Source organism: Dicentrarchus labrax, unplaced genomic scaffold (assembly GCF_905237075.1).
Source record: "Dicentrarchus labrax unplaced genomic scaffold, dlabrax2021, whole genome shotgun sequence".
Lineage (NCBI taxonomy): Eukaryota > Metazoa > Chordata > Actinopteri > Moronidae > Dicentrarchus > Dicentrarchus labrax.
The window spans coordinates 12,066,106-12,342,345 of record NW_026136706.1 but is presented as its reverse complement, the minus strand read 5'-3'; the positions used below and the strand labels follow the sequence as shown (position 1 = coordinate 12,342,345).

Sequence of the window (276,240 nt, the reverse complement as noted above, 5' to 3'; positions counted from 1 at the left end):
ATTGGGGTGGCTGGCTCATGAAGTAGGATGGGTTGTCTGCTAATTGCAGTATTGGCAGTTCGACCCCTGCCCTCCACATGTTACCCTTCGGCAAGACACTGAACCCCAAATGGCCCTCAATGGTCATTAGTGTGTGGGGGACAATTGTGAAGGTCTTGATTAAAAATGCTTTATAAAGGCAGTACATTAGCCTTGCAGAAAGCTTTGGTTTTATTTTATTTTTTTTTGGTTTTTACATATCTATTTCTGAGATTTCAACATCATTTGCAAACTTCACTGTGAACATTTTAATTGGAACTTTCTTCCAAAGAAAAACTCCAAATGGAAATTGTTGACAGCACACTCGGTAACTGCCTTTTTTATGTAGTTTTATTAATGCTTTGACCAACTCAAACAAAATTTAATTCACCTCTGTTATATTGAGGTGAAGGCAGAAATCTCAGAAGCAATATCTCAAAACCAAATAAAAGCAGATGTATCTCCTTGGCCAGATATGGTAATGAAGAAATTATGTTTATCTGTAGATGAGGTGAACTGGATGCCATTAGAACCCTAGTAGGAAATAAGGTAAAGGTTTTGTGACAGCATTTGTGTATACGTTATGGTGCTTAACAACAGTGCAACTATTTCTGTATATTTGTGAATTTGTCTTTAAATGACATCCACAAACACACTTGGATACACACTCTCTGCATCATCCTGGAACTCCTGCTCGATTGCAAAGCTGCCAGCCTCGCAACAGATCAATCATAGATCACAGTTAATGTCTCCCGTTACGGCACCCTGTGATTGCCCTATTATTATCCCACTAATTATGACTATCATCATTATTATCATTTCTCTATTACAGTTCATTACTCCAGACCCGAAAGAGGATGGTATAATGGTCTAAGTGGCAGTTATTCCATTTATCGATTGGTGGGAAGTTGCAAGCCTTGTTGCATGCTGTTTTCTCTTCTGACTGCAGCTGACAAGGTTCACAGGCCACTCCACCAGTTACCCCCGGGTCTGACCTATTGGGCTGTACATTGGCAAACTTACAGTACACATTACATTAAGGATAGATAGAAAGCAAGAAGGCAAGGGGAAGTACTCTACCTTACTTATAGCGCTGACTAAAACGTAAAGTCTTTGCTTTGCAAAGTTATGGAAGAGTTTGTGGCTATGATTGGTCAAACAACTACCAATATATTGAAAAGAAAATGAAAGAAAACCAAGGAACTCTTGTGTGCTTATGAGTTAAAAGAAAAATCCTGAAGAAAAATAGTTTTACACCAAGGAAGATTGCCTCAGCTTCCTTTTTTATAGCATTATTTTATCCTTCATTCTAATGAGCACATTTTCTTTTCAAACAAACATACAGGCAGATTGGTGGAAAGATATCAGCCAAAGAGCCAACACACATTCTAGTACTCCAGCTACACAACAATCTGCTACCAAATCTGTTATTTTCAGAAAATCAATAATTTATGCTTTTTCTGTTCAAAACTTGGTTCAGTTTGATACAGCTCACAATGTTGCACAGCAAATGTACACAGGTAGATTCTCTTCAGGTTTTATTGTTGTGTTTTGGCATATTTTGCCAGTCCATTGCTTGTACTGAACATTTACATCAGAGTCATACCAGCTTTTTTTACAAGAATTTACAACTACCAGGCAGTATCTGCTTGAAAATAAAAGAAGTGTGCACATTTTAAGGCCCATCCTGTGGGCAACATTGGAGATCAAATCAAGCACAGTTGATGTTTACTCGAGAGGTGTCTCAGCAGTGTGTTTCAACACACCCACCCTTATGCAAACAACCTGAGGCAATCTCCACACACTTCCTCACTGGAAAGCAAAAACAGACTGGGCTGCCTACACTTAAACACCAGCAGATGGATGGCTCACTAGATAGGGGGACTGTCCCATCTCTAAAGGGTGAAGAAATCAGAATAAACGTGGCCTCTAAATAGCTGGTGTCTCTCACAGTCATCAACCTCAGTCAGCAACTGACTCATAACCATGTTTGTCGTATGCCAGACGCACAAGCTGTACCAATGTGATTAAGGACAGAAAGAATGTCAAATCACGCTGCTGCTGGCAGAACATCATTTCTCTCCAGAAATGTCAGGCTTTCCTGAATACAGACAAATTCATTGACAACCATGCATTTTTGGAAATAATGCAGTAAGCTTTAAAACACTTTCATAAGGCAAAAGGTCATACACCTTTCTCAGCTCATAGTGGAACAAATCTATATTCAGTTAGACTAAATGTTTTCATAATTTAACGCGTTATTGAGAGGCAAGATTACTCACAGGACCTAACGAATCCACTCATGAGGGGACTCACTGTCCAATGTTGATTCTAGGGCTGGCCTGAATGAAGTGTAAATGAGTGTATACTGAGTATATATAATGATTTAATACTGCATATTCAGCAGGAGGGAAAATTTCATTCATCATATGGGCCTACACATTGATGGGGTAATTGTAGACTAAGCCATCATGATTAAGTATAGAATGAATTCAATTTTAAAAAAGCACCAAGTATTAGCGTTGTTAATAACTAATTTATCTTATTAAATAATATTTAATAAGATAAATATGACATCCCTCTATATGACCACACTGACAGAGCATGTCCTAAAACTACCAGTGAAGCCACAAGCCAGTAAGCAAATCACCAACAGTGTTACAGTAAATCAAACCTTATTAACCAAGCCCCAGTTTGCTTAAATGTGAGAAGAACACAAAAGCACTGAAAACCTCAAAGAACAGAAACTCCAAAGCTTTGCCAACTGACTAAATCCCAAACAACATAAGCTTAAAAACAGTCATACACTAGGGCTGTCTCTTTTTTATAAAAAAAAAAACAAGTTTGAACAAATGTGAACTCTTATGGTCCAAACTCAACTCAAGCTGGCATGGCCTAATCCTCAACAATAACCTTGAATTGACATTGTGTTAATGTTCAGTGCCTTCACTCCCTTAGTGACAAACCCATAGGCAATTTCAGATTTGTTGTCGCTGAAAGGCAGCCTCAGCTTTATCCACTTTTTCTGTCTTGAATCTGAAATACTCATACTTATCTGCTCAGCACGGCTTGTTAGTTTTCTCCATTTTGTGTTAACAGAGGGTAGTGGTCTTGACAGCCACAGAGATGCCATGCAGAGTTTGCATGCCTATGCCAGACACAGATGCGTAAACCTATTTAAAAGTCATATATTAGTATCTTAGCGCTCAATTTCAATCAAAAAAGTATTTTCAATTTAGTTAATCGCAAATTAAATTAAAGAAGTTGGGACTGTGTCATCTTTTGAAAGACATATGGCCTTTGATTGAAATTAAGTTTCAGATTATGTTATTGCGAGAAATTAAATAATGAATATTATGATGGCCTGCACAGGGCAGCAGAAGAGAAGAAAGGAGAGAAGACTGAGAAACCTATAAACACATTTCTTGTTGGCCAAAACTCCAGCTGATTGAATACAAAACTGCTTCTCTCCTTGAGAGGTCAGGTACGATTGCTTTCTGCCTTCTTTTATGTTAACCTTTTTAAATACCTTTTTTATGTTATCATTACATGTAAGTGGTTGGTGGACCCTGCCGCACTACAGTAGTGTGTGTGTGTGTGTGTGTGTGTGTGTGTGTGTGAGAGAGAGTGTGTGTTGTGTTTATTTTTCTGTACCTTTGTCTGTTATTTATTTGGCAGGGAATGTGTATTTGTCTTAATGTATTTGTCATTATTCTGCATTAATGTGTGCTTTATATGTAAACATTTAGAGGGTAATTCATTTATAATATTTTCTGATTGGCCATTAAGTCAATGTTATTTCATTTATAGCTGGCAGTAGAAAGCTTTTGCCCAGCGCTTTTAAAAAATCGTATGTTTGCATGCACAAGTACCTCTGGTTTTATTTCATTAAAGGGTTTTAACAGGCACAAATACACACACAAAAACAAAAGCCAACGACCAAATTGTGCTACATCAATCAAATAAATGCATGGCTTACTATTTCATGCAAATAAGATACACTTGGCTCACTTATTTTAATTATTTTCTTGTTTTGCGCACACAAACCATAGTTCACCCATCAGTGTACAAACATTTTATAACAGCACGACAAATTAACAAAACCATTTCATAGAGAGATTTTAGCACATTGCAAAAGAGAAAAAAACAGTTGCATATGTTTTATTTGATGCATGTAATTATAACGTGCACATCAATATTTGCAAATTGCTTTGTTTAATTGCTTACACACTGTCATGTATCACACCAAGTGAAAATAACATCATGGCCACACTTTTATTTATTGTATATATATATATATTTAATTAATTGTGTTCCGTACTGTGGTCTATGCTACACTTGAACCAGCCACCCTCTGGTTCCCAAGCCAAGTCCTACGAACTGAACTTCTGCAGCCATGAGACCAACATTGATATTTTTGGCTTTCAGAAATCACCATCTGGCCCTGCGAATAAAAACTACAAAACTATCCATTCAAATGCACCACCTGTAGATATTATTACATTATTTAGCATGTTATTGTGTAACCACTTTAGCAGATATTTGGTTGAATCTCTGCTCTAATTAGCAAGCTTAGCTCCCTCTGTTGTGATTTACTGTTACTGCAAATTACAGGCCACTGTAATTGAAGAGGACACAAATTAAGTGGGTCTGTGCCAGAAACACGATCATACTGCTGCAGCTCTTTGGCTGCTGCTGACAGAGGCTGACCAGTAAGAATGACATTCCTCTGTTGTGTGTACTAATTAGCAAAGAGAGGAAGAGAGACAGAGTCAGACTGAAAAAGAGAATGAGCAAGAAATGGAGGGATAGTAGTAGATTACACCATGCCAAGTACATTAACATATCCATCTGGTGTCTCATTCTTCCTCCACTCCCACTCACACCATTGGCCCCTGTTGCCCCCATCACTGGGCTTGAGTGGACCCTTCCAGGACAAGGTCATGTTGTTGGCATGTGTTATGAATCTGCCACCTGATCCCAAAGGTGCCTGTCGGGGCCTGGCACACCGGCATGCTGGCAGGGTGGCGGTGGTGACTGTAGAAGTAAACTGACAGGAAGAAAGGCTGTATTGCACAATCTGGGTCACACATGCATGTACACACATAAAGTAGCACTTTTCTTTGTACCTGGCTTTACTTTTCTCTCTCCTTAGCCTGTACGTCTCTCTCCACATTACAATACTATCGTGATATAAACTTATAGCAACAATAATTTGATGTGTTAGTGGCATGCGTATGTGTGTGGAGGCTGCAGGAATTGGCACTCTGTGCAGTCTTGTAGCCAGGTTCTATGTGGGTCAGTGACGACCAAATGTGCAACACAGTGCGATGTGGCCCATACCTGGTATCTATGAGACAAAAAGACAACCAAACAGACAGATGGCATGACGGGAGTACAGTCATTCTGTGGAAATATTGCAAGAAAAAGGGTTGCACCAGAAGTGAGAGGCAGGATTTGATATAATTTATTGAGTTAACCTTCCAAACCTTATAGCGTGAGTCCAAGCTTTGTAGTGTTTTATTGTCACAATATAGAGAAAAAAATCAAGCATTATCTAAAATTAAAATCAGATCAGTGGGAAATCCAGGCCAAGTGGCAAGGCCTTTAAACAGATGAGCTGTAACATCTCTTAATTTATCAAATTGACCAAATAATAGTATTTAGGCAACCTGGGAACACCTTGGAAGTTAGGTACCAAAAGCCGGTAACTGATACCTATGTGATATTCATGGGATAGGCTTGTTTTTGCATTGCCATGAAAGAGAAGTGCCCAACATATCATTGAGACTGAGGGGATGTTTTTACCCACAAATGGCTGCTGCAGAATGGCACACTGTTCCTCCGTCTGTTGCCCTGCATGAACTTTGAATCAGCGGTTCTAGATCCTGCATCATTTTTCTAATATGAAAGTGAAAATGACCCTTGAGGATTTTTGATGCACAGAATTAAGTGAACTGGTGCCCTTGCAGAGGCAGAGATAGAAAAATAAAGAGTGTGTTTCTGAAACATGCCCTTTCCAAACCATTGTTTCGTCTTTCATTTTGACCTATCAGTATAGGATGATTCAATTAACATGGGGAAAAGACAGTGTTTTTGTATTTCTTTGCCCTCACCATATATACACCTGCCCTTTTTTATTTTATATTTATTTTGGTCTTGAATCCCTAAGACCCCATCAGAACATAGATGTTGATGATAGGCTGTCATCCTTCTGCCAACCTCTATGACTCCTCCCTACATTATGTATCTTATATACACAAAGACAACTGCACACTTCCACGGTGTAAAACTACCTCTAGGTCAAGGAAAGAGACAGTAAAAGTAATAAAACCACAAAGAATTGATTGAAAACCACAAAGAATTGAATTGTTTTCACAAATACGTGACCCACACATCTGTTGAGAAAGGAGAACTCTACTTCTGTCTTGTTAGGGTCTGGTGTTTTTGGTGGTGTGCAGACATTAAGGTATATTTGGTGAGTCCAGCTTTCACTGGACAACATTCTTGTTCACGTTTTAGGTGGAGCTCAAGAATTTAAAACATTCTTCACCCAAACGTGACAATTGGTAATAATGTATATGTCTTAATGTCGGCTGAAGCCATTTTGAATCTGCATATCTATAAAGCACATGGCATTGTTTAGTCATCTTAAAACTAAACTATACTGAAACTTCTTAAGGGGGAAAGGGACCATAAATGTAATCTGAACAGCATTCTAATTTTATTGAATGTCTTACAGCATCAAACATCTGGTGAAGTGCTTGCTGACTCGCTGTGTTTAATGTATTCATATTGTACAAACTTAAGTTTCAGCTGGCATGAGAGTGTCTTTAAATGTCTAGTCATTACTTCATATGCACCAGTGATCATAACTGGCTTCTATATGGATTATAATTAGGGCCATTACTATAAATTCATTCCTTTGTGAAGGGGTGGTTGAAGCCAACAATTGTGATTTGGGCAAACAAGACAGACATTTTAAATTCTCACATAAACAGGTTAGGTGATTCTGCTTTATTTGCCCTATATATGTCCTATTGTTCTTTATTTCTCTCACTGCCTAAGCATTTCTCTGTCGCTCCTTATGGGTGGTGAGGTCAAAGGATACCCTTTATACATTCATTCATAAGAGCCAGCTCAATGAAGAGCTTCATAAATATTAGCTTAACTTCCTCAAGCAAAGGGCTCTGGCTGTTTTCTTCTCTTTTATTGTCTGAGGCTTTTGCTTTTGTTTGATTCACTTCACTACTTCACTTCTGCTACTTCACTGCCACTAAATATACACACTGGTCCTTTGAAACAACTATTTACGTGAGCATTATTCTTCTTATTCAAAACAAAATTTGAATCCTTAATATGTAAAATAGAGAAGAAATGTTCGCTCTTAAAGCTTAAATGCACCAGTCTATAAAAGATATGCTTAAATTGCAGAATAAGCCTTGATTAATATGTTTTTTACTAGCAAAGTATAGAAGCATGCATAAAAGAACCCAAAAGAGAGGTTATGATGATTATTTGTGGATTGTTGATTAGATTTTTTATTTGTTACTCAAATAGTTCATTTTCTATTTAATGTCCTTTTTCTTGAACAATATTATGCAGACTGACCAGGAGTCCCTGTTTTTCTGGGGTTTTTTTACTTTCCCTGGCACAAGAAATACATTAATGAAATTTTATTGTAAAAATTCTGACTAGACACAAACTTCAAATTTCTGCCAGATACCAGACCATCTAATCACATTCATGAGCTGAACTTAGATTAAATCCTGACTTGATTATTCAATTGGAAGCAGCAGATATGAATTCTATGACAGCAGGGTTGTTAACTTCAACAGCCGTGTCCAAGTGAGGTCATTTCCCGCTCAGCTGCCACAGTGACAGTTACAGGGAAGAGGTTGAATCCCATTTAGAATGATGGCTGCTTGACAGCTCTTCAGCAAAACACAACCTCCCTCAGAATCATATCCTCATCTCCCACGTAGAATACCACCGTCATGAAGTGAAAAACAATCTTTTTAAGCACCTTATGCCATTTGGTACTTTCTTTACAAATCATTATGTGGTCAATGATCATTTATAGGCTCAGCAGTATTCATTCTCTATGTCCTCTGTGATCTCTAAACATTACCCTCTGTAATATTGGTAATTGAAACTTTGCTCAGAAGTGAATTAAATGAGTGAATGGTTATGGGATAGTCGAAAAGTGTAACTAATCTTTTGTTTTAAAGGGGAACTTGGCAACCATTGCAACTTAATAAACCCGTTTAGAAATCATTTTGATGGTTAAATGGCCTGTTCCTGTGAAAATGGTGACTTTCCCCACTCCCCCTAGCGTCCCCAGGCGGAAAACCAACCTTGCAACTTTGGGACTTCCGTCCTGTTAAGTTGGAAATAGGAAGTATCGTGAGAAGCGAGAATGAGCGAGAAACACAAACTGCTTTACAGTTGCAACATGCAACGACAAAAGTGAAAACCAGTGAAGAAATGGCTAGAGTTGCCAAGTTCCCCTTTAACCCGAGAATCTTGTTTCAAGCCTCCATGCTGACAAACATCAACCCTGTTGAATTGTCCTTGAGCAGGATCTGTTGGTGAACCTGATGCCTGACCTGACTGCGAGAGATGTACAAAATAAAATAAAAAATCCTTTCACACACGCCATATATTTCCCCACACTGCTCTGAGCTCACCATCAGCTGCTATGTTAATGTAATATTATGCAGTAGTTCTTCACAAGTGTAAGTTACTGGGAGGGGGTCATGTGAGCTGATGCACCCTGTATGTTGGAGGCCTTATGTTGGTGTGGGAAGTAGGGCACACATGGGCCAGCTCTGCTAAGTCTGGAGTATAAAGCCAATGTATGAGGTTATAGAAGTATTAATGACTAATGACTTGTAACTTCACTTGGATCTGAGCCTTTTGACTTGAAAATATTTCTTTTCCCTAAAGATTAAAAAGTATGTTATTTAAAAAGTGTGCCACGAATAAGTTAATTTCCTGATCGTTAACTGTATTCATTTCTCGCAAGTCAACATTTAATTTCCCAGATTCACTTTGGTTGAACCAATCCGACAGCATCCAATCAAGTTGAGGGAGAACCATGAATAATTAACGTGATGTTCATGAGCACAAGTTGGGAAAAAAAAGATTCAAAACTACTTTTGTTTGGTTCATTATGTTGTTCAAATGGCATTACATTTGGTGAAGAGCACATTTTGATTGGTTTAGGACGTGGGACTTGACTTGGGAGTGCAAAGACTTGAGACTTTCTTGTGCCTTGCTCCAAACCTGAGAATTCCCTGTGATAAATCAATTTACATAAAGCTTTGAAAAACATTTTGATGAAGCCATAAGCCTCTTTTAACTTAAGAAAGTGCTACACGTCCCACAATGCTTTTTAAGGATACAGAGTCAGTATAAGTTGGAGAGGTTGGTCCTGACAGAGCATAGTAATTCAAACCGGAGATTTGTTGAAAAAAATGCTGAGATTTATGTTTTGTGTGTATAAATGCCAATGTATTTTCATTAAATTTTAGCTGGTTTTAATAAATTAAATGAAACTATTGGGATATGTAACACATTTTAACTACCTATCCAACATAAATACCAGTATATTGGCTGTTCTATTCTGTTAATATATAATATTTACTCCCAGGATAAGTACTCCTCCCAAATAGCCCCATTAATCAAATGCTTAGTTTTATACTTTTTGTTATTGGCTGTTAATTCAATGTAATGTTGATTGAAATGTTTTTTCACCTGGGCACAAAACAATGGTTCTGATTTGGATAATATTATACAGAACGTGTGGTACTGGAAAATGTTAACATCATATTTTTGAAGCCACATATCATTTAACGACTAGAGATTAGAATTATGTATTCATTCCAACACACAATGCAAAACAAAAAGTACCCAGTAAAGTTGCAGACACTTTTTCATTAGAGATCTGTATTTGTTTATTCATTTCTTTAATCAGCACAAGTCTTTTGTTGTCTGAATATTAATTAAAAGTGATGTGGCAGTGGAATCTGCATTAAGCATTCATCAGAGAGAATAAATGTAAATGGACAAGGTTTCCCCTCACACACTGCTAACACAGTCTGAGAACAGACAAATTGTTCATATTCAAGCTGCCCCCTAATGTCATTTTGTAAATTCATTCTGACATGGGAGCTCAAAATGAAATGAAAGCCTACTGCTTTCATCATTATTGTGTTATCACCCCCCCATCCTTCTCTCAGTTTCTTTTCCACATTGGTTTGATTCGTTTCACCTCATTCCTTAAACAGTGATTCACCTTCTCCCATGCCCACTGGGATATTTTTATATCCAAACCATACATTAAACATGTGCTACGTCAAGCAGATGCTGTATTGGTGTCACAGACCTCCAATAAAACTGCACCGTTATTCACAATATGATAACACAAAATAGACAGTCACCAATCATGTGCCCTCCAGAAATACTGGCATCCCACTTAAATTGAGCCAAAGAAGCAGTATAATAAAAGAGAAAAACAGCAAAGATGACTCATGCGCTCTTGCTGCGTATTCTGTGCTCAGAATAAAATTTCATTCACAGTAATTATGTTTTTTTAATGGGTCTAGTATCATGCACTTGAAATGAGAATAGTATCCCACAACAACACGCGTCCTTTACATGAAAAGCTAATCAAAGTAAATTTCACTGCGATTTGGTATTGCTTTAGAGGATATAATATTATAATTTTATAAAGAGTATGGTCTAGAACGGCTCTATATGAATAAGTGTAAGTACTCCATACTGCTTTACAAGTTTACTGCAGGTGTGGCAGGGAGAGGGCACAAGTAAGTGCTTGAGCTATACCAAATAAATGAATTTGTTTTTGTTAGAAAGGCTTTTTAAGGTAACTTTGGGGTAAACATTTGGTATAATAAAGTTTTATCATTTAATGTTAAATTGATATAATGCTCACATTGGCTGCTAAAGCACATTTGTGGGAGAGACAAAGTTTGGAAAGTTTAAGTAAACTTAAAGAGCATACACCTGACACTCTACAGCCAGCTAGTTGAATGGAAACGCTGAATCAGCTGTACAAGTAAAAGATGCTCCTCTTACTGAGATGTAAATGAGAAGATAAATACCACCCTCATGTCTATGTTGTACAGAGCTGGAGCCAGAAGTTGGTTAGCTTAGCCTAGCATAAAGACTGGAAAAAACTGGATTTTTCCTAAATTATCTGTAGAGTGTCATAATTAGCATGCTCTTTCTCATTAGCTTAATCCGTACAAAACAACAAACTGGGATTTTACAGAGTCACAGCCGGGGGCAGTGACTTCTCAGAGTTTTGTCTCCACCATGAGGTTGCCAGGAACCAGCAGGCTATATGGCTTAAACAAGACAAAGTCCTGGGGCCTCATGTACTAATGTTGCGTACGCACAAAATTCGCACATACGCCATTTTTCACGTTCACGTTCTGATGTACTAAAAGTGAAATGAACGTGAGAATGTGCGGTCCTCCACGGCAGCTTCATTGCTGGCGTACGTACATATTTTTTGCTTATGTCAGTTGTCAGTTGGCAACACTCACAGGCGATGCATTGAAATTGCATAGCCAAAATTAATAATTGCTCTAGGGAGAGTTGCACTGCATGCGAAAGTCATTATTATTTACAATCAATCAAGCAATTAAACAATTTTAAATAATTTGCAGAATATTTGTGTTAAGGTTATTTACTGCAGCGCGCAGTCCTCTACTGTGTATAGAGGAAGTAGAACACACTCGAATTATCTTTAGCCTCTTGGCATATTTATTTAACAGTTAACAATGAAGTGCGGACTGATGTGCCGCCGTCTCATCAGCATGGCTCACACACAACAACAACTAGCGCTCACTGGGAGCGTGGTGACGTCACGTCTTGTACATACCGTAACCCTTTCACAATACAGCAGTACAGTATATCAGTCTACTGTAATACAGGGACTCCACCACCTGTGGCCTGAAGGCTCTGGCAATGGGCAGATATGTCTTCATATCTGACCACTTCTTTTTCAACTTTTCAACTTTTCAACTTTTCAACTCCGCTGCGGTGCCGTTCTCCGACCCCACCAAGTTTACTGCCTGTGCCACGCAAAATAATTTTTTTGGGGGCTCTACCTCCGTCAGCAGCACCTCCAATTCACACTCCGTAAAATTTCTTTTTTTCCTGGCTTTTGCCATTTTCTTAAAGACAGCACTATCTAGGCCTATTTATACTAATTAGCATATTCAAATCGGTGTATTTGAGGGAGGGGACAGGGTGGAGCGTTGTGCTCGTGCATGTGAGCTCAATTTCACGTTGATTGCGACGTACAAAGACAATGTGCGTGGGATTCTGCGTACGCATGTTTTGATACATCTGAATATTTTTTTGCTTACAGAACTTTCACTCTTTCAGTGTACGCCACATTCTAGTACGAAATCCACGCAAGTCTTAGTACATGAGGCCCCTGGACTTTATATAAAGGTGTTTTTATTAATATCGTGTTACTTTGGACAGAGCCGAGCTTGCTGTTTTCCACTGCTTCCAGTATTTATGCTAAACTAGGCTAATTGTTGCAGCAGTTGGCAAATGTATGGCAAACAGAGCAAATTGTGCATTCTATTAACAGAAATCTAACTAGTCTCTATTCCAAATATCATAATCTTTCTATTTTTTAGCTACTTAAAGAACAGTTTCATCTTAATCATGGATTACAAATAATCAAAATAAATGTGAATCACCTAACACACACTCACTAAAAGAAGAGAACACACAAGAGGTTTATATAGCCTCTGTAGGATGTTAAATCTCATTAGAAGTGTTTCCTCACGAATAACATTGAATCAGGATGAATCACTTGATTATAGATTTCAGTATGTGTGTGTGTGTGTGTGTGTGTGTGTGTGTGTGTGTTGACAGCTTCCTCTGTATGGGACTGTCTGTGTGTGTGTGTGTATGTGTCTATCTTGCCAGAATAAACAACAGTGGGAAGTGCCAGCCGGTGAAAAATGGGCACCACCTCTCCTCGCTCTTCTCCTATTGATTTAATCTTCACAGCCTTTGCCACTCCACCCTCCTCTCCCCACTAAGAAAAAAATCTGTCTTCACAAAACACATCTGAGGACAATCCCGTCCACTTGGGTTTTGTTCGCATGACTCTTTGAAATAAGCATAAATAACCATGACGGGAGGTCAGAATATTTTCTGGGAGAGCAGTAATTCTCTGGGCTGGTGAGAGGGCGGTAAAGCCTCCTGCATACAGACCTGTAGCACTGCTTATGCCCTGTTCACCTTCCCTTTTTCTTCTATGAATTACATTTTCTTTACACTAAAAAATTACTCTGCTTGTAATCTTTACTTTTAACAAACCTACAGTAAGTCAAGCAGGAATTAGCAATGTCTGTACCTATTGCAATTACAGCTTCAGACTGCTGGACAGAAAAGGTGACAGAGTTGTTGTAGGTTACACAAAAGGTTTTTGTAATAAACTGGTAATTTCCCTGCAATTCTATGTGATTCAAAGCCTTGACATTTTTGCTCCTACCATTGAGATTTTTTTCCTCGGCTTCCTTTTCCATGTAAAATCCTATGCCGCAGGGGTTGGGGCATAGGCCTGATCCCTACTGATTGGTAAGCAGACCTTGTCTGGAGGTGCGATCATAACAGAGTCTGTCTGAAGCCGTGGATTTTTCTCTGGTGGCTGGCTTACCTGAAACATAGCTTCCACAAATGGCATTTCCCTGGCTGTCACATCCAAGTCTGCTGCAATTACAAACCTCTGGCAGTGAGTTGTTCTCATCATGTCCACATGAGAGGGCAGTAAATGAGAGCAACTGAGGAGAAAAAGAAAAAAAGTTTGTTCCTCACGCACGTCTGCAGCCACTTCCCACTCTGCACACTTCCATCACCTCCCCCTCTCAATCTCATTGTGCTGGCAAATTAAAATTCACGGGTTGCCAAGCCATTCTTTCTCCCTCCACTGCTTAATTGTCTTGAAAATTGAGGAGATTACCGGGCGCGATTTATGTACAAATAAGAATCTGTCAGAAACCTGGCAGCGTATACCATGACATACACACACAGAGACTTGGCGATTTGTGAGATCTGAGTGACGTCCACTGTGGCATACCTCAAATCCCAACCTTTAGTCTTTTCAATTCCAGCCTTTCTGTGTATCAAGCTGAGCAACACATGCTTGCAAGAGCTGGACAAAATACTGGAGAGAAGAAAGTCACAGAGAGAGGAATGAAATCACACATCACACCCACTGTGTTTTGATGCTGATTAGCCTCGTCTTTTTCTACGCAAGTGTCACTTTTCCTACCTCGTCCCTTGACCTTGAACATCAGGTCACACTGCATCATAACCAACATCATAGTTACCAGCACTGTTAGTAGATTTTTAAGGAGATATTATTAGTATTAGCTGCTCAAAAACCTGTACACATCAGCAGTCATCAACTTAGTGATATACATTTAGATTGTGTCTGATATAACATGAGTATAATGATGGGATCAGATCTCTTTGGATTAGACATGTAAGTAGGAGAAATGTCATACTGTACATCAATTATCAAGTATTTTGGCAATCAACACATACTCACTGTTGTGTTATAGTTTGAAAAACGTTCCATATTTTTTATTAGGCACTTAAATAAAGCTGCCAGGAGTTCATAGATCTAGTAAAAATTGCCAAGTTGGCAACTATGGTTAGCAGCTGAGCTAACATTTGGCTCATGGGAGCCTATTGAGCTTGATAATAACCCTACAAGCAAACATGTAGTTAAAATGCAGTTTTAAAAAAAGTAATTTACTGGCTACATGAACGTCATTCTGTATGCTATCAGTGAGAGAGTGCTGTACACTTTGCCAGGATTCCTGATTCCATGAATCATAGGTGGCACTTCAGGTTTGGAGCTCCATGGTGTCTGGCACTGCATCTCTCTGAAATGATGTAAAAACATCACTGCTCATACGCAACTGGTTGGTTGGTGTTAAACTAATAAAAAGACAAAATCAAAACAAACAAGCACAAATCCTTTAATTCAATGAATCCTCTATTCTGTCAGTGTTATGACATGAACTAACAAAACTGCCAAATGTATCCTACTGTCAGTAAAATCATAACAAATCTCTGACACCACCATCTTGTTGACATATTTTAACAGTGTATGTGATTATGTGTCTGTGTGTGTGTGTGTGTGTGTGTGTGTGTGTGTGTGTGTGTATGACAATGGCTTTATTTCATTTAGGTCATATAATGTCTGCAATTTATGTGTCTTTTTGTAATTTACAACCAATTTAACATGGATGATTTTTTCTTAGTTCTTCTGTCAACTTCTTTCAATCCCCCATCAGACACATTGACACACACACACACACACACACACACACACACACACACACACATACATTTACAGGTGCACCCATGTGAGTTGCACGTCTGTAGGTGTGTGCTTGAGCTACATTTTATCTCCTGGGGGGTATCCAAATGAGGCAGTGTGATTATAGCCTTACCAAAGTAATCTCACTTCTTAGACTGCCGCCACTCAACCCCACCTATCCCCACCCCTCCTTCTCTCTCCTCTTATATCCACTCCTCTTTTCTTTCCAGCCCATTCCAGCTAAATCCAATTTGTTTTGGTTTCAAATAAGGCCTTGTTTTTCTGTGCTCTAGCCACTTCAAACAAAGTAGCTTCTGTTATTGCTCGTCCAATTTGAAATAGTCCCCCCACCTCCTCATCTTTCTTTCCCTTCAGATACGATCTTTCTTTCTCTTCAGGTCCACTCTTGCAGGGATGCACAATAGGCACTGTAGACTGTAGATGCGCTACTGAAAAAGCTTTTACACAACTATACAAAGCTGTCCTTTTGTAGCTTGAGGACATTATTGGCATTTTGTGTCAGAATGAACTTCTTTATCTGCTTATCTGGTTGTGATGCTAATTCTCATACCCAACTTATTCATCTGTTAGTATGTGTGTGTGTGTGTGTGTGTGTGTGTGGGGGGGGGGTCTGTGTTTGTGTAACAGGTTGATATAGTTTTTTGAAGGCTGACACAAAATTGCAGTCCATGTTTGACCCTCAGAGGGGTTATGAATACTTTTTACTGAAAAAAAAATACATGTGGTGGTTAAATCACATGGCCACTTGAACCTGAACACTTATTAATGTTGGAGAAAAATGTGTTTTCTTTTGTTCATGGCAGATAATCATTATTAATTAAAGTATGGACAGGGAGGAAGAGCAGAGAGGTGGCTTCTTAATTGTTCAGTAAATGCATTAAATAAAAAGTTTTACTCCAACATTCCTCACTCCTATGGGTCCTGTCTTTAATTGAAAACCTGCCTCTGGGTTGATGCTTATGGATGCTGCTGCTATTGCATTGCCAAGCATGTGGCAATAAAGAGGGCTTTTCCACAGTCTAGTTGTTGATTGATGTGAATTATAGCCATAAAAATAACAATGAGGTGGTAATGATGATGACACGAATAATTATAGAAATTCTAATGGGGTCTTGATGGTGGTTGTGATGATAGTGATGATGATGATGAAGACAGATGGTGATGTTGAACAGGAATCATACTTGCACGTGTGTTTATGCTGGTTACTGCATACTAGACCACACTCATGCCTGCAGTTAGGTCTATTGTATATAAATGACCTCGATGGGCACCCGGTTAGCTCAGTTGGTAGAGCTGGAGACCCATGTACCGAGGTTGAGTCCTTGAGTCCGACCTGCTGCCCTTTGCTGTGTGTCATCCCCTCTCTCTGCCCCCCTTTCCTGTCTACCTTCGGCTGTCTCTATCAATTAAAGGCAATAAAAAAGCCCCAAAAAATACTTAAAAAATAATAATAATAAATGACCTCGACAGGAAATAATTGTTCTGTTTGTGTGTGTGTTGTGTGTGTGTGTGTGTGTGTGTGTGTGTGTGTGTGTGTGTGTTGCAGGGGATGATGTATTTGGAGGAGCGCAGGCTGGTTCACAGGGATCTGGCAGCCCGAAATGTCCTGGTCAAATCTCCCAACCACATCAAGATCACCGACTTTGGTCTGGCTCGCCTGCTGGATGTTAATGAGAAGGAATATAATGCTGATGGAGGAAAGGTAAATCCAATCATCACTCTGTCACACATGAAATCTACTCTATCCGACAAATAAACAAATTTCTTGTATATATACGACACACTTCCACAGAGATGATCAGGACGTCTGTTGCTAGATAGCTTACAGGTAATATCTGTAGGTAGCGTGTGTGACAGTGAAAATCTGTCGAGTCTCCACTTGTTGCCTCGCAACCTCACAGTGACAAGACTCTAGGAAGTGACTGCTCCAGGCCAAGAAATAGCCTAGCCCTAACCCCCCATAAAACTACAACAGTCGTTTAAACACACATTAAACCTGCACTAGGTAATTTTTATAAAAATTACTTTTTTGTCATATTTGCTGAAATCCACTTTGTCCCATCTGTGAAAGGAATCAAGTCTTTTGGCTCCTCGTAGTGCTCCTAATGGCATTTCCAAGAATCCACCATGCATGAACAAAAACAACCAATCAGAGCCAAGAAGATAGTTGATTGTTGAGTTCTCATGTCCCAAAACGTTGGTAGATACTATACTATAATCTACTGGTATGTACCATATTATCAGTTGAGCCTGTCATGACTGACCTTATTATCTGCTTTTATTATCTGCTGTTTGATGTGTTTGGTTTCCAAGGTTCAGTGAGATACAGTATTATTGAATTACTATTTTGGACCATACTATTGACATGGTGCAAAAGACAACAATAGACATTAACATTAATTAGGGTTTTATATCCTCAGGGGGGAACTTAGCCCATCACAAAAGACAGTTTTAGTGGAGTCAGTGAGATACTATTCTGCTCTATTGGACCGTTTTATTTACTTTTGGGGAATGAAGATCTCTAAACCCTATAAACGTAGTAAACAAATATGTCCTTGGAGCTCTCTGTACACAAGGTTCTGGCCTCTTCAAATCTTTGTTCATCCTTTTCCTCTTTTGTATTTAGTTTTAAAACCCTCTCTTCTCAGGAAAGCCTATTTCATCCTCTCTTATCCCCTTTTCTAGTGTGTCCATCATGGTTTGTGTTATCACTGGTATTCTGGTATTATCCCCTCCACTGAGAGAAAGACAGACACACCTAACCTCCGACACCCCCCTCCACTCAACCTCCATCACTGTAATCAATAGAATTGGCCTTCAAATCTAATCACAGTGTTAAGCCGCATCCCAGACCGTCTGCCCCACCTTATTCCAATACAGCTGGAGCTTGTGTGTGCATGTGTGTGTATATATGTCTTCGTCTTCTCTTTTATCAAACCTTGTTTTCCTTCATTCTGTAATACCTCTCTTGTCTGTAACACAGTTTATACAGTGAGTGTATGCCAAGATATCACCAAAAGATGATCCTAGTTTAGTCTGAACCCAACACTTTTGTAGTTAGTTTCCTTATCAGTTTCAACTCTTTTTAATGGCAAATGTTGCATGTATATAAAACAGATGTGCTTTTCATTTACCTGACAGATGCCCATTAAATGGATGGCCCTGGAGTGTATTCATTACAGGAAGTTTACGCATCAGAGTGACGTTTGGAGTTACGGTAAGTTTCAAAATTTTCTTTTAGGCATTTGTGTGAAGTGACCATGAGGGTTATATATCCATATATCAGACGGAAACTCTTTTTGCTTTTCCACAATGCAAAAGTAAAAGCTTTTTTTCTATTTTGGAGACATGAAGACCGACTGCCATGCTTTTATCTCTTCATGAAGAACTCAGTCATGCCTCTTTCACCTGTAGCTAGTTCAAAATGCAGCAGCGAGCTTCCTCACAAAAGGACAGACCAAATCTCCCCCGTATTATCCTACCTTTACTGGCTACCCATGCAATATGGAATTGATTTTTAAAAGTATGTGTTTTTGAAACACTGCATGGGCTGCCACCAGTTTAGTCTTCATTGGTCCTCTTTCTTAGTAGTCTTAGTCAAAGTCCAGTTTACCCTCACTGTCCTCCTCACATATTGCCAATATTTGATCTTATCATTTATTTTACAACTGCATTTGAGTCCCTTTAATTATTAATGTAACTATATTGTCTCTTTAATTTTATCTGTTACAGTTATATACCTATTTATATTCATTTTAACTATGTAATGGTATTTGAATTGTCCATAAAGAAGGTTCAAGGTTATTTTATTGTCATATACAACACAAGGTTGTAGAATGAAATTGAGATACAGTTCCCTTTATGCTACTATTAAAAAACAAAATAAAAATTGATTAATGAGTCATAAAAAAAAAAAAAAAAAATTACTAATTTGTATGATGAATTGATGAGGAAGAATTTAACAGTCTCACAGCCTGAGGGAAGAAGTCTTTAAGTCTGGTGGTACGGCAGAGGAAGCTCCTGTACCTCTTCCCAGATGGCAGCAGGGTGAACAGGCTGCGGCAAGAGTGGGTCCTGTCTTTTAGTGTCCTTTGGGTTCTGCACAGGCACCTTTGCTAATGATCTTCTGGGCAGTTTTAATCACCCACTGCAGAGTCCTCCTGTCCTAGTCTGTGCACACCCCATGCCAATTTGTGATAAATGTTTTCTATAAATTAATGAATTTTTTTTTTAAAGAAAATGTAATGTAATAAGTAGGGTACGTACATATACTTTAGTCTTAAAATGTGAGTTTCAGTCTGTGGCAGAAGATGGGCAGTGTCCCTGCTGTCCTGACTTTAGTGTGGAGTTCATCCCCCCCACTGTGGGGTCAGAACAGAAGAGAGCTCTCACTGAGATCACATGGTTCACTGCCAATCGTCCAGGGAAAGGAGTCCTGTGCACTGCGAGAACAGCAAACTCCAGATTGCTTGTTAGACCGACAGGCTAGGTAGCAGTGGAGGCTTTTGTCACTATGCCAATGCTAACAAATAAAAGAAGGGTGGTGAAGTGGTTTAAATCCTCTAATATTAAAATCAGTCTTCACAGCCATCAGCATGTCAGCAAGATTTAAATCTAGAGACCAATCTCTAGGTCTCTTAAGATTTGTATTGCTATATTGCACAATATGGCAATATAACAATTTCCAGTTTAAGTATTACAATGACTGAATGAAAAGTCATTAAAAAAAGATTTTCAAAAAAATATGCAAGATGGGTCATATCAAAGAGAATATGTGTGTTTGATTAAAGTATCAGTATGATTTAGTGTGTCCATGTCCCCAGTGGTCCTCTATGACTGCAGGCTATTATACTTCTATCTTATAGTGTGCATTTACCCTGGTTACCACTTATTAGCTCATTAACACTAACATGATTAAAGCTGACTGAAGGTTCAGACTGACTGATGACTTTCAAGACTCTGATTAGCTCTTCTGTCCTCTGTTAACTTGTGTTCTGTTATCTTCTCCTTTCTTCTTGACCCTTTGTTTTGTTGCTTCCTCTTGTCGTCTACTTGTATTCTCTCCTGTCTCTTCATCCCATCCTCTCTGATCTCTTCTGCTCCCTCACATCTTTGCTTTTTCCTGTTTCTTCTTATTTTGTTCTTTGTCTCTCCACTTTTCCTCTTTTTTTTTACTTGTTCTGGTCTATCTTTTGAACTATTTCACTTCTTTCTCCTCCCATCTCTTTGCTTGTCTCTTCTTTACTCTTTCTGTGTAAACTCCTCTTCTCAATGCTTTAATCTTCTCTACCCTGTGCTCTCTCTCTCTCTCTCTCTCTCTCTCTCTCTCTCTCTCTCTCTCTCTCTCTCTTCACTCTCTTTACTTTCCTCTCATCTCGATTCTACGTATGTTTCCTTTGCTGGTTCTTTTCTCTGTGGATGTATTTTCTGATTCTGCTCTACATTACTGATTTCTGCTCTCTTGTTCTATTACATTAAGTCATCTCCTATCTTTTTCTTTTGTCTATCTTCCCCTATTCCCTCTTTTTCTTTTCAGGGGTAACCATTTGGGAGGTAATGACCTTTGGAGGGAAGCCATATGATGGGATTTCCACCAGAGATATCCCAGACCTGCTTGAGAAAGGAGAGCGTCTTCCTCAGCCGCCCATCTGCACCATTGATGTCTACATGGTCATGGTCAAATGTACGTAGAGCCTCAGGGTGGGCAAAAGACCAGAAAGCCCTTACAGTGTAATATAATCAGATGGAAGGCCAGCACAAACCACAGCCTCAAAAGTTACCATTGTTTAGGATTGGAATATATTGTACATTTTCAGTTTTTGTCTCCATCCGCGGTATTTCAAACAGTTGAAAAGGGTGAAGAGAGGGCAAACTGCTTTTTAGTTGAAGCAGCCAAAAATAATTATGCTTTTATTGAGTGATTTTCAAAATGCCACAATGGCTGTTTTGTACAAGAGGGTCCAGGTGGTGTCAAAGGGGAAGTTTTTAAAGTCGAAATATTTCTATTATAAAATTCAGCCCAGCTGTTATTTTTCAGTTGAAACATATTTCTGATAGCAATAATAGTGAGAAATCTTTCAGGTTCAGGAGGAGTTATAGTAGAAGATGAATTAGAAGCTCATTTTTTTAAGCCACCACCAACATATTTGCCTTATTGGTCAGTCACTGTTGTCATGCCATCAGGCAGTGGGGTCACAGGTGGCGATGTAACCTCTGGCCACTGCTGCCAGGACAAAGACTTGGTGCCAGCTCCACTCTGGCCTTGTCCTCTAGTCTCCAAGTTGCAGCCTTTGGGCCTCACTGTAACCTTGGCTCTTACTGACACCCTGAACCTGCGCCAACCTGGCAAGCAGACACACAGACCACAGCAGGAAGAGGTCACTGTCACCTGCCGGCTATCTCCCTTTCTTTTTGCACTACACATGCAGAACTCATACACCCAAATGCACAGACACATGCTGCACGGCACACATGTGGTAGAAACACTTTTACTGATATTCACTTCACTACTCCAGGGTTTATTGGCATGAAAGTAGCTAGCAAAATAAAAGATGATAATTTTTACATATGAAATCTCTTGTGTCTGTATGTGTGTACTTGTCTTGTACTTGTGCCATGTTTCTCCGTCTTTCGATCTCTATCTCTTATTTCCCTGGATACCTAGATGGGCTCTTCTCAGGGCCAGATCACATGATTGCTTTGGCATCATACCCTTGTGTTCACCGAAAAATTGGCAGAAGAGCACATTACTCCATATGGCCTTTCTAGTGATGAAACAGTATTTATCTTTAGATTGGAAAACTTGATTACCATAAAGAGAACTCAAAAATTCTGTAATTGTTCATTATGGGACAAATAAGAATGTTTTATGTAATGGAAATGGTTTAAATGAAAAATCTTTTGAGACTTTTAGAAGTGGGAAATTTCAACACAGTTGGATGACAAAATGCACTGGCAGGCCAATTACTCATTCTTGATTTACTCCAGGTCTGATAGAGCTGATGCTAGCAGCATCTACACTAACCTCTTTAGCAGCAGCCATCATAGCTCATGCCGTAGCTGCCATTAGTTCCTCATAGGACTCTGATTGGTCTATACAATTGTGGTTGAGTCAAGCTGCCTCAGTTTGTAGTAGTAGCCTTCAACACAGTTCCCTCTCAATACCTTTCATGTTGAGTGACAGCAATTCACACTGCAGCCACATGCACATGTACTTCAAATGAAAAATGTGTAAAAAGTGCAAAAAGTATTATGAATGTTTTTATGCAGAAAGCACAGAAAAGAAAAAAGGCATATACATATTTGACGTGGTCTGCGTAGGCAGAATCTTTGACACCAAAGTATGAGGAATACAGAAATGCTCTGCTTGATCATCACTGACATGTACCCGATATATTGCACCTTTCCTCCCACTTAGGTTCAGTTAAGTTCACAGAGCATGAGGAAATAAAGTGATCTTGATCCGTGTAGATGATCCTTTTGCTTACAGCCAAGAAAAACATACTGTGGGAAAACGTGCATTACATTAATAGGGTCAAATTTATAGTCATTGCCTATTGGCAAAATCTATATCAAGTATCCACAGGATATTAATATCTAGATATGTATTTGGAAACTCATTGTCGGACAATAACACAAATGCATTTTTCAGGCTGGATGATTGATGCAGATAGTCGGCCCAAGTTCAAGGAGCTGGCTGCAGAGTTTACTCGGATGGCTCGTGATCCCCAAAGATACCTGGTCATCCAGGTAGGTAAATCTTGATGACACACCAACAAGATCTGGATTAGATGCCTTTAGGATTTGATCACATTTGTTTTATTTGTCTTAAGACCCAAATCAGTAAGCTTTGAAGTGAAAACTAGCCAATCTTCTCCTTTGTGCTTGTTTTTGTATCATTTTCTAATATTTTGCCAATTTATGCAGTGTGTTACTAATTAGTAGGTGCCCTTAATATCCATTGCAAATTACATTTTACTTTTCTTATTCCTTTGTGAGAAAAGAAACTAATTACTAATTGCATTACCTGTGTGTTGTACCTTAAACTGACTGTGTGGTTGTGTTAGGCTTAAATTAGTCAACAAATACAGTAAAGCTGAGCCTACATCATTAGCAGAAGTCAAAATAATAATGACACAAATCTTTATTTCATTTTTATTTCTCTATTCAAGTCATATTCCCCACTTTTCTTGTTTATATGTAAACTACTTGTTGCTCTGATATTTCTGGCATTTTTCCTTAAATGTGACACAATTAAAGAAATGATTGTTATGCTTTGATTAGTTATTATTTCTTCATCATTTCTTTATCATCATCAATTACTAATACAAATTACTGAATACACACATGCTGTACACCCACAAACAACTTTTCTCAGGGTGACGACCGCATGAAGCTGCCCAGCCCCAATGACAGCAAGTTCTTCCAGAGCCTCCTAGATGAGGAGGAGCTGGAGGACCTGATGGATGCTGAAGAGTACCTGGTTCCTCACTCCTTCAACATTCCACCACTTGCATACACTCCCCGCCCTCGCATGGACTCCAGCAAGGTATAGTTTTTTTTAAGAATATCCAAATAGCTTAAAGAATAGGTTCACAGATGTTGAAGTCTATGTTACAATATACAGGTGCCCTTATGTACCATGAGACAGGCTTTGCTTGTTGTAACCATTCTTAGTTAGTCAAGTTAGTTAGTCATATCAAGTTAGTAAGTTTCTGTCTATTTAGTGTGAAATTCCCTCTTTGTGTTTTCCCTGTTATAGGAACAAAGAATGCAATGTTAAAAAATGCTTATTGCTTTGTCCTATTAGCAGGGAGTTTTTTTAACTAATGGATTTTTGAATAGCTGTATAAGATGACACGAGGGAACCGATTGCTTTCATTGAGCCATCCGTTTGCCTTTTTTTTTCTTTTAGTTACCGTTATGCAACAGGATGACAGTGGTCATTTGTTTTTGTTCAGAATTTGTTGCTCTGACTGTATCTATCAGAGAAATCAGATTTAAAATGCCACGATATCCATGAAACTAGCAGTAACTGCCTCATGGCTTGTCTGTATACCAGCCAATAAACCCAACATCATTCAAGATAAATTAGTTAGAAGTTTTCACTTCATTGTCTTTGTTGAGATCCAGAAGTCTCCACACCAAACTAAGCACATTTAGCTACAGTTTCTGGACTTCCTTAACTGAAAACAGAAACTCAGCTGTTGTAATAACTCTTCCACATTTAGAATTCCACACCCATCGTTAAAGTGATCAAAAGTTTATTTATGTTTCTTGATTCAAGTATTTCTTTGGCTTAGTTTTCCAACACAAGTTAAAGGGTTTTAGTGATTTGTGTTCCTGAACTTCAGAAGATTATGTCAGATTATTTTCTAAATAAAAGCATTAATTTGCATTAAGTGTGAATGTAGGAGATCCAAAACAGAAGATAAAATGTGGCAAAGTACAACTGTAAATAACTCTTTAATCCCTTTTAACAAATTGCAGAAACTTGAGTGTAAGCTATGCCAACATGACCCTTACTCTCTGTGAAGGTATTGCTTCTAACACATAGGCTAAATGAAATGATTAGTTAATTGTGTTTACTAATTGTGTTTACAACAAGAGTAAACTATCCCTTTTTCATAAATGCCACGGATACTGTGCAGTCAGTTAATTTTTAAATAATCAAACTGAGCTTTTACAGGCCTCTTCTGCAGCAGATCTGCAGTGAAACAGCAGCTGTTTCCCATTTTAGTGGAAATGTCTATTCAATTATGAGCTATTAGGCTGGCTAGTTCTGCCAATAACACAAACCCTAATACTGTAAATCCCAAGACATCCATGTAACTTTGATATTGCTTATTTCCATAACATTTTAGGAGAGAATACTGTTACACATGCATTTCCTTTATTTTTGTCAGTCAGTTAGTCAGGAAGGGGCATTCACTCTCCTCGACCACCCTACCCCACAGTCTGGAAAAAAATGAAAGATGCAAAGACAAAATTTTTTTTTCTTATCCCTCCATAATAAGTATAATCAAATCATGGTGAGTCAATACACACAGTTTTCTACTGTATATTACACAAAGGCTGTTCTGAAGTACACTTACTAAAACAAAACCCTTGTACTATTTAATATTCATCTTGGTACTTGTATGGTTTTCTTGTTGTTGTTGTTTTTGTTGTATTGTAAATTAGAACTTAGTTGCTTATCTTTTAATTTTACATGGACTTTCATATAATGATTTATTTTTGAGTGTAGCAGTAGGATGATTGAACCGTGATGGAAAAGGAGACAATACAAAGTTGTCATTCAGATCATTTAGATGGTCTCTAAAGTGATGTGGGAATGAGTTTTCTCAGCGTGTATTTCAGGACTCTCCTGTTCAAGCACAAAAGATTGAGATCTTAAAACAGAACTCACACAGCTTTCTTAGCTTCACTCTCATCTCCCTGTTGCTCTCTCTTTCTCTGTCAGTTTCCCTTGGTCCTTCTCCATTGTGAAACTGTGGTAATTGCCTTCTTCAAAATTGGGGTTTACGGCCAGATTCCCTCTGTTCCTCAACTGTTCGAATGTTCATTGTCTATCTCTGGACGTAAATCTATCACAAAACCAGTCACACAGCCAGGCAATTCAGCCATTTTGTATTCCAACATCTCCCTGTGTTTGTGTCAGGATAGAAATGTCTGCTGAATGCCAATGAGAGACATGACTCCTTTTCCAACTCTGTTTGGTGCATTTCACAGGGTGACAGATTATTTATTTGCATAATATTTATAAAGTTATCCTCCACTGTTTTTTAGCATTTCTTATTGGGGTGCATACTGAAGTATTTGATTAGTTTTCAACAGTTACATTCATTCACATAAATCATGCAGTTGATTGTAATGAACTCAATTATTGTAGCCAACAAAATGCAGTATTTACACATAAATATCATTTTCACACTTGCATAGTTGTACAGCATAGCTTAAACAGCTTTTCCTAAGTCCCCTCACACACACACACACACACACACACACACACACACACAAACACAAACAACGCACATGGTTTTCACCACACTTGAAACTGTCATTAATATGCATTTACCTAACAATTAAAGTTCAGAATTAGCAAGATTTGAAAGTGTAGTAGTGGCTAAAACACGTGGCATGGCCACATGCTCCCTTGCTTTTTACAGAGAGACATTTGAAAGGAATACTTTACTCTCTCCTAAATCTCCTAAATTCACGTGTGATGTTTTTACTTTTCACACTCTGTTTCGACAATTGATTCATTCAGTTAATGATGGGATTTATGGCCAAGATTATTTCAAAATAATGTATTGGTGGTGTTAGCACTTAGTGACTTCAAACTTCATTTAAAGACATTTGGCTTTTGTCTTCAGGTTAGTGATGGTATTTTTCTTTTATAACATTGAGAGGAGAGAGGAGGTTGAGGAGTAAATGAGGACTGAGAGAGGGTTATTTAAAAGATATAGTTACAGTGGTAATGGAAACACAATGTGAGCTGTGGGACTTTAACTAATACCTCTGGGCTTAAAGTACAGACCACTGTATGAGAAAATGAGGTAGAATCCAACAGTGAAAGACAGACAATAAAAAAGAATGATGCAGTCACAGAAAATGAGCATGCCTCTTAAACAGTCCCTACAAAGTTCTAGATCATCTTCACCTTTTGTGTGTCCTCTAAACACTGTAGCATCAAAAAACAATGACCAGGGTTTGAATATGACACGGCAGTTGTCAGACTTTGGTTTGAAGCTGCTATTTGCTGATACTTTGTGCTGGTGTCCTATTGAATTTGACAATTTTACAGCCTAAAAATAGTCAGTATTTATCTCACCATCTCTAATTTCTAATAAAAGGCTAAAAACTTCCGGACTGAAGTGGGATTTGAATCTGCACCTTCTATCATAGACCAGAAATCCAGGAACTTTAGTCCCCTTTGCCTTTCTTTCAACTTGTGTGTTCAAAGGAAAATAAGTGTAACAAGAAAATAACAGATTTTCTATCTTATTAGTATGATTACAGACTTTTGAGACGCTGTGCGAGGGTAACTAAGAGAGGGAATTTAAAAACAGAAAATAAACCTCTTGCTGGATACATGGGGAAAAAGATAAATCAGAATAAAGCACCCAGTGAGGTTCTAAAAAAGCCTTTTTTGTCATGAGCGTAGACACAAATGCACACAGCAGGGCAGGGCTGATATGGCTACTTTAAGACTTTGCTGCATGGAGCCTTTTAATTAAAATCCTTTTAATTAAATTGTCCTTGGCAGTCATGCTGCCATATCATTGTTTGGCACTGCTGTTTGTCTCCCCTGCCTGTCACATTTAAATATTACTGATGAACAATGGTACAAAGAACTTGAATTGCCTATTTTTTTAGACTACATTTTATAACTAAGAAAAAAATGTATGGTACTTATTAAGTCCTTATTTTCTTCATTTGTATTTTCTTTATTTTTTTGTTTATATGTTTTTACTGTTTTGTACTTTATTTGTAAATAAATCATATCAGATGTGTTCAATGTTTTTCATGACTAGACAACATACTTGGAGTTGAACTAGATGAGTCGAAATAAACTCCCACGTGTGTTTGTTTCTTGTGGTTTTCTTTGGCTTGGTAAATTGATAATCTTGTAATTGTGTCTAACATCCCCACCCCCCTTCTTTCCTCTCCTTCTACCCAGAACCAGTTTGGCTACCAGGATGCCAGTTTCAGCATGGAGGACATGCTGGCCACCCTCCCAAGAGTGGTCTCTGTTCCACCAGTGTCTGGAGGCTGCCTCCCTCCACAGGACCTGGCCTCAGGGGGGCAGATTGGTGGCGGATTTGGCCGTGGCAACCAGGATGACCCTCGCTGCAATGGCACCCTGAGGAAGCAGGCCTCCCCAAGGTCAAGTACCCTTGGGCCTGGCTCCACTCTCACTGCAGGACTAGGTAAAGAAAAGTGTTATCCAAAAACTGTAGAAACTGAGGGGAAAGGTAATCTCCTCACTAAGTGTGAGGAAAATAAAAACGTCTATAAAAGAACAGTGACTATAAGAGTGAGGCATTAGTTCAGTTAACTGTTGCAACTTGGAGTTTAAATCATTGAGCAATTAAGACATTTGACTAAAGTTTGTATGTTAAAATTACTTCTTACAGCATTAATCTGATCTCTGTAATCAACTGTGTTTATATCTGCATAGTGTTGTGAAAAGAGTAAATCAATAGTCTGATTAAGCTGTTGGCAGTACATTTCCCAATTATATTTCTCTTTACATGAGAAAAGTACTCTCTTAACCAGGGTTATTACAATTTATTTTTTGTATAGCATTTCCTGTGCCACGATAATTTTAATTTTAATCAAATTGATCTACTCTTGAAGTCAATTTAGTCAACTAGTATGTCTGAAATGAAAGAAATGAAAATATGACAGTAAAATACAGAGGTTTCAGCTCATGGTAATACTGTGTTGTTTTACAGATGCCATCACTCAAAAGGGTTGAAACAGAAACAGAAATATACAGTAAATTTGAATTTTTTTTTATTTTTGCTTGCTATGTGCTGATTTGACTCATCAGTTATTATTAGTTATATAATAGTTTCAGTAAATTGGAAAATGGTTGTGGTATGGCTTTGCGTTATCCTAAACCTTTTCCAACCTTACAGGAATAAAAATTTGAAAAAAATGTGGTATTAGCTTTTAAAAATCCATAACCATAAAATAGAAACCACAACTTGGCAGGCAGACAGGCTCTTGACCTTCTTTGACTGACCCTTTGTGTTGTTTCTTCATTGGTGTTGTACTGCGACAGTGGATCCCTCACCAGTAGAGGATTTGGGAGATGAGGACGAAAGGATAAGCTTGAATCTAGCAACTGTCTGTCAAAACTGAGTCACATATTGTACCTCTCTGGCAACAGGAGAGAAGCATCAGCAGTGGCGTCTTCTAGTTCTGTTCGGCCCATTTATGTCTCCTTCGCAGATTAGTTTTCAGCAGAAAAGGGACAAATCAAGCCTTAAGCAAGCTTTATAAATAAATGTATATCTATCTACTGTGCATTCAAATCCCCATAAAAATACAAAGTGCCTGACATTTATTAATAATTAGTCACAGCCCTGCCCATGAGTTCACTCACAGGACAAAATAGATAGCAGTACACGATAATAGATTGCAGTGTTTATTTACAAAGTATCCAGGATCTCCATCCTGGATATAGGGTTTGTAAAGTACCATGTTTTAAATTTATTTCTTGCTTCCTTACTGTCTTTTTGCTTCCCAAGGTGGAGGGGAGGATAGTAGTGGACAGCGTTACAGTGCTGATCCAACTGGTCTTTTAGCAGAACGAGGATCAAAAGGAGACAAGGACCAGGATGGCTACATGGCTGCCATGAGGGACAAGAACAACTCAGGTTGCTTTGACAGTTTTGAGAACTACTTCTTGTGTTTATTTACATTTTGCATTTGATATATGATATGCTAACTCAAAGGCCACAGAAATGCAGAAATAACTTTGTAAGCATTATTTTAGTGTTACAGTAAATAACTTTTTAGTGTCTACAATAGCTGTTTCAGTAGAGATGAAAATCCTAGCAAATCTTACCACCCCATTTTTTTTCCCCAGACTATCTCAACCCAATAGAGGAAAACCCCTTTGTCACACGTCGTAGGAACGGTGACGCCCACGCAGTGATTGATGGAGCGGGCTGTCACACCCTGCACATGGCTGGAGCTGCTGCTGCTCCCAAAAGCCAGACCATTCACGGGGACGATGAGTATATCAATGAGCCACTGTACCTGAATACCTTCCTTAACCCTGGGGACAAGAACGGATTGGCTGGCGCAGTCTCCATCTCTGGCCCTGGGTCCTCTGCTGCCCAATCAGTATCGCAGACAGTCAACCCATCAACATCAAGCCACACGGTCTCCTCCTCTGGATATGTAGTACCCCCTGGCCACTTTCCTCACCCATCGTATCCATCACACACCCTGCATCCGGGGCATTCAGGACACACTCTGCACTCAGGCATCACCAGCAGCACCATCATGTTTGATAAGAAAGGCAAGAAGGCCACTTTTGACAATCCTGAATACTGGCAGCACAGTCTACCCCCAAAGTCCTCACTGCACAATCCTGAGTACCTGCAGGACTGCAGCACACGCTTCTTCTACCGGCAGAATGGACGTATTCGCCCTGCTGTGGCAGAAAACCAGGAGTACTTGTCCGAGGCTGCTATGAAAGCTGGCAATGTGTTGCCACCCCCTCCATACAGACAGAGGAACACTGTAGTGTAGTGACCCACCTATAGCACAATGATGGGATGAATAGAGGGATAAATGGACGTTAAACAGTCCTCTCGTTTCCATGCAGTACTTCTCAACCTGGGTTCTCCTTGCATCCTCCCTGAACACGTCTCTCTGTTATGTCTGATTGCAAGTCTTTTATTCTCTCTCTATGGTCCTGCCTTTTTCGACAGGACTGCAGTCACTGGCAGCCTCACTTGACATTCAAACCATCTTTTTTAGCTCCATCTTTGGCCCTGACGAGTACAGCAAGTAGACACATCTCTTCCAGGTTGGTTCTGTTCTGGACCAGAAAGGCACAAAAACAACACAATGAAAGATTGAAATTAGATGTTTAATAAGAGAAAAGGGAGAAATGAACTGAGGTTAGCCCAAAGAGAGGATTATTGCCATGCCCTTACATGCTTTTCTTCATCCACCCATAAATTACTGTTCACCATTTCCTTTCAGCACATTTTCCATCCAGCTACATGTACACATTGCAATATGCACACATGGGTATTGCTTTTGTGCCGTCTGTCAAATGACACATGCACATCAAGTTGTGTCGTGACTTACCAGCAAACCTGCAGTCATGCTTAAGAGCCCAGATGTAGCTTGCATGCCTGTCCACACGCTTCTGTGACTTTCACATGTTGCTACACCAGTAATGGATTTCAAACATTTATCACACAGAGCTCATATCATACCTAAAACATGTTAACATGCCTGCAGCCTTGACACACCAATAACCATACATTCATTCATAAGTCAATACACACACACTGACAGATAAGCCTGCTACCACTTAAATTATATTCTGGAGGAGAAGCTCAATTGACCTTGTGCTGGAAGACAGAGTGTGCCGATAATGGCAGTCAGTGGTGCAGCAGAGAGAAAGGGTCAACAGGAAAGTAAATGTCACCACAGTTTTATGGACAGCTGTGATATCACCCAGTACCTGGTGGAAAGCATCCAAAAGATTATTGGCATGGCTAGGTTGGGATTTAAAAGGTTGATCACTCAGAGGGCGACCCTTAACTTCCCACATGAGCTATCCCTCTTGTTCCTCTTTCATCCACCAATCCAGTCCGAAGAGCCAGCAAACCATCCACTTCAGTGTTACCTTCATTAGATCATTGTAAGCAGTATCGTGGCTGACATAACCTGTGGTAACTGCAGTACAAGGAATAATGTGTCAGTGGAACTACTGCTTGGGAATGGACAATCTTTTAACAGGGAAAGAAGTGTGATGATGGTTGAGAGCATATAAACCGAACATGAGGGGAACATATATGTTTGTTAGAATCTGAATGAGAGCATAGGTTTTTTTTTTTTTTTAGGCATCAGGGATCTGTTTACTTTGTCACCTTGTCACCTTTGTCAGCTTACTCTTACGCAAACAGCACAGACAGCCAGCCACGAATGAGCACTGTGGAGATGGCAAAGAGGCTAAAACCTGCAGAGCTGTAAATAAGCCAATCACATGTCATTACCAGACATACACAATTCTGGAAAAGGCCCCGTGGACCGAACTGTGTCTGGACAAGGATAACATTTTCTTTGCACCTCTCAGTGTTCATACTATTTTATGTAATAAAAACAAAAGATCAACTTTGAACACTTAGTCACAAGTACAGGGCCTTGCTCTGTCTCTTTAAGGGTAAGGTGGTTCAGGAGGAGAGACTGTCAAAACTGTCTAAAGAGGCCTCCTCCACATTTTTACCATGGAGCACCATGAGAAAATGGGACACTTTCTTTTGTATCGGTGTTTGACATTAATGGTGAGACATTACAAGTTATCACTGAATCCACTGATGGCTAGCTTTCTGTACTCATACAATACTGCCAGATGCCACAGTAAACTCTGATGGAGACCACTAGCATCTGTCGTCAAATGACTTTGAAGCCTAATTTAGGCAGGGGTTGATAACATAATAGCACTTAATGCTCTGACACAGCCAAATGACTTTGCTGTTATTCTTGCTCTAAGCTAATTTTTTTTTCATCATTTTGCAACTATAATTTACAGCAAGGCAATAGATCATTTCCATTGCACTGAGGCCTCATGTTTTGTGTTTCATTAGGCAGTTTACTAAAAAAGGAATATCCCCACTCTCTAAAGAATTCCATAATAGTAATATGTGGGGTTGGGCGATATACAGCGTTACACAACATTAGGATATAGAAATTTGTCAATTTTTCAATAGCATTTATACCCAGATAGTTATGCCTTTGATATTTCTTGATTTTCTACACTGTAGCAGGCACTGCTGACAATATTTGATTTACAGGATTTTTGCAGCAATGTAATAAAGATACACATGGGACAATTTTCTAAAAAGAATGGGCAAAATTGAAGCAGCAGATCCCTGTCCCTAGTATGCCTTAAAGGTCCAGTGTGTAAGATTTAGTGGCATCTAGCGGTGAAGTTGAAGATTGCAACTAACTGAACACTCCTCACATCTGAATTTGACTACCTGGTAATGAGAATGGGCTGTGAAGTGTGTAGGAGAAACTACAGTGGCTGTGAAACTCGCCAAAAAATGAGTGAAGCCCATCTACAGCCAGTGTTTGGTATGTCCATTCTGGGCGACTGTAGAAACATGGCAGATTCAACATGGTGGACTCTATGGACGGCGAGCTGTGGCATCTGTAAATATGAAAGGCTCATTCTAAGGTAACAAAAACACAACAATTCTAATTTTCAAGTGATATTTTGTAATAAAACATCTATTTATCCACCTATGGATATGATATTTCATTTCTGCCAATAGATCCTCCTAAATGTTACACACTGGACTTTTAAGCTCCAAAAACACAAAATCCTACAATTCAACTCAACAGAAGTTAGTGCAGCTCAAGTCATTCGACTCTTTCTACTTTCTAAACCCTACACTTCCAATTTTACGATATTGGGATATAAAATGATATTGCAATATTAATCAATACATACCTTGATATGAGATTTTATTTTATATCGCCCAGCCAGAGTGATAAATGATAATATCATGAAATTTGTAGACCGACTAATGCCTGTGCATGTCTCACTGCTGACATACCAACACACAACCACTGTTACACACAACCTTGTGCCTCTACACTGAAAATACCAGGCAGAGGGAAGATTCAGACAAGTGCTGATGATTTACTGTCCAAAACACAGATGTTGCCCTGGCACTGTGTTTTCTCCCCCTCTCAGGTTTTATGGGGAACAATAATCATCCAGTTGAGCTCCAGCTGAGGCACAAGTTAGCACATCATAAAGGGACATCAAACCTACTGAAATAAAAATATAATGGAAGACAGATTAGTGCCATGATACCGTAGACATAATGCTGAAATGTGAATTTTATAAGCGGGGGGGCAGGGTTTGATTGGTCATTGGTCAAGTGTCATTGACACTGCTCTGTTACTAACCTGATTTAGAGATCTTGATTGTTCTGCTGATTTCAGATTTAATAGTTTAAGCTTACACTTCTGTATACTTTCTTTGTGAAAATATGTCCAATGAAAGTGCCCTCTCCATATTTTTGGAGTTAAAAGTCGTTATGTAAGTCTATTTATACCATCACCCATAAGGTATTAGTTGTAGTGCTTGTAGATTACTGTATGGCCATGTGTTTAAGTGCAATGACAGCAGTGGAGAGTCACCCAAAGGCTTCGTAATGGATCTCTATGGAAAAATAAAGCCAATCTTCTGGAGGAGAAAACCTGCTGGTGCTCTCAGCCAGCAAGCATCACAAGGGGCTTTTAGCTTTTTGAATGCTAATTCATCCACTTTCTCTTGTTGTTCTGTGGGGAAATCATGTTACCCAACATATCACCCAGTGCACCAGCTGAGAAACCCTGAACGACAGGCAATAGGTTGTAATCCTGCAGCGAGGTTAAAACTAAGGTATTAGCATTCCAGAAATGTTACCCGACCAATGCATCAATGTTACAAAAGCTAGCAGGGGAGAAGGTGCAAGTGCACTGTAACTGGCAGAGGAGACCAAAGTTGATTGCCATTCTTTCTTTCTCCTCGGAGGTGACTATAGAATTGTATGTAGCAAACACTGTTCTGCAGCTGAAGAAGTGAAAACCGAAAAGCAGCTATTTGTGGAGTGAATACGAACAAAGACTAAAACAATCTGGCGACAAAAAGCGATTGTGGTCAAATGTTAACATGAATCATAGTTTCATGTGAGAAGATATAATGTTCTGTTTAATATAGGTATAGACTCATAGATACAGTACTTATTTAAAGGAGCACAATAACTCCCTCTCAATACTGACTGCTCATCCAGTAAATCGGCCTTATAAAAACAGTTCTATTTATTTTGTGCATCTACTTTCTTTTTTGGGGGGGGATTAATGTATTTTAAACAAATGTTATCACAAGTATTGTAAATGGTGTGTAAAGATTTGTTTTTACTCTAATTTTTGCTCTTCAGGGTGTCATTGTGGCAGGGCTTTTTTATTTTACTTTTTTACGTGCAGTTTAACGGCTTCATTGTCTTACTTGTCAATGTCATATTGTCATATTGTCATATTCTCAGACCAACTTTAAAGCAATTGCTAGCTATGACCCAACTCATGGGCTGGATGTTGTCATGAGGTCATTCAGTCTGCTTATCTTTGTCTAATGAGACTAGATAAACAAGACCAAAACTAATATTGTGTTCAGGTGCTCCTCCCCAACTCGTTAAGCTTTTACAAGCAGTTTACCTCAGACACCTTGTGGCATTTAAATTCCAGTTGTTGACTGGGACTGGGACTGAGACTTTATAGTATGATTTTGGTAATTGAATTCAATTAAATTTGTTAAGAACCAAATCAAAACAGAAGTTATCTCAGGACTCTTTTCATATAGCCTACAGCAGGTCTAGACCGTACTCCTTATAAAATTATTTTCAGAGACACAACGATACCCACCAAAAGCACTTCGCCACAGTGGCAAAGAAAAAACATCCTTCTAAGAGGCATAATATGAATAATATCTGGTAAATATGACATCACATGATATTTCCCAGCTTTACGAGTTTGTGAGGATTGTCTGACCACAGTTGATTGTGGGATATTGAGGACTGCAAATGACTAACTAGTTGTGTTCACCAAAGCAAAGGCAGGCTTTAATTTTGCTTTGAAATGGGACAGCCCTTGTCAGGCTGTTAAGACACATCCGACCCAGAAATGAGGACTTTGGAGGGTCCAGCCCCTGAAGTGGGACACAGCAACTGTATTTATAGAGTGTGCTCTATTTCACTTTTCTATGCTTTGATTATTCATATCATGAGGACTTTTTTCACAGCATTGGTAATATTGATCCAATTGTGGTTTAAATGGTCTTACTGTATTGGATAAACACACCCTACATTTCAGAGAACTTCACTATTACTCAACTAGAAATGGTGTTGGTCATTGGATCGTCAAACAAATCACAAGGGAAATCATAAAGCAGCTGACAAACACGTATTCTACCATTGTAATAGAATCAAACTGTGTATGGCTGTCATACTCTGATTTAACACTTATTCATATGTGTATATTCTACCATGCCATGATAACTGGGGTAGACGACAGTGGTTGAGTAAGCACAGTTTACGATGTATTGAATTGATGGTAAAATTGTAAAATGGAATTAATAATTGTCTTAACCAAATGACAAAGACATAATGGGTCACTCAACAGTTTTACCATTGTTTAAAAGAAAATTAATAAAAAGAGGATAGTATTTTTATAGGTAGTTAAAAGGTGGCCAGGTTCATCTGTAAATAGGACAATGATGCTTCTTTTTCCAGCTCAAGATATTTTTTGTTTGTTCTTATTTCTCCTTGCATCATTGCATTTTTAGTGGTCTACTGTACCTTTTATTTTTTTTCTTTGGGAAACATCTTTTCTGTATGTATATAAATATATATACAGTATACATATATATATTCTGTAAATGTAATTTGAAGAGTGAACTCTGATTTTAAAAACGCTTGCAGGGTCTCTTGTCAACCCCACCCCATCATTTCCCCTGTGATTGTGTGATTGTGTTTTCTGCACAACTTGGTGGATTTTGTGTTTCGACCTCTGCTCTTGCTCATTTTGTAGGAGTGAAAATGTTTTTCTTTTCTTTTTTTTACTGGGTGTGTTATACCTCCACTACCCTCCACACTTCTCTCAGTATTATCCACCTCTTGAGATTTTTTTAAAGATTTTGTACACTCTTAAAATGCTGTTGCAATACTAATGAATATTCAATATTTTATCCCCCTTTTCTCTCAGTCTTTTCCTAACCAATGTTATTAATCCACCAGTGTCACTTTACACCCTGAGTTTTAAGGACCTATACTATATTACCTTGAGTAGTTTAATTTCCATTTGCACTGAGTTCAGTCATTGTTTACTTTCAGATGATACTCAACTCTTCATCCATTTGGGGCAATATTGAATTGTGTAGCAATATCATGTTACAGCTCCCGGAGTGATTTAATGGTGAGAGACAAAATGGAAGACAGTTTGCATGGGCTGGACTGATCATTTGAATTACTGATATTTGCTTGTGTAGAGGTTAGTAGGTAAACTTTTTTGGCTTCATCAGGACCTCAGTGTTCTCTCTTTTCCAGGAGTCGCAGTTTAACAGGAAGTTAATATTCCACAGGATCTTTACAGGACTTTTTTGGGAGTTTGGCCCATTTATCACCTTACCTGATATTTGATGTTAGGACTGGCACCAAAATCATCATGTAGAACAATTTTCTTATTTCAGAATTCAAGCGTTGCTCATGCTCAGAAACTAAAGCTGAATGGTTGGATGTTAAATTTACTATCTAAGCCTGTCAGGGAGAACAGAATTGTAGGAAAGGTTTATGGATGCAAAATTGGATAATTGGAGTACACTTTCAGTTATATTAGATATTTCAACTGTAGAAGACTCAAGCACAACTTGTATTCATGCAGGAAGTGAGTCAGACAACTAAAGGTTCTGAGCTGTTTTCTGATAATGCTGTAGATTTTACTAATGATGAATACTGAATTTTTTGTTTTCAAATGTTATGATTTTAACCAGTATCAACTTTGGATTACTTAAATGTTGTTATCATTTTTATATATTGGCTGTCACCTGCAGAATACTATAGGCCTCTTGTACACTTACCATTGAAAACTGCATGGGCATTTGCATAGATGATTTTGGTGGCAATCTTGTCATTTACAATATCCAGAATTTACATATATATTTGGTAAAGGGGTCAGTTTGGCAAACTTCTCAAGTCCATGTGGCTATTTAAAATCATAGTTTGGAAGAAAGTAAAGTACTCTTCTATTGTTAACACTACCATAAATTATCATTGCTTTGTATCGACTCATCAGAATGATTGAGAACTAAGTTTTATAGACCATACCTTGTCACATATTACCAGTTTAAACATTTATCTTCACTGGTTAATTGACACATTTCCCAAGCAAGAACATTTAAATACGTATTCCCTCTGTTTTGTTACATGAATCTGTCAAAACTATATTTTTAATTCAATATGAATAAAGATCAGTCAATATTTAAAGATGGATTGTGCTCATTTTATAGATCTTAACATTGTTGTAAGTGCTGTGTATATCATGAAGTGGTAAAATTTGTGTATGTCCCAATGGGACCCCAGTGTCACCCCACTAGATTTGGTTCGTAATCAGCCCTGGATCCCACAGGATGCTATTGGGATATACACTGGAGACTTATCTCAATTGGACCACGATGGAAATCCAATGGGTCAGCATGATCACCACCTAGTGTCATTCCAATTATAAAAAACTACCCATGATTTTTTAACAAATTATCAACTCAAATTTCTTTGTAGTTTTGCAGGAAAAGCAGAAGTGAGAAATTCAGAGTGCCTATAAATCATTCTGTGTTTTTTTCAAAGTGTGATGGGTTTCAGTGTGGCCATCTGTCTTTATCCCCCTCTAGATGGGATCCAGTGCTACTTCCAATTCATCTCTTATAGTTTTGAGGGCCCTTTACACCTTCTTACTTCAAATGTCAGCCCGTTCTTGAGTAGTTCAGCCAGACACATGGCAGTGTTGTGTAGCCTGTAGTCATAGCATGCCATCTTCATTCTGCCCAGATGAGGCCAGGCTGCAGACATCTCTCACCATTCAGCAGATTATACCTTTAGGTTAGAAAGAGCAAGGAGTCAGACAGTACAGTAGCTCCACTCCCAACACCACAACCACTATTCTTCAGCCATTTTTTTTTTACATTAAAAGCTACTCACACACACACAAACCTGTACACTTCCAGGAAAATCACACAGGAGCACCAATAATAAAGTGTCATTACTTCTGACATTTGCTTGTGCATGATAGATGCATCTCTTTTTTAGCTGATGACATTTTATGGCATTATCATAGGAAATCCAATAACGAGATCGGCATTTCTGAGCCTTTGCCCCATGCAAAGTCAAATCACTTGCCTTAAGATGGTAATAGAGTGTGAGCGAAACAATCTGTCACTGCCTCTCCTCTCACTCTCACACGCCAACCCCCTTGACAAAGCGTATGGATTTTTACATGATATGAGGGATGATCGGCACAGTTGAATGTAAATGATCTTGAATGTCTGTAGGTGAATCGATTGACCAACGCTTCTCTGCAAATAAAAGTGAAGGCTGTATTTGAAAGTGCATCAATCTTTACCACAACACCTCTACAGCACAGCAAAACCATTTTACTTTCTACATGTTTCCATGTGCAGCTATTTTAATATGTGCTGATATAAACACTTCCAAAGACAGTGGTTTAAGAATTGGTTGCGTGCCAGAACTGCAGTTTCGCTTGCTCCAGCAAGAAGTCATTTTGTGTCATGTACACACTCTTCTCTCCTGCTAGAGTTTTTGCTGTCCTGTCCCGGGTTAGTGAACCGATTGTCACAGCAGCTAAGCTGTACAACCTTCAATGTACACGGGACATGCTGTGGATGTTTCACTAGAGCAGATGGTTGCGCAGCTGTCTCAGACAATCACATGCTATCACCTGACGCAATCCTACTGTAATGTTATCATTTAAAATGACAGAAGAGTGTAACACCAAAATCTCTAAAACTTATTTTGTTTTTGCTCCCACTGTTTTGGCATTGCTATCTCTTTTTCTCAGAGAACCAGTGGTGAGGGCAGTTGCCTCTAAATCCCAGCATGTTGGCAGCCTCTGATTGAATGGACTGTACAAAGCTCACTAAGCAGTGTTGCGATCCCCCTTGAGAGCTTTCATTATGGAACAGCATATTGGATTCTCTTCACAGGCTGTCTGTCTCTGGAGGCTACAATCTCTCCAGGAATGCGCGCACACACACACACACACACACACACACACACAATAATAAATCCTGTCTGATTCTCAGTGAATCTGGTTTCTTACAGTGCAGACACAATAAATTCACAATTCGCTATTACCGCAAGTATTTCCCATGACCTCTACAGTAAGTGGCCCGCCCATGGATCAGCCAAGGAGCATGTATGCAGGTGCTCAGTTGTTTGTATACGTGTACAAACACCTGTATGCTTACATTGGGAAGCAATCACACAGGATACATTTTAAGCTTCAAGGGGAGGGATCTTTTCTAGTTGGTTTTATGTGAAGCCCTACCAACAACAACAAATTTTGGTGAACTTTGACAGTCAACCAAAAGCAATCCTTCTCAGCAATAGACGACGTAAGGTATGACATTGCAGGTCAGGTTAGATATTTTCTTTTCTGGATTTGGTTTGGGCTTAGTTAGCAAATGCTTGGGCCACCAACATAAGACATTTCTGTATTTTCTGTGATAGTAACTATAGTAAAGAACATGTTTAGATCATGTTTACATTAGTATTCATAAAGATTGATGTGCTATTAAATTTTTGGAGCCACTTTTTATTGAGCTTCTCTTTTTAAATTGGACATTTTTTCAATGACTCAGTTAAATCACAGGAAAGACTCACTGAAAGAATATAAATACAGGTACATAACAGAGACAGGCAGGTTGCAAAGCTCGCTAATTTAAAATTTAAAATTATTTTGACAGTATAAGAAGCCAAGTTAGTGAGACTTCTCTCCTTTGTAGCGATCCCTTGAGTGTCTGTCTTAATGCTCTTCGTCATGTTTTCTTCACTGGAAGGGCACCCTCGAGGGCATTTTATCACCTTTTTTTGCACATTGGATCATTATAGAAGACACTTACATATTTTATCTACCATAGAGGTAACTTTTGCGGCATTTTTTTGAACATGGGGCACCAGGTGGGGGCGATCCCCATCCCCCAGTGTTTAGCTTCTTGAAATATGTTAATGATGAGTTGGCAGTAATTGTGCTAGATACTGTTCTTAAACAGAACAGGCTGGAATCTAGGTTTCCTGTTGCCAAATCAGGGTCAAATAACAATAATTTCACTGAAATGACCCGAGAAGCAAAGTATACAACCAGTGTTTCACGATCAAGATATCGAATGCTTAAGTAGTTTCATAACATAAATCAAAGCACCCAAAATCCATTTAAGTTTAATGATTTATTGGGCACATTAGAATTTAATCAGCGGTTATGAAAGATTTGCACAAGCTACTTCATTTTTGGCTACATTCAAATATTGTCATTTCAAGCTTGGGAAGATCTAAAACTGTCCAGCATTTCACTAAGTATTGGTTGACAACACACACATTAAGATTAATAAGGCAATCTCATTGGTCATTTGCATACTGCTTGTGAAATACAGCTCATCTGATTACTGTTGAATATGAGCTGCTCAGCATTTAGTGTTTATCACTCGCTTTGTTAGGCAAGGCAATATTCACACAGAGAGGCTCATATTGAAACTACATTGGCATTTTAAATGAGAAAGCCGTCATTACAACTCATTTATATGTCCCTTCACTTCCAATAATGTAAGATACACTGTGATGACTGAATATATCTTCAGAGAGAGGGTGCCTTTCTGTGTGTGTTGCATTGCCAGACTAAAATCCAAGCTAACTTTCAAAGGTTCTTTCATGTCTTTCCTGAAAGGTTTAGAGTCTTAGAAACCATACAGAAGAGGAGCATGAACTCTCCCTTATCACTCAGGCAAAAAAATAAAAAATAAGACATGAGCTGCTAGTGGTTGCTAGTGCCCCTACAGTACAGCCACACAATCCTAGAGTAGCCCACAGTCTGGTTCATAATTATTGCCCAAGCACAATTTTGCCAAGATTTTTTTATTATTATGCAAATTTGGAAATGCTATAACTGCCAACTAGTCTTTAGTTTTTCACTTAAACTGGTCCAAATGTGTCTTTATACAATTCTCTGGCTAGTTAGTAGGCTATTTGATTGTTGCCTTTAGACATTTACAATTATGTAGCCTGCTCTGTGTAGGCTAAGTAAAGCCTTAATAAAACCAGTTGATCAATAATTTAGCCATCTTATCTTGGCAATGCATTGTTTATGGATATCATGTAAGTATACAGTAAATCCACTACATAATGAATAAGCATGATCCTATGCCACAGTGCCACAGGCAGGTGGGCCCACCTAGTCAAACATACATACGTTGACACATCATATCAAATCTGAATTCATGAATACTGGTCAATCAACCAGTCAATAATTATTTATACAATATATTTATATATATTATGTTCTCTAGATTATGTGACCACTGATAATAAAATATATATATATTTTTTTTTTAATTGAATGGCTTTGGGTCCAAGGTTTTTATAGTTAACTAAAACTAAACTTAAAATACAACTAAGTGTGAAAAAAATAAAAAAATAACTGAAAGTAATTAAAATAAAATAAAAATATTTTTATTGGGATGTATACACTGTGAGTCCATATTATAATAATAATAATAATAAAGAACACTGAAAAATTAAATGAAAATAAAAACAAATAAAAAATTCCAAACCCATAATAACTCTGCTGCAAAGGACCCTGACAAGCAAGCTACCTTTAGTTAGGTTGCCAACGTATATGAAACGTTGAAATATCATCCGTCCTTTTCAAAGCCGTGCCCTCATTTGCGTTATTTCCCTCATCGGACAGTAAGTTAAGTAGACCAATGCAGGTGGTTATCAGGCCGCCATTTTCCCCCGCAGTGAGGACCTACTGAAGTTCCTGGACATAAAGTTGAGCCCCAGTGACATGTGTATGAGATGAATGGTGTCCTACATGACAACCTGTATACTTCTCAAAACCTCTGGCATCTTCAGAGAACCAGTGACACACAGATGGAACTTTCTTCATGTTTTCCCTAAAGCGGAACTCACTTAATTGGGACTGTCAGCACAGGTAAGACATTTACCCCGTCCCCCCCCCGTGTTGTTGGCTGTGTAACTTTATCAGTGGATGTGCTTCTGCAGGTGTGTGCCAGTATGTAGTTAGCTGTTGTGTCCTGCTGGTGTGTTTCGTGTTGCCTATGTAACAAAAATTAACGTAACGGTACATAATTAGGTATCAGCAGTGTGGTTTAATGTTGATGCTGCTGGCTGTGTTGTGCCCACTGAGTGTGGTCATTATCCCATGCCAGATGATGTGTGTTGGGTGCCACCATGTTGGATTTATGAACTCACATCATTGTTTCAGTGGTGTTATGGATCATCTCATAATTTCTAAAAATCTGTATTATAACCATTTCTTTTTTCCTTCCTTCTATCTCGCAGAGATGCTCTGGTCTACATATATGGTTCTCCAGATTTGAGAAAACATGTAATGATGTAACTAATTGTGAATCATATTGCAATGTCTGTCAAAATAATCACAATATGATTTTTTTTAACCATATCTTGCAGCCCTAACCTCTATTATATATTTTTTCTGCATGGCTTAATGTTAAAGGTCCAGTGTGCAACATGCAACATTTAGGAGGATCTATTGGCATAAATTGAATATAATATTCCTGAGAATAAGAATGTTTTTGTTACCTTTAGAATGAGCTGTTTTATCTACAGAGGGAGTGGGTCCTCTTACACAGAGACTGCCATGTTTCAGTAGCCCAAACACTGGCTCTCTAGGGCCTTTTATGAGTGTACATTTGCACATTAATTAATATCTGAATATATCAAATGTATTTGATATGTTGCAACCTTACTTTTAGTTATGTTTCTTTATTTGGTTTAACTTCGCTAATTTACAAGCAGGGCTCCTGAAATTTAAAAAATGTAGCGATTGGGTTACATCGCTGTCTGCGTCTCTCTCCTCTGCTCTCTGTCATGATCTGTGTAGGTCTGTGTGCCTGTTTGATTCATGGCAAGGCAGACCTATACACGCATGCAAGCACAGTGGACTGCAGCATGCCTTCGGCTATTTTGGAGGTATTAACTTGTTTATTTGTAGCATAACTCTCATGAAACAATCAGGAAATAAGTTTTTATTCACTGCTTTGTTCTCACTAACAGAGCAAATGTTTCTCAAATGTTTGTACGCATACCCGTAGGAGTACTCTGGAGTACTGTAGGGGAAACTTTAATTTTAAAAATATCAGTCATGCATAATTCCTATAATACTTTAATTTAACTTTGATAAACAACATTTTATATTCAGTACTCCTGTTTTAAATGCAATCTTAACTGCTGTAAAACCTCTGGAAAACAGTTTGATTGCTGAAGTTGTCTGCTCTCACTCTCCAACTCCAAATTTGAGTGTGTTTGCAAACAGCTACCACAAATTCTTTTCATTCTGCCTCTACTTAACAAACAAGACTACTTTTTTGTATAGAGCCCTGCCTAGTATTATGTATTAGATCTATCACATTATTGCCAAACACAGACAAGTCTGCAGTGGCCATATTGTGAGGTAAGAGTTGCTAATTAAGTTGTATGTAAGCGCATCCTCTTACTCACGTTAAAGATTAATCAAGGACACAGCCGGCAAACTAGCATTTCCTCGTGTCTGCAAAGTTAATGGCAGTGAACTAAGATTTTAAAATGACTTCCACTCATAGAATATACTAATAACATGTAAGCAGAGTGATAAATGAGACCAATTGTGGGCAACGCTGCATTTTAATTAAGCAGCAGTCTCTCCATAGCAATTATGCTGCCCTATTCATGTGTAACATAATGGCTTGATGACAGTTCTTTGTTGGCTTACAGTGGAAGCATAATTGTGTCCTTTCACACATAAAAATGGCACATCTCAATTTTCTATTTTGATTCTAAGTAACACTCATCCAGTAATAAGGTAGAGGTTACATCTTTATTACTTTATCCTGCCAGTGGACTTCAAGTGGAAGGAGACAGACCGGATGCAATGGAAGTAAGATGCAAGTAGATGGATTCTGTTCATTTTCTATGGAGAGCAGGAGATCCAGCCGCGTGGTGCATGATGGATATGCCGCGGGAGTTGATGGACCGTTCGCTAGATCTGTATTTGCATAAAAACGACTCGACCTCAACTTTATGCAAATGAGTCCATCCAGCGCAGTTCACCAGGCTCACGAAACTATAGGCAGTGCTGATCAAATATGTATCAAGATTCTGTCCCTGCATTTCCTATTTCTTGCCTCAATTGTTTTCAGAAATATATTTTAGCATACAGTTTAGCCATAATACAAGAAGGTTTGTGACCAGGCCACCATTTATTTCTTCTTAAAAACACACAATGCATAAGCAGGCGCTGCCCAACTCGCAGTATGTCTATCCAGATAGGGGGGAGAAAATGATATATCCTGCATATAGCACCAACCACCAGCCCGAGTATTTAGTGCTCCGGTGCGACCCGATATGTCCACGCCATCTGGAGGTCCGTTTCTATCTTTAGGTTGTATGTTGCTGGAGAAATTGTACTAATGCGACTGACCTCTTTAACAATGTTGATCATTAGACAGTACTAAAGAATTGACTTTGTTGTTCTGAGATCCCTCAGGAAAAAGAAATAAGTTCATTTTAAATAGTGGTGGAAAAATAAATAACTGTTGTTTTGCTGATTCACCTGGAAATTTTGAAATTAATTTTTACAATTAGGTTACAAATATTATCTGCTTTTCTTCCAGCTAATTCCTTTCGTTAATTAAACTTGGTCTCCAGTGCCACAGAGCCTTAGTTACCTCCAGGGGCAGGTTTAAGAAAGATAGGCTTGGCCCCGAGCTCTCTACTTCTTAAATATATTCTGTCAAACTAATTTGCTATGATTTCTGGGAAAATCCAGGCTCTTCCAACAATAGACAGAACTGTTATATTCAAAGTATACCATAGCTGCTTTTCTTGTGTTTTTTTTTTTCAATGTGTAAATGTATTGATGTAGTATTGATATTGCACACATACAGAATATGCACAGGCCTAAAGAATTGCATTTGTCTGTTGTAATAAGCACAGTTACACAGGCACATGTTATTTTTCAGCCAATTAAGAAAGAAAATATTGGAGCACCAATGATGTGACAATCCTCAGTTGAGGATCTGATGTAAATATAACATCAGTAATGTAAATGTAAAGGGAACGTTTTACTGGGGAAACGAACCATTATTTCTATTATGCCATATAAATCAACAGACCTTAGGCTTGTATACATTGCTAATGTTAAACAACATAAACATAGATGGCTTACAGGGTCATTTATACCTGCATTCATATATGTAGAAATTAGTTTGGATCTCATTAATGTAAAGATGGTGGTGATGACCACATCAGATTATAATCTATTATCCAGGAAAATTCAGTTATCAGTGAAACAAAAGCATGTTAAAATAATGTAAATATGCTTTCTGGAAAAACCCTCTGTTTATGTCAGCAGATTACACTGATTATTGGCAAGTTTAATTGATCGTTGCAGTGTCTGTGTTCTGTGTCTGGGTCCACTATTTGAACTGAAGCATAACAGGAAACTTATCTTGTGTCATGAGACTGCTTTGGGATTAAGCTGGCTAATTTGCCTTTAATTTAGATTACGCTTGGAGTAAAACTAAAACTGTTTTAGCTCTGTCTAAGTAACATGTCCAGCCCACAGTCAGGTATGTGACTGCCTCTATGTGCCCTGTGAGACTGCTTTGGGAAAAGTGCTATCAGCATGCTAAGATGCTCACAGTCATAATGCTAACGTGCTGTTAATTTGCAGATTAAATCTTTTCCATGTTTACTTTTAGTAAGTTTTGCGTGTTAGCATGCTAACATTTACAAATTAGCACTCATTTCACATACAACTTGCATTCTATGTAATGGCAGGCAGGCGGCAGCTCCATTCATTGAGAAATTACCCTACTTTTCACTTGATGTATTACCTCAGTGGCTCTGAAAAAAATGCTATGGTGATGACCATAATGCCAAACTTCAGGATTCAAAACAGTACTCTGCAAACCAATGGGTGACACAATAGGTTCACATGCCAAAAACCTGAAACAAACTGGTTTTTGCTGTTTACATTCATGCACCCAGCAGGGAGAAACCTATTCATTTTGGAGATGGCTTGTTCACACCGCCCACGTTTGCATAGACATCTTGATTTTTATTCCAGCACCTATGTTAACAGATAAGAGTGGTCACACTGCCTCTCACGTGCTTCTCAGCTGCGTCTTCAGCAAAGCTTCACTAAAGTGTCTTGGTCTTGCCTATTTTTACGTGAGCTGCACGCGTCTCCGAGCACAGGAGCACAGTGAAAGGATCTACTGGTTGTCAAATCCACATATTTCAGTACAATTTAGACTTTCTTTTCAAAGTAAAAGCACTGTAGTAATCTTTTATTTACCACCACTTCACCTGTGAAAGAATTTTCTGAAGATCAGTATCTTTTAACTGCGCTCACTCTCTCGGTCAAACAAACCACATGTGCTTTCTAGTTACCACTCCTCACATCTGTGTTTAAACTATATGGCATTGTAAATTAAATGATTAAAGTTTGTTTTTCAAGGGTAAAGTGTATAGGAAAACATATGGCTGACACGCTCTTGGTGTGAAGACCGTGCGTGGGAGACGCAGCCATCACCTGCCAGAGACACCACACGCTGCTCAGGCGTGAACAGGGTGTAAGGCAACACTTTTCTGCCATCTAAATGGCAAAATGCTTCACTCCCTCTTTAGATTCACGCAAAAATATGAGAACAAGAAAATAACAAGAGATTGTGGTCTGGCAAGAATACACAAGAACATGATCAAAGTAAGGCTGATTATAGCCATTATATATCCACCATGTTTGAGTGTGTTCATCAGAATCAGAATATCTGCTTTTTAACGACAATATGACAATCATGCATGGCCACTGGCAGAAACAAGAGCTCCTACAATGAGTGTACCGTCATCATGTTTCTATGACAGTTTGGACTGATTGGTCATGTAGGCTTTCAATATGTTTCATCACCGATGTCAAAAGAAGAGCTGATGATTGCTCACACCCGCTTCCTTAACAAAACATTTTGCGTTTTCCTGCTGGAAGAAAAAACACATTATGTCATACAGAGTGTGTCATTACCCTTGTCACCATATTCCTTCATGATGCAATCAGATTTATTTTTTTCCCAGCATAAAAGGGCAATTGTATTTTCCTTTTTATTTTAGCATCCGCTTGCATCTGTGAACTATGAAGCATATGGCAGAGGCCCCTCCTGACCTCATCTTGAAGCATTTTTTCTATATATCAGACCAGTAGCATTTGAAAAGCTTTGAAATTCTCCCACATCCATCCCACTCTCATTTAGCCCTTCACATACTCAAACCACAAGGGCCACTGGAGGCTGAAGATGCGTAGTAGATGGTTGTAGAGGAGCGCCCGAGGATTTACGTCTGATGGGAGAGCTGAGGAGAATGCCGGGTCACCTAAATAGGTTAGGCCAGGATCTTCTGCCGCTTTCGGTCCACCACCTCTCTTTCTGTTGAATGGCTTTCACAGTCACAGGGTTGAGGAAGGATTAAGAGAGCAAGAGTGACAATCACGAAACTGGAATAAACTGAGAGAACGGGAGGGATTGTGAACAGTCTCTTAAATGTGTCTGTAGGTTAGATGTACTCTAGCAGATCAAATGCATAAGCAAGTATTCATTCCAACTAGGAACAACAGAAGTTCATTTTACTTGCTCCTTCAGCACAGGAGATCAGAAACAAAAAAACTAAATAAAGGCTTTTGTTTTCACTGGAACAAAAACCTGCAGTTCCCTGATGGCTAAAAACCTCAAGAGAAAGAGCTTTGTGATAATACATTGTAGAAAGTTGAGACAACTTTCTTGTGTGCTTTATAGATTTGTTCAAGGCTTTCCTCACCAGAAAAACAACAATGCATTGGTTGTTTGTTCAATTGTTTAAATGAAACGGTTTCCCGAATGCCCTCATGACATGATGACCTCTCTCAAAAGAAAAGAAAGGAAGAAAATAAGAAATGTCACCATTGCAAAAGCCCTTAGGGAAGACATTCTGGTGGATGGCCAGGTGTATGAAGTGTCTTTGAGACCAGAGACCATGGTTTGCACCCTGTCTCCTATCATCAGTCACATTGGTTTCTTTTTATCATGACCGCATTTTCTCATTTACCTTAAATATTTTTAGTTCCACTGACCAGACTCTGACCGATCTGAGAACTAACCAGGAACTTTGTTTCTATCTCTAATTTTCCTTGTCTCTCTACTTAAATTTGCTTTACATTCAGTCTAATTTCTTTTGTTTTTGTTTTTTTTGTTTGCAGTGCTATAATATTACACCCCTATACTCTTACGAGAGGACAGCCATTATTCACATGATGCACAAGAGGTCACTTGTGAGAAAATGTAAGAACCTTTATAAAGTTTGCCTCTAAAACGGCCATATAAATAAATCAAAATTATGTTAATTACAGCAATAATAAACTTTTAGAAGGCACACTGTGTTGCTTTAAAATCTGCCAGGTACTGCAGCTGTGACTGCAATGTATCTCCTTAACCTGTGCGATTCAGCTGACGCATCCCACTTTGAAAATCATAGCAAAGCACATGCAAAATCAAAAATGCTCACATTACAGTCACATATAATGCACAGAAGGTGCCCCATTGGCACAAAGCAATTACAGAATGATCACACACACACACACACACACACACACACACGCGTGCCATAGTCCGCAGGCAACCAAAGAGAGACAAATTACCTCCCTGTCAGATAAAATCATACTCGACATCATTTAATTAATTTCAGTGTATATTAGCATTTCTTATTGTGATTTTTTTTTTTCTTTTTGCTGTGTCTCCTTCCTCCTCCTAGCCCTGTCCTGAGGAAAACATCAGTTTGAAAAATGATCAGCCTTCTTTTCTGTCTATTCTTCCAGGCACTTCCCCTCCATATCTCGCTTGCCTCTTTTAATCTCCACAGTGCAGAGATGTGCTTGGACTAAAGGTGTAATTTAAAGGAAACACAGGGAGACATGTCCCCTCCTTATAATTTTGTATAACTAATTTTTTCCTCCTGTTTTAACCCTAAAGGGTCTACAGTAATCTCTCAAACATATGAGAGAAAGAAACAGAATTGTCACTGTCTGTGGTTCACTCATCATGTTTATTCACAAACAGCTCGCATAGCTACTCAGTACAAATTTCTCAGCCATTTTGTCATTTGATTTGCTGAAACTTATCATAGTTGAGAGCTGATTGTAGCTAACACATCTAGAAGTTATTATAACTGTGGCTATGTTCATCAGCATGACGGGAATATGCTTCCCAATGCAACAGTATGGTTATTTTATTGTGGGTTTTTTTTATTTGTTTTAGACAAAAAGTGTGGTTTGTATGACTGACCGTTTATGGTCACTTTATAATAAAATAATAAAACAATAATACAGTTGCAATGGGTCTCATATATGCAGTGTATTATGCACCTGAATAGTATACAATTAAGAAAAACATCACTTTTGTTAGTGAAATATAATTATAGTGGATTGTGCCAGCATTGAAATGAAAATCACGCTCTTTGGTTGGACCATTGATTTCAAAACCATTTGGGACATAAAATAATGGAGTCTTGCTAATCTGCACTCTAATCTCTCCTCCACTTGGCATGGTGATGCATAATGAGAGATGTGAACCCACTGCTACAATAGAATAGCTGCTACTAAAGCACTGCTGCACCAAAATGTGTAGGCAGTGGATGCAGGGCGTGTGTATGTGTATGTGTATGTGTATGTGTATGTGTTCCCTCACTCACTGTGTGAATATGTGCATGTTGAGGTGACCTTTTCATTTCTGCTTCATGTTACTTACACTATAGCGCAATTGAATGATTTAATGAACTATGCAGTAGGGTTGGGCATTATGTTAAAATTTTTAAACCGGCCACTGTCAATCCATCTCATGCCGACTGCAGCACATGTGTATGAGCAAGCGCCCCCCGCAGTAGCTTCTGCTGGGAGACTGCTAGTACATGCGACAAATCTCTAAAAGCTTTAATAAAGAAAATTACCAAACAGTCTTTATTAGTCTTTACACTGTTCCAGCAACAGATTTAGACCAGAAAATATTCTGGCTCTACATGCTGCCGCTGCCTCTTTGATGCTTCCCTCTCTCCTCTACCCTCTTCATGCCTCTCCTCTCATGGTCTGTCCCTGCTGTGTTCCCATCTTCCCCAGAGTAAGTCTAGTTTGGAGCCTCTGCGAATCACCTTGTTACTATTCCCTGACATCAAACTAGTTGACATAAATCCTTAATTCACCACTGTTGAAAATACACTTGCTCTACAGCTGTTTTTCCTTTTTACTAGTTCAGCAGCGCAGCACACACACTGAGCTGTCACTGAGTGGCTCTCATTCTTTGGAGGCAGGCCATTGAAGTAGCAAAATAAAATGACAAAAATTGCCAAAAAAAACAACAACCGCCTATATATTTGATAAGAATCGCCCAAGCCTACTATGCAGATTTCTCTATTTTAACCAATTATCATGCAATTCTACTTTTGTTTTTTCAGAACGCTTTCACAGGAAAACCCTATAACAAAGTGTTCCTCCTTCACTTGACAGCCGAGGTCATCTCTAATACCAACAGTCAAGGTACAGGATACTTTTTTACTAATCTATACAAAGTATGTAACAGATAGATGGAGTCCAGACATCAGGATTGTACAGTAGGGGCTTCATGGTGTGAACAAGTAGGTTGCTATAGCAAAGTGTGAGGAGTGGTGCACAGTGCAAATTTGATGCTTTTTAAAGTCAAATGGCTTACTTTGGCTTACAAAATGAATCCACTAGGGAATCAGTCGGATAATAACAAATACACAGCCTCCTTCAAAGAAAAAGAAAAAAAGAAAAGAAAAATGACTCTCTATATTACAATGAAATTAGAAAGCTGATGAGAACTTTAATATGAGGATGGATAAGTGGCCTATTTGTACAAAAAACATTTTGTAAATCAGAATATCAATCTCTGGTATCTCTCTTCTCGTTGTAACTTATTAAACCACATCTGCTGTTTTAATAGAGCATCATACACATTTTCAGTCCAGTGTGAAATGACAAATATGTCCTACAGTCCATTAATGTTAATTGCGGAGTTCTTGATGTAAATGTCATTTGCATTACTGTAATGCTGACTCTTATATCCAGAGTATACTTTGATAATTCTGCTCCTGGTCTTTGCATGTCATTTCACGAACGTGGTCATGAATCTGTTTTCCTTCAAATATGATGCAGAGTAATCATCCTACCTCTATAAAGTCTCTCTCTGTTTCTCTACTTTTCTCCTCTACTCTGTTTTTGTTAATCCCCTCCTATGCACACAAAGTCACGATCAGACAGTCTCCCATCCACTCAACACCACCCAGGGATGGCACTATGTGATATCTCCCTAGCAGATTAAGGCCTTAGATTGCAGCACCATAAACAAGTACCTGATCAAAGCTCTCTGTCACGGATTATCTCCTTCAGAAACAATGTACGGTAGAATTGACACAGGTAAAGCTGCAAAATGTCAAGGAAGCTTGGTTCTTTATTGGTTTTCAGCTCAATTGTAGTACAAAAGTGTGAAAGACATTGTCTGGTATTTGAAAGAAAGCATCAACAGCCATGCTAGAAAAACGTGTGAGGCTTTGGAAAAAGCTTAGGGGGATGTTGTCTGCTGCTACTGGCGGACTGACAAATTTGAACCGTACAAGCTTTTTTCCGTTCTACTGGCTGAGACACTTGCTGAACTGTCACTCTCTCTGCTGGCTCCGTTCAAAAACATTTCTGAGAGCACAGGTTGCAGAACTTTACCAGCTTCAGTATATGACAGACTATAATTACATACATGTAATGAAATACTGCACTATTGACAAGCCAACCACGGGGGATGGCAAGCCACTTAAAAAAACACACGAGACATCACATCATCACGTCATGGTCAGTATTTGTTTAAAACAGGAAAGTGTCCCTGAGTGGCAAGGCTGAAGAGACTCACACCACGTTGCCTCCACCTCACCTGCTCAGGAAAAACTCCTGACTGGAAACACCATCGGTCTTGTAGTCGGTTTAACTGTAGACGTTATTTGGCCTAAAGTCGCCACCTAGCAGGGTCACATACCCAAGAGGTTGGAGAGTGCAGGTGATTAGCACAAGCAGGTACTGAGATGAAACATGATTCTGTTGTACTGTTGATAAAGTAAAAACAACAGAAATACCGACAGTACAGCATACTTTGCTGTTGAGCCACCCTAAAACACCACGACTTGATGAAAAATAAATTATTTGGGTGGTTATTTTGCCATTGTTGATTATTCATGTATCTTTATCTACAGTTATTAGTGTAATTGTGTTAGTGATGTCTTCAAATTACTTGTTTTGTCAGACAAAATCCAAAGATGATAAAAAAAATAACTGAGAAAAGCAGAAAATCCTCACATTTGAAAAAGTGGAATCGAAAACTGTAGAATGAAGCACTTTAAATAACTGAAAAGATTAATTGATTATCAAATTTGTTGCTGATTGCAGAGGTTCAAATTAGTATGCTGCCAGCTTCTTTCCCATAATATTATTTTGTTTACAAACTTTCTACGAAGTGAAAATCATTGGAAGAGGGTTGCCCTTTCTCCCTAAAATTAAAAATAGCCAATGAGTTCTGCTGTGTCCATCGACAGGAAAATATAAAAGTAAGGAAGGACACCTTCATTTTTTTCTCTTTGTAAGGGGGTGTTTCAGGATCTAATTGATGAATAGCAGCCATAACTGGGAGCTGCGTCCTTCAATTGAACTTTAATTCATATGTGCATCAATCATTTTCCCCCCTTTACAACATAATGGATACTCACAGCTCTGATTACTGTGCATTTTGTCCTTGTGCTGGGAATGTGTGTGTGTGTGTGTGTGTGTGTGTGTGTGTGTGTGTGTGTGTGTGTGTGTGTGTGTGTGTGTGTGTGTGTGTGTGTTTGTATATATATAAAAGAGAGAGAGAGAGAAAGAAACAAAACAGAGATTTTTCATCGGAAATGGTAAACAAGACACAAGGAAATCTCCCTCCCCATGAACTCTTTCTCCCTCTTTGTCTCCCCCTCTGTCTCCATTATGAAGTAAACAGGGCCTCAGCTGTGCTCTTTGCACGCCCCACCACTCAAATATTGAATTTTTTTGTCCTTCATACAGACAAACCAAAGCAATGTGAAAGAGTCTGCAACAGTCTGGGAGAAAAGAAAGAAGGCCTTTATCATTTCCCAGTTTGTACATCCTTGATTCCTCTCCTCACCTCCTCTCCTCGCATCTTAGTCCCTCCCACAAGAGATGCAAGTGGAGGAAGCGAGGTGAGACACAAAGAAGAGAGGAGTCGTGGCAACATGCATTAAACAAAATGAGATGTCCTTGCTTATGAGTCAACAACTGCACTAGCTGCATTATCTGCCCATTGTTTCTTACAGCCTAAAGCTGTATTTTATTATCTCTTTCATGAGCAGAACAGTGTTCATAACAATTATTATATATTCACTTTAAATTCAATTGACAATGTAGCATAATGTGGCAAGAACGTAGTCTATGGATGTCATACATTTTTATATTAATCATGGCCAATAAAGCTGCTCTTTCATTATAAATGTCAGTTTATTGCACAATTATATATAAAAACATTTGTTTTTTTATCGTGTTCGGCACTCTCAGGGAACATATTCCGTCTCCCTTTACAAAATATGACATTTTAACAATGCCTCGTGGAACAACACTGAACTCTAGAAGCACAAGATAAAGTGTGTCATATGTCCATAGTCTTCTTGTCAATTCGGCTTCAATATAATCCATACAGATACACATTGATGATTTTGTCGCCTCAACTCACTACAGTCTCCGTTGTAAGTGGGAGAAGGCTGTGGGAATGAGAGGCGAACAATTTTATTAATTATTATTTCACTAAAATAAGAGCTGGCTGGTGAATTAGATATATGCTGAATTAAATGTATTTGAAGAGTTTTTTTGAAGGTGAAATGTTATTAAGGAATACGGTTAGAACTACGTCTTACGAGGCGCAAGACAAACAGTGAAGGGCAGAAAGTGTGATCATCTTCAGTAACTAATACAATTTTTCAATACATCTGTAGAGTGCCCCCGCCATAAGTCACAGGGTGCCAAAAGACTTCCGCAAAGGATACACCTGTGTCCTCTCTCCTCCAGATGCAAGGAATTGAGACGTCCTTCAAAATCGCACACAGAGATTGATTTCCAGGTCACAGGCAGGAGGGCGGAGGAGAGAGGAGATGAGGAGGCACAAATTAGAGAAATGAGAAAGGCCCAGAGAGAGTTTGAGTTTGTGTTTGTACTAGTATTAATCAAGTTCACACAGTCACATTATTGATAATCACCTCTGATTTGTTGTCAAAAACAAAGTCCTCAAGGAATTTTTGAAAGTTGTGGGAAAGTTGAGTGGGGACGGCCCACTTGACTCAAGTGCTCATGGATCAAACCTGCGACTCTGCTTGTCAAGACGCAGTGGCTTGTTTTAAAATGTGTTGTATTTTCTGCCAATGTGGCATGGATAGGTCTGTTAAAATTCCAGTTCTGACAATTTCCCTTCCTCAAATCACTTGGATTACAAATTACTTTACTAACCACAAAGGAGATTGTGCTCCAAAGTTACCTTTGGCTGTCACGTTTTGGCAAAATGTATGAATCTATAGGAAGACCTGTGTCTAGCCTAAAATTAAAAGTTGTGCTTCTACAGAATTTTGCTTTGTGGGTCACTAATCATACCATTAAGTTTATGTTTTTTCTGTGTTTGTGAAATGGTTTGATGAAGAATACATTGAATTACAACATAAGAACAGTGTATATGCTTGAGTTTGCTTTATGTGGATCTGTTATTTCCTCTTTTATCAACTAGTGTACAACTAGTGTTGTTTTAATTAGAAAGACATAGAAAACAGTGTGACTTAGGCCATAAAGAATGTGTACAGTACTATTGTTAGACCTGAAGTTTTAACCTATAATTTATCTCAGTGAATTTAATAGTCATGTTTCAGTCTTATAGCATAACAAATATTTGCCTAATTCTATTCATATTCAGCATACCGATAATAATTATGACAGAGCAACTAAGTGTTGAGGTGGCGCTGCCCAGGCCTTGTTCTGTGCAGTTAGACCTTTTCATTTTTCTCTTTCATTCTCAGCATTGTTAGCTGTGCTACCAGTTTTTCCAGCAATCAGGATCAGGTGCATGATAATTGGTTTCATTCCCCTGCCTTGTGTAAAACCTTCAAAGGTGAGCCGCAAAACAACCAACCAGTGAAACATCCCTTCCTGTTCCAATAACATCCTCATCAGTGTTGAAACCAGAGAAGGCACATGCACTTCAAATGAGCTCGCCTATCACCCAGTTGCTGGCTAATGAGCTACCTAATTTAATTTATTACCATGCCATACAAGGGTTTGACTAATGAGAGTGACCCTTTGCTGAATACAAAACCTGCATCTGATGGTAGCTGTGGGGGATGGGAGGAGTGAGATGGCTCTCTGTTCTTGAGACACAAAATTAGTTGTTTTTTTTTTTATGGCTGCGTTATATTCATCAAGTCAGTCAGATAGAGAGATGTGGTATAACAATATTAAATTGTGTCACTTCTATATAGATGTACAATATATATTAAATAACATCATATACATTTTTCCATTATCAAAGTACAACACTGCTTAATAGTTATACCCTGTTAGTGACATAACAGGGGATATGTTTGTAAAAGAAAACAATAAATTAATCAAACTCCCGTTACAACCACAAACAAGCCAATTTTCAAAATGTCAATGAGATGAGTAACTTTTAATGTAAACTAAATTTCAGGTTGTAATCCCTACTCAAAAAGTAATCACTTTACTGTAAAATTATAAGTTGTATTATATTATACAATATCGTATTCCGAATAAAAGCAAATATTGGAGGGATATCAGAAAATACATCGAATTTTATAATTTTAATGTTGTATATTCAGTATATAGGCCAAGATCACAAATCACAAAGATCACAAAAACATACATACCGTCCTTGGATCCTTCATTTGCATAAGGAAAACAAAACGAAAAACATTCTTGACTGGGGGGAAAAAAATGGAAGACAATGCAACAATGGAGGGACGGTGACTTCCCTAATACGATAGACAGACATGTAATAGATGTTGTATATACAGAGTGGACAGAAGTAGAATTACAACATCAAGTAAATTAAGTACAAAGACAAGATATTAAAGGAGATATTTTAGTTGATTGACACAAGATGTATGAGCAGTTTTGAGAAAAGCCAAAGCAAACAACTTGCTTAAATAGGAATAACTTCACAATACAATAAAGATAGGGCTGCTGACCCAGATCTCAACCCTTCATAGAAAGTCCCCTGAAAAGAGAGGAACATCCCCGCCTCCCGTTTTTCCCTATCTTTTTCATTTCTTTCACTGTGAGACCAAATATTGAAAGAGAGCCCTTTCTTTATTAAGAGGGTCTCTCTTTTTAGCTGGTCAAACCTGTTGTATAGGTGACAAGAGAAGGGGAACACATTCATCCACAGCCTCATGTGCCCTTTTACATCTCCCTAGTTTCTATCTCTTTCTGCAAGCACAGAGGCCTGTAAAAAGTCCATTAAGGCCTATCTTAATGAAGAGGGACAGGACACAATGGCACCCTCAGAGAGGTGAGTGGTGATCAGAGAGGTAGATGAGGAGTCCAGCTCGTCCACTCATTCCCCAGTGGACAGGACAAGGCTTTGGACTTCAGCCTGTGCCGATACAGCAGCACAGGGTAATGAATGGAAAGGCCGGTGCCATCAACTCACCAATCTCTCATCAGCACTGCTCCCACCGGTGTTTCATTAATATACTCCCCCTTCTCTTCCCATTGCTTTGTCTGAGGTGTCTGTCCAAGCCACAATAGCTATTGTTCACTCTGAAGTAGAGAGTTAGAGCTTTTTGAAGGCGGAAAATAATGAGTAATTATGTGGTTTAACTGACCTCCACTCAAGATGAGGTTTTTCCAAGTTGTTCTAACTGACAGCAAGCCTGTCAAAGAGATAAAAGGCCTGTGCCATCAAACATGTTTAGCTCCATGGTAAAACATCTGTTTATACACTTACTATAGTTGGTGCTTGCTTGTTTAAAAAAGGAATTCAGACACAGGAATTTGCACACAGTTTGCCTAAATTCTCAGCACAAAGCAAAGTGTCTTAAAAAGTCTTAAGTGTAAATATTTTAGTTCTTAAAATTTCAGAATCTTTGTGTCTATCTTTGCTACTAATTTTATAAAGTTGCACTTTTAAATACTGATTTTCCTTCATGTCCTTCATACTCTTTCTTCAATTGCATATGGTCTTAAAAAGCTCTTTAACCTGTAAAAAAAAAAACTGCAGAAGCCCTGACAAAGAGTGAAAGTTGCCATCAATGGGAAACAGCTGGGCACTGTGACAAATTAGCAGCAAGCTAATGCCACTAACAGTGTAGTTGTTAAGTTCAGTCACTTACGCTGTCATTAGCTTGTGTCTGATTAAAGCCGAATTGTTTCAAAAGGAATTTGATTGGATCACTTAAAAGGTTTGTAGAGGGCTGTTTGCATTGTTTGATTAGAAGTTGAAGGAGCGAGATATGAATTAGACATCTTAGACCTGATAGTGAAGCACACAGCAACCTATGATATTGTTCTGCAAGACAGTCTGACCCATGAGCTAATGGTCATGGTTTTATATGATGGAATGGATAGCTTAGTCTCTCCCCAAATCAACGGTAAAGATAATCTTGTAGCACAGTTGTATCTCTACATAGCTGCTCTCTAAAGGCTTGCAGTTCACCTCTAGCAGATCACTCCAGCACCAGCTTCTAATCAATCACAAAAATAACTTCACATAGCACATTATTATATTTGGAGAGCATCTGCACCATATTTAGAATTACAGTCCAATGTTTTATCCGACCTCCCTTCCCCTTAAAGCACACCCCAGCGCATTGTGGGCCATGAATGGCCTTCTGATAAGAAATGTTGACAGATTGGACATCCTGCCCCCCCTTGGCACCAAGCCTAGGAGGAGAGCCACCTCCCTTCCAAGACCCTGTGCCAGGATTGTAAGCCTGCTCAGAGAGAAGAGAAGTTATTTAGTGGAGGGGGATGTTCCCATTAGGGTGATGAATGGCCTAATTACTGGAAGTAAACAGTCCCTGGGAGATGAAAGACGAACCGGGGTCTACCAAGAGGGATGAGTCGCTGTATTACAGGCTCCATCCAGCCTGGATTAGGGAGGGATGCACAGCTTGATTATGTGTGTTTGTGTCTGCGTCTGTGTGTGCACATATTTCTTTGAGTTTCTTAATCCTTTTCATGTATCGTCGTGTTGGTTATTTTAGGTGACGACATCCTAGCATGCGTTTCATTCTTCCACCAAGTTCAGTCACTTAAGTTTACATACTGACCACTATGTGAATGTTCAACATCAACTCAAAGACAAAGCAGGTGATACCTATGAATGACTGCAAACTAACTTTTATGGGGGCCTTGTATTTCACACTTTCAATGATGTTTCAGGTCATCATATGGTATGGTTTTGCAGATGGAAAAGATCATTGTGTTGCTTCAGCACATTATCTTGAATCTTTAATTTCAAAGTACATTTTTATTAAAATGCAAAATTACATACTTGATGAAGTTTTGTGTCTGGTAGTCTTACTGGTTGCGATTCTAAAACACAGAAATGTATCAAGCTTTCTGAGCCGCAGAATCCTTCAGAGGATCTTAGGAGCTTTTTTTTTTTTTAAGAGGATCTTAGGAGCTTTTTTGTATGTAGAAAACAGAGTCTGTGGTTTTCATGTCTAAGAGATTTTTATGTTTATGTTGTATGACACAAATTTTACCAATTAATTCTGAAACTTATGAAGTTAGCTGCCGACTTACATTAATGTAATGCATGGTTCCAGCATTGTACAACATGCTGATTCAAGGAAATCTTGATATTATACAAAACTGATCTTATTTTTGTTAATCTTAATTTATCCTGCATTAACACAATGCAAAATTAATTAGGGCAGCAAGAACTAGGGTTGGGTAATTGGACGACTATGACTGCTATCTGCAAATGGCCATAGTCCATCACCGGCTGTTCTGGCTGTTTTTTTTGGGCAACTTTTGTCATTTTATTTTGCTTATTCAATGGTCTGAGAACTGGTTCTCAGCAGCACAGAACACACACTGAACCAAAGAGGGAGTGGGAGGAAAAACAGTATTTTTTACATCTAACTGCAGTGGATTAAGGGTTTATTTTGACTAGTTTGACAACAGGGAATACAGTAACAAGGTGATTCACACTCAAGGGAAGATGAGGACACAGCAGAACAGGCATAAGGCGGTAGAGGAGCGACAGAGGTTGGGCATCAGAGAGGCAGTGACACAGCTTAAAGCCAGAATATTTTCACATCTAACTTTGGCGTACGGCACTTACATGTGCGAATACATCGGCAATCGCTGATTGTTGAACTGATGGTGGGCAGTTGGAAAATTTTAACACATTGCCCAACCCTAGCAAGAACATATGGTGGACAGACCCATTGCTGTAGTGTACATGTATTGAGCGTGTTTACAAGCTTATTGTCCATAGGTCATAGCTGACTTGGACAGGAATAGGGAGGCCAAGCAGTTTAGATGCATTGGAGCTAGCCCATTTACTGACCAATAGCGGGGCAAGGAGACTGCATGCTGCACCTCAGAAATCCTGTCTTCATGTTAAAGTTGCAAGCCGTGCACTTGCTAGCTAACAAGAGGCATCAAATTGTTAGTAGATCTTGTAGACACTCACCATTTCACCCTGTTTCCAGAATTTCAGCTAGTTGTACTACAAAAAAAATGTTCTCATCAGATTTTGGGTAAGCCAGCCATCAAATACATTTTCCAAAATGTAAGAATGTTCCTGTGTGTGTGTAGGTGAGTGAGCGACTGCATTTCAGGCCAAAAGTAGAAATGGCACCATAAAAGTTAAGAACCCAAGAATATGAATTTGACCAAAGATCATTAGATTAGATTTAGGAATACTCAGCACGCTCCACACCCATGATCATATTTTTTTGGACAAATACAAATTACAATTCTATCCTGAAAAATATTCCAGTGACCATAAAGACACCTACATGCAGGCCATCAAATAAACCACCATTAACTCAGTCAATGTCCCTTGTACACTGCTGCCTCCCTGTCTCTTGTCCAGACTGAGCTATTCAGCATTTTTTATGATCGATTACACACTTAGTCAGGGGGAACCACTGGGCCTATGGGGACCAGCAAACACACAGAGACACACACTTGCACTACTTTTCTGCAGCACATGTTTAAAAGCCTCCTTTAACCTTGATCATGAACGATGAAGAACATGACACCTAATAAGTGTTTTTCATTGTTCACTGTCCCTGTTAATACATAAATCACCGCCAGCTTGTACAGTAAAGGGTACGGTGGACAGTACAGAGCAATGTGCTATGTCTCTGTGTGAGGGGGCAGTGACGAGACACACAGGCTACTACACACCAGCTGGTATCAACGTACTACAACAATCAATTACCCAAGGCGGAAAAGATAAAACAACATGAACATGAAAATGACATCAGGCAATTCATATTCGTGTTTGTGCATCAACATCCTTGGGTTAAAACGGCAGAAAGGTCAAAAGGTGACGGGAGTGTAGAGCCATGGAAGGGAGAGGTGGAGCTAATCTTTGACACTGGCTGCGTCTCAGCCTCCCGAATCCATTGTTGCCATTCTTGGAAGGGAGGGACGGGGAGAAGGGATGCCAGCTGCCATGAGAGGCAGTGCCAGGGCAGACGGGAAATCAGCAGGTGGCATTCTGGGATAGTGCCGGTAAAGTACAAACACAGTGCGGTGGGCAAGACTTGATATCCCCTCCCCCTCCTCCCACTTCAGCCCAGCTCCCTCACCTTCCCAGTCTCACCCACCTCCTCACAGTATGGACTGTTTCATCCCGTAGGAGGGTCTACATCTTTTTTCGCCCATCCTCATTTATCTGTCTTTTTATCCAGCTATCTCCTTTATCACCCACAACAGATAAAGGAATTTCCGTTACAATTTTAATGGCAGTTTCTGTTCCTGTATGCTTGAAGCACATACACAGCGGTGACGTTTAGGTCCTGATAGTTGGAGAAAATCATCCGAGACTAAAATAGTGACAGCAAGGCAGGGAGGGTGAGATAGTTCCAGTGAGCCTTTTCCTCATTACATATTCCTCATGACAGAGTTCCCTTTGGGTGGGAAATTAGTTCTACACTCTGAAACAAAAGTGTTCAGGCGACACACGCCTGAGGGGACAGTTCACATGAGTATACAACACAATGCTCACAGAGACACCACACGCTCCATGTGCACTGTCGGATTGGCTTGGCTGCACCCTCTGTTACAGACTTTATCCGTTTCCTTGTTCTCTCCTTCTTTCAGTGTGAAGAAGAGGCTCTCCTTCCTCATCTTCTCCTACTGAGAAATCTGTTTATTTCAACAAGCCCCTGACCCCCCTTCTTCACTCGAGCTCTGGAGTGTGGATCACAGGAGATGAAAAGGCTTAGGCAAGTAAAGCTCTCTTCTTCCCCTCACCGCACATTTCTGGTAGTTATTCATTCATGACAAAACCCATTCACGCTCTGACAGGCTATGTCCCCACTGATGTATGGTGTCGTCTCCCGCCACGATCCCCGCAATGTGCACCGGAGTCCCGACTGCTATGCACCCACACCCCCACCCCACAACCCCCTCCCGATTCTGTCCTGAATAGCGGTTTAGCTCAGGCAGGATGTGACGTTGGGTTTGAGGGTTTATTCATATATACGACAGCTTTGATACATGACAGATAAAATACGCTGATGGGGGTGAGCGCCAAGAAATCTGTTTAAGATCACACGTCTAAGAGCGATGTCCCCGCCGTGTGAATATGAATGAAGAAGAGAAATTAATGTGCTCTCTCTCTCTCTCTCTCTCTCTCTCTCTCTCTCTCTCTCTCTCTCTCTCTCTCTCTCTCTGTGTTATTTATTCACATTTCATTCAGTGAGCACACAACCCCCGCGGTTTCTCTGTCAGACCTGGCAAATGCGGAGTGAGGGAGGCTACAGATGAATATGATTGCCCTCTCTGTCTTCCCTGATGCCTGGGTGCAAGGAAATCAGAGCTGTTTGTAATGCTGTTTGGGATGGTAAGGGTCAACTTGTAAATCAACCTGTTTTTTTGCCCTTAGAATTCATTAGCATATGACGCAGAGAAACATGAGTCTGTTCCCTCCAGAGAATAGGCTGCTCCCTGCATTAACAAGGTAGTACATAAATCTTCACATGCCGTTACCAACATATATGTTGGTAACAGCGTGTGAAGATTGTTGTAGCACTTTTGTATCATAGAGAAGAGTTAAATTCCCTGCAAATCTAACATGTAAGTGGATGTAACAGACAATTTATTGAGAGTTTACCCCATTTGCAACAGTCAACTTTCTAGAATTTAGCACAAATGTCGCACTGTTGGCACTCGCTGGCCCTCATCTGTGGCTTTTCTGGCTGACTGAGCATGTTGAATAAGCGGTGGAGGCCATTGGTAGGAGGAATCACTCGGATTGGCGGTTCAGCTTAAGTGAATCAGTGCACCAGAAGAGAAACGGAAGTGAGCAAAGCAGAAAACAACTTTGTCAAGAGGGAACATGCAAAAGTATTGTTTAATTTTTCAACTTAATCTCAACTGATCATTAAAATTGACATATTTTCACGAATATTTTTTTTCGAGCAGCTGTTTTATGAAATTGTCTGAGCGAGAGTGGACAAACCTACATTCACTACCACCACCTGCTGATATGGAGAGTTATTACCTTAATATCTTGGCCGTTCGCTGTAGTCTGTGTCACTAGAACACACACTACTGTTTTTGGCCAAGATACAGGCAATGTGAGGCTATACAACAGTTGTCTTTGGTGTTTCAGGGCCTTTAAGATAAAAGTGACACCTTCACTCAGTTGTCATTCAGTCATTCTCAGTCATTTTTTCTTGATTTAACTGTAACTGAGCCCAGTTCACCAAAGAGACAAAAAGGATGGATGGATGTAAATACATCCCCACATCTTCCAAATTCTTATTTTCCATTGCACTACAGTCCCCATCTTTCTGTTTCTAGTTTTATGTCCACCATATAGTAGCAGAAAGTAATTAAGTACATTTACACCAATACTATACTTGCTGCACTAATCAGCCAGTCACTTGGCTGGTTCTGGCCACACTTCTCAGCAATAGTTTCACTGCATAGACTTCATATAAAGATGGAGGACCCGTCTCCACTGTACAACATGAAGCCAAAATATCCTTTAACTCTGCCTGTTAGACATGGTGCTATGGAGATTATTTTATTCATTTAACTAGCCAAATCTTTTGTAATATCCAATCACTTTGGCAATCCCAGTGACAAGCCTTGTGTAGAAACATGATTTGGAAAGAGTCCGCACATGTGAGTCTATTCTAAGCATTGCGTCTCAGATCAAGAATTGGCTGGTTACCCCACTTTTTCACACTCCCACTAACTCTATTGTGAAGCCTCTGATGACTTCTGTTACAATACCCCATTGGTTTGGTTGAAAGATTACAGATAATTTGGTTTATATTTCAATGTATTATCAACTAACATATCTATAAACTGGTATGCTGGCATTCCAGTTTACAGTCAGCAGCCAAGAAAACATGAAAACTATTTAAAAAGTGAGTATTACAAACCATTACAATCATCAACAAGTACCTTATCAACGCCTTGGTCCAATATACGTGTGAAAATATCCCAGTTGCCAAAATATTTATTAATAGAAATCTCAACCGGAGACACAAAATCATTGGAATAAGTCTACAACGGTGACACGTGGATATTATCAACAAAAATGAATGAATTAATTAATAAAAAGTACCTCAAAGCGAATCATTTAAATCCATGATTAAATGCTTTCTTAACTTGTTTGCATATATTGTGTCTTATTTTATCTATTATAAATCCTACATAGTGAAGCATTCACATTACAAATTTTACTCTAACAATATGTGTACTGTCTAATAGTCTAGACTTGCACAGTAAAATGCAGTAAGGAAGTTAGTTTGTCAGGCAACTGTTGGCGATTCTTTAAAAATGCAATCATGCTCTCCCTTCAAGCTAGAAACTATTGGTTTAAACTTATTCATTCATGCCTGTTAGATATGTCTCTCATCTTGAGTCACTTTCAACCTGGCACTTGAAAAAAAAAAACACGGCTCTTCATTCATATTAGTGCCAGCAAGGCAATTGCTCACTGAACCCTCACAAAACAGTTTGGCTAAGAGGATTTGGCTAATATCTCATTAGCTTAAAGGCAACAGCTCATTCTGCCCTCGCTTTTATTTGGACAGCATAGCTCTGGATTAACACTCTCTAAATAACAAATGCCACCAAGCCAATTTATTTGGCTTTGTTCACTTTAATTCAATTTCCATTACCCCCTTAAAACTTCCTAAGATTGTTTTTTGTTAGAACTGTGAAAACCTGTCAGGTTTAGGATAAGGCTAGTGGTTGACAGCAGTTTTGAGAAACAATCAACAGGCAAAGTGGAGGAGACAAGAGAGGCCAGCATCCCAGTATCACAACAGTACCAGCTCCTACAGTAATGTGTTACATGCCACGCTGAGACACAAGCTAACAAACGCTGTCATACTGTTTGTTAAGCCCGACCAAAGAAGGGAACACCATGCTTGTGTATGTTTCTTTAAATCATCACAACATGACATAACAAAAAGAGGAGGGGAAGCTCATGCACTGTATTCATGAAAGCCTTTTCTGTTCACAGACATTTCTTGTCTGCTGATTTGTGTGGGGAGTTACTGTCTGCTCTGCTTTGCTCTGCTGACTTTTCAGCTTCTCAGCTCAAGCTGCTGTCTTCCTCGTTCCCCAAGATACATTTCTCCGTCTTTAACCGTGATAGCTTTGCACTAATGAAGCTTCTATGGAACATATAAGGACACAAACGTGATATGTCATCTTTTTTGATGCACTCTTTGAGCTACCCACCTACTGTGTGTATTGTCCTGTAAATGTGCACACATTGTGTCTGTCACACAGTACATTGAAGGTTCATTCTTTTGTAGATGATCTTTAGATAGTCCTAGGTTTGATACCACAAGAAATACTTTATCTGATACTTGACAGCGGAAACGTGAGAAAGGTACGGTATCTGTCCACATGTAGTCCTGACAAATGAGTTTTCCAGTATGTCAGATTGTTTGAATGAATGTTCTCTGCTTTGTGATGCCCCAGATTATGTCATCATCTCCTGCGTGCACACATGCTGTACATTTATGTTTGTGTGAGGAGTTACCTCTTCCTAGGACTTTCTCTAACATGGACCTGAATGTCACTTTGGAGCTGAGCATCCAACATGATTCTCTGTCTGTATCACTGTGCCAGACAGGCAAAGTGGGCCAGCACCAACATTTCAGAGCATTTCAGCATGCAGTACCTACACCCTGGGGCAGCTGCAAGAGCTCACGCCAGCACATTGTCATCCCCCTTAGCCTTTTTCTAGTCAGAGACATTTGCTACCTTGCCACTTTTTCCCTCTCGCTGCTTTTTGCTTGTGTCTGACACATCCTTGTTGTTCATCTCTTATACATACCATCATGCCCCAGCTGCTGCATCTCATCCCAGCCAGTCAGGCCAATTAAATTGGTGTTTACCAGCAGCAGAGATTGTGTCCCAGTCTCAAGCAGGGCCACCCAAACACTCCATCGACATGAATAAAATATGGTTGTGACATTACATGCAGCACTCCTGGGTCCCCTCGAGCCAATAACGTTCAAGTAGGAGGTGGGGTTGTTGGGGTGGTAATGGGAGCAGGTGGGCGTTCAGTGAGGTAACTTCCTGTAAGGTAACACCACAAGAGTGTTGACTCAGCCTGCTGAAGTCATATACTGAAATAGTGAGACGCATCCTTTATGAAATCTCTACCACTCCATTTCAACTTGGCACACAACACGGCACATGCCGTTCATGCTGACTTGAATTACCGGCTTGTGCGGCAGGTAAGCAAAGAAACATGTACCAGTGCCGTTGTGATAGTATAGACTGAAGAACATATTTCATATGGCTTTTGTAACTTAGGCGGTGTGACAAGATGAAATTGAAGTTAACAACAGCATCTCCACTACCGGCTGCAGCATATCAGCAGCTGATAGAGATTTAACATCATACCCTTTACGTTTGTCCTCACAAGCAGCTCAATGGCCAAATGTAGCACAGTCATAGAAACGCTGCTGAGCTGGCCAATCTGGACTACAAAAGGTTAGCAGCACAGCAACTCCGATTGCATTTTTCTTAAAGTAGACATGGGCAAACTTAAACTTAATGTACTTTTGTGTACTTTCAACCACCTGTGTATTTTATATTATACAAAAATCAGGTGGATCCTCTTAACACTGCCTATTCTTTCAACATAACTTCTTTTAACAAGATTTCTTTGTAGGGTTTTTTGATTCCAACTAATTAGCAACCATCTCAGCGTGCTTGGCTGGTAACACGTCAAGGTACTACATTTACATGTGGGGCTACTTGAAAACATCCCATTACGTCTGTATACGTCTGCCAGCAGCCCAGTACAACAGGTCCCCAGTGGAGCTGAGGTGCACTCCACAAGCTAATGGGCCTTTTTTGTTTACCCTATTTGGTTGGCAGGCCTTTCCTGGCTAATTGTCCCTACTAATCATGTTGGCTGCTTGGCAAAAGAGGGCTTTTAAAGCATATGAATTCAGAATGCTGTAGGTTGAACAAAGCAAGCGAGCAAGAAGACTTAATCCAAAAGCTCCCATACTTTCTGTCGGTGTGTTAAATACACACTTCCTGCACACTTTAAACAGTTTTCTAGTGAGAAAAATACCACTTTTTTCATCAGCAAGAAGATTGGGTAAAATGGTAAAGTAAAGCTTGATAAAAGTGGGGTTTTTTTTGTGATCACTATCTTTACTTGGTCATTATCTAAGCATCTGCTCCTGAAGAAACCTCCTCAGAAGATTTCTTGCTTGCTGTTACGGATGACATACACTTTTGTTTACATCATTACAGCAAAATGGCAAGCTTATTTTCTACACCTCCCCCCAACCCCACACGTCCTGCACCAAAAATGCATGTACATCCAATTTACAGACATACCTTGCTTCCATGCACTCGCTCTTCTCCAAAAATACATGTATCTTTGATATCTGTACCCAAGTGTCAACTGCCGAAATGAGTTTTGCACTTCCACAATAAAAAATTGTCAAAAGGCTAAGACATTTTTTCATGTTGGAGTGAGTGGGGCTTTAATGTGCCTGCAAATGAGCTCACAAATCTCTTAGGCCATAGTACTGCATCTTTGAGATAGCAGAGAAATGAGTTCTGTATGCGAATATGTCTGTTTGTGTGTGTGTGTGTGTGTGTGTGTGTGTGTGTGTGTGTGTGTGTGTGTGTGTGTGTGTGTGTGTGAATGTGCTGGATTCATATACAGTGTGGGTTTCCAGGGTGTAGATATGTAAAATGTGACTAACTATCTCTGTGATGTATTATAAGTAGAATCCTTTGGGCTTTTAGCCGATTACATCCAACAACCAGCTGCATCTTTGACCATATTTCAAAATTGATATCGTTTGATTTGACTTTTTCATCACAGTTCTCTGAGGCAGTGTGCCTCTGCAGGTTTGCTTTTAACTCACTTAAACTTCTGTCATAGTGAAGGGCGGCAAGGGAAATTAAGTAATGGGCTTGGCAGTGTGCAAAGTGAAGGGGTAATGACGGATACTAGCAGGAGTACCTTCCTCTACCTTTCTTCCGCTACCAGGTCTTTTTAACCACTTCACATCTATGCTCTCTTGCCTCCTCTCAGTGCAGGCAAAATGCTGCTGAGTATGAAAGAGGGCTCCATTCTGTGCCATTTTTTCACTCCCTTTGTTTAATTCACTTTTTTTCCCTTTTTTTTTTGCCACAGCTCCCAATCATGGCCCCTCTTTTCCACTAGCAAATGACTGGAAAAAGGCAGCTCATTTCTTCAAAGCCCCATGCATATCCAACATTTTGAAATATTAATAAGGGTTCATTTTAAATAGAGGATGAGGTCGCTTTTGCTTTTCTTGCAACAGCTCTCGCAATCCCCCTTCCTATTTGCGCTCTTGCGTGGAACAGCAAAAGGAATATCTTCAGAGATTGGATCTGGGGCCAATTGCGGATTTTGCTAATAATCTCCTCTGCTTGGTTAATGTGATAGCTGTGGACAGGCAGGCCTGTGTGCCAGGATGGAAGAGACAGCTGAGGTGATTCCTGGATTTCTCTTCAAAAAGACAAAAAAGAGGCAGAGAGTAGAACTGCCCTGTTCTCACTCGTTCCCATTATCTCCCTACTCATCTTTTCATCTTCCTCTGTGTGGCAGGTGGTTGAGAGTGAAACAAGCGATTCTAACAGAGCATTCAGAGAATAACCAGTGCAGCAGAAAGTGGGCAATTAACATAAAAATACCCTCTTCAGTCGCGCCTAGAAAACGAGACTCAGCAGCAAAGCTATGCTGACTAGCACCTGAAGTTGAGGTATGCATGTGTCTGCGTGTTTACCAAAAAAATGTTCATTATCTCTCTTGTTCCAGTGATGAGGACACTCTTCTTTAGCATGTCTCTCACCTTCTTCCACACAGCCACCGTATCTTAGTTTTACACTTTAAAAACACTTTTAAAAAGCACATCCATAGTGCAGGCAAAACTTCTATCTAACATATCTATATAACATCTCTAAAAAGACAAGAAAGAAGCTTCTAGCATTGGGCATACAACACGCTTCCTCCATTATCTAACTACTTTAAAAAAGGTAGTCCCAAGGAATTTGCAATGGCACAATCACAACAGTTATGGCAGATCCATCCAATCCCTGTGAATTCTCTGCAAGCTTGCAGTTTTCCATAAATTTGACCAATCATTTTAGTTTTACTGCGAGTTTCACCAATCATAGCAGTCCCCCAAAAAAACATTGAGCCAAACTGCTAGCGATTTTATTCTCACAAAATAACTATTTTTGTAATTTTCCCTTTCTCTTGTAATTTCATTTCAAACAAATGCCTAAAAACAATCAATGTGGCAAAGCAATTCTTTTAGACAAGTTCAGGCATTTTAGGCTGCAAAAAAGTCAGCAAAATCCCGGAGGGACTGGAAAGTGAATCATAACCCCCCCAAAAAACTACTATCAACCATTTTAGGAGCATGTAATTGCTTGTATAATTAAAGGACCTGTGTGGAGGATTTGGTGGCATCCAGCTGTGAGGTTGCAGATTGCAACCAACTGATACCCCTCTATTCTCTCTATTCTCCTCCCTTTCCAAGCTGGTAAGAGAAACAATGGTGGCCTTCCTACAGGTAACGTGAAAACACAAATGGCCCCTTTCTAGAGTCAGTGTTTGGTTTGTCTGTCTTGAGCAACTGTAGAAACATGATGGTTCAACATGGCAGGGTCCGTGGAAGAGGACCTGCTTCCTCTGTAGATATGGAGGGCTCATTCTAAGCTAGGTTATTATATACTAAATAAAACATAATTAGGAACATTATATTACATTTCTGCCAATGAATCTCTTAAACACACACAAGTTTTTGCACATTACCAACTGTTGCATCTATGTTTTCTGGAGTGTCTGAAGACAATCCTCATCCAAACATGTAGATAAATGTTCTCTCATTGGTTAAGAAACCCACGAGTAGCTCAGTTGTCTTCACAGTCATCTTGCATACAAGATTCTTCCATTAGCCGTGTTCCCATGTCAGAGGAACTGCACTACAGGCATAAATGTGCTTTGTGGCAGGTGTTCACCCAAACCTGATAATGTACCACTCTTTTCAATGTGTTCAATGTGTTTGTCGTGTGTCGTTCCATGGTCTCGTCTTTCATTTACCCCAGATGAATAGAAAAAACCCCAAAAGAAAATAAAAAGAAAACATTAGAGCTGACAGTTTCCAGCTCATTCATTTATAAACATGTATTAACTTAGTAGTGTTTTTTTAATGCAATGCCTCTGGCAATGGTTGAAGTTTTTGCTCACCCTGGACACCTGTCATAAAACTCATGTGATCAGAAAACATGATGAGCTACAGCAAGGTGCCAATTCATTAAATCTTAATAGGACAAAATCCTAAATTCTAGTGTTGTTATTATTTGTTCACAGTGGTAACTACGTTTTCTGGGGTGCTTGATGGCTAGATTTGTTTGCCTTTCATAATAGTAATAAAATAAGAAAAATCTAATTTGGTAGAGGTCAAATTGTCACACGTTTCCATATCCAGCTGACACATACACTGGCCATACAGCATATACAGCAAAAAAGCCTTCCAACCCATTGGGACTGCTAATTAAACCCTAAGGAGACATCTATTGTAAATTATATATCTGTATGTAGGTATGTTCATATACAGAATACAGCGCAATATACAGACTGTCTCTCTGCCTTTCCACCAATGCATGCTGAAATGGCTCCCTGTCCTGTTGCCCTGAATGAGAGTGGGTGGGTTGACAAATGTTTGAATGAGTGAATAAAGACACCAATAAACTGACATAACACGTATACGAAAATACATGTAGAAATATATACATGCATGCATGAACCCATGCCTGTATAGATTCATTTCAGTTTACATAAATGACAACAAAGCTAAGTGGGTAGAAATCTGTTTCCAGTACAGTATAAACACACACAGGGATATTGTACAGTATACACACACTGGACCAGACAGGGTTTGGCTGCTGTCAGTTGTCATTGTTGAGGAGCTCTGTAGAGAACAGGCAGTCTGTGGAGCCTGATTGACAAGCATCTTCAATACAGCTCTTTTTATCCCATCAAGTTGAGATTTTTTGTTATTAATAATTGACTCTGAAGTGGCTTTCTCTCCTCTTTTGTTTTCTTAAAATACATGCATCTTTATGAGGACAAACTTATCAAACAATGCCCGAAGCAATTATTTTGTTGAATTGCGTTCCATGCATGGGTACTGCAAATGATGGGTTTTTTGTTTTATTAAAGGTCTTATAGGATTGTGGAAAGCAAAAGTTCAAACCAAAATCATCAATGGTTGAATTAACAAGCAAGATGCCCTGGGTCAAAACTGGACTATAGGTCTCTGCTGGTCTGTGGGCTCTTTTCGCTGTAGGGGGGTCTACAAAATTGCTTGTGTTTGAGAGATTTTTGAATATTGCCGTGTCTAAAGTTAACAAGTCCTCCAACTACTTAATGAAATATATTGTCAGTGCCCTCCAAAACTATTTAGATTAGCATTTTTGGTGTCATCTTTCATTTCTGCCCATAGATCCTCCTAAATGTTATGCACTGGACCTTTAATATAGCCTAGATAGAGCTGGATAGCAATAAATAAACAGGGAGGCTGAATGAATGAAAACTGCTATAGTGGGAGGCAATTACAGCATTAAGTTACACTAAATGCCTATTGCAGAAAAATGTAATGCATTACATTACCTAATTACTCGCTGTAGAAAGTAATTCATGACACCACTTACTGCATTACTGTGTTACAGACAAATGTGATTACAGAAAAAGCTGGAAATAATGGAAATCTTATGATTATAAGCTGACAACTGTACCTGAGAAACTCTCGGTTCTGGTCAGAGCTAAGGGGCTGTTGGAAATATGAGTAGTAATAGAAGGGAGTGTCTAGTGTTAGCAGAGCTAGATGGTCTCAGAGCTGTTAGATGTTAGAGACTTGACATGCAGCATGCTGGGTAATAACAGACATTAGCAGTTTTTCCTCTTTTTATTAAATCTGCTTTGAGCACTTTATTACTTTTTTTTTTCTTGTTTGTTGATGTAGACAGTGGGAGTGGAGGATGGCCTACTCTCCACTACAGGGAGAATGGGCAAGTACTGCCACAGGCTGTCCTTACATTCATAGGATGCATGAGGGGCTATAATTCACAAACGTGAATAGGGGCACTTTGATTCTAGGGGCCCCTACACTACAGGGTCGCAGTGGTGTCTGCTGAGAGGAATCATATAAAAAAGTGTAAAGCTAAATGAAACATGATCTTATCAATTGTGACAGTTTTGTACTCGTTAAAATTATTTTAAATGTGATTATGAGATTTCTGTTTAATCTGATTTAAGTGAAAGTAGTGGGTACTGCTAAATATCACACAATATGTTCAGTTATTGTTAACTAATGAAGACACTGAGGATGTGGTTATGTTGAGACAATAGAATTTTATTAGTTGGCTATTAGTTGTAATACAGATGTAAGTATTAGGATGGCGACAAGCTGAGATCATAGTTTCATTATAGCAGTTTGCCCCCATTAAGCATTCATCATATGTTTACTAAATATGACTATGGGTAGTAGCATTATCCCCTGCTCATCACTGTCACAGCAGGTAGATGGATGATGAGGAGCGCTCATAATTGTGAATTAATTCGATCATCTGTGGCGGACACCCGGAGGTGACTTGTGGAACGAGGCACAACAGAGACTAATGTTTTAAGATTGTTCTTCATCTTTCTACTTTTTTCTTCTTTTAAGCACTTTTTTTTCGGATGCCATTGATACATATTTACACATAGTGAATCTTTTAAAGACCTTTACCTTGTTGTGCACATGCTTACATGCTGTACATGTATATGTCACTGTGAAGGATCTGGTCATCACTCACTTGGTCTTCCATTTGCGGATATGCGCCTTCAGAGCTTTCCAATTAGACATCTGCATCTTTAGAAATCCTTTAGCAAACTTTAACTCTAGTTCAAGTAATTGGAGTCGCCTACATCTACATGTATGTTCCTGGATATTCCAGGCCAATGAATGATTGGGAATCACTCTATATATAACAGATTGGTGATAAAGTAATGCCCCTGCATCCCATTGAATTCTGTAACGTCTTCGATGAACATATTTTTCAAAGGTAACATTCAAAACCACGGGTAAAGTCAGGTAAAATTATGTTTTTAACAGGAGTATATGCCAATATTAAAACCAAAGACTTGAAACTGACTTAACCCCCTTCCACAACGTCTGCATTTGCACGTCTCTGCTTGTTTTACTGGAGAAGTTCACTCATTCAAAATGAAAGGAAAAGCACATTGGACTTAGAAAGAACCAGATCAAATATATGTTTGCTGCTGAGTCACAGCACATTTGTGGGGCAATCTGACATTTCTCTATGTCTTTTTGATTTATTTTTTATACCCAGGTGTGTCGGTTGTGAGTCTTTTACACAACTGTTACTCACTCCTGAGCCAATGTCTTTTTTTTAGACAAGATGAGCTGCAATAGCTCCCCCTGCTGGATTCAGGGCACATTCAACACTTTTGCTCTCCAAGGATCGTCATGGTGAGGTTAGATTTAAGCAGTTGTGGTATTTAAAAGTGGGTAAAATCTGATCTGAAAGCAGTGTTCAATATAAGAATGGATGCTACCAAAATAAACAGAGATCAAAATAAAATCAATTATAAAAATAAAAAAAATCTGAACTTTCATTAATGGATGAGATTAATATATGATAAGGAAATGTGGAAATGTTAAACATATAGATATACTAAATGATATGCATACCTGGACCATTTAAATCTGCTGCTACTATTAATAGTTTGTAAATGTTAAGCAGATTAAACATGAATCAAAAATGATACAACAGCTTCAGGTGTTTACAGCAAGTCCTTATAGCCCAAGGACCTATACTACTTAACAAGAGTGTACAAGACATCCTGTTCCCTGAAAACAAAGCTATAGAACACTCAAGTGTTTATGAAGAGATCAGCATCTATCCTTTCGCTCGGCTCTGGAGACTGGAACGACCGGCTTGACTGCTACCAGTGGTCGTCTCTCTGCCAGTAGAGGTGGGAACAGTAGGTATACAGGGAGCTTCATGATCACACTCAGTAGTGATCGGCTCCATTGAGCATTCCATTGAGCATCTGGTGGTCCGTCATTACGCACTGCATCTGAAGTGCTACTATTTCACATACTCTGCTGTGTCTCCCACACAAGGGACAGAGGATGAGTTTTATGATTACAGAACCACAGCCATGCATCATTTGGTTAGGCTCCCAATACTACGGTACACAATCTGCCCACTATTATGTGTGTGATTCTGAATGCATATATATGTGTGTGTGTGTGTGTGTGTGTGTGTGTGTGTGTGTGTGTCTGTGTGTGTGTCTGTGTCTGTGTGTGTGTGGGCGAGTGTGCCTGCACACCAGCACCTGTCAGTGTGTTTTTAAGTGGCCTGCATGTGCCTGGGCTCGTGTTTGGATGGGTTTCCTTGTGTGTGACTAAGTGTGCATGTACATTGGTGATTTGCAGGTGTGTGTTACATTGTGTGTTGCACGTAGGAATGGGAGTGGGGGTGGGGGGTGGTGGAGACACAGGTAGACAGAGGGATGCTCTGTTGCGTTCACACTATGTGCGGTAGGGGTGCGGAAATGCCGTTCTTGGCAACATACATGTAACATGTGTGCCCGGTAGGTGGTTTGCCACACACCAATGGTATGTGCCAGTTAGTAGCACCAGGCACCAGAGTGGAGCCATGCCAATCTCCCTCCAACGCCATGGGGCTCATTCAGGGCAGAGCAACAGCCACTAGAAGGGAATGTTCTTCACTAATCCAAACAATCTTTTCTAAAGTATTCTCAATCCAACCAAGAAAAAACGGGAACATAATGCAGTTTATTATATTTGTTTAATTTCTGTATTAAACATTCTCATCTGTGCAATGCCCTGAATGCTTTTGTATTGTGTGTGTGTGTGTGTGTGTGTGTGTGTGTGTGTGTGTGTGTTTCCTTGCGTCAGTTGAGTACTAAATGTTAAGCAAGGTACTACTCACCAGTGTTATGCCAGTGTGTGCCTGTCCTTGCATCAGGGTCCGTAAGTATCTCTATTCATGTGTCGGTGTGTGTGTGTGTGTGTGTGTGTGTGTGTGTATGTGTGTTTCCTGGCCTCCAGTGGTGCATTGGGAGGCAAAGCAGTCTGGTTCTGTGCACGTACCGTGTTCTCATTACCACTAACAGCCTTGAGCCGGCCTCGTCATTAGAGGGAATCATTCTCAATCCAATCACCTATCGGTTACGCTACGCTACAGAGGCCCACAATCTGTCCTCATCCGATGGCTGAGATTTCTTTGTGATGTCTCCTGAATCGCAAAGGACGAACAGTGAGACAAGGAGAGAAGCAGGAAGACCAGTGAAAAAGAATGAGAGAGAGACGCATAAGGATATTAATTGGTCAGCTAGTCAGATTACAACACAGGTGTTATTTAATCTAGTCATGCTGTTAAGAGTAAATGTATTTAATTTTATTTTTAAGTTTATTCCATGACACTTATCGGAACAAGTCTCCAATCTAAACATTATTCGTGCCTTCCATAATGACACATATGAGCATTTTCTGATCTGATTTCCATATCAGTGCGCAGTATGTAGATTGATGCACATAATGCGGAACCAAAGTTCAAAAGTGTGCTGCTTGGGAAAACTTCACCCGTATACCTTTAGCAACATGTGCTAAGGTTTGCATAACACGCTGATTGGCATGTGAGTCGGTCACTATGGTGAGCGCAAATGAAATGCCAGAGCTGGAAGACTCACATGCGTCCTTTAAATCAGTTGTTTGGGGAAAAAAATCAAGTTTCTCAGTCAGCTACAACAGCGATGGAGAGAGAATTGTGGATAAGACGAGGACAGGTTTTATTTTTTATTATTCTATTTATTTTGTATTTTCTATTTCATAACATAAGAGATTATTTTCATTTGTATGCATATTGTGACCTACTGACCTTTGGGAAAGTATTTGTTCAGTGTTTGTACAGTGTAATACAGAAATGTTTTGAAATGTTCCTTGTTTCTGTACTGAAAATAGTATACCAAAGTTGCCAGGAGGCAAACTTATACCTCAGTCCCCAGCAAGAAGATTTTGTCTGTCTCTGACACTTGCAGTAGTGTTGGTTCAAAGTAAATTCAAAGAAATGTATCCTTTTGATTTTAGGTTTTTATTCTGCTGTACTGAACTTGCACTGAACTTGCACTGACATTTTGCAAAGTCGACCTGCCAATCTGCATAGTTTATAACATTCCTAACTCGTCTTTTTTGGCACATTACCGCCACCTGTGGTACCATTGGCTGGGATGCGTATCGCTTCACTGTGTACCAAGTGTAAACAGTGACATCACCCATTGGTTTGTGGAGTACAGTTTTAAAGCCTCAAGTTTGGCATCATGGTTGTCGAGTGCTCATTGGTGGCGGAATTTTAGACTCGTCCACAGTTGGAAAAAATCGCCTGGTCATACACATTCCGGTATTACAGCTAACAGTACACTAAAATATACCTCTGAAACAACTTAAAGCGAGAAATGTAATGCAGTAACAAAATCTGGATTCATATTTGAACAGCACTGCCTACTTTGGCAGTTTGTCACAAGCATACAAAAGCATACCCTGCTTTATCGTCTATTTTACTCTGAATTGGACTATCATTTACAAAATGAACATCATGCTGTATGGACAAAGACTTGAAACTAGTGATTAAGACCATAAACTCACTAGGAAACTGTTTACTGAGCTAATAAATTAAGTGAGAAGTCTCCAAACACAATACTATCAGCTTCTCTGTGCAGCCCATGGAGCTGCCCTCTGCTGGCCATTCCATAGAATGCATGTTTAAGACACCTCCACATTGGCGTCACTTCACAGACCCGGAAGCTCTGTCCATTATATGTACCATCAAATGGTGTGCATGTATGAGACAAACAAAATGGGCACCCACCATCTTAGAGGTCAAAACCCCACAGGTTACCTATTAAGAAGCAGTATCACTTGTGGCTGCTACAATGGGGCTCCAGAAAATCTCAGATTGCTGATTGATAAGATGTCATTATAAATGTCCTACCCCCCCCAAAAAAACAAAAAACACATGGTCAGCAAGAAATACAACAACCATTGGAGTATTGGAGTAAACTTGTACTAGACTTGAGAAATTATCATATTACTATCCGTAAGAAAAGTCTTTCCAACTTGACTTTGTCAATGACTTGTGTAAATCCACATTACATGGCTAACAATTTGTCCAAGGCAACTTTCAATAAATGCAGTAGACCTCTTGCAAAGTTTATACTGCACATAATAACATGAACAAGGTAAAATAGTATTTTATAGTACAGAATTACATTTTTCACAGTTTGTAAAGACTTGCAGGAAACAGTTGGTTTAGGTTTTGTTTCCAAACACTGCAGCTTCACAGTGTTGCTGTTGAGCTCTAATGACCACGCAACCAGAGCCGGTGGAAGTTGTTTTCAGTACACATAGAAAGACATCAATATAAAATATCATTCGGTTAATAATAATTCACAGTCTTCTTAGGCAGAATATCTTATCTCATCTTATCTTAGGTAGGCAGAGAAAGCTGCTGCATGTTCAGAACATGGTGCATAAATGCAGGGATATATCCTGGAGTGGAAGAAGGAATCATATTGAAATAGGGGGAAAAAATGCTCTTGAAGCAAGATGTTTTGGGGGACAGAAACCTGCAGCACCTCCCAGAGGAGAAAAAAAAGTGTAGCAAACAGGCAGTGAGCAGGGTGAGATGAGTCCGATATGATTTTGCCTGTTTTTTTTGATTATGTGTTTGTTGTATTGTGATTCAGTGTTATGGGAAAGATGGAGCTGTGGATGATCTGTTGACAGTGTTCTACCTGCCCGCAACAGCAAAAAAAATAGTGTGGAGATATGTACGTTTGGCAATGCAAGACTATACTGCTATCCTTTACTTCTATATAAATCATAATCATTATGTATAACACACTCATAGGAATTTATTGTACCTCGACAAGGATGGCATTAACGAAAGTTTGTGTGCAGTCGTTTTTGTATCCTCACATCAAAATGTATAGGCTAAAAATACTTTTAATTAATAGTTAATTAATTAATTAGTAATAATATTAATTATCCAACATCTTTACTATTGCATGTTGCCATCCAAATTCCTCTCTCTTTTCTCTCCCTCTTTTTGTATAATGCTTCTTGCTGCTTTTCTGTTCTCCCACCAGTCCCCCCTTGCATTTCTGTCTCCTGGTGTCGGTGGTGGTGGTGGTGGCGGCGGCTGTGCAGGTAGGGAATATGAATTACCTGGCAGGCAGGCGGTGTTCTGCTTGGAAGACTGCTGTCAGCATGGTGAGGATGGATGAGGAGAGACAGGAGAGAGATGAGACTGACAGCTCCAGCCAACCTTCATCCATCCATCCGTCCACCCCCACCCCACTCTCTCCCCCTCTCTCTCCCTCCCTCCATGCCTCCCCTAAAATCCTTGGTATTTTTCCCTGAGAGCAGGTACAAAGATATCCCTGCCAACACTTTTCTGGGTAAAAATAGAATACTTAGACTATCATGTGGAATGGGGCAACGTATCAAATAGCTGCACACAAAGCAACTGACCAAATAATGGTCAATATCTAATAAATATCTTATTTTAAGTTATAATCTAGTCAAATACTCATTGGGCTTTTTTTTTGTATTTGACAGAGGCTCAGTCTCTATAGTGCCATTACTGTAGCTAAAAGGTGTAAGAGATGCACTTGTTGGTGCTTTACTCAAACTGATCATAGTGGTTATTAACTGCTTTACTGCTGATGAATACCAATCAGTTCTTCTGTTTCTTCAATGGTTGATGACATTTTAAGCTTTCTGTGTATTTTCTGAGACTGTCAGGCTCCTACCCCACAATGCACTAATTTAATTTCCTCAACACCAGAGTTGACATCAGTGCAGAAAAGATTTGAAAGGATCTTTTGGACTTTGGATTAACAATAATGATACAGTGTTGGCAGCAAAATTGCTGGACTGGTAAGCAACATAATGATGCAAACGTTTGTCAATATTGGTTGTTGATGCAACATAGTCGACACCAGTGTGTAACAGCATTGCATTTGCCAACTTCTTACAAAGATTCGGTGGTACTTTCATTGTGTCTGCTCTTGTTAGCCTTTATCACTTTCTGCAGACACAGAAACAGACTCAGGACCCAGTTTGTCAACATCCCCAGTCCAGTCAGAGAGTGAGAATGAGTTGGAGGAAACTGATAGGGAAAATACCCGCCGCCACTATAGCCATGACATGACTTGACAGAAACAATGACATGTAAGTTGAAGAAGTAAAAAAAGAGGTCAATATCTAGATACTGATGATCTAACCTCTGGTTACGACCTTTAGAGGTGGCTGTTGACTTAACAATGCTGAAATCTTTCCATATCTTCTTTAATGATGCACAGCTTTACAGAATGAAGTGTAGGTTCATCCAGCAATTCCTGGTACTTTCTTTACTCCCTTAATCTGAGATGGTTTTCTGTTTCACACTGCACTGAGCGACTTCAGCCTCGTTAGCCATCTGATTGGTCCTCAGGAGTGATAGTTAAATACAGAGAAGTATGTGGAAGTTCTTGAGAATTAAGCCTTTTACTTTCCCCTACTGTCTTGTTAGAGGCTCTGCTTCACCACTTCAGTTGAAATGTGTGTTAATACGTTGAAGCAAGCAAATTTAGTATATAAGGATAATGTCTGTACTCTATGCTATGCTGCAATCGTCAGTACTCTGTCACTTCCTATTCTGATCCTGGTCAGGCATGCTCTTTTTTTAATTTTAGCCTCATTTTGTTGTAGCATTGTTCCTGTTTATTTGTCCCCTTTCCTGTTCTGTCTCTCTGTCCTCAGTGTGACTCTGGTGCCGATAAGCTGAGGCTGAGGTATCAGGCGGAGCACCCATGCAGGGATCCATTAGGCAAAAACCAATTTCACACAGAGCCAATTTCATAAATATGGAGTATGGGCCCACCTTTAGCTGTGCTTGACTAGCTTTTAGAGGGATACACAAAACCATAAACAACGAGCCTGTGCCTGAGCACTCCTTTTAAACGATAGCTGGAGTGTGTGGCATGGACCTAAACACATTAAGCTGTAATTTTAACAATTTAATGAGGAACACAATGAATAACTCTTTCATTCAAAATCCAAACAACCCTAATGGAGGCTTTGTGATTAGTTAGAGAAATTTAGAACAGCCTAATAATGCTGTTCATTCAGGGTGTGAAACATGTAAAAGTATTGCTTTAATCTCATTCCTGGTGTTTACTTTTGTTTTATTTAGTATTTATTTAATTTCTGAGAAGCACTTGCTGAAAGATATTTCAAACAACATCCTACAAGTAGTTAGAATATCCAAAATCAGCACACAGCCTTATGACATACTGCCCATGGTCATCAATGATCATCTCCTCCCAACTACCCCAGTTACTCCTTATCTATACATTTTTTAATAGTGCAGTACTGCTACTACTGCCTTTAAGCGTTAAGAGTGAAAAGAAGAACTCACAATAAAAAGTTAAGTGTTTTGCAAGAACAAAAAACAAAAACATTTTTTGCACAAGATACATACAACACAAGACAGCACCGCTCCACCTTTAAAGTACAAACACAGGGAAAATGCTCTTCATGTTTATTTCCACAGTCCAGGGCCTATTTTCTCTCAAATTTACCTCTGAGGTTGCAGATTAATCAGAATATCTGAGATTTTGGAGATGTGGGGATACAGAATGCCTGAATGGCTCTTGTGCAACATCAAGGTGAGTTGAAACAATTGAGGAAAACGTCATGTTTGAAGCCTGCAGCCTTTTAGACTCTGCGTTTCTTCCTGTAAAGCAAGACTACAGCATCTCTCTTTGTGTGACCCTGGAGCCATGTTTCCTCTCTGCTTTTATTGAGGTTTCTAAGAAGATACTTTCCATGAAGTTTTGTTGTGTTTATAATAGTCTTTATTCAGGAAGCTGGTCGATCTTCACTCGAATAAACTAAGCTTCAGTCTGAAGGTCCCTGTTTTCAGTGGCAGAAACTGACTGTATCTGTTCACTCTGTATCTGCTACAGAGCTCATGACACCATTTGTTGACCTCTCATATGATTTTTGAAATAGAAATACAGCCTATGCTGTAACTTGTCATAATATTGTTTTCCAGGGGAAAAACGAGTTTTAATTAGGTTCAAATTAGGTTATTTTAGTCAGAACTCTTGGTTGTTTTTACAACTTAGGAAAAATTGTGATTCACAAGACTCTGCATGTGTATCGTCTAACTGCTGCATGTGTAGCAGTTAGATGAAGGAGGGTTGGCTAATAGCCCATAGGGCAGATAATCAATACTGTGTGTTACTATGCTATCAAGATCAGACTTTCCTCCCAGCAAGTTGTTATTTTAAACACATGCACACTACATCATTTGTTGCCTTGCAGTGCATTACACCAGGGTTTTATTGAATGCTACTCATAAGTATTTAATGTTGTTTCATTTGATAATTTAAGCCATCACTGCAGACAGCTCTCACCATACCAAATGTCCAGGGAAAAGAAAACTCAAATTGCATACACCTGCAAACCTAAGAACACAACTGAGTTCAATCAGTAGTCATCCTGGAGGCTTCTGCAGGGGAACAGATCCAGGTGAGTGAGGCTGGAATTCTCATACTTTCCTGTTTTACTCACTTGAACCCTGATAAAGCTTAATCCCTGGAGGATGGTACAACCCAAACATGGTTTTGCTTCTGTAGTTCAGTGTGGAGACATTTATCAAATTAGCAATGCCAAAACCAACTGTTGCATTTGGAGTAGAGGTGATGGTTTAATGTAACGGTAAACGTATCACGGCTTAGTTTAAATTATATTACAGCTGAATACACTCGTGCACATTATCACATATCATTGCATTTCCCCTGTGTTTCACGGTATATATTGTCATTGCTGTTTATAACCAATTCTCTAGTTGACCTTTGTGATGGAGGCAGTTGTGGGTGGTGAGAGTCAGTGCAAAGCCTCACCATATGGGGAAATCAGCAGCAGTGAAAGAAGGTGGGCTCTGCACATTTCTGCTCTGAAGAGATGTCTACACTCATTAACAGCAAGCAGAGCATCTCTGCAAGAGAGGACAGCAGGGGGAAGTGGATGTGAGCAGGGGGCACTGAGTGGTGGAGAGACTAGCAAAATATCATGGTCAGTGGAAGCGTTATTTTGAAATGGTCTTGCATTTGTGCATGTTAGTTTGACTGGAATGTGATTCACAGAAAACAGGATTTATCTGCCATTTAAATCAGGATAAAATAAGTAAATGGGTAAAACTCAAGTCTTAGCAACTGATTTATAATGTTTTAAGTCAGGGTGCATGGTGGTGTAACATAATACAGGGACTAGAAATGCATATTTATAAATGAATACACTTTTTCGGTCATTCTGTTGTTTCTCACAGGTATGTCACGTCAAGTTGTGTTACCTTTAACCCTTCCTTCCTAGACCGAAATTAATCAGGAAACTAAGGATATATCCCTCGAGGGTGAACTCCTGCTGACAGAATGAGAGGATGGCAAAACAGGAAAAATCATATGCGTATTTTCTATTCTAGAGCTGCCATTTTCTCCAGTGTACAACAATTACCGGGAGAAATCCACTGGTGAGGACGATGAGGAACTTTATTTTTTCTGTTTTTTGACTGACAGTAGCCTTAATAACCAGAGTACAATGCAGCCACAGACATAGTTACATTTTGAGTTAGGGATGCAGATCACCTTTTTGTCGGCTCTTACAGCCCCATAATTTTCTTATTTTGGGTGGGATTTTTATTCCTGCTGCAGCAAGGACACACTCAGTACTCCACCTGTTGAATACTGCTCTGCACTCTGATTTGGGGATGGAGGCCTGTATGAAATTGCCTGCATAGCTTCTGTTTACAGATTTTCAAGTCAATTTGCTTCATTCAGACTTATTCTAAAGAATATTTTTCCACACACCTGCATCTGCTATTTATATGTGGAAACCACTACAACTGTGAGGTTAATCTAGTTATAGCTGTGCCTAATTTGGTGCTTAATACCTCGATACTGAGGTTGCTGTGAAGCTTGAACATTTGTATTATGAGAAAGATACCCAAAGTAGTGAAGAATTTTGAATGTGTAATATACTGTATGAACAGCCTGAAAAGAAATGCATCCTGCTTTGTGTCAGCTCAGTCAGTCAGCTGTAATGTTTTTTTGCTCTCAGACATGAATTCACTGTCTGAGCATGGTTTAGTCAGACAGCGAGTGGCTAGGATTGTTTGAAAGAGCTGTTGAGACACAGGAACTGCTCTGATGAGACAATGCAGCCAAGCTGAGCAGAAGTGGAAACTTCACAAAACACAACAATCCTGTGAACTGCTATGTGAAGACCATGTGAAGGAAATTAAAGACAAAAAAAATCAGCTGTGATGATCTTTTTAGATCAAAAACCTGATGAGTAATTTTATTTAAAGTCATAAATTCTGACTTGACCTGACCCCTCACCCTCTCTAGCTATTTAACAATCCACTCAGAAATGTGAGGTTCAAGGTCAAGAGTATAAAACTAGATTTTCTCCCTCTAAGTTACCATGACTGTCTAGATCACATATCAGTAAATAACTTCATAGAGAGAATCTCCAAAATAAAGTCCACCACTTGTGGTTCCTACCAAGGGATGTATCATTTTGAAATGTTAGTAGCTCTCTAGCTTTTTTTTCTTCTGTCTTATACATACAATAATCACACTAACTTACAATGATGATAATTTCCACTTAAACCATCATCATCCTTTATCCAAGTAAAAAGAAAAATACAGTGGAATGGGAAAACAACAGTTATTATATTTCCAGGAGTTACATGTTGATATCTTTCTATATTTTAAATGTATCCACATCAAAGAGTCACATTTTTTTTAACAGCAGATGCAGGGAACTGCTCATGGTTGTTTTTATTGGATCTTGTGACTTTTGACACAATAGACCACTCTGTTTTATTAGGTGGCTGCATGACTGGGTTGATGTCACTCTTCCTGCCCTTGAATTTCAGTATAGGAATTCACATCTGCATCCACAGATATTGTGCGCCTCAAGGTTCAGTCCTGGGTCCAACTCTTTTTTGTATATTAAGTTCTGCTATGTAAAAATATGTAATTTAATTGTTTTGCAGATTACATTGTAAATACATCTCTAAACCTGTCTTGATTATATTAAGCACTGGAAGCCAAAAACAGTAAGAGAGCAGGTGCTTTTTTTTTTTTTTTTTTTCTTCTATGTAATGCATCCAAATTTACAGCTAAAAGTGGGGGGGTATAGCAGTCTATCAAATGGAGATAATAGTGTGCAATTTTGGAAAATCTTCTCTGGAAGGCATGCACAAAAGTGGTTGTGTAAAGAATAAAAACAATCTTGAGAGAGAAGTTCAAACCCTGCCTGCCCTACTTTCTCACCTCCACATATCCTTGGGTGAAGTGGCTGTGCTTGTGGGATTGGCGATCCTATTGTTGGATTTATGGAAGGCCTTGGAAACCTGGTATCACATGTGGGTCTTCCTGGTGAAACTGAAAGTTTGATGCTTATAGAAATAGAATTATAATGTCTTGTTTAACTTTAAATTATCCAGAATATCTTTATTTATTACTATAGTTTAGAAACCTAGAAATGGTGGTCAATGCCTTTATTTCATCTCGCTTAGACTAATGCAACAAAACTACTGCAAAGCCAGAAAACTCACCTTATTTACAGGTTGTTTAAAGTGCAGCAGTCTGGCTGCACATGCCCCCTCTCTACTGGCTGACAATTACATTTAAAAATATTAAAAAAATTTGGTTTGGTTCCCCCCCTATTTTTTTTTTTTTTTTTCCCCCCCAAAAAAAAAAAAATTTAATTTTTTTTTTAAAAAAAAATTTTTTGGTTTGGGGGGAGAAAAAAAAAAAGGGGGGGGGGGGAAAAAAAACCAAAAAAAAAAAATAAAAAAAAAATTATTTTAATAATAAAAAAAAAAAAAAAAAAATAATAATATAATTATTTTTTTTTTTTTTTTTACAAAAAAAAACAAAACCCCCCCCCCCCCCCCAACAAAAAAAACAAAACTATTATAACTTGTTTTCCTTTACTATTTCCTAAAATTTAAAAAAATTATAAAATTTTTTTTTTATTTTTTTTAAATTTAAATTAAAAAAAAAAAGAAAAAAAGGTGACATTGCATCAGAGAACAGACCACCTCCCTCACTGTTTAGCCCCTAATCTTTTCAAGTGAAAAACACTTGACAGCAAATAGAGGATGGCATTGCTGGTTCTGTCATGTGCACATGATGGGAGCAAAGAGAGAGGCAAATTAAATCAGGCAATGTCTTAAATCAACTATAATAAACTATAAAGATGCCTAGCAGGGTCTGGTTTAAAAGTAGCAATGTATCTTGGGTTTATAGGCTTTTTGCATTGCAAGCCTCGCCAACAGAGATAGAGGGATAGTTTCAATGTGGCTCAAAAACAGAGGAGAGGCTAGGGATCATACTTAACAGTAGCCTATGGTGAAATATTTACTTGGCCTAGATTCATATCTAATGAGCTTAAAGAAACCCAGTTATGCAACAGAGCCAATGTTAAATGATTAATGTTGTGTTGTTGTGAACACACTGGTGAGACCTACACTCTTTTGGTCTTTAAATGAGTTCATCGTGCTTCCCTCATACAAAGCATTTTCAGAGTTTAGAACTAGCTCTTCCAGCTTTCCTCTTTTCCTCTCCTAGTTGTCCTCTGAATATAAACCGACTGAATCAATCAATTTCAGAGTCACATCATACTAGTCTCAGGCTTATCCTCCAATATACCATCTGCTGAACGTCTTCAAATGGTTTACATTGTTGTTGTTATTAATTATGCAATGTGAGTCGGACTTCTACATCTGGCTGATAAGTTAGAAGTTTTCCTCCATATGTCTGCAAGGCCTGTCTCAGTGGGAACTGTTTGGTGATATGAGCAGCACAGAGCTATTGTTCCTACATGTCTCTAATTAGCTGCAAGTATGCCAGCTCTATTCATGTAGCTTGTCTTAAAGTCCCACACTTTAAGGAACCCACTCAGCACTCATCTGTGCAGATCTGTACCCGAGGGCCGGAGAAAGACAACGAGGATAAAACGCAGAGACCCAGCTTGGTGGGAGAACTTTTGATGAGCCTTAAAATCCAACCAAATCTGTCAATTTCATGACAGGCTTTTTTGACTCTCTTTTTGAGGTTTTTTTTTTTTTTTTTTGATCGGGCCTTGTGTCTGTGTCATTAAAGGCGAAGTGGCAGAACATGAGTTGCTTTGGGGCGAATAAAAGCCCTGTGGTTTCTTAGGAAATGTGGCTTAAGAGATTCTGCTTTGTAAAATATGCCTTTGTTGTGTCAGTCTTTGTTCATAGTTTGAATTTACTCACATTTTACCATCCACTAACCCCGACCCAATCAAAAAGGAAGATGATACATTTGCTGCAGGTTCAGAAGATCTACATTAAAGACATTTTTACAGTTATGTTTGGAACTGTAAACCACTTTTATTGTTGTTCTGAGTCACAGTAATCTTTCAAAGCCATCTCTGTGTTTTTCCCCAAAACATAATTTCCAAGAATATTGGCATTGTCATTTTTACGCTGCAATCTGTTATCCAAATGTAAACAAAAAGGTAACCCCACTACCAAAATTCAAAACACAGGCTTGGAAACTATCACTGTCAAATTGATTACATTTATAAAAAATAGTTGAGTATCAATTGTAAATGACATACATACATTTTCTAAAGCACTGGATTATATATGTGGTTTTGGTTACTGTGTATGCATCATTTTATTATCAAGCTGTGTCAGAGGAGGAAATTGGGATAATAAGACTGATGGTAGATGACATAATTTACTGTGATCAGAGTAAAATTCTGGTAATGCAGGGTAAATTGCACTGTTGCTCTCATTTTTTCATCACTGATAAAGGCAGCTGTTTAGAAACAGCCAAAAACCAAGACATTGTTGCAACGACTGCAGAAGCCTAGATTAAAATAATTATTGAGGATATGAATAACCAGACCTCTTAGGTTCTCTTTAAACTTCACATCCCAAATATGTGACTCATCTCCATGCAGGAACCCCAAGAACCAACAAGACTTTAAATTAGCAGCAATGATAATCCCTCACTGGCTTCCCATATATGAAAACCAAGAGAGGTAAGACCACTACATATCATATATTTATCTAACCATTAACCAATAACCAATAAATGCACATTTCATCGCACATTTTTTTTTTTATGAGTGGTGGTTACCATTAGTAGCAACGCTGCCTGGCTAAAGTTTGCTCGTAAGCTGCAGGTTATATGCTAACCCGCTCCTGTTGTGTTATCACTTATATGATTAGCAAGTTATCTTTGTTTCTGTAAATTAACAAATCATCTATATAATCAGACTACTAAACACCACTGTCATTCTGGATTTGTGGTACCACCCCTCCCAGCTCTGTGAATTGCTCAAGATCTACTCTAATTGCTAAATGTACTAGTAAACCCATGCTGTGGTACAGAATGGTTAGAGGCTTTGAAACATAATCCTATGATACCCAGAGTAGAGCTTTCCTTGGTGCATGTTTTAAAGCTTTTCTGTGGGTTTTAGCAGACTATGGTGGTTTTTCTCTAGCTGCACAGTTTTGTGAGTGTGTATTTTGGGGATGGGGGGACATCACACCTTCTCTTTGGCATTCTAGACAAAGCCTGAGTTACAACCATCACAGACTGTACAGGGAAATATTCCCTTCATCACCAGAATACCAACACCAATCCACCACGTCATCTAATTGCCTTACTAAACAAGGGCTGTGATTGAGCCCAGTGAAAGTTTTGTTATGCTGATTGCAAAACATACTCTTTGAAGCCCTCATTCTTAAAATCCTCCCTTGAAACCTGGGAGGTAGAAACATAACAAAAGGGAATTTGCCATCACTGCCATTTCTCTCACAAAGTGTTCCTAATTGTACGTTACCAAGGAAGTTATTCAGAAGGTGTAATTTGAGTGGGCTCATCAAGCAAGCTTACATGGGGATTTGATGTGATTCAGGGGTAGAGTAATTAGTATGTGAGGCTCAGATTCTTCATTGTTAGGACGTACACAGATATCCCACCATTTAGACCAGCCAACTTCTGAAATCACGATTTAAGAGACTCTTAACACCATAGTCCCATAAAATAAGTGTTGCACATGTAATAAACCTGTACTGCAATGGTTACATTCAGAAAAATGATCAAATATATATATATATATATATATATATATATATATATATTCATGGGTACGGACACAGGTAAAAAGAAATTAGAAGTGGGCGGGCAGCGGATCAGAACAAAAATGTGTTGTTTTTTTCCTGGAGAAATCAGAAATTAAAATGACTGCTTTTTAACATTTACAGGATTTTCTTTTTTTGTGAAAGTGTTAAATCAGGAAAGGTCTATTTTTTAACTTCCAACCCATTCACACAGTGGCAATAAAAAGTCATTAGTACATAAAAAGAAAACATAAAATGCTTTAGAATCTTATCTTTAGATGACACAGCCAATACCACTTTGTTACATAGGCCATTCATTTACACAATTGGCAGGAGGCAACCTAGTTCTTAATGGTATCGTACAATATCAATGACACAAACCAGACAAAACTGAATTATCAGAAAATATTTGAATCATCATTACATTAATATTTACTTTTATATGTAGCTAACAAATGCACATTATATGGTCGTCATCAAACCAATATACTGATATATTAGGTCCATCTCCCTGGCTTTAATTTACATACCAACATGATGTTGACAAATTTTTTGGAATTGCATGAAATGGAGGCAATCATTGTTTTTCCACAGGTTTACATATGTCTGAAGTCTATCAATTATTAGAGAAAGAATAACTAACTGTAAATGACTCTGAAACTCATGAGGTGAAAAGAGGCTTTCACACAATAGGTGATTGTGGTGTAGCAGCATGAAAAGACATTATGGCAATTGTGTCTTTACAGATGGCAACTCAGAGCGTTTGATGGCCTAGGAAACAATTAAGCTGCTCAATCACCATTGGATTGAGATACTATTACAGCTAATGGGTTGGTGTCTTGCTGTCAGAATGGTATTTACCACACACCAAAACAAGGCATGTGAAGGAATGACATGTTAATCTGAGTGTACGATTGTTGTGTGTGTGTGTGTGTGTGTGTGTGTGTGTGTGTGTGTGTTCGTACTGGCAGGAGGTCTAACAGGCACTCTGGTACGTCAAAATAGACTAGACATGCTCATATTGGTACATAGTCTTTATAGACTGCATAGGCTGAAATACTTATTTGCTTCATCAGTAATACTCCTGAAACAGAAAACTGACCACATAAAATCCCATTGTGCACATGGCAATCGGCCTCCAACAACTATGGGAGTCATCCCACAAGGACTCACAGTCTTCTAAGCCCTGTTTGCTCCTCACCTCCATAAATAATTCATTTAGCACAGCATGAAAAACGCATGTCAATTAGCCAGGTTTATTTTTCTCCTCCAATGAAAAACAGCGGGTCTCTCTTCGTGCCAGCTAAAGGAGAGTGTAGTGAAACAGTGCATTATTTAGCATTTCTGGACATGGCTGCTCAGACTACATGGCCTCATTCTTCTTTTAAAAAAAAACGAGAACAAAGTCTGACAGTGTCAATTATTCTGTTTGGTTTGAGCAGGCATATCTCCTTTTTTTTATTTGTAGGGATAGTTTCTTAGTTTGCCTGCTGTGTTGCTGTTGTGATTAACTGTAGTTTCCATCATCCATCCTCATTTGCAAGAACAGGCTGCCCGAGTGTGTAAGGACACCAACAACACTGATTGACTCTTCATGCCTGTTTAATGCCCGATTCAGTGTGTAATTCTTGTCTTAAGCATTAGTAAAATACAGAATCTTTAATTAAATCAACGATTAATATCAGCTGCAATGGATTAGAGGTAACAACCAGACTGAAGGGTACCTTACTAGTCATCACTTTGAGTTTCTCTTTCTGACTCACCGTGGCATAGATCATAGAGTTCTTCAAAAAGTTGGGTGTTTGAAACAAGAGCAGGGAGTGTAAGCTACATAATGATTTATTTAAAAGAATGTGAGGCTTTGAACTGGAACATATTAACATTGTGCTTAAACATGCGCAAGTGATGGAACAACAGCTGTCTGACACCATCAAGTATAATGGAGGGTCAGCAACCTATCACTTAAAGAGCCATTTTTGGCCCAAAAAGAAAAAAAAAACATCTGGATCTGCATAATAAATTTGAGCCTTATAATGCTAATAGAAATTACTATTCAGTAGCGGTGTGGTAGTTTATGTGAATGAACGATCTCAACTTAATTTCCACTCACTCATCTGTTCTGGAGCTATCAGTCCGTATTTTGACTACATTCTTGACCTTGGAAACAGCAGTGGACAGAGCAATCTCACCCAAAGGGCAACTTATTATTGAAACTGAAAATGACTGATAATAGTGTGTCCTCACTCTGATTATCACATTTCTTATGTGGAAACATTACATAACAAACACTTAGAAAGAACACATTAAAAGTCTTGATTTCGCTCTATTTTTGATTCACATGATTTTGAAATGACCCTAATATTCTGATTTCTTTATTGTCTTTAAAAACTAAATTAGTTATATATCTAATGTAATATGTCTAATATCGATTTGCATATAATTTAAAGGTTCTGTTCTGCTTCTGTTAAACACTGGCTTAACCTCAATGGTAGCTTCCTTGAACTGTTGCAGCCTAACTGCAGTCCACAGAGATGACGGGATGTGGCACAATATAGATCTGTAACAATAATTTCTCATTTTACCAGGAATTCCAGTTTCTATTTCCCCCAGATCCTCTCCTTTTTCATTCTGCCTCTGCAAGGTCTATAATTTTGCCAGCCCAAGGCTGTCTCACATGGGAACCAAGACCTTGGTGTACTCTAAGAGGATTCAAGGCCAGCAGACCCGAGAACATCAGTTTTTCATAATAACAAATTTAACAACAGTACACTTTAATCAAAGTAGGATTTGCAGACATACTGCTCAAGACATAGGGGTCTACCTGGGAGTTATTGTCAGCAATGAGCACCACTAGCAGCCCTGTTGCTTGGTTACTGGGCCTGCAGTGAATCGTGACTCTGCTGGCCTTGGGCTGCTGTGGTAGAATTAGCTCAACTGAACAGGATTTGAGACTTTGCTTGTACCGAATTTGATATTTTCAGTGTCTGAGGGACCAGTTGAAGAAAAGCAAAAGAAACGTGGATTTTTTTTTCTATTCTGGCTGACGAACATAAGATAACAAGGAATTGTGAACATATTTAGATTTCTCCCTTGAACTAATTATTTCTCTTTCTCTCTCCCTCTTGCTCTTGCACCAAAAAAGCTGCAATTATACCGCACAAATTACACTTAACCAAAACTCTAAAGCATGTCTGCCCACTCCCCAGTTTGGCTTCCTTATCAGCAGTCAGTTGCAACATAAACTGTGGATTATTCATGGTTCATTGCACATTTTGTCCATGTTTTCCCCCATCAATTGCACTTATGTCAGTCGTGGGACTTTTGACTTCTTGACATCCGTTAGCTGTATTTTTTTTCTTTACTTTTTATTTCTTGTTGACTAATGCAGTATCTCAGTACAATGGCATGTTCAGAGAAACAATACAGACATTAATTTCTTTAGAGAGCAGTTCGTCATCATTTCTCAATGTCCATACATAGTTCCCATGAACTGAACCCAGGGAAAATATACATTCTATTTTAAAATAATAAACAAACAAATGTTCATATTTAAATAGCAGAAAGAACATGAATTGATTCACTGTTTCTTAGTTTACGTCCATTGAGAAAAATATGAAGTTATTAGTCACCACTAAGTCAAGAATATGTGTTATTTGTGACCTTGCAGTTTGTTTTAGTTTTTTTGTACTATTACTTTATGTCCTATGTTTATATTGTATATATTTTGATAATTGTACTGTTTTTGCACTGCTATTGGAATTGGCGTTCTAATCTTATCGTACATGTGTACAGTGACAATAAAGGCATTCTATTCTACTCTTATGTCTTCCATGAAGTAAACATCCTTAACCTCCTTTCTCCATTGTGTGGGCTGTGTCCTGACCCAAGAAACAGTATTTATCTTTTTAGTAATTAGATGATTATATGCCATAAGTAAGATGCTTGTACAAGCAGTTCTATATCTAAACATTTTTACATTTATTTTTGTATATTCTGATCATTTTGGTGACTCCAAAACCCTTGGCTGTATTAAGGAATGCAATTCCTACAGAGACAAGAGTGTAAACTTATGAAGAGTTATTCCTCACAGCACTCTGACATTTTGGGTCAGATGATGCTACAGCATGTGTATATGTACCCTTGTGCCATTTAATACAGTAGCTTCCAGTTTATTCTGTTATGAGGTGAATGATCAAATGGAAGATTTGCTTTGACACATGCAGTCCACAGTAAATGTCATCTTGGCAACCAAATCATGGTTCATTACAGTAACTGTGCTTGTGCATTTTAAAAAACTGGTCTGCTCTTCTACACCACTAGTGCATGTGTGTGTAGTTCACTGAACTTTATAATGATGAATCCCCTAGTGGTTTAGTCTTGTTCACGCCATTTGCATGTTCACTGACAGAACATAGCAGTTGGCTTTTTCAAACGTTAGTCGTGACTTTTGCAGATCAGAAGTAAGCTCCAACCCTGGTTTAGATATCTGTTCCTGAATAATGAAACAATCCTCAGGGCTCCTGTATTAGATGTAACATCACTACCACTGAGTGGCGGTAATGAGTATATTACACTAACAGTGAGAGCACATTTGCTGGGTGGATACCAATTGCCCCCTCTTGCTTTGTCATGTCTTTGATGTCATCCTGTGGCCATTGGGGTGTGCTATTTGTGGATATTACAATGCAATAGGTAAATGTAGTGGATGCTGCTTAATCAAATAAAAATTCTGAGGTAACCTGAGTTACCTACAGTAGCTGGGGCAGAGGAGTGATGCTGGTAAACTTGGATCACATAGTTGGAGGATGGTTGCCAAGGATTTTGCTGGCAGATTGATATTAGCAGTCTTTGGAAAGTCTGTAAATGGAACCTGGAGCAGGTATGCAAGGGTACAAAATAACTTACTGTATAGCCTTGTAATAGCATTAGCCTGTGTTAGTATTGGAGTGAACTTGTAGTTAGCCATGTACTACTCATTTGCCCCAATGGCATGATCATGCTAATGATGTGTATACATGATTTTAATATGCTTTAATAAGATTTTAAAGGTCTAGTGTATATGTAAGAGGCTCTTACATATACACTCTTTCTGCAGTAATGGAATATTCATAGTTATGCTTTCATTAGCGTGTAATTGTTTCTGTTGCTTTAGAGTTTGCCGCTTATATCTGAAGATGGCGTGGGTGGCCACTATGTTGAACTGCCATGTTGCACAGAAAATACAAACCAAATGGTGGCAATAGATAAGGTAGATGGATGTATAGATATTTTTGTGTAACTACAACTAGACGCCCCAATAAAAGAAATCTTGAGGTTACGCCACACTCCATATGTCTGTCAGATGCAGCTGTTTTATAGGCTTGTGCTTTTAGGAGATTTCTAAATGCATACTGTGCATACTACTGCATTAATAGACTTATATGGTAGGTCAAGTGTTGAAAGGAAACACAATTCTAGATTTTCTTCATAGGTTCTTGTACCATACTGTTATTTGGCGCACAACAGCACACCATCTCATGTATAAATACACCTGTATCATACTGTTTTCTGTGTGAATGGACACACAGACACACAGAGACACAGACACACAGACACAGACACAGACACAGACACAGACACACAGACACACACACACACAGACACACAGACACACACACACACACACACACACACACACACACACACAGACACAGACACAGACACAGACACAGACACACACACACACACGAGAGAAAACTTTATTGTGTTTCAGCAGATTGTTACATAACACAAACATGAACAACAACAAAATGTGAGAGTGGGGGCATTATTTCTATACGGAGTATAGTTAAATGCACTTGGAGTGTGATATTTTAGAATGCAGAGCAGGTTCAAACACAGACTCAGTTTGAAACATACAGTATATACACACATAAATCCAAATATATAAACAAATCAGTTGTCATTAACTTCAAACTTTAAAGCTAGGGCTCCAGGCTAGAACTCTTGAAAAATAAAATTTCCTTATCAAAAAAATGCATAAGGATCACCTTCATTAAAGCTAACTTATAAACAGTCAGGCTTATAGTACATGTTTACTTTATAATACATTTTCAACAACATTTTAAGTCTAAAACAAAAATGTAAGACCAAGACATTTGGCCAAATCTTTGGTATTAAAATGAGCTCAGAAGTTGAAAGATTTCATTACATCATATCCACAGAGACCCTCAAAAGTAAACAAAAAAAAAAAAACAAAGAAAAAAACTGATCATGAATAAAAGCAAAAAATAATAATCACTGTCACACACCACCAACACTGCCCTCAGGGATTTACTTAACTAAAGGTGTATTATGAATTATAATAACTTCTTCAATACTTAATAATTGCTCAATAATTAATAACTTTTGGGTTACCAGTTTGTAAAACATTTATTTTGGCTGGTGTTTATTTTCCTTCAGCTGACACTTTCCTGTAAGGGACTGCTTGACCTCTGACTTTCTGAGGAAAGATTTGCAGAGCATCTCGTCCAGAATACATTTTTAAAAATGTATTAATATTTACAATGAATTACTGTTAGACCCCTTGTCATTTTTAAACATTCATATAAGCATGTGTCAGGCTGGAGGTTAAGCATCAATCAGATATTTTTCACAACCTGCTTACCCAAATAATTTGTTAATTAATGTATTGACAAGTAATAAAACCATAAGTTACAACCTATAAACCCTTTTTAAAACAGTGGTACCAAAATTGTCATCAACATTGCTAATTATTGTGTGTTTTGGTCTAGGTAATGCCTGACAGTCTGCAACTCCTACCACTAACATAACCCTACTCCTTCTTGACACCACTGGCTGGGAAAATGGATTAAAACTGTGTGATGGAAATTTGCTCCCACTTAATACGGTTATTCCACAAATGGAACTGAATGAAGGAAACTTCAGCCCTGCTGGCTAGCCTCTCTATGTTGGTTTTCTTTCTGCCGATAGTGGAAGAGGCTGGTAGTGTCAAGCTCACCCGCATAGCGAATAGCCTCTGCAAACAGCTTCACCACCTAGTGCACACAGAAGAAACATTAGGTTGAAGCTCATCAAGTGAGAGAGAGAGAGAGAGAGAGAGAGAGAGAGAGAGAGAGAGAGAGAGAGAGAGAGAGAGAGAGAGAGAGAGAGAGAGAGAGAGAGAGAGAGAGAGAGACACACTGGTATGACGTTTACTGACCTGGTAATTGGTGATGAGGGGAACACCGTGGTCGATAGACATTCTGCGGATGACGAAGTTATCCTTCAGGTGGCGTGTGTTGTTATTGGGCAAGTTGACCACCAGGTCAATATGACCCTCATTGATCAGTCTATAAATACAAACAGAGATAACATAATCAGAGAAGATGTTCATGTTCATTCAGACAGGAATGCAATAGAAAACACATTCTTCCGCAGACTCTATATTTGTTTATTACTGTGATTATGGAAACGCTCTGATTAGTTCCATCGCCTGATTGAGGGTTGACATTTGTTACCTCCACTGTTGTGTGCTGCACTTTAAGTATGTGCACTGGGGTCATGTGCCAATGGGTTTGTCATTTGTGTTTGCATACTCATGTGGATCATGTTTATGCCCCAACTCTGCAGTTTTTAAACCACATTAATCTGGTTTGGCAGTCCATACAGTTGTGTCCCAATGGCTCTCACTGACGCCCTTATGTAAAACTGTTAAGCAAACTAGCTTTGACAAGCTGATCGTAACCTACCTGCCCAGCACAATATGACAGAGAGAAAAGTCAACCAGTGAATGATGAAGAAAATCATCTAAATATATAGCAAGTCAAAGTGCTTATTACCTGGATATTTCACTTAACTTTATAGACCATACTGTTTCTGCTGGAGGTAGAAGTAGTTAATCTCCTCTCTCTCTCTCGCTCTCTCTCTCTCTCTCACACACACACAAAGCACACAGAAAACTCGGTTTCTGTATTGCTTTTTTCATTTGAAGGCCTTTGACAGACAGCCTCGAATTAGGACTGAATTCTAATACAAAATATGGAGGACAGACAACAGCGACAACAAAGGTCACGTTCTTCTCTATAAAGAGTTGGCCTCTATGCAACCTCACACAGCTGATGCCAGCCTTATGTGTATCTGTGTCTGTGTGTGTGTGTGTCTGTGTGTGTGTGTGTGTGTGTGTGTCTGTGTGTGTGTCTGTGTGTGTGTCTGTGTGTGTGTGTGTGTGTGTGTGTGTGTGTGTGTGTGTCTGTGTGTGTCGTTTTGGTCTGGGCCTATTAAATTCCTTTAACATCCTCTTCTTCACCAGCTCATTTCCAAACATATGGTCCAGATGGCTTCATTGTAGCACAATCATGAATTGTTTGTGGAATCATTAGCTGAAGATTGCAGTCAAAGTCAGCCTGCTGCAATTATTCTATGTTGCTAGAACGTTTGAAAGGAGGTTCTACATTTGACAACTGAAAGCGAATGGCATTAAACCTAGGTTTAATTTGAACAATAACTGGAAGAAGTGAAGTCAGCTAAAAGTTGAGTTTTTTTGAATGATAAAGTATTAGTTATAAGTTGGCTTTTTTTGTTGACCACAGCCAAATTAAAATCGAGATGCTTCAACTGCTTTTTTGATTTCCCAAAACTTGACTTGGCGTTGGTCTGACATAAGACTTTCCTCATCCTACTTATTCAAGCCCTATTTCTGGCAAATGCAATGACTCTGGACTTCTAAGTCTGCTACATCTTTGATCTTGTCAGCGTATTTCAGCTATAATGAAGGGCTATGCCCTTAGATCTTAAGGCAGTATCTGATTAGATATTAGACTAGATATCCCAATTTTGAATCTAATGAAACACAATTTATATATTACTTAAGCCCTGCCTCAGGAAACCATAAGCAAGTCTGGGAGTAAGCAAGTTTGGGCTCATAGTTCTACATTAGCTGGCTTCATTTCCATGTTTCCATGAAAGTGTCAAAAGTATTAAAATGCAAATTTACTGTTCAAAATGAATATTTCCCAACCTCTTAATACTGGGCAAACTGGTGTCTCCTTCCTTTTCAGAGGGCCAGGCAACTGGAGTGGCAGGCACATCATTGGCACACAGCCAGGCAGACGTGGCTTCAGTAGCGTAGAGCTAGAGGGCAGAAATAACATCACAACAGAATGTGATAAACAATATTGAGGGGACTGAGCTAAGTCTTTTTTAGAAGCATAAGAACCAGAAATCTCCATCAACCAGTGTTTAAAAATCATAGAGGAACAAGTGTCTGATTTTCAATGAAGTCTGAGCTTTCAGTGCTCACCTTGAATCCCTCCTCTTTCAGCTGGTGTGCTGTAGCCAGGAAATTGGGTCGGAACGAAAGCTGGATGGGAGGCAAGTAGAAAGAAACAAAAATGCAGCATTAATACAGAGAACATACGTGTTTTGTAAAAGTTTATCTCTTTAAAATTCCCCTTTTCAAATGAGTTATCTATAGTGCATTCGTGAAGCCTTCAGAATGATGGGAATAAAGACTTAAGATGTTTAACTATTAAACAAAATGTTTTACCACATTCATCTCTGACTAAATGGCATCCCCGGTGTATTATTGTCAATTTGCTACAACCCCTAAACAAACATAATGCTGTCATATGTAGGGTGTAGCTCATAGGAACATATCCAAGTACTAAAACGGTGGCTTCAGGAAATACTCAGACCCCTTCAACTTTTTCACTTTTTGTCACATTTGTCACATAGTTGGAGGACATTTTATGGTACAAAATGTGATGACATGAAAAAGGATTGCAGTGAATATATGTAAGAAATCTTCTCCTGAACAGAATATAAGCAACCTGGAGTGCACGTGGAGTGTTATGTAGCATATTTTTTAACTTTGGACCGTCAACTGGGACGGTTTTGCCGAGTTCTCTGACAGTACATGTGTTCAGTGTGTGACAGTGACAACAGAAACATTGACTGTGTGTTCCAAGAAAGGGTTAATATCTTCCAAACTTACAAGGAACTCCAGTTGTATGCACTTTTTTTTTTTTTACTCAAGACCCTGTGCTTACTGCTCAAACATTTAAGCTCAGGTAAAAGTCTGGCTGAGTTCTCACTGTCTAGTGTAGCGTCCCCTGGGTCTTTCTATTGACGGAATATTGCTTTATCACTTCATTTATAATACAACTGAATGCTAGCGTTCGCTACATTTGCTTTGGAAATCTGTGTTTTGGTGCCAACTATAGTTTTTGGAGAATGTTGGTAAAATAACCTTATAATAAAATGTTATCTGGGCACTTTTTTTTATTTATTTTTTTTAGTTCTGTTTGGGTGAAAAATGTGCCAATCCCTGGACAGTCTTTTGGCAACATTGACCTTGTTTACAAGCACATTCATTTTCCACTATTATTCTGAATATGACAGAATGCCACATGTAATAAGGTTAATATTCCTTTTGGATATTTATTATTCTGAATGTAGCATGTTGTTTCCAATTCAGACGTGGGATCTGCCAATATTATTCAGGTTTTAGGACCATTCTCTGGATGTATACAGCACATTTGAAATATGCGTCTCATTTGGGGTTTTTACCACAGTTTGCAACACATGGCCTTTTGCCTGTTTACGGTCAGCTCTGTCCATTGTTAAACATTGTGAAAGACTTGGTAATCAACAGGTTTTTTGATATAAAAGAGGGAGGCTGTATTTGTGCGGTCAAACAAGTTCACAAGTAACATGATTAAATGCACAAAATATTTAGTTTTTTGCTGAAATTAGTTAAACACAGTCACTTGTGCTGAAAAAAGAAAACAAATGGGTATGCCTACCCACAGCAACTTGCACCCAGAATCATAGTTTCAGAAGTTTCAGTGTTGTAGAGATCACTGTTGTTTTGGACATGAGGAGGAATAAATAATGAATCTCTGTCTTTGTTTATTGTTTGCTTTTAGTCCAAGTATATCAAAAATATGTTCATCAAACTGTGAACCCTGAACCGTTGCCAAGCTGTAAGCTTACTGTATCATCAAATCCCTAGTTGTGAACTTTCAAAATAATGTGTCAGTAACATGTATTTATTGGCATTAGATGGTACATGCGTCATGTTAACCACTGTATATAAAAATGTACATTATTATGACATGAAATTTGTTCTTTGCCTTGTCATTGCTAATAAAATAATCTACAGAAAAACATTTAAAGCTTGAAAAGAGTTCCCGCAATTACAGCAACCTCCACGTTCCCTGTTGATTTGGATTTGTGATAGGTTTAAAGTCTTCAAAAAATAAATTTGTCACACAGCACCTGAAAAATCATTCCACCAAAGATACTTACACTGCTGAAAGCTCCTTTGTGAGTTTTTACTGCTAATTTGCAACTGATTATGCTCAAACTGGGTGCCCTTCAGCTTAGTAAACAATAGGCTTGCTAAGATTACTGCTGTCTCACCCAAAACCATTGTGATATAGTTTGATGTAGTTTCTATATTCTGCAGCCAACCTTAATAATAATAATAATAATAATAATAATAATAATAATAATAATCTTACATGACACACAGGCTTCTAATTTGGTTTGCGATTTTGACACGTAGCCTTGGTATTGGTGCAAAAATGGTGCAGCTAATTAAAAAGACAGAGGCAAACAGAGAGAATTGAGAGTGTGATGGAGAGAGAGATAATGACAAGACAGCAGCAGTAAGCTACAGTCTCATTAGTTGTCACTGTCTCCCTATGTCTTAATATACCACTACTATGCACCATGTACCAATACCAGGCACTCTGTATTCCCCTTCATAGTATTCATTTTTGCTGTCGGTACATAAGAAATTAATGGAAACACACACACTGACAGAATATGACATGCATCAAAACACCAGCATCCATTACTTTCTATATAAACTCACACGCCGGGGGTGTCTTAACACTAATCACTGCAAGTTGACGTGTGTCAATTTTTCAAGATACACCATGGTTCTATTTTCAAACGTTGACATGTGCAAACTTTCCAGTAAAGCAGCAGTTTCACATTCACCCCCTGCATTAGCACATTGCAGCTACGACCCTTTTACTGCATTTTCTATAATGATGCATAAAGTGTGTGCTACGAGTGTAAATTAGGGTTACTTCAGTCAAATCACACAAAGCAACAAATGTAAGCATTAAAAGCCTGCTACCTAAAAACACAACACCTTTTATGGTTATAAAGGTTAACCTGAAACAGCTGCTTATTCACCACATTAGCATTCAAATGAAGTCTAATATTCACAGTTCTTTTAGCTCTGTTTTGCTCTCTACAATCTCCTGAGGGAAATGTATGGCTCTTTATTCGCTAACTGCTCCACCACGTTCACCAAACGGTTGCCAACTTTGGGAATTTCCCTAACGTAATCTGCAGCCCTACAAAACAATTAAGTTAGCTAATGTTAAGTTAGCTTCCCTTGGCAGAGGAAGTGACTACTTTAGGTGGTAAGCTAACATTAGCCACTTACTTGGAACAATCTCTTGTGTTTTTGCCTTTGAAAAGGTGAAAGGCAACAAAGCCTATCTTTCAAACATTGGATTCAAAGTACTGCTCTAGTACCCCTTGTGCATGCTTTAAAATGTTGAATACTGCAAAGTGTGATTGACAAGCCTAGAAATGGTTGCTTAGCTATGCTAGGTTAATCAATAAATAGGCTGAGGTGTTTAGAAAATGGTCACAATTACAGAGGCAGAAGGACTACGTTAAATGTGGAACTATGACACATTTCCAATGTAGGAAATAAGATATAAAATCTATATATAATATAGATACATTATAGAATAATAGTGCAATAGTACGAGGGACACATTTCAATAGCACCTGTGTGAAACTGAAATTTACCACCCTTAAGCTAAAGGCCACCAGACTGCCTCACAATCAAATAAAGACTGTTTTAATCCTCCTACCACAATCTTTCTCAAAACTTTCGGAGGTTAATAATATCCGTGTTGCTGTGTGTTCGGGATCTGTCAGCCTAAAATGTTTCTGCTTGTCAGCCATGTTACGGTGTGTATGTGACCCCAGGTAGCTGCTTTGAAGTGGACCTGTTCCCCAAGAGCACCAATTATACAGATAGTGTTGTGAGTGTTTTGTTAAAGCTGCATTAGTCAAACTAGCAGTTTGGCAACCCAGGGTGGCAGCGAGACTTAATTACTAAAACTCATGTAATGTGGTGTCATTAAACAGTACAGTGCTCCAGCTTACATTTTGTTCTTTTCTGCAGCTGAGTAAGGGAAATGTCTTTGCAGTAAGTTTATCCAGCAATAGTGATTCAAGACTTCTTTTTGAAAGAACACTTTGTTGATGAGGAAAACGTTTTTGTACTGAACTAGTTGTCATTTTTTGTGAGATGTTCCTCTTCACTGTGGGATATTTTATAATGAGGATTATTGTTTGTTTTGGATAGTTGTTGACTGAGTTTCATGCCTGTGTATTTCCTCTTTTTCATTCAGGTATAACAGCATCAGCTCTACTAATCTTACCCTCTCATCTGAGGGGTATCACCAGTTCTGAGGACTGATGGGTATTAAACCTCTCTGGGTCATTCACACAATGTCACTTGAGACTTAAAGTCACACAAGATTGTTAATAGTCACATGAATCAAGGTGTGGCATTGTAAGAAGCTGTTATAGCCTATAGGATTTAAGCCACCTGTTCGGCACTTTGCATTTGGTGTCTTGAGGGCAGGTGGTACCAAAAGGAAACACAAACAGGAGGCAAGTGGACTTCCAGATGGCTGTAGTCTTACCTGAATCCCAATCAGAATTCCCTTCTGCGGTAGCTTAAAGCCTGTCGACAGCATAGCCTTCAGGAAGGCTGAATAAATGTTTGGTCCAAAGCAAGCTACCTGCAATAAAACCCAAATAGACACGCATGAGTCACTGTAAACACTTGCTCTTGCACGTCTGTGTGAAAGAGCATGTCTGCAGCCCGGACATCGAGCTCGTCACCGTCGGACTTCGCCCGTGTTGTCTGCCACAGTGGCTTTCAAGTGTTGTCGCCATCACTGTCTATGTTCCTCACCATCACTGTTTACATTTATGATGTTTCATTTATTCTCCTGTACAGCACTTTGGTCAACTTTGGTTGTTTTTAAAGTGCTTAACAAATAAAGTTGGATTGTATTGGATTGGATTCAAATTAAATGGGTGAAAAAAACAACAGTGCACACATCCAGGCAAAATTATTCTGGTGTGGGACAAAAAAAAAAAAAAACATCACTGAAGGCCACAAAGCAGGAAAAACAGTCTGCACACTAATGGGCTCCAAATAAATATTCTCTTTTTTAAAGGCAACGTACCAAACTGGAAGCTCTGACCTGAAGAAGATCGTTCAAATCAAAATGTTAATCAAATATTTATTTGGAGCCCATCAGCTTGCAGACTTTGGTCCTTTGTGCCCAGAACCCCCCCCAAAGAAAAAAACATAGACAATAATTAAAACAAAAATTGGGTTGGGCTTACTTCTCCAGTGGAGGCCATTTCACAGCGGAGCACAGGGTCTGCATCCCTCAGCCGCGGCCAGGAGAACATGGGTGCCTGGTGAAAGAAGGCAAGAGGGAGGGATTTGTTAGCACACATGTGATGCTAATCGACCACCACTGAAACTACGTCACCTTGTTTAGCGGCAAACAGTAGTTACTATAAGTCCCAGTTTCATTTGGTCAGTTGGATCAGTTTACCAAAAAGGCAGCTCTCATGATAGTTTATCGTTTGCTGTGCCTGTTGTTTACAACAGATTGCGGATTATTGCCATTAAAAAACTAGTTTTTACCAACAGCAGTGGCAGTATTATAAACTAATTGTACTGCAAATGAAGTGGCAATCAAAAGAGAATAATTTCCCACATAAATTGCATTGGAATTAGTTTAGGGATTAATGACACTGCTGCCACCTAGAGGTGAAACAAAGCTTGCATTGCCTTGTAAAGTAACAGGTGAACCAAGCCTGTGGCAATTGCATACTATACTATAAATGACAAATAATGTCTGTTATGTAATAATGAATGACGGTTCATACCAACTACCAATAAAAAAAAAAAATTCTAGGGATATAAGATATGGTAAAAACATCATATTGCAATCATTTTGACAGAAATATTGCAATTGTAATATTATCCATAATTAGTGGGAATGATTTTTGCAATACAAAATTAATTCTCACTGATAAAAACTCATGTGCGGTCAAACATCATGATGACATTTTTTGGGGTCTGTACCAAACAAACCTGTTTTCTATTTGATTTGTAGGTCCGAGCATCTCTACAGAACTACAGTACTTCATTAGAAAACTGTTTTGTACACACATTTTACCTTTATCATAAAAATGCATCTTCTGTGATTTGGATATCACACTTGGCCATATTGCGATATTGATAATAAATCGATTAATTCAGCAGCCCTAGTCTTTTCCCAGTGCTATTAATTATTTAATTTTGTCTCTTGTCTAAGAAACTTTAGGAGCACATCAGAGAAACGAGCAAACGAGAGATTAGGGCTACAACTGCTGGTTCAGACAGACTGGAAAGGGGCGAAATCTGTACAGAAAGGAGGATTCGCAAATTGCAGGCCACCAGTCGCTTTAACAGCCTGTTTGACAATCTGTCTCCACACTGAGAGGAAGGGGAGAAGAAGATAGGTGGCCTGAATGATAGAGCGACAGCAGTGAAAGGAGACGGTGAGAAGCAAAAATAGGAGAAAGAATAACTTTAGTGAATGAGAAGACTTGGAGTAAAAGGAGGGAACAAAAATAATTTCTATAAAGACAGGAGAAACAAAACGAAACAAAGGATTATGAAAAGAAGGGATTATGGGAAGAGAATAAAATAAGAAGAGAGGGAAGAAAAAGCAAAAAATTTTAAAAGAGGAGATGAGGAGGAGAGAATGATTGAAAGGAAAGTGCCAGAACAAGAACAGAAGACAGTAGCTTGTCGTTATTGTATTACAGACAAATTAAGAATAGTGGGGCGCCATGTGGAAAGCCATTCTTATTTCTCCATTTAAAAGGAGACAACCTCTATTACCTTGAAAAGAGAGAGAGAGAAAAAGAGAGAGAGGTGTAGTGGCGTTATGCGGTTCATGTGTACGCGCACACACGTATAGGCAAGGGCCACTAGGGGGGGATTCATCCTTGAAGCGGGCTATCTAATCAGCTGGATGTAATGTTCGCATACTAATGTAAGGAGGAACGAAAAGAAGAGAATGCAGACAGGGAACCGGCATCGCTTATCATTGGCTTTGTTCGAAGAGCCAGAGAAAGACGGAGAAGTATGCAGAGATAAAATGGCAGGATGTAACCAAGAAAGAAAATGAAATAGAGGGACAGGAACACATACATAGAGGGAATAACGGTGAGAGGGAACTTTTAGATGTGCAATAAAAGAGACAAGGAACAACAATAAAATGAGGAGAATTTGTGAAATACATAAAGCGAGTGACACAAAGACATTTGCTTGTGGGTCTCTGTGTAAATCCAGCGCAGAGTAATTGTACATAATTCCACTGAAGAAGGGACCCCAATTTTACCCACCATACCAACTGCGGAACCAAATCTGCAGCAACCACAAAATTTATGAAGCTAGGAAGTGAAAGTATAACCACAAACAGGAGCCGTTAGAAAAATGGCATCACGAAAACCAGTGAAATGTTAAATGGTCTGAAAATGAGAAACCGTACACAAAGCCTTCACGAATAGAATCACAAGAACCTCAGTGGTCTCAGTTATAATGGTTTGTCCTCCAAATGCAATGGTGTGTCTCTGGGACATAATGTATGTGACTGTCACAATAACCAAGGCTCTCTAACCACAACATCCTACCAACACACACAGACAATACTTCCCCATCTCCCTATCCCACACCGACCGCCCACTCCTAACAGACAGTAAAACTGTGAAGCTCCACTACATGAACAATGTTATCTTGGGGCCCCAGCTGAGCTCCCGTGGAGAAGGAAATGAATAAAGTGCGACATTTCCACATAACATTGTTGCTCACTGTGGTTCTTGTTGGAGGTGGAAGTGGCACCTGTGTAAATGTCTTTATATTTGCAACCAAATGGAAATTAACAGCTACATTTGTACTTGCATATTTGAATGGCATTTTTTTTACCGACGTTGCAAATGACGCAATGCAATTTTCTAACAAAACAACTAGAAAGGTTTGGTGGAATTGTTGTGCTAAGGAGGGCTAAATAGTTGGTATTGTGGGGGTTTGCTGGGACTTTCGTATGTCATTACTATAAGTCATTGCTAGGTGAGTGCTAGGTTAAGTTTCTAGATGGCCAATGCTAGATGGTTGCTAGTGTTTTTGGTTTGGATTCACGGTGATAGGGTATACTATGTGGGTCAGAGAAGTAGTACTGATGCTAGAATTGGTGCTAGTAGCATTAGTAATAGTAGTTGTGACAGAGTTTTAAAGAGTGAGAATTGGGATAGACCGCAGTACAAAAGATTTTCTTTTACTGTTCACAAAACCACATCAGCAATTTAAGTGAGTTACTTCACCATTAACATCCCGACTCCACAGAAGCTGGCTGAAAAGTCAAGAAGTGACAAAAAAGGATAAAATGTATGCTTCAGAAAGTTTAAAAGACTGTTATTGCAGATTTCTGAAACTCTATAACAGATAGTTACCAAAAGTCAAACCACACATCTCAGTAAGCAACAATTTTCATATTGTATCATACATACTGTACATGTGGGAGAACATTGTGGGAGCAACATATGCTGAGAAAACTAGGGCAGATATGGTAATAGTCTGCATTAATGACCAAGCGCAATGAACGGCATTGAAAGGATATGCATTAACCATTACATTAAGTCAATCAACACATCAACTAGATATTTCAGTGCCAACATGCTTCTTTTCTGTTCACATTTGGATGGTACTAACATGTCGTCCTCATCTAACATTGAAACTTTTACAGAAACGTATGCAGTGATGTTTCTAGCTTGTAGTTTTCCTCAAGTCATACAAGAATGTGTATTTCAGAAGCCACCATAATGTCTCTAATGTCATTAAACTGTTAGTTATTTTTCTTCAGCCAATAAGTGTGCACCAGGGACTAACACTAAATCCATTTCCTCCTCCTCAAATGTTGTTTTCTTGCTCCTCTTCCTCTCAGTATCATAAATACAACTGTATTATTGTCCCTATGAGTTTGTATATAGAGAAAGAAATTACACAAAGGGGACTTGTTAGTGGAAGGAAAACAACGTGGCCTCAAACGAGGGACTGTCATAGAGAGAAAAGAGACAGCAAGAGCAACAGAGTGAGGTTGGGACGAAATGAGACATAAATGAAGGTGGTCTCTCTGGAAGACAATGAATGGTCTTCCTTGTGATGATACAATGAGGACAGTGAGGATGAAGGCTGAGAAAGAGTATGTTTTGACGGCACACACTTCAGGCTACTAAGGCTGGATAATGGTTTCAGACATCACAGTGTGTTTACAGAGGGGGCTTGATGTTGAGGCAGCAATAATGTGTTAAACAGGAAGAAAGAAACTACAGTTGCACCATTTCATTAATACAATCGTGTATTCTGGCAGGGTTTCTAGCAAAGGCCCATATTAGTCAGGCGGTATGAAGTCTGTATCATAGACTCCAAGTAAACTCTGGAAGTCTTTTAAGCCTGGTGCCTGGAGTATTCAGAGCTCTGATTAATATTCCCCACCACTATGCAGACTAGAAATTGAAAACTTTAGGTGGTGGGGGGAGAGTGGGGGATTATACCTGCGTGATTGGCTCCAAACTACAGCCATTGTTACAGCAGCTCTGTTGTAATTAGAGGGAGAAATTACTTTGGAAAAAATTGCTTTGGAACAGCTGGCGACACGTAAACTCTCTCACATCCAATCTAAGAAGTAAGCCTCCCAGTCGGTATGAGACAGCACCTACTACGCCCCCCTATAATGCCTAGGTAGAGGGATGGAGCAGTAATTGCCGTCTTTGTTATGTGATCCAATGGAAGCTGTACTAGTGGAAACTGCAGTATGTATTAAGATATCATACATGTAGGGCTCTTTAAAAGGGAACTAATCCCAAACGTACCTAATACACCAGACTGTAAGAAGTTCAGAGGCATGGTTATTAGGTCTTCTAAGTAAAACAATTAAGGAATAACTAACAATTACCTTTAAACTCACTACAGTACTTGTGGCAATTAAATCTCTTAATTCTGGATGTTTGCACTTTAGTTTAAGAATTACATAGATCTGTATAAGTTGAGAGCATTAAGCAACTTCACAGGTATATAAAAGCCCTTTAAAATACATTGTATATTACTCAAAATCTTCTGTTTTTCTTGCGAGGCCAGAAGTAAAACCTGCCTGAGCCATAAATAGTGCCCTGTGAATTTTAGTGTCACGTTCAAGACTCTTTTGTCTGGAAACAGTCAACAGGCTAGTGAGCACAGGGAAACGGTTGAGGATTTTCCAATTCATTACCTTGGACCATACTTGTGTAGCTTGGGCAACACTATAGATGCATTTGATCTTCATTTTCTTGACAGAACATTCAGTTTCAAGATCAATAAATAGACTAGAGGGCTACAAATAAAATGCTTGTGCTTAAAAAGGTACAACCATGTATTTTGGACCGTATAAATTACAAATATTTTCACATACATAATTAGTGAGATTTCACACTTGGGTCGATTGTCTAGGTTTTTTTTTCTGGACGTGAGGCTGCTTTCCCAGAATTCAGAATCGTTATGTTTGCTGAAGTACAAAAGCTGCTGTCAACCTTGTTCAGTGCTGTTCACAAAAATATGTTGGTAGATAGCCAAATGCCCCATGTACTTTTTTTGTACTTGCATTAGCATCACCCATCTTTACGTGCAGTATGAATTCAGAGCTTCTAAGAAAAAAAATGTTTTAATGTACGGACATGGCCACAAAGGCTTTGTCTAAATTTTTTTCAACTGAATAGGTGAGGTGGTTTGACAATAGGACAAAAGCATAAATGGGCCCTACAGTAAATGTCAATGCCATCAGGCTAGGGTCGGTTTTCATTCGGATCAAGAATTGTGCCTTTAATGTCACTTCTATTCTTGCTATTCTGTGACTATTCTGTTCGACACATTTGGGTGGTGCAATCAGTTCTATCAGCCAGGTCATGATAGCTACCTTTCTGCCCTGTCTGACATAGTGCTGATTCACCATTGGATCGTTCCACCACTTCCATTATGCAGTATCGTCTAATTTCTAGTTGGGAAGTGTGGCGGAGAAACTAGTTCCGCAAGAGAATAGGTCCTGTTCACAGCAGAGTAGGAAAAGCACAGGTGTTACTAATAACCTTAATGATGGCTCCATTCGGCACAATACCAGCACCCTAACTCATCATTCATTTGGTTATTTACACCCTTGCTTTTCCTACTGTGACAAACACCTTGTGCCAAACCAATACTAACATAGCCGTAACAATTTTTTTTTCCTGTGCTGAATATTGACAATGAAGACTGAATAAAAGGAAAACTATAACTGATTTGGGTGTACAAACCATTTTTGTACTTTTGGACTACTGTGACATGTCAAAATGTCTTCTGTGAAACAGGCCCATCGGAGATCATTATCTTTGGTGCTTATGACTGCACCAAAGCTCTGCTTGCCCTGCTACAAAAACATCTTGAAGGGTAGCCCGTTGTATTACATGTTTGTGCTCAAGCCACAAGTCAATCAAGACCTCACTTATTATAACACTATCAACTACTCATACATTTATTTATCCTAATTTATACATTACTCTTTGTGCTATACAAAAACTCAACATTGAATCAAACAAATAAAGACCGAACAAAGCCAGTCATGCAGTTCCCAGCTTTAAGCGGTTATATCAGTTTCCCTTCTCACCTTGATGCCAACAAAGTCTACAGGAATGATGGGTTTCTCCAGCGAGGGCAGACTGGCCTCATCCAAAGGCTCTCCCACCATCACTTTGGTTGCCACATTGATGAAGTCCACACCAATTGTTTTTGATACAAAAGGGAAGGACCGTGATGCCCGCAGGTTACACTCTATTACCTGAAAGTGTATACAACACAAATACTGTCATTTCAGAAAAGCAAAAAGACATCCATTCTTGCAGACTGAACATAAACACACCAAGTACAGATTATGTAAATTACTAGCGCACAAATGTGCTTTACAAATAGCCAGATTTTACATGCACACATTTCCTGTTTGCGTACTGTAGCTGAAACAATAATACTAAAGCCATTGATCATTAAATCCCTCCAGCTTTGCAAATAATTGTGAACACAAGGTGATTTCACTTTGAGAGTGAACTTCATTTGATGCATCCAGGTGTGAAATTGGCGATCTATCGTTTAGTCATACCCTGAGGAAATATTACCTACCATGACATCATTGCCTTTAACCAGAAACTGAGTGTTAAAGGGCCCCGAAATTTCAAATGCTTGTGCGATCTTCCGGGTAGCAATCTTCACCTGAGATCGATGGAAAAAGAACACAAACATAACAATATATATGAGGCTGTCTTGTATAATGTACATTGTGGTTTGAGTGCACACATTAAAGGAGTTGAATATCAATTGGGTCAATTCGTAGTATAATTGATATGGTTTGAGTCACTTAGTGAATGCTGAAAGTGACTTTACTGACCTTTTCTAATGCCCCCTGGCTGATAGTCTGGGTTGGCAGCATTAGGGTGGCATCTCCTGAGTGTACCCCTGCATCTTCCACATGCTCTGTTATGGCATGGACCAGAACCTGGGCAGACACACAGATATTATGTCACACTTACAGTGCTTGCATGCAGATCAGAGCTCTGATAAGCGACTTATATCCCTACTCAAGGCAACTCAACATTTACAGCCTCGTCTGTTCTCTGATGAAAATCTTTCAGACTTTTAGAGACAGATGGCCTCCAGAATTGATGCGTTTATACCTACAGTATGTCACAGCGCAGCTAGTTCAAAAACAGCCAGAACTGCACTGTGCATATGGAAGACATTAATAAATTCAGTCAGGTCAACACTTGTTCAGGACGAAGGGCAGGTAACTAGGTAAGAAAAAATGTGCCTCAGTATGCAGTGTCAAAAGAATAACTTCCAACATTTCACCCACAGGAAAGGAGATTTGTATCACCAAGCAACTCTATGCGAGTGTGTGTATAAATGAGCTGCCGTGTCATTAGCTCATTTAAACTGCTGCTAACCACAGCATTCATTAGCACTCTTCAGATAAAGCCTGTAATTAATACGTATTATCTCTGACTTTTATACACACACACACACACACACACACACACACACACACACACACACACACACACACACACACACACACACACACACACACACACACACACACACACACACACACACACACACACACACACACACACACACACAGAGAGAGAGAGAGAGAGAGCCTGGCCAGGAATAATGAGGCCCGTTTGGTATTCACTGAATGGACAGCTTGTTAATGTGATACTGAAGATAATGGAGGGGCTGCATTCAGGGAAAGTAGAGAGAGAAAATCTACCATACAAGTGGATTGCCCACGTTCAAACTGACACCCTTGAAACGACTCCCACCGCCTAAACAATGGAAAAACAGACAGGGCGTTCGGGACAAGTATCTAGGTGGCTTTGCCGTCTCCTGCAACCTAAAATACTAACAATTATACGGTTATATGAATTTTAAGAAGTTAAACCAACTTACTGTTAAGTGACTGTTAATGTAAAAGTTTAATGTACATTAATAATCAGTCTGTGAGGATCCATGTGTCTCAGGAGTCAGAGAAAAAGTAGACTTCAAAATGTGATTTAAAAATATCCTTCCTAAACATGCCCCATTTCTTTTGGTGATTTCCTAAATTCTCCCAGAATGCCTTTCAACGCCTCACAGAAAGGTAGAAACCGAATGTGTGCATACATACACATTGTAGATTTTCATTTTACCACTCATATAATAGTATTTACAGTGAGTGAAAGAACTATAATCAGATTAATTTAAAAATCCCTTCTAGACATAAGAATATGAAAATACTCTGCTTTGAATAAAGATTTGTGTCTTGATATGGGTTTCCCACAAAAAAATATCTTGTTAGAAATTCTTGATATTACATCCACTGCTACTCACTCATTGAAAAATCCAGAATCTACTCTATGGATATGCAAATTGTGTTCATTTCAACTGCTGGACACATGATGTCTCCTACTCAGACTGAGAATTGACTTTTCAGTACTCCGCACAAGGTTTTAAGTTTCCACATCACACTACTGGACCATGATTGGCTTCAATACTAGTTGGGATGTCACAAAATCCTGCTCATTCATTCACACGTTAAACTGAGATTGAAGGTGAGCACAGAGAAACTTTCCTCCCAAACTTTCCCCCAGATGAATATGAAAACGACCTTCTTGTGCACACACACATCATTCTGCACAATCAAAATCCAATTTAAGTGACAAAAAGGGAGGACTTTAAACTAATTATTTTTTAGATTTACAGTTTTTCTCTTTTATTATCAGATACCCTTCATAGATGCATTGCCAGTGTTTTATTTTGTTTTTCTATGTAATTCTTCATGAATTACGGCATTACAAAAAACTGTACTCTAGTGTTTTATTTTAGAATGTTCTAATAATTCTATGGAATAAATTAAGTTGAACAATATAGAAAAGAAAATAGAAAAAATATAAGAAAATAGCAAATCTGTGATGCACGTCAATCAGATATGAAAACAGTTTGTTGAACAAGAATCATTTCAATATGCCCTAAACTGATCTAATCTAAAAGAAAAATTAATTTAGTAACACCACTTTCCTGCTTTTTGGTTTTAATGTATTCCATTCCCCCAATCAGATCTGTCTGGGCTGTAATGTCTTTTCACTGAAGATGAATGAGATTACTTCCACTTTATTCATCTACTGGGTTCAATATCTGTCCTACCTCCCCATTTAAACTGAAAAATAATGGAGGACCGAAAAATGCCATGCTACAGAGATGAATAACAATGATACTGTTACAAATGAAAATATGGTCAAACGGGGTGTCAATAAATATACAAGTGAGACAAATAGCGTTGTTTTCAATGCTGCTAAGCTGTGCACCATTATTTTACATTATGTAGAGATGTATCGTCTCCTAAATAGTCATATTTGACGTTTTACATTCTGGTGCTTTGTGTCATTATTGCAGGCATAACATGATAATACGTCATGTTGTATATTTAAGACATCTTCAAATACACAGTGGCATTCAGAAGAATAAAACACAAGCTGTTATAACTGGACAGAACATGTCAGTAATGTTTTACCTTGCCAGCCTTGGCCACAGCATCCACCTCTACCTCCCTGGCACCGCGAATGAACTTGGTGATGACCACTGGATGCTCCTGGAGGAAAGACAGCAGGATGGTTATTCAATTAGTGAATCCAAGGGGAACTAACCCAGTCTGAAAAAGGCTGTTGCCTTTTGTGTGTGATTTTAGTTACTGAAAATCTTGTTATTCTGGCTCCAAGTTCAAAATAAGGTTTTAATTAGAGTGTTTACATGAATACAGAAATGTCAAAAGTAGAAATATTTTCTTTTCAGCTAAAGAAAACAATAAGGTTATTTCTTAAGGACTGAACAGTTTAATTTTCTTGGCTAGTTTGTTACCTGACCCCAATCAAACTCAGCCTGTGACTCCCCAAAAAATAAGCAAAAAGTGAAGATGACTGCAGCATAAGCTTGGCAAAGTATCTCCAGGGAAGTGTCTGTTGATGTTTTTGGGTCATCGACTTCAGTCATTTACTGCAAAGGATTTGACACCAAATATGAATTTTGTCCAATTACATTTGATGCTCAAGTCTAAAATCAGGAATTTGTAGTAAAATTGCTACAATTCCTATACTCCTCATCTGATGCAGACATTAGCACCCTTAAATAAAAGCTGAAGGACTGTAAATTAACCATACTGGTATTACTGCAATTTTCCAGCTTGGGATCAATAAAGTATATCTATCTATCTATTTATATTTATTGTTAGACTGTAGATATGTTCACTCTCTGCAATTCAGATATCTAGGGCCAGTTTTATTTATATTTATATTCTTATTATCCTGGTTTGGTTATGTACTCTGCCCTGTACCTTTCCTGTTCGTTATTCTGCTGTTGCTGCTGACACCTGATTTTCCCTCCAGGGATTTATAAATGTTTATCTTATCTTATCTGATGGTCAGTGTCTCATTTTAAATCCAATGTGGTCGAGTAGAGAAGAAAAACAAATACAGGCGTCACTGTTCAAATACCTTAAAGACATTGTTGCATGCATTGGTGTAAGAGTTAAATGTGACACAATAATATTTCATTATTGTTGTGTTTAAACCTGTAAAACCACCATTAACAGGCTTGCTATGATGCACTGCAGGTGTGATATGCATGTGGGTTTGTGTGTATGCTTCTAGCCTCAGGTTGGGGGCCCATGGAGGGGCCAAGTACCCCGAAGCCACTTGAGCGCTCAGCAAAGAAGAGATGTGCACACAGTACTAGCTAACAGCCATGCCAGCTGGTAGCATTAGTTAATTGAAAGCAGAGGGAGATTGCAACATGAAAAAGAGAGTGTGAGAACGTGTGTGTGTGTGTGTGTGTGTGTGTGAGTGAGAGAGAGAGATGGAGAGAAAGATCAATTGTCCCAACATGTTAATTCAATACAAGAAAAATGAAAGGCCAAGGTACAACATGTGAGAGAGACATATTGGAGGCAAGATGTCTATCTCACATGTGCAGACACACACACACACACACACACACACACACACACACACACACACACACACACACACACACACACGCAAAGAGTTAACACTGCTCTCACCTGGGACACCTGAGTGGCCTCCTCCAAGAAGCGTTTCATCTCCTCTTCTCCATATGCAACGTTCATTGCCGAGCCACTGGTGAGACACAAGCAGAGAGAGTGAAGGAGAGAAAACAAAAGGCCACAGGAGAGGAAGAGAAGCAAGCAAACAGGAGAACATACAAGCTTCAAATGATCGTTCAAAAACACTCATTATCTCTCTGTTGCATCACTATTACCATCGGGAACAAGGTCTGGAAACAGTCAAAATAAGGAGAGAGAGAGAGATGGAGGGAAAGAAAGGGAGAAGAACAGCTATTTAGGTCGAAAAGCACTCCAGGCTCTTGAAAATGAGTTCAGAACTTAGTCATTAAAAAACAACAGATTTAGGCTAGTTTTGTTGTGGTTGTTGTTTTTGATTTTGGACTGCTAGCTGGGCTATGCTCCTGTTTGAAAAGGAGGGGTTAAGAGAAACAGAAAAGGAGGAAGGCCACAGGCTTGGGTCAGATCTTTATTCCTTAGTTGTCTGTTGCTTAAAGGCAGACATATGTCCAACCCCCAAATGAATACTGACCCTTCATTTGAGTATCAGCGATATTCATTTAAATGCTGGCATATTCTTGACTTGAATGCCATCTAGTTTCTGCATGACTGTCCACTGATGTTTCACATGAATACAATCATTTGTTTGCATAAATTGGTTTTCTTCTACTGCTGTCCAATAGCAGTAGTAGGAGCAAAAGTATTAGTAGGGGTGATGAATGCAGTGATGGTTGTAGTTATCACAGAAGTAATGTTATCTTGTTTGCCTGAAAATGGTCAAATTTATAATTTTATAATTTTATAATTGCAAAGAGCAGGGAAAAATGTGCAACATTTAGGAGGATCAATTGGCAGAACTGAAATATAATATTCATTTGCATTCAGGTTTTCATTTGTGTATAATAATTTAAAAATAAGAACTGTTTTCAATACCTTAGAATGAGACGTTTTTATTACAACAAAAAGGAGCAGGTCCTTTTCCATGGAGGCTGCCACATGTTGAACATTACATGTTTCTACAGTAGCCCAGAATGGACAAATCAAACACTGGCTCTAGATATGGCCATTCACGTTTTTCACATGTTTTGTGGCCACCACAGTTCCACCCTTGCGCTTGGAAGGGGAGGTTGAAACCAGTGAGCTGCAATATGCAACTACACCAGTAGATGCCACTAAATCCTACACACTGGTCTTCTAAATAAATAAAATTAATCTTAAATCATCATGACAAGATTGACACTTTTTTGGTGCGTCTGAACAAATAATATCCATGGGTTTGATGGTCTGAAACATTTGTTTATCACCACCTCTTTGATTTGATTTTAACTTTCAACACCTACAAAAGTCAGCCAGGGTGAAGGAAAATTCAACAAATAAGACAATTATAAGACAATGGGATCACAACAAAATCACTTAATGGATTTTTTATAAAAGTATGTAAGCTAATTAGCACTAACTTGTGTTTATTACTTAGGTCTCCGGGACATTTTTCACCCACACAGGTTTGCTTTCACACAGACAGAACCTCCCTTAAGACTCCTGTGCATTTGCATTTCACTCCATCTTGCCAACAACGATTTGTGAAGAAATGAGACAGTTTCCAAATGTTAAAGCTTTGGATTGACATTTTGGAAGCAGCTTTGCTTATAAAAAAAAAGTTGCTTAGCAAAAATAGCAAAAGCAGAGGTGAGTTTGAAAACAGTCTGAATACATGTGCATATCATTGCAAAGTCCTATCTAGCAGTGCTGGCATGTGACAGCAATTACACTGCTGCATAAAATGTTTTCATAACCAAAAGGAATGACGGATTTAAGTATGTAAATAAGATACGTTAGAAGAATGTTTCTTTTAAGTTATCACTTGAATATATTTTAGGGCTAAATACTTTAAACTTGTATGTCTGCATTTGACTGTTATAAAAAATATGAAGCATAAATGTGACAAGGAAGAGAGTGTTCGGTGTGTAAATGTGTGAGTTTGTGCATATGTACTGAGGCTAAGAAGAACATTCAAAAACCATTAACAAGTATGTCAAAGGGGAAGAGTGAAAATGCTTTGGGGATGGGAAAAGATCAAAGAGAGTTCACCCTACGCTGACGCTGATGCTGATGCTGGCGAGGAAGAGAGGAGAATCATCCTCATTACTAGTATCCAACAGAGGTCATTATAATGTATATATAATAAATAAACTCTATATTATTAATGGTATGATTATGGCTACTTCAAGATCAAGTGGAAAACTTAAATACTTGTGGATATCCCTTCGCTGAATTAAATTACTTTGATATTTGGTAGTTTTAAATGTGACCTAGTGCATGACACTCAGGGCTTCCCACAGTGTTTAACAAGTACAGACTCATTGGCTTTTAAAACGACATCACAGCTTGCATGTCAAACCATGAAAAGTCTCCCAAAACTCCCTTATACACAAGTTTACTCTCAGTGACACAGCCCTGCTGCAAACAGGGTCTCATCACGACATCTACTGGGCAGAAGTGTCACTGCAAAACAGAATGAGCTGTAGTGTGGGTAAAGTTCATTAATCATCATAACTAAAATTGTATTCTACTCAGTTAGCAATAAGTCTGCAAATTAGTAAGAAATTCAATTGATTTATTTTTGTGATGCTTCAGCCAACCAAGACTGCATTGTTTTCTTCCCTGTATTTCTTCCTTGAATTTGTTAATATACTTTATTGGCTAGAAATCTCACACAAAAACACAATTCTGTAATGATTATTTGACCTTGCAGTTTGTACCAAACTTGAGGCAAAACACATAAAATGAGCCTGTTATTAAGGTTTTACAGTGAGTAAGATGCTACACATTCATGATTAAGAGACTGCTCATACAATAATCTCATGTACTGCAGTTTCAGTGTGTGTTGACTGACGTGTGTTAAAACTTGCCTGAGAACATAGGAGGGGCGCAGCAGACAGGGGTAGCCCACCTGGTTGGCGAAGGAAAAGGCATCTTCCTGTGAAGGGAGAGAAGCACAGTAGACTGTTGTAAGCTTTATTTATCATTTTGAAGTCTTGAGTATATCAATCATGTCATGGTAGTGATGCCAGAACTCATGTAGCCTGTCACACATTTGATCCACTGAAAAACACACAGCCTCTTTTTGGCACCAAGTTTTACACAAAGCTTTTACAGTAGCTAGTTGTAAAGGTTTTCACAATGTTGTCCAATTTGAAAAAAATAAAATATAAATTCTGCATTCAATTTAGAATGGCAAAAAAATAAAAAAATATACCATTGCAGACGTACAGTAATGACCAGTTCATACAATAAATGTGTTGAGCCAATAAATGAGTAGATGTATGTTATAATACCAACATTTAGCCAATCTGGGTTACTGCTGTTATCTCACTTTTTAACTGCAGTAAGAAATGGGGGAATGTGAGAGAACACATTTGATTGCTACAAGACTTACAGTCACTGGTACAAATCATTTTGAGGCAGACAAAGAAGAAACAGCACTCTTACAAACACAAAATCAACAGAAAAACTCTATTATTAAGAAAAGAATTTCTTAAAAAACATATTTAGTAAAATAGGTTTTAAAAGGAGGACACCAGTTTGATTGATGGCTTGACACCCATCACAAGTTTTTAACCTGAGCTTTGTTTTGTATTTCAACTCTGTGTATTTATCAGTAAGGAATTCATATAATGTTAGAAAGCTGTATGATTAGAGCCACTTGAGACAGAAAACAAAGAATCAATATCAAATCAAGGGTGTGTGTTTGCACTCTTCCTCGTACGACCATGCTAACAATACTAACAACCCTCTCATACAGCACATTCTCAATTGAGACGCACGCACACAGAACTAATCAAGAGTAAAAGGGAGAGTATAAGTGCCCTAACAGTCAGAAAGAGGGGCTTGAATTCATCTCCTTTTTGATTTTCTTTTCTTCCATTCAGTTCACTTGAGGAATGAGAGAAGAAAGTCGTTGAAGGAGTCTAGCAGTGAGAGAAAGGCTGTATGTCCTCCTCCTCATCATCATTATCATCATCGCTCTTTCTCTCTTCTCCATCTCTCTGCATGTCTAGCTTTTTTCTCTCCATCATTACCCACTGTTCACTCGCCAGGTGGAATACCATTAACAAACACAAAATAGCTTCCCAGAGACGCACAAGAACCATCTCCCCACGGCTCTGCTGGAGTTATTCCAGCCCAATAAAAACAAACCGTTTCTTGACGATCGGCAGGGAAATAGAATACGTAGGTAGACTCTGGAGAGACACAGAACTTTATCTGTGTGTAGCAGCTAATCGCTCCTCGGTGTAACTGAATACATGAGCAACGGTAATGGCAGAAACATATTTCAGCGCTGACTGCAGACACATTTCAGTGCTCCACATGTACCACAGAGAGGCCTGCCAGTTCTTCATTCTGATGTAGCCGTGAGCGAGTTGAGAGCGCCAAATACAAGAAAAACACTAAACAAAAGTAGTGGGGTTCAGTGCCTCTGTGAGGAAGGAAGTTCTACAAATAATGAAAGTTTGTCTGTAGGGAACGGTGTGACGTTGTAGGGATGTAAAGGTAACGTTAGAGAGATAGGTAGTCAAAACTAATTTGAAAAATATTATTGGAAATAACACTATTTAATTACATTAATAAACAGACAATAAGCTATTTTTCCACACAAATACATAGACAACCCCAACTTTTAATTGTTTTAAGTGTTGACACACTTTGGTTTGAACATCTTGTTGGTTCAATCCACTGTTGATATTTGAATAGAGTTTGACTAAAAATAAACTATAAAGGTTTGATCTTCCATAGGCATAAACTGTTTAGTTCAAAAAAGCTTCAGTTTTTACAATACAATATGATTTCCTATAGCTTTCTGTGTAAAATGCAAATATTAGATTTTCTTAAAGCAGATCCATATGTACAGCAAACTAACTTTGGTTTACATAACTTAACTACTAACTTAACTAGGAAAATGAGATTTACCTAGATGGGAATGTCTTTTAAAAGCACACGTCATTTGCCTGGAAGTAACAGTCTCCATATGCAGTGAGCTCACTGCCTCTACTAACATTTCCTGGAGGAAATGATACGGTACGGTACTGATATGGTTACTCAGGGGTCATCCTTTTAATGTGTGTTACCAAAAGCGATCAAAGCAAAAAAAAAAAAAGTGAAAGAAATGGAGATATAATACATTGTTACAACGCATATCACAAAATACCGTGCTACAATATTTCATTAAAACTCCTACAAAGCATTATTTATTTGTTTCCTCTCACCAGGGAGCTGAGGGCCCTCCATGGGGCTTGGGCCACCCCCAGGTCATCTAGTATACTGGAGAAGACGGAGCGTTCTTCAGCCCGGTCGATCTGCAGGGGGCTCGTCCCCAGAATCTTCACGCCGTTTTGGTGCAAAGGGGCAGCCAGGTTGTTGGGGATCTGGCCTCCGACTGACACAATGCTGCCAGAGCAACCCTGGAGAGGAGGAGAGGATGGAAAAAGAAGAATGTGCTAAGATAAAACAAGAGAACAGCAGGTAGAATAAAAGACTGAGAAGTGTAAGGAGAAGAAATGGAGTTTTGGACCTCCTGCCACATGCCTATCAGCCAAGATTAACTGTCTGAAACCTGTGGCCACTTCCAATTATCCTGGCCACTGATCACACAGTGAAAATATGAGACAAACAAAAACAGTTCATCTCGGTTGTGCCACGGGTTTACTTACCACCAGGGACAGTGTGTGTGTGTTTGTGCGTGTGTGAACAAGTGTGTATGCTCCTTTTAATAACAGCATGCAACCCCTCTTCCTGTCTAGCTGATCCAAGGGGGATGCTGTTTCCATGGCAATGCCAGGTTGTATCTCTTCATTATTCATGGTCCTGCTCTCTTGCTCCTGTCCAGGGTTTATCTCCATGCTCTAATGCTGTATTTATCTCCACACACACACACACACACACACACACACACACACACACACACACACACACACACACACACACACACACACACACACACACACACACACACACACCACACACACACACACACACACACACACACACACACACACACACACAGAAAGCAAGAGGGGACTGTAGCTGTGAGAGAGGGATTGATGGTAATGCTATCACCCTGAACAAACCAACACTTAATCACACTGTGATCCCATCGCAACTTTAACTGGATTACAATTCCTCTGCAGGGGAAAGTCATTGGACATTAGTACGCAAACACACAACACAACATTAATACACAGACACCAACAAACATGCACAGGAAATCACAGCAGTCTTTGAGAGTCATCTGGGCTCCATGCACGCCACAGACTAGCACTGGGCAAATACGTGGGAATGATGTATCATAATATACATGATGGTCATGTATGTGAAATCATGGTAGCCTAATGTCAAGTTTCATTAAACTCAAATGATAATCACTTCAAATAGTCATTTTGTTGTTATTTAGATGGGAGAATTGTTTATTGTGATGTATTATAATGTTTCTCCATGATACTACCAGACCTATACGTACATCAGTATCTCGAATATACTGCCAATTCATTATTTTTAGTATAGTATAGTATAGTATCTTCAGTTTCGGTAATAAAAACTTTTTGTCAACTTTTAACCCTGATGAAATTACCCCAATGCAACTCAATGATGTGAAATTTACCACCTAAGCATATATTTGCCCAAAACACTATTTAGTAAGCATGAACTATGACTGTAACAGATAGATCAGTAAACCTTAAAAACCCATAAAATATCCACACACCTGTAACTTAGCAACCCGAAGCAATCTTAGATGAGCCTTTAGCGCTGAATGATAAATGTCCCAATTAGGACTCATTCAGCCTTTTCTTCTATTTTCTGTTTGACAGAGAAAGGGGGGGGTTGTTTGGCTAATTTTAATGGCCAAGATCAGCCCGGAGATTAAGGCAGAAAAAGCTACAAGCTACGCTTACTTGCTCACTGGACTACGCTTACCCAGCTTCTGAGCTTACATATGACTTTCTATACACATTTTAATCATCAACCATGCAACTCTGAACAGGGAATGTTTTTTTGCTCAGCTCTGCGGGAACTCCATTATAATAAGTCACAGTCACACTGCTAATGTTTTTTTCCGACTTTTTCTTTTTATAAAGAATTGTTCTTGAGCAGTACAGTCACGGAAAAACAAGCCGGACAGCTTTAGTTAGAGAAAATATTATGCCATTATGTACATGCTGTGTGCCAGTCTTAGACCAATACATCTATGTGCCAGTAATATTGTTTTTTGTTCAACTCCCACTAGTGTGTCCCACCTTTGAGCTGGTTCACATGTGTGATTTATTTTATTATATATTTATTGTGTAACTGATCAATACTAAGCTGCCTAGGGGAGGCCCTAAATTGATTGCAATGCAATATTTGAATCAGATTCCACTCAATACACATTAATATATAAGTAGATATCACTGATATAACCCTGTTATAGATTGGGGACCTATCCAGAGTGCCCTGCCTCTAACCCAATGCATGCTGGGATAGTAACATAAATCAGGATACTGTAAGTCAGGTGGGTGTAGAACATTGATCATTGATAATATCAGTGGTAGAACAATGGTAGCTGTAGGGTTTTCAACAGAGTGTTTAGGAATGCCTGCCAATATGAAAATCTTATCCATGAATTATCCTTGCATACTATTTTATCTTCATCCTGTTTTGCATCAGCAATGGGTGGAGTAGGGGGTAAAAAAAAAAAAACCTAAATATGAAGGGACAATCACTTCTATTTGCATTGTACTTGCTTTTGTACAACTACTGCTCCTTCCAATAAAATATTATTTAAAAAAAGCCAAGACGTATATAGTTTTTTTTTTAGAATTTTGTCAAATAAAGAAAAGGCATATTAGCATCGTGTCCTAACCTCCTGTTGGGTGATGTCCAGGATGCGTTCCAGGGTCAACTCCTCAAAGTAAAGGCGGTCACACTCGTCAAAGTCGGTGCTGACTGTCTCAGGGTTGTGGTTGACCACCACTGTCCTCTTTCCCATCTGTCTCAAAGCTCTGATGCTGGACACTGCGCACCAGTCAAACTCCACACTGCTCCCTGGTGGATCAAACAGTTGATTGGCCATAAACAGGAGTTCACAATTTCCGTGTAATAGACAACTGCATGACAGACATTTGCTTTCCATTTAAGGATATTCTTCCATTTATTTTTATCTCGATATGTGGATTTAGACCAAAGTTTCTATGAACCCTTTACAATAACTCTTGCCAACATATTGTAGCTACGGTATAGTAAGTTTAAACTTTACAATTGTACTGGCAATGGTATATTTAAAAAAACCTTTATTGTTTGACTCACCAATGTGATAAGGCCCACAACCAAGAACCATTATTCCCTGGTCTTTAAAATCCAGATCATGCTCCTAATGGATGAATTGAAAATGATTGTTAATAATACACACTTGTGAAAACGATGCACCCTTGTGAATCATTCATTCTTAAGCACAGCAGACACACACATCTTACAATTAATATTTGTATATTATTTTCACAACAAATGAAATTATTGAAATTGCTGTTACCTACTAAATGTATTTTCTAGGATTGGATTGGACACATACATTATAATGGTACACTAATATTTGTTTCTTTTCTCAGTTAGCAGGGACCACATACCTGACCATGATAGGTACAATACAGGTAGTTGGTCATGGCTGGATACTCTGCTGCCAAGGTGTCAATCTGAGGAGAGGCATCAAAGACAATAGAGGTTAAAAATATCAGTACTAATATATGAACAATCTGAGTTTTTTCATATGTTAAATTGTGAATCAAGAATTACAATCGGGACAAAGCACACATCAATACTGTATGACGTGGATATGACAGCTTTAACATTTATTCCATCTACATATCACATCTTCATATTTGTGTCCAAAGGAAACTTGTTAATTGTGTGTGTCAGAGATGGGGCACTCGAGAGTGACTCGACTCGAGTCAGACTTAGTCGCCAGATTGAGGACTTGTGACTTGCTTGATTAACAGTGATAAAAGACTTGACTTTGACTTGCTAGTCATGACTTGAGACTTGACTTAGACTTGCATGAAATGACTCGACAAGTCATTGCTGTCTTTATTAATATGCAAATTATTAAAAATATATATATTTTTTTGATCGGATGTTTCCTGTTGCATGTGGGCGAACCGGGCAACCTGTAATCTAACCAAGTGACGCACCCATCACTGACTGCAGCTGTTCTAGAGAGGCAGGAGCAGAGCACTTGGAAGATGGAACTGGAAGGAGCTGCTGGCACAGCAGCTGTTCCCAAAATTATAAAATTTGGTTTCAGAGACTTCTCTAACCTGCAGCTCCTGCATCCGCACGCGCACACTCTCTCTCGCTCACTCTCTCGCTCCCGCCCACCCCCCCGCTTGCGCGCTCTTTAACACTTGAAGGGTGACCAGTAGAATCAAAAGTTACATTAGCCAAATAAGAGGTTTCTGCCAACAGCGACGATATCAATAATAATTCATGGGTAGGATATTAAATCGGTACACATCAGTAATGTCATGAATTCGATTTTACAATGATTAGTTAAGCTCCACTTAATCTATGATTGGATGCACTATTATTTGGATTAATAATTAATTTGTAAGATATTTAATCAATGAAAAAAACTGTAATAATTGGTATTAGGTATTACACTGTGATAAAACATGATGCACAGACTTCAGCTTCTGAAATGATGCATCTTTCTGTTTTGTTCTATTTTAGTAAATGCCAAAATAATCGGGACTCATCGACTTAACGAAAAAATAATCGATAGATAAGTCAACAACCAAAATAATTGTTAGTTGCAGCCCTTGTACAATGTACAGTGAATCAACATAGCCTACCCTTCCTAGGGGTCCTTGGAAGCTCATTGCAACTCTAGTTTTATGTTTGACAGACAGTGACATTATTCATGCGCTAATTTAGCCTAATACAGTCTATGGTTTTACTTTACCACATACTGTATATGTCCACGAGGGGGCTGTATATTTAATGAGAAATTAGAGATGACAGCTTAGTAGAAAAGCATGACTTGACTTGACTTGACTCTCACAAAAATGACTTGGGACTTGCTTGAGACTTGAAGGTTAAGGCTTGAGACTTGCTTGAGACTTGCACATGTGTGACTTATTCCCACCTCTGGTGTGTGTAGATCAATCGGGCAGTTGCAGTTATCTGTATCTGTCTGACCTACACTGGAAACTCAAAGAAGGAGCCCAGTCATGCTCACCTGTTTGACCCAGGGTTTGATACCATGAGCGAGCCTCAGCTCTCTGGCTGCTCTCTCACTGGAGCCCAGAATCTGACCAATCTGCCGGTCTGAGAAGCCATCTTGCTTGGCCTTCAGCAGCAGCCCTTTGGGTACTGTGGCACTGTAGGAAAAAAGACAATAAGTAATGGTAATTATACAGCTGATTCACTAACCACTTAGAACACCATACTTTGACCATTTCAATTAGATTTTTAGAGTCTGGGGCACTTTATCACATTGTATCATGTTTATTTACATATCTGTATGTGACTAATTCCAAATAAATTTAACTCCACTTGCACTAGAACAACAGGACTATTGACATTTTGTGCCATAACAAAATCTCCCTTAATGCCAAAGGAAAAGTGCCACATTATGTCACCCGCAAAGTAGAGGCTAGTAGAGTCTGTCAATCATCTCTTAAGCTTTAAACTTTAATGCACAACACACCTGAAATTAATGTGGTAGTGTGGAAAAAGAATCCTACTCAGACAGATAAACAAAACTCAAAAGTAAGTTTATTTCTGAATGTTCTCTGTCCGCGGCCCCTCTCATATATCTATGTATTTTCAAGTCCACTGAACTAAGAGGGTCAATCCAACAAGTGGGTCATGACTGGCTTGCCTACCCAGCGGTGTGGACAGCAGGGAGCAGCCCACCACAGAGCGATCAATAACACATCGACAAACAAGGGCGCCAAGGTGCCAGAGCACCAGGTTGGCAAGTGCTGCCATTTAAAACCCATTTTAAATCAATAAAACTTTAATGCGAGCTGTGGGGTTCGACCAAAAAATGGTTGCAGAAAAGGTATTAAGAGGTGATTTTGAAGTGGAGCGACTGGACCAATTTATGAAAAAGCATGAATTTGCTTCCTACTTAAGTTCAAACAATTTCGGTTACCCTTTTATCCAACTGCAAAGTTTACAGAAAATGATCAGAGACAGTACGACAGTCTGAGATAAGAGGGCAGTGAAAAATCTTCTGAAAATAATAGTTTTTGATTTTTTTCTGTTTTTAAATATGACAACTCAGAATGGTTCAACAGAGTCAGTATATTACTATATAGATTTGTTTGCGGTTAGATCAAAAAGACCAAGATCAAGTGTATCCCTGCTGTTGGGATTTGTCCAGAAAATGTGAAGTCTAGCTTAGCACAAAGACGAGAGGCAAGGTGAAATAGCTGGCTTCTGTCAGGAGTGGAAAAGTACACCTTTTAAAATTGTTTTGTTTACATTTTCTGGCAAGCAGAAGTTTATGCTCAGTTAGGAAAGTCAGAAACTTCACAGTGAGGACAGGACATGAAAATAGCTCCAGTACATAATGATATCTGCTTACTAAATACACACTACAATGTTTCTCCATTTTTAACATGTTAAATAAAGAAGATACATATGTAATGTAAATATGACAGCTATGGAGTGGTTGGAAGATTCCTTTCGCTAACTGTCTCCTTTTGCTTTCTGTTTTTGTGTCAAGTTAAACTAAACACATGGATGCACAGTGTTGAAATTGATATTGATCTTCTCATGTAACCCCCACTAAGAAAGCAACAAGCGTAATTTCCAATAATGTCATTGTATTCCTTTAACCCTAGGTACAGACAAAAGGAATTCTTATTTCTGGTAAACCACAACTTGTTCTCCCTCCTCCTTATCTGAATTATTTATGACCGTGTAGCGTAACAATATTGGAAATGTCAAGTGTGTTTTAACTCCCACTGCACATGGCTGGGCTGAGAAATAACAACGAAAGTAGAGAGCAGCATGAGTTCGGGGTCGGAGGCACAGGAAAGAGAATAATTTGATCTGAGAGCTCAGTCGTCTTGTGTACAATTATCCTCTTTGGAAGAGAAGTTTAAAGCAAGGGGGAAATCCCTTGCATGCCATGAACTTATGTACAGAACACCCTCACACACACAAAGAAAACATGAAATACACATTAAGACAATGTTTGCCGTGTTTGTGTGAGTGTATGAGTGTGTGAGATTATCACATGTGCTTCCAAAAACACGCACACCCATTCCAAACTAAAACTAATTTTGGGATTTTCACATTTTCAATTTGTTAATTTTTCACTTAATTAAGTTTGAACCTTCAGAGTATTAGAATAACATCTCTGTGTTTTATAATTGCTGTGCTTACAAGGTGAGTAAGTCCTTTTTAATTGTAATTCATGTCATGCACATATGTTTATACACCTAATTATCTCCATCTTAATACACAGGTCTATTGTTGTCATTGTCAGAGTTTGCTTTGTGAAATGAAACAATTATGTCTTGAAGGGATCAGTTTTTTGATATACGATATAATCCTGCGTACAACTGGTTTCAAACACCACGGCAAATATATTTTTGTGTTAATGTCTATGTTAGTACATCCTATCATACTATATTTTAAAGCAAAATGTCAATACAGAATATCAAATACAGGCAAAACATCGATTTTGATAACCAATATACAATTTTTAGTGATTCAGCTTCAGGGATTCACAATTAATCTAAATATTATAGAAATCACAGTATGGCCAGATGCAATATCCAAATAAACAGCATTATAATGAAGTCCTGTGGTGCTGTAGAGATTCCCTGGTCTACAAATCTTGTTCTCCGGCTATAAGTAAACATGTTTGTTTGGTACAGATCCAACAAAATGTCAACATCATCATTCCCACTAATCGTAAAATTGTGAAGTAATCGCAATATAATTCTCTGGTTCAAACAATAAAAGGATTTTCAGGACAAATCATTGGTTGTTGTTACTATAGTACTCATCTCTTAACCAAACAATTAACTTTAAGAAACAACTACTTCACAGCTCATATAATAGTCAATGAAAGACAAATATTTTGTGTCAGTCACAACTGGTCTCCATTTACTTGTAATCTACAAAGAAATCCTAACATTCATTACTATCAATAAATACCCTCAGTTCTAACTACGGCAATAGAAGATCCAACACTCTTATGCACAGAAAGAATGAGTCTGCTGCCCAGTAGAGCCTGAAGCCCACCTGTACCCAGCTCTACGCTCCATCAGTCTGGCAGCATCCTATTGCTGTGTGCCCATCCCAGTGTCCCTTGCTCCAGAGGCAGTGGAGACTACAACAGCCTTCCATGTGTCAGCGTGTTGCGGTGGGCGCCCACCAGACAGCCAGCCATTAATTATTAAACAGCACAGTCAGAAGGAAGCAGCAGGTAACCTGTGGCTGAGCAATGAAAATTCAGAGTGTCTGTCCAGGTAAGAGCCCGAGGGCAGAGAGGCAGCTGAGAGGAGGCGAACCACGAGAGACCAAGGAACAGAGACGTGAAGAGACTGGGGTTCATTTGATCTTCAAGGACCAAAATGTTCCTATTGAAGCAGATTCAGTGATTTCTAGAAAAGAACTGATTCAAACTTTACCTCAAATTCATTCCTTTTTAACATAATCATCCATTTCTAATGGAGGTGAAGCTTTAAAACGGGACCATGGGACAGAGGGATCTCCGAAGTACAGGGATACGGGTGGGAGTATATGGTGCATTTGCATTGGAAAACAAGCAGGGCAAGAGTAAGATTTAAAAAACACGCCTGCATAGGCAAAAATCTAACTTATGGCATGAAACCATTTAACAAGCCATAGCAGCACATAAAGACGCAGTAGTTCCTTAAAACTTGCTATATTTTCGCTCTAATTTGTTTTGGGCTTTATTTCTGAAGCATCACTGAATGATGTCTCACTGGATTTGATTTTAAAAAGGGCTAAACCAAAATGTTCAAATCAACTGGACTAGGAGATGGCAAAGGTTGTGCACACAGATGCTGCAGCCAGTTGGCTAGCTCCTTCAATGTTCTCTGTTTTTGTTTTAATCTTTTTTTTAATCTTTGGACATAACTGCCTAAACATATATTATCCAGTCATCAGAAAAGGAAGTGTGGGGTTTGGATTAAAGAGCAGCAGACCTTGAGAAAATCCACCCAGCCAGATCAGTCAGACCAGCCCACCATGGCGGGTGCTGTCACTCCAGGAGGAGAGGAAGAGAGCCCAGAGAAGAGCCACTCTGGCCCAGCTTGGACTGGCTGCTCCCGGCTAATGTCCGGTTTGGACGAAATGGGACTCGGGGTTGCCCCAGATGCAAATTCAAAAGACACACTGCAGAATTATTTTCTGGGTGTATACATGCATGTATATACAGTATGTACATAAACTGTTTACATGGTTTTATTTTACTGCATTCATCTTATATGTTGTTCTAATATTAATTTAATTATCTGTTGTTCTATGTGTGTACACCTTCGTGTCATTGGACAACCCTAATGTTGTAGAATGATAAATACATTTCCTTGATCCCTTAAATTCTTGGAAGCAGAACTTCCACATACAGTATGTTCAGAAATATATTTAATCACGTCTGGTGTAGTTTCAAGGGATTTCCAGAAAACAGTTGGCCTGATTTGCCAGTAATACAAATATTCATTGAGGGGATTTGAATAGTTGTCGAGATCCTGTCAACTGATCCTGATCACGCTGTGCTGAAATGTTTGTGTTTTTATGCTACAACTGTGGGACACAATATTTTCTCTGAAATCCACAGGAATATACTGACTAAACTGAATATATTAATTATAAATATAATTTCACTCCAGGCTTTACAGAGCTGTGGCCAGGTCAAGTCAGCAGTGAATAACATGTCTGGAGCAAAGGGCCAATATTAACCTGCGAACCAAAAAAAGTCTAGGGCAGAAATAAAGGGGCAGATAACCAGGAGATGAATGTATGTAGCAGGTGAGACAGACAGTGACTGAGGCAGCTTGGGAACTACAAAAGGAAATAAAATATATTCCATAAAATGATAATAATCCACAAGTTGCACGCCTGTGGTGCAATGGACTGCAACTTTACGGATGGATGGACAGACCGTACTTTGGAGCAGATAGTTTCACTTGACTAGATCTTTTCAACCATCAAAGAGGAGCAGCGAGTCACACAGATATCGTACAGTGACGGTCAAATACAGGCACTGTATGTTGTTAATTACATCCTATCAGCACATGAATTGGCTAGAACATTACAGAAATATGAGAGTGGAAAAAAAAGAAAGTGACTCTGTTTGACCAAGCTGTGCATCTGTGCGTGTGTGTTACCTCCTGTAGTTAGCCAGGTACTGCTCCAACTGTGTTATCCTGTTGAGTTTGTGGAGGAACCACTTGTCTATGGCCGTCAGCTGGTGGATCTGATCGACACCCATGCCACTGTGGAGAGACTTAAAAAGTAGACATGAAACTGTGTTACATTTATTATTCATCAGCATCATCATCATCAAGTTCATCATTCATGCCCCTTATTGGAGGGTTCTGAAAGCAGACATCAAACAGGTTTCAAAGTTTCAACAGATTCTATAATCAGTTGCTTGTGATTAAAATCATGTTACAAATCATTCAGTGAAGCGCAGCTGGATCTGAACGGTCATTCAGACTGGGCACTGTAAGGTTTTTACCCATTACGCCTTTAAGTAAAATGTATAGCAAGAACAATATATTACTTTGCCAATACTGACCTTTTATTAAAAATCAGATATCCAGAAGGCAAGCTGTGTCATCAACCTGTAAGATGACAGAGGTTGTGCCCTGACAACAGCTAGTAAATAGGTTTGATCATTTTTTTATTAGAAGTCTGAAATCATTCCAGGTTAGTGTGGGAGGATTTTACCCAGCAGCCTGTAAAACATGCAGTGAAACCTACCATGCATCAAGCTGAAAGTGATTATTACCGTGACTTTCAGTAGCGTTTTAGTTTAGATTTCTTATGTGATTTCAGAGAATTCCAGATGAAAACAGAAAAAATATAACAAATGACAAATGTTGAAGAAAGCTAATGCTAATGTTTCAACCGGATAAAAAAATGTACCTGCAACATGACAAGATAATTCAGATCTTCACATATCAGAGAAGAATATGTAATTTATTCTCCTCCAGTATCTTGTATCTTTGCCACTTACCATAACTTATGTCTGAATAACTCTTTAGAAGGGTAGGTGTGTCCTATGGCTTTGGCTGTTCCAATTTTAATGCTTTTCCCACTATAACAATACAATATTGACTCAAACGGTCTGGACCTCAGAAGCATAGGTTTCAAAATCTAACTGGTGGGTAACAGAGTGGTTAACTAAAAGTGACTGTGCTGACCACCTTAAGGCATTACAGCTGGTGTTTCATTGCCTGAAGATGAGATTCGGTTTATCAATCCCTAATGCGTTCAGGATCTTCTATGGTCTCACTACATATTTAAGGGTACAAATGTATCTCCACTGTTGGGAGACCAAGCTCACACAGGAGGAGGTTTTGACACTGACACGACCTCATACTGCTTTTCTATCAGTTGGTGATAAAAGCATCTTTTTCACCTTGCAATAGTTAATGTAACAAGCCTTGACCCTGTGTCTAGACGTGCTTTTAGGAGTGCGGTTTCACCTTCATCTGATTCTATGAGGACATACACAGGCCAACAGCATTGTTGTGGGCAAGGCTTAGCAAAAACATATTTCAGATTATGTGATTTTGATTTATCCTCTCCCACATTTGAACATATTTGAAAAGGCTCTGCTGTCAGTTAGATAATCAAACACTGTTTATCCTGTATGTGTTTCTAAGTATTAGAAAATCTATTTAACTAAATCAACATTTTTAAGACAAGCATTTACACACAATTAGGCATTCACCCCTAGACATGCAGGTGAACCAGGGACATATTTTGTTCTGCATGTTTTTTTTCAGGAATTTTTTTCTGTTACACTTGTCATCCTGTTGTCTGTCATTCATTATTAACATCATGTAAGACTGATGTACCTTGGCGAGGGAGAAGATACGGGTGCTGGAGGGCACAGCCAGCTCCTGCTGCAGGTCCTGGGTGTCGGCCCAGGCTTTCTTGAGTGGCAGCCGGGGCACGAAGCCATCCACTGACGGATGACACATTCTCAGGGCCTTCTGCACACTCTCCTCAAAGGTCCGGCCCACTGCCATAACCTGAGTCGAGAAGAGGGAAATACATGACAGAATTAAATGGGTGTGTGAGGATAGTGAATAAGCAAGTAAGTGTTTACCCGTGTACCCTTCCCCCACCTCTCCGACACTCTTCATGGCACTGCCTATTTCATGGGACATGCCCTGAAAGCGGTCCAGGTCCCAGCGGGGGATCTTGGTGACAATGTAGTCTAGACTGGGCTCAAAGCAGGCTGTGGTCTTCTCTGATACAGCGTTCTTGATCTCTGGTAGGGGAATACCCAGAGCCAGCTTAGCAGCAACAAAAGCCAAGGGATACCTGTGAGACATGGACCAAGGGGTAGGGAGACCAAAATCAACTAGTGGTTGACGTTTCTGTACCAAATAAGCATTATTAGCATGACCATGCAGTAAGAAAACTGTGTTGTATTGACTCCTGTATTTTGTCTTAAGGACTCTTTTTTAATGTTTAACAATTGTAGAAATCGGTTCTCTATAGTAAAATACCAGTCTTAGTTTGATATTTTGTTTAACCACAAAAATTTCACTTTTCCATTGTAATTCAAGTTGACCTATGTCACTTTAAAATTTCCAACAATTTTCAAGGCTACAGTGGATGGTGATGGTTTTATACTCAAATGATAGATTACGAGAATAATATACATTTAAAACACTAGCCAACAAATTCATTGTCCACAGCACAAGATTTGCTTCGGCCATTGTATCACTACAGTACAACCCAAAATTGTACAAGGCAAACAGCCACTTAATTTGGTGGAATAAAGTTGTTTCTAAAGACCAGCTCAATTGATCTGGCCTAATAACTAATCTTTGTGGTAAAATCCATCAACACACAATCACAATCTTATATGTTGTATCTTGTCTACAATATACATTTTAGGTGTTTCAAACATGTTGTTTTACTAGCCTTCTGTTTGTATACATGTATTCTCTCACCCAGTGGCTTTGGATGCCAGAGCAGAGCTTCTGGAGAGCCGGGCGTTAACCTCAATGATGCAGTACTCCAAGGAAGACGGGTGTAGGGCATACTGGATGTTGCATTCACCTACAATGCCGAGGTGGCGAACCACTTTGATAGCCGTCTCCCGGAGCATGTGGTACTCCTCGTTGGACAATGTCTGGCTGGGTGCCACCACTATGGAGTCACCTGAAGAAGAAGAGGAATGATTAGGACCACGAGTCTTGGTTTTGGCAAATGAGAAAGATGCAGAGAGGCACAAGACACTAGATTGAACTGATGTAATTTAAAAACATAGAGCTTAAAGGGCCCTGTGTAACGTGACTGTATAGCGCATTTCTAGCCTTGCTCAAAGCGCTGCCACATTTCAGTTTAATTACTGTACAGTTTACAAAAATCTAAATTAAAAAATATATATTTTACAATTGCTATTTGTCTGTTGTTATACAGGAGAAGCTCTAGGGCCAGAAAGTACCGCATATTAGATAGTTTATCCTCCTTCAATCTACAAGGAGCACTCAAACCATCTTTAATCTTAGGTACACTTCAAGTACCTCACTCTGTACATGTTCTGGATGTTGGCTGTGAGAACTGAACTAAACCCAAAGGCTTAAGTTTGCAGCAAAAAGTATTGATTCTCAATGCTAGAGAAACAAGACAAAAGAAATAAGACCTGGACAACAGCTGTCAAAAAAACATCTACACAGCCACATTCAGGTACTCAGTACATTTGGTCAACATGAACAACCTGCAAAAAGCAAAAAGAAAACTCGCCCTGAAGTTGCATCCCTGAGAATGCATGTTTACAACAGAATACCAAAAGCAAACAAACAGTATATTTCAGTACCTGTGTGAATGCCCAGTGGGTCGAAGTTCTCCATGTTGCAGACAGTGACACAGTTATCAGCCACGTCTCTCACCACCTCATATTCCACCTCCTTCCACCCCAGCAAAGACATCTCCACCAAAATCTGACTGCTCATGGCCAGAGCCTGCACAGAATATTATCAATTTAGACGTTTTGTGGCTACATTAACCTTTACGCAGCGGGTAGACACCAAAACATACAATGTATTTCAATACAATAGCTCTGCAATGTAAATACCGCCGAGAGCTTACAATCAGTAGTGGTCATTTTTTGAGCACTTATCCCACTATCCAATGTTAAATGCTCAGCACGATTCATGATGTAGTTGCAATGAAAGCTATATGGGCAAAAAATAACTAAAGACAGGGTGACACATTTTGCCAATGACTACTCATTATTCAGTACTAGATAAACTAGAGTTAATGTACACAAATAAACTGTTTGCTCTAATGGTTTACCATAATAAACACTTTGCCTGACTGCACTGAACTGAACACTGTATTTGCCAACCAAATTGGTATGAATCAAAATTTTAACCCAACTGTCATCAAGGGAAGGAAACATTTACACTACTGACACTCCTGACAACATAATGCAATGTAATACACCCGTACCATTAATTACCGCCTCAATAATTATCATAAGGTTCAGCGATCAGACACTGTCTCAAAAAACAAAAAATTATAAACCTCATAATTACACAGTTTACTGTAGTATCTATTTGCAGAATCTCTATATTGATTGCATGAGGAATGTGTTAATGTGCAAAGGTGATTTTACTGTTCAAAATATACTTAACTAACAAAACACATGCTTGCAGCTTGCTTAATATTATTTTACCTATGATGGAGAAAAAGGTGTACAAATGGTCTGAACTCATTAATGTCATCAACGGCACATATTTTTTAAAAATGTGTTCTGAAAAGCTTTCTAGAATCTAAAATGTGTTTACCTGTAACAAGGACAGTTTGTACTGCTACATATGCAATGGATTAAAGTAAACATAATACTCCTTTTGATAATTCTGAGGACACAGGATTAAAAGGTGTTATAGCTTTCTTGTACTTGATACAAAACCAATGGAACAGCAACTGAGCATCACTGGTAAAGAAACATTTACCATTGAAACTTGCCAATTCAAAGGAAATAAAAATAAATACTTGGTAAAGCAGTAGAACATACAGCATTATTAACAAGTAGGCCTCAATCTAAAACAGTATGGCACAGACAGTTCATTTTGCAGCCTGTGATCACAGATTAGAACCAATTGAGCTGTCAGACATAATGCTGGATACTGGACGAGCACAAAAGAATGTTGCTTAGCAACAGCAAACTATCCCTTTCCTGGCAGAGCACCAAAGAAACATAGCTAAACAATTTCAAAGCTTTTATCTTGGTTCAGGTTAATGCTATAAACATGTGTGAAGGTATAAAACAGTGAAAGTCTGGGTAAAATGCTTCAATCGCTGATTTCCGCATGATCAATTATATGTAACTAAAGAAAAAAATTACAAAGAATATCAATTATAATTGTGCTCAGATGCCTCCGCTATACCGACACTGCCCCAGTTATTCTGACCTTGTGGGCGGTTTCCTCCAGCTTTTCTTTGTTGGCACACAGACCAGAACCCAGACCTCCCAGGGCATAGGCAGATCGCAACATCACTGGGTATCCAATCTTCTCTGCCGCTTTCAAGGCATCAGATACCTGAAAGATGCACAGAAAAATACTGTATTTCCCCTGCTCATAACACATGTCAACACATGCTTTAAAAACACAAAAAAATCAAGAATTCATCGACACTGTATAAGCAGAATGTATATACCATTTGTCTCTAAACATTCATAGAAAGATGCTATTTTTCCTTACCGACTCCACAGCAAAACTGGGTGCAATCTTCTCGTTGATCTCCATCAGCTTGTCAGCAAAAAGCTGCCTGTCCTCTGTGGCCATGATCGACTCCACCGGGGTTCCTAGGACCTTTACCCCATACTTTTCCAGGATGCCACTCTGGAATAATTCAACTCCTGACCACCACACAAACACCAATCCACACAGATGCATGGTTAAGCATACATTCAATTAAAAAAATACTAACTTTTGTACACAATTTAGGCAAAAAGTGGAAAAACTTCTGAGTTGCACATATGTTTTGGGCAAGTAATTTCCAACCCTGTTGGTGCCTTGCACAGAATCCCTATCCCTGGCACACAATCAGTATTTTTCCCTTCTTGATCCTATACAATGATGCAAACAATGGCACGTCTCACCGCAGTTGAGTGCAGTCTGTCCACCCATTGAGAGAAGGATGCCATCTGGACGCTCTGCTTTGATGACTTCAGTTACAAACTGTGGTGTGACGGGCAGGAAGTAGACGGAGTCGGCCTGCTTGGTGCCCACCTCATTGGTCTGAACTGAGGCTATGTTTGGGTTCATGAGCACGGTTTTCAGGTTTTCCTCCTACAACAACAACATATAAATCAATTAATAATGGATTCTAAGTATCAGTTCAGTTCAGGTTTGGCAGACACATCAAAAAAACTATCAGTGTCCTGTTGCACCAAGAAAGTAACAATTTTCAGCAAGAGCTCATAATAAGACTGCGTCTACAGTACATTTAGGTGTCATGATAGTTTTCAGTGGGTTACAGGTAACCTTACCTTCATGGCCTTGACGGCCTGAGATCCAGAGTAGTCAAACTCTCCAGCCTGACCAATAGACAGACCACCAGAACCCAGTACAAGCACCTTTGACACCTGCATTTATAAAAATAAATACCAATTAACATTATGTAATACAGTAACTAACTGCTATAAAACTCCTTTAACTGTAACTAATGAATTGTGTGAATTTTCCATTCTGGGCTACTGTAGAAACGTGGTGGTTTAACATGGCGGAGTCCATAGAAGAGGACTCACTCCCATGTAAAGTGACCAATTTGATAAATTCTGTGATAATCTTTTACACCCTCAAAGAGTTAATCAAACCTCTCTCCGTGTGGAACACACCTACAATCATTGGCTCTTTTTAGGGTAAACCTGCTGAACATGTTTGACACACTGTACCTTGGCTCTGGGAGGGATGACAGGTTTCTTGGGCATGACTGACACTATGTTTGCATCCTTTCCTTTCTTGATCAGGGATATGAAGGCATCAAAAAGGAACTGTAGAAACAAAAGACAAATGCCAATATAACCACAGTTTGAATAATATATTATTAGTATTATGCAGAGCCACAGTTTTTGTTACCTTCATACTTGGTATGAACTAACATTTTTCACTACTTTATACAGCCAAAACACTCTGCTGGTTGATATAAACACCAAGCACTTCCTGAGGGTACAAGGTTTTGGATATAGAACAGATTTCTATAAACCTTCTGATTCCTAAGGTCACTTTTGTTTACTTGTGCATGGATGAGCAAAAACTCTGACACTTGTTGCTTCTGACATGCTTTTAGGAAACATCCACATCATCTTTTCTACAAAGAAAGTTGTGTCTGCATTAAAATATCTAAAAAAAAAAAAAAAAAAAAAACACACACAGAGGAACATCTTCTTAATTTAGTAAAATACATATTATTTCTATCATTTGCATTTTATATATTTCAAATTATGAATACATTCATAAAGTGCAAAAGAAATTATGATTTTGTAGATATATTTGTATATTTTTTCATATTAAAATACAATTACTGGGAAATATACAGCGACTGGCCACAAGGTGCATACAAAGTATATTTTTTAACAGAAAATAACCTACTTGAAGGTAAGCTTTAGGTTTTAATTTACGTTTTAAATGGATATAATGCATTTTTTCCCTCATCCAACCAATTATAATAAAGTAAATGCTGTGTTTCAGAAAGCTCCTGAAATTAACAATGTATCCAGAGCTATACATTCGAAAGTAGTTCGCTGATCTGGTATCTATATGCACTAATCAGTGGGATCAGTTACAAGTAAAGTTGTGAGCTCTTTTTGTGTTATGAAGAGGGAAAAAATATCTGTCATGAGCACAGTGCAAAATTTGTGTGATACCCCCATAAAGTCAAACCCAGGTGGAAGGCAAGACTTCTCCAGCAGAGCTGTCACCCGCATCGTTTGGTAGAGATGCCAGGTCTTATTATTCTGCCTTAATATGACAGGGGTTACAACATACTTTGACCAGGACTTGAACTATAGTCCTTGCCTGCCATGTGGGAGACAACAACTGTAGCACAGAATCATCAACGCTTTATTGTAGAAACAAGGACAGGCAGACAGTCTTCCTATACACCTGTGGCCCTGGTGCAGTCAAACATCAAGCACCACAGATGATTACACATTTCACTGCCAGTGATGTAGTAAGTGCTTATATATTCTATTATTTTTTACCATTATGTCCAATTTACATACCATACATTAAACATATAAAAGAAACTACTTTTTCCAGCAACCTAATTGAACAAGCTTTTTTTTACTACGGACACTTTGGACATTTATGAAAGTCCTGTTATAATGAAAGACCTTTACTTAACTTTAGTATAGCATTCAGGTACTTTTATGCAGAACTCAAAGTCTTTAATTACCTCTGTGTCAGTGGGACCGCCTTTAGCCTCTGGGTGGAACTGGGCCGTGAAAACAGGCTTAGTGTTGTGCATGATGCCCTGGAAAAATTATGCAGAGTTGATATAAGGAAACTAAAAATCAAGCCAGCAGTAGTTTGCATTTCATTTTTTAGCATTTCATTTTTTAGCATTCCATTTTTTAGCATTTCACAAGTAGGTGGATTTATTTTTGTAAAATGTTGTTATTTTGTAATCTATGGTCTGTAGACTTTGCAGTGTTCATAGGGAATCTTGTTTAGTTTTTGTAAGAGAAATTGTTGCTTTTCACCCAAAACCCACTTAACAAAAATATCAAAAAGTCATGCAGTCTTTGAAAAAGACTTTCACAGAGTAAAATGAACCTCATTAGTGCCATCATTGGCGTTGACGAAAAGCGGACTCCACCCTGGAGGCAGGGACTCGCTGTCTATGCCGTAGCCATGGTTCTGTGCCGTAATGAAGGCCTGACCCGTCATCACATTCAGTACCGGCTGGTTTTGGCCTCTGGGGAACCACAAACATGCATGAAACACAGTATGCATTGATTGCCTCTTTAACTGACACATCATTTTGAAATCTTTAAACAAAATGGAATATACCATGACGTGAAGAGTGTTTATGCAGGACAAGACTTAAAGGTGGTAAAATTTTTAAGAATGCTCAACAGCATGCATATAGAGCCTTAATCACGCTTAGTTAAAGGGTTCACCTGTTGCCCATAGGTAGCTTATATGACTGAGCTCCTGCAGCCAGAGCAGTGATCTGGTTGCCCATACAGATCCCAAACACTGGCTGGGGACGATCACTCTCCAGCACCTTCACAGGACAAAACACATACAAATAATATTTATAACACCCCACATCTACATGTAGATAATGATATAAATATAATCTATGTAATGGGGAAAAAAACTAAACTTTCTATACTTTACTTGCTGTAAATTAAAATTAAAAAAACAATATCCAAAAGCAGTTGGAATACTTCTACATGTAAAGCTCAAAATATACAAACAGCACTATGTCCTACCTTGTGGACATTGTCGATGAGTGTCTTGGCCAGAGATGGATCTCCTGGTCCATTGGAGATGAACAGGCCGTCGTAGTCTAGACTCAGCAAGTCTTGATCCCACGGTACAAGGTGGACCTCTGCACCCCTCTGCACACAGAGAAATATAGAGCAACCACGCAAAATTATTTAGTAGTACTGATACACAATAAGGATACATTTTGTCCTACAAACATCTTCAGCTACCATAAAAAGCAACAACTTTTTATGAACCAAAAAGTGTAAAATCAAAGTTACTAATGCTATTTATCTTTACTAAATATTACCAATTTTTTGGTAAGCCAGACACTCTCCAACAGATCGATAAAAAGCAAAACAAAAGAAGTAGGACTGCTAAAATTACAATATAACCAAGTGCTATATCCAAATTGCAGAAGCTGCATTTTTTTTTCTTAAAAAGTAAAATGTATGACAAAACAGCAACATAATGAAGTACTGTAGTGCTTCAGAGATGCCCTGGCCTACAAATCTTGTTACCTAGATGGAAGAAAAGATGTTTTAAGCAGACCCAAACAAATGTTATATAGTGATTTATGTGAAAATGAAAATGGTGATGCAAAAATTATCATTCCCACTAATCGTGAAACATATCCCAATCATAGTATCAAAATAATTGCAATATGATTTTTTTTACCATTTTGTGCAGCCCTAAAAAGAAGGAAAAATCTTTTTTACACTTTTTACAGAATACTGCATTACAAGCCTACAGGCTGATTTTCCTGACTTACTATTTACAATTAATTAGAAGCTAATACTACATCACAAATCGACATTATAAATAACTGGAGCATTCTAAAAAAGAAACTTTCTCTTGCAGCTGGATGGCAAAATGTTTTCCTGGAGCTCGTTAGACCTAACATTGCTATCTCAAATATTCTAGGTCAGATTGCAGAAAACATGTGACAGGGTGTTTACTTCTTTTCTATATTTGTGCAGAGAGGGTCACTTGAAACTACGTCATAAAAACATAATTTCTAAAGCTGTGATGAAGGGATGTAAATGAAGATGTACACTCAATAGCAACTCCCTCTGCATACATTCTCACCTTAACCAGCAGACGAATGATGTTATGTTTAATACCACAATCAACAGCCACCACTTTTATTGGGTTTCCTTTTCCAAAAACCTTGGTTTCCTAGTGGGTGGGGGGAAACAGAAAAGAGAGGTTAGTACTTATCAACACCATTTGTAGACAGAGAAAATAGGACCTAAGTGTGTCTATTGTACTAGGATGACCTGGTTTCATGTAAAGAACAGCTTTGGGATTTTAAATATAAAAGTTAGCAGCTGTTACCTTGGTTGAGACCTCTGCTACCAGGTTTTTCTGGTTGGGGTCAGATATCTCAACAGGCTGCCCATCAAATTCAATCTTCCCCAAAACTGTGCCCTGTGGAGAAATCCCAGGCAAAATAACAGTGAGTGATCAACCAGTCCATTTGTAAAGGATGTAGCCATTCAGGCCTTTGTATTTACCTTGTCTCTGATGACCTTGGTCAGCATTCTGGTGTCTATTCCAAACAGTGCAGGAACCTTTAAAAGAAGGAAAATTAAATCTGTAAGTTTACCAGGAGCAGAGTCCTACTCGTCAGGTATTAATGGTGATTTGAATCCTAACCTTCTCTTCCTTTAGCCATTGTCCCAAAGACTTGACTGAGTTCCAGTGGCTGTACTCATGGCTGTAGTCTTGAACAAGAAGACCAGATACCTAGAAACACCAAAGCACAACACAGATTCATTATTTGATTAATTGTTGTCTATAAAATGTCAGAAAACAATTAAAAATGCCTTTGTCCAAGCTGACATATTGTTATCTAAAGCCCAAAAGGTATTCAGTCTACTATAGTTAATAGTACATTTTATGTAGACACCCAGTGTAGTATATAAACAGAACCACATGTGTATAATTAGATATGTAAAATATATCCACCTCTTGAAAAAAGTCCAGCAAGTAACATTTAGGAGGATCTATTGGTAGAAAGGGAATGTAATGTCCAAATGCTAACATACTGACGTTTAGAAGGTATAATGTTTATCATGTAAACCATCTTAGATTGGTGTGTTATCATGCCACTGTAACATTTGCTCATTAGCACTAGAAATGAGTTGCAGCTGGGGCTGATGGGAATGTTATTAGTATTTAGTCATACATATTGGAAAAAGTGAAATTTTGAGCTGATAGCGATACTGTAGATAAATAGTCAGGGATCACACAAGTCAGTAGGAAACATCTTCTTGGTAACATGAATGTGTGTGAAAAAAAAAAAGTATCGCCATTCATCTCATCTCATCTAGACCAAAAAACATCTCATCTCATCTCATCTAGACCAAAAAACATCTCATCTCATCTCATCTCATCTAGACCAAAAAACTTCATTAAACCAAAAACATCTCATCTCATCTCATCTCATCTAGACCAAAAAACACCAAGAGACCGACACTGCCGTATCTTGAGCCGTGACGCTAGCACGGTTAAATATTGTTACGGATTTATTTTCTGTTGATGAACTATTTGATTTATGAACTCATTTTTCAGCTCTATATTTGTGTTACCTCTTTGGAACACTAATATTTGTTGCTGCCATGGTGATAACTCAAGTCGGGGCCAAAGGACAAAAACAAAATCGAAACATCACAATGGTGGGAAAGGATCAAAGCATGAATTTATAATAAATACACTGCAGCACTGAGGCCTCCACAAACCACCGCAGAGTTTCCTACCTGGATTCGCTCTGACTCCACATTTTTTCTCAGGCCCAGCTCGTCCAGCTCCTGGGTGTTTGGTACCCCGTAGTTTCCTACAATAGGGTAGGTTAGTGTCAGGATCTGACCTCTGTAGCTGGGGTCAGTCAGGGCCTCAGGATACCTAAAGCAAGGAAAAAGCAGGACAAATATGCCAGGATATTTTGATGTGGTGAAAAAATTAAAAGCTTAAGATGCAAGGTTTGGTGTTTGGTTTCCTAAAATCGGACCTGTGGTTGTTCAAATGCACTATTTTGTCTAAAATCAAATGTATTCAACTCGGGTCAGCACGTCTCCTTCTTACCCCACTAGGCCAGTATTGAAGACCAGTTCCCCGGCTACAGAGCTATCATGCCCAAAGGTAAACCCTTTCATCCTGGTGCCATCCTCCAAGACCAGGTGGGCTGTCTGAGCCTGGGAGTTAAAAGAGAGCAGGTAGATGACAAGAAAAATCTCATCCAAGAATAATACATTCCTTTTCGTGAAGAAGGGTTGGAAAGAGCAAAGGCAAAACTTTGAAGATGTGTTGTAGACTTTGAATTTAGGTGTGGTGGCAACCAGTGAGCCTCTGGGAGTGCAGGCCAATGTGAATTGTGCAGTGAATGCTGAGACAGACAAATCTGGTCTGTGCGCGCGTGTGTGTTTGTGTGTGTGTGTGGTAAATGTGAATATAAAGGTTGATGACCAACTATGACCTTAGTGGCCATCAATAGTAGATTTTTTTTTTTTAAGGAATATCATCCTATATATATATATATATAAAATGTTATAAATTGATATATACACAATGTTGACAGCGTGTTTAAATATAAATATATTTTTCAGTTTCAATTTGAGTAAATTCTAGCCTATATGGTAAACCGAAACCATCCACCACTCTGACCACAAAATGTGTTAGCTTTCCTGTGAAATTGAGGTGAAGAGAAAGTCAGATGTTGCAATCTGGGCGGATCTCAAACATGATGCAATCTTCCCTGTGATGAACACACGATGCACCGAATTCCACCATCTGTATGCTATATATTACATGAGACAGCAATCTAAAGGTTTAATCAACTAACAGTGCAGAATTCTTTGTGTTTTTTACTTTTTTGTAAGTTTATACGTAGTAAGTTTCACTTCGTCATCGTTCCAAACTGTATTGAGAAATCATGCAATTTAATGCAGTCTTTCGTAATGCCACATGCACACGAGTCAGACAAACTTACTGTACTTTATTGAATACAATGTAGATACGTGTCAATTCGGCACTCTAACAGTCCACCAGACAAGACTTATTTCAATGCAATTCCAGCTGTCTCACGTTGCTACCCTGTGCCCACCATGCTCTTCTTAACGTTAAGTAAGAGCGGTTTAACCGTATCTGGTAGACCATAGCACAAGTCTAAATTAGGTTAAAATAAGAGGTGTTTTTGTGCTGGATGACTGCCGACTGTTAAGTAACTCCTTGTGTTTTTGAAAAAAGGCTGTAATAACTTTTGACGTGTTTGTACATGTGCGTATAGGCAAGGCATCGCAGACTTCATAGATTTTTCTGCGGAGTTCGGCCTTCGGTCCAGAGGTGTGCGACGCCCCTGGAGAAAGTTAAATTTGACACGAACAACAACTGTTTTCACTTTCACACACACACTCTCTCTCTCTCACACACACACACACACAGTTTGGGGTTCTTACCTTTACACTAAAATGTTTGGTAGTTTGCAGTCTCAGCCAGGCCGACGTGTTTCCTACTCTTCTCCCAGCCACACATCCTTGTCTCAGAGATTTAACAACGCTGTAAGCTAACAGGATTTTTGTCATGTTACCTTAAGTTACTCTGTTAGTAAAGCAGTTGCAGACGTGGATGACGAGTTGCCCGATATACACAAATGAAAGAAATACACAGTCTTACAAACTGCCAACTTTACAACTACGTTACGTGTATTTTTTTTCTTTTGCAGACACATGAATGAATGACTCTTCGGCTGCCCCCCTCGTGTCCACACACAGTTCAATTGGGCGCTTGAAATGTTCATCGGGATTGGCCGCCACGCCGTTGTTTTCCTCAACGCATGAAGCGCACAGTGTTTAGATTGGTCTTCAGGAAAACGCCTTTTTTTTTTTTTTATCAAACACGGGGGCTGAACCTGTGATTCACATCTCTTTAAATTCCGAAAAACACGATTGTAGGTGTTAACAATGAAATGATTCAGCAAGGCAAAGCTCTTCCTGTTGTAGCAGAATGTTAACCTTTAAAATTCAACACTTATATATCTAGGATCAGTAAAAAGTACCCTTGTTTAGTTAAAGTTGTTTTGTGTGTCGAGTTTGAACCATTGAAAAGGCATCTTTCATTCTGTTTCTATATTGATGCTATAAAAGAAAATAAGTGCCACACTGATGACTTTTTAAAAAAATGTCTACACATGAGGAAATATTGATTACATAAACACCCAACATTTTAGGACATTGAAAAGGAACTGAAAGAAAATGCATGCTGACTGAGAATGAATCCACCTGCTTACAGCAAACTTCTGAATAGTGCTTTCAGTGCAACAAACTCGTTACAGCTTTTTCTTTGAGGCCAGTTGCCTGCAAAAAAAAAAAAAAAAAAAAAAGCCCAACTGAACATGGACAGGCTGCAGGGTGGTGGGATTAGAGTGGTCTGTGTGTATTTGCTGATCACTGCAAGACTGGTCCTCTGTGGAGAAGGCTGCCTGACTGCCACTCTGCTGGGTTCAGCAGTCTGAACAAAGTGGGTGTGAGTAATAGGACCTGTGTAGATCAGGAAATACCTCCACACACCAGAAATTGGTCTCGCAACAATAGCCTGTGATGTCTGTGTAACTTTGCAAAAGCTGTGATGACATTTACAAATCTTATGCATTACAATGCAAGGAGGTTCAGTCGGTCACTGAACCTCCTTACATTTAAGTTCATTACATATACATGTATGTTTAAGTCTACTTAATGGAGATGTAATGTAATTCTCTTACTAGTTTTGTGTTGGTCCTCTGCATTTGTCAAAACGAATCCCGCCCCTGTTAACGACAGATCATGTTTCCCTTTCAGTCCAAATTTAGTCTGTGCTCCTTAATGGACGGTACATCTGTGGAGCACTGGTGACATCCAGTGGTAACGTTTGCTAAAAAGATTCAGAGAGAAAGAGTGTTGTAGTGGCACACTTGATGTGTAGGTGATAGTGCAGCTCTCTCTATATATATATCTCTAGTATCATTTAGCTGCCAGTGTGTAGTAGAAGCTATAACAGCTTTACAGCCGACATGACACCTACATAGAATTCTTATGTAGTTGTCAGATATATATATGTTATGTAGGAAGTGATGCATTAAGGTACAGTGTATGTGTTTATTTACACTACAAGCTATGTATCCTCCAAGTACCATGATCCCTATCATTACAGAAGAGCTGATGAACTTGTGCTGTCTAACAGATTACAACATTTGTAGCAGTAGGCAATCTTTTGTTTAACAAAAAGCTCAACAGAAGGGTAACTGGTGGTTATGCTAAAGAAGTTTAAGAACTATAATGGATCATTACCTGTCTCTCTAAAGGCTTTAATGATTAAAATCTGTCTAATAAATGGGATTCAGTGAAGTCCACACCGTTTAACCACATTGACAGCAGGATGTTTTTATTAGATTTATAGTAGGCAGCCCGTGACATGCAGATTTTGGATTTCCTGCGACCAAATACTACACTATATAATACTCAACATTTGATGCCGCTACATACTTTTAAAGGATAACACATGTATTGTTTGTGTGTATTAGATGGCTGGAGTTTGCACCTGAGTGGAATCCATTAATGGGATGAAAAGAAGGTGGCTTATTTGAAAAAAAAAAAAGGCTGTGAAGTGTGTGGGAGAAACTAAAGTGGTTCAAGAACAATGGGAAAGGCTGTTTCTGTGCCACTGTAGAAACATGGCCGCTCAACATAGCGGCCTCCACAGAAGGTGATCTGCTGTGTCTGTAATGTAACAGATCTTATATTCAGGTGATTATAAGCTAAACATACCTATGAATATTATATTATATTTCTTCCAAAATATACTCCTAAATGTTACACTGGACCTTTAAAGTTGTCCTTAAGAGTTTATAAATTGCACAGCAGATCACAGCATAAGTCTGGTAAACGTGGGAATTTAATTGGAACCAAAGAGGAATTTCTGAAGAAAAAGTGGGTGTGAATGCTGGTTGTTGAAAGGCTTTTAGATGCTAAACTGCATTGCCGGCTTAAAAAATATATTAAAGAATATTTAAAGGATTGGAGTGTGAATCAGAATGACTAGTATTTAAATTACACCCCCCCCAAATAAATAAATGTTATCATATCCTCTTAATCATGTAGTCTAAGGTACTGAAATGGGATAAGTTCACTCTTGTTTCTTAGTTCTTTTGAAGAGTATCTATTTATCAAAGTGTACTTTTATCTTTCTGAGGAATCAGATGCCTTCTTTCTTCCTCATATTTCTCACATTGTAACATAACATGCTCTGCTTTTTACTCTTGCCCACAGTAGTCACACCTGATGTTTACCTATTTGGAATAGTACTGTATTGATATTATTATCTCATGTCTCCCGTTTCCTTCCTGCAGACCTCATTTCTCCCGCTTTTCCTTTGAACGTGCTCTTTCCTGCGTTTCAGAATATGTCACTGAGCTTATGCTAATCCACGGCCCTGCAGCCTTTGTGGCTGAGCTAAAAGCAGTGGCCGTTCTTGGATTCATGTGCTCACAATGTGAGCGACCTGAGAAGGCAGATGCTATTGCTATCCTTCCAACCTGCACTACAATAAACTGTACACACAATCATATTAGCAGTCAATAAAATAAGATTTAAAAAATATATTTGTGTAATGTGTAATGTTTCTATCTTCAAATAGTTATGCCCTCAAACAACAGCCCTGGTCACTTACTGTCAATAATGACATACAATGGAAAATTGCTAGGTGACGATTGAGAGAACATGAGAAGCCTGCGCAATGTCCTGTATGGGGCTTTATTACAGGGAGGGCTGTGATTAGCTGCCTTCAAAATTCCTCCACTGATTGGCTGGGGTGCGGCCTAATGAGCCCCAGTGTCTGTCCTCAGTGGAGGGACCCCACATTGTCTGCGGTTTCAAGTGTGAGTTTCAGATGGTGACCAAGCTTAAGAGAGGACGTGAATAGACAGGCAGGCTCCCTCGCCATTCTGTGTGCCAGGTTTCCAAGTACAGTCTTGGCCCTGAGATGGCAGAAATAATAGATGCGGTTGAGGATGTTTGTTCAGTGTAGGATTATAAGAGTTTGAAGATACTGTTTTGGTATTTTATTCTAAGGCAAGGCATCTTTTGTGTTGAACATAAACAGATTTAACAGGAGAATAAGAGTTACAGTGAAGTACAAGATAGGAATGAATATTGCCACTTTTAATTTATTACAAGGGAATTTAAGCCTTTTAAGCCTTGATTTTAAAGAATTGTGAGTTGGAGCACACTTCCAAGTTTTTCAGCACAGACTTCTCCATGCTTAGGTTTGACTCTGGGGACATATGACTTGAGAGCAGAAATGTATTTTGGCCCTTAAATATTCAGGTCTTCAAACAAAGGAAGGAAGCAAGTGCAAAAAATTGATGTGTTCCACCTTTATAGCCGTTTAAACCTGATTTTGTTCTGTGATAGCATACTTTGGATTTTACATATGTATTAGTTGCATTTGTAGCAGTAATTCTGTGACAAAGCAGTAGTTTTTGAAGTACTATAGTATAATCAGAGTTGAAAATTGCTTTTTAAAAACAATAATGGGGTTAACATATATATTAGTATCACCATCTTTAGAATTGTACTTTGCTCTTGTCCTGATTCAGTGTTACAGTAGGAGACCACACACAGCGCTCTTGTTTTGGGTGACGGCATCAGGGCTTTAAAGACAGTGTGATTGTCCTGTGTGTGACAGCAACTTCAGCCTCCAAAGTGTAAAAGGAAGTCATCAGCTGGTGAAAAAGTAGGAGGAGACTATCCCTTTAGGTTGGTATTGGATTCCCTTCCTCTGTAGTGATGTAGTGTCCCCAGTAAAAAAGGGCAGTGGTAGCTTTGTTTAGCCTGCCCTCATCTAATTCCTGTGTGGCCAGTGGAGGGCTTTCGAGAGAGGGGGAGAGGGAAAGAGAGGCCACAGAGGCTGCTTCAGCCCCCTTAAGGAGCCATGGCCCCTGCTCTTAGAAATCCCAAGAAACTTCACACCTCTCTGTAGGGACTATAAATAGGCTCCATCTGTGCCCCCAGGCTCAGTTACAGCCTCATTCCTTTTGGCATGGTTGGAGGGCAGGGAAGGAAGCACTCAGGATTTGAAAAGTAGGGGGGAGGGGTTGCCCAGCCCCAGAATCCAAATCTACTCTCTAGTCATCACAGATGGCTGACTGGGTGACCTCTGCTGCATGTTTTGTGGTGAAGGAGGTCCATCGGTGCTCTCTGTCATTTCCTGCCCAACAGCAACCCCCTCAACACTCCAACTCATCCGCCATCTTTGGAATCTTACACCACACTGCACTCATCGCATTATATTATTTTTCTCAAGCTCAGGTTCTTCACATTTCATTAATCATGCTTAACGCAGGAGGGCTCCAAGGTTAAGACAGGCGCTGTGTGTTAAAATCACATGCCTCCATCATTTCCCCCCTCACAGAATCCTGATTCAGACGTTCCTTCTCTTCAGGGAGGGTTCATGTTGGGATCGAAATTAGAAATACTGTGAACTGAGGCGGAATTTGAGAGATTACTACGAATGCATAACAGCAAACATTCTTGAGAAGAGACAATTATAGCGCCTGTCCTTAAGCAAACCTGGAGGTGATATTAGGAAATGCCCTCCTTGCCCCCACCACCTCCCCCAAAGGCAAATCTAGAGAGTGAGGAGATGACACAGAAAAAAAAAAGATCCAAGCATAGTAGTTTGCAAAAGAATATGCCCCCAAAACCAACATAACATCTATATATTCTTATATACCACTGTCTCCACTTTATTCGATTATCATATTTTTCATCCCTGTCTGTGAGATCTTGTAGCCCCCAGCATCCCTCTCTTGGATGCAATATTGCTCCAGAATGCAAATGAGGTGAAATGGTTTAAATAAAATGAAGTAGCTGGCTAATAATAGTGTTTTGTTTAAATGCATCCCCTTTGTTCTGTTCCATTTTGTACTCCACTTTGGTTGTTGCTTTCCATTACTGTTTGCTGATGCTTAAACATCCCAATTATCCCACTGGCTCAAAATAATATTTATGATCATGTCTGAAACACAGTTGTGTGGGGAGAAAGAAGCAGTAACTTCAAACTTTTGTGTATGGAAGGTAATGTGGGTGTCATTACATAGAGAGAAAGGTTTGCTGAACAAATTACTTTAATTTCTACGGTTATACTTTAAAAGGCAGTGTGGACTTTTTGAACAGACTGTTTTGTTTGCTCAGCTGCTCTAAAGGAAGAAATGTATGACTGGTTGAGTTAGAAAAGGTAGAGAATCACACTTGTAGAGCACATGTTGGCCAACTTGAAAGCCAGACTGCTAAAGAAGGAACACAGGTCAAGTAAAAAATGCAAATAGCTCTGACAGCTGCAATTCACGGTCTTAGCCCTAACTAGGATATTTATAGATTGCATAATCTATGCATTGCACTAAGTGTTTGTTGAGTACATTAGCACTCATAATAATACACGTTTTCATCCTCTATCTAATATTTATTTTGTCTTTTTCACTGAGCTTTAGTTTAATATCACTGTTTAATATCTTTTCATACCACATTCTGTTTTTATTGGGCTTTAAGGTAGACTAGATGTCACTATGCACGTGCATTGTACAATGAAGCGCTAACATTTGTGGAACAGTATAACTTTAAGGATGGCATTGGTCTTTCAGCCAGTAGGTCGGTCCACCACTTTAGGCCTGATTGAAATATCTCAACAACTATTGTATACGTTTTCCTGGACTTTTGTGAAGACAGTCATAGTCAACAGAGTCCTCAACACTCTGGTGATCCCATGACTTTTCATCTGGCTTAATATGCTTCATATTTGTTGATTTAAAAAAAAAAGAAATTATTCACCAGCTATTGGATGGATTGCCATGAAATTTGGTTCAGATATCAATGACGCACAAAAGGTGAATCCTAATGACTTTGGAGTAGCGCCACCACGCGTCAAAGTTTCATTTATCCTGTGAATATCTGAACATTTACGGGATGGGCTGGCAAACAATTTTATTACTTTTTTTCTTGCACCATCATGAGATTCACATTTCTATTTTCTATTTTGGAATTTTAGACATTAATTTTCCCCTTAAAGGTAAAAAAATTAATAACATGCATAACTATGTTTTCATTAGTGTATAATCACCTGAATATAGGAATAGTTTGTGTTATCTTAGAATGACGCCTTGCATGGAGTCCGCCCTGTTGAACCGCCATATTTCTACAGTAGCCCTAAAGAAACAAACCTAACATTGGCTGTAGATAGGGGCCTTCACTGTTTTGCCACATTTTGGGCCACCATAGTTTCTCATTCACGCTTCGAAGGGGAGGGTGAAGCTAGGGAGTTGTGGTTTGCAACTATACTGATAGATGCCAGCATTTAAGGACATTTAAGATGGTTATTTTGGTTATCCTCTGACCTTTTATCTAGCACTATCAACGGCTAAAAAGTTTTTAAATAACTGCAAAATGAATGCCATTCCCATCAGAGTGCAGTGTAGTTTGTTTTTAGTGCTAATTAGCAAATATTAGCATGACATACTAAAGTAAACATTACACCTGCTATAGACTAGTTAGCATGCTGACCTTAGCATTTAGCTTAAATACTGCTATACCTACAGTAAGTGCAGGAAAACAGAGCCGTTAGCATGACTGTGTCTTTTACCAGTGGTTGTCTTGCATTGAACTATAATTGCACAGGCAATGAGTGTAGTCAATCCTGAGCCTGTGTTGCTGTATTCCCATAAAAAATTGTAGTATTAATTACTAATGCCTCTGCCCTGGGTGTATTTTTTTAGAAAGTGTCTGTTTGTCAAAAGTGTTTTTTTTTTTGAGGAAGACATTTCTGACAAGCGCTTTAGCAATCAGTCTCCTTGATTTACAAGTTCTCCACTGCAAATAAAAGATGTTCTCAAAGGCTTTATTAAATTAAAACAAAAAACTGAAGAAAAAAACAGCCTTGTGCGCTTAAGGGACCTTCATTTCCTCTTCCCCATTTTGGGGTATGGTAGTGGTGGTCACAGTGGGTGGTTGTTGAAACCGATCTTCACCTGGCATGTGTCACTGCTGTGTCCTTTACGGCACAGTTGAAGCCCCCTCCCCTCTTTATAGGATCTGACCTCACGTCCATTATGGCTTCCCCAAAGGAGCTGGACATGATGAATAAGTAAAGGGTTACATGTTTAGTCAGAAGGATAAGATCATCTATCTTGACTAATGTGATACTTATGACTCAGTAACTGCACTCTAGAACATATTTAGAAACCTGCATGTTCAGGCTGCCGGAGCAAACCCCACTGAACAGACTTATTTACTCTTTAAAAAGTATGTTGTGTTGCTTGTCACGGAAACTGGCATATTGGCACTGCAGGTACAGTGACAATGGTAGAAACACTGCAGGTTTGGATACCTAAAATGCCCCTAAATGTCTGAATGCACATGACTGCAGATGGAACTCTGCTGTGTACATATAATTCACACAATAAATGCCAAATCAACTTGAACTTGTTTTCACAAGCTGACCTGCTATCAGATCAGAAAGTCCAGCTCTACCAGGCCACTGAATCCATTAAGATTCTATAGTGGAGCTCAGATTGGACTGCAGCACAGGTGCAAGGACTGGGGCAGAGTTTATATAGGGGGAGGGAGTGAAGGGAAGTCAGACTTGGAGAAGGTGCAGAGGGGTTCTGCGGGTGAGCCCAGATGACAGCTGAGGGACTGAGGCTTTCTCTGGCTTGCCCTCGTGTAGATGAGGGTCAGTGAAAACCAGCAGGGGGGTGGGGGATTGTAGGGTGGAGGAATTTATGCAGTTCCTTGGTCACTAGGCCCTGTCATGGTGTGTGGGGGAAGGGACGCACCGCTGGCACTGGGAGACAGATTTAGACAAGAATTAAGGAGACAGAATTTGCACTCTTAGCCTTGTCTGGGTTACTGGCATTGGCAGCTGAAAGCGCCAATAGATCTCCATCTCTCTGTGCTTTTACGTCACATCCTCCCCAGTAGTGGCAGTGACTGCTAACCCCGCTAACACCAAGCCCTAAATTAAACACAGGTGCTGCTCTACCCAACACACATTGTCAGTGACTAGAAATAAACAAGGCTTCATTATGAGATCTGAAATTCACCACTTGACAAGTTGATTGAGTTGCTTTTTCAAATTTTTTTATTTCCACAAACTTACTTACTTCTATTTCTTCTTAAGAGGTGAATATTCTAAATGTGCTGTTTGTTTCAGCACTTCACTGAAACCAGATACAAGATGCTCATACTGAGTAAAGAAACGAATATGCTGTGCTGTTATGACTGCTCTACTTCAAATGCAGATATTCTAGATATGTTGTGCATCATTTTATACACATTTACCGTGATATTTTTTGGAAACTCTGCGATCTCAAATAAAGTTCACTGCAATGCTTGGGTACACAGCCATCAGTAAAGATGGAGCCATTGAAGTCCAGCAGAGTTGCAATCAGAGATGACTTATAATTACATCAGTAATATTATAGTGAATAAGAACATAAGGCAATATATATATATATATATATATATATATATATATATATATATATATATATATATACTAAAATCATATATTGACAACCTGTTTGAAACAGTTTGATGTTTGCTGGCAATTGTGAGCTCTGACTCCTTGGAGATCTGAAGTTACCCATCAGATCTACACTGTGCTCATGGGCATATGACACTTTTTTTATTTCTTGGAAACCCTCTGCTTATTTTCCAGTATCTTAGTCACTTGGTGACTTCTGCTTGACAGAGGATGGTGTTTACCAGAAAATGTTACGCAACTTCACAGAAGATCTGCTCTTGACTTTATGGCTTTAAACTTCCTCTTTCTGTTCTCAATTTAAGCTTTAGTAAGTCGTTTTCTTTGAGAGCCTAGTTGCCAAATACAGTGTTATTTGTCAAGATAGATTATATAGGATCAAGCACAAAACTATATCCAAATAGCCGAAAATGCTTCCCAGAAGAGTTGTGCGTAATGGTGAGTAACGCTGTGCGTAAAAGTGGAACTGTTCACTTGAGAACAGGAAATCGCATGTCCTCAGGTACTCTCTCACTATGTTTCCAATGTTTTCGTTTTTCATTATAGATATATGGCATAAATAAACACTCTCTGGCCCCCAGCTCTATATTCCATGTTTAGAGAGGACCCCTCAACACACACACACACACCCCTCCCATCCGCTATCCAATCCTCACACGGGGACAGCGTTGACGGGGGTCAAGAGGAAAAATAGCCTCATATATATACGCCCAAACGGTGATTTCTTGCTCCGAGTCCCCTCCACTCTGTGCTACACTCCTTGTGTTGTCACCCGAACTGGGAATTGTCTGTGCTTCAGGAACAAAGTAGTTCTACTATCAGCTGAAATGGCACCCAAGAAGGACGCTAAGGCTCCCGCCAAGAAGGCCGAACCTGCACCTGCACCGGCACCTGCACCCGAGCCAGCCCCTGCTCCTGCAGCGGCTCCCGCTGTCGACCTGTCCGCCGTCAAGGTACAATGACCGTGAAAGCATTAGTTCTACTGTGGGGAGAGATGGCGATAGGATGATGGCTGCCCAGGGGGAGCTGGGATTTGACTTTTTTCCATTCACACTCTGAGTTGCATGACAGAACTAGACCTACGTTAATGGCTCCAAACAAGGAATCTTTTTCATTTGTATTTCACACATTAGAAGGAGGAACAATATGAGTAATCAGAAAAATACTTTGATCAGTGATAGGTGTCAGTATATTTACAGTGCAAATGCAGCTTAATTCAAACATCATAGAAACTGGTGTTGGTGGTTGTGGTCAAAATCTTACTAAACTGGGGTCTTTAGTTTAATGCACATCCATTTTCACCTTGACATAACTGGCCAAGTAAAGGAAAATCTTGGAGCATTTATATAAACATCTATGAGTGCACAGTTAATAGTGAGAACAGCAGCAGGTTTGAAGGACCACGGAGTTGTACAGACTGAAGAGAAGGACTAGAACCATGGATAGCTCACTATGGTTTAGACCACGCCCCCTGAATCTCTTGATTGGACTATCAGAGTGGTGACTAATGTGTGATGGCAATGCAGGGTGACACCAAATGTGGACATGTTAATGTAGCTAAAGATGGACCTCCACAGATCGGGTGCCATCATGTGAAGCTAATTTTGGCAAAGAGATGTGTTTAATCCCTGTGTAGGACTGATTAATTAGTCTAGATTATGTGGGAACGGCGGGTTATTATATTCTGGCCTCTTGAATAAAAGTGGTTGTGTTGCTGACTAAATGGCATGTGAAGACTCTTGTGTGTTTTATACTCATATGGCTGCTTTGTATTGGCTTCTAGATCGAGTTCAGCCCAGACCAGATTGAAGGTAAGTACATTTTATCTTTGCAACCATGTGACACACCACACAGCCTATCAAACTCAACTTATCTTTACGTTAAATATCTCATTGCCTGCCATCTGGCAAATGAGAAAAGGCAACAATATAATAAATCACAATGCAAAAGACTAACACATTTGAGAGTAAAACAGTGTAGAGTACTCTGGCCGTAAAGATTAACCTGCAACAGACTTGGTACTAGTCTAATGGTCACTGCTGTCATTTTTGTGTTTTGACATTCAATGAGACTAGCAGATGTCTTGTGAAATTTGATAGATACTATGATGCTAAAATACCTATTCAAGTGTCCAGTAAACTTTAAGTAAACCTTAAAGTCTCACAAAACAGAAAAAGCAAGTGTTTTCAGCAGCAAGGTTGGAACAAATAAAAACTTGAACACTACATCACAAAGAAAGCATCCACAACATCTTCTAAACAAAATCATCATTTCTTGGCTAAATGCAAATAATAAAAAAAAACCTTAAATAAATTAAATGTCAGCTGTTGTCAATGCAACATTTTGCAAGAGACAGTGCATCAAAAAGAAGTGCAGTGTAATGCAGAATAAACTTCATGCAGGATTTCATTGCAAACACAAGCTGATTGTACTAATAATCACCTTCAACCAAAGCATTCAGATTATATCACTTATTAACCAAAGATGGGGACCATTGATATAGTGTTTCATTTAATTACTGGGGACCAAGAGTCAGTTGTGAGGGAATTCAGCCAATCCTTGTGTCCTGATATGAACGGCAGATTGTTTATTGGCCACTTGTTGGTGACATAGGACTCTAAATGTGTTACTAGATCAGTGATATCAAACCGTTTGCAAGAGAGTACATATTTTCATAGCAGTCAAAAAATGTCAGCAGCTCATTTCAGGGATTACAGGAGGATATTTTAGAATACTTGGATGTTTGCTAGAAAGAAAAACATGTGCACTGTTGGTCTTTTCTGACCCTAGAATGGACATCTCCGGACCAGACCTGTCGTCTGGCCGGCTGCTTGTTACACCGCAGTCAGCATTCCCTACTTTTGCTCAGCTCACCCACAGAGGGCCTTGCCTTTAAAAGGAGGGGGCTCATATTCTCAGCTATGTTTATCAATTCCAAGGTGGTCTTTTAAAAGAGCCCGTAGCCCTGCTGAGAGAGAGAGGGGGAGAGAGGGAGAATTAGAGAGAGGGGAGACAGCTGAGATAGAAATAGTATAAGGGGTGACGGAGCTCGACAGGAGTCAGTCCATTCAGCCCAAAATACCGCAACCTATAGAGACGTCTTGCCCTTGTTATATGTTTGCCTTGTCAGTTTTCAGAGGAGCTGCCTCCACCTGCTGGCAGGCGTGAGACAGCCACAGCTACATTAAAATTCAGAACACTGTCTCCAATTGTGGGAAAAGTTGCATTTTACACTTGCTATAAAAAATGCAGATATATATATTTAGTATAATACATACAGCAGTTTTATTTGTTAACATAAAATAATTTCAGAATACATTTTAAGCTGGAGCTGCTTAGATTATTATACCTCAATATGATGAAACTTTGCAGGGAAATAAAAAATAAATAATTGAAGAATCAAGAATAACATACAAATAAGTATAAGCCAAATGTATGCAATTAAATATAAAAATGCATAACTAAATACATCATATATTTGGAACTGCAGGTGAAATGCTGCTCTAAGCTAACTCTGTTACAGTATATTAATATAACAAAACGTACAATTAATTTAATGAAACACTATAATTTATACCACACAAATAAAAAATAAAATTACAAAACCCTGCACATTGATTAAGTTAATTTAAACTTCAACTACATCAACTACTAAACGAATTACTACAGTGGATATAATACAATAGAAGTTGAATAATTTTAAGTCCCATAATCAATATTTTATATGCATATATTAATGTATTATATTAGGAATATGAGAATATCATTAAAGTGACAACATCCTATTTTCCTCCACTCTTCAGACTACAGGGAGGCCTTTGGTCTGTTCGACAGGGTGGGCGACAACAAGGTGGCTTACAACCAGATCGCTGACATCATGCGCGCTCTGGGACAGAACCCCACCAACAAGGAGGTGACCAAACTGCTTGGAAACCCCTCCAATGACGGTAAGAGATACTGCAGGCCGTGTTAATGATATTGATAAAATTAATGATTTTTGTATGCATATATGATGGAACTGATCAGTAATTCATAGGGCAGATTTGAATAATGTGCCTAATGAGTGTTGGTGGTGACCAATAATGCTTGGTTCAGTTTACATTAGTCGCTGGTGTTTATGGTGTTTATTTATACAATTTATAAAATGGGCACACAGTTTAAAGTGTTCAATTGATAAATAGCTGCTTTTGTGGTTGTTATCAGTCATGTTGATTTGAATCAGCTGTTTTTCTTTCGTTTTAAATCAGTCTGCTCTTTAAAAATAATGTTATAGAGAGAATACGTGGAGCAGATCTGATGTCTCAGGAATGGAGTAAATATATATTCTGCATAAAGGCTGAAAATCCTTCTTGTGCTGCTAGCCAGCGGTTAAAATTGTCACCTTGCTGCATGCACGACCGCAACCCATGAAGTAAAACACCATCTGTGTCACAGTTGGGTGTGATCACATGTGCAAAGGTCTGCACCTTTCCACATCCTACTAGGATGGTCAGTGAGGTTAGACATGCAACAAATTTTAATCTCTCAACCCTCAGAAGTCAGTGCAACAAAGCTTTTCTTCCATTTAAGAATTTGACTAGTCTATAATATATATTTTGTTTTGGTTTTTAATCACATTTATCGTAAAAAAAAAAAAAAAGCAGAATTATACTTTTTTGACTTCTGATCTGGTCTGTGCAGTCATAAATCTATAACCTTTATACCAAAATGGATGCATGATGCTCAGTCATTACGGATAGAACCAAAACTGTCCTTCACTCTGCACAGTCAAGATTGTATCAAATCTGCAAGCTACCGCATAGAATTACACATGAAAAATAAAAAAAATAAACAAAACATTTTCCTTCAAAATTGGAACTTTTTCACATACTTTGCTTCATCATTAACCTACAAACCCTGTAGAGCAGTTTGTAGTAGAACGATGGGGATGTATTATTGATGCTGAACATGTGTCTACAAGGACTTCCATGCCTGTTTTCTCAAACCTCTGGATGGAACTGACTGTCTACTGTCTCCTTTCATGCAGACATGACCAGCAAGAGAGTAGATTTCGAGGGTTTCCTGCCCATGCTCCAGTCCATCATCAACAACCCAAACAAGGCAGGATTCGAGGACTACGTTGAGGGTCTGCGCGTCTTTGACAAGGAGGGCAACGGCACAGTGATGGGCGCTGAGCTGCGTATTGTTCTGTCAACACTGGGTGAGTCAGGCTAGGACTCTGGTGTATCTGTGTGTTTATGTGTATGTGTGTTACTATGTGTGTGTATTAATACTGGATGTCTCCACCTACAGGAGAGAAGATGAATGAGGCTGAGATTGATGCTCTCATGGCAGGACAAGAGGACGAGAACGGCTGTATCAACTATGAGGGTGAGCCACAAATGACAACATTATGACTAATATATGTTTTCTTTTTGATATTCTACACTGTTTGTGTATTATTTAACATATTAAATATTTATTGACAATAATCCTTACAGAATTTAAAGGTGGCACGGCACCATTTTTACCATTAAAGTTTAGTTTACTTGGAGAATACCAATCAGTGAAAACAGTTGTACGTCTTCTTTGGCTTGGAAGGGAGCTTTACAAGATTTGACATTTTTGTCATCATAAGTAAAAACGCTGTTGAATTTTATTATGGGAGATGTTGGATCCAGTGCTGTTTTAGCATAACCCTTACTAGGAACTAAAAGTCAGGATATTTTAACATCCACTTCTTCAATTTTCACTATTAAAAAAAAAATGAGTCCTCCATCTTTATGGAATTACATTACTGAATTGTTGAAGTGGCCATTTAAATACTAACGTAGAAGGTGAGGTGTGAATCCTTTCATCAGATATTCCAGTAAAATGAATGTACAGTATTTTACATAGTTCGTAAACTAGACCCAACACATTTTCCATTTTGAACTTTTTGTGCATTCTTCTCCTCACTCACTCATTTCCCTCTCTTCTGTCCTCTCTGTGTACTGTCCTGGTCTTCATCTGCAGCCTTTGTCAAGCACATCATGTCTGTGTAAGGACCCTGCCACTGCACTGGTGAGCATCGTATATGTGGAGACCCCATGGTGTCGCGACATCCACTCACTGTTTCCTGTACCACCTGAGGAAGCAGGGGGAACAAAGGACTATGAGATGTCATTTCCTGAACCCTTCTTTTATTTTGTTCTACAATTTTTTTTTGTCCATCTGGTGCTTTTTTTCTCTCTTCCTCCTCCTCCTGCTCTTCAAGAAGCCATCCTGATTTCCCACAAGATGTTTCTTTCCTCATCTTCACCCAGGTCCCCCTGTCTCATTGGGTTTTTTTTTTAATCATCAGTGGTTTTTCACAGTGGTTCAGTGATGGAGGGGAATGTGGGATACTGATGACCATCCCCTCCTGTCACTTACTGTCTGGCTATCTATTTCTATCTGCCAGTGAAGTGACTGGTTTCGACCAGGACTGGCAATCAAAATGAATCCACTCCTTGCCCAACCGATTCCTAGGTCTTAACTTATTGTATCCTCTGCCATTTCACAATAAACTTTTCACATACTCCCATTTTTTTCCCCAAATTTTTGACTCTATTTATTTAGATGCAAATCATTTGCATAGCCTGTATAATTCAGCCAGATGCATGTTAAAGGAATAATTTGACATTTTGGGAAATATACTTATTTGCCTTCTTGCCTAGAGTGCGATAAAAACATAACGAACAATACTCATTTTTGTAGGTTAAACAGATAAACTGTGTAAATTAGTGAGCTTTAGAGGTGCTGTCATATGGATTTTGTTACTTTTGGACATAGCCAGGCTAACTAAGCTAATTGTCTCCTGGCTGTAGCTTCATATTAACCATACAATCATCCGAGCGGTATCAATCTTCTCATAAACTCTTAACAAGAATGTGTATTTTCCAAAAAAGCCAAACTACTGACTGAATAGAAGACACTACTCCAGTATCACTTTTTGTCCTTTTTATTGTCATTACTTATTGTAATTGGTGTCATATCAACAAGAGAAAAACTGCGTACATCTACTTGACCTTTTAAATACATTTACAGTTGCTGTAGGGTGGAGCAGGAGGTGGGAAGGGGGCACACGGAGATGGGGTATGCAGAAAAAACACAGAAGCAAACAGTTGCAGGTGAGGGCAGTAATTAGGCAGGAGGCAGGATATACCACAAATGGTGTCCGAAAAAGAAACTAGATCACCCAAACACTTTTTTCCTAACAGATGTAACAGGATCCGAGTTCCCTCGGTCATTTTATTTTTCTTCATGAATTGTCTTTTTAATGGAGTTTTCAAAATATTTTATTCCACTTTCTTCTCCCACATATTGCAACAAAACATCCAGATACGGTAGCATACGTCGTAAAACGGCATGGGATCTGCACCAAACGCACACACACACAGACAGATTTCAGAGTAGCTGCATCTTCTGCTAAATCTCAGGTCGCATTCGTAGCGTCATCCTCTGTGGTCCAGCAGATAGTCCTGATGAGCTGATGATCAGCCTGTGATAGCGGAGGAAATGTCTGTACTGTTCATTCGTGTGAGCCGAATATCTGCAGCTGTAAAGACAAGATACTTATAACTCTTTCCTTTTTGGATGGAGGTTTGCGGAATGAGCTCCAGTGTTTAATACTGTTCGGATGTAAACAGGCGTCTATATTGAACTACTGAGCAGGTACAAGTGTATGATGCTCTTCAACAGGACTGAGATGCATTCCTTAGCAACACCAATTCAGCTGTCTGACACTGTCACCAAGCATTACACTGTAAACAACTAATAACTACAAAACATGAACTTGTTTTATCTTTATCCAATAATTGAGGAAATAACTTACTAAAATCCTTTCTTTAGATTACAAAATAGCCTCTTTTAATATTAGAATCAATACATGCTTGTCATAACATGACCTAGTTCTTGCAGTAATGCAATTTTACAAGTATATTTTATAGCCATATTGTCACTTCCTTTTAAAATGTTTTAGGACATGTAGATGGCAAAGAACTCGTATTTTTATACATGTTTCTCTATATATTTGTTAAATATATTGTATATTGGATGACAAGAATGACTTGCAGTAAGGATGCTTGGTTTGTTAGGGAGTTTGGCGTCCATGCACGTTTACTGAGCAAGAACAACACGTGCTGCGTGGTGTGCTGGCCACATTACGTCTTATTTAATGTAGAAAAAAGGCTGTAGCTTCTTCAAAACACTGATCCAGGACCAGTCAAGCCAATACCTGGCCCCCACTTTGTATTCACCTCTTAATCTAGGACCAGTGCTCAGACTGAACTATTCTATGCAACATCATTCAAAAAGAGAGAGGCCAACAAAATGAATCAGAAATAGCACATATTTGGATTTAAAATAGACAGGAAATAAAGAGGACCGTACAGTAGCTCCTAATTCGAGTCTCTACTTAAAAGTTGAGTTATGGATCTTTAAGTGGAGATGTTTAGAGGCTGTGGTTTAGCTGAGGTTGGCCTCAGGGTGGCAGAAATGGGCAGAAAAGTCTCAAAGGGATCAGGGTGAGGATGTCTGGGGTGCAGAGCAGGTATCCAGAGATCCAGTGTTCACAAACCCTGCTTGGCCAGAGCTGCAGTGACATCCTCAGCCAGGGTTGCTAACTGCGGCGAATCCATCATGTTGAGACTGCCGGAGGATGATAGGTGGCTGTCCCGATGGCGCTGGGGAGACACTGAGCCGGACAGGCCTGGAGATTGGACGATGATCTCAGCTCCGTGGTCCACTCGCGCTTTGGCCTGGTCACGAAACGCCAGCCTGTGACTCTCAATCTAACAGAGGCGAATGGAGCGATGATGTGAGAGGTGGACGGGGAAGAAGAAATAGATCATTTTCATATCATGTAGAAGAAAGAAATATTAAATATATAAGAAATATGTATATGTATCTTTGTGAGTCAGCTTTAGAAGAACCACAAATAGAACACCAAAGTTAAACTGTAGAGAGCCCTACCCAGAAGCTGTTGCTCTTAGTCCCGTGTTGACTTCAGAACTAAATACTTGATGAACACCTTAATCTGTACATTATTTATTGATAGCGGCGTATACTATACCTTTACCCTCACAGGCAGATAAAGGAATCCAACAAGTTTTTGGAAGATTGCCTTGTTAAACATGTTTTTATATTACATGTATGCTTTACCAACTTTTATTTAACCTACCAGTTTTACCCAGACAATACTATATATTAGACTATGTATCTATCTTTTAAGATTACAGTTATGTTTATAGATACATTTACAGGAAACTGTACAAATCAAGGACACTGAAAGTCTGTGCAACATAACTTGTATAGGGAATTACACTCAAACAAGAAGAAAACATCTTATGAGAGTTTATATCAAAATTGATTAGTAAGATAATCTTTCAAAAACTTGTTTTCCTTTAAATCATGGATTGGGAGCATGTAGCTGACACTCACCATGACGTGGCCTCCACCAGGAGTGTGGTGAGCATTATCCAGGGAACCCACCTTGGCTTGGGCTTTGTCTTTAAAGTCCAACTTCACAGTCTCTATACGCACGTTACCGCCTCCTGAAAAAAAAAAGTAAGAAAAACAGGGCAGAGAGAGAGACATGAGATCCACTATATGGTCAAAAGTCAGTGGACACTTGACCATCACACCTATATGAGCTTGTTAAAATCCCATTCTAACACCACGGGCATTAATATGGAGTTGGATCACTTTTCTGGGAAAGGCTTCCACAAGATTGTGTGTCTGTGGGAGTTTGTGCCCATTCAGCCAAAAGAGCATTTGTGAGGTCAAGCACTGATGTTGGACAAGAAGGCCTGGCTCACAAATGCTGTTCTAATTTCTCCCAAATGTGTTCAATGGGAGTTGAGGGGAGTGTTCTGTGTAGGGCAACAAAACACACACTCACACACCAAACTCGTCTAACCATGTCTTTATTGACCTTACTTTGTGCGTGGTACATGGACTCAATAATGACTGGGGGTGTCCACAGACTTTTGGCTATACACTGTATCTCCTCAGGTTCACATAGTGGTAGCAACTGACTATAAGTGAAACAAGGGTTGATTAGGTTAGAAAGTTTGCTTATATAAAAACTTTTCATGAAGGTGAATGCGTAATGCTTTACTGAAAGAACTTGGATGCTCAGCAATTCCTGAGTGAATAAAGGATATAAAATGGAAACACAGACAGAAAGGGACCAGGAGATGGAGCTGCAGGACCTGAAGTAGTCGCCACAACACCATCTAGGAGTGGAGAGGGGGGTTCTACACCTCACAGCAAAACAGCAAGTACTCCTGAAACCTGCCTTGATCTTAGTAAGGTTTTGGCCTGTGTGCCACAGTCACAATCCTACCACTACCCCAACACAGTGGAGGTGAGTAGACTGTCATTTGTGATGATCAAGGCATCAGAAGCTAAAACACAACAGCGACTTCCCTAAATCCATTTTGGTATTACTGAAAGTAGTCATCAAAACTAGCTGTGGACTGTATGTTTTTTTTTTGGCCTAGTCTGCAGTCCTGACCAGTTTCACCACACCATCAGTTGTTCCTACACAGAGCAAGCATGCTCTCTCTGACTGGGATTACTATCGTCGAACAGCACTGCTAATGTTTGCACATTATATTTCAGTGTGATTTGCACTACAAAGTTGATGAACTTCCGAAAGTCTTATAGATAAGTGCATTAGATCATGTGAAATGCGTGATGTTTTGGCTCTTTTACAGTCAGTGATTTGAATTAAAAATTATAAATTGGATAACCTTCTCCAGATGTGATCCAATACAGTTCATTAACAATTCATCGACATCCTCACACAACGAGGCCGCCAGGAATCACAACACCTCCCACATTCGGCCGCCTGTGGACAGATCTACAGTGCTGTCAGTCCAAATACTGCTTGCCTCCACAGTGCCGGAGCTTTATCTGTTTGGAGTGTTATTTCAGTTAAATATAAAGTGCAAATTACATTCATTACTTAATTAGATTACATAGCACATTATTGCCAGTTTACAAACAGCAACAATGAATTCAATTTCACTGACAGGTAAACACACCTAACCTGTGGGACTCTCATATTTACACCTGGTATTACATGTAATCTGTAATGACATCTGTTCTATTAAATTTATAATTTTTTAAAATCGATTTTTTTATCTGATCACAATGTGTTCTACATGCGTTTTCCTTCCATCCAATAACATTTGAAAAGTCCAAGAGTCACAATAAATCATTTTATCCCCAATTATGTTAATGGAGAGGTAAAATAGAAGTTATCCAGCTTGGCCGGTAAAATGTCACTGGTATGCTCTATGTGGCCCATAGAGCATGGCATGGGGTCCTTGAGTGAAATCTAATGTATTACTACTAGATGGATGTCAAGTGTGAATGGTTACCAAGCTGCGATTTCCCCTCCCTTCCCTTCCCTTCCGTTTCCCTTGTAGGTTATAGTTCATTGAGGTGAACTTTGCCCTCCACACTTCTTGCCCTCCTCTGGCTGCTGGTTATTCTATAGTGCTCCAATGGCAGCTGGCAGTTGTTTTATTTTTCATCCTCACAACGTTCCAACCTGGGAGCTGCCAAGTACAACCACAATCTGAGTAGCAGCTCATGAAAGACAGGTACCTTGCTCAAGTGCATCTGGGCAGGGCTATAGATTGCTGGACACCCAACATATGAATTCATACTGCAGTGTTAGGGATTGCACCAGTGACCTGCTGCTAACATGCTTCTCTGACCTTTATTCAAGCACTGGAACACTCCCAGTGTTACCCCTCAGTTTTACCTGAACAAATACAGGCTAATTGTTACCTGGCCGATGATGGATGTTGTCTAGAGAGCCACATTTGGAGGTCACATGGCTCAAGTCGATCTTCTTGTTCTGTATCATCACCTAGAAGAAGCAAAGTCAGGAAAAGACAAGGTCAAAGCTCACGGTTCACAATGAGGGTATAAACCTCCGCTGACCTCAAACGATCCTCACACAGAAGTTCCAAATAGTATCTTCCTTCTGATGAATTATAGAGAAGGACCTAGTGTATCTGATCTGTACTAAACTGTAGCTGCTGTTTGAAGAAAATGATTGGGTATCAACTGACAAGTAGATGCTTTCCACGTTCAAACACAGTGATATCTAATTGCATGTTATTATTAGAAAACACAGGCAAGAAAGCACAAGAGCAGAATGTCAGTGACTACTAAATAACAGTTTTTTTGTGTTCTGCTGTGGGGAGAGCTGCTGGTGTCTGTTAAAGCAACCAAACCAAGATTCAGTACAAGCCATGTGCTGTAACTGTGTCTTGAGCTAAAAATGTTTTGGCACATTCAGAAAACCTGTCAAACATGCACCATAACAGGGATGATTCAGTGTAAGACAGTAAAGTAGGAATGCGCAGTTGAAAGTGGCCACAGGCGTACAGGAGATAAGGATATTTTGTTATGTGACACACCCTGGGGATCTGAAGAGAAAACCACAGAGAGATATATAAGGAGGGAACCGATGAGACAGCAAACAGAGCGAAGCTATAAAGCTTTAGACACAGCACAATGAACAAGAAGAGATACGCCACACCCTGAGATGAATCACTGGGACACGCCTGTGGTCAGCAATCACTTTGCCAAGTCACAGATTTAGCTGATATGTCTTTTGTAACCAATGATTTGGTGTTTATTTTTGTCTTTTGCTTTCTTACATAGCCTGAGAGGAAAGAAAACGACAGGAAAAGTGAGACGGGGATGAACAACGCAGGTCGTGAGCCACGTTACAAACCACAACACCATGAGCACAAAGTACAGTATGCACCTTAGCAGTGGTGGAATGTTACAAAGTACATTTACTCAAGTACTGTACGCAAGTACAGATTCGATGTACATTTTATGCAACTTTACACTTCTCCACTACATCTTGAGGCAAATATTGTACTTTTTATTCAACTACATCTGTCTGACAACTTTAGTCACTAGTTACTTTACAAATTACACCAAATCTGGTGATTTCAAAAGTGAATTGTTATGATAAACTCAAGAATTAATGGGTTGAAAAAAATCTTCTACTTCTCAATATAAATAAACTGTTTAAACCATCGGATTAGCTGGAAAACACATTGTCACGAAGCTGAAAACAGGGTTGTTGTTCTGAACTCATTAAAGTTGACTTATTTGAGATACGTGGTTCTCACAGGACAGTGACGCTACAAACATATGACCATCTTATAGAGTATGATGCATTTCTTTAGGGATATAAAGTAGTTCAAATTAGCCCAGCCTTAAACATCTACAGCAGTAAAATGCAGCATACACATTAATACAGGAGTCTAAAAGGAATCTAAAAACATCATATATAATAGGAAAGGAAGGAACATTGTACTGCAAAATAAGTACCTTTACTGTAATTTGAATTACATTTTGCTGACAATACAGAAATTTAACTTGTAGTGGAGTATTTTCACAGTGTGGCACTCATTGTTTTAGGATTGTAATACTTCTTCCACCACTGCACCTTAGCCTGTCCATCTACCAGAACTACTCCTGCATAACACTAACAAAGATACAGGGCATGAGTATAAAGACAGAGATGAGATGTGGTTTGTGTCAGCGTGGGTGAAAACCAGGCTGCAGGTTGGCTCTTCTCTCCAGCGATCAGATATTTATGAGATCTATTAACTGCACTGTTGGAATCTTTTTCATTCATATTATGATGATGAGTTTTTTTTACTTGGCATTTATAAAATAAAATAATTTCCCCCTGGGATTATTAAAGTATTTCTGATTCTGATAAAACAAAATCCAGTATTAGTTTTGGTACTACAACAAATACAGGTGTACAGACAATGTAATTTTCCAATCACTGAGCAATCCTTAGTTTCAGTGATTATCCATATGTATGTTTAATATGGGGATGGTTACCTCATTTTTGTTCTGTTTTTTCAGGTAAAACTACAGTAATTAGACAGTAACTTGGGTAAGCAAGTTTGGTAGTTGCTAAAAGTTTCTTCCTTTTTATTTATTATTTATATTTGGCTCCATCCGCTGGCCAAAGCATACCATCAATGTCAGATGTCTCTTTAAAGCTGTATTGGTGATTCTGTACATATTGAAAGACCAATGATTATGATGTTATATGATTTAGAATGACAATGATCTACACAGTTAACCAGTGAATGTTTTCACTGCTGCAAAACTGGGAACAAAGCAATTGCTTGTGAAGTGTCTAACTCGTGTTTCTGGTCACACCACTATGAATTATAACCAACATTGTTAAATAAACAGCCATGAATTTGCTGTACCACATGACGTTGTTCATCGCAGACACAGGTAATCCTTTAGTGCTGTTACCAGTGGATTACCAGTGACACACCCCTTAATGTGCCTCTCCTCTACTGTGGTGCACAGTGAGTCACCATACTACGCAGGAAAGGGCAGAAAAAAGATATTAAGGTTAAAAGAAGATGCCAAAACTACAGTTACAGTCCTGAATGTTATAAAGTGCTGGAGGGGGAGACATTCAGCCTTTAGTATCAAAATTCCTCGCAGGACACAAACCACTGCTGGGGAATGCAGTGTCAATCCAGAGCAGTCAGGTAAAGAGCCCCAGCACTGCCGCCTTAATGAGTGATTGACTTAACAATAAACTGGGAAGCTCTAAAGCGAGGTGAAAAAAACAAAACATAAAAAGGAGACACGGAAAAACACGACACAACAGGGAAATAACACCGACATGAACATTGAGACAATGGACTTTGCAGCACAAGACTCACGTTTCCACCTCCTGCCGAGTAGCCCCGCCTGTCCAAGGACCCACACCTAGACTGAACATGGCTATAGTTCAGCTTAACACTGGGGATGAGAACCTGCAGGGGCGGAGGTGAGGAATGAGGTGGGAAAAGGCTTGGGCTTTTCTGGCACTTCATTTTAAACATCTCTTAAAGAGCTTGTATCCTCCCGCTGTTGAAATATTCTGTCCTAGACATCTGAGTCTGTTTGAATGTGATGTAGACAGTAATATTTGATCTGGTGGTTCCCCTGTTGCTCTGGACAAACAATCATTTAATGACTCTAACAGGCAAGACAGATTCATCTCACTACATGTCTCTCAGCATGAGTTTTGGCCATTTGTATCAGCTTATGTACCAAACCTGGCCTCTTTACTCTAGGCCCACTTTGAGAAATCAACCTCCTTTAACGAATTCCCTGCCAAAAATATTTTTAGGTGAAGCCAAAAGTAGTTAGTGTGCCAATTAGCCACAGGAGGATTTGTAGGTATAATGCCTTGGGGGCAGAATATCATGATGTTATTAAGATTAATTTGTTTTTACATGGACTTTGGGTCCATAAAGGGATGCAAAACTGTCAAGGAAACCAGAAAAGACAACACCTCTAGAACGTACTAGAATAAGTTGCCAGAATTTCATTTATGGTTTTGTACTTCTTGCATTTGGACTTCAAGATTCAAGATGCAAAATAAAAGCAGTGAACACGTGAAACCATTAGTTTAGTGTGTAAGGATGATAAAATATGAGTGTGCTGCGATGGTGAATGGCTCTCTGTAGCTGCAAGGAGAGAAAGCAGGTGTGAGATGCAGACACAGCAGAGTAACAAGAAATACATTTCACCCAGCGGCACAGTAAAAGCAATGGGAACTACACTGGATAGGAAAAAGACATACATACATATTCAACACACTTTCTGGAGAAAGGACTGAAGAGCTCCAAAGGAGAGGAGAGACTGCAAGGAGCTGAGGAGCAGTACTTTTAAATGCTTTGAAATACTGCAAAACTGTATATAATACTATATATGAGAATATACTAATTGTTTACTCCATGCTTAAAACACTACTGTAAGAATAAAAAAGTTTTCTTGACAACACAAGTATAGAATGAGAGTACCGCTTCTATATGTACGTATATATGACACACAGAAGTATACTAGACGGACATATGACAAACAAGAGGAAATTTCAGTTGAAAACAAGGGGGGTTGTTGAGTTTGTTGGTGGTTTACTAAGGATGCATTCATTTCCAAGTTAAGCACAGTCTTTGAGTCATTGAGTGGGCCACATAGTGACAACATTTCTAATAAGTGAGCCCTCCTGGGGTTTGGTAAAAGGACAAAGACATGAAACAGTCCTCACAACCAGTGAACCAAAGTGCTGTCATTAGAAATCACCCTCAGTTTGAGCTGATAACAATATAGACTTCTGAATGTTAGTAAAACATTAGAAATTACAAACGAAACTGTGCACAACTATTTGTTGAGCTGCTTCATTTTCCAGAGAAACGCTGCACATTTCTTTTATAATATTTAATTAGGGCTGCTGTTTTATCATCTGTTCCTAATTAAAATAATAGCAATGCTTTAGGCCTTTCTCTCTTTTGACTACAACCTGTCCAAACATATAAGCATCACACATTTAACATTACAAATGTTAACAAAAACAACATTTGTAGCCAGTGTAGCATTAAATAAAATTGGAACAAGAGAGATCAAACCAAATTTCACTGTGTCTTTTAATTTCATCTTTAATCTGGGCGACATCCAGAATCCAAATTATCACCAATGAAAACGACAGGAAGTCAGAGCCATTGCCAGGGAGGGGAAAAGACAGTGGTAGAGCCAATACTAGTCTCTAGGAACATCTACAATGGCTTCAACAAGAAAGTGAGAACTAACTACCGAACACAAGACAAGACCCAATATGTACATTATTAAAGGATTAAACTAAAACCAAAAAACTAAACTAACCACAGATAAATTATGACAGCAATTTCTGTAGGTAATATTTACTTCTTATTTAGCCCCCTTCTGATGGGAAGTCAAGTCATAAGTGTTGGGAGGACTTAAAGTGTCTTACTTGAGGTTATTTGAGTATAGCAGCATATGGTTTTGGTCATCTGGCTCTCCCTAACCATAAAGCCAATTTGGTGCCAGACAGTTGGGTTATTTTGAGTTTTATGGCACTGCCCTCACAGCAAGAAGGTGGCTAAAAACAGAAGCCGTCAGACCAGTTGCTATGTTTTTATTGGCTGCTCGTGTGTATGTGAGTAAAATATGATTCTTAAAAGAAAAATTGTAAAGCGTAGCGTGTGGAGGGACGGGGGAGACAAACTATGGTACTATCATACTAGACCATCAAGCTAGCCATGTATCCAGATTTGTACAGCACAACAAAAAACAACTTGTTGCATGTCACTTAATTGGACTTTAATTAAAAAAAGGAACAAACTAGAATGAAATCATGGTCTTCACCCTTCTCCTCTATTGAAGGATCAAGAAGGAGGAGAACAATCGGTCATGACAGAAGGGTACATACATTTCCTCCATGGGGAGAAGGCTTCAGATTATCCTCGGAGCTGCATTTTGACAGTATGTGACTGAAGTCCCGCTTCTTGTTTAAAATATGAATCTATGGAGAAATACAGAGATAGTATGGGCCTCTTGTGGTGTGGTGGTGGATGGGAATGAATACTAAAATGTTCATTGTATTTTTGTTCCTATTCTTGTTTCTTTATATTAGTTTCTAAGATTTAAAAATACCATTAATTTAATACAGCTGACATAGACAGATTTTGGTTTGAAACAATCTCAAGTGAGCATTATTTTACATGCATATGCATATTAACTATGGAAACAGGGACAGTATTACTAATTTAAACTTTACATTAGTTTGGGGGAAACTTTTTTTTAACAGTTGTCTCCTGCTAAACCTTGCATCATACATTGCAAGAATTCCTACAAACTTCCTTGTGAGACAGTAAAGTTGATAAACAGGCCAGAAACTTGGTGTTTTCCTTTATAGAGAGTCTAACTATGCAGCCTGGAGTGTGACACTCAGATGATGAAAATATGCAAGATATAAAACATAGAATAGCAAAAATTAAATACTCATCATTCACAGTTTCTACTGTCATGAGCGGGTTCTTTAAAGACAGACCTCTTGAATTTAAAGATGACTTAGCACCTAAAAGTTAAATTAACCCACCCCTGCTTGATCCCACACATGACTCCTTCCCCCAGTGACTGATGTAACAGCTCCCACTTCTGCTCTGTGGGTTGGACTTAATTTAATATTGGTGAATGAAATTATTTGATTTAATGTATTTTTCTTTTTTTACTTTTACTTTATTAATGCCTCATTAAAATGCAAATTTAATAAATCAAAAATAGCTATTCAAATTGATCATGGTATAAATTAATTCATAAAATTAAACACTGTAAAGGTTTTTAATTATTTCAGTGGCACAGTCTTATCCAGGCTCTGTAAAACACATGGTGCAATAATTAACAGTGCTGAGGTGTACCAGCAGGTCTTGGGTCCAGGTCACACTGTGTGCCGCTGACAGACACAGAGTAACGGAGATGAGGCGCAGCACTGACTTCCAGATCCAAGAGGCCCTTTGTTTGGCCTCTGTTGGCATATTTTGCTCCTTGGGCTTCTATGAGGACAATCATTGGACAGGTCAGTGGTCGGGCAGAGACCTGCTGTGGGCTTGGGGAGGCTCACTACAGCTGCTTGGAAATCTGAACTACTTGGACCATGGAGCTGCTATAGGAACTACTAAAGGTCAGGAGATGACTACAGTGCTGTCATGTGAAAACTGTGAAAACTAATAAAGTTCAATCAAAACCTTCTGGAATACTAAAAAACTAATGAGAACCGAGCTTAAAACATGACAAGAATTTCTTGGTTCTTGTGGAAATAGGAGCTTACAGCATAAGCAAGGAGAATAGAAGGATAGTTCAGGAATATTTCAGTCACACAGGGTACAGGTGGTTGAGAAGAGGACCACAGTAGAAGTGGGCAGGAGCTTAAAGGTGATCTTACAGGCAGACAGATGCTCTCGAGTGAAAGTACAGTTACTCCCATTAAAAATGACTCACTTTAAGGTGTGATTAGTACTGCAATTATGAAAGTAATGTTGATGTTGGAGTTGGTAGTACATACATTTTTACCTACAGTAAGTGCAACTTATTCAATGTGCTTGTGGAGGTTAGAAGATGAGAGGAGGTCTCAGTGTTTTTCACAGCAAACGCTTCATCATGTAAATGTTTGTTTTTTAGATTTTGGTATAAAAAGTGGCCAGATATGTCCACGGATTGTCACTGGAGACTCTTGTTCTGTGTTTTACTCCATCATCGTCATCACATTGTGGTCAAAAGAGTGCATTACTGGCTCAATAATATACTCTAGTAAAGAGAAGAAGAACCGTTTTTAAAAAAAAAACATGAGTAGTACATTAACACATGTTCTTTTTCTCAATAAATACTTCATTACTCGTGTGCATTACTTATAATCCATTACTATTTAACCCTATGAGTGTTTTTAGTATACTCATTTCATTATACACTGGCGAATGTTCTGCTGTCGAGGGGGAGCAAAGCACACCAAGAAATGGGATTACCACTCGGCCAGCCTTACACACCTGTTCAAGTGAGTAAAAACCTCTAAATAAACTTGTAATCTCTGTAAACTGCAGCAGCTAGTTTAAATGTAAACATTTGTGGCTCATAATATAAAAATACTTGCTTGGTCTGGAAATTCTTAGTCAGTGCAGCTAAAACAACAGCTTGTCACATTTTATCATATATTATCATATGTTATCATATATTTATTTAAATGTAGTTCCACATCAATTATATCAATCTTCTATATTCTCTGCTGTTATATTGATATAAAGCACAATCCAATAGTGACACATTAAAAATAAATGAGTATAATAATATAACAAATTAATGTAGAATTAAGTATTTTATATGCACTATATTGTATTTGTGCCACAACTCTTTTGTGGTATTTTTATTATAATCTTATAAATTACATTGTCATTCATTTGTTAACTCCAGCAATGAGACACAAAAAGCAGAATTTGGGCAAAGTGTGTACACACTTCTTCCTGAATCTTATAAAACATACATATGCCTTTAAAGTCATTGCCTTAAGAGGCAGATTAAATTTTAACTTTGTGTCTGGCCAAAGAGAAGCTGGGGAATCAGTATAATCGCTCTGCCCAGACGGTCACCCCTGTGTTTAGACAAAAGCTGCCATCACTGTTTTGTGTCTGATAGGAGACACCTATTGCCACCCAGGGGTGACAAACCCACACAAGCACACACATACTGTGGGGCTGTGGGTAAAGACATTGAAGGTTTTCTTGTCAAAAACAAAACATAAAGTAACAACTGCCTCTATTAAAGGACACCTACTTGAAATGAAAAATATGCTCTTTGATTTTTTGAACTGCTGAACCTGCAGTAACTGATTTCTAAACACTTGGGGGAATAATAAACAAGTTTTGAACACAACATATATATATATATCATAACAATACTATATTTACACATACACTCTTTTAGGTCTGTTTTTGGTTGTTACAAAGTCAAATATCTCTTTGGCTGCTAAATGCTCCATTATGTACACCAGTAAGTCACTAACTGTCTGCTGTTTGGTGCTGAGCAGGCAGTGTACAGTGGGTTTTTAGAGATTTTTTACTGAAAGCAGCAGCAGCAAGCAACTGATTTCAGCTAAACCACACAAACCATCCTGTGAGAACGGTGATAGTGAACCAAGTGGGCTGGAAAGCTGAATAATGAGTTGAAACTCTATATAAAGCACAGTAAAGGGTTTAGGGAGGGAAGCTTCACATTCAGGTGATAATTCACTATACGTTCATCACTACGAGCATCTCTTTAACCCTATCACATTGTTTTTGCATTTTCATTTGATAAGCTGAATCATTTCCCTGCAATTTCTGTAAAAATCCTCAGCTGCGGTTAGGACATTTATGTATGTATCTAATGAGGAGGTAACTTTCTATACCTTTTTACAATAACAACTAAATGTGGCACTTGGTGGTGAACACTGGACTACCTGCTGTCAAGGCAACCTCTGACAAATAGCTGCATGACCCTCCAAGAAAAAAAAAAACAATCACACCCCAAAACAAAGTAGAGAATAAACATTTGTCAGATTCCTGTTGCAAGTTGTGAAATGCCTCTCAGCCTTACAACCTACAGACACCTCCACTCCATAAGAGACTTGCATGGTAAGAAGAACACTGCCAGCCTTGACATAGCTGATTATGACCCAGCACGCATGCTTGCACACACAATAACACATGCAAACATGCACAGAAACTCCACTTTTTCCGTTTCTCCTGCAGATGACAGGCAGGCGTTTGGAACATGATCTCTCCCTATTTTGTGGCTGGCTGCACAGAGCAGCGCAGAGGCCTGGCAAGTCATAAAGATGTCAGCCAAACGCTTAGACTCCTAATCAGGTCATCAGTGGAGGCTTGTAAGAGGTGATGGCTACAGACACACTGCTGTTTTCATCACTATTCTTCCCGTTGCAGCGCTGACTTCGTGTTTTAGACTCATGCTGGAACACGATATTTGTCAAACTGTAGAGTATACACTCCCTAACACCCTGCTAATGCAGATTTTGTGCAGCAGCAGAAAACACGATTTGAAATGCAGATTTCTGTTGGCTGAAGTGTTGTCCTCAGTTCACAGAGCTCGGGGAAAAATTGAAGGGACAAATACTGCTCACTGAGATGTCAAAGTCAGGTCGCTCTTCAGTTTATTCAAATTTGGGGCCTCAGAATCGTAAAGTTCAGGGTAAGACATAACATAACTACACATTTGATATCAGGGGCCTGATTTAAATTTTTTTATCTAAAAATATGGTAAAATTTGTTCTGAAAAATCACCATCTCTGCCTTTATCCTCAGGATCAGTAGTATTGCTCCATGGTTAGCAACACAGCCTGAGATCTGGGGCACATTGGTACATTTGGGTGTTCTATCTGAATGATGTTAAAGTTGCTTTAAGCAATCTTTGACAATTGGAGGGCAGACAGGAGTCTATATCAACCTCACAGCAGCAGAATCTTGACATACAATGACTGCCTGTGGCTTATGTGTTCTCAAACAAATGCTTACTTCTTTACACATCCACCAGACATAGAGGAACATGGACAGTCCTTTGGAGACTTACTTCTTGCCATTTGAGTGTGATATTTTCTCACCTTTCAATCCTGCCTTGGTTCACAGATTCCTGCTACACACTGTCTTCAACAGTGCATTTACCCCAGCTCTCTGCTATTTTATAAATGAAAGGCAGTACATATGCATTCAAGCATACTTGCCAGGAGTGGCTGCCTATAGCTTTATATGGGGGCACAGAGTCAACAATGCTGACTGTTGAATCAAAATAATGAACTTTAAACAAGTTCTTGGCTTGTTCATTTGCATAAACCCTTTATAGATTTTTATGGGAAACTATTTGTGTTTGTTGCACTAGATGCATTGGAAGTTAAGCAAAAATTTGCTAAATTCTTTCTTTTTTAAATTACTTTTTAAGTTTTAATCAATACACATTCAGCGTTTAATAAATGGTTGCGAGAATTAATAGTTTTTCTTTCACAACACACCATTCTTTCTTAGCTCATCGTTCTTTCAGGATGATTGAAGAACTAACAGTGGAAAGAGGTAGTGTGGAGAGGTATAGGAGAAAAGGGCAATGGGGAATAAACAAAACATTAAGTAACAAATCAAGGCAGAGGAAAAAGCCAGAAGATGTTAGACAAAAACCCATTTTAAACACAATTTGTACCAGGACATTGGTGGATACTAATATTATATGTTTTACTTATTTTTTATTTTTACTTATTTTTTCTTCACACATAGAGAGATGGCAAAGGTTGTCGCGTGTCTCCATTTCTTTTTTTGCCACAAAACCCTTTGTTACTATATGGTTTCCAGGGTATACTGTATTCTGGTAGGAAATTATCACAGTATGCATAGGTTCTGCATTTATATGTACTGATATATATATACTTTATTTCTGTATGCTATAACAAAAATAAATTTCTTGGTGACAGTAACCATCTCTGAGAGTAAAACTAAAACAGAGACACGTAAGCAAAACTGAAACACATGAAACCAGTAAAATGCAGCTTTGTAGAGATGAAAGAAATAAGCAATTAGTTAGATAGAAGCTACAGGTTTTGGGGGAAGTGAGGGAGAAGATCGTCACCTGTCCTCCTTTAGGCTGGTACTTGATATTCTCTGTGGAGCCTATCTTAGACCTGACGTTCTTGAAGTCAGGCAGTGGCTGGTTGATGATGCGGAGCTGCTTAGGCGTCGTTGCAGGCGACTTGGGTGGGGTGCGGACCACAGCCACCTTCCTCTCCTGGGAAATCAAGCTGAGGGAGCGTGGGGTTCCAGGGGTCCTAGAGGACGACGAGTAGCTAGGAGGGGTTCCTGGGGTGATGGCTGTGGAGCCAGGGGTGCGGGGGGTGGAGTGGCCACTGCGAGCCGAACGGGAACGCACGGCTTCTGTAACTGGTAGGGAGGAATATAAGAGTTAAGGTTGGAGCTGAAGGTGAAGAGTTATGATATTAACTACACCATGATGGAAAAGTGGCATCGCCTCTACTGATTAAAGTAAAAAAAAAAAGAATATCTATGAGGTTGAAAGTTGGTGAGGTTGTTGATCAATCTGGAAGTCAATGATTACCTCATCAGATGCACTTTTCAGACCATAAGAAGTTTTGTAACAAGAATTTTGCACTTATACAATATTTCAGACACTGGAACACAGACTATTTCAAATCTTCTATTAAAAATCTTTTTTCCATATACGAGTGAATTGCGTAAACTTAAATTTAATGTTATCCAATTCCAATACAGTAACCCTACACAGACAATTTTCATAGTAACAGAAGTATGAAGAAACCCCTCTACCTGTCATACTTGGGGCTCGTCCTGTCCTATGCTCTGCCCTCATCTCTGTGCGAAATGCTAAAGGAGGCACAAGAGAAAAGGTTTCAGATGAAGTAAGGAAGATGATGACAGGGGAAGAATCAAAGAAGAAAAGGAGAGTCTGAGGTTCTTGGATGTCCAATTCCAAATACATTCACTTGGAATGGTACTAAAGGCAATTTGTAAATAGAACAGTAGATCAAAAATAGTTTAAAATACAGGTACATGACAGACATCATACCAATATTCAGCTCAATAGCTATCAAATATAAAATCGAATAAAATATAAATAGCATTTTCACGAGCAGATACACCTAACATTGACACATTTAAACTAAGACTCATACTATAGTTTCTTATTCTCAGTTAAAATGTTGAGGTTTTCAAACTTTACTTTCTTGTACACCAGGTACCCAGATACAGTACATAAAACAGAATACATAAAACCCTAGGTATGTGTTTTTAGTTTCTCGGAAAGATGGATGAAAGAAACGAGTGAAAATAGGCTAGCTAGGAAATTGGGCTTGAGCTCTCTTTAGTTAAATTTAAGTGAGCAATTATCATTGCTGGTACGGTATTTGTTTTCATATTGGTTGAATCAACTTGTTTTGGCACATACTGGACAGATAGAACTTCATGTTAGTTTTAGACCTAATTTGATCTAATACTGGTTAAATACTGGTACTGTGTGAAGTAAGTAGATTAGAGGAGCTAGAGCTTACATGTGGGTCTGCGAGGAGCCGTGGAGCCAGAGCTGGTGATGGAGGTGGAGCTCTCCTCCTGGTCATGGTATCCACGGCGACTCAGAATTGAGCCATGTCGTGGTAGAGAGGACCTCTTGTCAGGGCTCCATGACCCACCATCCTGTGGGGAAACAAACACCAGAGACAAGAAGTAGATCCTTAGGCCAGTGAGGCTATGATTTATTTATAATAAAAGGTAAAACAGGTATACAGGTGGGGAAGATAGCACAATAAAAGCAATTTTTAAATAAATTATGTACATGTTTCTTTACATAACTCCTGCAGCTATAGTTCTGCTCTACCATTCACCTACCTCATCTTTGAGTCTCTGTAAAACTGGGGAGCCTTGAGGCTCTACTGAGGATGACCGAGGTCTATCTAATGTGGCAGCCACTCTGGACATGGAGGTGGGGATCTTTGTTAGTGGCAAATGATGGGCATGGCACTGAGATGGTACAACGATGAAGCCCGGTGGGTGAGTAGCATGACACCAAAATACAGGACACAGGGTGACAAAAGAATGGTGACAATAACAGTGCTTTAACATGCAATATCGGTGCACAACATCTGATGCAGCATAATATAATCATGGTCCATCACAACAACCATTAATGCACAGTAATTGTGAACATCTCAGTGAGAAATAAAAAATAGAAATAATAAGAATGTGAAGAATACTGTTCACCATGCTCATGTACGAATTCTCGTTACACTGAGAACCATAGATAGACAGATATATTGGAAGACCGTAAACCAAAAGTGAAATATAATGTCGGCTCAACATGACAGAATACACTTACAGTATGCTGTAGTGACATGACATTTAAGAAATGCAGAAACTGTGTTATTTTAGACACAATAACCGTCATTACCATGGTGGAGGAGTAAAATGGAGTCACGACCACAGTCGCTGGAGAAATGTCATGGGGTAATTCAACACCCACTCAGTAAAAAAACACTCTAAATGGATCTGTCTTGTCTACTTGTGCAAAAACCCATTAAGCAAGACAACAATAGCAAACATTTTACAAAAAGCAAAAGCAACCAACATAAATATTTTTTCATAAAATACAAAGGAAAACTAATAGTGATGTTGAAATGCAATGCACTGTTTTTCATGCAGGGATTAGGTCTTAGAATAGACAGAGGGGAGGGGGTAGCTCTCACCTAAACAGTATGTAATGTGTTTATCTGAATAGATGATTAGGTAAGTCACAAGAGAAAATATGTAACAGCTTCTTAATAAGTCTTAATTCTTGTGATAATTATTCTGCCTAATTAATGTGGTGTTTGTTTCAGTGTCTGCACTACAGATGCACCAGGTAACTTGTATGAGTTCCATATCAAAAGCAAGAGGTAAAGGTTTAGATGTGAAGGTTTGGAATCTGTTTTGACTTTATTATGCATTAACCACATACTTTAATACAATGACATTTAACCCACCACAGTATGCTCAGGTTTACCAGCCTTTCTGTTATAAGACTCTTTATAAAAGGACACCCTAAAGATTTGCAGAACAGAAGATTTAATGTTGGAGAGTCCAGTTTTCTGGAGAAGGAGAAATCTGTCCCTGCTGTTTAGGAGAAAATTTTGGTTTTCTATCTTTGGTGTCAATTTGTCCTGGCTGATGTTTATTTAGTTGCTCTGCTGTAAAGCTACTTGGTGATTCATGCTGTTTGTCAGTAAAGCTCCGATATGGTATGTCTCTGAGTGGTTTTGGTGACAGAGGTCATGCCATGGTTGGGCTGGTGGAGTATACTCACTGATGCTCTGTCGCGGGACTGTCTGGCAACACTGAGAGGCTGACGACTGTCTGGTATGGCCTCTAAGAGACAGACAGAAACAGAATTACAGGAATATTAGAACACACAGACAGAATACATCCTTCAACCTTCATACACGGAAGGAGCAGAAGTGAGATCCTTTTAAATGTCTTACAGAAATACAAAAATACAACTTTATATTCCCAAACCTGGCATGGTAAGCCATATGACAAACTGAATGATCTGTAGGAGTGGGTTGCTGCCCCCCCTCCCAGCTCTGTTCTGCAAAGATTTGGCAAGATATCAGACAAAATGGGGGATTTTCTATTATGTAAGTCAACCCTGGAAAATAATCTAATTGGGGCAATGCAGCAGTATACTGAGCTTTCATCATCAGTGACACACAATTCAGTCCGTCAGGGGAAAATGAAGTGCTAACTGCCTCTGGGACAAAGCACCATTAGTCCTATCAGGTCCATAGAACAAAACCATGGATTACTAGTTGCTTAGCAACCATAGGTCGAAAAAAGCTTGAGTGGATATGTAATTCTCAAAAAGACCAGAGAGGTCAGAAATGTTTAAGTTTGTCACACGAAACAACTTGCCAAACCCTTTAAAACAGTTGGAATAATTATATAAAATATAAGTATATTCATCTGACAAAGCATAAGTCCACCAATGAACACCAAGAACATAAAAACAGTTGGCTGGAAATGGTAACAGTGAGGAAGGATGCATGTATATAGTAACTTAACACCAGCTGGAAATCTTGTTTTTGCTGACCTTGCTGTAGTGATATGGACGTGTAATTCCTGAAATCACAAACTTTCAACCACAGGGCCTGAGTGAAATGATGCTTTCAGCTTGGTGTTAAGCTGCTCTTAAAAGAACAAAGAGCGAATGTGCACAAAAACAAAAACAAATGAAACACGTATAACAGTCAGTTTTTATTGTGATCAAAAAAGAAACACACATGACAAAAGCAAAGCACCATAACCAATAAAACAAAATGGATGCCAAAACCAAACAGAATTTGACAGTGGAGGTAAGATGTGGTAGGAACCGGTGTTCGGGTGACTCTCATGCAGAAAGCAACACCTGTGTGACAGACCAAGGTAATGTGTCACCTGTGGGTCTCCTTCTAGGACAGGAGTGGTGCTGGGTGGGACGGGTCTGACGGACAGCTGGTTTCATCACGCTCCTCTTGGATGGGGATTGAGTCTGAGTCTCCATTTTTTTGTTAAGTTCAGTCTTCCTTATCACTGCTACATTATCAGACACAGGAAACAGGGCCATTGACAAAAGCAGAGACACAACATTAAGCACAGATAGACGCTGAAGCATGTTACAGTACGGAATGCTACCTGATAAAAACTTCTCCAGGAACCCTTTTTAGTTGTAGTGTCTGTTGTATTAAAAACAGCTGACTCAAATCAGTGTTTAAGTTAGTTACTTAGACTACACATTTCTTGACACAAACATTAGTATCGGCAAGCAAATCACATGATGTGTAATTAATGAATTTAGAACAGCAGTAAAAATATACAATATGGTGATAATATATACAATATATTATATACAACTACAATATCTATGAATAACTACTTCAACTATGAAATCTAAAGGAAAACATCATGAGAACCTTTTTTCTTCTTGACTTCTTCTTTGGGGATGTAGACTGGTTCTTTGCGGACAGGTTTGCGTTCTGGTGTGGAGATCCGGCCTTTAGGTCGCCCTCCTTTGGCCTTTGGTTTGACCAGCTTTTCCTGTTTCTCTGCCTTCTTCTGTTGTGTCTGCTTGTTCTGGACCACAGCAGACTTTTTGGCTGGGCTGGACATCTTGGGCAAAGGCTCAATCTGCTCTGTTGCCATACTCTTATCATCATCTGCGGTGTGGCAAAACAGGACATGAAAAACACAAGACAGTATTAAATTTGTTTCTTTGAAGCAGAAGAGAGAAGAAAGGGAAAAATAATATCTATATGAAGGTAAAAAGGAGATCTCACCTTGTGTGTCAACCCAGGAGCTGTCCAGGATGGAGTCGTCCATTGTGGTTTCATCTCTATCGTAGCTTTCTGTTGGTCCTTCAGTTTCTACGTTTTGAGCCTCCTTCTCAGGGGAGGCGGGGGTCTCAGGAACGTCACCCACCTCCTCTAGACTGGCAGCTTCAATATCTGCTTCTTGGGCCAACTCCACAGACTCCTCCTCTTCCTCCTCTTCCTCTTTCTGGGCAGCGACACAAAGGGCTTCAGCCTCAGGAGGAGCAGAGAAACGAACGCTGTGTCCCGGCTCCTCCGTTTCATCAATAGTCTGGACCACAGTGATAAAATCGTCTTCAACTGTCACCACTGATTCAATGGCAGCACGGGTCTCTGGGATCTCATTTGCTGCTCCTGCCCCTGCTTTCTCATCTTCCTCAACTTCCTCTTGCTCCTTCTCAGCCTCCACAGGTTTTTCAGCTTCTTTCTCCACAGGCTCCACAGCTGCTTTTTCCTCAGGTTGTCGTGCTATCTCCTCAGGCTTGTCTGCAATCTTTTTGTCCATCTCAGCCATTTTCTCTCTCTCTTCCTTCTCTTTCAGTTCCTTTTCTTTCTTCTCTTTCTCCTCCTTCTCTTTTAGTTCCTTCTCTATCTTTTCTTTCTCTCTCAACTCTTTCTCTATTCTTTCCTTTTCCTCTCTTTCTTTCCTTTCTCTCTCTTCTTGCTCTATCTTTTCCCTCTCCTCTCTTTCTTTCTTCTCTCTTTCTTCTTTCTCTTTCCTCTCTTTCTCCTCTTTCTCCTTCTTTTCTTTAATCTCCAGCTCTTTCTGTTCTTTTTCCTTCCTTTCTTTTTCTTCCCTCAGTATTCTTTCTGCCTCCTCTTTCTCTCTTTCTTCTTTCTCTCTCCTTTCTCTCTCTTCTCTCTCTTTCATTTCCTTTTCTTTCCTCTCTGCCTCCTCTTTAATCTTCCTCTCTGCCTCTTCTTTCTCTTCTTTCATCTTCTTCTCAGCTGCCTCCTTCTCTTGTGCTTCCTTGATTTTTCTTTCTGATTCCTCTTTCTCCTCTTTGTTTATTCCTAACACCGGTGAAGGTGTTCTTTTGGGGGAACCATAAACCTCTCTTTGTTTAAGCTTCGAAGGTGAGAGCACTGGGGAGAGCAACTTGTCATCATCGATGTTGCTCTCCACAGAAGAAGCAGGGGAAGTTTTGACAGGCCTGGCAATTCGGTCCTTGGCCACGCCTGTGAGCTGGTACACATCTTCTGCATCAACTTCTTCATAGGCCTCCTGGTGGACCAGCTTCACCTTCTCCCGAAGTTCCTGCAGTTCTCGCTCCTCCTCCAAACTGAGAGGCCTGTCTTCCATCTCCAGTTTGCGGATCTGCCTCTCGTAGTCGGCAATCTCGGTTTCTGATGCTGAGCCTTCACCACTGGCTTGTCGTTCAGTCTCACTCTCTGACCTCCCACCTTCTTCAAGAGTCACAGTGACTGTTGGTGTCACAAATGACTCACTTAGTTGAGCAGGTGGTGTCTCACTTATAGTTTTATTTAGTTGATCATCTACAACCTCTTTGCCCTTTTCTTCAACAGAGTCTTTCCTCTCTACCTGCTTCTGGTCTATCTCTTCAGTGACATCAGAAACTCCTGATGGCTGGCTCTTGTCCTCCACAGATGTGTCTCTGACTGCTAATTTTCTAGCCTGCTCAGCCACTTTCTCCTCCAGGACGGAGGGGGTGAAGACCTGTGCAGAAGTGTCTGTAGGGCTGAACACATCTGCAGGGGAAGGCATGGGCCCTGAATATTCACTAAAGACACAATAGCCCATCTCTTCCAACTGGCTTTCACTCTTTCTGGGACTCAGTTCCCCTGAAACTAGGCTAGCCAGTGGGTCATCAGTGAAGGCAGGAGAATCACCTTGAACTGACTTTCTTCTGATTATTTCTGGGTCATTGTTTTCTGATGCCAGTCTGGAGCGGGTACCAGCAAGGTCCAGCATCTCAGGTAAGTCTTGTGCCATCACTGTTCCATTTTTATAGGTGCTCTTAAAGGGCTGTGGTGATTCTGGTGACTCTGGTTCAGGGCTGGGTTTAGAAACTGCTTCAGTGGTCCTTGGAGGAGATGATGAATCTGAAGTGATGGAAGCTGCAGTCTCCAGAATAAGGGGAGGGAAGGATGGAGGCTTATCCACAGAGGGTGTAGTGACTGGGAGGTAGTCTGCTGACTCATCTAGACTTCCACTTGTGTATGACATGATATCTGTGGCTAGTGGGGAGAAGTTCCTAGGTCTGCCTTGGCCACTTTGATCCATTGTTCCAATGGTGATGTTGAGTGAGTAACTCCTCTGCTCTAAGGCTAGTTTACCTGGGGAAAGCCTGCATTCATTACTCCTGTCAGGAACAGTGAACACCCTAGTGTCTTCTGATGTACTTATTTTAGTTTCAGGTTTATCCTGGGCTTCAGCTAGTGTGCTGTAGCTGATCTCCTGAGGCCTGACATCAACTGTACTCTTCTCTTCACCAGCTCTGCTCAGTTCGTAATAACCCTCACCCTTACATGGGGGAGCCTCGTCAACCTCCATGGCTGATGTTTCAAAATATGCTGACATACCAGATCTGTCGCCTGCGTCTCTTGTTGAGTCTCCTCCTTGAACTTTGTCTCCTATTGAAGGGAATTCAGAGGGACCACCAATGCTGCTGAACTCCACTACCTCCACTGATGGCTGTTTCTCTGACACTGTGATTGGTTCACCATATGCAGGCTGAAGTGTGAGTGATTTGGCAGATTCTTTGGCTTGGATTTGAACATTCGGCGGTACAAAGGATGGCATATCCATGGTGGGGCTCTCTGGTACAACTCGTTCACCAGCAAAAAATCCTTGGACCTGGGGCTCAAAAAACTCCTCTGGACGTTTCTCCGATCCAATGCTGTCTGGGCTCATGGAACCACTTTTCTCGCTGCCCTGCTTGTCTGAGTCCATCTTCGAAGCTGAAAGGACATCTGTAAGTTGGCTGTTTTGATCACCATAGTAAGTAATGCTTTGGCATGCTGCGAGTGAGATATTTGTTAAGCCAGGGACTGGGAAAGCCGTTATCACAAACAGGCAAAGCCCACCTTAGAAACTTACAGCACAACGATACGGCCATCACTGAAGAAGTACGGCGAGATTATGGAGTCCACCAAGTCACAGATGGATGAGAGTATGGCATGTAATGTGACGGAACCGGCATGAGGCAACTGTGATGCTGATTTATGAGAAACAAGCCACAATAGATGGAATGGATATTCATGCGACTCTTCAAAACATCAGATACAAAAAGAATAGCATTTCTGTCATTCTTTGTATTGGCCAGTTCAAATCTATCTTAGTTTCATTAACATCAAATTCATTTTGGCTCTTAATGACGTTCATATGTCATTACATAATAAAAGAATATTAGCAAAAATACACAAGAACCTTGTTGGCAAATGACAGAGAAATGCCATATGTACACTGTTGCTAATGGTGATGAAAACAAACAAATGAATTTTGCTGATAAAATAATGCATTGAATGAGACAACAATACCACACTTAACATGAGACAGCCAAAACAAAATCCCCTGCAAATTATGTACACATAATTATGATAACAATATAAGTGAGGCACCTTTAGTATGTATGATTCATGGTTACAAAAAGTGCGTAACACTGGCATACCAGCACCAAGCCATGTATAAACATAATGAGAACCTGTAAGCTTCTAGCTGGTTAACGAAAGCATTGTTACGCTCAGCAACACTTCACTTCATCAAACCAACATGAAACGGCCGGCCCCGAAAACCACAGCACAAAAAAGAAGATATAAGCGCAAAGATAGCACACAATAAAACCAGGTTAAGTCAAAAGAATGTGACTCTTTTCACCAACAAGCCTGTGTTGCCTTGCAGCCACAGCAGAGCACAGGGAGGATAACTTGCCATTCCACCTGAACTATAATGCTTATGGGTTCATTTTGACACATCTGCCGTTCTTATACAGTGGACAATGCAGTGACATGCAGGTAGGGAGAGCAGAGGGCAGGACACACCTGTCTCGGGGCATTCCTCACCCTCTGCTTCCTCCTCCTCTCTGTCCATAGAGCTTACTGCAGCAGCACTAGCTGCTTCAGCCGGCCCCAGGTCTAGATCCTGGGCCTCATCTATGGCCTCTGCCTGCTCTAAGGGTTCAGCTTGGGGGCTGTCCAGCTCGGGCTCTTCCCCGCTCCACTGCTGCTCATCAAGAGCTGCCTCGGACTCTGCTGCCTCTGCACTCTCCTCCTCCTCCTCCTCCTCCTCCTCTTCCACCTCCTCCTCGTATTCAGCTGTAAGAGCCTCCATGGTCTCTTCTTCTCAAAAACAGGGTGAGAGGGGGACACATTAAGACTACAGGCAACACAGACTTGGGCTATGTGAGAACACAACTTATGATGGGACACTTTCAGCTTTAAGAAAAGATGACCTAAAGTGTATGTCTGTTCACACATATAGGTACATTACACATAGAGAAATGAGCGTTGTGTCTATGTGGTTTTTACTTCTACTTTGGATGCTTAGTGTACCCAGTATGCAAGGAAACTATAAAGATATATTGGTGTACCCAGTATGCAAGGAAACTATAAAGATATACTGGTTAAAGGCATGCATGATACCTTTTTATAATTTCAATTTCAGTATTTACTGTGTAATCACAAATATAACCACCGTAAACTTCTCTCTTTCTCTTGCACACACCATGCCTGCAACCCAGGCTGATCTACTATCATTGGTGACTGAGGTTGTTTAAGGAAAATGGAAACATAAATGAAGTGGCAACACTAACATTGCACTATGGTACAAGCACCTCTGCTCAGAGCCTAGTTCTGAAATTTCTGGCTCTTTAGAAAAGGTGACCATGAAGAGCTCAGTACAGTCAAAAGCAGAGTGCCTCAGATTCTTGACATTGCACGGACTGGATTTTTAACCGTGTAATGGTCAATGTGGGGGTGTGCAGCTTTGCTCTTCAGGAGCTACTGCTGTGCATCATTTTGAGTTATTGCGTAGGTTACACAAATTCTATTCAGCAGCTTGCAGCCAAATGTCGCTGCATGTGATATAGCTGTTGGACATCCTACAGCAGTGACGGCAAGGGTTGGGGAAGCTGTCAATCAGTCTGTATTAACATTATTTATACAATGTATATAGTTCCACAGTCAGTGACATACTCTTTACATATCTTTGTGTGTTTATTTATTAAATGAATAGATTTAAAAAAAAAAACAAAGATGGATAGATATCAGGATTTAGAGATTGAGCAATACTAGGTCTCAACCAGATAAATGTTATGAATTGTGTTAGTCTAGCTTAGAAATGCTGCTATGGAGAGCGAAGAATTACAGGACTTAAATTATATCAGGATATGCTTTGGGCGAAGACAGAGGTATAAATGTCCGCTGTTGAAGCTGCCCAGCCAAAGGGTTTGTTTTAAGGGATGGATAATATAGTTGCGTAAATAAAGGTCCTAGGTTCCCTCTATGTATTTGGGCAAACAATCTCTCAAAGAAACTGCCTGCATAATGTATTTGTAAACACAATAAAAGTGTAAGGTTGTCTCTAGATGTTTGCTAGTGCGTGGAGCTGAAAGTCTTCCTCGTTACCATAGTGAGAGTAGTTTAGGATGAGTGTAGGGGGTTTGACATGGTGGGGGGTCATCTTGAGGAATGAACCAAAACACAACTCTGGGAGATGATAGGTATAGAGAAGTTTGTGCATAGAGGTCATCAATCATGCACGGTATTCATGAAAGCCATTTGGATCTTAACTCATGACCCAAATGTAAGCCTTGGTGGTCATGTGGTCTTACTGATGAGAACTGTAGTGTATTGTCCATTGAGTGAATCACAAATAAAACGTGGTCCTACTTTAGAGACATCACTGCTATGTGTTGGACGTAACCGCATGGCAACCACAGGTAGCAATGGCTTTGGGTGAAATCAATGCAAAAAATAAATATGACTGTTAAACAAATATGAAATTGCTCAGATTGTGAGCGAACAGACATCACAAGGACATACAAACACACACAAAGACGGACGAAGAGACGAACTGACGGACGAAGAGACGGAGGGATGGAGGGAGGAGGTCAAATCACAGAAGAAGGGGAGGAAATTGGTGTTAAAAAGAGAAAGGAGAGAAACAGAGTGTGAGAGAGAGAGGAATGGTGGAGGGAGGGAATGGCAAAGAGGAACCATGCGTGGTTCACCTTCAATCTGTCTAAAGGCCACGGCCTGCCCTGTGGGGCGTGAGCCCGAGTGCGTCCACTCTGGGCTGAACAATGGGTGCTCATAGTACTCCTCGTCGGAGTGGTAGGGGTCGTCCTCGGGCACGGAAACTGAGATGGAGGGGGCGAGGAACTTGCACCTCTCCCGAGAATTTTGGAAGCGGCGGAGAGGCCCCGCCTCCTCCTCATCCCCTACATCTACAAACAAGACAGACACAAGGAGAAGAACTGCAGGGAAATCTGGACACACGGACTGAAAGAGAGAGTGAAGAGGAGGAAGAAGATAAATGAAAAGGAAGAAGAAAATGATAAAAGAAAATGGAGAACAAACCAAAGAATGTCCATCTTAAAGGTGATTTAACATAATATTGAGTCTTCAAATCTTTGTCTTTGAAAACATTGTTGCCAATTGGACAGGGGTGTTGGTATTCTGATAAAAAGAAGTGGATTATGAAAGTATAGTTTCTTAATTTAGAAATGTATTACAGTACAGTAGGACTATTGCAACAAATTATGATCATTGTATATATATATATATATATATATATATATATATACACACACACACACACACTATATTTTTTTGGGGGTCAGAAATTTTACAAGATTATATAATATTATAAGAGATGATACCTGACTCGTTCAACTGGGGCCAGCTGTGGTGAGCTGTGCTTTATTTTCAGGGAAATACTAAATGTTTACCATGTTCCTTACTTGATAAATCCTAAATTGACTTTTTAAAATGGACATTTTTTCAGTGAAAAGGGGAGATAAAGCTTGAGAAGAGAAAAAAAAAGACAAATATAAAAAAAACCAGAGAGAGCCACCAGAGAGGGGAATGCAAGAAGAAGACGAAGCTTGATTGAGAGTAAGAGAAACATAACACACAAGACATTGACAAGAAGACAGTGACAAGCAACTCAAAGGTGACAAAGCTTTGGGGGCCAGCCATACTCTGAGAAAAACAAAATTAGTGTATTGCACCGTTTGAGGAAGGTATCGCTACAAACTGCTTCACATATGAATGATTACACCTGGATAAAAGACATACACAAAAAGTTGTTCAACACTTACAACAACAGTTATAATACCAATACAGCAGTTGCACGTTGTATGTATGTTTTGCCATTGCCACTACACGAACAAACCTCTATACCAAACCTTTGGATCCAGTCAAAGACACCATCTAACAACATTTTAGAACGAAGGAAAACCTCCTGTATAGATCAAAAAGTCTTATTTACAACATCTCTAAGGTCCTGAGATTCTTTATATACCTACTTGTTTTGTTTCATGACCACTAACATAACACCCGAATAACTAAACTTCTTTATCATCTGGTCAAAAACTCAAAACACTGCCACCTTCTGCAAGAACCCCTATGACCTCAAATCAGTTTTTCTACCGTACAAGTAATGCAATGTTAACAAAACTGGAAATAATTGGTGCATGGCTGGCCCACCTACAGACACTTGTCATTACATTCCAGCCACTTCAGACTGAGCAGACATGAAAACAATTGCCAAGCATGAAGCAGACTGAAGTTTTAGTTACACTATAGGCTACAACCATTTCTTGCAGGCAGCTGCACAAATATCACTGCATTGCTTCAATTGAAATTTAGAAGTCAAAGATAGAACCAACTGTACTCAACAGTGCTAACTGGGAAAACTGAAAGGCAATAAAACGGATTCTGTTATAAATTTAAATCATGAACAAATCTAAATGAGGTATTTTCAGTTATTTATGAGCATTGTTTATAATCTTGTTATGTTAGAAGGCTAGCAAACACACACACAATTGTATGCCTAGTCCTAGATTGAGCCTGGATGGTAAGCTAGGATAAATTATCGAGAAGATTAAGTTCATATAGACTGAATTTCAATTTGCAGTGACTTTATTATAGTCGCTAACCTATTTTTTTTTACACCTTACTTTTGTTACTAGGCTTCTGTCCTAGCCAGAAAATTATTTGGCTTCAGCTTGAGAGCAGCTATGTCCTCAAGTAATGTTTATAGAGCTAAACCTCTGATCTGTAGCCACAGCAAAACACACACAAAAAAGACTGACAATGGACAATGACAGGAAAACACAACAGCATGATTAGACATGCAAAACGTAAGACATAATTCAACAAAATAGACAAACAACAACAGGTTGGAGGGTTACCTAAATTGGCTGTCATATTAGTGTGTGGGAAGACAGCGATGTGTGGAGGTTAGAAAGGGAAATGGAAGAGGAGGATGATAAAAAGAGTGCACTTGTTGTAACAAGGTGGTCATGCATGTGAGCGCTTCTTTCTTTTAGAGATAAATGGTGATGACGATGAAGATACAAATTGTATCCGTTCCAGGTGTGCGATGAGGAGGAGGAAGCAGGATTTCAGAAGAAATGGATGTCTGAAAAATGGAGAACATGTTCCTGCTTTTAGCCACTCTGGTGTGTACAAGTCTCTTGATCGGGTACCAATGTGTGGTTTGTGCCCTGTAGGTGGGGCGTTGTCCTGAGAGGGGGGGAATTAAAGAGTACACCCAGAGCTATCCCATATCAGTACCCCAATGTGGTGGCATTCATAAAATACCAGAAGCTTCAGTGATGGAAAGGAAGGAAACCACACTCTCCTTAATTAGAGACATGCTCTGATAAACACACTTCTTGGCCTACCTTGCTCCAGCGGACCAAAGTGCTCCGCAGCAGGTGAAGGGGGAGGAGAGGGAGGCAAATTCGTGGTGTCTTCAACTACAAAGGGAGATGGAAGACGAACAACAAAATGATACAGTCATGTAAATCACACATGGTAAAGGACTTTGAGCATCTGCGACCATTCATTGGCCACATGTATGAAATCAAGAGTTATACAGGTAAGGGCTAGGACAACACTACTCATCCCAGGACATTAAGCTGAAGATGAACGAGGACAACTCGGCCTCTGTGACCCTGTTATGGAAGCCATCAGCTACCAGTGAGTTCAACTGCAAATAAAACTTAAAAGCACTTTTTATTGCACTTTAATAACATTGTCTTCAAAATTGATGCAGCAGCACCAGAGATATTTTCTATTTTATTCCATGCATTCTTCTTCCTTGTCAAAACTTTGTGTCTCCAAGTTTTGGGTGTGTTATGCCAGTAGCAGCTAATACTACAGTGGTCTGCTTAGCTCACTTCTTTCTAATTCCACAACCCAAGATTTTTTTCATTTTCAACTTTGTACTTTTCACCCTCAACTGCAGCTGACTCAAGTGACATCACTTCAGATGTAATACAGCTCCCTCTGGAGTCACAAAAGGCTTTATACAACATTTTTATGTGGTAGTACTGCCCAACACCTGTGAACAGACTTTGATGTGTAAAATCTGAGTTCCCTTTGATTTTGCTCTTTTTTTGGATATGTGGGATGCTGTTTCAATAAATCTATATAAAGTGTTTATCTGCCTAATCTATCCTCACTAACTCCCAAAACAGCCAGTTGATGTCAGTTCACCATCAGTTCAGTTGGTAAGGTGAGCAAATGCAGCGAAGCCTATGAGTAAGCTCACACATGGCAGACTCTCACTTCTCCCTGCTATGTATTTTTTATGCACTGTTTGCAATACTGTGGTCTTTTCAAGCTGACAGTGCTCTGCCACCTGAATGCCCTGTTGATGCGTAAGTGTGAGAGTGAGTATGTGTGTGTCTGGCCTACCTGATGGCAGCCTTTGAGTCTCCTGCTCTCCCTTCAATACCGCCACTGCCTCTGCCGTCACTTCCTGCACGATCCGTGCTGACACTTGCTCTGAACAAACACACACAAGGTCAGTAAACTTTATGGTTATTAAAAAAAAACATTTAGAAGAAGCTCCGTAAGATGTAAAAGAGACTTTAGGAAAAATTAATTTGGTGTAAATTTCAAGACTAGCTTGAAATTATCTGCCACTCCATCAGGGCACTGTGGTTGTACATTGCACAAACAGCCCTTGCAGAAACAAGGCAAATATTCTTAAATATAATCACATTTTCTTGTATTGAGCAAGGAAATCTGCAATGCGCAAAGCCACTGGCTTGGCTACAATTCCTTAAAATAGCATAAAAACATGCTCATTAAAACCAATACAAACTTAGTTATTTAAGAAAGACTTTTTTAAAATAAGTATTTTTGTCCCTTTATTGAGCTGAAATCTAAAATTAATAATAAGCAAAAGAAATCTTACAATAAAACACAATTTCTTCAAACAGCATAACTAAAATAAGTGACTTTGTCTTAAATTAAGGCACCAGAAGCATTCTTAGTTTTAGCATTTTTTATTAGAACAAAAACTAAACAGCTGTTTCATTTACACACTGGGAAAAGACTGTTCATCTTAAACTGAGAAGTTGTGCTGCAATTGGTCTTTGTTTTAAAAGAATGAAAATGTTCCTCTGCTGGGATATTATCCAACCCATTGTTATAACTTGTTACCGGTTAAATCGAACTCAATATTAGCTGTAATATCTTATTAAGACACTGTTAGATATATTTACTTAAAACAAGTTTACTTTTCCAATGCAAACATTTTTTTTCTTTTTAGACAAAAAATAAGACAAATTTCCCAGAAAAAAAGCCTTTTTAACTTTCTTGAGATTCCTTTTTTGCAGTGCACTGGGCTGCTTCCAGGTTTCAATCTCTGATATAACTGTGTGAAAATGTGAAGCAGAGTGTCTCTGAAGGACAGCATGTAGCTCAGTCAACTTTCATGGGATATATCACATCTTTCATCTCCTATTACTGTATTTTTGAATCATGTCATCAGAATCTGAGTTAAAAGCCAGTGTGAGGGAGCTGAAATTGTTTCCATAACTGCAGGGATGCTAAGGCTGCTGGAGAAGGCTGTGAGTGTCACCATGGAAACCCAGGATCCCTAAACAAGTGTAGCCTATAAAATCAAACCTGGACCAGAGTAGTGTGTACAGTTTGAAATATAAGACATCTGTAGAGACAATAAACTTCTTTATTTGCTCCCTGGATAATCTCCCTGAATAGTTGTAGGGAACGACTGTCAGTTGTTAACTATTGTTTTTGCTATTTTGCACATTTGGTTTTCAGCACTGGAAAAAAGCAAGGAAATAATATGTCTTTATTTAGCTCCTGCCAAACAAAATGTATTATTTAATCAAAACCACCCAATCTGGGCTGGATTCAAATGTATCCCTTTGAAGTGAAGTATACTTCACAAAATCAAGATTATACTTAGGGAGTTTTCCTTTATTATAGTATATACTATATATAGATAGTGACAGTAGAGATACAGACAGAAAATGCAAGGAGAGACAGAGGGTATGACAGGCAACAACGGTTCTCCGATCCAACCATACAAGATACAGCGGCTGGTGAATATTTTCAGCTGTAGACTGTGTTCAACCAGACTGCAGATGCCTATTACAATTCGCCTTCTTCTATACACACTGAAATGCTATTTCATCTCACAGTTAGTTAACATTCATTAAAATGAATACTGAATTCAGTCTTTTGCAAGAAAATTGAGGTAATACGAGATTTACGCTCTTCCTGACAACACTAGGGTCAACATTTAGAAAGAAGCTGACACTGTCTGCCTGTCTGACACTGGTAGCCAGCAGGGGCTAAATGAGGACAGTATTGTTTTATAGCTCAAACTGATAATTACCAAGAGCAAACAGTGGGTGAACTTCAAAGTAAATCAGTGACAATGATGTATGTCTTTTCATGCAGAAATATGTTTTTTTAAATCAATTTTGCCCCAAATTTAGAGCAAACCACGAACAACTTAATAAACTAGTCTTATGGTCTCTAAGATTACATCTGCGTGCCTGTTTGTGTGTATGAATCGGTTTTAGTGTTGCCTGGCATGCAGGGGGGACTGCAGAGTTCTAATCAAACCAGCCTTAATTTGCATAGTAACAGTGGTTATGTGGGATTGGGTGGCAGTGTGATGCTTTTACTGCTGCTGTTTCAGGACCTTTTTCTATCCAACATCGCCCACACATCAACACAAACAAGCTGGCAGGCAAACACACATGCAATTACACACATACACATACACACTTCTTCCGGGAACACTTAACACAACCCACTCACCAACTCAAAGCAGCCATTTCCCATTTTCAATAGCAAAGTAAAATAAATGTTCACTGCTTCCAGGCAAAAACCCTTTCTTCCTAAACAGGAAAATAGAGACACTAACGTGTCAGAGTCAAACATAATCAATGGTTGTGGCATCAAACTGCTAAAATCAGCCCCTAAAACTTAAACCTGGGGTCACATAACCCTGAATATTGATGTTAATAGTTCCATTGTCTGAGTGAGACCACACCTCCAAAATGAGTGGCTGAAGATTTTACAAAATGTTAGCACTCATCGGACATCCGTGGGTAGATTACATGGTTTTGGGATTAGTTTAAAAGTTCAAAACCACACATACAGAGACTTTTCTTAAACTAGCATAGAATAATTGAAGTAAAGCTAAATAATGTAGTTGGAATAAAACAACTGTGGTGCTCGATGGTGGGGAGTAAATGGAAGGATCTGGAGGAATGGGTTCATGCCGTTTCAGGAAGAATTGCACTGTATGCTCAAAGACTCTCTGCCTGAATAAGGTTTGTTGTTGTTGTTTACATCTTATGACACACAATGTATGTTGGTCAGAGAATAAAAACAAATATGTGGCTAGTTAAGAACTGATCCTGACTCATTGTGTTCTGAAAATTGCAATTTCCTTGAGGTTACAGACAATGTGATGTCTGACACACAATTTTTGGGGGAATTTAAAATAATTTTCTATCGCCCTGTGCTTTGGTACAATCCTGTTTCTGAGCTCTGCAGGCAGCTCCTTCAACCGGTGAGACCTTATTTAGACAGATGTTAGCATTTCCAAATAATGTCCAATAAATGTAATTTACCACAGGTGGACTTACATCAAGTGTATAAACATGTATGATTAAGAGAAAGGGGAAACACCTCAACTACATTTCAAGTGCCATAGCAAAGGGTTTGATTACCCATGACATAGGTAGAAAAAACTGAAATGTCACAATGACATAGGTCTTATGTCATTGTGACATTTCAGTTTTTTCTTTTTAATACAAAAATTCTAAAATCTTGTTTTCAGTTTGTCATTGTGGGGTATTGAGTGTAGCTTTATGAGGGAAAACATAAATTTAAATGACTTTAGAATAAGGCAAAAATGTGCAAAATGTGAAAAGGTTGAATGTGGAGATAAGAAACGAAATGTTAAAAAAAAGGGGGAAAATCCTAACTGCCACACTGTTATTCTTAAGAGGCTTCGTGCACATGCCTTGGGAGGATAAAACAAAATACAGTCTCTTTTAGACAGACATAAAAGGACATTCAAACGCAACACCGAGGGCACTGGGTTCAATGAGACAACATGGAGTTCTAGTCTTCTGAACAAATCCACAGAAATGCATATTCACAAAGCAATACACTGTTAAAAAAAAAAAAACAACCTTGTCGCATCCCCAAAGCTGTCAGTGATGACAACTAGCCTGGACTGGTTGTCTCAGCATTTCTCTGACAGTGATGCCAAATGACATAGCAGTCCGCCTTTCTTTGGCTTTGGTAGTAAAATAAACCACATGCACAAATAGCTGCGCTGAAATACAGAACGGCTGCATCATATCTGCGTATCTACATCCATAATCAAAAGTAACAACATAATGTACACACCGACAAACTCTCCCAATAAAATAAAAGCATGTATTACCTGTATGACAGGCAGACTGAAGCTGAGGACGCTCCCTCTCTGAGCAGAGACTACGACTGGAAGCCCCGAATCAATGCAACACATAACCACACACAAACACACACACACACATACACACATAACCACACATACTCACACACACAGCAGGACTGAGAGGGCACGAAGAGAGCAGGAGTGCCGTTTGGTGTGATACCAGAAGGCACCCAAAATGTGTAATGCAAGGGGTTTCCATAGCAACAGACTGGTGGGCCACTGATTTTGGTCCCAATGTAATTCAGATGCCAACGGCATGTTGTTGTTTCAGCCTCTCTGTCTACAGCCTCCAGTACATTACAGCTGTGACGTGGCTGAACATTAAAACCAATATTTGCCTTGCACATAAATCAGGGTAAATCTAACAAAGCTCAGATTTTTGCCTACTGAAGCAAAAACATATATGACACTTCCTAAGCCCCGCCCCGTTCCTGTACTTAGATATGCTATGGGCTCGTCTATGCTGAAAAGACATCCAAATTTGGAAGATGGTTAAAAGATAAAAGCGACATTAACAGAATACATGATGTTAAGTTAGCAAAATGCTAGAAAAATAGGCTTCTGTTTTGCTAACATTAGCTATCAGATGTAACTCAAGTCCCCAAGAAGAGCGCCAGGCTTTGAAGCCAATTTGACATAGTGGCCAAACTGTGTAATTACAGCAATGGCGCCCGTTACATGATGCAAACTAGCCGTGTATTTTACGCGCCAGCAAAACAGTGGATACATTTTTTTGAGGGTCATAACCCTTGCTAAATGATTCGATTCACAATCAAAATTGAATCCATTCTGTCCGTTAACATTTTGCCATTTAGTCAAGAAGGGCCGCACGATTAAATAATTTTATCCCCATTCAAGTTAAGTCAAGAAGGCTAAACTGGAAGTTAGCCGGGTCGGCCGCCAGAAGTGTGGATGCTCTACGGGTCACTGTGGCCCAGCTAACTAGCCAGTTAACAACGACAGTTTTTTATGTCCATACTTCACACCAGAGCTTCATTTGGTTGAATCTCCTCTCTGCTGCAGCCAAACATACTGATTTAGGCTGATGAGATGGATGGACTTTAACAATAGAAAATCTTGTCCAGGCTTCTAGACACCAGGCTCAGTTACTTGCGTCAGCTCAATGCAATATCCCTCATAAAACTCAAGGGCTTCCTTGATGTATGCAAGCCAACCACTCTCTAGAATAAGCTCAACAACCTTTTATATTCATTTTATTTCTATTAACTCACTCTGTTTCTTGCTGTCTCCCTCTCTTCGTCTCTTTCTCTTGACCACCTCCAACATGGTTGACTGGCTTTTTTTAAACTTCATCTCAAAGGAAAGTCAAGAGGGCAATTTTGTGCTTCAATGGCTTCTTGTTGAGTCTGAAGAGCTTTTCACAGGGAGAGAAGGCTCACTGAGTGCCAGCATCAGCCCTTCTGTCACCCATTCTGCCCCACTTACCCCCACCCTGCCCTGCTCTGGAGCAATGCTAATGTATGCTGACAAGGTGCTCGGCAGACAAACACAGCCTTGGCTATGCAGCTGCTGAGAGGTCATTTTCATGCAAACGATTGGAGAACATGTATTGATACAGTGATCATTATCATTATTACAGATTAGCTCTTGAGACAAATGATGCATTGAAAAGATTGATATCATAAACTGTAAGTAAGTTCAATTTGCTGATGAAGAAAAAAGTACTGTTTTCTGGTTGATATCAGTTTTAGAGCATTACTTTGATGTCGAGGGAGGCTGTTTATAGCTTTTGTGTCTTTGATACATGCTAATAATGACCCAGAGGAACACATGAGGCCTTGGCAGTTGCTAATTATGTCGATCCACTGGCTAAAAGGAATAGCCTCCCATTTTTATTAGAGAGCTCTGAACATAGAAAAGTCTCATCTTTAAGAAGGGAGCTGTCCAGATAATCCGGTTCTTTATTTAATGTGTGTTTTAGATTGCATTTGCTGGAAATGTGTCTTCTCCTACTGGAATAAATAGAAAAAAAAGGTTTGTTGATATGCTAAGAAGTTGAAGTATTCCAGGTCAAAAATAATTTTCGTGACACAAGAAACACGACCATAACTGCAACTGTAACGATCATTGATTGTATGCATGTAAAGCAATGCAGAAATATGGCCCACTTCCCATTATCGTTTATACCAAATTCAGCAGCATTCAGCAGCAGTTAGTTACATTTGATTTTAAAAATTATGCTGATAAGATGTGATGGGACATTTTAACAGTTATTCCTTCCACATAAATTGGTGCAGCTTTGTAGGGAAAGAAGTAAAACAACTCAAACAGGACAGTCAGATTAATTCACAAACTATAGTCATTAGATACATTTTGACCCAATATATGTTTGCTTAATAACATTAAACAATAAATGTGAGTTCAATACTTGTTAATACCTGAAATTGGTGACACTGGAACATTTTACGTGTACACAGAGTATCTAACTGACTGCTTGAAAATATTCACAGCCAAATTTATTTGCATGTCATGGCCCAATAGATATATAATAATAGATTTATATAAAATATTCATGCAGTTTTTAAATGGGAAAAAATATGATTTGAATGAATTAGTTGACTTTAACCATATTAATTGAATTATTTTTCTTCTTGACTGAATGTTAGTTTGTAATCCGAGTTCACAATGCCAAACTACATTTCTTGGACTGAAAGTTCATTTTTCAAAATAAAACGGACTTTGGTTCCACCTGAACGCCACAGGATAATAGTATTAGTCACATAAAACATAAAAAAAACACTAAATATATCAATCTAAATAATAAGGATAAAGGCCATTTGAAGTACTTGTGATTTGTTTAGTGACTGTTCTGTGTCACAAAAGAGCCTGGACACTCAGAAGAAATAACTGCTGACAGTTACATGTGAGATAGGAGTGTTTTTCTACCCACACATTGTGTTTAAACATTCGAGGTCACACTCACAGTAGGCCAACAGAAAGAATTACACAAACGTGCAGAAGGGTAGAAAGGTATTATGTGCAAAAGCACTAATAGCATTAGTAATCACCTCATCATCATATGCACATTGTTGTTCAGAAATTTGACAGATACAATCAAAAATACTTATTATCGTCCATCAAAACAGGTGTCAGTTAAGCACTACTAAAGGGGAGATAGGGGGTTATTTGGGCTCTTATCATCACATGCTAAATGGCCTTGTCTTTGGCAAGCTACAGGCGAAAAGAACAAAAGCCCTTGCAAAGTAAATTGTAGGGGAGCCGTTTCCATGGTTACAGCATTGGTACATTATTGTTCTTGTCTCCAGGGTGCGAGTAAGGGTGGGGTGTGGGGGGTTACGGGGTAGAGAGGCAGATTTTATGTGTTAATTATAGCACCGTTAATAACAGTATGTGATTCTAGTGAGGATTCGGAGTGCTGCAAACCCACGCAAGAGACAGGACACACATACACATAATAACACAAAAACACTGTCATAACTCATAGACAAAGCTTACACATGCACTCATACTACAACAACACACACATAAGCATGCATACACAAACACGCACGCACGCACGCACACCCCAAATCACAAACGCATGCATACTCTGGTGGACTTTTCTCTTCATTATCAAACTGTGAGCACTGCTTTCAAAGGCAACAAACATAAGCTTGTCTGATTTGCCATGACTGATACCACCAGAACTTCTATTTAAACACATCACTTATTGATTACGCTACTGTGTCATTATAGTGGCAGCACCTCTGGACACAAAATTAAAAACAAAAATTAACTGACCAGAAGAGATTTAGCTGGCTAAACTGGGATTTTCCCTTGTTGTTGCACCGTGATTGATGATTCTGAATCTGATTTTTACTGACTAACTCACACAGACCTCACTTTCTCTTTACTGTTTGTTTACATCTTTTAAAACACCAAACATTACATTACAGTAATATGTTTCTCATGCACCATGATTCTGACTATCCACTGGCTCCCAGTTACCTTCAAGACTTGTATGTTTGACCTGGTTTGATCAACACATTTAAGGTAATACTGTAAATATACATGTCTGCACTTGCCATAAGAGACACATCACATTTTTTGCTGATTAAGTCAGATGCACTTCCAGAGACAAATCTTTAAAGCAAGGGGCATTTAATTTTAAATGGAAGTACATTTGCCTCTTATGAAACAGAAAAATCAAAATATTGTAAACATGTCTTACCTGCAGTTACAGCGTGAGCACCAGTTAGCTCTCCATTGAAGCCGTTCTCCCTGGCGGAGTAGGAGGCCGTGGCCATGTGGGCGGCACCCGGTTGGCAGGTCCTGTAGGTGGAGGAAGAGTAGCCATTGGCTCCATGGGTGCCAGCAGGCTCCTGCCCCCCTGATGGGTCCCACTGGGGGGCACCATCTTCTGGCTGTCGACTGTCTGCCATGCTGGTGCTAGCTAGCAGCAGGGGAGGGTGGGCAAGGGATGGGGTCTCTCCTTCTGGCTGAAATGATATGAAGGGATGGAGGACGGAGGAGAGAAGGCAAAGCATGGTCAAAACTCAGCATTTCTTTGTTATTAAATGCAATATTAGCAATCTTACATAAAGGAGGATTAACAGTGTGCAGACCAAAGGGAGGTTCTCGGACACACTACATCAGTCACATTCACAAATCTCTTTTTGTCATCCATAATCCCTGCTGCAGCTTCACTGAGCTTCACTGTCAACAATTCAGAAAGTGCATCTGGGCTTGTGTCAGTTTGTGTGTAGGTGCTTGTGTGAAATACTGTCCTTGGATGTTAGCGGGCAGGTGACAGCCACTGGATTAAACCCTATTGATTTGTGTGTGTAATGACTCATATAGCCAGCGGCCCAGGTGGAAATCACAACTGGCTGAAAAATGAACAGAGCAGACCTTGGATTTGTGTGACTCATGCAGGGTTGTAGGGCTGTAAGGTGGGTCCAACATCAGAGAAGTAGTTTGAATCAGGTAGCCTTTGCGGCACACTCTCCAATTGTATCTGATAATCTAACAGCAAATATTCCAAAAACAGAAAATGCCACAATTCAAAGACTTGGAACGCGATCTCTACAACAAGTATTTCCAATGTTAACCAGAACTGTCAAAACCACTGTAGGGCTTTCCTGTATATGAAGTACCATGCTGAGCGCAGATAATTGATCAGAACAGCATGGAGAGGAGATCAACCAGAAGCAAAAAGGGAAAAGTATTGATCAACCCACATAATCGCCTGAGGCAGGGACAGGCAGTAAGATTCAATGATCTCTTGGACGATATTGGGGAGAAGGTGGGGGAAGCAGATGAATGGGTCTGATGTAGCATTAGATCAATACACAAGGTTGTGTATGTGAAATCCTTAACTCAGGCTCAGCTCCTCTTCAGTGGATAAGTATAATAGTGGATAATAGTCTGCTGACCATTTTTATTTTTATTGTTTATTGCATGTTGTTCCGCTTTCTCTCTAGATATTGATGCTGATATCAGCAGATATTTCATATATTACAGTTTCAGTCTTATACCAATAACTGCACCAGTGCTGGCCTTCAAACATTAAAAATTAATGTGGCTTTGGTGAGAGAAAAAGACAATGATGAGCCCACCAGCACACTCACAAGACAGGAGATGCTTTAAAAAAAGAATTGGTGGTTTTTGCAGGTCTTTGATACTTTAAGCCTTTGCTGAGCAGCCAGTGTAGTTGTGCATAAAGAGATGTGTGAAGGAGCAATTTGTCATTTAACTCTGCAGTCCAGAGAGACATAGAGACTGAAGGGGAAGTCTGCTGGAGAAAACAGGAGTCAATAACTGCAGCCTGGGACCAACGTAATGCTACAGTGAACACCAGCCACTGCAATCTATTCAATGCTACTGCTCACAGTCTAAACAGAAAATAAAACAGAATGGAATAGGATACAAAAAAATGGAAAATAATAGAATAAAAAAGAAGATTTCCAACCAGACTTAAAGAAAATATCTCCACATATTTGTGTTTAGGAGGGAAATAAACACAAATAGTATTTGAAAAATAAGTGTAAAGGTGATCTTCAGTATATTTATAGTCACAATAACCAATTAACTACCGAGTAAGACTATGCACAGGACACGCAAACATACGTATATTTAATGTCTGCCATATCCTGCAAATAGAGCCCCCAAAAACTTACACACAAGACCTGTAACGTTATATGCTGTGTTGGTGAACAGTAGTTAGCAATGTGCAGAGAAGATAGCTAAAAGTAATGGATAATTTATCCATTACTTTTAGCTCCAGGTTGTGCCACTCCAAGTAGCAAGATTAAGAATCCACAGCCACACTCTGTTTAGCTGTACTTGAGCTAAATGATAGTATTGGAACAAAACATATTGACTTGATGTGGGCATTAAAGGAAGAATCAGGGGATCGCCAACGCAATTCATCCTGTAGGGAAAAGGAAAATCTTTTCTGTTCTTTCACAGCAACCCAGCCAACAGAAGTTCACAAAAAAACTAAAATGTCATGTTTATGGTGGGTGGTGCTAAAGTAAAAGTCAGGTGATCACCAAAGTCAGTGGGATTCATCCTCTACAAACCATGAATCTCCATCCAATAGTAGTCATAGTGAACTACCAACTGACCCACAGAACGACTAACCAACACTGACATCCCTTTTCAACTACTGTGGTAAAGCCTAAACTTTGACAATTACATGACTGAAAAAAACAATATTCACTTTTATATAATTAATAAATTCGTTTTAATAATTGTTAAATAACAAGGAAAATGTTGGGTGGCATCAATAAGCTCAACTGACAGGTCTTTGGGGTTACATCACACAAAAAAGCTTGAGAACCACCGGTATAGAATACCACAAAGATAGAGCACAGAGGAGCAGAATAGCATTAAACAGACTGAAAGAATGGAATAGAACTGAGTAGAATATGGTGGCTGTAAGCCCTTGCAGCCTAAATGGATCAGATTCAGGAGTCAATGGAGCTTTGCATGACTCAGCTCTGAAGGGGACATCAGTATGAATGAAGCCTCTACAGAGTCTCCACAGCACACTGAACTGCACAGTCTCCTCATAAAATGCCCACTCTGTCTAAGTCCAAAAACCACAGCGGTATATTTTGCATCACCTCTTAACTGTCACTGTCCCTTCTGTTGCTTGTTACACTACTGTGTCCCTGCTCGAGCTTCCATTGAAGAGCACTCTCAGTATTAAAAGAGTCATAAAATACAAAGATGAGACTGCTGTCCTGACGCTATGTCTCAGTGCTGTCTGTCTGATGATGAAGGTCACTTTGAGGCTTTGTGGCTGAAATCCAAAATCCAACAAGATCATCCTGACTAGTGGCCAGGCTCAGGGTGTCAGTGGTGGTTCATGAGGAGGGAAGGAAGTGTGGCATGGATTCCTGGAGGACTGCTGAGCTGCTGATGACACTATTAATTGTATGGCCCATATGTTCATGAGGAAGAGTATGCTGCATGTGTGGAAGAAACAGCTCCACCTACTGGGTTAAAGCTTGAAAGAAGACAATTGGGGCCATTACTAAGCATTATGAAAACTCAGCATGCTGGGTTTAGAGATTAGAGAGGCATTAGGCAACATTATCGTGTGAAACTACGCCTTCCTCATTAGCCTGAAACAAACTGGGGCTGCATTGCAGTACAGTCGCTACTAATCTACATGCCATGCATTTGCTCTGTATTCTAAAACAAAATTCTGGTTTAGGGTATGATGTAAAATGTGAGTATGAGGAGCAGAGAATGTCAAGCACACAAGAGCAAACCTAGTGAAGAGAGTGTAGAGGGTTGATAACAGAGCAGAAGAGAAAGAAACTTAAAAAAAAGAAATTCTTGTCAAGATCAGTTTAGAGAGGAAATGATGGAGACAAGTGAAGAGCACAAAATTGTAGATCACCGGATACTAGACAATATATATTGTCCAGATAATATACTGTCCTCAAGGCATTGTGTCCAGTGAGGAGTGAGACTGTATGAGATGGTGATTTGATAGAGTTAGACGTGGAGTGTCTCAGTGGACAGCAGGTCTGTTGCACTTGGCAAAAAGCCTGTGGCACTTTGCCAGAGGGATGGCTGATGCTGATATGCTCACTCTCTGAGCCAGGGAAGAATGGAGTTGAATAGCGAGCAGAGCAGAGCTGGACACTGCTGCTACTGGACATTGTGGATAGTAACTTGTAACTCATTAAGGAGTTACAGTAGCAGCATACCAAATCTACCACCAGACTACAACCACTGATTTATTTTTATTAAGTAGTAAACAACTGTGATACCAAGCCTGCTGATGTGAGAGGATTTTTCCCCCAGTATTTTCATTTTCTCCTGTAAAATAATGAAATATGCACTTTTTTTCTGAGCTTTTCTGTGTTGTTTTAGACAAACTGATACTGCTGTTTGCATGAATGAATCTTGTTGCTGGCACAGCATACGCGCATGTGCGAATATATCGGCAATCTGCGATTATTAACATATCACCCAACCCTACCCTACAGTACAAACAGTGATTGTTGGTTTACATTTGGATTTGGGATTTTTTTTACAGTGCACATGAATAATACATTCAAACTAAGGCAATGTGTGCCTCTACATTTTCAGTTTCAGTAACAAGTCCTGCAAGTGTTACAAGTGCAAAGAAAGGCTGAGTATACAAGTTCAATATCTCTGCTCCTCTCACCTGCATACTGGCACGCTGATCATTTCCCAGGATTGAATCAGCAGTGACAAGTTGCATTATCCAGTACACAGTGGATGTTGTTTACCCTTATGCAAGGCTCTAGTGCAGTATTGTTGAAAAAAGACTTTTGTATGAGAAACCTGAAAACCTTCTACATATGCTGCAGGGGGTAATTTTCTTCACTTTCTAGACCACTCAGGGTACTTTTCCTCCACTGACTCTGTCTTGCTAAAAACTGTGGCCTCAGGAGGTTATCCAGAGAAAGAGACTATAGACCACAGACATTCAAATTTTGCTGTCTTGGATTTGTGAGTTGAGCTGAGCAAGTTGAGCAAATCCTTACAAAGGAAAACTATATTTTTCTTTCTTTTGTTTCTGTAAAACCCTGATTTATGAAAGGAAAGAACATCACGACGACTTCCAGCAACTACCTGCTTCACATTCAGATAAAACCACACATTAAAACTGTAAAGTATAACCACAGTGTTTTATTGGTGTCCACTGAGAGAGGGTTTAATGCCTTGCTGAAGGGCACCTTGACAGTAATTGTCAAGGGAGGGAAACATGTCTATCATTTTTTCCAATCGAATTTTCCCAGTGAGTCACGAGCCATAGAAAATAACAGATGTTCAGTCAATAGAAGGAAGAAATACTGGCAAGGACACACTATTAAAGAGTCGAAACAGAACACACACACACACACACACACACACACACACACACACACACACACACACACACACACACACATTGCTCCACATAGCCTTTCCCATGGCCTTAAAATAGCAGGTGGGCTGTCTGGCGGAAACATAAATATAGTCCATTAAGAGATGGACTGTAAAATTTTAAATTTTGATTTGGCACTTTTCACTTGTCACATAGCAAGAAGAGCTTGTTGAAGTACAATTGTATCTTTTTTCAGAGGCTAAAAATGTCTATTCCTCACCACCATAGCTTTTACCAGCCCACAGTCAAAGAGCTAGTGCTGGGTGAAGTGGAAATACAAATGGTCAAAATTCCTCTTGAACCTTGAAACCAGAAGAGGCTGAAAAAGTAACGACAAATTCTTAACCTTAATTTAATTTCAAAACAGCCAGTAGTGCCAAAAATAAGTGTATTGTTTCTGCAGACTGAGAGAGGTTGATGTGTTACGTGAAAGTTACAACTCACTGACTGAACACAGTGTCTTCTGTTAATTGTGTTGTCGCATTACTGTTGAGTGCTGTTTTGGGAGACCAATGTGAATTAGCTTAGCTCAACAAATTATCAAGCAAGAAGCTTGCAGATATCAGCAAACTGAAGGCTAATTACAGGCCATTCCTACAAAACATCGCCCCACAACAAAAATAGCAATTAGCAAAGCAAAATCTAATGATGACATCATACAGCAATCAAAAGTTTTGTGAAGATTAACTTGATAGCTGATCATTTGAAGACAAATGTTCCCCTGTCAATTCAAGCTTGTATCACAATGTGTGTCCAGCTTAAAGAGATGAAGCAGGAGTGATAAACTGTCTGTGAACGCATCAGCCATAAAAGTTCTGCCCAGACAAGGTAATCACCGAGTTAATTAAGTAGTCCATTTGTCATTTCCATGGCTCTTATCTGCTTCTTCTTCTCTTCTTTTGTCTGACTTCTTAGCATCCTTTCACCTATAAATCTTCCTCCCACCCGTTATTTCTTCTTCCCTCTTCACCTTCCTCCACCTCCTCCAATCGCTGTTCCTCCTACTCACTCGTCCTCCTCCTCCTACGCCTCTCATCAGGCTTCAGCTTTCCCCTCACTCTGCTCTCTCTCTCTTTCTCTCCTCATCTCCCTCCTACGAGCTGAGCACTTTCACGCGCCACCATCTCACTCTGTGTGTGTGTGTGTGTGTGTGTGTGTGTGTATGTGTGTGTGAGTCACACAGATGCTGCATTGCAGGGCTCTCCTCTCAGGGCCGTCTCACTGCAGGAGCCAGAGAGCAGGAGAGGAGCTTAGGGGTGCAAGATGTAGTTCCTCTAAGTGTGTGTGTGTGTCTACTGTACATATATGTACAGTATGAGTGCATGCTTGCACATGTGTAAAGTTGCATGTTTGTAAATCTGTGCAGACATGCATATATTTAAAAGCAAGTGAATGTTTAAAGGAATAGGTTTGGGAATTTAGCTTATTTGCTTTCTTGGAGAGTAAGTCGAAAAGATTGATATGACGCTCATGTCTGTACAATACATTTCTGGCTTTAGTATTAGTTTAGTATAAACACGGGAAATGTACAAAAACCAAAGTGTAAAAGCAACAATTCCGTTATGTCTTCGCTGGTTGCCTGGCAACTGGTCCCGAACAAGAAATAATCTGGCACATCACCTCCAGTAAAATGGCAAGCTGTCAATTTTACACTTCATTTGTGATTTTTGTATTGATTAAGATCGAGAATGAATTCCCAGTTTTCAGTTATTATGCTAAGCTAAAATATCCAGCTGCTGGCTCCAGCTACATATTTACTGTACAGGCATCTAAATCTCGGCAAGAAAGCAACTAAACATATTTTCCAAAATTGTCAAATTTTATCCATTAACTGTTTCAGCTAGAAGCTGAAGCCAAAGTAGTTAAGGGTCAGGTAACTGTATCCTTACACTGTATGTACAGGGTCTCTACTACATTTGTTCTTTGTCAGTAGTTCTTCACCAGTGTTGGGCTAGTAACTAAATTTAACTCATTAATCTTTTCAAAAGTAATATTATTACTTTACTTATTACTACCTGCCAACAGTAATTAGTTATGCTACTAGTTATATCACTTTTCTGCTAGTCCCCACAAAAATGGTAATGGTGTCCCTTCTCCCCAAAATTTAGACTTCCAACGATTAAATTATTTGTTAAAATCAAAGTAATGGGAATATTTCCAGCCTCTGAATGTAAGCGTTTCTATCTTCCAAACTAGTTTGCTCCACGATTACAAACATGAATCCAAAGATGTGATTGGTTTGTTGGATTTCAAATCAGTAGGGGGTGACAACAAAAGTAATGATGTAACTAATAGTTTTTTGGTGGGGTAACTGTAATATTATTACTGAAATTGATCAGTAATTAGTTACACTACAAGTTACTGGGGGGGAAATATTATTACTGTAATATTATTACAAGTAATGAATTACTGCCAAACACTGTTCTTCACAGTAAAACATTCAAGACAAAATTATCTAATAGGGTTGATAATCTTCATCAGTGTAGTTTTTACTCATCATCTTTACCATGCTGGGTCTTTTTATAAAACCTGAAAGGAAACCCACATCATGCATGCTTTAAGATTCTGTCAAAAGATGAGCTTATTAGAGCAACTGTCAGTGGAGAGCTATAGTGAAGGTGTAAGGTAAATGCGGCTTCAAAGGCTTTTTATCGAAGAAATATGCACATTTGTGATTTTTTGACATGAAAGTAAAGAGCTGTTGAACAGCATAAAATAATGCCTCTTAGCAGCTTCAATCCAGGAATTATGTTATTAGAACTGGATGGGTCTTAAACCTATGTACTGATAAAAAGGAGAGGGTACAACACAGAAAGACACCAGTTGCTTCATGTTTCACATGATGGTTCTCATCAGAAAAAACAACAGCATTGGCCATTTGTTTAAACACCCAGTAATATCTTGGAATTATGAACATGGAGAGAACACAGCATTTTTTACTAGGTGAGTTTCCAAACATGAATAAAAACATCTAAAAAGGAAATTGCAAATGTTTTTTTTGATGAAAAATTTGTTGTATTAAATACAGAATTTCGGCAGTAGAAAAACACCAAATCTGTGAAGCAATGAGGAGACTAACCTTCCTGAAATTAATACATGAAACGAGAGGATTTTTTTCTGTCAAACGGGAGATGCCCCTTGTCACCGGGACAAAAGTATCAGGGGATTGTTGCAACACGAACCTTTTCTCTTGTAACTGTACCAGATGCTGCAACTAGCTCACTAGTGGTCTTATTAGCTGACTGTGCCCGGACTGCGAGGGAGGTTTGTTTACACCTCGCACGGGAGCTTTGGACTGCCGGAGAGCAGCACAGCAAGAGTAGGGCAAGTGGGAAATGGAGTCAGGCTCCTCAGCCTCCCAGAGACCACGGCCAGGACCGAACACAGCGTCCGACACCATTGGGGGCCAGGTGATTTACAGTGGCTCCAACCAGAGCTAGACACAGCCGGTTCAGGCAGGGACAAGAGAGGCGTGAAGGGAGTAGAGTGAGTTTGGAGCAAGTTATTTATTTGTAAATAATGTTATAAATCATCCATTGCATCAACAACTTATTTGTTCCATGTTTTGAACGAGACTTGTGTGATGCTATACACATGTTCTGGTTGTTTCTGACACATTCAGATTCATTTTGGTCATCATTTAACAGGAAGTTGATCAAATATATTGAAAGATCTTCAGAAAATCAGCGACAGCCGTATTTTTTCATGATATTCACACAAATGTGAATCGGCCACACAATCAAATAGCTTTTTCAGGACTACTTGTATTAGTTTCCTAAATTGTAAGGTTTTCTTTCTTTCCTTTTATACATGTTTTGACCACAGTGTCTGTCCGGTCTATTCACTCTATTCCATGTCTTGTAACTACAGTAGATACATCACGATTTTACGTGAAAATAATAGGAAGGAAAAGCATCTACTGACCCTCACATATATAGACGGTGGCAGGCACACATAAAACTCTCTTATCCACCATCCATCACCAGCCTCACTACATTTGTACAAGTGCAGAAAACAAAGAGAAGCCACGAAAGCGTGACTGCCTTTTAGCAGGCCTCGGTGCTGATCGTCTCACTAAAGCAGCTCTTCTCTTCCCACTCAGTACCAACTTCCCACTCACAGCTCCTAGCAGCCTGCACTCACATGTACATCCACCCACACAGCCATTTCATCTGCGGAGGTAACAGGCATTCTTTCTGTCTCTCTCTGTCTCTTGTTGTAAATGTTCCTTTTTCTCTTTCTGACAGGTATTCACCACATCTCAAATGTTTAGGAGAAATGAATGTGGTTCTGAACCGGCTTACAATAATGCTGTATGAGGTATTGGCTGGTTTTGGCTTCATTCATTCATGTATGGCGAGCTGCCACAACAATCGTGGTGCACAATAATGCTTTCTTTCTCGTTATTATATTGCCAGCAATATTTTTTAAGGCTCTTCTGGTTAAACCAGGAGCCTGGCCAGAACTACATGCATGTCCTTCCTTCCCATGTAGTTTATTAGCTGTAGGATGTGTACGCTGTATAGCTGCATTATTTTAGGTTTTATTTAATTTGCCTTTTGGGGGAGAGAGATAACGCATACATAAAACACCTAAATATGTCAGCAGTTTTTCCTGGAGATGCATTTGTCAACAGCTTGTGTTGCTACTGTAAACTGGATCTTCTGGCATAAATTATATCATCCCATTTGGGACCATATATGTCAGGTATCCTTACCTGAATAGGTGGTCTGGGACTGGCTGATAAGTCAAGCTACAAAAAACGTTGTCTTCTCTCCAAATCTCCAAATCACGTTTGACGTCAAGATTGTCAGAGGAATACTGAAATCCAACGGGGGGCAGCCTCCTTGTCACACCTGGGGAATATGAAAAAGTGCATCAATTATCATCTTTCTATTTTTATTTTTTTAATTGACGTGTATTTCTACACATCCACATTAGTCTGGACATTATCAATGCTTTTACTCTGGTCAACAAAAAAGCAGCACATCACACAGATAGAAAAACATTTTTGTAATAATAAGGCAATTTCAGAAATAAGAGTAGAGAAACAGGAATTGAAGAAAAAACTAGTTCATTTTGTTTTAAGACTTTCTGTGACTTAGTCCACACAGATGAATGCCAATATGTAAAACAATAAGAGCCATACACAACAAATATCAAGCAAGTGCTTTTAAGCAAATTAGTCTGATGCATCTTAACATTTCAATTAGTGCATAGAATGGGTACAGAGACACTCAGACAGATACAGACACTTGTCTACTGTTTACAGGTTTTCCTGAGAAGTGTATAAAAGTCATTTTCATCTCTACTTTTGCCAGAAGACGTAATCTCATTTTCCTCCAGCAATTTTGAAGAGAAGATGTTTGATTTGAATAATTGTCTTTAGCCTGTATTTGCATACTTTAATTCCTTTTGTCATTACCGCTGTGTCTTGTCCAAAGCAATCAGCTAATGCATGGACTCGTGGTTCAGACAGTAAGTGTAGAGCCTATATTGTAATGGCAGAGATACAACTATCATTGAAATAAATGACAATGATTTAATTATTTTCATGGTGACAAAACCTTTTATCAAGCTGCAAATTTAATAATGTCAGTTTTTGTTTTTGTTTTGCGTTGCTAAAAATACACAGGAAAGAGGGAGAAACAGTTATCCTGGTTCTGGATGAAGTAAAAAAATTAAATAATAATAAATAAATCTTCTGCACCCTTTTGCCCTCATCTGACATCAGTAGGCATGGCATGGTGGCAGCATGTCTTTTTTTGGAGAACAGGGCACATAAATGTAACAAAATATGTCTTTGAAGACAACAAATACCACTCATGATGAATCTTTTTCTCTTAAGTGCATTTTCTTTGACAAATGCTGAATCAATAGCTATACTTTTAATGCAAGAACTGTGGCAACTAGAGAATCTTATTTAAGTTTTCCCTGTTATCAAGAACCATTTTAACATTCTGGTGTCGTACTTGACAGAGAATAGAAAGAACAAAGTCAAGTCAGACAAATTATAGAGGACTTGCTGTATCTTTAGACGCAGAAAAGGCGTTCGATAGGGTAGAGTGGGAATATATATTTGATGCACTGGAGAGGTCTGGGCTGGGAGGGGAATTCTCAAATGGATTAGGATACTCTACAACTCTCCACAGGCCTGCGTTGTAACTAATTGCACATAGTCATCGCCTTTCCCACTGTGTAGGGGGACGAGACAGGGCTGCCCCCTGTCTCCGCTGCTCTTTGCGCTGGCACTTGAGCCCCTGGCCGAAGGTAATTAGGCAACACAAAGACGTGCATGGCATGACAGTAGGAGGAACAGTTCATAAAATAGCACTTTATGCCGATGACAACCTGTTGTTTCTGACAAAACCTGACGTATCAATACCAACTATTCTCTCTATTATTCAGGAGTTCAGCTCCTTCACAGGCTACAAGATCAACTATGGAAAATCAGAGGCCATGCCATTGGGTAGTCCGGCTGATCCGTCTTCATCTACCAACTGTCCCTTCAAACTGTCTCCCACAGGCTTCACCTACCTTGGGATAAAAGTTTCACCAAACTTGACGGAGCTATGGAAGCTAAACTTCTCTCCCACAGCAACTAAAATAAAGAAGGACTTAGATAGATGGCACGATTTCCCCCTATCCCTTATGGGGCGCATTAGCTTAATTAAAATGAATGTATTCCCCAGGTTATTATATCCCTTACAAATGCTACCCTTATGGATCTCCAAGAAGGTTGCTCTTGATATAGAGAGAGCATTCTCTAGATTCATATGGCACGGCAAGAGACCAAGACAGAAAATGAAAACACTACAGCTGCCCTCCGACAGGGGAGGCTTGGGCCTGCCGAACATAATTCTTTACAACTGGGCATGCCACGCTTGATTCCTGTGGGAATGGTTACATCTTTCATGCAAAAGTTAAGAGGGACCCAGGCCTTTTTATTCTCGGCCTCCCCTCAAGAGAGGTGACTCTAACCCATTTAAAGTTCAAATTATGCAACAAATTGCTATTATTGGCTAGAAAATTGATTTTAATTAATTGGATCAATGATAAACCACCTACTGTCACATTATGGTATAGGGAAATATTCAGGGTCCTCCCCCATGAAAGACTTAGTGCAGTTGCGAAGGGTAACGAGAGGTCTTTCAATGAAATGTGGGCTCCTCTGCTTAACTACCTACCTGAGGATTTGACTCGGCTAGTGATGAGGGGCCAGTTGTCCCTAAAATGGCCACACCCACCTGGGATAAATCCGTAAGTTTCTTCTCTTGTGGTTCTTAAATACTGTCATTTTACCTTTTTTCTTTTTTTAAATGTTTTAACCTCGCTTGATGTATCACTGCTTACTTTTGTAGAATATTGGTGCTGTTGTTACTATGGCTACACTAATGGACAATGTGTGTGTATGCAGAGCAATATGGAGAGAGGCTCCTATATATACTGTGAAGGTGAAGGGGGAGAAGTAGACTGGGACATTTTCCTGCTAAGAATAGATGGATGGCTATATATATATATATTTTTTTCTTTTCTTTTCTTTTCTTTTATCTATCTCTGTTACTGACATGATGGCAAAATTTATAACTTGTGTTTCTGTTGAAAACCAATACAAATTTGTTACAAAAAAAAGAAAGAACAAAGTGACCGAATTGAGCCAGCCTGTGTTGTGAGCGCAAGCCTTAGAGCTTAGAAACCAACAATCTTAAGATAAGCAGAAGACGCATTTTTATTCTTTGCCATGGTTCGACAACAGCTGAGGGTCACAAGTGAGTCATACATCAGACAAAGAGCTTGGACAGGCCTGTATGTTCTTTGTGTAAATATGCAGTTTGGTTCCCACACAGCAAATTACACCAGGGGACAACACACCTCGGGCACAAGGTCTGCACCTTATTATAATATTACCAATGGTACTCTATGGAGCATTCACCACTCTGTCTTTCAAAAAAACCTTTTCAGGAGGAAAAGCTGTTTTATGGAAAAAGACATCATCTTTATAGGACTATAAAATATGTGGCATTAAAAAGTCATAAAAATGGATCACCCATTGATTACTACATACTATAATGTTAACAAATCTGTATAAAGAAGCTGTGTTAAAGCTCAGTGTGAGATATACCTCGCTGCCCTACATGATCAGTCCATGTAACTTTAATTATGAATGGTCAAGACTTTTCAATAAAAATGCAAATTAAATGCCTTGAAGTGAAATTACTTATAATTAATAGAAAGGGACAAAATTACTGAGAAAACCTTTGGTGGATGCCTGTATAGATACCAATTTGAGGTGTGCTGACACAGCAGCAGACAGCAGTCAGAAATCAGAATCAGGTCTGGTAAAGCTCCGGAGCCATGGCCAGTCTCTGGCAGCCACACTCCCCAATTTGTCCATGATGTTATTACAGCCTTTGCGAAGCATCGTGGGTCAAAATTATACAGTGTGTTTAGACCACCAGGGTTGTCCTTTTAACTTTTGTACCAATTGTCTAAAGTAGACTGGTAACTGCCAAGAGCCTATGAGGAGTTTCCAGGTGGTCAACCATGAACCAAAAAATAGATCAACTCTACTGTTATTTCTGTTTCTTTAATCATTACAGAGATATCCAGATCCATATCCAGGAATTCTCTCAGTGTTCACTTGAATGAAAATGTAACTGTATTCAGGTTTAATTAGTAAAAAAGTCTGTCCATTCAGTTCTTGAAATGAGAGTGTTGGCTTAAAAAATCTCCAACAGAAACCACATTTGGCACATCAGGACACTTTGTTGTACATTATCATTTTTACCCTAATTTATTTATTACTTTGCTGATTTTTGTTGCAGTTAAATCCCAAAATAGTTAAAAAATATAATGGCAAAACTGTTCTGATACCATCATGATAATACAATATGTTTAAAACCATGCTATACCAAGGTCCACTATTATAATATAGACTAATTCTTTATACTGCACAACCTTGGCATACCAATATCATGGTACACTTCCACCATTAGTGGTATATTACAATTTCATCCAATTTCAGCAGTGGAAAGGTTGGAGAATAAAGCTGACGACAGCTTTTATTACACAAGCATATAGCAGTAAATCCTTTGACAGAAAATTCTATAATGTGAACTATCTGAATAAAATAAAAATTTGTCTTGTGTAAAACGGAAATTAGTAACTTTTCACTGGCTGTGACCCTCAGTAGAGTCCTTTGCATTGTATAGCAGGTGAAAATAGTTTGGTAACAACACAATTTACTGCAGACTGATTCATTCAGACAGTCATTTCTGTTTTTCACTCCATATTGTAAGAAACAACCTTCACTTCCATATCCTAAAGCAACAGAGAGAAAATAATAACCTACTGTTAAGAATTGTGTATGCTGTCTTTCTCCATTCTGCAAAACATTCTCTTAGCTTAGTTTTAGCATTTTTCACGTTTTCCCTACAACTGCTTCTTTTTTACAAAACTTCAGTAACCAAAAAGAAATAAGCAGTCAATAAATACTGACTCAAATGAATTGGACAGTGACATTGCCAGAGATTATACCTTTTTCCATTAAGTTAATAGGTGAAGATGGAAACAAAGAATTAGTTATTTCTCTCTTCCACCAGCAGAACAGACGTATCTTAACTAAACACTGGATTTAACATAAACACATATGACTTTTACAAAACAAAAACTATATTATTATTTAGGTCCACTGACTTACTTTTTGTAACTTTCAACTACCAAGTGTATATCACAGCTAGTGTGGTTGTAAGACTGATGGGTACCGTGTGAAGTACCAGCAAGGTCCTTTTTGTTATTGGTTAGCAAGAGGCTGAATCCATTCCCCTGTGAATGATCATAGAACCAACCTTTATATTGATAGTACTAATTATTTTAATGCTTATTTATTCCTGTTAACAGTGTTGATGTTTTTGGAATTAGGTGGGACACAATAAAACAACATTATTCAATAAATGGAATATTTCATATTAATACGAAACTTGCTTTTGGCCACTTGGGGGCAGCAGAACAAGATAACAACACAACACAGACATAGTATCACCTTATTAAGTTGTTAATGCAACATGTTAGCTGTTGCCTACTTACACAGATACAGAGACAGAAAATGATAACCTGAACTTTAATAAACCCAAATGTATTAAAAAGAAACCTTTAAGGAGTATTTTATAACTGATCCATTATTTTAATTTAGTAAACTTTAACTAAACATAAATCCAGTGGTAGAAGGTAACTAACTCCATTCATTCTAGTACTGTACTTGTACAACTTTCTTTTTAGACAGAAATATTATACTTTTTACTTTATGAGGAACATATAAAATATGATGTTTTGTTATAAATAAAACTACCCAACAGTTAAAAAATAATTAATTGATTAATCAACTAGTTGATCGGTAGAAAATTTATTATTTTTTATTATTTATGGTTACAGCTTCTCAGATGTAAGGATCAACTGCTTTTTAATAATCTTTATCATTTCAAATGTATAATAAAATAATAATCTTGAGGTTTCAACTATTGGTGATTCACACCCTGTCAGTGACATAACAGCAGATGTGATGTGTTTGACAACTAACTCACAAATAAGATGTATCTATAAGCGCGCACACACACACACACACACACACACACACACACACACACACACACACACACACACACACACACACACACTAGAGAGAAAGATGTTTGAGATGTATGTATGAGACAAATTTGGACACACAGCTATCCTTTCCTCTCCCAGTTTGAAGGTCTTTCTGCTCATTTCTTATGCAACCCTGTACCTTCAACACACACACACACACACACACACACACACACTATAAGAGTGCTTTGTTCTGTCTCCTGGGACAGCACATCCAGCAGCCACCTGCCAGCCCATATTTAATGCAGTCTGCAGGAGGTGTTGTGAGTGTGTGTCTGTGCATGTTTGTGTGTTTCAAGTGACTGAGCTTTTCCCTGCTTTGAAAATGCAAGGAGGTCATGTATTTGCAATGTGACAATGTGAGGAGTTAAAATATATGTGCTGATTCCTCAAGGCTTTTCAACAAAATATATAAGTTGCAAGCTCTGGATTATTCAGTAATACTGTAAAATAAGTTCCTAGAAGGTTTGACTGAATCATATAGTTATGTAAAGCTTAATTTTTAATGAGTGTGTGTGCCCTGCAAGCTAAGGCCTTTACCTCTGCCTGTATGATGCTGCAGTAAAACTGTAAAACGTTCTCCAAAAGATGAACTTGAAGTAACACAGTAAAAAGAAAAAATTGTGTGCCTAAACCAAACCAAACCTTAACCATAACGCTGTCACATTAGTTTGCAACAGTGATTTGATTTGTTTCGGAAGGATGACGAATGAGGGCTTCAAATGTGTCATTTTAATTGTTTAATTGTTTAATTTGGTGAACTTGTTGCTCACAGAATGTACTATCAAGACAACTTTCCCTCTAATGCATTAGGTATGGAGTAGGGGTTTAAACCACATTGCTTTTAAGGGCAGATAACAATATACACATTATTGGAAGACATAATGCTCAATCATTTTGTCAGACAGTGCAATCCAGGAACCTTAAAATGAACCTTGAAGATGAAAAAGCAAGTAATTACTGCATTTGTAAAACCTCTAGATCAATAAACAGTAATCCACTGCTTTATTTCACACCATTTCCTACCATTTCTGTGTGTCAGCCTGCAAAAAGCAATACTGAAATGTAAGTGATACCGAAAATGAAAAATCGTTGCTATTTCATAGAAGAGTGTAAGCTGGGCAAAGTGATTTTTCTTCTCTATTAGCCTCTCATTTATCATCTTCTCTCCTCATTAACCTAATCTCACCCAGAATAACTGGATACTGAAAATGTATGAATGTGTGTGTTTGAATGCGCGTATGCAATTTTAAGCTTCAATCATTAAAGAAAGATGACAACCAAAACATTGCCAGTGGGTTTTTTAACATGCATCATCCCAACAAGACACACAAGCGAGAGACTTCGTTAGAACATTGTGGTGAATGTAAGGCCTATATTGTGAGTGTTTTTTTATATGCAAAATTCAAAATACAAAAGAGTTAGGAGATAATTTAATGTTAATGGTTACAATGAGATATTAGGATCCCAATTTCAAAACCATTTGCCACCTCATTCACACCAGTTGGCATTTTTGGCTGAGATGAGTTGACGGATGACAGAACAAACTCCAGTTTCTGGTACTGTAAGTACTATCAGTATTGAGAACTGCTCTGTCTATTTATGGCAAATCCACTCAGGCTTAGTAAAGTACTATTCAGCTTCATGATTGATTTAGTCCATCAAACTTGGACAATACAGTCCAATAATGAGACATTATTTCCATCCATAGCTGTCTGCAATTTAAAGCACATTATTAAATCCATACATTGTCTTATTATAATTTGAGTTATTGTTCATGGCCTAGTCTTAAAGTGGAATGAAGCACGTATAGTCTAATTATGAAAGAGTTTAACTGTATTGTATCCCAATCAAACCAAGAACAGGAGTACCATTGTTTTTATTTCTGTTACTATCTAGTATTTCTAAATTTTAACAATTGCATGTACAAAAGTGTATAAAATCCAAACATTTGTTCCTGGAAAATCTTGGAAAACCAGAGGTGACAGTAATTCGACTTCTTTATTCATGTAAAAGTGAAACAGTACAGGCTCTGAAATGTACTCAAGTAATAGTTTAAAGTACTCTCTTGGTTTCTCCAAAGGACATTTCTACTGGCTGTTTCTGTACAAAACTAAGTGAAACTCAAAAACATGGTCGAGTCTTCCTCTCCGGTCTGTTTCATGTTAGTACATCTGCCATAGTATGAAATAAAAATAATCTATAATTCTCCTTAAATACATTAAAACAAAAGTAACAAGCCTTATTTGAAATTGTAAAGAGTGGAAAGTACAGATATTTGTGTGGACATTTTCAAATTCTTCACAAACTGACTTAAAATAAACTGAATCTTATTCAACTTAGAGTTGGACGGCACTGATTAGAATATCTGAATTATAATTACTGACCAATATAACTCCTCTCAATCTTTAGGGGGACAGAGCACTAGAATTCCTCCGCGACCTACCAAAACCAACGTCCTTCATCCCGGCTGCATATTACCCTGCTTATGAGGACATCAGAGAATAATGTATATACTTAGAGTTTATAGAGAGGATGCTTTCAGCTCACTGAATACCAGCCCCAGCTCTTTTGGACAATGTTTCTATGGCTTTTCGGTATACACTCTTGCTTAAGTAGCTTTTTTTCTAGCTACCAAGCCATTGTTTCTGGTATGGCTGTATTACAAACAATAGAAAAAGCTCTTGATTGAGACAAAGATACGTATCAGCAAATACTGTATTTATGTGTATATTTCCTAACAATACTTGTTAATATGTACGAGCACCTTGGCAACAAAGGGAGCAAAGAACACTGAATGACAGCTGAGTGAGATGAAAATGAAACAAGAGACAAAGAGATGAAAAGAGATGCAGAGGAGAGGTGGTCAAGAAGAGAAAGAGAAAGTCTAGCCTGAGGAGTGGGGGGAGTCTGGGCCATTACATCACTGCTGCAGTGGCTGACATTACTGTCTCTCTCTGTCTACAGTAAGTGCTATTGAACAACATATTATTGTGACTGTCCCACTCTCTGTTGCTGTATTATTGTGACTATTAATGACACTGTTTACAAGCAATATTTAGGATTCTAGGATTAGGAAGGCATATGGAGATATCATCATTACTGCTGCAAAAGTTCCCCTGTATTAATAATCTATTATTCAGTTAGAAATTATAAATGTAAAGTCACTAAAGCTACAAGACATTCTCCAAGCCCTCATAGGAACATCAAAAGGATGTTATAGGAGGTTTGAAATGATAAATTAAATGAACTGGATTTTAGTTTATTTTTCAATAATTCAGAACTTGTTGATAACATTCCTCACCCTCACACTGCTTACATTTTTAATGCAGTCCTGCTGAATAATATAACACAACCCCTTGATGCTTTCATGCAAATACAAATATAAGTAAATAATCAATAACACATTATGTTGTATGTACACGGAAATAGATTAGGTTTAACAAGCCACTAAACACACAAAAAAGCTGTTTCCCTGTTTTTAAGATGATGTTGTGTTTAGATATAAATAGTTATGTTAAACTGTAATAAGACTTAAACTGACAGATTACAGGTTTCTATCACTGAGTAAACTGACGACCGCTTTTATGGATATTTCATATTATATTCAGTGCAAAACAATGATAATAGAGAACTGAACTAATATAATTTACTAAATAAACACTCATTGATTAACCCAAATAGTGAACACAATAACTTCAGGATGTTTGTGTAAAATAAGTGAGCAGATTGTTTCCTGTGAATATTGATCAGAAATTAGTTTTCCTTATATTTTTTAGGAACTTTATTATCTGTCTGTATTGCATATTGTTTTATTTAACAAATCATACTTACTTAATAGGCTTTTTCCTCTGGTTCTATTAGTTTAGAAGGCTCTTTAAATATAACTTGTGTTCAGGTCTCCACTGTGCCCTTATCCCGTGAGTTTTTTTTATAACTTTACATCTTAAAAAATATAAAAATTATAACTATAAAAATAATAATTCCATTTAGTTTTCTTCATAATAATGCATGAAATACTGAGATATGGCTCTGCTGTGTATATTTTTTCAAAAGGTTTTATAAGATTTTCTTACACAACAAAATCAAGAAGGCGTCATGACCCCTAGAGTGGGTCATCCCGATCCCCACGATGGGAATCTCTGGTGTAACAACATCATGCTACAGTACAGTTATTTGATTGTTCGCACGAGGTGACTTGACCAAAGCTGCCATTTTCCTGGTGTGAAATAAATCTATTCATATAATATCGAGACAAATTTAGTTTTAAATACAGCGGATAGTGATTTGTGTGTCTGCAGATGCTCCTAGATACTGTATAGTTTATGAATAGGGGTGTCACGATTCTCCAAATCCTCGACTTGATTTAATTTTAGATTTTAAAGTCACGATTCGATTCAATTTTCGATCTTTTTTTAATATTACTATTAATGCATTCATTATGTTATTTATAAGTTATTTTTGGCCTTTTCCTATTCTGTTTCGGGGGGCTTTTATTTTGAAACCGCTTTTTATTTTGAAACCGTTCCAACAGCGAGGTTGTAAACAGAACAAACATTAAACAGAGACGTGAACATAGTGAAATGAAACAACACAGAATGATGATTTGATTGTTTCAGCACACTCCGAAGAGACCCAATGTTAGTGTTCATGGAATATGTACTTATCAATGTGCATTTTAAGCCTTAAAGTCATTTTGGACTGTAACTAGATCATCTTTTCACTTGCTAAGTAGAGTAGACTAAGTTAGTGTTAATTGACGTTAATGAACGAACAAAAATACTTCCACGCTGGTGATTTCAGAGTAGCAGGAGGGGCTTCGATTTCGGTCGGTTGATGTGTATTGTTTAACTGGCTGCAGGTAAAATCAGAGGAGTGTTGACGCCGCAGTTCAGCACGTGTGTGTGTTTTTGCGTCTTGGCATACATGCTGGACGTGACATTGGGGGTGTGGCTGCATCGTCGATTCTACCTTTGAGTTCGAAGTTCGAGATTGAGATGTAATTACACCCCTATTTATGAAATATACAAATTATATATCTTTCTTCCATATCTGCAGTGGCTTGTAATTTGTAATGGGTCTAATAGCTGATACAGGAATTGGTAGATGGCTAAGATGTAGAGGGAAATGTAACCGGGTGAGGATGGCCTGCCTTTCTGGTTCAGCCAACAGTGTGATGGAGTGGGTGAGGAGAAAAGGAAAAGAAGAGAGGCTAAACAAACAAGAGAAGGTCAAACAGACCTGCTGGGAAATGCCACTAATGTTTTCCTTCATGAAGACGGCAGGGAGAGAGAGAGAGAGAGAGAGAGATGGAAGGAAGGCTTATGTGTTTTCACATCAGATGTTTGAATGTACATTTCGTTGTTGAAAACTGGCAAACAGTGTCCTGCTAGGCCAAACTAAACTGTCAGTGTGTGTGTGTGTGTGTGTGTGTGTGTGTGTGTGTTTAAAAGGGAGGGAGTGAGAGCAAAAGAGTTGATAAAGGGGCACTAAGGTATACAAAGGAGCTGAATGATCAATATTTGAGAGACAGCAAAGATGAAAAACTGCCAGTGAATACTGTCACCTGTAGTCAGTTAGGATCATCTAAAAAGTAAATTAAATATGAGGAAAGCCTAATTGATGTGCTGTCAGTGATGAGGAAGCTGCTTAGAGCAGGAATTTCTGAATTTTTTTGCACAGAGAACTGTTTTTATATCGACAATGTTGCAGATGCCAATGCTTGCGTGTGTGTGTGTGTGTGTGTGTGTGTGTGTGTGTGTGTGTGTGTTAGGCCTTTCATACCTCCTCTCAAGCCCTCACAGGGTTTTTTTTTCTTGTTTTTTTTACTCATGCTAGCTAGTTTCAAAAGTAATAGGGACATAGCACATGCAGATTGACCATAGGTGATGACGGACTGATGACTGATGACTTGTGCACTGATGTCCTACTTTATTTCAAAAACAGTATAATTCTGTTGTGGGCATGACAGGGAGAGATGAGAAAAGATGTAGCACGGAATATGACAAGTTCAAGGTAATTACCGCACAAAATGCATGTTATTATTCTCCTTTTTTTGCAGAATCTTATCACTGAAACCACTGGCTCAGAACACCTTTGTACTGTATGATTTACAAATTCTCTAAATAACTGCACCCAAATGCCTTTGAAAATCTCGGGGCCCTAAACAGGAACTTTTCTCGGGACACACAGCACTGGAACAACACGTTCAAATATTTAATGATACAACAGTAACTTACCTGTCTGAAACATAGTAGTTACCTCTGTTGTCTTGTGTGTGTTAAACATATGTTTTAAGTGTATCAACATGCCTCCTGTTGCTGCCTCTTGGCCAGGTTGTCATTGTAAATGGGAACTGGTTCTCAATTAACTTAACTCATTAAATAAAAGGTAAAATAAAATAGATAATGTAATGATTTCTTGTTGGGGTTCAACATATTGATTATTGTCAACTGATTAACTTTGACTTGCACTGGCGAGGTCTTAATGTTGCAGTTACAGATACCACTATTAACTACAATGTGGAAATGTGTCTTCTGTTTCACCATAAGGCACGTAAAAACATGAAAACATTCATAAAAATACAACTCACAATACACAAGTACACTTTACATAATATCACCTTAATCTAATGTGCAAAAGCAATCTGTTGCTACTAGCATGTTGGCACACAACTGCAGACTTTCACATCCAGCCATAACAGCTAGCAAACTATCTTGAATAAGTTCCTATGCTGGCAGCTGAGCTTGTTGGTCCAGAAGTTGTAAAGTTGATTATAAATGAAACTTTTAGCATTTGTAACAAAAAAAATATAATAAGTGGGTAATTTTATATAACGTTCATATAAAGAAATTTGCTTAATAGAAATTTAAAGCCAAAACAAAAACCTAACAGCGCTAAGCCCTGATTTATTATACAGTATTAATTTCATCAACACACAGGGCATTAAGTTCTAATTAAATAAGTGTGAATGCATCAGCAATTAGCAGAACCTTACTTACACACCCAGGAGACCAAATCATGACAAAAATGTTTATAACTCTTCGGCTTGCTAGCTTCACCAGCCTATTATTTGCATTTGTCTCTAAACCGTTTCATGCTGGGCAGACAGAATGCAATCAGCTTGTGTGAGCTCATAGTTTAATGGTTGATGACAGCCACTCAACCATAATCGACCAGCAAACCAACAATGACCTGCAGAGAGCTGTCGAGCCTTGATTCTCAGTGGGATTGACAGTACCAGGGTTAACATAAAATAAACACACTTACAATGCCTGTAAAAAGTATTCACCCCCCTTTTGTTTCTTTTATACATTTTATATTTATGCAATCATCTTCTTTACCTTATATATTTTTAATTAATTGACATTAGTTTGTAAAAATCCGTTTTCACTTTGATATTAAAGGTTTTTTTTTTTTTTTGCAACTTCTTGTCAAAAAAGCCAAATTATATTGACCATGATTTCATGTATAAAAGAAACAAAAAACATCCAAGGGGGGTGAATACTTTTTATAGGCATTGTAATTACATCTTTGTCCAAACATTACCTGTCTACTTGTTGATATAAAAGGCACGCCATATCAGTGAAGGGGTGCAGTAAGTTCAGCTGATTCAAATTGATGTTAATGTGTTTGGTATTGACTTGATAGAAAAGGAGTGCAATTTCAGGTACAAATTGTGTCCATCAGGTTGGAAGTGTTTACGCTGTACTGTGGCTCTTAAGATTATTGCAGCCTCAAATAGCTGAGGTAATATCAGTAAACAACACATGGCCATTATCCACCAAGCTAGCCAGATTGTGCTGCTTTAACCAATAGGATCCAAAGGCAAAACGATCTGAAGTTGGTGAGCCTACCTCTGGATGGGGTGGCTAGACAATTTGTGCTTCACCCTTTTAATCTGTCACTTCCAATTGAAAGAGAGGTGACCAGACTCGACACCAGAAATTCATTTGGACAAACAGAGTGAATCTACAGTGTCTCAATTAGTGAGGATAATGTGCCTTTCCACTCTGCACCTGAACCACGTGAAAGTGAAACTGCCCAACAGAATGACTGGGAATGTCTGGGAGTGTCTAGACATGTCCACACACACACACACACACACACACACACACACACACACACACACACACACACATATAGCCTGTTGTTTTCATACATATACACTCAAGGAAAATGACTAAACCAATGTTAGATAGAAATGAATATTGCCCTATATGCTTGTTCTCTTGGATGATTCATAAAAACATAAGAAACAATCATGACTCCAGTTACACCCCCATATACACACGTCCCCCAGTACAACAAGCTAACCGAGATCGACAGAGAAACAGGTGGGACAAAAGAGAAATGCAACTAGTACCTCAGTGCTACAGTAAAAATTACAACTGTGTCTATATGAAACTGGCACAGTGACGCAGCATCTTTGCAGCAGCACCGAGATCCATAAGCAGTGAAGGGGGGGGGAGACAGGGTGAGATGACAAAACAAAGAGAGAGGGGGAGATATTGAGAGACTCACCTGGCTAGATAGGATGTTGTCCACAGCTCAGGAGAAGGGATAACATCCGAGATCTGAAGAGAGGGGAAAGAACCGTATAGTGAGGGGGAGAGAGAGAGAGAGAGGGAGGGAGAGAGGGAGAGAGATTAGATTTGGCTGCCAGTACTTTGGGAGTGCAGTGGCAGGTGGCACTGTGGTTAGCGCACACACAAACACACACACACACACACACCGCTAGTATATCCTAGGGACGGATGGAAAGGAAGCGGTAGAGGCAGAGGTGAGAGAGTAGTAAGAAGCATCTAAGGTGGGAGAGTAGGACTGATAGTGGTGTCCAATCAGCTGTGGATCTAAAGGAAGCCCTCTGCTATCACCCAGCTGGGAATAGCAGAGCACACAGAAGAGAAAGAGATAGTGACAGCAAGAGAGCTTATCTGTGTGTGTGTGTGTGTGTGTGTGTGTGTGTGTGTGTGTGTATTGTGCTTGTTAATGCCACATGTGCAGCATTCATTCGACAGCACAAAGACTCAGACGTATCTCTGGTTCTCTTCTCCTCCTCTCACGCGCACGCACACACACACACACACACACACACACACACACACACACACACACACGCAAGCTTCATGAAAGGGTAAACACAAACCATGCAGCTCTGTTTAACAGATACACAGTTGCACACAAGAGCAGACACACACTAATTGGCTTCAGTCCAACAGCCTCCGTCTGAACATACTGCATGTGTAGACACTGTGGCCCACTGGGAGTATCTCAGCAAGAGGGCAATGAGTTCATGTCAGTGTGAATGGCACTGAACTAGTAATAGACTATAAATCATTCATGTCAAAATACTTTGCAGCAAACAATTCCAATATTCATCCTTTCCTATGATCAATTTGGACAATAATGTGATTTTTTTCCTCTTACTTAACCCTGACACTTAGCGTAAAGATAATCACACAGCTGAGACATAGAGTCCCTCTAACATATCCTGAATCAACCCTTACACCTCAGGGGTATCCTTGCCAGGCACCAAAACCAGCCAAACGAAAGAGCATCAGTAACAAGGTCAGTGGTACCAAACGTCAGTGATTTTGAATCATTTGTCAAGAGTCACATCTCATTTTGTCAGTGGAATCGCTGCCTTTTCTTTAGCTGCGACATTGTGCACAGATACAACGCAGGATAACAGCACGCCAGGCTATAAACTCTGATTAACCTAGTGTGGGGCAACTTGACTGTTGTGTAACTGGGCTGCAGTCAAGGATCATTTATTTTTCAAATTTGTAAGTAACGTGTATTGAAGAAAATAATATCAGGAATAATGTTGAAGATTTAAAAAAACAACAAAAAAATCTATAGCTATCCTCTTCTCTATTCCTGCCTAAACTGCTGATTCATTCTGAAAATTCAGATTCTAGTACAGCCCTACCAATGTCCCTTCATTGTTATCACCCTTTTGTAAAAAGCGATCACCTCTAAATAAACCCAATCTAAACCAAAGCTTGTGACCATGGACACACCAAACTGAGTAAGCTCAATACTGCAGTGGATAGGAACCTGACCCAGAACTTCTCCGTAATTGAAAAAATACTGTTCCTGAGCCATTGTTGGATGCTGGCAACAGGTTATCATAAAATAATAATTGGTGTTTTTGTACCACTGGCTCAGACATGGAATTACTGACACTCATCCTTGGTTCATCCAGAGCACATTAGAGGTCATTGTCCAATAAATATACACAGAAGACAACACCTGGAATTGGTGGAAATGCCAAATTCCCAAAGCCTAACTGGAGTGCCATGATATTATGTCTATGAATGTAATAGGGGAGGCACAGTTCAGGTCCAAAGCCCCTAAATGTGGTAGGCATATAACAAGAGCTATGTTCATATTCTTGGCTGAATGTGTTCAGCACAAAGCCTGGGACCCCATTTACTGCAGAGGCTCCACCATCAGAAAAAAATCTCTGCTTTTTGCACAAAGTACAACTAGGAAGAAAAATTCCTACATGAATTTATCTATGAGTGGGCAAAAAAATAAACTTCTCTACGTCTACTCCTCCATGTCCAAGACAGAATCAGGTTTCCTCCTCCTAAAGCTTCGACAGTCTGTTGCGAGCTCCTGTCACCTTTTGGTACACGCATTTCCAAACAGAAGTGTGATTGAATAGTTGCAACTATCACTGCCTCAGATCACAAGTCTCTGGTTGGCTGGTGCACAGGCGCTGATACACAATGTGCTGTAACATGAAAACGATGTGAAGGTGCTCTTCAAGGTCTAGGGAACTGGGAAAGTGTGTTTTCTTTACAGACTAGCTGATTCAATACATTTTTGCATTTGCATTTGTCTCTAAAGATATTATGTAATCAGTTCATTTTAGTTGTTTGGGAGTTTGAATATCAAGGTTTCAGGGTTTTTTTTAAGGTCTGCTTAACTAAAGTTGCTCCTAACCTCAGCACTGCACTGCTTTTCAAAGTCGGGGTCCCCTTGAGGGCTGCCAGGGGGTGCCAACGGGGCCTCAGAATAGTTGTGTGAAGATGAGGTAACAAAATAATGTTTAGACTTAGACACAGATTTAGACTTAGCTTCATTGATCCCTTTGGGATGACTCCCTCAAGGAAATTGAATTTCCAGCAGCTTACAAAACACTAGAAAATAGAAGAGGTATATAAAGAAATACAGTATAAGATAAACAATAAACTCTTAGCTAAATATAGAAAGTAAACAATAAACAGTAAACAATAGAGATTAAGATAAAGAGAAAACAATTAAATATATTCAGAAGTTTTTTTTGTTTTGTTTTTTTTACATTTGCTACAGTTTTATCAACGGGTATTTAAAGACCTCTTGCAAAAGGGCCGCTATTTAGGGGGTATTGGTACTGTATGTACATAACATGCAGTGCAGTGTGTCAGATAAGTCTTCAAACTGTACTTCCCTTTATCTTCTCACTGGTATCTGTATCACCATGCCCACACAAACAAAGCCCCTTGTGTTTTGATTTTTTCTTTTTTTAAACATAGTGCTATTTTCAGTCTGAACACAACATGTTGTCTACTTGCCCAATTAGGCTGAATCTTGTACTCCTGAAGAGAAGGACAACAGGATTAGAAGAAATGCCACAGAGGGCCAGCAGGGGGGGGCACATTAAAAAAAAGACACTTTGGGTTATACGAAGCACGAATTAAGTCTAGCCATTACTCCGCTGATGTAAACAGCTGTAACACTTAAAATAGTAACAGTTCTGTTCTGTCAGGCAGACTTTAGACGGACTACTGAAACATGCAGACAAGATGGATGGATGAAAGGATGGAAGAAGTTTTATACATACAAAGTCTTTAGGTGAGCAGCTTGGTTGACTAATCGATAAGCTTTTTGATAGAAAAATATGTAAACTATTTTAATAACTAATAGTTTGTTTTTTGTTTTTAAATACTTTTGTTTTGGCCACTGGGAAACTGGGGCAGACATTTTTCACTTTTTTTATTTTGTAGAATAATTAATCAAGAAAATCAACAGATTAATCAATAATGAAAATAATTGTTAGCTGCAGGCAGCCCTGATTTTTTCAATTGTCATTGAAACATGCTTTGGCATCAGAATTATTACCTGTCTTTGTAAAATAAACTTCTGAACACATGTTTGAGAAAGAATCAGATCATTAAAATATGATCTTCATGCAAACATCCTTTATAAATAATTATGTATACACTAACTTGGTTGCCCTTTGCAGCTTTCCACCGATGGATGGGAACTTACACCTCTTCAGAGACCTCAGCAGGTTGTCCTGCTCAGCTTCCTATTAACAAGAACTATTCTTAATCTGATCAAATGGTGTTTGACAAAGAAGCTGGATTCCACACATGACCCAGTCCATGATTAACCCCTGGACCTGGTCACTGTGTCACAGAAATTACTTCTGCTGTATTAAAAGTGCAATTTTGTCAGCAGGGAGTGCCAAATGGGTAAATAGATATACAAGCAGGTGACATTGGACCTGCAGTCATGCTGTGATGACGCAAGCATGAATATGTCTAATACATTTCAAGGATAGGAATGCCCCCCACTTTTAAAGGTTTCCTTTTTAATCACATATATAGTATATGGGTAAGTAATGGGAGGTAACGTTACACCACATATACAACTTGCTCTGCTAAAGTTAGAGATCAATTACCGCCCCTGGAATATCTCAGCGGAGCTCTTTCCTTGACGAAATTGGACCAGACAGCCAAAACAACATGGAGGGAAGCCTGGTCCTTGCTGCATCGGGGAATCCCTGCCTTTATGATCCAACAGCAGGCAGTAATCACAAACAAAATTAGAAGCCTGGTTTTTGGGGACCATGCTAGGTTCCCATGATTAGTGAAATGGTATAACAATGGCCATAGTAAAGTATTTATGTTATCATGAGCAGGAAAGCCCCCCAATAAAGATCTATTTTTGAGGGAATGGGCTGGGAAAAAATCATGTTACGCAGGTATAAACAACGATTAAAAAAAGTTCAAATTGAAAACCCCCCAAAATATTTGGTTTATGAAGGCTACTCCTGTCATCCACTTTATACCTGTGGTTGTACTGATTGTCAGCAAATCAGCATCAAAAGTTGGTTTGTTACTGTGCGCCATTCTCCCTAAATGAATGACTTTCGGTCTCCGTTCATCTCATAATGACGGGGTGAAGTTGTGCATGAGGTGTAACCCTTTAGCATCAGCATTCTTATTTGTACATGATTCACCTATTCCACTGATTCTGCCCTTTCAGGGACTTCCCAGCTGTGAAGTAACTACAAGTCACCATAATGCCAAAGCCCAAAGAGGAAATCAGGAGTTCAGCTGGTGAGACAGTAACTGCCAAATACATTATTGTGATATTGTGTTAGGACAGTTAGGTTCTTTTTAACCTGGAAGAAACAACAGGCTATTACGACTCATAAAATTATCTTCTATTGGGACAGGTTTAATCATCGAAAGGAAACACATGGAATTAAACTCTGATGTGATGAGATTAGATTCAGCAATTCCCTCAGAAACGAAAGAAGACAGACATATGAAAACTTGATCCAGTTTATGTTGGCGTCTGCAAAATCCCTGAAATGAGATTCAAAAATCAAATTATCCACTATCATCAGAGGACATCAACATCCAGAGAAATAATAAATGGATTTATTCCCAAGGGCACTTAGCAGCAGATTTGTCTTTCTTTAAATGACTAAAAAGAACAGGCCCGTGGAAAAAACATGCATATTCTTCACACTATTTAACTGAAAAGGTGTTGTTTTGATATCTGGATCTACATGTGGAGTTCCCACTGTGCTCAGAAGAATGGGTGTGTTATTCTCATTATGTTAACTAATGATGACAGAGGTAGGTCGCACTCAATGACAAAAAGTCAGTTTGTTTATGGAAGACAAAACATGTAAAGCTCAAATGTGACACCAAGGGCACATAGTGGCTGGGTCGTTGGCATTCATTGACTTAATAGGAGGTGTTCATTTATTATGCCCAGTTTTATTCCCCTTTTCCTCAATAATGCAGCTATGTTTCCACAAGGGTACTCTCACTAAAAAAGCACAAAGAGTACTTATGTTGCTACCTGTGTTTTGGTAAAACAGAAACAGGACACCGGGGAAAACAGAATAGACTGTGCCCTCCTAGAAAAGCAGCAAAAGCTCATTATGCCAACAGGATATACACACCAGGAGGCAGCAGGACAAAAAAAGAAGGCAAGTAATTGGGGTTGGGAAAAGACTAGGAGGAACAGAAACTGAAATAAGATTCCATATAACTTTTCGAATCAGAGTCCATTAATTGCTTCATTTCTCCCTAAAGTAACCAGTAGTCTAACGTTCCTTCTTCTCCCTGGGCACAAGTGTGAGGATGAGTCAGATGTTGATTTTGTAATAACACCAAACTATACAGCCTTAAAGTAAAACATTATACTAAATGTTGTGTTTTATGAGCTGAAAACATAATTGTATAATTATTATTAGGATTATACTGTGATGAAACACATCAAATATTGCGTTAATATTGATATTGTTACCAAATTTATAAAAATCAGCATTTCATGGGTTGACAATGGCTCAGCACGCCCTCTATTGTTTAAAATATTGGTTACTCTATGTCATGAAATTTATAGAAAAAACAGTGTTAACATCCCTTAATCGGAGGAGGGCAGCCCAACTACCCCAGCCTGAACTTTAAGTGGAAGTCTTTGAAACCGCTGCCCACAATTTCAAATGTATACAGATTTTTTTTATTTTGGTGCAGTGGTTTGGACGTGCTTTTGACGGCTAGAAGCACTCGACCACAATCTTACCTTGATCCCACGCACTGACAGCCCCCCCACAGACACACACATACCAGAGAGTTAGCCTCTCTAAACCAGTAGCTCAGCTACGACACAAGTCTCAGTGAAATCACTCACTCCGGTTGGTGTCGAGGCCACTCCCCCTAAAGTCACTGTCCTCTGCAGCTCCCTGATGCATTTAAATTTGCTAAGAGGGAGCGAGCTGGCGTGAAGGGTGTAGTACTTTAATCTGTTAATCAAGGAAATAACTATTAATTAAGATAAGCAACATTTTTTTATGCCTTTAGAAATCCATTCTAGCTGCACTCTTGATCAACCTTTTAACTGGTTTACTTTACTTAGTAAAATATTCCTCCTTGGTTTATTTAGACTGACTGTATGGCTGCCAGTGTCTTTCACACTGACTACAGACACACACAAACCTGTGCTTAACTGTGGCAAATGACGTGTCAAGGCAAGTGCTCATGTTTTTCATCTAATCCTACTGTTTTTCAAGAAGACAGGAAATTCCACAAGTGTGAAATATGTCTCCTCAGCTCCAATTTTAGATCAGGGCATAAATAAAGGGACAGAGAGAAGCTTCATGTCATCCATAAGCATTGTTGAATGAACACCTTGTCCGGTATGACGCATTACACATTAATCAATAGAAAATAAATCTCCAACTTTAATGTGACAGTAACATAGTCCGGTTAGTAGCAACTTGGCAGGTATTGAATTAAATTAGAAATATCACAGAATCTACTCCTCAACAGCAGGTTCAACAGCGTAACTATCATATATACAAGGTATGCAGTTGTATAGGTGCCCGAAGCAGTCCAGGGCCGGTAACGGACCGCTCAACCTTGATTGACATGAGCTGAGCTTACATCATTTGCAGCCAATCAATTTAAATGTTATCACGGTAGGTATTTATAGTAGTCTGTGAACTAAGGTCACTGACTTACTCCATGCTACAATACAATGCCACGAACATCACATCATGTTATATCTGACAGTGATGGGAAGACCGGCTTTGATCATCTTGCATTGGGGCCTGGCACTGACTCATTACGCCGCTGCTGGGGTATCTCTCTCCATTCTAGTGTTGCTCCTTTGTGTTACAGAAAGCAACAATGTAATGGTTAAAATACTCAAACTCCAAATGTTTTTGTGTTTGAGTCTTGCATGTTTTCATGCATGAATATTCCCATAATTGCAGCCATATTTATGCTTCATCATTTGTATTGTTGCCTCTGTTCTACAGTATGTGTGTTTATGCGACTGCTGGGATGTTGGAAAAAGTGAAGCACAAGCAGCCAGCTGGTCGGGTTCTCCCAGGACTCTGTGGTTGGTTCTGAACCCACATCAGTCACATTTGAGCAGGGTGGGGTTTGGAAGATGCTGCATTGAACTGTTCAGCTGGAGCACACACAGGGCCCACATTAAAAATGGCTGCTGTAGTGATGTTGTTTGAACAAGAACATTTGTTCATCTGCTTCAGTTAAATAGTGTCTTTAAAAGCAGGTGATTTATAGCAAAATCTAGAACCATCAGAGGTTTAACTCTATTGACACAATGCAGTTTGATATATATTATTGGGGCTCTAATTACTACTATTGACAATAACTCACATATCTTTTCTTTTCATCACTACTGGTCTTCAACATTTCACAAGTCAAACCAAATATCTCACTATATGAGAAAACAAACAGAAAACATCCATTTACATTGTAATCTTGATTTTCTGAATGAAAAAACTCACTCTATACACAGTTACTTATTACATTGATGCGGATTTCTCTTTAAGTTCATAAGGCCAAGGCAACCTCAGTAGAAATGGCCTGTCCTTTTGCTGCAGCATGGAGTGTTACAGCCACATGTGGTGTTTAACTCCCCAAAGTCCTGCCATGGGCTTGCCAGCTGCCTCTGCCTGCTCTCTCATAAGTTTAGGGAGAAGTGAGGAGGCCTGTTAAGTTCTGCACCTCCTTCTCCTTGCAGCCCATGCAGGGAGGCCCCTCCCAGCTTGCCACTCTGACATGGAAGTGTGCTTACACGCTGTGCATTATATTTGTAGCATTAATTGTTATGTGGTGGTTATCTGTTGGTTATTTGTTGGTTATCTGCTTGGACAGAGCCTCAAGAACTTCCACACTATTCCCACAACTAAGTTATGGACAATGTTTTGTGTGTTTGTTGTACACGAGGGAGAGTGCATGGACGCATAAACTGGACGAATCCATATATACACCTCGCTACACTCCCCTACCACATCGGGCAGAGAGAGATGCCGCACCACACCGGCCAACCAGGTCAGCTTCGGTAGTGGGCCATACCTCCACATTTTGGAAAAAAAAATAGTGCAATTGTGAAAACTTAATATTAAAATATTGTAAGAAGTGCAATAACAACTTTAAAAGTTCTGCAGCCACCTTTTCAAAACAACAGCTCATATCAGGGTCTCATTATCCAGCCAGTTGTTTAATATTTATATCAAACCCTAATGAGCCCGAATTGTTTCTAGTCAACATGCAACCCTTAATTTAGCATCTACTACCCTAGTTCAACATTTTGTCCTCTATTCTTAATTAATGACACTTTGGTGACTACTGAAGCTTTTTACATAAAGCCACAACCCTGGATTTAAATAAAAAGAATTAATCCTGAAATAAAGTGCGTGTAATTAAAAGATTAAGTGATGTAAAGAATGGTGTGAAAAGAAATATTGTCAAAGGGTCAGAAGGTTAAAGTAACTTTATTAAAGGAAAGTACCACCATTCAAAAGAATGTTTTTGCTGAATAGTAGTGAAACACTATATGTGTCATCTTATCACGGTAAATAGTGTATCCACAATGCATAATGTGTGATGTGTATGTTTTAAGGGTAGAAAACATCCTGCTGAAGCACTGTGGCTCCTCCAGACAAGTATTTCCTCCACGGTCGACCAAAATAATCCCTAATTTCCATTTGCAAATGAAAACAGAGAAAAGGAAATCAACTGGGGGATGAGAAAGGAGAGAAACATAGTGTAACTCTCAGAAAACCCATTCCTACTCCAAATTATGGAAGTGAATTTCCTCTCCCTGTTCTTTTCCTGTTCAATGCATTTCATTTCTTTGCTGTATTTAAAAAAAAAAGAAGAGATAGAAGTAATAACAAAGGCTCAGAGACATTAAAGAAAAATCACCTTGCTAAAATTAGATTTTTTTCTCTTTTTCCTGTATTTGCCTCGGTCACCTTCCTCATTGTATCCTTCCCCCTGGAGTCTCTCTCTCTGTTTCAACAGCCAACAGTCACAGTGAAAAAGAAGCCACCATATGTACCATCAAATAAAAGGCTTGCCCTGTCGGCGTCAGACGTTGTACAGCTTCAGATGGTGGTGCTCTTTACAACAGAGCAAGCGTTTTCACAGCTTCTTTATGAGTTTGCGTGGGCAGCAATATAAACAGCACCACTTGATTATGTTACCAGCAAGCTCATGAACACTCCCTGGTCTGTGATCTCTCACAAACACACTAGAGCACAAATACCTACAGTGCAAGCACAGACACTGAATAGCACACACACATATGAGGAGCTTGTTGTTGTGATCACTTGCTATACAATCTGTGGCAAAAGCAATGTTTAGATCAGTGCTCATATTATTTTTCTTATAACAGCAATGTTTCTGGTGTGTTCATTACAAAGAGACAACCATGCTTTTCGTCGAGTGAATGTGCTGTGGCACCTTGAGACATGTTGGCTGTACAGTACAATCAAAGATCTATGTAAAGGAATATGCCCTGAGACCATATAAATCTGCCACTGCTTACAGATGACCTTACTTGTTGCTTTTCTGCCCTATTCTAAATAAGTAAACTACATTTAAGTACATCTGCAGACACCTTAAAGATCCAGTGTATTACATTACAGGCCCTATTGGATCTAAAAATGGAATATAATATGCATAACTATGCTTTCATTAGTATATAATAACCTGAAAATAGGAAAAGCTGTGATTCTTTTATCTTAGAATGAGCTTTTTATATCTACAGATATCGCAGGTTGTGTTTCTACCGTAGTCCAGAAGGGAGAAACCAAACACTGGCTGGAGTTTTGCACGTTTCACTGCCAGCGTAGTTTCTCCGTCGCGCTTGGAAGGGCGAGGGAGATGTGATCTGCAACTACACCATGAGATGCCACTAAATCCTACACACTGGACCTTTAACTAATGCATGTTAATATGCCCACAATTAGTATGTTGCATGTCAACTGGATAACATACTGTACATCCAATGCTAAGCAAGCAAACCAAAAGTGAGGCATGCATAAGGACCATGCAAAACATGAAAAAGGCGCTTCCTACAACTGAAAACATGTCTTGATCACAGCTTTAATAATAACTCCTCTGTCCTCTGGCCTACATATATTGCACTAAAGATAATTTTAGCACTAAAACACTATTGAGAAAACTGTTCTAACACACTGGTCCAATATTGTGTTAAGTGTATCCTTCATTAAATACCATATGGGAGTCATTGCAAAGCCTGTTCTGTGGACCTCTCAGGTGGTGTGTGTGTGTGTGTGTGTGTGTGTGTGTGTGTGTGTGTGTGTGTGTGTGTGTGTGTGTGTGTGTGTGTACGTGTGAGTTTTTGTATGTATCACTATCATAGAGACAACCATCAAGGGAGCAGTGAAATGGAGAGCCACAGCAGGCAACACAACTACTGTTGAATTAATAAACAGGCAGGCAGGAAGGGCTGCTCAAGTGTGTGGGTCAAGTAAGATCTCAATCTTACCTCAAGATAAAATCATAAATGTACTGTTGTTAACATTTTGCCTTTTATATCCTATTCAAAATGCCGTAAGTATGATAATTTAGCAATGCTTTATAATTTACATTGTTAATAAAATATACTTTGATGCATCTGGGGTAAAAAATACTAAAATAACAGGATGTAACTGGTTAGTGACACAACCCATCTGAAACAGTTTACTTGATAATGTGCCAGAAAGCAGGCAGGATAGGAAATAGTGGAGAAGGGTTGTAATAATAAACTGCTAAAAGCTGTAAACTGGGCGCTACCATGGCTTGCAGCATTCCACAAGTTGTAAATTATACAACTTCTTCTTCTAATCACTTTGTTGTCATTAAACTCTATCAGCCTCACACACTCATTGTTGACCAGCATCCCTATTTTTCAGCTGTTTGCATTACTTTTCCATGCAGTTATATAGAGGAGAGTATAAACAATCAATGTTTCTTCAACAAGAGGTCAATCCAATGAACACAGATTGGCAGAATATTTTGCATGTAAAAGTTTCGTCACATTGAACTGTGTGAGGTGAACGAGGCAGGATCAATTTGTGAACAAAAACCCCTTCCTCACAGACCATTTTCACAGCAGACATTTTGTCATGCCACAAAAATAGGAAAAGCACAGGTGTATGTAATACAAATGAATGATGGCGGAATTCCTTTTAGCTGCTTTAGTTTCAGGGTCCTGGTATATACAAATCTGTATTAAAAACAATATACCAAAATGTCTTTACAAACTTCTCAAACCTCTGTTGCAGCACAGTCCACTTCCCCGCTATCCATCTATGTTTAAAATACTCTTACTTTGACAAAATTAGGGCCAAATACATAACGTCAATGCTGCGGTTATTGTGCTTTGTGACATTTGGGATAAAAGGAACAATACATCCAGTTATGTTGACCAATGAATCATCCTCCCTGTCTTAATTCAATTTATGCCTCACTGTTACATGAACAATATTGCCAAAGCAGCTCATTACACATTTATGTAGTAATACTCTGTCTGTCTGTGAGGTTTGAACTACAACATACACAATATCAATCATATTTACAGTTGCTACATCTGAAAAACATAATTACTGGGGCGTAACGTGTGTGTGTGTGTGTGTGTGTGTGTGTGTGTGTTTTGTGTTTAAAAGGTGTGTTTGTGCGGTGCTGGTTGGCTGGAAGGAGTGAGGAGGGTTGCTGTGGGCGGTGATGAGCAGCCATTCAGTTTCCACAGCAACACACTAACTCAGTCAGTCTCCATGGCAACTGATAAAAGCATTAGCTGATTCAGCCTAAGTAAAGGTTCATATCACAGGGGGAAAAATTGATTTTTTCTTTTTTCTTTTTTTTTTCAAAAAGCTGCTGTTGCTGATGACAAATGGATGTGCGGAGTGGGAACTCCTGGGATACATTAGCAAACAATCCAGCTGCTCTAAAGCCACTGGACCAAATTTGTGGGGATAAAGTGGAACGATGACTCATGACTGAAAATATATTAGGTTAATGTGGTGAAATATTAAACATAGATTATCAAAACTGTACAAACTGTAATCTTAGAGCATTTGCAGGCTGTCAGTTTAATCTGCACTCTGGTTCGGCCTCAAACAAACTCCAGACTACGTACAGACTATACACATTAGCAATAGCTAGCTAGCAACATGAGTGAGGACTGTGTGTTTGCGGAGTGTGTCTGTGACATTTGAGTCACATTGGGCGAATCTAAGCCACTCACATCTTTGCCTTAAAATCCAAATGAAATAACACTTATTCATCCCTTTTTGCAGTCTAAAATAATGTGTGATAAAGTGTGATAATAAAAGTGTTGCTGATGTCTGGGTTTGACTGACAACAGCTGGCAGGCTGTCAGGGTATCAGTGTTACACCGTGGGAAACATGACACAAAGTAAACAAACTTGCGCTGTAGCTAGATGTCCTGAGCAGACAGTGTGCTGTTAGTGGGATTGAAGATTAGGGACCGGACCAGCATCGAACCACACCAAAGTGACATTTGCAGGCCCGTTTACAAGAGGTTTAATGTGCTGCAGCTGAGCAGCTAATTGGCCCACTTGCCTGCAAACTGATGTCAGCCGTGCACCTTTCCCCAGAGAGTGTTTGTTTGGTGTTAACCAAAAAGCTTAAGCACAGGACAAGACGTCTGTTTATGTTTGTTAGATACAAAGGAGACATTAGTACAAAAGCTAATGTGGGTTGTTATTCGATCGGTATTTCATCAAATGAATGCAAAACTAGGGGGCAACATAAAAAAAAAAAAAAAAACATAAATATAAATGTATTAGACACATTTTTTAAATTCATTTGAGTTATCATGTGTGAACCTATTGTGACATCACCCATTGGTCTGTGTACCGTTTTGAAGCCTCAAATCAGCATTTTGGCTGTCACCATGACAGTTAGATAGAGACAGCGTGAACCAGCAACGGTGAGGTACTGCGAGTTGATCTGCGCTCATTGACTGCGCAGTTTCAACGCGTCCCTAGCAGGAAACAATGGCGGCTCACCTGGTCACACACAATCTCTTATTACAGCTAAAAAGTACACCAAAATATGTTTCTGAAACGATTTTAAGTGAGAAATAGGCATTGCAGTAACAGAATCTAGCTTTGTATTTGGTCAGCACTGCCTAGTTTGATTGTTTAAGCTGAGTTTCGTGCAATGCACTGGATGGACTCACTGAGAGTGCCCTCTCACTCATAAGGTAGCCACATCCAAAAGCATACGTGGCTTTATCGTCTATTTTACTCTAAATTGGACCATAATTTACTAAATGAACATCATAATGCATTGAAGAATGTGATTGAGACCATAAACTCTTTAGGAAACTGTTTACTGACCTCATATATAAAGTGAGAAGTTGCTCATTCTCCATTAGAGTGCATGGTAGAGAGCCTTCAGTTACCACCCCCCTCCCCTGTGGAACCCCCCCCCATTTGGGGTTGGGGGGGGAACCCCCCCCCCCCAAATAAAAGGAAAAAAAAAACCCTCCCCTTTAAAAAAAAAATTATTTATGGTTAGAAGAGGTGAACCCCCACCCCCCCCCTTTTTTAATTTTTATCTAAACCAAAACTATGGTTTCTTTCCTTTAATTACCCACCCCCCCCCCCCCCCTCCCTTCCCCCCCCCCCCTCCCCCCCTTTTTACTTTTTCCCCCCCCCCCCTCCCCCCCCTTTTTTTTTTTTCTCCCCTCTCTCCTTTTCTTTTCTTCCCTCCTGGCCCCCCCCCCCCCCCTTCCCCTTCCCCCCCCCTCCCAAATTTTTTTTTTTTTCCCCTCTCTTTTTTTTTTTTTTTTTTTTTTTTTTCTTTTTTTTTTTCTCTCTCTCTCCCCCCCCCCCCCCCCCCCCCCCCCCCCCCCCCCCCCCCCCCCCCCACAACCCCCCCCCCCCCCCCACACAAAAAATTTTTTCTTTTTTTCCCTTTTTTTAAACACTTTCCCTTTCCCTTTTCTCCTTCTCTTTTTCTTTTTGTTTTTTTTTGGTTTTTTTTATTTATTTTTAAAATTTTAAATTTTTCCCTTTTTTTTTTAAAATTTTAAAAAAATAATTTTTATTTTTAATTTTATATAAAAAAAAAAAAAAAAAAAAAAAAAAAAAAATGGTATCAGTGTGTTATTGAAGCCAAATGGAGCTTCCCCTGCTGGCTTTTACACAAAATTGCAAGTTTTAAGACATATTGTTTCACTTTTTAGACCCAGAAGCTCCGTCCATTATATATACTGTAAACGGTTAGACTGCATGCATGCATCTCACCACTTAGTAAAATTAACTCTGGGGGTGAATACATCTTTAGAGGATACAGCGGTGAAGGTAATTAGGTAAAATAACATTTGGGGCCAAGCACAGTCTATAACCCAACAAATACTATGGAACTTAAAATAATCAATAAGCAGTGACCAGGGACACTGAAGCGTAACATGGAGCAGCACCGTGAAATATAACCCAATTAGCACAAACACAACACACATCACATAGATACAATAGCTTGACCTTGGTTTTAATTTTCCTTCCTGCGCGCCACATTTATCATCACAAAGTAAAGGGACTGGGTGGGATGGGGGTGAGGTTACAGGAGAAATGAACAAGGAAGAGGATGTAGCATAGCCACTAGTAAGACACTCGAAGACCAGTGACAAAGAGTTAAATAAATACTGAATTCATTATTACACACCACTGTTTGTGACTGCAGGTCAGTTATGTTTGTTGTTGTGTAGTTTCGTGAACTATGTGCATACTTTGAATTGTCCAACAATCTAACTTCATAACTCTCCAATCTACCCAATTAAGAGTCAGAGTGGGATTTCCTTACAGAGCTCAGATAATCACTGCTGTTAACTTAATTTGGCACCATGTATCCCACCTTGTTTTTCAACCAGAGCCACAGAAAACAATTTAACTTCAACAGTCTCTAATGTTCATAAAAATGAGTCAATAAATGTCTGTCAGTCATCACTGGTTTTCTTTCACTCTCTCTCTGTATATACATGTAACATAAATGCAAACCACCCAATAGTGAGCAATAATTATAAATGTTATCTCCAAATCAGAATGAATTTCTAATACCAGGTTGCCATGGAAGCAAAAGGGCCACTTGATGCAACGGCTGAGCAAACACACACTTGGCCTGTATGAAATACACAGAGAGAGGGAAACCATGAGAGGGAGAGGGAAAATGATCCTGCTGATCTAGTCTTGCCTTTCTGAGGCTGTCTCCTGCAAGCAGTGACTATATATAAGGAAAGAGCTGGCAGGGTGCAGACACTTCCTTCTCCGTGATTCTTTCAACCCCTCATCGCTCCAGCCCCTGCTGCTGGAAACAAGAGAAAGGCACATAAACCCATGTGCTGCAACACAGCAGAACACTGCAATGAGCAAATCAAGAGGGCGTGGATTGGATAGCATTAATGGACTGCAGGCTGCATGAGAGTAGCAAGAATGACTGTGTGTGTGTGTGTGTGTGTGTGTGTGTGTGTGTGTGTGTGTGTGTGTGTTTGTGTGCAGGTGTGAGGACAGAGGGTGGTTTGACTTAATGGCTTCCACTGGAAAAAAAGAAACAAGCCTTGATCTACAATTTTAGCAGGAATTGAAAGCATACTGGTGCTTAGTCTGACCTCGTCAGACTGAATGTAAGTCAGTAGGGGTTAATCCGGACAGTTGGCGGTGTGTCTTTGCTGGCTGGAGCAAGTTGAGTTATATAAGTCAGTTGAATATACATTAGATCTACTTTAGATTATATATAATGGAAGTCCTAAAACCTTTGCTCTCTATGGGCTCGCAATTAGTCAACATTGTACAACACTTAAGAATTGTCTTCTGTATCATGTTGCATTAATCTGCTTTATTATGTCTTATTATTGGAATTCATTTCTAGATAATTCTTGAATCAAGGGAAACTGAAAAAAATTGTGTTATCTTAATTTGTTGTTTTTTTTGTCTGGCTGAGAATGAGGTAAAATTGCTCAGTAAAGTAAATGTTTTGCACTGCCAGGTCTGTGCTGTATGTGTTCGAGTCATGTCACTAACCCCTGAATACAGGCTGACAGGCTGAGTCAGTTAAGCATGCATCTCTACCACATTTGTTTCGCTTGTCACTGGTCTTGTAGTGCATGGCTTCACTCAGAAAGGTGCAGGTGTCAAGTTCAAAGCTATTTAGTCTGAACAATTTGACCAAACACCAGAAAGCACTTTGCAGAATTAATTTCAAGATCTCACACAACCACCCCCACTTTTCTTCTTAACTCTTTCCATCCTTTTCCCAATCACCAAATTCCCTTCAAGAGATAGTCTCCCTGCAATAGGCCATTGTGGTGTGTGTGTGTGTGTGTGTGTGTGTGTGTGTGTGTGTGTGTGTATGTATGTGTGATCTGCCAGTAGTAATCCCATCCTCTGTTCAACTAGTCTAATCCTGTAATTTCCTCCAGTAGGAAGGTTCCCACTCACATTTAATCTTATATAAACTAGCTCTTAATCCAGGTAATCTAATAACTATTGTATTGTTTGGGCTATTCTGTGTGCAGGTTCTTTTGTATGCCCTTACTTTGGGCCTCTATGGTTTTCATTCCAATTATGTTAAAACATGTGATGGAAAGGGGGAAGTCGGTAGAGGCAGATGGAGACCAAGAATGGCTGACATATTTTAGTTTAAAAAGATCTCATTTCTTTTTTTTGTGGAAACCTAACCTTGTTGATATTTGTTGTGTATATTTTGCTGTTCAGTAGTCTCAAAAAGAGGAACAAACTTTCTCTATTTATTGGTCCAGCATAATCAATTCAACACCTGATTTAATGCACTCTTACCCTTTACTTAGTGTTCCATTTGAAATTGTTATACTGTATATCTAGACATGAATTAGAAGCCCTAGCATAGGTTTGGGTTTCATTATTACAATAACAAACAATGCACAAGAGAGACAGTAACATACTATAGGGGATACGCTCCAGCTGCCTTCAAGTTGATCTATTTTATCATGGAAGATGGTGGAGGAAGAACTGGGCACAATGGGACAATACGTGACATTCATTCTTTGGTTGGCGGAAGTGCACTTTAGGAAGATGAGTGCGCATTGTGCACACATGACTCAATATGTTTGTTACCACACAACTCTTCTGTTAAAATGACATTAAAACCTATGTTCACTTCACACAAATTAGTCTTCCCTCCCAAGACCAATTACTAACACACAACAACGTTGTGCACTTTACACATACTGTATATACACATAGACTATCAGATTATTATCAGTTGAATGAACTAAAAAAGGTGTATTCAATGTTTTTATGGCATGTAGTCAATTTCTTTACAGTACATAACAGTTACAGTACATAACAAAACCACATTATTACTACAAGCTTTCGAGTGTTATGCTGAACATGAAAGGGTCTTGCTTTCTTATAGGACCAGTGTATTGGATTTAGTGTCATATAGCGGTGAACTGAATAACCACTTCCCTTCCAACCGTGTAGGAGAAAGTACGGTGGCTGCGAAACTCTCGAAAAAAACAAAAGGTCATCTCTAGAACCAGTGTGTGATTTGTCTGTTCCGGGCTACTGCAAAAACCTGGTAGAAGAGAACCTGCTCCCTGTGTAGATAAAAAAGGCTCATTCTATAGTAGTGAAAACAAATTATATCTAAATATACCTTAAATATGTTTAACTGGCATATATTGTTAAGCTCAATTAACACAAATTGTGCACAAATTGTACATTTGCTTGACTGAACAGGTACTCCAGTATACGTTTCAGGTGCAGTACATGGAGGTAGGGTGTGATCAAAATAGAGTTTGGCCAGAACAGATGGTCAAAGATTAAAGCCTAAAAGACGGAGCTGCTTACCTTCCCCCTGAAGAGTCAACCCACAGGTTGTTTTAGAGAAGGAAGCACACACACACACACACACACACACACACACACACACACACACGATAATGTGTCATTGCCACAGTTGTGCTGGTGGATATCTCAGAATAAAGCTCTGTGGTATTTGGGGTAGTGTGGATCATGCTCTAGTAGGATTTGGTGACAGTCATACTGAAGTTACTTGATAGGATTGGTCTGTCAAAAGGGGAGAAAAGTCTAGTATAACACATACAATGGCACACAGCATTTAACAGGGTTCAAAAAGTACCAGAGTTAAGAGATACATCATCCAGTCATCTATTCTAATTGACTATGAAGGGATCTTTGTGTATTTGAACATCTGCTTTGTTCTGTGTGGGTCTACATGCGTGTAGGCATCAGTGCTTATTACATAACTGAAAGAGGGACGACTTGCTTCCCCAAAGACGACCGCTGAAAACATGAAACGTAACACTTCAAAACAATGAGGGAATCATTCATGTTCCTTTCTTGTGTCTAGCTTGTAAGCTTTTATGTTCTATATTTCCACAGATCTACAACAAGTTCAGAACCGCAGATCACACACTTCGCAAAGCGTCTGGTGACACTTCCCGCAATATGGTGGGAAACAGGAAAAGCCAGCACGCCAGGCGATGAAAGACCAAAATCAAACTGTGAATCAGCGTTTAGTCCACTTTGTACTTTTGTGTTTAAAAAGATAATACATCTATTTAGCTTGATTTAAGTTATTTATATGTTTAATTTTTCCTTCTAATTATTTCCCTTCATTACTACGACTTTATTTTTACGACAACTGCACACATCACTTCCTCAGGTAACATTTCCCCCTTGTAATCCACAATATAATCCTCATCTTGCTTGTTTCATGGTTACAAGATGCCTGACATTTATTGTTAATCTGGAACATTGTGACATTTCATTAAACCCCTGTTGTTGTTAATGTGGTTGAATGCATCTCTCACTACCCCTGGTGTGAATAAATTGACTTTTAACATATCATAGGTACATTTATACCTGAAATTGATGGGGTTTTTGCATTTAACAAGATACAATGCCATTATCTAAGACACGTGTTAATGTAGGTGAAAAGAGGTCATAACGTGCTGTTCACTTGAGTGCTCGCTGCCTGTTTCCTCATTTAGTTGCAAAAGAAAAACGAAGATTTCATTCCTGAGCAGCGCTGTCATTCAGGAGCTACTGTGTCTGGCCTGTGTCGGAGACCTTAAGGGGGCGTCACCATCAACCTCTGTGCTCCGTCAAGACAAACCGTTAAGAGGAGCAGAACAGGAGACAGAGCAGCGATATTAAAGCAATTCAGTAAAGTGATGTGAATTGCAATTATCCCGACAGAGACTATAAAACAAGTGATTTATGTAAGCTGTTAGTGTTCAGTGTCTGCATGTACAGTATATTAGACTATTTCCTCTTGTTGGGAGGGGATTTGGAAAAGGATAACTACATACACAATGTTTTGTGAGGTTATGACACATCACACGTAAAAACATGCAAGGCCACATTTGAGCCAGGGCTTAATACATTTCCGTTTACACCCGCCGGGGACCACCTGAAACCCCATCAAGAACCTTTGGAAACCTCTTTTCTATTAAGCTCATAGATTATTGCACCTTGAGTGACAGGATTTCTCAGATGGTAGCTGTACTCATCTTTAAGATTGTGAAGCCCGTCATCAGTGCATGAAGAATTCCTGACGGAGACATGAAAGATGAAAACACAGAGAAGGCTTGGGGATATTCGTGATACATAACTGATGTATTTCCTTTTTAAACCCTTCTGAATACGGAGGTGGTGGGTGGTGGGATTTCAATGGGTACTAGGTGGGAAAATGCTGTCTCTGGATCACCTTTAGATCATCTCAGGGATTTTGCTCTGATAATGAGCAAGGTGAGTCCCAGTCTCTGCACCGCTCACACACTCAATGATAATATGGAGAGATCATCGTCAGTTTGCTAATATACTGTATTGTATCAGGCCTTTAATTGTGTGATGTCAGAAACAAAGGTAAGTGTTTGGAAACATATCAAACATGCTAATGCACATTCTATGGCGTCACCCAAATGAAAGAAAAGATATCCTTACGCATTTGTTTTTTGCCCCTGCTGTCCCAAACTTGCATTGAACCATGAGTCCTAGTCTGACTAACCGGATGTAGACTGCGGGCATAAGCCTGCATAGTATTTCACAAGCCATTCTTCTCCCCTTCTACTATCTGCGTGTTACCATTTTCAAAATTCCCTTTCTATGTGAGACAAAAACAACTTCTGAGCCAGAAACCTAGTTTAGGTTTGTACGTTCTCTAACAGTACGAACCTAAACAAGCTAGCAACTATTTCCTTTCCTTTTGCAGGGATTTAGCCATTTTAATACCAGGGCCTGTCTCTCCACGTGTAAATGTTTCACCAAAACAAGTTAACCCTGATACTATTTTGCAGGGGCAGCGGTGCTACATCCTGGGCTTTGTGCCGCCCAAGACAGCTGTGATTGGTTGAAAGAAACCAGTGACCGGGGTATGAACTGAACCGTGACTTCTGTGTACTGTTACATCCCTACTGTATTACAAATATCACAATGGTGGATATGCTATTGAGATATTTGCAGTGCAACTACAATGGAGTTTGAGTATAGCAAAACATTATCTAACTAACAGGTCATTTAGCTGTCTCTATGCCCACACACTTGTATAAGGCATTCTGCAAATGCAGGAAACAACTCAGTGTAACTGAATGAAACAGGCTGAAAGAAACAAAATTACAGTATTATGTCACAAAATAAATCCTGAGATCCACTAAACATCACACATACAGATATCAAAGTGAGAGACATTGAGAGAGATTTGGTTTTTTTCCTTTAACACAAGCACACAAATCTGTAAATGATACCCACACACAACCATACACTCCCACACACAGACTGAGTGGTGCTGCACATGAACACACACACACCAACACATACTGAAAAATCACACAGATGCAAGACACAAATAAAGAGGAGAGGAGAAGAGCAGAGAGGAGAGGAGAGAGGAGAGGAGAGGCAACACTAAATAGTTAGGTGAGCTGTGACTCACCCTTATGTTTTTCCTGTTTCAGCCCACACATGTTTTTCTATGAGGTCTCTATCTGCTCTGTCATCTACTGTTGGGTGAAGTGATTATAGCTCTATAGAAATAGTTACATTCTATAGAGTTCTGACATCAGACTGGTGCCAAAAATAAATTCCCCATTCAAAATTCTAGTAGCATCTTTTGGCATCGTTTAGTTATTTATACATTTGCTGCTTTTCTTTATGTGATATGCAGCAGGAATACATATGCTTCTCAAACAAGCCTTGTCTCAAAATTTTCCAGGATCATTTTGTGTTTTGGACCAAGAGAGTTCACCAACCCTTAAAAAAGGAGTTTTTTTTTCTTTCCCCCCCCCTACTCTTTTTTTTCAGAAGAGATTTTCCGATTCTGAAGCCAACTATGTGCCCTAAAATGAAACATAGTAAGGACGTTGTGCCTTTTTTTATGTGTTTTGTGTGAATGGTGACTGAGCTCCCTTTTTACTTTCCCCTTTAATGCATGTTACTAACTCTTCTGTCCCCGGAGTTCCTGCTAACTTCCTAGTGGGCCTCTCATGGTCCTGCTTAGATTGCAAGCTGTCACTTTTCTGTCTGTCTGTCTGTCTGTCTGTCTGTCTGTCTGTCTGTCTGTCTGTCTCTCTCTCTCTCTCTCTCTCTCTCTCTCTCTCTCTCCCCCCCCCCCTCCCTCTCTCTCTCTCTCTCTCTCTCTCTCTCCTGATTCGAGACAGACGACCACCCAACTAGAGGGGGATCTGTCCTAGGCTGCCTTTTAAAAGGCAGTTTTTCCTTTCCCTTTTCCCCAAGGTTTTTTTTCTTGGGGGTTTTTGGGTGAAACATATGTTAAAGGGTTGGTCTAGACCTGCTCTATTTGAAAAGTGTCCTGAGATAACTTGTGTTATGAATTGGCGCTATACAAATAAAATTGAATTCTATGAATGTGAATTGAATATAGACTACTCCTGTGCCATATGATGCTACATCTTGACCAAATACAAGGTACTGTCAAAAGCATGAAACACTTGCATTCCTGAATAATACACTCATTTGCCAGGATATTAGGTACACCTACTACAAACAGATGCAATTTAATATTCACCACCTCTATAAAACATCAATCATTCTAAGGTACGATTCTTATTTTCTTATTCTTATTTCAAGTCATTATGCACTGATAATATAGTTATGCATATTTCTGCCACTAGATCCTCCTAAATGTTACGCACTGGACTTAAACAGAAAAGCTAACTTACTAAAAAAGTACATGCCTTAAAAGTAGTGTACTGTAGTTTTATCACTAAGAGGTTCACTTATGGAGTTTCAGTATTCTACAAACAGCAGATGTCGATCGTGAACTCAGGGCTGTCAGGAAGACAGATAGAGTCTGGGTGTGGGGACGGACTCTTGTGGGTTTGACTTGACTGATCTCAGCCTCCCACAAACTAAAGGTCAGCTAGCTTGACCTCAAGTGTCCCTCAGGGCAAAAAAAAAAAAAAAAGAATCAAAAAGTCGAAGAACAGAAGCTCAACAAGACATTTAAAAAATGGGAATATCACTGAGCTGTGTAGCAGGTAGAAATCTGTCAGTGGACAAAGTGGATATCCTTTAGTTGCAGGTCAGGTGAGGTCAGCCGTTACGCTCTTGAACAACAGCCAAAAATGGAAATGACTTGAGCTTAGACTTGTCAGTGTGCTGGCCCATTCCCTGACAGGACTGTCAAGTGCACAACAACTGAGGTCAGCGTTCTGCAGTCCATCAGCATTTTACTGCTAATCTAGGATTAAGATTTACACTTTTTTATTTTCTTTGACAATGGAACAATAGGTGAGCTTTTCTTTTTATAGACATGAGATGATTGTGAAAGCACTCACTTCAAACATGAAATCTGACCGGAACCGCTAAACATACATGCTTGAGGGAGGTTCTGAACTATTAAATAGTGTGTGTCCGTGTGTGTATCTGTCAGCTAATCTTGCATGCTATTGTAATCAATCAGCCTTAGATTTTTTTTCTATATTGTTGACCGTATTCTCAAGGACCTTGTGAGGTTGTGGTGGTTCACAAAACCTTGAAAAAACTTTTTTTTTTACTTTTACTGCTCATCCCCCACTCTATTTAACTGACCGTTGGGGTCCACAAATTATCATCAACTTCTAGGCTAAAAACAAGGATTACGTAGTCTGTTGCAGGCCACGTTTTGGCAAGACAATGACTCATCCAGCTAAAGGTTGCCCTTCTGTAACTGACCCTGACTTGGGAAAAAACATACAAGTGTAAATTACAGTTTACAGTTTATTACCACACAATCTTAACAACACACTAGACATTAAATGTGTAGTTGCCATGTAGGTATCCTTGGCCCTCTGCCCTCTACTGTAAAACTGAATGCAGCCAGCTAATGTGCAATGCCAAACACTTTATCAACGACATGCAAGCTGTTTATAGACCCCGTATTTCATATTGGTTTTTTTTCTTGACTCTCTCCATCCTTGAAAAGAGGGGAGGTCATCTTCAGTGTGGAGATAAGAGTGCGAAATGGTATTTTCATTCAATACTGTCAACAGAGCATGTTCAATAAATGTTTTGGTACTTCATTTATTGGTGTCTTTAAAAATATAACTCTTCAAACGAAAGAAAAGAGTCACATTTCTGTAGCGTGAGCCTTTAGTTTATTTCTGTACTGAACATCTGGTACTTTCCACCTCTCTCACCCAATTTCAAAAATATTACTGTGTGGAGATGGCGGATTTTCCCTAATGGGTTGCCATACTTTACTTTGGCAGTCAACCCATGATGATGGCTTGTCTGAAATTGTTCAACTTGAATATATTAAGCGAATGTAGGCTGTATATATATATATATATATATATATATATATATAATATTGTGCCAAAGTTTTGACGGCCTAGAAACTCAAAGCAACTCTACATTTAAACAACAATACATTGTAGGTGATATGTTGCTACAGTAAGACTGGCAGCTTTGTGTGAGGGACTGGTACAAATTAAATTAAATATAATATAAATATACAGTATATAACATGAATATAGTACATTCTATTGATAACTGTAAGTCATTTTTCAAGCACAAATGTCAAACATTTCATTTTGTCTGTTGCTTCTTTTCTTTCTTGTTTTATGTGATAGTAAAATGAATATCTCTGGGTTTCGGTCTGTTGTTTATAAATAAAAAACAAGTAGGGCTGTGTAAGAGGCTGTGTTTTACCTGTAAGATTCATCAGATTTCCACACGGTCAGAGAAAGTAAAAGTGCGAGTCCTGCTCATAATTTGGTTATAAAATCCCAGCGCACCACGGAGCGTCTCTCTTGCCAGGCTGCTGATAGTGTCGTCTGGATCAAAAGTGGTTTAGCTGACCTCACTAACAGTCATCACCAAAGCCCTGCCTCACGCTGTCCCAGCATCACGCTCCCCTCCGTTTCTATTACCCTTCTCCGCTTCCACAGGTTTTTGATTTGTAATAATTTTCAGACTCGGTTTATACAGTTTACTGCCTGCCATGCTGTTGCTCCTGCATTGTTCTGTGTACAATGACATAGCTAAAAAAAGAAAAGAGATTTGACTCACAAAATGTGAGTCAATTTGGGGTCTTCCTGATAACTTAAATCATTTTGGGGGCAGTCCAGAAAACAAACTGTTTAAAGATGTGAGGAAATTGTGATTTGGGCATTTTGGAGACAATTCACTAATTGATAAAAGAAAAAATCAATAATGAGAATAATAGTTAGTTGCAGCCCTAGTTGAGCATTAGCATGAAGCATATAGGATCATCTTCTCATAACTTCATAAGCACGCTGACCAACAAGCTAATCTACAAAAAACCTGGAGTAGTTCACTTAGGCAGAGAGAGAGGGAGTGAGATTGGCAGCTAGCTGGCAGACATGCCGGGTGAGTGTGTTGGTGCTGCTGCCAAAGCTACCACCAAGTGTCTCTCTTCTTTCATACAGAGAGCCTTCCCCACATTTTCTGTCTCACACACAAACATACACACAGAGCATTACGTCAATTGTTGAATCTGACAAGTGAGGACTGCTTGTTTGTGTACGTGTTTGTGTGTTTGTGTGTGTGTGTGTGTGTGTGTGTGTGTGTGTGCCCGACTGTCTAAGTATCTTTGTAGGAATCAGGATTAGGTAGTCACTGACACACAGGGCTTATGTAAAGCTGACCTACAGTACGTGGCACCACACGAGTGTGAACCGGCCTGTTGCAGTGTTACCTAGGCTGGCACCTCTGCCTGGACTGCTCACTCTGACAGCCAACTGCACTGAAGACAATGAAAATGATCGATTCAGTGTTTTTTTCCCCCCCTTTAGATACCTATACAAGAAATATAACAGACATATTTAACAGGTCTTTGAGGGATTTCTTTCTACAGCCTGGGTCATACCTTTTCATTTCATTTCAAATCTACTAATTGTACCAACACTGTAGGCTAAATATAACTGCTGAGATAGAAATGCAGTAACACATCAAGACACAGCATTAGCACAACAGTCCATTAGGGCAAGCAACACCTTGTGGTAACACAACAAATCCCCAGTTTAACCTAATTAATCCAAACAATCTTATCAGGAGCAGGAAACAGAAGGGAACATCACATTTATAACCCAAACTATCAACTGTCTGTCCATTAGATCCTCAGTGCAGTGGACAATTATAACTGCATAAGATGATATGTTCACCTCATATTGTCACCATTTCTTTACTGTGTCCTTTGTGTTCCTGTTTTTTGCAGTTTGTAAATTAAATAGATTTTTCAAAACAACTAAAGTAAACTTGAGATGTTTCTATCTTCCACTGGAACATCAATACAATAATGTTCTGTCTGAGGTGAGTATATAGAAACTGTCACTCTGTCTTTTTTTTTGTAACTGTGGAAGTCAGGCAGTCCCCCCTGCAGGTGGTCTAAAATGCTGCCACCAGGCTCCTGACTGGTACCAACTAGCCTCCCTTCACTGGTTACCAGTTAAATAAACAATTGGTTTTAAAGTTCTGTTTTAAAAGCACTGTATGTTTAAGGACCATTTTCCCTTTCTCAGCTTCTGTGACCGTATTCCACCTTAAGGTTCCCTCACTCTTCTGCCCAATTACTGTTACCCAGTTGTCTCTTGTCAGTGACAACGCAAGGGACATTTTCAATATTGAGACTGAGACCATCTTTCTCCATACTTCTAACATGGCCTTTAATATCAGGCACTGAACATTCCCCACTGAACTAAAACCCCTCGCTATGCCAGACACTCTCAGCTTGTGATTCATTTATTCACACTATAAATCTGCATTAATCCACAGCACTATTGTATAAATTGAGGTATTGAGAGACCATAAAAAAATTTTTTTTTTAAAAAAACCCTGAGTGCTCTGGTTCATCTTCTGATTCTGATTCCTCGCTGACTGACATCCAGCCTCCTACTGTATTGACCGCACAGGCAGTGATTCATTAGTTCAGGTATAGACCGCCCATGCATCACCTTGACATCTGCACTTTTAGCTGATGTCACTGCACATGATGAATACTTAATGAATATTCACTTACTACCAAATTACTTCTGTAAATCAGCTTGTAACAATCAGTTTCAGAATGAGTTTCCAAATGAAAGTACCTCTGACTCAGCAAGAAAAAACTGTTAACTTATATTTCTGCTAGGGAAAAAGCACATCATTGTAAAGACCGGCCAGCACATCCAATCTCAGAGGCTCATTTCCCCTCTAAGCCCTTACCAAAAAACAAAGACAATCAATAAACGCAGCCCGCCTACCAAGTTTCACAAAATCTATATCAAGTATTTAGCATCAGAATTACGAGTTTTTGCATGAAACACATACAAACACAGACATAGAGTTGCAAACACAAGATGCCATCATATCATAGAGAAATTATGTAAGACCAAGCAGGAGCTACAGTCACACGTTTCAACAAACAAACTACAGACATCAACTGTGAGAAATCTCCCGAATCGTTGCTCGTAACCTCTCATCTGCCCTTCCTTATAGTCAGGCTAGGAGCACGTAATGGCCAAAGAATCAAGTCGGTACGCAGCTGAATCTGCTCCTGTGCTTAAACGCATACAGCAGGCAAAAAGCAGAACAAGGTGAAATGATACAAACTGATTGATTACCAGCCACAGTCTTCCAGGAGTGTGAGCCCAACCACTAAGTGAGGAGGAGCTCCGAGCTGCTGCCTCATCTTGAATGCATCAGGCATTTAAATGTATCTGCACACACTGCTGTAAAGTGGACACGACAGACGGAAATCAATACCCAGCCCCTGTATGTAAATGAGACTGGACTGATTAGCCTACAAGTGTGTAAGACCTAGATCTATTATGTTTAAGCTGACCATTTAACATCCAATCAGTATGAGGTTAAAAAAAAAAAAAAAAATGTCTCTGAGGTGTACCAACCCAGGCTGCCTTAGCTGTATATGCAGGGTTTATAATGTAGATTTGGGTTTAATGAGGAGATCAGGTCTTAACGTAACAAGACTTAACACATTATTTCAAATTTAATCAAATCCAACAACATGAATGCTGCAGCTTAAAATCGGTGACAATGACAGTGATATAAAATGCATATATTTGGCTTTAATTTGAATGATCAATCTGAGAGGAACCATCCAATATGACTCAGCACCTGTATTTGCACCCCTCTCTCTCTTTCCTCTCCCATTAGGCAGCGTTGCTCACGTTATAAACCACTATTATATATTTCTATAGGGGCTTTTTTTTTTTTCTCTCTCTCTCAATTAATTTTTCACAGTAACCTCATGTTATAGCTTTCCTATAATGTGTTATAGGATTGCTACAGCCTGGTAGCCGTGCAATGCCACCGCAGCAAGGCAAGTTCCCGCAGTGACCGCAATAAGGTAGAGGCTTTATGTAGCACAATGCAGACATTATCCTTTCAACCCGTCAACAGAACAAGCATATTCAAGAACGTGTTATAATTGGACCAATGATCGCTATAAAAGGCAAAATCAATAAGTCTTACCTATCTGAGAGATTTGGTTGATTGATCTGTTGCTTTCATATCAGACAAATTCCGCAACACTGCTCATTTAAACCTGGCTGAAAAAAACAGAGATGAGACAGCAGAGAGTCATAAAAACCCAGACCCAGTTCTCCAGTTAGATGAACAATGCGTCCCTTTCTCCATCCACACAGAGGAAGGGGGCACCTCATCATTTCAGCTCCACTGCCTGCTAAAATGCTCATTCACTGTCCGGGCTAAAGCCTTCCCTCTGACCGTCAATATCACAAGCTTTTCGACTGCCACTGCCATTCATACACATTCGCTTGCATTATCACACTGTTGTATAAATGAAGAAGTCAGTTGTTTTTTGGTTTTTTTTTTACCTGTTCGGCGCCGTGTCTTTCAGTGCAACTCCCCGGTCTGTCGGACACACAGGCTCCGCAGCCTACATTTACCGTAATGACCGTAGGCTTGCTAGTCACGCCGTTACATTGTTACAGTGCTCGGGTAATTACGGTGCTGCGCTCCACCCGTTTTCGAGGGATTAGAGACATCGTTTTTTTTTTTTTTTTTAAATTACAATTAGGAGACATTTGAATTTGATTCTTTAGCGTCTACAATGTATCAACTGTAGTTTTTTTTTTTTTTTGTTTAAAGTCATTTAAACATGAAATAGTGAGTAAACACAGGTGTTACCAATGGTGCTTATTAAGGTTGTGTTCCATTCAGTTCAAACAGGGTGCTGCTATTGTGCATGCTGGCACACTGGGAATGCTCTGCTACACTAAATGGTACTGAACTTTAATTAGTATCATTGGTAACACCTGTGTTTAACCCACTATTTCATGTCAAAGTGGCTCCTGTGATGTGTGTCTCTGATATCTAGACCATTCATCTGTTGCTCTTCTGGAAGTTTCTTCCATTTTTTGCCCAAACATACAGATTGTGAAGTCCCTTTGAGACAAATTTGTGATTTCTTATTTGGGTGATACGAATAAAATTTGGCTTAACTTAAATATAACTAGCTTATTGCTCGGCTTGGCAGTGTTAGCTAACGATATCTGTAGCCTGATCAAACTTGATAGGAATAATAAGAATGTATTGACTGCTTCTTGCTGATAAATAAAATAAACCATTGTGTTTTAATTGATAACGCATGCTCCATAGTCATTTAATGTCTGACTAGAAACTGATCTGTTGCCTTTAGCTGGGGTTTACATAGAAATCTTAGCTAGACTAGTTAGTATAGCAAAACCCTTCCTTTAAAAAAAAAAAGAATACATATATTAGTGGCTATAACAAACTAACAAGGATTTTGAAATATTGACAAATGTTACAATTGCGAGTTTGTTTTTGGGGGTCTTGAAGCTGCTAACAATAAACTAGAAGATTTGCAAGATCATGGCAAATGTCCTGGTGGGGACTGGCGCCCCCTTTTGTACACATTGACAAAAACCACAGGTATAATAAATCAAATTAAAGTTATACACCACAAACCTCAAAAATATATATATATATATTTTATCTTACTTACCTCTTGTAGTAAAATATTTATCCAAAAGTTTCAGTTGATATCTGTTGAATTTGTTATTATTTTTTGCCACCAGCTGAAAAACAGTAATAGCAGCCCGTCTTTTCAGAATAAACTCTTACATTTAATTTAATCTCAATAATGTTCATATGAAGTGGACAGATATCATTACAGTGCAGCCACAATATGTCTTAAAAAGATATAATTGTAAAGTAGGTTTCGTATGGACAGATGGGAAAGCATACATTTCAAAATCCCAGTAGAGTAAAAATTGTAACAGTATAAAAACTGTTATGTTGTTATAGTTTTATTGTTGCATCACTTTCTACTGCATCCAATGCAGGGTTGCATACAATGTCAGACATGGAAGAGCACCCTCTGGAGTGCAACGTCTGCAGTTACAAGCATGTAGAAATACAACATAACAAAGAACTGCTCTTAACAGTTGTATCCATGACACATACACAATCATTTATTGGGCTCAGTTGAAGAAATACATATCTTCCAACAATCACCAGCGTATTCTGTTCATTCCAGTTTAATTAAAAGTTTCTTGAGGGACTCAATTATAATGGCGACTGAAGCTGGCTTTCTAAGAAGCAACATGGCCCTCATGTGGCCATCAGAGGCTCATTTTGCCTGCCAGCTATCAGAATCAGACAGATGTGTCTGGGCAGAGTAAGGTGGACCTCCTACAGGAGAGGCGAGACTGAAGACTCTCCTTTACGTTTCACAGAGAGCTGACAAAGTCTCTTGTTCACAGCACCTGAGCAAAGAAGCAACTGGCCAAAATGGAAGTGACATGACATTTTTCCAGTAAATATTGTGTTTTAAGTACCCAGAAAATAATCACCAGTAAGGGAGGGGGGTCTTGTTTAAAAAAAGAATTAAAGATTTGCCTCAACAGACATCTAAAGCAACGGAAATGGAAACTCGATTAACAACCAAATCCTATTCACACCAACCAACCTGGAATAAGATAATTACTAACCTGTAAATTAATTTCATGTGATTTGAGTTTCTAATTCTGGGCACCCAGTCTCTCATCCTGATATAAAGCACACACATGACACACATACATGTGGATGAGAAGGATGACCTTGACCACCATCTGCCCATCAGGCCTCCTGGTAGCTGTGAAGGATATTATAAGAGGAGGTTATGCATATGGGATCAAAGTATGAGCTGTTACACTGGGACTGTGGCTCTAAAAAGCAGTGACCTCCATAAATGTTAATCATCCAAATGACTGAAATGACCTCACATTAGTTTGTCCTTCCAGTATTAGCTTGCACCAATGACTTCTTAGTTAAGTACATTTGGCTGAAGTTGCAGACATATTTCACGTGACTGACATAAAAACCATACAGCTTCTATTAGATTTTCTGTGTCTTGTGTCTTTAAGCTGAAAAGATCAACTTCCTACACATTCAGCTTTCACTGATTGTGAGATGTAGCATGACTTTGTGAGTCTTGAGGAAACCTGACATGTATATTTTCCTCCTTTTTTTATATATTTCTTCTTTTCTGTCCCCAATTCAACTAATTCCATGTGCTGTGAGGTCTCTGATACATAAAGGTTTGTGCTTTTCTAATGATCCCATCCTCTTCATGCAGGGGCCTAAAAACAACAGTCAAGAGCTTTGTATATTCTGCCCCAGCGACACTCAGATGCTCTGTTTGTAACCAGTTGAATCAGCCCTCAGAAAACATTCAGACTGGCAAAGTACGACACCCACCACTACAGTATGTTTACTAATGTTAATGTTTACTAATGTTTTTTCTTTCTTCATAAAAAATACAAACCAAATGACAGCATCAACAGAAAAAGAACACATGAAAATCAGGTAAAATTACATAAATATATGCATGTACTAAAGTCTTTCTATACAGACTTTTTAAGACAACAGTGAAAATAAATAGCACGTGACAACTACAAACAGTATACAAACCTGAGACTACAGTGGGGCTGTGCTGGTACATATTTCTTTACATACAGTACCTCTTGTACATTAAAACCTGAAGGTATAGAAAAAAGCTACAGTAGTAAGTTCAAACTATTGTGACACATGTTACAATACCAACTAAATAAACACATTTGCTTCAAAGTATTGAGCAAATAACACCACTGTACTCGTGGAATGTAGAAAGTATCCCGATTAAAAGTTTCCCAGGGTACATTTTCTCCTCATGGTCCCAGACGTGAGGTGATCTGGAGAGGAAAGACAAATATAACCATTTGAGTAACTGTTAGAAACATAAAAAATGTTACTGAATGTTTGATTGAGATCCGTTGACCGTTTAACTTACTAAAATATTGTACTCTGAATTATTAAGAATGAATTATGTCTTTCTTAATGACTAGTGCATCAGTCAATTAATCAATTAACAAATGTGTGCAGAGAAAAATGAAACCAGAAATCCATTAACACTTTAATCAATCATTTGTTCAATGAATTACATACTGGACAGATGAATAGATGCACAGATAATTAAATTAATGACTAAATAACTCAAAATGATTTACTAAACCGACTTTTGAACTGAAATAAGCATTAAAAAAAATCTGCAAAAGTACTGGCACTTGTGTTACAGCATTTGTAAGCATGACATATGCCTATACGATCAAATGGAATTAAATTCGCTGTATTTCCCAACTCACATGTAAAAAAAGTAAGGCACTGCTCTCTCAGCTTCCATCAGGTGTTCTGCTCTTGCTTTGTCCACCAGATGGCAGCGTAGCACCAGAGGACCGAGCTGGGGAGAGATGGGAGTTGGAGTTCTTCGACGTCAAGCTGGCAGAGCTCCACTCTGACCACTCTGATGGGACCTCTTCTAGGTTATAAGAGAGCAGGGCTTCTTCATTCTCATCTAAAGGAAACGCTCGGGGCTCCCAGGGTGTCTGAGGCTGCCGGAGGACAGATGACAGTAATTAATGAATTTATTAATTAATCAACAAATCAAGTAAACATAATTTCCACCACACTTACATTTGCGTGGAATTGCATCTGCCTCATACAGTGCAACACATATTAAATTGTGAAATAATAACCCTGATAACTGCTCTTCCCATGTCGGTCCCTTCATTGAATTTAGATTTTGAACGCTGTATCATAGGTGGGGCAAAAAAAATAAAATCAAAGTCTGAGCTTTAATCAGGGTTTGTATGGGTGCTGGAGTGCATGAGAAGTGCAAAGCCGTGAGGTAGGGGATATTTGTGGTGTGGAGAAGGTTGATTAGGACAATCTGGTTCAGTAGCAGCTCATTCCTTCTCCAATCAAAGCAAAGTGGTACAGAGCAATCATGCAACAGGAGCAGAGTGGAGACAAGTATCTGTGTAGGCTCTCAAGCATCCATCGACGCTTTGAAACTGACACGATATGACTGGGAGAGAGTATTGATTAGACCGCAACCCATTTTTTCCACTCTATACTCGTCCTCCCTCTTCTGAAATACAAATAACGCAGCCTTATCTTTGACTGGGATGTATCAGAAAACATCTTTTAGGGGTTAAAGTGAGAAATTACCATCTATAAGCTTCTCAGTCTCCTCTTTAAGGAAAGAAAAAGCATGTTACTATACTTAGTAACATGCTATAAAAGCCAATAGAAAATTGATGTGTATTACTCAGGATGAGCTCCCTCCTATGGCACCTGGATCATCATACTCTGATATTCAGTCCGTTTAGGGGGGGACTTTGGGGGGGCTTCAGCTGTGGTGCTTTTGATCTTACCAGCCACTCCTCTGAGCTTTGCTGTTCATCGGTATCCAGCTGAGCACAACTCAGCTCCACAGAGCTCTCCTCTCCTGATGTGCACATCCCGCCTCCACTGCCTGACAACCTGCTGCCAGATCTGGAGTGAAAAAACAAACATACCCCATGAAACTTCACTGGGAAATTACTCAACACTCCACTTTCACACGGGCTATATTTACATGCACGGAGATGAACAAACCAAGTCAGCAAAAGTTGCACTGTCAGCACAGAATTTAACCCAATTGTCAAATCCATCTCTTTGTTATTATTGTCTGATATGAGCATGAAATATGACCACGTCCAATAGAGCCAATTTATTTTGAATTTATTTCATTTATTTTATTTGGTGTCACCTGATATAACAGTATTCAAATAAAGCAGTTTTCAACACTGTGTCTTAATATTCTGGCTGCCTCTCTGATGCCCCCGACCTCCCTTGCTCTTCTACCCGCTTCATGCCTCTCCTCTTCTGGTCTGTCACTGCTGTGTCCCCACCTTCCCCAGAGTTAAGAGTCTTGTTTGCAGCCTCTGTGAATCACCTTGTTACTGTATTCCCTGTTGCCAAACTACTCAAAATAAACTCTTTATTCACCACAGTCGGATGTGAAAATACACTGGCTCTACGGCTGTTTTTCCTCTCACGTCTGTCACCGAGCAGCTCTCATTCTTGGGTGGCAGCCAGTTAATTTAGCAAAATAAAATGACAAAAATCGGCCAAAAAAGACCAATAGCCAATATATTTATATTTCCACCTTTTAGGACGTGAGCAGCATTTTCTCTTTCCCCAGGATGACCAGCGCAATTTCTCTGTCTGCTCTAAGGCCAGGTGTCTCTGGGCAAAGACTTCATCAATGAGATCCTCCACCTGAAACACACAAACACACACACACAAAGTGGAATAAAGACAATATTTTCTTCTTCTTCACAAATCACAATACAGAGCTCATTTCCACAGGGGTGAGACACTACCTGTCCTTCCTCATTGTCCTCCTCCTTCTCTGCCTCCCTGTTTATCAGAGACGGGGTGTCAACTACCCGCCAACTGCAACCAAAGACACACTTTTTGAGGTGACAGATAATTATGGCGGACAAAGCGGTTTCTTTCTATTTCAAGTAAAAGTGGTGGGTTTAATTACATTGCATTACATTGTATTTAATCTTAATAGATGTGCATTAAACACCCTAAAAAAATGTAATGCTGTTAATTTAATTTATAAGCAACTATATACAGTCATGAATACATTGACACACGCTGTAAAGCACTTCCTAAATTAAAGGTGCTACAGATGGATCAACAAAATCAATACTGGACAAAAAGCGACAATTTCCATTTTTTGCAACTCTTTTCTTTAACATGACTTTGCTTGCACCAGAAATAAAATTTGAGCCCTTACATTGTGATTAATGTTTTGGGGACAATGGAAAACCCATAGCAAATGTCAAGCTGTTGGTTTAAGAAACTTGGGAAAAAATACAAAACCAGGATTTAAAGAGTTCTCCTTCAGAAGCAGTTCTGTCCCATACCTGGGTGTCAGGATGTCTTTGTACTGCAGCTTTTCCACTTTAGCCACTGACATGGGGATGACAATGTTGTTGATGTTGTACACACTCTCTCCCTGGCGTTTGCGAACAAAGCCCTAAAAGGAAAAAATGGCCGAGTTAAAAGTTGGAGTAAGATGACATAGGTGCACACATTCAACCAAGGTGGCTTGTAGACTGACTAGCTTTTTCACATATGCACATCAAGTGATGCCTCTGAGCTTATGTTGTGCTGCATTTATGCTGTAAGAGCTAAAACATTTGTGCTCTAGGCATATCTGGAATTGTGGTTTTTAGACCTCGAGAGTCCTTGAGGCCTAGGATGTGTTTGGAAAGTGAGGATTTGGTCCCAACCTCACCAGAAGAATGATTAAAACCCGGTTTTACAGGTTATAATTAGGTGTAGGATAGGTTAGGTCTGGTAAGGGTTAGGATTTGGGCATTAATGTATATCACAGAGAGTTCTCACAAGTGTACAAATTCAAAAATATGTGTGTTACCTGAGAGGCCTGCTTGCGTGAAACCTGTGTGAAGCTCTCCTCCAGCACTTCTTCTGAACTGTCCTCGGTGTCACAGAACTGGTACAGAACATCTTCCTTATCTGGGTATAACACACACACATTCCCATATGTTTCTGTATGCTGTAATTAATTCCGGGGGGGGGCTGATAGGTTCAAGATGGTTGTGTTTACCAATCACAGACTGATTTACTAAAAAACTGAGCTGCGTTTCATTAGTAGTTCCACTTCGCCTTATTCACTTATCCTCAGCCCTTGGTATTACGTAACAGCATAAGAGGTCACTTGGAAAGCAGAGGGAAAGTGGAGGAGCAGGGGATTTAAATGGAATTCACTTGCTCTTGTAGTCAGTAGTTTTGCTTTGCAGGTACTTCACAATAACTACTAATGCCTTTCAATGAGGAACTCCATCTCCTCCACCTGACCTTTGAATACCATAATAACATAAACAATCACTATTGTGTGGGGTATTAACATTGCTACAATGTGAAAAAGTGAGCAAAACTGTATAATTCAGTAATGTGGATTGTTCTAAATGCAACAATGGGTAATTGTAACATTCTAGTTAAGTACTTGCAATTTATTGGAATTTATGATTACTCTGATTATCTCAATAGTGTTACTTACACTTGTAGGTTGTTTGCGCTGACATTTTTTTTTTTCCAATCACAATATGTTTTAAATACTGTAAAACAGCAGCCCGTTGATGTCATAGCAGATAGGACATGAAACTGCACTTGAGTTTTCCACAGAAACAGAATGACACTTGTCAAGGCGATGGGGGATTTCCCCCGAGGGCAAGTGCAGAGGGAAAGTCAACGAGGGCATGTTGAACGACTAATGAACCGCAGCTCCAGAATACAGGGTGAACATACACTTGCATACACACACCTTCTCTCAGCCTGTGGATGTGTCTTCTCTTCCTTTTTCTTTGATTGGCTCTCCTGTGTTGACTCTGAGCAGACCCTACTGTCCCGATTGGTGACAGACCCATAACTCGGCTTTTATTATGTCTTGCATGCTGCTTGTATTTGTGACCTATAATTCACACACACACACACACACACACACACACACACACACACACACACACACACACACACACACACACACACACACACACACACACACACACACACACACACACACACAGAGTTAATACACCACAGGAATTTCCTTTCATTCCAATCTAACCTTCAGTTCCTCAGAGATTTTACGCTTTGGTTAAAGTGTACAAAAGCTAATCCTTCACCATTAGTCTTATTATTTTGACAGATGATGGCCTCTCAGCTTTCTGTTCCTTGCTCAAATCAAACAGCAAAGTAATCACAGTGCAGATAACTTGCCTGCCAAAAGTAAAACATGTTAAATCTTTTCTTTTTTGCTTAAGTAGGTGAAAAATGATCAAATAAACTGCACTAAAACACTTCCACTAGGTTTACATAATTTGTGTAGTAGTGCCTGTGCTATTCTTACACTGTATAAACAGCTATCATAATTAACTATTAATTAAGTTACGACATTAGTCATTATTCTCCATGTCATTTGCCAATATTTCCGTCTCCTGCTTGCTTTGTCGTAATCTCATTTTAGCTACAACCAACTGTGATAAGAGGTTTGTTGCCATGTGCCAGACTATTATTTTAAGTGACATTTAGTCAACAGTCTTCTTTCACTATTAACAAAAGGAGAATAAGATCATTCAAGCCGACAGGAAATCGACAAAGTGGTGGGTGAGTGACGTCTTCATCCATTTCTAATCTGCTTCCTTTGTGTCTCCTCTTTTACTCTCTCTACTTCTACCACATCAATTTTTCAATCTCTTTTTTTCACCCCACCTGTTGTATTTCTCACAAAAAATAAAAACAATCACCCATCAAAAACATAGTGTTTACTCCACCTTTCTTGGATTAACAGGGACAATTTTCTTAAATTAACTAATTACAGAAGGCTTTAGATCATCAGTATACACTGTGGGCAACCATGAGAGCAAGACCCTCTTAAAGCCCAGAAACTAGAGGTATACGAGGGCTAGAAGTAAACAATCATTCATCAGCTTTAGACTAATACATAAAAACACATACTGACATTGGTGAAATGCCAAATGATTTTATTTCCATCTACTTCTCAGTGGGACGCCTCATGCAGACCCAGTGGGGTATCTGACATGCTATGAGCCACTTATGATGACACACAGGGAGATAACAAGCAGACCCAGCGGTCGATTTTGAACCAGCCATTTTATTCACAGTGGTATTGCTTGCTTTCACTAAATACAACCAAATGAGAGAACTGTCTAAACAAGATTAATTGTATCTTTTAATTATACATAGTCATAAATTATTACTATTATTAAACAGTGTCAACTAAAAAAAGTAATTTAAACCTATTATGTTGTGCTTATGTAACTAATTAACTTACTTGGAATGGAAAATAAAAAACGATTTATTAAGTACAAATAATTCACATTATTCCTTGCTATGCTTAATCAAATTAGGAACCAAGTGCCAGAACAATAGTAATTCTAATAAAAGACACTGTGGAAAGGTTTTTACAGTGAAGCTGCAGCAAGTAGTGTTGACTTTGCATCAATATCAAATTACCATTGACTTCAAAAAACAGACTTCATTACAGCTCCACCACAGCAAGACAAGTGGATCAAAAGCCAGTGAGGCTCCTGTCTACGAGATGAATAACAACAAGAATGCAGGTGCGGCCTTTTAAATAGCACCTCTGCCTTCCTGTCATCTTACTCATCATTTGACTATGCACAGCGGGTAACGGTAACACTTTTTTGCCCCACTCACGAGCAACACTTAAACACATTGGCTCAGTACATGGCATAGAAAAAAGTGTAAATTCAGTGCCTTTGCAGAGAGTAGACTAAGCAGAATGTAAGAGAGGAGAGCACCATAGAACAGGGTAATCAATACTGGTAAAGGACAGGATCTTACTGTTGTGCAGTGGTGTGGAGCTGCGTCTATTGTAGTGCGCTGCTCTGGATGGTTGGACATTGACAACCAAAGGCCTCTGGGACCATTCTTCTCTGGCCAGGGTTTTCTTTAAGTGGTGGGACAGAGGAGTGTCTGGAAGGAGAGGACACAATTTCAAGCAATCCACGATTTGTACTCAGTAAATCTCTAAATGCAAGCATGCAATCAGGGGCAACACACACCGGCCACCATATCTATTTGTATTGGCAGCATCTTGATGCATTAGCGAACGCTGCTGTTCTGTTTACCAGTTGCCAGATTCAAACAGAACTCCAACAGATGTATTTGGAGAAAAGAAGGAGAGAGGCAGAGATAATGAAGGAACGAGAGACAGGAATTAATGGACTGACACGTGGATCTACCTTTTAAATAAAAAACAGTGATACAGTAAATCACTTGCACAGTGCCTGTGCGTTGTGTTGTGACCCTGCACAAACTGCTACCATAGTTACATCATTAGTCATTATTCTCCATGTCATTAGCCAATATTTCCATCTCCTGCTTGCTTTATCTGTTTATGTAATCGCATTCTATTTTAGCTACGATCAACTGTGATAAGATGTTTGTTGCCAGGCTGTTATTTTAGGTGACGTTCCCTTGACAGACAGTCTTCTTCTGTTATTGACAAAGGGAGAATAAGATCATTCAAACTGACAGGAAATTGACAGAGTGGTGGGTGAGTGACATTTTCATCAGTTTCCAATCTGCCTCCTTTGTGTCTCCTCCTTTATCCATTCCCCACTTCTACCACCTTTGTATTTAACACAACAGACCTAGTGGGGTATCTGACATGCTAGGAACCACATGATGTTGAACAGCATCAAAGCCTGAAAAGCAGCAATTTTATCACATTCGCTCCCCGGAATGGAACAGCCAGCTGCCACTATTAGTGTGGCACGTCCAGTGTGCAACAGATGTGATCCAATGTGGCCAGTGTGTGTTGCACCTCAGAGTAAGTCTAGCAGGCCAAATATGGAGCTAAGCATTACACATTTCTTTCAACAGAAACACATTGCTAAGCCTACTCAAGTTTACTCTGCTTGCAACAGGTTTTAGATTGTTAAGCCTTTACACACTATCCATGTTAAATATGTTGATGTTTTTCCTACCAACTGAGAGAGACAAGCTGGGGGCCCTGGATGTTAGGGCCCTACTGAAGCTGCAGTTAGGATCAGAGCACAGTACTACAGGATCACAAGATGAACAACGTGAACAGGAAGGTGATGAGAGAGAGGAGGAGAGGGTAGACGTGGACTTCCCCGAGTCCTGAAGCACAGAGAAAAGACAAGAAGAGAGAAAGTTATTTTTTTACATAGTGCTAAACAGTTAATAGACTATCAACTTGACTTTCTCTTTGTGTTATGTTAGAGTATGAGTCATAAGGGTATGGGTAAGTCATAAGGAAGCTGCTCTTTGCCTAAGTACAGTGATTAAAGTAATTATGTCGTTGAAGGCCTTTTCTTGTCATTTGGCAATAACACAATTGTGTTGGCAGCTTGGTGCTCCTCTTATTACAATGGCTACAATTGCTCTAATCTGCTAGAACAGTAGTGTTCAGCCAGATGTTGAGCATCTAAACGCTCCACTATGTTTATCAGAAAAATGTTTTGCACATATGTATATAATTGTACAATGATATCAGTTCCTATTACTAGAACTGTGTGAAGCTAAACAGAGCAAAGCCAGCCACTTCTACCACTACCCTCCTGCTTTTACTGCCAGTAAGAACATAGCACTATGCCATGTCCCCAGGATAAACAAAGGCTTGAGCTTTTAAATAATCACATGCACTTGTTTATTTGATGCTAATCCAAGAGATATTATTGTTTAATTAAAAGCAGGTGTCCGGCTTTAAACATTAATTCCCGTTTAATTTGAGGACCTATTTTAGTGATACGGCATTCCACCCCTGAAGCCTGACTAAGAGCAACTGCACGAAGCTGCATTTGACATGTATATGTCAATAATTCTAATTAAACAAATTAGTGAATATGTTTTACAACTTCCACGCATTGACACACTTTGATCAACCGTCAACCAGTAAATCTGGACAGCGACACAGTCATTTGGCATAGTGCTGGTGTCATCTTCATTGCTGTTTTTAGTGTCACCTCTGCAGAATAGAGAATGAAAACGGGACCACCACATTTTAGCGTCCACATGCCCGCTAGCTACTGTAATTATAGGAATCATGATAAATGTGTCCACGTCTGCGTAACCATCTATACACATTATCACATTTACAGATGAATGTCATAGAGTGTGTGCCTTTGTGCTTTGACAGTTGTGTGTGTGTAAATGGTTCAGACGGACAGACTGGGAAATGAAGGAGACGGCATGTGGCCAACCTTTGTCCTGCTGGGGATGTAGGTGCTGAAAGCGAACAGTCTGGGTTTGTGGTAGGTGACCAGGGGTCGGGTCCGGGCACACACGCATGACAAATCAGCTTTAAAGAGGCTCCTGGTCCCCGGTCTCCTTCTCTTAGAGCTCCCGGGCACAAAAACAGAGTCTCCTTTCTGACCGCTGCAGGGAGATCAGATGAGGTCATGGAAATGTCAGGGATATGATTCATGCCAAGATCACAAGTACTAAGCAAAAAAACACATTTTTCAATATGTTACCTACTTATAACCCCTTGTTACATGCATAAACAAGCCTTTTTTTTTTATCATGTGGCTTTTATCTTCACAGACAGACAGAGGGAGTTAAAAGGCAGCAGGAAGGAAAGACATGAAGGGATGATTCAAGTTGGGCCAGATGGTGGAGACCGACCAGTCTGTTTCACTGGGTTACTTTAGAAACAGGCAGTGCGCTTTAAACCTTAATACCTTAGCCTTAGGCCTAAATGAGAAGTTTTTCTGTTTTATTTATTATATTTGATGATTTTTTTATGTTCTTGCCAACCCAGCTAAAGTGTTTGCTTTAATTAACTAACTAACTTCTATGATCTGTCATCTATTTAGTCTATATGCTGCGGAATATCCCATTGTAGGTGTGATAAACTCTTACATTGCCATGCTCAGATAGTTACAGTATTAGATGTGTGTGTGTGTGTGTGTGTGTGTGTGTGTGTGTGTGTGTGTGTGTGTGTGTGTGTGTGTGTGTCCTCTACCTTGTGAAGGCTCTCTTGCCCCTGCAGGTGTGTGGTTGTTTTGATAGCGGCGAGAAGCTGAGAGGAGGCATCAGACTGTTGACAATGTGGTTGAGCTGAGCACTCTGCAATGAAGACATCGTCCATATAATGCTTTTCACAAGTGGCACATTAAGCTTTATTGTGAAATACAATCCATGTCTGTGGTAACAGTGAGTGAGTACATGTGAGTAATCTTTTTATTAGCTAATTTTATTCATACCGCTCTGCTATTAATGCTACCAATCAAATTTGCCTGGTGCGGCGCTAAAGGATAATTCTTGTTATTTTAGCCTCTGTCTTATTTTTCTACTTTTGTTCTTATGATGACTGATTATTGATGGTTATTAATGATTTATTTAGTGTCTTCAATGCAGCTGCTGAGCTTGATGTTGCTCATACATGCCCAATGCTCCCCAATACATACACAGTTCTGATTTTAGACAGCACATAGCAGAATCAGAATTGATTTATTTGCCAAATGTACAATGTACACAGGAATTGGAACACACAACACAAGGTGGTTGGTGTACAATACAATACAATCGTCTCTCTTTCACATTTTTAAAAATAGAACAGATTCAAATGCACATCTTAGGTACAGCTTTTAATGTCATTGAAGCAGTCTGTACTGTGTTAGATTAACAGATAAATCGCAGCATCATCTCTCCCTCTAAAGCTGGAAGGATGAACAAGGTCTTTTCCTGCAGGCTTCATAAAGCAGCAGGAATTTAGCATAATAACACACAGGAACAGCATGCATACCATAATTAATTAGTTAAATCTTCTCAACCTGGCACCGGGATATAACATTACAGATACACAATATCCTGTGCTTTTATACAAAGCAATAAGCTTTAAAAGGATATTCTGATATATTGAGTTGTAGATTACTAACCCTATTGATTCCAGACTCTTCACACACCCAGTATTATAGTGTGTGTGTGTGTGTGTGTGTGTGTGTGTGTGTGTGTGTGTGTGTGTACCAGTTCCTCCATCCTACCTGTCTCTCTATGTTATGCAGGAGCCGCGTGGGGCTGCAGGGTTCATTGTCAGCATCCGAGGCTGTGCAGGATAACCCCGCCATCTCTCTCAGCAGGGTATGCTGAATCTGTCTGTCTGTCAGTGGCTGGGACTCTGCAAGTACCACACCACCCTTAGAGACACATACACACACACACACACACACACACACACACACACACACACACACACACACACACACACACACACACACAAATAACGTGAGTTAACCTTTTAACACTAACCCACCACCAAATGACTTTGGACATTTCAATGATTTATTAAAATTAGAGAGACACCATATTTTAGATTTTTTAACACTGCTATGCATTGAACCTAAAGTCTAATCTATTGATCCTGTATATCACATGTTCTTATTATTGAAACTTTTCATAGTATGCATTATTTAATGTACTTAACTAAATGTGACTGCTACATTGTTACAGGGAAACAGAAAAGTTGGCTGACCCTACATATTTTATATATATTTTCTTACACAAAACTGACTTGTATCAAGGCCTATCTAAGCCTTAAATAAAAGCCCTCCATGACTGCCAGTTTATACATTATGTCAACTGCCCTTTATGGGGGGGGGTTACAGAGAACTCTGTCTTACCTTGGAAGAGCGGATGTGCTTGTGGAGCTCCACCAGTTGTTGTGTCCTCCCCTCCAGCTCGGCCACACGCAGCTGCAACCAGCTCCATCTGCTGCCCAGCTCCGCTCTCTCTTCCAACCACCGCCCCTCACAGCTGCCACTGTTGACAGGTGGGGCAGGGTGATAGATGACAGAAAAGGAGAGTCAGACCCATGTACAGTAGTATTATAGCAATGTATTAATTTCTATCAAATGCTTTAAAACACTGATACATTACGACTTCACCAGACGATCATTCTCTGCGCTTTGGAAATTTAAAGACATAAGTCATAAAATCTTGTATGGCCACTACACTCAACCACTGGAAGTGTATGAAGAGGTTAGCTTAAGAATCATAATCAGGAAAATGTGTGTCACCACCAGAGAGAAAAGTAACACAAAAAGGAGAGGAGGACAAAGAGATAACTGACGGTCCAAACCATTTGTCAATTCACACATTGGTAATGCAGCACTGTCATCACATGACCTATTTTAGTTGCCTTATAGTGTGTAAACGGTTTAGCATCCTAAGAGCACAAAAGCTTATCTAGGCCACAGAGTCAAACAGTGTTGATTTGTGTGGTGTTGTGTATCTATAGTATGTTTCCATGGTACTAACCTGCTCAGTTAGCATTTATCTTCTGTGTGTGTGTGTGTGTGTGTGCGTGTGTGCGTGCGTGCGTGCGTGCGTGCGTGCGTGCGTGCGTGCGTGCGGTTGGTTGGCTGGCTTCAGCAGGGCAATAGTTGCTATGGCAGCGCTCTTGGACCCTGGCTAGGACAGGGGGGACTCCCCCACTTCACACAGAAAGGTTAGACCAGTCAGCAAGCGGCTACACAGAGTATCTGACAATGCCCTTTGGTAATAGGAGGTAGTCATTTTAATATCAGCATCAAGGTTATATATATGTCAAATATGCAAAATGTTGTTTGCTTGCCTGATCACAGCAGCCAGTTTCTGGTCGATATGAAGGAGAACTTTGCAAATGAAAACAAAGCATGTAGTTGGCTATATATAGTTTCACTCAACCCAAAGCTTATATATGTTTGTTAAGAAGTAGGTTCTCTCTTTCCTCCAGAGAGACAATGACCCTGCAGCTCTTTCCAACTGTATAATGAGAAAATTCCTGGAATATTTGCCAAGCAGTAGGCGAGTTGGGAGGAGAGGATGGGAGAGGAAAAGTTGCTTTAAACCTGTGCAAGTTCACAAACTACATATTTACACACATATTTTTCATGAACATATTAAGAATTCTGAATTAGGTGTGGGGTCTAGCAACCCGCTGGCTACCCTCCACAGTTTGGGTTTCTTTTAAGCCAAATCCTGGTTGAATGGATGGCCAGCCCCAGCAAGTAGTTCTGGGGTTACGAGTTCTCCTGTTAGTGTTTCTTGGCTCTTGCAGAGGCGTTAGGGCTTTTGGGTGTGTCCTGCATGGAAACTTTCCAACATGTAGCCTTTCACAAATACTCCCATAGAGTATATTTGAAATTACAGACGTACTGAAATCTGAAAATGAGCAACAGCTGGAAGTGTGAAGGCCTCCTGCCCGTGCAGAAAATGAGCAATGTGGACACGTGGTTTCAAAGTCAAACCATGTCACCGCTTTATAAGTTCATACTTACAATGTTAAAGGCCAACTATTTCCACATTTTCTAAACGAGGGCAACGACCCGTACCCTCTCCAGCAAGGAGATATCCTCTTCAAGGAGGAACTTGCCATAAAAAACTCCCCGGGGGAGGTTTACGGGTAAAGAGCAGAGCATTGTTCAACAGACTTATACAAAAGGCAAGCTGACACTTCCAAGATGACTGAATCTGGCCAAATAAAAAAGACACACATCCACTACACACATATAAAACACACCCTTTCTCAATCCTGTTCTCAGCACTAATAAACATGCCCCAGTTTTGTAAATGGCTCCTGTTTATTGCACTGACTCAGACACCATAGGAAACAAACAGACGGGTTGAAGAACTAAATCTAACTGAAGAAGTAAATGACACTGCACTTAAACCAGACATGACTTGAGTCCAAATAGAAAGGTCTAATTGGACTAAAGCCAACACCAGCATGTTACCCCTCCTGCCCTAACACTGATGTCCCCACAGGAAGTGTATTAACCTGGGTAACACGAGGATGGTAACATGGCACAAAAAGAATGAAACTGACCATCTACACAGCTCAGGCTCAAATCCCTCAGTTGTTGTGCAAGTTGGTTATACTTATCAGTTTCATTTTAAAATCATAGAATAAGCATTACGTGGACAGGGGCGGGTATCTTTTTCTCTGGAATTTCTAAAACAACTATGCAGTACACCCATCTGAGTGAGAGAGCTTCATTCTCATCCTGCCCAATGTAAATGCTCCTTTTCCAGGATGTCCTGGTGGACAAGCAGCCTAAGGCGGATATCGAGGTCTGCCGATCAATTCAGGCTCAGGACCCTTACTGGATATCCCTGACTGTTCCCTCTCTCCAGGAAGAAAAACAATCTTTAAAAAAAATGGTTCTTTCTTCTAATTGTTCCTAGACCAAATCCAGAATGTGCATTCAGGTAGTTGTAATTGTTTATTAATTGCTGTCAGGGGTTTTACTGCTCTCTTTGTACTGCAGTGTTTCCCATTAACATATTTATTTGTGGACATCTGCCACAATATTACCCAGAACGGTGCATGATAATCTAAACTGGTAAAATATAAGTATAATTCTCATCATGCTTTGGAATGTGCACAATTTTTTTTTTTGCAAGGTGATACTGTGTTGTGTCTTTTTATTACTGGTTACAGGACGTCACAACACATAATCGCACAATCTTCTTTCCTCTCCCGAGGCAATACAACTCACTTTGAGCAAGGACACAAGCACACCAGAGCACCGCCCATCCACACCACACGCACTGGCACACACTTCAAAAGTATTTTTGCTAGGAAGAAGGAGGAGCACTATGGCACAGATTGGCTGGCATGTTACAGGCTTGCTGGCATGTCTTGTGTTTATTTCCTAGCCTGTGGGCAAAGGGAGCTGCGAGTCTGTTGAATGTGTTATGACTGAAGCATGGAAAGAGAATGTGTGTGTGTGTGTGTGTGTGTGTGTGTGTGTGTGCATGGCTAAAAAATGTCATCACACTCTCCACAGCTGGGAGGACAAAACTTGTACTTATGTCAGCCACACTGTAAACTTCACTGAGGGCCAAGTAAAAGTGTCTGACACTGCCGAGGCACAGTGGACCTCTCACACTAAGAAAGCTGTCTTTCCAAAACCTGAAATAAAACTTGGACTTCTTGACTCATCCCTGACATTTGTAGATGTGCATGATTTAAATACTCCCCTTCTTGTCATGTCACATAAATATGCTCATTCTCTCCAATTGGCACCATATTTGTACCTCTTTTGAAATCAGGTCCCTCTCACTTTCTTTGCAGTGTCTTTTTATTATCCTGAACTGAAAGGTTGCCTAGAGTGAGAGTCTACGTCTGTGTACTCCAAACTTGCCTGAATTAAAACAAGGCCAATAGCTCCAGTGTGAACCACAGCTGGCTTCTGGCAACCAAATCCCAGCAAAGCACAACAAAATCTTTTGGCAGTAAAACACCAGGGATGTTAGTGAAATGATTTCTTATTGTTTTTCTCAACACTGGCTGATAACTGTGTGACACTGTGTGAAATGATATGATTCACCTTGACTTGATAATCAGGATACATGGTTCAGGGGGTTTTTAAAGTCTCTCCTTTGTAGCTTGTTTATTTAGCTGTAATAACCAGCTGTGAGAGCCACATATTCACCGTGGCTCCAAAGTTCAAAATAAGAAACAGACCCCAATTTCAAAGCGGCCCACAACTCATGAAACAACAAAACTTGAATCATTGTGCAAGTTATATTTTTTCAGATTCTTAGCAGCTATTTATTGGTTTTGTTTTGAGTCATATACTTCAGCATTTTGGTATACTTCTTTCTCTAGAAGCTCCGTTTCAGTGCTTTATTATTTTAGCCTTGTTGATTAGTGTGCATATTTTCACAAACCACATGCAGCTATATATAAAGTACTTCCACTTGCAGGATACTCACACAGGGGAAGTCTTGACTTTGCTGTGAATCTTCCTGAAGTCCTCTTGCTCCTCATCTGAGCTGCTACTGGCCGTGGCCTCAGAGTCCAAAGCCTCCTGCAGGCCTCTCAGCACCGCCTGGCCAGAGCAGCTGAAATCTCTGAGCTCTGCGAAGGAAAACGAGGCTGTGGAGGATTCCAGCCAGGACAAATGGGGTTGACAGCCCACTTCTGGAGGTAGTAAACCAGGATGTATGGAGTCCAGGCTGTCAAGAGACACACTTCCGAGTTGACAGTGCCTTTTCAGCCCCTCCAGCTGTTGGCTGCAGTGTAGCAAAGCGTGCTCTCCTAGCAGGGCTTGCAATCTCCTCTGCAGCCTCTGAGCTCGGCCATGCAGCCCTGCCTGCCTGGAGAGCTGCTCCTTCACGGCCTCCTCCAGCACAGCTCTGGAGGCCAGCTGGTCATGGTTCACCCTGCCAATGCTAGGATGCATTGCAGATGGAGGGGGGCAGCCCATTTCAGTCACCTTCTCCTGGGTCAACGTATGTGGGGATGCAAAGAAGGGAGTGTAGCCCTGATACTTTACCTCCCCGTGGGAATATGAAGGAGGAACAATGGTGAGGCTAAGAGGGGAGTGATGCACATCACCACCATCTGGCCCACATTCAGGAGCAGCACTGTGTCCATGCAGCAGACAAGCCTCTTGGCTATTGTGCTCGGGGACAGGGACTAAAAACATGTCTGGTACACCTGGGAAGACAGAGGCCACCTGATGAGAATCTATCAGGCCTTTACTGAAGGAAAGGAGGCTGAGGAGGGAAGCAGGGCTGGGGAGCAGCACCGTCTCACACTGGCTGGAAGACGCCTGCAAACACGGGGAAAGCACAGCGTTGGCAGGGACGTCCAGGGGGCTCACGGGGAGACAGGAGTCCAGAGAGGGAAACAAGGAAAGGTTCAGCCACATCTTCTGGAGGTCAGCATCATCCGTCGATCTCATCTGAGACTCCAGATCAGTATTGCACACGGCTCTCCCATCTGAGTCCATTCTGACAATGGCAGGAGGCGAGGACAGGTGGACGCCATGGCCGTCTTTCAGGATTTTGGTCAGGGCTGGGGCCATGCCACTTTCTGAACCACTGGTGCTCTAGGTAGCCATGGCAAAATCACCTGACAGCAAAAAAGAAAAAAAAAACAACAACCCCTAAATTACTATAAATTACTAATCCCACCATAATTTTAAACAGAATTCTACACAGATTTGTAAAATATAATCTAGGAATACTTAGACTAAAATCTAAGTCACTTGTTAGAACAACTGGAGATAAACTACAATGATTTAATGATAGGAAAAAACAGACATCCACGTCCAATAACTGATCTTTAAGCTGGTGGAGCTAAAACTAGTGAACTCATGTTAGCAGCGCCCTGTTATCGGGCACATATTTTAGTGATGACACACATATTTTTCTTTTTATTCCTGCTCATTTGCTCTAACGTTATTTCTCTCTCTGTTTTAACGTTAAAGTTAACCTACGGTAAACTAACGGATCATTTAACTGCTGTTTTAACGCAGATTCCCGTCCGCTTTGAAGTGATCTGAAACTACAACAAAAAAAAAAAAAAACCCAACAAACGTTAAAGAAGATCCAGAATAAAACGGGATTTATACGATAGGTTAGTTTAAAATGAACATGAACATTTAGTCTCTGTCTGATGTTAAGACAACTCCACGTCAACTAACTGTTAACTGCTAAGGTGTAGTGGGCGGATTCAGAGGGTCTGCACCGTAACGTTACATCCACGGTCCGTATCAAAGCAAATTAAAGACACTTCAACCGTGTAATAGCTCGATGCTAACGTTAGCAAAAAAAAAAAAACCGTGTCCAATAACGGTTGGTCGCCGTTAACACTCACAGAAAGTCCTCTCGTTTAACGTTACTCACCTGACCACGGAGGTGAGCCGTTGACTTAACATCGTTTATCCCAGTTTATTCCAATCTCATTTAATCTTTCTCTTTTCTTTCCCCTCCCTCTCCCACCACCCCAACCCTTTGCTGATCCTTTTTTTTTTTTGTTAGGAAACTCAGATGCGGCTGGTTTATCTGGCAAACCAACGGAGACTTTTATTTCGCCCAGAGTAACATCGATGAATCTCCTCCTCTACCTTTCAACTGACATTATGCCTCCCCTCTCCTGCACTCATCAACCGCCGAGACCACGGAATACATCCGAGCGGGGAGGGGCCGGACCACAGTCAGGATGCCTTCACGACCTCCTCGGAAGCTCAGAATTGTGAGCACTCAGAGTGAAAGATTATTCCATTTTCCAAACACAATTTTTGCCTTCAATAAAATCTTCTTCATTTCGTTACATTGAGAAAAGATGGGGTTTTGACTGTACAGGAAAGAGCCAATCTGGTCTCGACATGTTCCTAACTTGTTGCATGTGTTGGTGAGAAGTGTATCTTGTACATTTTTTATGTAGCATTTAATAATTAACAACACTTAATTTCAAAATGATGGCAGAAAAGATGGTTTTAATCACATTGAAATTAACTCGTAATTCCAAGAAAATCCAAAGTTATCTGATAATTACAAGAAAAATATGTCATTTCAGAATTTTAACTTTGGGATCTCGTTATTTTGAGATAAGACCTGTAGATCTCATAATTCTTCGAGCTATGAGATACATATATTATAACATATACAATAATTACAGTACAGAATCTAAGTCATAAACATGCAGATCCCATAATTGTGACTTGTGTTGCTTTTCAAGTTATAATAAATCACAAATCTTCACAATTAGAAGATACCAAGTCATAAATATGACACGACATGTTACAATTAAAGGTTATTTAATAATTATGAGATTTGTATCTTGTAATTCTATCCTTATCGTGTGAAATAGAGATTACATAATAATGGAAATAAAAATTCTTCAGAGATATTTCTCTCATAAGACAAAAAAGTTTGATTTTCTCATAATTATGAGTCATCATAATTTTCATTCTTTTCCTTTTTATGGCTCCTCATTATTTAAGCCTTTGACAACAGTTTGAAAACTTCTATAGGTAAGGATAAGGATAAGTAATCCTGGAAGATTTAAGCGCCAATTGGAGGTCAATTACCAACATTTGAGTCCAAGTCACTTACAGTTCAATTGCAGTCAAATTTGAAAAACAGTATGTAGACTATTACAAAAAAGGTAGTAATTAACGTTGTAATTAACGTCCAAATACATTTTAATGATGAAAAACATACAGTAAGCGTGAACACTGAAAGTTAAACAAGGATAACAAAAGAAGCAAACAACTGTACCACTATATAGAACCACAAACAATAATATAAAACAATTAAATATACTGCCTTTGCCGCTTGCAGTTCAAACGGTTTGCCACAATTCAGCAAAAAACATTTTTACAATGCTATTTTTGTGCATCTCATAGGTTTTTCATGTTTGTTTAATCTGGAAGGCAATATTTCCGACGGACTTGAAGGTAGCACTTTAGAACATTTGACCTCTGCCAGCATCAAAGGGCAAAATCATTGTTTTGCTAGTGAATCTGTCTAAATCAATAGTTGGGGAGGAAGTATTCAGGTCCTTTGCTAGAGCTAAAAAGGAGCAATATCACACTATAGAAACACGTCACTACCAGTAAGTCCTGCATTTAAAAGTTAGTGCTGCTTAAGCAAAAGTATTATTAGCAAAATGCACTTTGAATATACAAAATAAAAGCATTAAATGTAGAAAAATGTCCCTTATTAATGTTAAACTATAATAAATGATATATTATTATACTGTCAGGCAGTCTAATTGATAACAATGCAATGTACATTTCTGTAAATTAAGCACAGTAGTTCCCTCTAAATTATATAGAAGTATAAAGTGGCATGAAAGGAAAATAAAGCAAAATTTCACCACTGGAAATTTTTACATTATATATATTTATCAAGCTATATATATATTTTTTTTATCATTTAAGAGGTATCAGATTATGTAAAATATAAGCATGACCTCTCATATGAATTAGAGGTGTGAATAAAATATACATTTAGACAGTGCACCTACAAACTAACTGTTATTAGAAAATATACACTTCTTTATTCCAGTAATAACCTCAGTGTCTTCTTGTTTGTGCTTCAGCAACATCCATCTCTGAGCCAGATGTCTGCAACGTAGTGCCTGCCATGTACAAGTCAAAATGGGTACACTTAATGAGGAGCGTGGAGGAAAAAGGGGTTGTACAGAGTCAACACAGTGGACATCGCCATAACACACAGTCAGATAAAAATGTATGTAAGCCATTTTGAGAAAGCTCTTGCAGGCAAACGTATTTCATGATCCATTGTGACATTGTGACACACTGAATCCAAATCCATCAAAGCAAATAGTGGAAACGCCCGAGAGTAAAATCAAACAAACGGTAAATTCTCTCAAAAACCCAAATGAAAAAGCTGATGGGTTAATATTCTTCTTATTCCAGAGGAAGAGCGTACAATCTTGGTGTGGTAGAAGAAGTTCAGACA

The 276,240-nt window shown here is 39.3% G+C and overlaps 5 protein-coding genes across 17 annotated transcripts in view; 2 read left to right on the top strand and 3 right to left on the bottom strand.

Annotated features, from left to right (window-relative positions):
- The window catches only part of LOC127365454 (receptor tyrosine-protein kinase erbB-4), a 305,767-nt gene extending 267,547 nt beyond the window's left edge, over positions 1 to 38,220 (top strand). For both annotated transcript variants that reach the window (XM_051403529.1, XM_051403528.1), the window contains exons 21-28: positions 16,974 to 17,129; positions 18,569 to 18,644; positions 20,964 to 21,110; positions 23,079 to 23,176; positions 23,805 to 23,975; positions 28,110 to 28,359; positions 29,689 to 29,817; positions 30,030 to 38,220. In XM_051403529.1, the coding sequence (XP_051259489.1) occupies positions 16,974 to 17,129; positions 18,569 to 18,644; positions 20,964 to 21,110; positions 23,079 to 23,176; positions 23,805 to 23,975; positions 28,110 to 28,359; positions 29,689 to 29,817; positions 30,030 to 30,700 (1,698 nt within the window). In that variant the 3' untranslated portion in view covers positions 30,701 to 38,220. The remainder of the gene's footprint in view (positions 1 to 16,973; positions 17,130 to 18,568; positions 18,645 to 20,963; positions 21,111 to 23,078; positions 23,177 to 23,804; positions 23,976 to 28,109; positions 28,360 to 29,688; positions 29,818 to 30,029) is intronic.
- A 56,659-nt stretch (positions 38,221 to 94,879) lies between these two features.
- Positions 94,880 to 144,466, bottom strand: cps1 (carbamoyl-phosphate synthase 1, mitochondrial). Its single transcript, XM_051403918.1, has 38 exons — positions 144,149 to 144,466; positions 142,779 to 142,888; positions 142,454 to 142,598; positions 141,351 to 141,440; positions 141,209 to 141,265; positions 141,030 to 141,122; positions 140,781 to 140,870; positions 139,697 to 139,825; positions 139,379 to 139,485; positions 139,032 to 139,173; positions 138,652 to 138,729; positions 137,150 to 137,248; positions 136,745 to 136,840; positions 136,355 to 136,544; positions 135,954 to 136,111; positions 135,663 to 135,791; positions 134,063 to 134,207; positions 133,194 to 133,404; positions 132,357 to 132,555; positions 132,084 to 132,260; positions 130,383 to 130,501; positions 125,243 to 125,384; positions 123,636 to 123,701; positions 123,319 to 123,382; positions 122,876 to 123,057; positions 120,246 to 120,440; positions 117,891 to 117,958; positions 114,961 to 115,036; positions 113,419 to 113,496; positions 110,755 to 110,862; positions 110,490 to 110,579; positions 109,984 to 110,154; positions 103,598 to 103,672; positions 102,883 to 102,981; positions 98,436 to 98,495; positions 98,154 to 98,266; positions 96,357 to 96,486; positions 94,880 to 96,192 (listed from the first exon to the last, which is right to left on the bottom strand). Exons 1-38 carry the CDS (start codon positions 144,272 to 144,274, stop codon positions 96,079 to 96,081), a joined length of 4,521 nt encoding a protein of 1,506 aa, XP_051259878.1. The 5' UTR covers positions 144,275 to 144,466; the 3' UTR covers positions 94,880 to 96,078.
- Positions 144,467 to 153,973: 9,507 nt separating this feature from the next.
- Positions 153,974 to 159,801, top strand: myl1 (myosin, light chain 1, alkali; skeletal, fast). Its single transcript, XM_051403970.1, has 6 exons — positions 153,974 to 154,210; positions 155,041 to 155,068; positions 157,061 to 157,204; positions 158,284 to 158,457; positions 158,550 to 158,627; positions 159,252 to 159,801. The coding sequence occupies exons 1-6, from the start codon at positions 154,085 to 154,087 to the stop codon at positions 159,278 to 159,280; spliced, it is 579 nt and encodes a 192-aa protein (XP_051259930.1). The 5' UTR covers positions 153,974 to 154,084; the 3' UTR covers positions 159,281 to 159,801.
- Positions 159,802 to 160,202: 401 nt separating this feature from the next.
- Positions 160,203 to 253,004, bottom strand: map2 (microtubule-associated protein 2). Of its 11 annotated transcripts, XM_051403925.1 has the most exons (21): positions 252,930 to 252,995; positions 252,565 to 252,641; positions 224,058 to 224,110; positions 209,608 to 209,746; positions 199,704 to 199,971; positions 191,446 to 191,535; positions 190,428 to 190,502; positions 187,746 to 187,961; positions 185,557 to 185,853; positions 181,522 to 184,476; positions 181,159 to 181,401; positions 180,644 to 180,781; positions 179,517 to 179,578; positions 178,067 to 178,198; positions 177,733 to 177,874; positions 176,993 to 177,049; positions 176,283 to 176,590; positions 168,008 to 168,100; positions 165,063 to 165,144; positions 162,699 to 162,811; positions 160,203 to 162,049 (listed from the first exon to the last, which is right to left on the bottom strand). In XM_051403925.1, exons 5-21 carry the CDS (start codon positions 199,912 to 199,914, stop codon positions 161,828 to 161,830), a joined length of 5,436 nt encoding a protein of 1,811 aa, XP_051259885.1. In that variant the 5' UTR covers positions 199,915 to 199,971; positions 209,608 to 209,746; positions 224,058 to 224,110; positions 252,565 to 252,641; positions 252,930 to 252,995; the 3' UTR covers positions 160,203 to 161,827. The 11 variants fall into 11 exon arrangements, with proteins under 11 accessions (XP_051259885.1, XP_051259884.1, XP_051259887.1 ...); XM_051403924.1 differs by lacking the exon at positions 252,565 to 252,641 and having other exon boundaries at positions 252,930 to 253,004; XM_051403927.1 differs by lacking the exon at positions 252,565 to 252,641 and having other exon boundaries at positions 162,750 to 162,811; positions 252,930 to 253,003.
- A 1,364-nt stretch (positions 253,005 to 254,368) lies between these two features.
- kansl1l (KAT8 regulatory NSL complex subunit 1-like) lies at positions 254,369 to 273,909 on the bottom strand. Of its 2 annotated transcripts, XM_051403937.1 has the most exons (16): positions 273,655 to 273,909; positions 271,735 to 272,878; positions 267,654 to 267,792; positions 267,018 to 267,170; positions 265,997 to 266,100; positions 265,233 to 265,407; positions 263,994 to 264,150; positions 262,846 to 262,977; positions 260,783 to 260,929; positions 259,874 to 259,974; positions 259,359 to 259,471; positions 258,804 to 258,876; positions 258,587 to 258,699; positions 257,811 to 257,931; positions 256,740 to 256,985; positions 254,369 to 256,289 (listed from the first exon to the last, which is right to left on the bottom strand). In XM_051403937.1, the coding sequence occupies exons 2-15, from the start codon at positions 272,829 to 272,831 to the stop codon at positions 256,767 to 256,769; spliced, it is 2,844 nt and encodes a 947-aa protein (XP_051259897.1). In that variant the 5' UTR covers positions 272,832 to 272,878; positions 273,655 to 273,909; the 3' UTR covers positions 254,369 to 256,289; positions 256,740 to 256,766. The 2 variants fall into 2 exon arrangements, 1 of the variants encoding a protein (XP_051259897.1); XR_007885238.1 differs by lacking the exons at positions 254,369 to 256,289; positions 256,740 to 256,985; positions 258,804 to 258,876.
- Between the last annotated feature and the right edge of the window lie 2,331 nt (positions 273,910 to 276,240).

Coding starts and splice junctions, on each gene's coding strand:
- cps1 (XM_051403918.1), bottom strand. CDS start 144,274: ATGACAAAAATCCTGTTAGCTTACAGCGTTGTTAAATCTCTGAGACAA. Junction 135,792..135,953: donor CCAGTTTTGCTGTGGAGTCG/GTAAGGAAAAAT, acceptor TGCATCTTTCAG/GTATCTGATGCCTTGAAAGC. Junction 123,383..123,635: donor ATTGTACCTATCATGGTCAG/GTATGTGGTCCC, acceptor TTCATCCATTAG/GAGCATGATCTGGATTTTAA.
- myl1 (XM_051403970.1), top strand. CDS start 154,085: ATGGCACCCAAGAAGGACGCTAAGGCTCCCGCCAAGAAGGCCGAACCT. Junction 154,211..155,040: donor TCGACCTGTCCGCCGTCAAG/GTACAATGACCG, acceptor ATTGGCTTCTAG/ATCGAGTTCAGCCCAGACCA. Junction 157,205..158,283: donor TGGAAACCCCTCCAATGACG/GTAAGAGATACT, acceptor CCTTTCATGCAG/ACATGACCAGCAAGAGAGTA.
- map2 (XM_051403924.1), bottom strand. CDS start 199,914: ATGGCAGACAGTCGACAGCCAGAAGATGGTGCCCCCCAGTGGGACCCA. Junction 190,503..191,445: donor GACTCAAAGGCTGCCATCAG/GTAGGCCAGACA, acceptor CTCCCTTTGTAG/TTGAAGACACCACGAATTTG. Junction 187,962..190,427: donor CTTTGGTCCGCTGGAGCAAG/GTAGGCCAAGAA, acceptor TCTTGTTTGTAG/ATGTAGGGGATGAGGAGGAG.
- kansl1l (XM_051403937.1), bottom strand. CDS start 272,831: ATGGCCCCAGCCCTGACCAAAATCCTGAAAGACGGCCATGGCGTCCAC. Junction 265,408..265,996: donor GGCAAGAGAGCCTTCACAAG/GTAGAGGACACA, acceptor ATCTCCCTGCAG/CGGTCAGAAAGGAGACTCTG. Junction 258,700..258,803: donor AGGACAATGAGGAAGGACAG/GTAGTGTCTCAC, acceptor TGTGTGTTTCAG/GTGGAGGATCTCATTGATGA.